This window comes from Chaetodon auriga, chromosome 6 (genome assembly GCF_051107435.1).
Source record: "Chaetodon auriga isolate fChaAug3 chromosome 6, fChaAug3.hap1, whole genome shotgun sequence".
Lineage (NCBI taxonomy): Eukaryota > Metazoa > Chordata > Actinopteri > Chaetodontiformes > Chaetodontidae > Chaetodon > Chaetodon auriga.
Genome location: NC_135079.1, coordinates 21,362,625 through 21,650,982, shown reverse-complemented (window position 1 = coordinate 21,650,982; position 288,358 = coordinate 21,362,625). Strand labels below are relative to the sequence as shown.

At 41.4% G+C, this 288,358-nt stretch overlaps 14 protein-coding genes and 1 pseudogene across 25 annotated transcripts; 6 read left to right on the top strand and 9 right to left on the bottom strand.

Moving 5' to 3' along the window:
• Positions 1-22,168: 22,168 nt before the first annotated feature.
• Positions 22,169-25,281, bottom strand: LOC143322348 (olfactomedin-4-like). The gene is made up of 5 exons (XM_076733481.1): positions 25,183-25,281; positions 24,857-25,015; positions 24,219-24,431; positions 23,905-24,037; positions 22,169-23,353 (listed from the first exon to the last, which is right to left on the bottom strand). The coding sequence occupies exons 1-5, from the start codon at positions 25,213-25,215 to the stop codon at positions 22,506-22,508; spliced, it is 1,386 nt and encodes a 461-aa protein (XP_076589596.1). The 5' UTR covers positions 25,216-25,281; the 3' UTR covers positions 22,169-22,505.
• A 5,593-nt stretch (positions 25,282-30,874) lies between these two features.
• Positions 30,875-35,210, top strand: LOC143322321 (olfactomedin-4-like). The gene is made up of 7 exons (XM_076733447.1): positions 30,875-31,016; positions 31,137-31,259; positions 31,427-31,645; positions 32,263-32,416; positions 32,998-33,225; positions 33,825-33,993; positions 34,242-35,210. Exons 1-7 carry the CDS (start codon positions 30,963-30,965, stop codon positions 34,669-34,671), a joined length of 1,377 nt encoding a protein of 458 aa, XP_076589562.1. The 5' UTR covers positions 30,875-30,962; the 3' UTR covers positions 34,672-35,210.
• Positions 35,211-37,395: 2,185 nt separating this feature from the next.
• Positions 37,396-41,291, bottom strand: LOC143322397 (olfactomedin-4-like). Its single transcript, XM_076733569.1, has 5 exons — positions 41,259-41,291; positions 39,819-39,977; positions 39,187-39,399; positions 38,871-39,003; positions 37,396-38,314 (listed from the first exon to the last, which is right to left on the bottom strand). Exons 1-5 carry the CDS (start codon positions 41,289-41,291, stop codon positions 37,467-37,469), a joined length of 1,386 nt encoding a protein of 461 aa, XP_076589684.1. The 3' UTR covers positions 37,396-37,466.
• Positions 41,292-42,857: 1,566 nt separating this feature from the next.
• Positions 42,858-52,419, top strand: LOC143322166 (olfactomedin-4-like). Its single transcript, XM_076733150.1, has 7 exons — positions 42,858-42,998; positions 43,121-43,243; positions 43,415-43,633; positions 49,658-49,811; positions 50,367-50,594; positions 51,283-51,451; positions 51,697-52,419. The coding sequence occupies exons 1-7, from the start codon at positions 42,945-42,947 to the stop codon at positions 52,124-52,126; spliced, it is 1,377 nt and encodes a 458-aa protein (XP_076589265.1). The 5' UTR covers positions 42,858-42,944; the 3' UTR covers positions 52,127-52,419.
• Positions 52,420-52,740: 321 nt separating this feature from the next.
• On the bottom strand, positions 52,741-109,180 carry ndrg4 (NDRG family member 4). 10 transcript variants are annotated; one of them, XM_076733140.1, is made up of 19 exons: positions 108,664-108,813; positions 105,373-105,446; positions 83,052-83,142; positions 80,322-80,489; positions 76,899-76,937; positions 67,145-67,250; positions 63,578-63,698; positions 63,257-63,319; positions 62,478-62,538; positions 62,279-62,365; positions 62,110-62,166; positions 61,771-61,874; positions 61,585-61,641; positions 61,095-61,146; positions 59,648-59,695; positions 58,830-58,865; positions 58,646-58,697; positions 58,394-58,432; positions 52,741-56,734 (listed from the first exon to the last, which is right to left on the bottom strand). In XM_076733140.1, the coding sequence occupies exons 2-19, from the start codon at positions 105,444-105,446 to the stop codon at positions 56,580-56,582; spliced, it is 1,410 nt and encodes a 469-aa protein (XP_076589255.1). In that variant the 5' UTR covers positions 108,664-108,813; the 3' UTR covers positions 52,741-56,579. The 10 variants fall into 10 exon arrangements, with proteins under 10 accessions (XP_076589255.1, XP_076589257.1, XP_076589256.1 ...); XM_076733142.1 differs by lacking the exon at positions 105,373-105,446 and having other exon boundaries at positions 108,664-108,978; XM_076733141.1 differs by lacking the exon at positions 58,394-58,432.
• A 20,291-nt stretch (positions 109,181-129,471) lies between these two features.
• On the bottom strand, positions 129,472-132,760 carry gins3 (GINS complex subunit 3). Its single transcript, XM_076733737.1, has 3 exons — positions 132,493-132,760; positions 131,652-131,885; positions 129,472-129,976 (listed from the first exon to the last, which is right to left on the bottom strand). The coding sequence occupies exons 1-3, from the start codon at positions 132,661-132,663 to the stop codon at positions 129,746-129,748; spliced, it is 636 nt and encodes a 211-aa protein (XP_076589852.1). The 5' UTR covers positions 132,664-132,760; the 3' UTR covers positions 129,472-129,745.
• A 4,432-nt stretch (positions 132,761-137,192) lies between these two features.
• znrf1 (zinc and ring finger 1) lies at positions 137,193-195,793 on the bottom strand. Its single transcript, XM_076732910.1, has 5 exons — positions 194,655-195,793; positions 154,526-154,621; positions 141,739-141,844; positions 139,871-139,962; positions 137,193-139,045 (listed from the first exon to the last, which is right to left on the bottom strand). Exons 1-4 carry the CDS (start codon positions 195,046-195,048, stop codon positions 139,905-139,907), a joined length of 654 nt encoding a protein of 217 aa, XP_076589025.1. The 5' UTR covers positions 195,049-195,793; the 3' UTR covers positions 137,193-139,045; positions 139,871-139,904.
• A 1,525-nt stretch (positions 195,794-197,318) lies between these two features.
• Positions 197,319-209,907, bottom strand: ldhd (lactate dehydrogenase D). The gene is made up of 11 exons (XM_076732109.1): positions 209,745-209,907; positions 207,728-207,840; positions 206,218-206,359; positions 205,626-205,767; positions 205,148-205,307; positions 204,870-205,069; positions 202,616-202,744; positions 202,306-202,433; positions 201,776-201,866; positions 201,352-201,463; positions 197,319-198,763 (listed from the first exon to the last, which is right to left on the bottom strand). The coding sequence occupies exons 1-11, from the start codon at positions 209,835-209,837 to the stop codon at positions 198,583-198,585; spliced, it is 1,491 nt and encodes a 496-aa protein (XP_076588224.1). The 5' UTR covers positions 209,838-209,907; the 3' UTR covers positions 197,319-198,582.
• Positions 209,908-210,769: 862 nt separating this feature from the next.
• fam169b (family with sequence similarity 169 member B) lies at positions 210,770-215,778 on the top strand. The gene is made up of 9 exons (XM_076733404.1): positions 210,770-210,980; positions 211,337-211,478; positions 211,777-211,879; positions 211,959-212,044; positions 212,425-212,587; positions 212,872-213,054; positions 213,429-213,554; positions 213,734-213,804; positions 215,290-215,778. The coding sequence occupies exons 2-9, from the start codon at positions 211,353-211,355 to the stop codon at positions 215,617-215,619; spliced, it is 1,188 nt and encodes a 395-aa protein (XP_076589519.1). The 5' UTR covers positions 210,770-210,980; positions 211,337-211,352; the 3' UTR covers positions 215,620-215,778.
• An 845-nt stretch (positions 215,779-216,623) lies between these two features.
• Positions 216,624-221,887, top strand: arpin (actin related protein 2/3 complex inhibitor). Its single transcript, XM_076733802.1, has 6 exons — positions 216,624-216,773; positions 217,214-217,289; positions 218,038-218,170; positions 219,158-219,364; positions 219,979-220,142; positions 220,569-221,887. The coding sequence occupies exons 1-6, from the start codon at positions 216,682-216,684 to the stop codon at positions 220,575-220,577; spliced, it is 681 nt and encodes a 226-aa protein (XP_076589917.1). The 5' UTR covers positions 216,624-216,681; the 3' UTR covers positions 220,578-221,887.
• anpeplb (alanyl (membrane) aminopeptidase-like b) lies at positions 221,863-240,297 on the bottom strand. The gene is made up of 20 exons (XM_076733801.1): positions 239,136-240,297; positions 237,866-238,008; positions 237,589-237,722; positions 237,291-237,411; positions 235,080-235,234; positions 234,748-234,861; positions 234,392-234,535; positions 234,146-234,211; positions 230,616-230,681; positions 230,320-230,468; positions 229,128-229,204; positions 228,847-228,980; positions 228,179-228,234; positions 227,871-228,018; positions 227,543-227,631; positions 226,640-226,747; positions 225,510-225,677; positions 225,197-225,337; positions 223,703-223,769; positions 221,863-222,775 (listed from the first exon to the last, which is right to left on the bottom strand). The coding sequence occupies exons 1-20, from the start codon at positions 239,735-239,737 to the stop codon at positions 222,629-222,631; spliced, it is 2,829 nt and encodes a 942-aa protein (XP_076589916.1). The 5' UTR covers positions 239,738-240,297; the 3' UTR covers positions 221,863-222,628.
• A 717-nt stretch (positions 240,298-241,014) lies between these two features.
• Positions 241,015-246,586, bottom strand: LOC143321586 (uncharacterized). The gene is made up of 3 exons (XM_076732012.1): positions 246,310-246,586; positions 244,804-245,441; positions 241,015-244,147 (listed from the first exon to the last, which is right to left on the bottom strand). The coding sequence occupies exons 2-3, from the start codon at positions 245,365-245,367 to the stop codon at positions 243,560-243,562; spliced, it is 1,152 nt and encodes a 383-aa protein (XP_076588127.1). The 5' UTR covers positions 245,368-245,441; positions 246,310-246,586; the 3' UTR covers positions 241,015-243,559.
• A 2,727-nt stretch (positions 246,587-249,313) lies between these two features.
• chka (choline kinase alpha) lies at positions 249,314-271,793 on the top strand. 3 transcript variants are annotated; one of them, XM_076732547.1, is made up of 12 exons: positions 249,314-249,866; positions 251,303-251,411; positions 253,332-253,385; positions 258,742-258,855; positions 259,640-259,773; positions 261,554-261,658; positions 262,521-262,579; positions 262,670-262,757; positions 267,429-267,537; positions 267,621-267,727; positions 267,822-267,903; positions 268,459-271,793. In XM_076732547.1, exons 1-12 carry the CDS (start codon positions 249,634-249,636, stop codon positions 268,516-268,518), a joined length of 1,254 nt encoding a protein of 417 aa, XP_076588662.1. In that variant the 5' UTR covers positions 249,314-249,633; the 3' UTR covers positions 268,519-271,793. The 3 variants fall into 3 exon arrangements, with proteins under 3 accessions (XP_076588662.1, XP_076588665.1, XP_076588666.1); XM_076732550.1 differs by lacking the exon at positions 253,332-253,385; XM_076732551.1 differs by lacking the exons at positions 249,314-249,866; positions 251,303-251,411 and adding an exon at positions 251,631-252,019.
• Positions 271,794-283,284: 11,491 nt separating this feature from the next.
• LOC143321843 (uncharacterized) lies at positions 283,285-284,301 on the top strand. The gene is made up of 2 exons (XM_076732514.1): positions 283,285-283,806; positions 283,921-284,301. Exons 1-2 carry the CDS (start codon positions 283,300-283,302, stop codon positions 284,299-284,301), a joined length of 888 nt encoding a protein of 295 aa, XP_076588629.1. The 5' UTR covers positions 283,285-283,299.
• Positions 284,302-287,513: 3,212 nt separating this feature from the next.
• The window catches only part of LOC143321842 (uncharacterized), a 1,053-nt pseudogene continuing 208 nt past the window's right edge, over positions 287,514-288,358 (bottom strand).

Below are 288,358 nucleotides of genomic sequence, written 5' to 3'. Positions count from 1 at the left end.
GAGTAATGTATCTAATAAGTTAATGTAATGATTTTTTGACACATATGAGGAGGCCAGGGATGACCCTACCTGAAACCCTTGTGAAAGCCTGGCAAGCAAATGGTCAGCAAACAAAGGTTCAGGATGAGAAGACAGTTCTGATGCAAGAGCAGGGATATTTATTGGAAAAGAAGGGTAGATTTTCAATAGGTCCTTGCACCATCACATTTTCTTAAAATTATTACATATGGGCTTGTTGCTGAAGATGTGCAACTTGCGGTGACGGCTGTCGGTTTTCTCTCTCTCATGGGGAGGTGGGTCATTTAAGAATTTTGGCAGTGTCCTGTGCTCATGGGGACAAAATGGCAACATCCGGCAGAGAGAGATGCTGATTGACCCATATTGCCACAAGTAGTACATCATGCAGCTTGTGATCCACTTACTAGCATGACCTAAGGTTCACTGTCCAAGACAGCCCAGTTCAAGTGGAAGTTAGACTGATAGATGTACATGGCTGTTTTGCTGCAAACCTTTGTGGTATTGGTAAAGTATATTTTTTTCATTAAGTTAAGGTCACTTATCACAGCCAAATAAGAGTCCAGTTCTTGTCTGTGCTCTGGGTAGACAGAGCATATCATATTGCAATAAATGCCAAAAACAACTGCAGATTCACCCAATGACATGTCTCCTTACAATCTGGGGTCAGCAGATTTGATAGTGACAGTTAAATTCTCCACAGTGGAAACTTTGTTCCTCCTTAACTCTGGAGAATGGAGAATGAGACTGGTAAGGTTAATGTCCTTACTGAGCAAACTTCTTTTACCTTAGCAAGAAGGATGTTTGCTTCATAAGGAACACGAGCCTACCTTGCATGGGAGGAGAGACAGCTGATGCTGTGGCATGACTTGGGCTCTTGTGGTGGAAATGGATGGCTGGGGAGCTGGCACATGAATTGGCAGGATTTGAAAGGCAGAAAGCTTAGCTGCAGAAGATGAGGCTTGGGTGTTCTCCAGACATTGGAGATGAGCACTGATTGCCTGAACAGAATTTGCCAGAACCTGTAGGATTAATGTAAGGGCATATCAGATGGGTGAAAGGCAGCATTTGGTCGATTGGGATGAGTAGCACTGGCACACGTATTCTTGCGCTTGGCTTGAGGAACTGAATGGTGAGTTTTCTTTTTGCGTTTGCTGTCAAGAACTGGTGTGGGTCTGGAGGTTTGAGGAGGCTCGTCCTGGTCTGGTGTTTCACAAACCATGTCATTAGCCAAGGTCTAAAGCTGCAAGAGCTCCAGACTGGAGCAATGCTTTGAGCTTTTATCAAGAACAGAATCTCTGAACCAGCTTCTTCTTGACAAGCAGCTTCTTGATCATTTGTGTGTCTGAGTCTTACATCATGACATCAGATGACAGCTTGAGAATTAGCAGCTTGCCATAAACGACCTGCACGGTGAGGCCAGCACGTGTAACAGCAGCATGAAAGAACTAGCAGAGAGAGAGAGAGAGAGAGAGAGAGACAGAGAGAGAGAGAGAGAGAGAGAGAAAGAGACACTCATATCTAAAATGACTGCAGCAAGATAGATGGATAGAAGTGACCAGCTGATGAGATCACCTGTATTTCAACTGACAGCACCAGACAATGAAAGAAAATTATGAGTCAGCATCTCAGTTGAGTGAATGCAGGATGGGATAAGAATTAAACTGCAGCCCTGAACATGCCAGAGAGTAATCTTCCTGTCTTCATAAGACTGGGCTCATGCTGTTGATTTCTTTGCATAGAAATTAAAAAATAATGAAATGCATCACTTCTAATGTGTTGGCTCCATGATGGTCAGACTTAATTGCCACTGTCAACTGGGAGTTGAGTTTTGACCCCTGTGACTTTGCAAGAGATTTGCTGCTGCTCCTTCTAGGAAATGAAAAACCTCCTGGCTCACTGTGTTCAGTCTGACTTTAATGCTACGAAAGAAAAGACAGTTTTAGCTGACAGGAGGAGAGATTGTTAAAAACTATGTAATCATTTTATTGGTTGGATTTCCTGTTCCAAAACAAAATGGCTAAAAAAATATATTCTAAAACATGGAAGTCAGATAGGACTTTTTAAATTTCACTTATGGTTTCTCCCCTAAATCCTACATTGAAATGCAGTTCTATAGAAATAATAACAAGAAGGACAATCATAAAGAGAACAGCTATGGATATGCCAGTTTGTATCACCAGAACACCCTCTCCTAACAGAGCTCATCCTGACTCTTTGCTTTCCACCTCACTGAGAGGCAACTTAGTTATGAATGAATAATGCATCTGTGGTAATGTGTGGAGCAGCCTCCAGCTACTGGCTGATGGAAGTCCTCGTCAGAGAGATGAATGATACAGCACTGACCCCAGGCTGTGATTGGATGATAGGATGGGCAGATGTGAAGGGATGGAGGGATGGGATGGTGTTTTACTACTTTCTTATTAGAAAGCAGAGCCAGTGATTAGCAGTAATGAGACAAGAGAGAAACAACAGAAAACATGTTATCTGTGTTACAGTTGAAGCTGCCTCAGTGATTCAATTAAATCAAACATTTTTCATTTTGGATCTATTATGTAACTGGAGTTTGTTAGCTGGTATTTGTCTAATTTTATTAGCCTCTGGCATCTGTATGCGTAAAGAGTAAATGTGTGTGTATGTGTGTTGCTATCAATAGCCTGTGCCCATGCATGTTGATGTGATGCTAATAGGCAGAAACAGAGGAGCAGGGGCAGCGTGGAGTTTGCCTCTAGGGCCAAAACCAGCTAACAAGAGCTACTCTATAAAGATTATGAGATTAAAGAGGCTTGGAGCCGATGCGGTCCCCAAGTGCTTTCACTCTTCCATCCGCCTCAGCTCATCACACATAACTGGTTTGAAAAGCCTTTGGCACAGAGGGCTGTGTGGTCAACAGTTGAGATGCTGACTGTACTTTGTATTTAGCAGGGGTGTAACGATACATGTTTTAAGCCTGACCTGTGGAGTGCTGGACTGTATGATACAATATAAAATATCACGCAATACCACACTGTACAATACTATACAATACTACATGACACAGTGCAATAAAATACGACTCAATGTGATATGATATGCGATATAATACTACACAATACTATAGCATACCATACCATAGCATGTGATGCAGTACCTTCGCTGAGACACAATTAGGGTAGGGTATTGTATGGTGAGATATGATATGATTTGATGCAATATGACACAATGTACTTTATCACCCTACAGCCATGTCCTGCACATTCACAAGAAAAGACACATGATCTTAATCTTACACACTGATTCGTCCACAAAGCACCTATACTTTTTCATCTAATCAACAATTTGACATTTACCACAGTCAATGCCTTAGATAGTCAGGTAATGAAAACAACAATAACGCTATGACTAAAAATACATTTCCTCTTGATGCTAAGTAGTTTATTCATTTCTTCTATTATTATGTTGATATTATGTTGATTGTCGACTTGTAAAAGAGGGCTCATGTTCTTCAATAAGTTCCTCCTAAGTGTGAAAAATGAATGAATGAATGAAGCTGCTGTATGAATGAGTGTTTAACATAACTTAGCTAAGACATTCAGAAACAGCCACTGTCTTATTTTAGAATGGTCATTAAGTGCCTTGGCAGATGGATAAACGTCTGCATTTACAAATTTTAATTTCAGACTGTACAAGATGAGCAACATGAGAGTTTAGTCATTCTCAACAGATTGCAGTATGCCAAATCATTCTCCCATTCTCAGTCTGCTTGTTGCAAGAGCAGTGTGAACTATAAGTAAACCAAACAACTGCTTTTTTTTTTTTTTTTTAAGACACCCCCAATGTCTGAAAGGACTGTTTGGAGTATGGATTTGCTTCAGCATCACCAGTGGCTTCTTTGGGGAATCTGACTCTTACAAACCTTTGGTCCCATTTATTTCTCATTTCTGAGATTACTACAAATATTATCATGGGGTGTAATATTTTCTGACCAAAACTGCAATTCAGTTCTCTTTCCCAAGTCGTCAAATACAAGTATTTTAGTCATGCCCCTTGGCATCTCATCCAGCCACACAAGGTACCCTTCAGTGTGCATATGAGACATCTGCCAGAAGCCTTTCTAATGAGTGGTTAACAAAGTGAAATGATCACAGTTTGGTTAGGTTTAGGCACCAAAAATACATGGTTAGGTTTAGGAAAACATCATGATTTGAAACTACAGATATTTCATGGAGTCATGCTTTACGATGACAGGCTTTGACCGTACTGCATTAAGTAAAGCGGTATTCCTTTTTTAAAATTCAACTACAGCAGAATGCCTGTGTTTTTAATTCACTGCTCATCTTCATTCATACATCCCCTACCAATAAGTTCCATGTTACTTAATTTATTGTCTTTTATCACAGTACACTTATTTTTCATTCCTGATGCTCACATGATTTTGACGTTTTGTATTTCGAGTGCCACTGTTTATTTAGGAACTGAGCCATGGTCTTTGAAAATATGAAATGCAATAATGATATATATCAAACTGAAGGTTCTCCTTATGGTGTAATGTCACTTCACATACAAAAGCTGTGACTTCTGATATTTGTTGACATCAACAAAGGTGTGAAAGGTTCTTTTCTGTGAGCGTTTGCCTTGGAGAGGTTCATGTTGAATATCTGAACATGTACTTTATTGAGATCATTTTACTGTAACGTATTTGGAAGTGTTGAAATTTGGATAAATGAGCACCTGCTGGAAGCCATTTGTATACGTCAGGTACACATAGCTTATTCTGTGTGTGCATCAGGTTATACACACACACAAAATATGTGGTCAAGCAATCAACAAAGTCTTCTATTTGTAGTCGCAGAGGGACAAAGCTCTCTGTCCTGTCATCAACAGGAAGCACAGGGATTACATTTTGTGGAGGGGAAAAGCCTCTGTGTTCTGTCCTGTCCTCTGTATAAAACACTGAGGCTGATCCAGCTGCACTGTCACACTGTAACAGCTTAGCTTCAGGTTGGGAAAACACACACACACACACACACACACACACACACACACACACACTCACACAGCAGCACTCAGCATGATGTTAGTGTCCTAATACACAAATATTTAATACACCATAAGGCTCTGTCTAACATCAGGCTTTACTATCCATATCCCTGTGAGGTTGTGTTAATTTAGGATCCAAAAGCAGGACTAAGACAAAAGGCTTGTGCAAAGGCAGTTTTACTAAGAAGTTGGTGAGATGGGGTTTGGTCAGTTGAACCAGAGCTGACGGTGGAGCTGAGCTGGAAGGCGAACTGACGACACACTGGGCGAGGCAGGCGGACAGGGATCACTGGAGGATAATGAACCTGAGCCATAACGAAACACAGAGTCAATCTGGGATCAAGCAAACAGGAGAAAAATACAGACTAGAGTCCAGATTGGCCTTAGCTTTAGTGCCACATTGGCAAACTGGACAATCTTGAATGTACTGAAGGGAAGAGCAGTGGTATATGTATGGCTTGGACTTGATGAGTGGATGGGTTGCAGGTGTGCAGGTAGATTGGCAGCTGGAGGGAAACAAGGCGCTACAGCCAGACAAACACACAGAGACACAGAGAGACAACAAACAGGGGACCAACAAGAAACACAATGGAGGGATTAACAGCAGAAACGCTGGGAACGAAACAATGGCCATTTTTCCATCAAGGTGTTTTCATGGGTATTTTGAAATGTCAGAAAAAGCTTGATGGGAATGGCAAAATATGGAAAACGTTATTACGCTCAAGGTGTTTTTCTGCTCTCGCACTCTTCCCAGATAGTTCATATAAACATATTTTAACAATTTAAACATACATAAACAATTTTATCCTGTTAATATAAAAATATACATTATATCAGCTTCAACTTTCATCCCAAGACCTGCCTTAGTACCAGAGGCTTTTTCCTCAAAACTTGGCTTAATTATTCTCTTGGGTCAAAATAGAGAGATACCAGGGGCCTGAACTAACATAACTCCATTATGGGCTGCCATTTTCACCTTCTTCACACCATCAGATGACACAGCTTATTGTAAACCATTAAGCACCAGCACTGAAAAGGGCAGGTATTTTTCTCCTCTTCCTGAGTGATTTAAGAGTGGACTCATTTAATGTTGCATTACTGCCCTTTACTGGGAAGAAAGGTCATTGTTGTGGGTAGAAATGTCACACCACAGGAAGAAGTGTCGCCGCCACAGGTGGAAATGCTATCAGCATGGGAGGAGATGTTCTTATCAAAAGCAGACATTACCGCCACAATTAAACACAGCATTGGCTCCACGAGGGGGCAGTGCCCCCTCACTTCGTTCACTGTGCCCCCTCATTTGAATAAAAGCATGTCAATGTTTTCTCCTCCATCACTGCGAGTCAAGCTTTGACTGTGGTAAGTGGACATAGCAAATGGACACAGCAAGATTATGTGGATACTTTGTCTGTCAATTTGCTGTGATCTCAACGTGTTACCGCCTGTGTGCGAGGTAAGGCTATATAATGACATCATACTACTATCATGCATCATGCATCATGCATGATGTTTGATATTTGTGCTTTTAGTATTATTTGCTTGGCAAGAATAACATCTAATAGATGTTAACAACAATTAACAACAATTTGTAAAGTCATTGTAAAGTCATTGTAAAATGTTTTACACTACAGCAGACAAATGGCTTAAAAAAAAACGTAAAAATCAGACCACCCTCACCATATATCACATGACCATTCATGTACACCGGGCAGGTGGGTGCCAGTCTTTGCTTCCTGTGCATATGAGCAGTAGAAGCATAATAAAATGCTAAATTTAAGTGCACAACGGATGCTAGCATAGACAGAAAGGTCAGCAATGCTTGCAATTTGTTATCCATGTTGACTAAACCACTGGTAGTCAAGGCTCACAGTTATATACAGGCTGATGTCAGTTAATTGCTTCAAGAGCCATGTGATAGGGGCATGACAGATCAGTAAGGACACATCGTGACTGATAAGACTGATAAGCAGTGATGAAAATGGCCAATCTCAACCCATTACAGCTTGAAACATGCTAAACTTGATGAGTTGCAAGAACAAATGTGCTTAGACAAAGTTATTCTGCAGAGTTTGGGTTTCCAACAAGCAGCTTTCACAGCATCAAATTCTGACAGAGACAGCTGTGTGCAGGCAAGTACTGTGTTGAGCGAGGAGGAAGCTAAGAAGCTAAAACCTATAATCAGAAGGAGAATTTGTGAAGGAGTCTTGTTGCTGCTGTGGAGCAACCGGACAAAGTAAAAGTGCTCCAAAGTGTCTGTTTGCCTGGAATAATTCATAGAGATGAATGAAACCTGACGTGGAAACTCAGTGATGGCGAGTGTTTGTGTAATTTGGCCTTCATGGTGGACATTACCAAGAACCTCTCAGAGCTGAACCTCAAGCTCCAGCAGCTTCTCAGCTCTCTGCTTTCATGCCCACTCAAGTGAAGGAAGTCACCTGCGACTGCCTGTTGTTCCCAAACCCTTGATGCCCAAAATAACTCCTCTCACCTCATCCATCCAATCTATTAGAGTGTGACAATGCCACCAACACAGACAAGAATGGTCCAGACGTGTGTAGAAACATAAAACTGTTAAAGCTGTTGCTAGAAATATTGCTATTGTGAATCTATAAGTGTGATAATTGTGGTAAGACAGACAAGGAGTATGAAACAGCATCGCTGCTACATTTTCCATTTGCGTTAGTCTGGAATACGCAGGAACATCGCCTGACATGCCATGATGAGCATATTCAAATACAGACTGCACATAAAACCAGGGGTAAATGTGGTCACACAAGTAATACACACACACACACCTTCTACTGTAACACAGCTGTCTTCGCACAGAGTACAGAAATATTTTTGTGACAGCAGTTTTTGAGGCATAATGTAAACACCAACCAAACACCACCATAGTACATCTGGTTCAGGCGAAGGAAGAGGGTGCGAACGAATGGTTGCACTTGCTGGCAAAAACGAATGGAAATCTATGAACCCAGTGGGAAAGAAAAACTAGCTGACAAATAGGAAAACATTTTGTTTGGTGAAGCAGGTTTGGTCACAGAAGGTGTTTGTCGGTCTGAAAGGGCTCCTCTGTCTAAATGTGGTTCCTGTTATTTTATCCATTTACTGCAGAGTCTCCGCAGCCTTGTGTCAACAGAAGGCAAACATCTGTGTCAGTATTTGGTCAGCAGGAACAGGATTCTGAATTATGGGCTAAACTCAGTGTCTTAGAGTACAGTAACTCATTACAAGACATGTAAGACAACACATTTTAAATATAAATCCGTCACAATTACACAGCAGAGGGAGACGTGTGTGTTTAATGGGTGTTCAACATGAGAAACATCTGTGACACAGTCACACATTGTGGAAGAAAGAACAAGCTAAACAGTAAAACTGTCCACCCAGTGTGAATTAACTTACACACAGACACACAGACACACACACAAAAAAAACACCCGCCCCCAGCCACAGTCCCTTTCCATCCACCCTGTCATTTTAAGCCGGGATAGTGGACTCTTTCCAAGTTTTGCTTGGAACAGCATTTTTAAAAAGTATTTATATCTTCAAACTCCAAGACGCCTTGTCATTAGAAGGCCACATATAACAACAAAGCTGGTTCCACCCATCTCAGCTGCCCTCCCACACCCCTTTCTCTCTGCATCTCCCTCCCTTATCGAGGCCAACACCTTTGTGGTCTTGCCTAAACAGTGACAGTACTAGCTTTCATGGCTTCTTCATGCCAATCATATATTTAACAAGTGGGTCCAAACACATCTTGGTCTATTTTTTAATTCATTTGCTTGTAATTTCTTCACAGCCACAATGTACAGTGGCAACATCTGGCTGTGTAATTAAAAATCCACAGTCCCTGAAACAAGCTGCCACATTCACTGTCTGGTTCCCACTGAAACCCATTAAACTGGAACCTCCTAACATACACCTTCTCCTCTGGAAACCCCTTTAAGTAGCATTAAGATTGTTAAAACTGAATGAAATAATCTTAAAGGAATACAAGTATTATTGGTCAGTTTGATTTTGGTGGTACTCCTAATAACTTTTGCAGGCAGTGTCAGCTGAGGAGGGCCATAACACTTTAACATACATGGTACTAATTGACTGAGTTACTGCTAAGAAACAGCAGTTTAAGGCCTGGTTGCATCAGTGTTTATAACAGAGATTTTTTTGAAATTATGTAATTACAATGGAATTATGAAGACAAAGTAAATGTGCTCTGAGCTTCAAGCAGAACTTTGACATGTGAACTCATGCTGTTGCCTGGTCCTAAATGGAGGAAGCTATATGTCACCATCCAGTTTTACATAAGCCTGCTCAGCAAAGTGACCACCCCAGTATGGCTGGCTGTTGTGACTGGCTAGCACTTTGAATGTTATTGGCTAGCTAACAATTTCCTGGTGAGTAACAGCTGGTCACTATGGAGAACAGGGGTCTTGATGTCACATCCAGGCTTATGTGTCATTTATGCGAGGGCTGTCTCACTGCTTGACTAAACCACCATGAGTGGACATACAATGGTGGAAGTTATGGAGGACAGGATGAGGTGCAGTGTAGGTAAGAAGGCAATGCAGGGAGGACAGAGATGTTTGAGGTGAAGAGGGACAGGAGGAGGAAGGAGGCTGGGAGGAGTCCTAGTAGTCAAGGGAGGAGGTGGAGGTAAAATTGGTGTGTAATTACTCTCGTATTCTCTTAAATTAGGGAGGAGGACAGCGCTGCCAACCTCCTGCTGATGCCTGATGTCTGCACCAGCATCTCTCCTCCCTTCCTTTCCCTTTTATTCCTCCTCACAGAAATAATTTCTGAGCCAGCTGTGGGAGTTTTGACATAATTTTCAGTGATAAACTGCTAAACTAACTTTTAGGTTATACAGGAGTTATTATGCTCCAACTTACGATACGCAAAAGTGATGAGAGGATTTGACATCTGTATCTAAAAAAAAAAAAAAAAAAAAAACTAGGAAAAAGCACGATGTCTTTATAACCCAATGAGACATTACAGTGGAATTAATGTGTTTTATGAACAGTGGGGAGGATGTTCTTGAAGGAACAGCAAGGAAATTAAATTTCTTTATAGGTTCAAGGTTTCACAACAAATTAGCTTTTTCATTAAAATGTTAAAAAATACTGAAACTCTTCATCAGCAATAGCTCAAAACAAGTGTTAAAACTAGCATGCACAATAAGCAGTCTATCAAACAAACTGCAACAGCAACACTCTGTCACTGACAGAGGAACTGCTTGTATCGCCAATGAGAGTTCAGTTGACTTTGCAATACCAAATTATATCAGCGGTGGGTGATTAGAGACTTGTATAACAACAGCAGGCCCTGAAGGGGAAATGTGTCAGTCACCACGCACACTGCTTCAGCTAAGATAGTTAGTCCCAATACTGAGTGGTTTGTACCAGTTTAAATATGCATCCATAGATTTTTACTTGCCACTTGGATATCGTGGGATGCAATATCACCAAGCTAACATATTGCAAACAAACAATTGCCTATTTACACATCCAGCAGACACAGAGCAACATTAGCATTCATTTGAAGTCATGTGTCTGACTGCCTGGAAAATCTAAGTCTAATTTTTACTCTTCGTTTAGCTCTGTTTGGTTTCTACCAGCTCCTTGCTCTGCTTGCATCGTTGATGAGAGTAATAAGACTGAACCAGAGGAATAAAGTCGTGGACCCAAAGCTGAAAGACACTAAATGTTCTGTAGAGGGGAACTGTAAAGTTGGGTGACAATCCTCTGTGGTTAGTACATGGTTACACAAAGTTTTTTCATACACTGTTAATATAAAATTGATTAGTGCAGCTTTATACTTGTGATGCTTCCATCTCTGGCAGCTTATACAAAAGCTGAGATGGAGAAAGATTTTTTAAAATTCAGAGTGAGAAACCTTGTTATTTCGTGGAAGAAGTACATACTGTACTGCATACCTACATACTGAACTTGAAAAAACAGAATAAAACCAGTTATCATTCAGTATTTTTGTCTCTTTCTTCCCTCATTCCTCATCTTTTACACTCTTTATATTACATTTATTTAACTGATACTTTCATCCAGTCAAATACGTTAAATTCAAGTGCTAAATTTTGGAAGAATAAAAGATAAAGAAAGAGTGTCTTCATGGGCCAAGGTGCGGTCTGAACAGATGAGGTTTCAGTCTGTGATGGGGAGGTCAACAGCGAGCTCATTCCACCATCAGCAAACCACCATGATTTTGTTGAGTGTTAGCTGGGTCTCCTGGTAGTGAGGGACTTAACAAGCGGATTGACTGGGATGTATGGTTTGATCACATCCTGGATGTAGGATGGGCCTAAGCTGTTCCCAGCACGGCTTACACTTCCACTTCTCCGTTCCATTTCATCCACAGTTACTTCTACTGATGACTGTCATGGAGTGTATTTTCTGCTTACAGTACACTCTTAAACTGAGCCCTGCCAGTCTTGGACCTGATTCCAAATCCAGCCAAGTTGATTCCATATATAGCTATGAATAAAGATTCAGGGTGCAGAGTAAACATTAGATCTTGATGAGGCATTTTATTCCCTAAGGGGACATTTGACGAGATTATATTTTCAAATGCGTCTGTCAGAATATTTTAGCAGTGGGACGATGCAGCAGCAATTGCAGGCCACCGATGTTTAGTCAGTGAAGCGAAAACTCATTTTCATTACAGTGTGTGCTGCTCTCCTCTGCTCCTGCCAGACTGGAAATTTTAGCTACACAAATATTTCTTGAAGGCAGAGCCTCTCAGGGGGGAGAAGAAATATCTTATTGGTTAATTAAACATTAACAGAGCCAGGGGACCTCAGTTTGTATTCAGCTAAAAACCAGTGAAAACCAGCAGGAAAAGAAGAGATGTGTGTATTTGAAGAAGTTGTATATTGAGCAGTTTGTAGACTCTGAGCCTGCAGCCTGGCACACAAACAGGGAACGCCTGACCCAACAATCCACGGTGAGTAGAGGTCAAATTTACTATATATATATGTGTGTGTGTGTGTGTGTGTGTGTGTGTGTGTGTATTGGGGAATGAGGGACTCACACTAATTTGCAAGTCTAAATTTAGTCACAAGTAGCCAAGAAGATGACACTCTCTTAAATTACAGGAAACAGTTAAAAGACGAGCTCAGTGATGTTTAAAGATCAGGCTCAGGATTGTTCTGTATTTTTCTTACAGTCAACCAATCCCATGAAAAGATCAAAAAAACAACAATAATGTGTAGTTCATTTCTCATTATTTTGTGAATAATTCACTTGCTGTCTATGGCACTCAGCCCCAAGCCCATTTGTTCCTATTCAAGATGAAAATCTTTAAAAATGGATCACTAACAGTGTTGGGCAGGAACATACAGTATAGCTAACATGTGGTGACAACTTCTATTCAACATTTTCAGAAGACAGCAAGCTCTTGATATCATGTACTTTAACATTGTACACCATGGTATCTGAGAGAGGGCGGCCACATTTCATTACATAAAGAGGAAGATATAGATGGTCAACCTGTCTGGTATTACGGGAATAAAACCATCTTTTATCTGAGAATGAACATTACAGTTATAATCCCAGTAACTCCGTGTTGCTCTGCCATTTGGGGAGTTGGATTATTTGCTGTTTTACCATTTGTGTTGAAGTCTGTTTCATCTTAATCTGAATCCGGACCCAATCTTAGCCCTGATCCCAATCAAATGTCTCTGCAATGTGGTGTATGTGGGAATGAGTCAAAATAAATCACAATGAGTGTGTGTGTGTTTGTGGTAATGAAGGAACCTGGTGTGACAGTGTGGCTCATTGATGCATTTTAACCAGTTTTGGACAACACTCCACTGTTGGCACAGAGGGATGCTTTAGATACACGGACGATGTTCGATAGTCGGATCAATTCATTGATGATTTGGGTCTTTTCATTGGATTTGTTGACAATACAAGAAATCGAGACTACAGTCTCTGTCTTTCATGTTTGAATTTAACATTAACTGTCCATGAGCAGTCTAATATATGTTAGTAATACAATGATAATAATAATAAATTTCATATTAAAACAAGGTTTTAATAACGTTTCCAAAGACACCCTTCACTGTCCTTGAAATTGCTCCTCCAGCTCCTCTTAGGCTGAGGAGCGAGGAGGAGCCATTACCGATGCATAGTGAATGTAAGTGTATGTGTATGAAAGGCTGTGCTTAACTGTGTGTGTGAACAGGTACTAATAATCACTGAGACAGAATATGAAAGAAACATGTCACTGGTGGCAGAAATGATAAATGAGAGTGTATTTGAACAGTGGATTGAATACACAATCTGTGTTTTCGCACCTGCCAAGTTCCACCGGTCTTCACACCCACAGCCTCCCCCTCCTTCAGGCACACACACATACAAACACACACACACACACACACACACACGCACGCACGCACAAACACGCACACTAAAATCATCCTCCATTCACTGATGTTAATCCAGTGTTGCGCTACTATAATCTTATTAACCTCCAGCAGCCTTGCTTGTCTGTTCCTTATCTACCTTTTAGCTGTACATTACATACTAATAAAACATGGCAGCAGTTTCCTGGGCTTATTTTTCACATTTTGCATAATTAAAGTTTAACATTAGAACTATAGTCTTTTGGCTAATGACTATAAAACAGGGAACTTCACAACGACAGTCTCTGTAATGCAGACAGTATGTGCAGATTACAGAATGCAGACAGCGCTGTGGCACTAATACTGATGGAGGAGGGGCTGATGGAGGGGTGGACAGGGTGCTTGGGTGGATTAATGCTCCCGAGACACTATGTACTGTATATAATGTACATGCTGGATTCCGTAGCTCTACCCAATGACTCGGACAAGAATATGGAAAATTCTGCATTTAGTCTGTGTACAATCAGATGAAAAATGTAAGTAGTCTGAAGAATTAGATATTATTCCGACAACTACGAGAGGGAGGTAACTTCTCCTGAAAACACTGCTAATCATCCAGTAGAGGAGCATGTTCAACCATAGTTAATGTATAAGATTTTTATGGCGTCTTTGACTGAATTAAGGGTAGAATTAGTGTTAAATCACAGCCATGTGTGCAGAACGATAGTAGTAAACTTGTGACTCAGTGAGTGACTGCTCTGACTTTTGACACATGATTCTAAATGATGGTTCTATGATTCTCAAGCTGCGATGTTACCTATAGAATATGAAATGTTATTTATTATACCAAAGAAAGAGTATACTTATTATAAGCCACGCTAGCGGGGTTATACATTTCACTGTTTAAAACAAACATTGTGCATGTGACCCATGCATGAGGGCGTGAGAGATTTGATGCTCTGATCCAAAAGGGTTGAACAGACCAAAGAAACGGTCATACACTGCTGTGAGAGTATCCTTGCAGATCTACTGTGCAATGTTTTGCAGGTTCCTATTTCTATTTTTATGTCTATCTTCAAATTTTGAAAAAAAAAAGTTTTTAAAACTCCACTGTGAAAAACTTACATAATGGCAGCTTCAACAGAGAGGAGGCTGAGAGACTCAAAACTCAAAACCCCAAAGTCCTGCCAGACTGTGTCAGTAAACAGCACATAGCTCATGTTCACTAACCCAGTCTGTCTGTGATGCTTTATTCCAAAAGAAACCAAACAAATGAGAGATGAAAAGAAAGAAAAGAACAGGGGACATTGGCACCAGTATGCAAGATTACGAGGTGAACATACTTAGATTAGAATAATATCTATCAGTGTGTGGACAGGCCACTCTCCCCTGCAGCAGCTTGTGATGATTTAAGCTGATAAGCCTGGCTTACTTTTACCTGAAAACCCAGCCTGGTGCAGCTTTAAGGAAGATGGGCAGCTCACTGCAGGGTCAGCTGATGTCAGTCATTACTGGTAATCATCCGCACTTGATACTGGCAGCAAGTGATAATGGTTGTGTGTATCAGATAGATTTCTTTAATGTGACCATTACATATTTATGGGTAATGATGCTGTGATGACGAGTAAAGGGGAAGCGGTCAGGCTACCATCATGGTATGATTCTGCCTTAGAGACGAAGCAGGATGGACTTCCTGGCAATACAGTAAACATGAGGATGTCCTGTAAATGGTTAGTGAAGCATCAGACTGGAACAGTTAACCAGAGAAACGTCCAGAGAGGAATTTAGAAAAATTTTCGGACTTAAAACCCACTGGGTCTTTTGTCTCATTTCCTACAGCAACCTCTCTCTCATCTTATTTGCTGGGCCTGGATCAACTGGGTAGCAGTCTGTCGCTCTATTTGCAGTCTGTCTATCTAAAAAGAGAGGAGATGCTGCAGCTTCCAGTTTCTAGCAAGGTAACATACTGCAGCTGTGGAAGGGAAAACTATAAAGAAGAAGAATGCTGACATTCCAGTAGAGTTGGTGTAGTATTTGTGATAAAGTCTTGCTCACTCCTGTCTGGTTTCAGTTTAGTTCTTTAATTCAGTCTACAGCCACACTTGCAGGCCTGTGAGTCTGTCATTAGCCCAGTGTTCGGGGACCTCCAGCCTGCAGGTTGTATACGGCCCACGAGAGCGTTTGATCCAGACTGTGAGGCAATTCATGAATACAAAAAGGCACTTAATCTTTATCAGCAATGAACAAAAAAACATAAAACAGTAGATTTAACATGTGCTTTAGAGTGGTCCCTGAACACTTGTGTGATATCACATCAATGCATCGCGCCGACTGTCAGCAAAATCTCAACCTCAAAAAAAGTCAAGCTAGTGTGTCTGAGCTAGTGTTGGGGACATGCACACAGTGATGAATAAGGCTAACCTTGAGCATCATTCCAGCTTGAAACGTGCTAAACTGGATGAGTTGCATGGAAAAATGTGCTTGGACAAAGTTATTTGCAGACGGGCAGAGGTACAGAGTGTAACGAGGTTAAGGCAGCACTTTTCACGGACTGTCCACAAACACACTGATCATCATCTGTCTGAACTGAAAGCATGCAACAGCAAATCAGGGCAGCAGGTCTGTCATTTTCCACGTTCTGGTGGTGCAGCCAATCACAATGATTTTGTGGCTGAGCAGCTAACTCACTGAGCATGAGAAGAACAAGGCTGAGAGACTGTGGTGTTAGCGTTGTTTGCAATGTGCAGCTCACTATATCTGTGCTGCAGTTACACTGACATCAGCGATGGTTCAAATTTCAGCAGGTATAAGCTCCTTCATCGCTGAACAACTGATTATGTACATGAGTATTGGTAGTAAATTCCAGGGCAATCCACAAAATAAGCATTTTTTCACTCAAAAACACAAATGTCAGCCTCATGGTAGTGCTACAGGAAACGTTACGGTTTCAAAAAACTTCTGGATTCATCCTCAGGTTTCGGGTAGTGTGGGCTTGATTCGACCGTGCAGTGCTGCTACAGAGATCGAACGAAGAAAAGAAAGTGTGTTTCAGATCCATCTGGAGAGAGATGGATTACCATAAAATGAATCTCCTGTGACTGATTCATCTTAGGTTTCATCAGCTGTAAATCACGTATAAAAGGGACTCAGATGTCACATCTATTGCATTTCTACATCTATTACTACATTTTAGACCTTGTTTTGTATCATTTTCCAGTGACTTATCTGCAGAAGAGGCCTGAGTAGGCTCATGAAAGAGAGGATTTGAAGATAAAAATTACGACTTTGAAGGTTTCCAAAATGTTACATTATCCCAGCATATTATTACAGAACATGCAGAGCCTCCCCAGTCTATTTTCCCTCAACAGAAACATGAAATCAGTCTGACCACATACACAGCGAGGGGTTGACCATTAAGTTTTGTCATGAGCCAGCAGGCTGCTGTTTGGCTTCTTTAAATCTGCAGGGCAGCAGGTCTGTCATTATGTGAGCAGGGCTTTGGGTGTGTCTGAGAGGCAGCCAGCCAGAAACTGGAAACCAGGCCACAGCAGCGGAAACGTCTGTCCGTCTGGCTACAGTGTGAGATCACAACACCCCCTACTGGTTACAGCTGGTACTGCTACAAACTGCTAAGTACACATGGTGCACAAGTTGGTATTTCGTGTGTGGTTAGCTATTATACGTCCAGTGTGGAAACTACATGGCAGTTTCAATAACTCCCATTCAAATTAAAGCAAATAACTGAAATAAGTTCAAACTCTCTTACTGCACAGCATCATGGGTATTCTGGCTTTGTCAATTTAATTTAAAGATTTATATTATATATTTATAATACATGTTATTTTTACATCACAGACATGAACAGCAGTGCAACCAATCTAGCAATCTAACCAATCTGAAAAAAAGAATAGTAAAAAAAAATAAAAATCTGAAATATCACAGAGACTTCAATAACTAGGCATACAAAAGAGACCCTTGTTAGAAACTAGTAAAAAAGTAAAACTCTGACTACTTTTACTTTTTTGTAAGCACGAGTTTATTTCTTAAAATGTTGGAATGTTTCTTTAAAACACCCAAAAGCAGCAGTCCTGCCAACTGCATTGAGCAAGAGACTCATGTTTGAGTCTAAACACACACACACACACACACACACATGCGCGCACACACACACACACACACACACACACACACACACACACACACACACACACACACGCACACACATTGCTTCTGGATGATTTCCAGGTTAGACCTCCACATGTGGGTAGTGTGTGTTGAGCTTGTTATGTTTAAGTACTGTGCTAAGTGTTGCTAATTTGAAAAGCAATTTCATTTCTAATCGATAAGTCCTAGTCCACATCTAGTTTTGATGGTGATTTTGAAAAGTAGCATTTTATGTATGTTTTGGCTTTTCGTCTACACACCAAGCCACAGAAAAAGAGCTTTTGGAAAAATCCCTCCAGCGTGAAGATGTTCAGAAACTTTGTTTTCCATGTTGACGTGTATACAGGGAAAAAGATTTTTTTTGGCTTGTGATGCAGAGTGTGTGCAGTTATATTCCTTTGTTGACGGAAAAAAAAAGTAGTGCTGCTTTTAACCTTACTAACAGGACTTTTTGCATGTTTTTAAATTAGGAACAAAGGTGTCTGAATTTACTATGGAGGTCACTTCTACATATTAACACAGACCCTTATGCCAACCTCACTGATTTTGGACAAGACCCAGCATCAAGCTTATTGGTGCAAATTTCAGGATTTTGATTGGCCAACATAGGCTAGGGTGATAACACCATCTGTTGGTTTAGCATACTCTAAACAGTGCTTCAATTGTGTTTTTGAATTCTCATCTCAGCTGAGATTTTTTTGAGAGCAGTGCTTGTGTGAACGACATTTTTTACTTTTGAAACAAAGGAGGAAAAACCCTGTTTTCCAAAATACCCATGGAAGGGCTGTACAATGTGACATCTGCCGCACATGCCACACAATAATTGGTTTGTGCGATAAATGAAAAGGCCACAGTAGCATCCATGCAGTACACCTTTGCAGAGCATGTGTATGAGTCTGAAATGATGCTAAAATGGACGGAGATTGTTTTCATTGTAAAACATGGTTTTAAAATGAAAACGTGCGTGTGGACATGGCCAGAACCCCCAGTCTGCGTGAGGTGTGGGTTTGTGTGTGAGGTGAAACAATGGGACATTGCTATGCTCCTTTGTAGTTGTAGTCTGTGATGCACTAAAAAAATCATGTCCCTGGCTGCAGAGAGTCAAATTTCCCAAATTGCTAGGGAAGTGCTGTCATATTGGTACAGGGCAGCTGCACCTTCTAATGGTCCTTGGTGTGTTCCAGATTCCAGACATGTATTTATAATACAGATTACTTGGTTAAATTGAAATTGTGGGTTTTCAAACAAATCTGGCAGTTTAAATCATATGTAACAGTAATAGTTCTATAATTAAGTATTTAAGTTGAACTTACCCCATTTTTAGAGTTCACATAGGTTTTAGTACCGAGCTCAGACAGACGAGACAGGAGTCAAAGGATGGTTAACAGTTTTAATTTGACACAGATGAAGACAGGTGTGGGATTTGCACCTGAGCACAGATGAACAAAAAGGAGTCAGGAAGGCAGGTAGCAGACAAGGCAAAGAGTTAAAAGGTACTTCGCTATAACTGGGTCTTGGTCATTACTATGCAGGTCGACTGATGATTCCACCAGTACTGAGTGGAACCCGGATGCTTATATATGTGTAGGTGGATGGGTCTGATTGCTCAATTGGTGGCAGCTGCACTCAGGAGGAGAGAGGCAGGCCCAACGTGTCGGCCACACCCTGCTTTGACACGGCCAAGACAAGACAGATGGGGAGAGACAGGCAGACAAAAGGGGAGGCAACCATAGGAGGAGAAATGGATACAGAAATAAAAAAGACATGATTGAATCAAACACTTAAATTAAAAGATTAAGTAAATTCCTGGCAAATAAATGACTCAGAGCTGCCTGTTTACACGAGAGAGATGAACAATACGTTCAGCTCTGATCTCACAAAAAGCTTGATAATGACTGATGGATATCATTTCCAGCATCTGACTTTAACTTTAATAACAGCAGCTGTTGTTCTGTTGCCAGTGCAGGCAGGCCCCAGAGAGGGGACGACCCTTAAATAATGAATCCTTTTATTAAATGATGTCTGCTCACAGACTGTAGTTTTTAGCTGTTACACAGCTTCCCATGTGTGTTTGCACAAAGAAATCACCAAAATAATAGAACAAAAACACTAGAGATTTACACAGTATGATCATTCTAAATTCAATATAAATGACACAACAATGATTATATAATTTACTGAGACTGGTCTTGCCCATTTGACCCATTTGACGCGTAATATATGGACGTTTTGTATGTCAAGAGGTGTTATGTCCCTGAAATTTACTATTGCAGGCAAATAAAGAAAACTTTTGTCTTAAAATTATTTCTTGTTAAGGTTTGGATGGAGCCCTGTGTGCAACATTACTGTCCTTTGCCAGTCACGTGCCTGTTTAAGTGATGAACGGCACTACTTGTTTATAAAGATGGTAACAGACGTTTTATACTCAAGCTACAATTTTGTGGCCTGTGCTACGAAACTTTCAACCCCAGTATTACCAGCGCTATGTGTAAGGAAAGCAGGACTAGATAGCTCGATAGGTAGATTGACAGCATTGATGCCACTGCTGGTAAGTCCTAGCTTTGCTGTAATGTCTCAGCCTTGCAGTGCACTCTGGTGGTGAAAATGCTCATTGCTGTCATTTGCTCTGGGTTTACTATCTTGTTGTATGATCAGCATGTGAAATGTCACTGATGATCCTTATCTGACTGAAATATATAATACATAAATTCATCTACCAAGCTATACACACACTATTATATAATGCAGCAGGATGAGCACAATACAGTGTATGACATCATGGCTCATTATAGCCACCAATCCTTCATTGGATGTCTCAAGATGTTTTAGACACCATAGTCATCTATAATAAGTGAAAAACATGATGATGGTGATTTGTTTATGTTCACTGAATGTTGAACGGAGATGTTTACTGGCAGGTTTTACATTATCCTCTGACCTCATCATACTCTGTGCTTTGTTGCTTTGTTTTTCCACTGGACTGCATAAAGTCAACATTAACTGCCACTATAAGTAATATTGCATATTTTGGTTGACAATGCTGTCAATATTAAGCTATAACTCCAGTCACGTGAGAGGTAAGTGTAATACCTACAGTGATTTTAAATTGAACCAAAAGAAAGTGAAAGCAGTATCGACTGGTGCCCATCACAGATTACAAGGTCTGTTTGAAGCCTTCTGCTTATCATGTAGCAGTATTTATATTTCATCATATTCTCAACAACACTGTATACTAAGTATTACAATTAAGAGATGATAAAGTGTCATGAAGTGACAACTGTATATTGATTGGCAAGCAACATGTACAACATACTTCACCCTCTCTCTGAGAGACAGCCCTTAAACCAGAGCAGCTGATGCTCAGCTTAGAGCTTAACAGATACAGCTTTCCTGTGGAATAAGATAAGTGACATTTTACAAAATAAAATTTACAATGCAAGCTAAATGTGCACAGCACACATTTGAACAATAAATTGCACTGACGCAACAATCAATTCAAATACATGAATCAATCAGAATATTGTTTCAAGTCAGTCAGCCCTCAATATTCTTTGTCTGCATTTAGGAGATGATAGACCACAGGCATGTGTTTTAGGGCTGTGTGTGAGTGCCTCCATCCATCTCAGAGGATGTCAAGAAAAGCATCCTGACACTCTAATAATAGATCCACAGCTGCACTGTCACGACGGCTGTTGCATCACGAGAGAATGATACAGTCTGTTTTTCGTTGTGGGAAGCCGAGGCAGCTTTTGGGGACAAATGGAGGGCTAGAGAGGGCAGCAGCAGAGAGAGAGGTGAGAGAGATCAGGATGATTCAACTCTCTTGAAGCTTACTGAACAGTGGTATATTTGTTTCTTTATAAATACAAGCATCTTGACATTTTTGGCAGAGAGCTTCCTCTTCTCATCTAAAATACTCTCCACCGTGCTGAAACATTGGTCACTATCTCCAGTTGTGCACGATGCACAGAGGAAGGCTCGTGCTGCTTCTACAGCTTTTATTGTTCTGCCAAAAAACAAACGGCTGTCTGTCTCCAGGGATAAGCCATTTTAGCAGCATGTAAATTGTCTCACATTTTTTGCGTCATCTGATTGGCCCTTCAAACCGTCTGGCTGGAGGCCACCTTAAAGACCTTGATGAACTTGGCTGTCCCCATGCGACTGGCACCCTGTGTCACGATGCCTGTAAAGCGCATCAAACCATTTAGAAGGAATATTGGCCAATAACAACCAATAAATGAGCTGTATGTATGTAGTACTTTTCAAGTCTTACTGACCACTCAAAGCCCTTGAACAACTCAAGCTGGCACTCACCCATTCACACACACATTCATGTACTGGTGGCAAGATGCCACCTGCTCATCACAAGCAATAAGCATCCGCATACACACTCACACACAGGTGGCACAACATTGGGACCGATTTGGGATTCAGCATCTTGCCCAAGGACACTTTGACATGTAGACTTCAGGGGGCCGGGGATTGAACTACCGATAAGTGGATGACTGCTCTACCTCAGGGGCCACAGCACGCCTATGACCAACTGATCGAACATCTTTAAAAAATGTTTCCCTCTAAACATCAGCATGTTTAAATTACATTAGTAGGTAGCTCATAGATCCTTCTGCCTTCTTGCCTTCTTACAACCTCAACTAGCTCCAACCATAACAGCAGTTAATTATTGCAGTTTTTATTAAATCATTTGGTTATCATTGATTTTCAGCTTTATTTATCCATATTATACACTCAGTGTTGTGACATTACAAACATTTCTTACAACATACATCATGTGATATGCCCCACAAATCATAACGACATAGACTGACATTGATATGTAGTAGTCTTTCAGCTGGACCTTCTCTATCTCTGTTTATTTCTTGTTCTAAGTGTTATGTGATCACAGCTAAGATGGTAATTGTAATAAATAGCCAATTAGAACAGCCTGGGATCAGAAGTGGGCCTGGTATGCCAGTAGATATCCATCATTGTACATGTAGATGTGCTTGTTAGTGGGGTTATAGCTCAGACTGGCCACACCTTTAGCCACCTTCTCCAGTGGCAGTGCAAGTGTATTGTCCTCTCTGCCTGATGCTGTGTCGAAGGCGTAGAACACCTCCTCGCGGTATTCGTCCACGTAACGAGTGGCGTACATCACACCGCACGCCATGAAAGCATTGCTCACTGCCTTCTTGAACAACCTCGTCTCCCACGTCTGTGTGACATTGAGTGTCTCATTCTGGCTGTCCCAAACTAGCCGGCTCACCACTAGATTACCGTGGTTGCCAGTAGTGGCATAGAGGGCCCATAGTCCCGTTTCATCTGCCTCCACATTCACGTCACTATTAGCACGGCAGTCATAGTAACAATAAGGGAACTTGTTGTTGAAACCCACACCGGTGCCAGGAAGTGTCACCCGTTTAACAGTGTTGCTTTTCAGGTCGAAGCGGCAGATGTCTGCAGAGCGGTAGCAGTGATAGTACAGTGCTTCACCATATAGAACAGCACTGGGACCCTCAATGGTGTTGGTGTGACTAAAGGATGGAGCAATGGTAAAGTCCCTTTGGTTGACAGAGGCCATGAAGTCTTCGTAGGTTTGGTATACACGCAGGGAGTTGCCGTAGATGTTGCTGTTGAGCAAAGGCTGAACCCAGTAGCTGTTCTTCTGCCCCTCACTGTCCATCTCTGCCTGTTTGCCCCAAGAACCAGAGATGTGGCTTTTACCGTAGGGACTGATCTTAGTCGAGACAGGATCGCTAATGTTGGTCATCAGGCCCTTGAGGCAGTGCCTATCCTGGCCTGGAAACAGAGATGAGAAGGGTCTGAATATCAGATGATGTACAGGACAGTCTAGATTATTACCCTCTGTTTGGAGGTTGGGAAATGTTTTCACTGCTTTAGTGCTTATTGATGTTTGATTCTAGCCTGAGTACACCTGAAGGGCTTCAATCAGCCTGCATAAGACCAAAAAAAAAGGTAGAAAAACTAAACCCATAGTTTGAGAACCGCTGTTTCAAGCAATGGCAGGGTCGGTCACAATAAGATGCATCCATTCAAACAAACTTACCTACATTTACAATCAGTGTGTAAAGAATAGAGTTTGAAGCCTGAGGTTACATTTTTAAAGATCATAATCTCCATACAACCGTTTAATGGTTCAACAATAATTTGACTGTTCTGTTGTTTAACTGACAAATAAACAAATCTTGGTTCTTCATAGTTATTGCAATGAATGAGTCAATTCTCTCTTACACACACTTTCACACACACAGACACACACACACACAGACAGACACACACACACACAGACACACACACACACACACACACACACACACACACACACTTACCGCTGAAGTCTTTGGGGATTGACTTGCAGGACTCGGCAGTGTTCTTCAGGTAGCGCAGTCTCTGTTTGACGCTCTTCATGTTAATTAAGTCTGACACTTGCATCTTGTCTACATCTGTACGCAATTTGTCCACCTAACACACACACATTTAGAACATTGTACACAGACAGGTAAGATACTTTTACTTAATTTCTTCACACCATGTCTGTGGGTTAACAGACTCAGTGTTTAGTAAAGTCTGACATCATGTTACTCGTGTAGGCTGTTGCTCGACAACTTCAGGAATCATTTTAGTGACTTCATTTCTGCTGTACCTCTTTGGAGAGTTTCTGTGTTTGGGCATTGTTAAGTTGGCTGTGGATGGCACCAACATCTGTCTCCAGCTGGCTGAGCTCCTCACCAAGCATGCGCAGAGACAAGGCCGTGTACAGGCCCTGGTTGTGCAGGTACTGGTGAGGCTCCAGCTGGGCTGTCATGTTTTCAACCACAGCGTGGAGACCAGGGAGACGCTGGCTGGCCAACTTCACCTGCAAGGACATACAGACAGAAACTCCTGTTTCATGATCACTATCACTGAATGTGTTTTCAAGGTTCCAGGATCAAGTTAATATTTACTGAAATTTTCTCATTTTCATTCTGAACTGTATCTTCACACAGTCACAAGACATGCATGTAGGACTTTATTGATCCCACACCAGGAAATTTAGTCGTTACAGCCAGCAAGTATTACAAAGAACATGCACAGCCAATAGTAATAATAACAATCACAATTGTTGAATCCAGTCAAAATGTACATCAGAATAAATGCTTCTAACCAGTGTAGTATGGCTCAGTACCACTGGATACATATACAGTAATCCATCAAGTCAACGTTGCAATTGAACTGGACCCAGACTGAAGTAAGTACCCCACCCACCACTGTAAAATCATGCTGGTTGACTTTGGTTCTCACCTGTTCCTGCAGAGTCTTCAAAGATCCTCCACAGGACTCAACCTGCTGCAGCACAGTCTCGTACTTCACAGCAGGGAACGACCACAGGTTGGAGTTCACCGGACACACACATGAGCCGTTCCTCCTCTGGCCTGAGACACGCTGAGCCTGGCCATCACCCTGCAGTCACATGTGTAAAAAACACTTCTGTTGTGTACAGGAGATTTACATGGATAGTAAAAAGACTGCAACAAAAATAATCAAAATAGAAAGAAAGAAAAAACTCAGTCTAATGTCATCAATTGTTGTCCATAGTTTCTAAAAGGTGTATATGAAGTGTAACTCACTGGTGACAGCATCAGCAGGAGCAGCAGCAGCATGTTTAGAGCTGGAGAGATGAATACTGGACTGATGAGGACAGAATCTGTTACTGCTGAAATCACCACACCTCCTCTTGTCCCTTCTTTTATAAACTCAGTCACAACAAACACATTTTACTGACTTGCTTCTTGTCACCAATGAGTCACTACAAAGACTTAACTTAAGAACTCACGTAGAAGTGAAACTCCAAAAATAAGAAACTTTGGAGTTTCGCAACAGTCATAGTCCAAACAGGAGTTTCCCGCATTTCCCCCTTTATATGCAATGGTTATTATTTCCCCTTTGCAATATCCTCTGAAGTTTTTTCTCCTGTTTTACACATTATTAAAACATTATACTGCATTAATGGATTTAATTATATAAGCAGAAAACTGAAAAATGTCTACACTCCTGCATGTGTGATAGGTGCTTCGCGTTAAAAGTTAAAAATCCTGCACACCGTCTAACTTACGGCTGGAGTATTTCATATTGATCTAATAGAGACAAAAATCTTTCTTTCCTTCTATCAATATAATGTGTTGGGCACAATGACATCCATCAACCATCAGTGAGTGGTGTACAGGAGTTTGCACTTTGATTCATTAGCAGATATAATTGGTAGGTGGACAAGATAATCTGTTGATTTCCTTAATTGTTACCAGGACAGCAGCTACACTTACTGGACCCTGTTCTTCAAATTTTACTCAACTAATGCAGATTAAAATGCTCTTATTACGCTAAAATAATCCTGATCCAGCTATTTGTCAATAAACCTGCACTTCAGCAAGTTTGAGCTTACGGACTTATTGAGCTTCCGGACAACCTTTACCGACAATCCATTCAGATGGGTTTCAAACCAGCTTGTCACAAACTGTCCTCTCCAACAATCCAGATTTGAATGATTTGAACACACAACACCACAATTTCTCCTATCTCCTTAAAAAGACACCAGAAACCTGTGTCATGAACCAAGTTTACCAGGTTATTGAAATAACATTGCTGAATAAAACCTGGTTCAGGTCTGTTCACAATCCATGTGTGAGATTTGACAGGGTTGGCAAAACGTAAAAATATTTGGAGAGAAAATTTGGCATTCCAGAAAAAAATGGATGGATATAGCTAATATCATCGACCTGTAGAGCTGAACCATGTTAGCGATACACAAGCATTAGTTTCGTAACATTAGCAAGCTACCTTCATTGAGTAATGTCAGCCTATCCTTTGTAATGGCCTGGCAACCAGCTATAACTTGGGTTTGCTGGCAAGCCTCAGCATGAAGTCATGAATTTTATCAATAATAACGATATAGGGGGAAAGATTCAGTCACTGTTACATCTGGATGAAAAACTTCATAGAATGGGATTTCAGAGAAGAAGCCTCAAATTGCGTGCTTGGGAGAATTAAGTTAGCAAAACAAAACTATTTAAATGCATAAAACAATATAAAAGAGGTTGACCTTCCAAACATCGTCTAATACAAATATTACTTCAAACCAGTGGTCTCACCATCTTAAAACACTGTTTTGAACATGTCTCAGAACAGGCCTTTCAACATGACCTGCCAGGACTAAAGTGGGACTGAATTGCACTGTTGACCAGGCTGTCGTCTTCTTTCACCAACACTTTATACAGGTTGCAAGTAAGCACACTGATTTCAAAAAGTTACAAATTAAGAACAGAGACAATCCTTCATTCTCCGAGGGATTTGCCCATCTCATCTATTCAAGAAGTAAACAGTGGTCCCTAGCGAGGAAGACCAAAAGTATGGAAGATTTGCAGCGCTTCAGAGCTGTGAGGGAAAGCATGACATTCTTTTGTCAGCAGTGTCCTCAGGGCTTCTTTCCTCACCTCTTCTCTCAGCACAGTACTTTAAACTTCAGCAACAACGAGATCATCTTTGCTGTCCAACACAGATGCAAATCACATTGTGATGGCCTGCAATATAGAAAGAATGGATAAGGATGGCTATGGACTGTACAGGTTAACTAGGACTGTAGGAAAGCTATAGACTCAAGTCACTAGCCATGTAAAGGAAAGGGAAAAGCAATTTTGGTACATTTCAATAAACTGGTTTAGAGAGAATAAATTAGGCCACCCAAAGCGTAGTTCCATCAGATGGCTATAATCAACAGAGTAGAAGAACAACAACTTTCAAAACCAGAGACAGCATGAGTTGCCTTGCCACCTGAGAGAAAAATGGAAAGAGTTCTGCTGGAATTTGTTTCATTTTGGCAAGCTGTAATTGTTCTTTCATGTCAGCTAGTATTGGCCATGTTTCATGCTGTCCGGCCACGAAAATTACGGAGATGAAGAACATCATGGGAATAACAGGAAGGAAGACGACAACAGTAGAAACGGTTTCTTGTTCCTCTTCTTTTGGTTTTGTAGCAGAAACAGCTGATCAGCATAGAAACTTTTTTGCAAAATTGAGGACGTTTTTCAAATTTTGCAGTTTCTGTGACAATTTTTGAATACGATACTTCAGAATGTGCATAAAAACACCCTGATGGAAACGTGGCTAACGTAAAACGAGTGCTGACTGCATACATGCAGGACGATGCAGGCCTGTGCTCATATTTATCTTTTACTTGCGAAATAAGAACAGAGACACTCCCTCATACATGCAAGGCATCATATTTCCATATCACAGCACTGCACGCGTTGGCTGATCAGAATCATTTGGGAAGTGGTTAAATAGGAAGCCAACACCACAGTGAGTGGTTTCATGACTGTGCGGTACTCCTTAAGGAACTGATACCCGAACCGATACTTCATCTTCTGTTAAAATGGAAAGACCATGCATCTTCAGCTTGATGAGTTTTTGTTACATGTTAGCAGAGGTTACAGGACCCAAAATACCAGATGAAAGTTGAACAATTTAATGAATGTTGAGGGATTATGCAAGGGATGAGGGTACTTGTTTGGTCGTTACCTCACAGCAAGGCAGTCAATTCGATGAATACTGGCTGAAACCCTGATGTTTATATACTGTGTAGGCAGGTGAGTCTTGATTGGTCGATTGAGTGCAGCTGTGCTCAGGAGGAGAGGATGCTGGGTCCAACCTGTCGGCCATTCCCTGCAGTGAAAAAGACTCTGACATGACAGACAGGGGAGAGACAGACAGGAGACAAAAAGGGAAAAGCAAGACTGCAGATCTCCACAGTTTTCTTATACACATGCGCTCAATGACCTCAGAGGCCATGGCAGAATGGCCGGTCTTGGTCCAAAAAGCACAAAACTTAGCAGTGGTACTTCTTCAGACTGTTTTGTACCTAGTTATCGTTGTTTGCCAACATCATTACTGGAAATCAGGTTTAGTGTGTATGATGCACATCTCAAGTGAAGAGGGAGAGAAAACTGTTCTTCTGGGTCAGTGGAGAGACAACATCTGTGAGTGACACATCTTGATCTTCATCCCCCTCTCCATCAGAATCTGATGCTGCAGGCCCATACATCTTGAAAGCTGAGATAAAAATCATAGATAAAGTTTGCACTGTCTTTTCTCATGATGTGGACAGTTATTCCAAGGAAGCTTTTATTGTGTCCTCTCTGCTGTTTGCTATAAAGGCCGAAAAGCTTGAGGTTTTTTGTTGTTTTTTGTTGATGTTGTTGAAGTTGATGTTTTGGAGATACATGGTTTTCACAGGACAGTCCAACACAAAAAGCAGCTTAGGCTAATCATAATGCCATTAGTTTTGCTGGTATTTGGTCAAAAACCAAGGTAGTGGAAAAATGAAAATTTTGATAATGGCACCACACGAACGGTCAGAGGATCACAAAGTCAATGTAAATAATCAAAACCATGCATATATTAGCTGGAAACACGATGAGACCACAGCATGAAGCCTTTGCCTAGTCCAAGTTCAATAAAAAGCTGGTATAACAATACCACATTTTGACCATCTATATTCATATTTTGGTATCCATACTGATATTTTGGCTATATATGTTTATACTTAACTATATTTATCATTTCAAACCCTGTGTAAGAAATGCAAACATAATGTTTATACTTTATACCTTATACCCATAGCATGCACAAAAATGTTAAGCAGAACATTGCATGTGCAACACAAACCACAGAATTAAATATTAAATTTAAAGTGTCAAATTTGTCAGTGGATATTTTGTGCACTCAGTGCAAAGTGGTCACTTTCTGTTCCTGAATCCAGTAACCACATCTTCAGCACAGACACTGTATATGCATCTCTGCAAACCCACAAAGTCAAAAAAGGCAGGTACTATATTAGTCATAGCTTCCCTTTCCATTACCTCCACATGACCTCATTCATATTAAAAAAAGTTCTGAAGGGTTTATTCTCCATTGTATCATTGTTTCAACACCATGTATCCTTTATTTTGATTGACACAGACTAAAGTAAAAGTTATTTTTTTCTGAACATTTTTTTGTCTGTTTTTGTTTTGTTTTTTAGGGAGTGGGGGTCACTTGGTTAATATGCTAAATAATCACTAGGATGATGACAGGGAAAGACTCAGATTCAAACTTTAGCCATTACAACAAAAAAATGTGATTAGTATTTTTTATTTGCAGACTAGATTTAGCAGTGCAGAGTTACTCATATTACCAGACCAAATGATCTGCATTGTGAACATTACAGAAGGTAACATCATGTCCCTCTGCTTTGTCAGTGAATTTAATACTTTGAATTTACACTCTCTGTGAAATGTAATATAGAAATACAATTGTCTTACCGTGAGTGCAATTCATGCAACACGTAATGTAAACAAATTTTTTAAAATTTCATTGTTGTGTCAGTGGGGACCCCACACCTTGAGTCATTTTAACTTGGGAACATAAATCTTACTTAACGTACGTTGCGTACGTTGTGTTGTGCGTGTAACATCACATAGATGCGTAACAGGCTGAACTTAAGCCATACACATGACATAATTTAACTTACGTACGTTACTTGCATAACTAACATTTATTTCAACACAAACCATGATCTTTTCCTAAACCTAACCAAGTAGTTTGATGGCTAACCTATCCAAACTGCAACGTCATCTGAAATCTTTATCAGCCAGCTTTATTTTTAAGGTCTGACATTGCATTTTTATTAATGCTGACTTCACTGCAGAAACAGTGTGTACTGTTCAGTCCTAAGTGAGGAAAACAGGACGCTGACACGATGGACTGGCATGTCTGTTTGGTGTGTTACCAGGTATTTTGCTCCTCTTTATTTTAGTCAAGGACATTAGTTATGTGGTTTCTTTAGGTTGTATTTGTTTCCTTGCGAATTAGATTTGTGTTGTTTGTTTTGTTGGCCTTTGCCCACTCTGAAGTTGAATTAAGCTTCATGTATTTTTTATCTGAAGTTGTAAATAAGCACGACCATCACCATATTGACTAACCTGTTGCAGCTTGGGATTTGGGAAAGATGGGAGTTTTTCACTTCATTTTTCATGTTGGATCTTGGTCACCTCTGGGTGGGATGGGTGAGAGCAAACATCTTTCAGTTTCACTTCAGTAACATCTGTCAGTATGTATGCAATGTTTGCCTTCATCATATCAAAAATTCCTTGTGTTAGTGCAATCCCAACCACAAAGAGGAAGTGTTCACATCCTGGTGAAAATATGACACATTCGACCCACAAGCACACACACGCACACTCACCAAACACACATGCACATATGGTCATAAGCAGTTGTTAGAGGGAGTGTCCACAAGTCAGAAGCTGCTGCTGCTGCAGACATATTCAAACTGTGCTCAGCGACTGTTTCATTGAGCTCTGTTCTCTGATCCACCATGAAGCTGCATGTGATCGTTCCTCTGTGTGCTCTGTTCTCTCTCACTCAACAGGTAAGAAAACACTGAGAATAGTCATTATTATTCTGTTATAATGACTTTCAGCTCCTTATTTACATGTGGTTTGTAGTATTATTTTTCACATGCCATGTTTGATATTCTGTGATATTTCAGACACCTTCACGTGATAAGTGTGTGTGTGAGTTGACTCATTCAGAGAAGGCATTCCCTCACGACAGACTCAGCACAGTGGAGGACGATGCATCAAAATGCAACAGTAACATCACTCCACAGAAGGTAACTCATCGCAATATTTTCTAAACCAGACTGTGAGGACACAACCTCCCTCCGCAACTGTAATACTACTACTAATAAGAAGAAAATAAAGAAAAAGCCAGACTCGTGTATGTATGCTTTCATTCTGAGCGATGTGTGAGCACAGTGTCTACCTGTTCTCTCTGCAGACTGTGGAGCTGGAGAGTCTGCTGCTGGGTTTAGAGAAACGTCTGCCCCAGCTGGAGAAAGACGTGTCAGAGCTGAAGAGGGAGGATGACGGACAGCTCTCCTCAGTTCTCAGCCTGCTGGTGGTAGAGAATGAACTGCTGGAGATCAAGCAGCTCATCAACAGGCTGAACATCACCATGCTGGGACACCAGCGGCTAACCACTAACACCACTAAAGAGGTAAATTCACAGTGACAAGCACCAGCAGCTCAAAGGAATTTATGTCCTCTACTCTAGTGTTGGAACACTCCACCTGTACTGTATCATTGTGTTGTAATCAAAATCAGCAGCCAACCAAATCCCAGTTAGATTAGACATGGCACAAAAGTTAGAGTGTAGAATACTAGCCCAAAGTTTAATGTGCGACTCTGAAGAGCATGCCTCAAGTGAAAATCAAATGTAACAGTGAAAATTTTAACATTATAATCCAATTTAATATTGGATTTACAGTCATCAGGAGCCCAGACACAGGCCTCCAAATGAATGATAGTGTCACTTTATGTCTGCTGGATGTATAAACAGGCAACTGTTTGCTTGCGTATTCTACATATCAACTTTAAAATGCGACAACATGTCAGTGTTGCGTTTGAAGCTTGTTGCGCTGCCCTCAAGAGGGAAATAAAAGTGGGCGACAGTGGGAGGCATCAATGCTTGTAGCATCAGAGAGATTCTGTAATCATACCAAAATAATTTTTGTTTTCAAATGTATTGGTTGTTGTGAGTTTGGTTAGGTTCGAATTGATAGGTGAATGTCTGAATAACTAACTATTGGGATGTCTGATCTGCTGCTTTGTCAGCTGGATGACCTGAGAGCAGAGATGCAGGAGCTGGAGACGTACGACACCATGCAGGTGGTGAAGAGACAACAAGACAACCAGAATCTGAAGAGGGACCTGGACCAGTGCAGGAATGGACTTTATCCCACCGCCCAACCCACTGAGCAGCCACATGGTATGTCCCAGTACGACACTGCACACTAGAGTGTGCGGAAATTTTCTTAACTTCTCTTTGACTCTCGCTGGTTTCCAGTGAGAGAATAATTACCAGAATGATTTGGGTAATGCAGCAATAGCTTCCTTTTTTTTTTCTTTTCTTTTTTTTTTTTTTTGGCATTGTTCATTTAAGATTAATTTTGCAAATTCCAATTAACCGATATTAACTGATTGGGTTTCCTGATCTCATTTGTGTTCATAATGCATTGCTTGATATTTTACCTGAGTAAAATCAGATGTGACCAGACCTCTAGCAAAATTACTCCAACATTAGAGGCCATTCTGGCTCTCTGCCCATTTTGTCTGCACCAGAAAGTGGTACTTCAATGAGGTCACTTGCAGCTGTGAAGGACCCTCCTCACTAAGAGCTAATGTAGGGTATAAATGAACTGTGAGAATCTCTCAGCACCAATCATTAGAAAGTAATTATCAACCAGTGGACATCTCGCACAACCAGCGAGACACACAACGCACAACCATATGTTTCTCTACATTTGCACAATTTCTCTCTCTCACTTTGATCTGATATTTTCCCTCAAGGTCACTGTCCTCACAGCCAATTTCGGAACATATCCGGGCCAAGGGTGTACACAGCAGGAGAGTACCCTGGATCCTACAAGTATGGAGCCTGGGGTCGGGATCCCAAACCAGCGGCAGGGAAGGAGAACTGGCATTGGATGGTACTGCTGACCTCTGGCAACAAACACTCCAACTACGTCCGCTTCTACTCCAGCCTGAGCTCTCTCATTGTTGGCGTGAGCACACCAGGTAAGGAACTCTTGCGTTAGTTTTAAGTGTTAATGTTAGAAATGTACAACCTTTCAGCCCTCACATCAGAAGGTTTTATTGTAAACAACTACGAAAATTTTCACCAAATAAATCTGCAGTGTAAATGTAATGTAATGTAAACTATTGCAGTCAATCGGAAATAACACATCAGTTTGTCACTTAGGGAGCAAGCAATCTTTGTAAAAATAAATAACAAACCATTAAATTGTTGTCAGAATGCTCAGATTTTTAGAATATTGCCTTGATAACTGAATTTTTGACACTCGTTTGAAATCTGTCTTTACATGCAGCCTTGGTGAGGTCATAGTGTGAAGCCATCAATTGTTTTCAATTGCCTGGCAGCTCAACACTGATTGTCTTTCCCTTGGTGTCTGAGGATGTGAGTTCAAGCCCTGGGTGATGCAGAATAAACACGTTAATGCCTCTTCAGGCATTGTGCATTGTGTGAATTAGAGACACATGACTTAAGGTTTAATGATAGCTTTGGTCTGGACAGTTCTACTGATGGACTCTTCTTTCTCAAAATGCCCGGTCACCACTGCAGAGAAGCTATAACCTTCTACTTCCTTGTCTTCCAGGTAATGTCCAGATTCACTCCTCTAACCCAACCACCAACACCATCCAGGGTCCAAATGTGGTGCTGTATGGAGACGCCTTGTACTACAACTGTTATAACCAAGATGCTGTATGTCGATTCAACCTCACCACCAAAGGTGTCACCACCGTACAGCTGCCCAAAGGCACCAGGTTTGCTGCTTCATTATTTGAGTGGCTGTTGCTGATGCCTGAATTAATTGTTCCTAATCAATGTTGAAGTCTGCAGTTTTCTAAGAACACAAGAACAAGAACATTAAAAACAAATGATCAATATGTGTAAAAGATTATATGCATGTAGAACTATGAATGAAAGCATAATGTAATGACTCATAGAAAACTGACATACACATGCATTCCTCTCCCAATGTTCTCTGTTTTGTTTTGTTTTTCTTTTTCAGGTTTAACTCAAAGGGTAACTTCTGCCACCTTGATGAATGCTACGCATTCACCGACCTGGACCTGGCGACAGATGAGTCAGGCGTCTGGGTGATCTATACCACCACCCAGGACTTTGGCAATATAGTGCTATCCAAGGTGGAGGAACCGCTGGCGCTCGGCCAAACCTGGCGCACCTCAGTCTACAAGCAGGCGGTGACCAACACCTTTATGGCGTGCGGCGTGCTGTACGCAACCCGATATGTCAACAAAGACACTGAGGAGATCTTCTATTCATTTGACACCACGACAGGCGAAGAAAGGTTCAACCTCGGCATCTTCATCAACAAGATGTCTTCCAACATTTATGCTCTGAACTACAGCCCTGTGGACCAGATGCTGCACGCCTACTGTGACTCCTACATGGTTTCCTACAAGATTTTGTTTTCATGAAAGGACAATAATGACAATATTGTCTATAAAATGTTGTCAAATTACCCGTGCTGTACATGGGCAGTTTATGTGGTAAATTCAGCATGATATTATATAATTTGCATTCTGCTCATTCTTTTTACACAAAAACTGAGTCATGTCTTACTCAGTACTTAATTGCTTTTAGTTTATCTTCTTCTTTCTTCTGTTTTTATGCACTAAATTCAATCACTTCTACCTTGCAGCTCTTTCAGCTGGTTTTAAGCTACTATCAATGAAACTCAGCCCTTCTTGGAGATGTTTCAATTGAAAAGCCGACTAGTGACTGACTGCTTTAGTATGTAACTTTATTACTGTTTTTCACGCTGGAGATGCAAAGAGGCTGTATAAATCTTGTCCACATCTTCTTCCTGCCACAGCTGACCAACAGTACTATCAGGAACACCGTCACAAAAGCTGTATTATTTTCTCAAAGTCCAGCAATTCATTCACAAATGAAGGGAAACTTCTTCACATCTTAGCTGCAAGAGTCAAAATCTGCTAAATAAACACATTTTATGAAAACCACTCCCAAGTGTGTGTTGTGTTGTTGCTTTTCATGGTGAGAAAAAGAAGCAGAAAGCTCTCTTGGCTGCAAGACTCAGGGATTTTGTTGGTTTAATGTGGATGAACACTCACATATCTGTTTATCAAATTTCTCTTGTGCCACACTTAGTGTGATGAAATACCTGTTTTAATTTGGAATCTGGAGGTGGGGCAAAAATATTGCTATACTCCAGCACCTCTACACCCACAGACCTCCAGGCTGAGTTTTGGGGTGAGTGAGTTGAAATGATACACAAGACATTAAGAATATTCCCATTTGATGGAATGGTGTAGCCATAAAAACATGGAGTACTTGTTTTGAATATTTCACTAAATGTTCATCTTACAGCCTAGCTGGAAAAAGTTGATGAGTGTCAGTGGCTTGAGAACAGCTGGAAACTGAATCCCAGTCCATCCATCTGGGAACAGCGATTTCAGTTGACTGCTACTGTAACTTGGGAATGAAATATTTGCCCCTTAAATCTTCAAATTGTCACATAAATGTGATCCTGCTAATGGTCCGCAAATAATTAGAGATTTTAGAAATGACAATCTTTTGTTTCTGGGAACACCGCAAAAAAATTGAACCCACAATCTGTGGAAGAACCTTTTGTTGGTGAAAACTTCACTTAAGTTAAAAAGTAAAATGGTGATTATGGTGAGCATTGTCATGCAGCATGGAGAAAGACTCACACATTTAACACATTGATAACACTATAGGATTTACCATGACCACTTCCAATAAAAACTGTAAATTGCATTCTTCTATATGCATTGGAAGGCCAGTCTGCAGGCAGTGATTGGCCCTTTACCTTTAGTATTTGGCATTGAATCTGTTCAGAATCAATTTGTCCCATCATGGAAGGTTCAGCTGCGATCCTCCAAACAATGCCAAACAGCTGCAGCTGATAAAGCACTGAAGAAGGAGAGGGTGCACCAAGATGAATTCAATGAGTGATTAATTAAATGAGCACCAATCACACCTCAAACCCAGAAAAAAGTTATTAGCCATGTTTCCAGCAACATGGATTGGAAAAGGTTGATGGATAGTGGAAAATTTTGCAAAACAGTTTTTATGCTCACTTGAGGTGGTTTTTGCCTTTTTCGAGAGTTGGTATACTTAATAGGAGATGGAAACACCTTTTTCAAATAATTTTTCAGACTTACTGAACATTTAACTCACATGACTGATGAGCTGTTTCTGCTCCTTGAGAAGAAGAAGCTGTGTCCCCAAATTAAAACGTCTGCCCATCGCTGCACACAGATCTGACTTGACCTTCTTCACATTAATAGATGAAACAAACAGAAATGTCTCATTTCCATTGTGTTTCTGTTTTATTTTTCCTTGTTTGAGGTTTTGACTGCCACTTTTCTAATTACTTCACTTTGTTGCACCCTCTTCTGTAATGCTGCAATGGTTTTCTGACTGGTGGTGGATGGAAACATGCATTCATTTACCATTTCTTTTGCTGATTTTCTTGAAATTTGGTTAAAATGTGTGATAAATTTGGATGGAAACTCAGTTATAGTCTTATCGCTCCACACTAATCTGATGTCTGCCTTTTTTTTTTTTTTTTCCTTTTTTTTTGTCTCTGGAGGCCTTTGCAGATGTTTAACTCACATCACATACTTTCAGGATGACTGATAGAACTGATGCCTCAAGTTACAAAATAAAACCAAAGTTGTAATAAACTGTGGTTTTCCTTGACGAAGGAGGGCAAAGAGTTACCTTATAGACTAGGCTAACCATCATGGACATCACCTCTCCACTAACACACGGAGATAAAACCCTTACTGACAGAAAACAAGCATATTTCTAAATAGATAGATAGATAGATAGATAGCATTTGCAACACTTTTGGTCTCAGCCTTCCAGTGCACTCTTGTGGTAAAAAGGCTCACTGCTGCCCTTCGCTCAGGTTTCACCTGTTCCTTCCTGAGTCAAAAAACATACTATCTTCTTAATGTACATATACATTATATTCATACTTTTGTATATATACAGTATATTTACACACAGACACAGACACACACACACACACACACACACACACACACACACACACGCACACACACACTGTGTATATACATATCTGTATGCATTACAGAGTATGACAGCCAGGCTCAGAATCATAAATTTTATTTGAGATGGACCTCGGCATTTGGTGAACATGGCTAACATGGATATTGAATTGAAATTGCAATTATTAGCCAATAGGAACAGCTTGGTATCAGAAGTGGGCCTGGTATGCCAGTAGATATCCATCATTGTACATGTAGATGTGCTTGTTAGTGGGGTTATAGCTCAGACTGGCCACACCTTTAGCCACCTTCTCCAGTGGCAGTGCAAGTGAATTGTCCTCTCTGCCTGATGCTGTGTCGAAGGCGTAGAACACCTCCTCACGGTATTCGTCCACGTAACGAGTGGCGTACATCACACCGCACACCATGAAAGCATTGCTCACTGCCTTCTTGAACAACCTCGTCTCCCACGTCTGTGTGACATTGAGTGTCTCATTCTGGCTGTCCCAAACTAGCCGGCTCACCACTAGATTACCGTGGTTGCCAATAGTGGAATAGAGGGCCCATAGTCCCGTTTCATCTGCCTCCACATCCACATCACTATTAGCACGGCAGTCATAGTAACAATATGGGAATTTGTTGTTGAAACCCACACCGGTGCCAGGAAGTGTCACCCGTTTAACAGTGTTGCTTTTCAGGTCGAAGCGGCAGATGTCTGCAGAGCGGTAGCAGTGATAGTACAGTGCTTCACCATATAGAACAGCACTGGGACCCTCAATGGTGTTGGTGTCACTAAAAGAAGGAGCGATGGTAAAGTCCCTTTGGTTGACAGAGGCCATGAAGTCTTCGTAGGTTTGGTATACACGCAGGGAGTTGCTGTAGATGTTGCTGCTGAGCAAAGGAAGAACCCAGTAGCTGTTCTTCTGCCCCTCACTGTCCATCTCTGCCTGTTTGCCCCAAGAACCAGAGATGTAGCTTTTACCGTAGGGACTGATCTTAGTCGAGACAGGATCGCTAATGTTGGTCATCAGGCCCTTGAGGCAGTGCCTATCCTGGCCTGGAAACAGAGATGAGAAGGGTCTGAATATCAGATGATGTACAGGACAGTCTAGATTATTTACCTCTGTTTGGAGGTGGGGAAATGTTTTCACTGCTTTAGTGCTTATTGATGTTTGATTCTAGCCTGAGTACTACCTGAAGGGCTTCAATCAGCCTGCATAAGACCAAAAAAAAAGGTAGAAAAACTAAACTCATAGTTTGAGAACCGCTGTTTCAAGCAGTGGCAGGGTCGGTCACAATAAGATGCATCCATTCAAACAAACTTACCTACATTTACAATCAGTGTGTAAAGAATAGAGTTTAAAGCCTGAGGTTACATTTTTAAAGATCATTATCTCCATACAACCGTTTAATGGTTCAACAATAATTTGACTGTTCAGTTGTTTAACTGACAAATAAACAAATCTTGGTTCTTCATAGTTATTGCAATGAATGAGTCAATTCTCTCTTACACACACTTTCACACAGACACACACACAGACACACACACACACACACACACACACACACACACACACACACACACACACACACATACACACACACATACTTACCGCTGAAGTCTTTGGGGATTGACTTGCAGGACTCGGCAGTGTTCTTCAGGTAGCGCAGTCTCTGTTTGACGCTCTTCATGTTAATTAAGTCTGACACTTGCATCTTGTCTACATCTGTACGCAATTTGTCCACCTAACACACACACATTTAAAACATTGTAACGGGCAGGTTAGGTCCTCTTACTTCATTTGTTTGTCTGTTTATAAGCTATAACCCACAGACACAGTATTTAGTAAAGTCTGACATCATGTTACTCATGTAGGCTGTTGCTCGACAACTTCAGGAATCATTTTAGTGACTTCATTTCTGCTGTACCTCTTTGGAGAGTTTCTGTGTTTGGGCATTGTTAAGTTGGCTGTGGATGGCACCAACATCTGTCTCCAGCTGGCTGAGCTCCTCACCAAGCATGCGCAGAGACAAGGCCGTGTACAGGCCCTGGTTGTGCAGGTACTGGTGAGGCTCCAGCTGGGCTGTCATGTTTTCAACCACAGCCTGGAGACCAGGGAGACGCTGGCTGGCCAACTTCACCTGTAAGGACATACAGACAGAAACTCCTGTTTCATGATCACTGAATGTGTTTTCAAGGTTCCAGGATCAAGTTAATATTTACTGAAATTTTCTCATTTTCATTCAGAACTGTATCTTCACACAGTCACAAGACATGCATGTTGGACTTTATTGATCCCACACCAGGAAATTTAGTCATTACAGCCAGCAAGTATTACAAAGAACACGCACAGCCAATAGTAATAATAACAATCACAATTGTTGAATCCAGTCAAAATGTACATCAGAATAAATGCTTCTAACCAGTGTAGTATGGCTCAGTACCACTGGATACATATACAGTAATCCATCAAGTCAACGTTGCAATTGGACTGGACCCAGACTGAAGTAAGTACCCCACCCACTACTGTAAAATCATGCTGGTTGACTTTGGTTCTCACCTGTTCCTGCAGAGTCTTCAAAGATCCTCCACAGGACTCAACCTGCTGCAGCACAGTCTCGTACTTCACAGCAGGGAACGACCACAGGTTGGAGTCCACCGGACACACACATGAGCCGTTCCTCTTCTGGCCTGAGACACGCTGAGCCTGGCCATCACCCTGCAGTCACATGTGTATAAAATAGATGCTGGTACTAACTCATTAGAAGCAACATACCGTAACTTTTTACACTCCTTTTTGAAAAGGGACTTTTTGAGTACTGTTTGGGCCATTAATCTTCTTTTAACTTTCCTTCATTTTCCATTTACCCCTTTGCCACAACTATCTGTTTTCTATTATGCATTTTGCAGTACAAAGAGACATGTGCTTATGCCAGATAAATGAGATTGGCCAATGCAAAAATTGTGAAAATCATGCAAATACCTATTCAATTTAAAGTTTAGTTGTTCAACTAATGTTACTCAAATCTGGACACTGTTCATTATGCCTTTGGTTGTTGTTGTGTTATAAAGCAGCAGAAATACTCAATTTCCTTTGATCACCTATTAAAAGTCTATTTCGTCTATGCAGAAGAAGGAAACAATAATGTTTGAGTAACATAGGGAGAGAGCAAATATGGCGGATAGAACAGTCCTATTTGGGTCACCACGCACAGGTCTCTCTCTGTATATTGGCTTATCCTACTTCATTCAACAATGGGCTGTCCCTGTGGGTATTGCCATAATAATTCTTTATGTTGTCAAGATTATGTTTAAAAATGCTTTCAGAGTAATCATATTGTACTGGGTGCCGTTGCTGTTGGAGAAGGCAGATCATGTGCAGCACTCTTCAATCAAAGTGGTTTGGTTGGCTGTGTGTCCATATCAAGATAACAACGGATACAGGCGACAATGACAGGTCGCAAGTAAGATGTGGTCTTATCAATACATGAAGATAAAAAAGAAAAACAGGAACAATAATTGTATTAAATAGAAATAGTAAATTAGAAATAATCAACATGCAAAAGAAAGTACATTTCTTAGAAATTACCATGTTGCATGTTTGTAATTTGATGCACGACAGTGTTAGTTTTCCAAAAAGAGACTTGGGACTTAACTCTTAACAGACACTTAAAACTTGACTTGGACCAACTGCACACACTAAACCATATTAAAACACAGAGTAACTTGCACTTCGAGTAGATTATTGACCTAGTACTATTATACTTTTACTTGAATAGGTTTGTGAAATTGCCATTTTCACTTTTAATTGAGCAAATTTTTATGCCAATAATTGAATTTCTACTTGAGTAACGATTCTGTTGTATATAGGAGATTTACATGGATAGTAAAGGGGCTGCAACAAAAAGAACCAAAAAAGAAAAAACTCTAATGGTGTCAAATGCAATATCTTCCACTTACGTCCTTAGTTTCTAAAAATAAGAAATCAAGTGTAACTCACTGGTGACAGCAGCAGCAACAGCAGCAGCAGCATGTTTAGAGCTGGAGAAATGAATACTGGACTGATGAGGACAGAATATATTACTGCTGAAATCACCACACCTCCTCTTCCCTTTTCTTTAGAAACCCAGACTATAAACACACATTTTACTGACTTGCTTCTCATCACCAGTGAGTCACTACAGAACCTTAAAACTGCTTACGTGGGAATGAAAGTCAAAAAATGTAAAACTGTTGAGTTGCACAACAGTTATGGTCCAACCAGGAGATTGCTAGTTCCCCCTTACCTCATTCTGGCTGTCATGTTATTTTAAAGTAAATATATCCTGCACACTGGATATATATATTGAAATTGAAATTTATTTTTCACAATGATGAAAACAGAACCATCAAAGTTCTCCACACTCTTCTTATTCCTTTACTACAGTGGCAGTGAGTGGTCTTCAAAGTGCTCGCTTAATCACTTTTTAGTTTTTAGTGTGTATTTATGGTACCATTAAAAGAGTGTAGCGTGCATAACAAATGCTGCAACAAAAATCACAGAATTAAACTTTCAGTGAGAATGCTGTCATCTGTTTCGGTGTGTGTAACTTCCTCAGTGAATGTGCAAAGTGCAAAGTGGTTGCTTTCTATTCCTGAATCCTTTAACCACATCTTCAATACAGATGATGTAACAAACCCTTCCATATTTTGATTTCCTTCCCATTATCCAGTCACATCACTGCAGCCTGAATTTACCTCAGTTTCAGATGTGAACTGGTATATATCATAAACATATTTTGCCACTAGCACAAACAAAAATCAATTTGCCTTTCAGATAAATAGTAATAATATGTTTTATTCCTGTTTTAAATGCTCTGTCATCATCTACAACACAGCACAGAGCTACCTAATGTGTTTTATGCTCAACCATGAATTCATATCATTTTAAATGGAAAAAAAAAGGTCCTTACAAATGTTACTGTGATTCCACAAATTAATGTAAATGTATATGTAGTACTTTGTACTTCTTTGACAGGTATACTCTACTTTATAGTTATTATGCATATTAAGATTTTACGCACATCATGATGAGCATTGTTATCAATTAAACAACTATAAACAACATTTAACCAAACAGGAAGTTCAAAAAACTTTTTTTTTTTTTTTTGCATAACTTCAAATGTTTTTATAGTTTATTATGATGTTTATTATAATTACGGATGTTCCTGTAATGTGGTCTCTTTGATTTCCTTCGGTCATATTTGTTACCTTCCAAGTTAGATTTGTGTTGTTTGTTTTGGTGGCCTTTGTCCACTCTGAAATTAAATCAAGCTCCATGTATTCTTCATCTCAAATTGTAAACCATCACCACATTCACTAATCTCAAATGTTTTGGCCACCCCTAGTTGGGGCTTACTGCATATTATGTCCAAAGGGGCTATTTTTAGTTCAAAATATCTTTAAATTGTACTTAAGCTCAGTAAATCTGTCAGCACTGGCCTCATGTGAAACCATTCCGTGAGTTGCTGCAATCCCAATTACAAGAAGGATGACACATCACACGCACACTCACCAAACACACACGCACATACAGTCATAAGCAGTAGTTACAGGGAGCGTTCACAAGTCAGAAGCTGCTGCTGCTGCAGACATATTCAAACTGTGCTCAGCGACTGTTTCATTGAGCTCTGTTCTCTGATCCACCATGAAGCTGCATGTGATCGTTCCTCTGTGTGCTCTGTTCTCTCTCACTCAACAGGTAAGAGAACACTGAGAATACAGTCATTATTATTCTGTTTTAATGACTTTCAGCTCCTTATTTACATGTGGTTTGTAGTATTATTTTTCACATGCCATGTTTGATATTCTGTGATATTTCAGACACCTTCACGTGATAAGTGTGTGTGTGAGTTGACTCATTCAGAGAAGGCATTCCCTCACGACAGACTCAGCACAGTGGAGGACGATGCATCAAAATGCAACAGTAACATCACTCCACAGAAGGTAACTCATCGCAATATTTTCTAAACCAGACTGTGAGGACACAACCTCAACAACTTTAATGCTACTACTACTACTAATAATAATAATAATAAAAAGAAAAGGCAGACTCCTGTATGTATGCTTTCATTCTGAGTGATGTGTGAGCACAGTGTCTACCTGTTCTCTCTGCAGACTGTGGAGCTGGAGAATCTGCTGCTGGGTTTAGAGAAACGTCTGCCCCAGCTGCAGAAAGATGTGTCAGAGCTGAAGAGGGAGGATGACGGACAGCTCTCCTCAGTTCTCAGCCTGCTGGTGGTAGAGAATGAACTGCTGGAGATCAAGCAGCTCATCAACAGGCTCAACATTACAATCCTGGGACACCAACGGCTAACCACTAACACCACTAAAGAGGTAAATTCACACTGAGTGACCAGCAGCTCAGCACAGACATTTTTCAGGAAGGTGGGATTTGTGTGTAAAATCTGGAATGATTTTTGATACATTTAGCAACAATGAAATCGCAAATATCAAGTATAAAATTATTTATTTATTTATTGGAGAACGGATACTGAAAGAAAAGGAAATAGGAGGCTCTGTTATGCTTGTTTGCTTCAGAGGCCTAGTGTCGTGGAATGTGAAGGCCGAATGTACAATCCACAACAGGCCAGAAAAAGTCAAATTCAGCTGTCCGAGAAAAGTGCTCAAAAAGGAGCTACAGGAGTCAGGGTCTGAGAAGCAAAAATACTTTATTGTTGGCAACAAAGGGGAAAAAAACACTCAGAGAGTGCAACTCTGAAGAAGTTCCAACTTACAATGGTCAGTGCTCTGTCTTTATACAGTTCAGCTCAAGGTCTACCCCGCCCTTGGGGCATCTTCTCTTTTTTCTAAGATTCTTCTATTTTTTTACACCATTATCTTCTGGCCGCTGTTCAGCCTGGGCTTACAGGTGCTCGTTTTTATTTTCTTTCTATTCTTTTGAAATTACACCATTAGCTTCTGATTGTCATGGGCTCTATTTTTTTTAAAAACATTACCAAATCACAATTTATTGCCATAGTTGCATATAAAGTCACACAATCACATTATCTTTAAGTGCACTTTGAGAGTATATTAAAACATATTAAAGTATATTGAATCATCCCAAACCAGCATTCATTAAAGCATAGTAAATCATAATGTGATTATAATACCATTCAATCTTTCATGATGATAACAGACACTCAAACATGGATTGAATACAGTAAGGTTATATAAGGACACACAGGGTTCTGTAAGGTCACAGACAACACCGGCTAAAACCGGCCAAGACCGGCTAAGACAGCTGCAAAGACACCTGCAAGGCCATGGAAAACCCCAAAGATCCATGATACAGGCGCCCTGCCCTCGTGATCTCTGCTGTACAGTATCATCCCTGCACAGTATCACCATCTTGACCTTTTATGTGCTTCTTCTCCATTTCTATATTTCTCCTGTATTTTTAAGCAAATGAACTATTAAACTTTTACTACAATATTTGCTACTATCATCTACCATTGGTTACAGTGTTTTACTCAATTCTTCACATATCTGTTGGAAAAAATGATACTACATCTCCCCCCTTTGTGATTGTAAAGTCACAGCGTTGCTGGTTCAACCAAACTATTACTAGCAGGGATCTTTAATCAACTAATGAGCAAAGTTACTCATCAGAAGGAAGATATAGCAAATCATCCCCAAGGACAGTGAGGCACAAATACATATATTCAGTAGTATTAAGTTTCCAGTTATAACATGCAGTAGTAATGTACTTTCAAATCTTAAAACAAGATATCATGATTAATGCAAGAAAACATGAGATGAATAACATACAGACGAAGACTCAAATCATTTCCGCATATTCCCTTTCACTGATCAGTGTTATGGACGATTATTCAGTAGCTCTTAATTGCAGCACAGGTACTAATGATCTCAAACAGCACAGACATGTCTACAAGTATGATTTCAGGGACAACAGAAATTCATTGAAAGTATTTCAATCAGTAGGAATAGGAATCGGCGGGGTGTCAGGATCAAGAGGATTGGGTGTAGTCAGAGAATATGTATGGGAATTTGGACTGGATGAAGCAGGGGAGGTTGGAGGTTGAGCAGGAGAGTGTGGTGCAGGTGTGGTCTGAGACCTTTGGCTCTGAGCTTCATATATTGTCGTTAGTTCCTCGATGCACTCTTCCTGTCGGCGTATAATGGCATTTTGTAGAATAAGGTAAGTGTCTTGTTGATCAACAGCATCCTGAAGTTTGTTAAAGGCCTGTTGTTCAGTGTTATATTTTCTCAGGATGGCGTCTTTCTCCTGCAGGGCAACATTTTTTTCATGTAAGGCAGCATGTATCTCCTGCAACAGGGCATTTATCTCACACAGCAGGGCATCCTTTTCTGCCATAAGAATCGCTTTCTCCGTCTCCCATTGTCTCTTCTCCATATGATACAGGTCTGCATCATGACGCATCTGTCGCTGTGCTCTTCGAGTGAGGGCCTGACGGCGCCGCTGCATAAGGAAGGCACGTTACTATTGTTTTTCCCGCAGTTACAGCTTTGAGTATAGGTGTTTTGGTGGGATCGTATCTCAAATCTTCAGATCCGTCTGCGGCAGGGGTTTTTGTAATGTATCCAAATTTTCCTGTTTCCCACTCCACCCTTCTGGGGATGATGCGTGTCTCTAGTCGTGGATCTACTGCAGCCCTGTTTCTCCCTGCTATAGTCAAGTTTTCAGGAATCCCTAAAAAAGGACGCAAAGGGAGAGTTATTGAAACAGTTGGATTATTACACAGTACTTCTAGTAATGTTGCCAAAGTGCGTGGTGTCCACAAACTTCGTATCACTCTTTCCCACGGTACTGAAGGAAACTCCTCTTTTGTTTGAGCCAAATTAATAATCCGTGTGATCTGCCACAATTTCAGATTAATTTCTTGTTCAGTTTGCCAATTTTCTACACCGTCGTCATCAATGTAAGTTCGTTCCAACCAAAAATGTGTTCTGATGCCGCGAGTTTCAACATCTCCTGTGCTACTTCAGTGCTCAGGCGTTACTATCTCATCTTCACTATCACTACTTTCCCTCTGTTCATCCGTCCACTTTTATTATTTACTTAGACTTTCTCTCTTATATCATTAACTTATTATTTATTATTAATTAAGTAGTTATCTATTATTATTATTATTATTCCATTCTATTATCTATTATTATCTATTTATATTATTTATTTTATCTTATCTTACTATGTTCTATTATGCATCTAAGCAGCATTCAAACCTTCCATTATTCTCCATATAATACCGCTGAGAAATAGTAAAAATCCTAGCAGCGTCAAAATCCCTAAAATAATATGCCCAATTGATGACTGATGAGCTATTTGCTGCAGGTTTTCAATTTTCCTTCTCCTCTTCTGCTCTCTCCCTGGAGTAACTCAACTTTGAGGCCTCTGGTGTGTGTGTGTTACTCCACAACTTCTCTCTTGTGTGTGTGTGTGTGTGTGTGTGTGTGTGTCGGCTACTCTCCTCCTACGCGTATGTGTGTGTGTGTATAGCTTCTGCACCTGCACTGTCCTCTGTGTGTGTCAAGGACGTGTGTGAGAGGGGGAGAGGCCAGCTCACCCCTCCCTTCGATTCTGCTTACTTTTCTCCTTCTTTTTTAACCCCTTTTCTCCCGTAACCGTTTCAGAGCTCTTATTCTCCTGTTTTTTCTGTAACTCCTTTTTTAGTTCTTTTTTACATTTTCTCTCGAAATCACTACCTAGTGATTTTGTGCACTTCTTTAACTCTCGCTTTCTCTAAGCGAGGTAACCACTCAAGCAGGTGGTTGCTTGCCTCATTCTGGGCAGCGGCGCGCTGGTCAATCAATCACCCGTGCAGACCTGTCTGATCTCTGGACAGCGGTATCCATGTTGACGACCCACCGGTGTTGTCAAGCATTTACCCGTTCAGACCTCTTCTAGTTCAGAAAAGTGGTATCCATAAATGCTGACTACGTCGACGGCCAGACAACCCACCCGTTCAGACCCGACTAATCTTTTTAGGCGGCGGTATCCATGGGCGTCTGACTAAACACATAAGACAGACAACTGCGCCTGCTTTGACTTGATAGACTATTATCACACAGGTCTCCCCGTTACACACGATCCTCACTCTTATCTATCTCCCGTCTCTGCACGCTCAATGCACTTCCCCAACATGAACGGCCTACTTCTAGCCTTAAATCAACGTCTAAGGCGCTTTAATACCTCTTAAAGCTTCATTTACTCCTAATTTGCAGAAATAAAGGCTCTGCTTACCTTCAAATTTTGTGGGCCCGAGTGTCTGGTGGCAGAGTGTAGCCGCCTCTGGCGTTGGAGACCTCCTTGTCCGTGTCCTCTCCTGGCTGGCTCGCCACTGATATGTCGTGGAATGTGAAGGCCGAATGTACAATCCACAACAGGCCAGAAAAAGTCAAATTCAGCTGTCCGAGAAAAGTGCTCAAAAAGGAGCTGCAGGAGTCAGGGTCCGAGAAGCAAAAATACTTTATTGTTGGCAACAAAGGGGAAAAAACACTCAGAGACACACAGAGTGCAACTCTGAAGAAGTTCCAACTGACAATGGTCAGTGCTCCGTCTTTATACAGTTCAGCTCAAGGTCTACCCCGCCCTTGGGGCATCTTCTCTTTTTTCTAAGATTCTTCTATTTTTTTACACCATTACGTTATCTTCTGGCCGCTGTTCAGCCTGGGCTTGCAGGTGCTCGTTTTTATTTTCTTTCTATTCTTTTGAAATTACACCATTAGCTTCTGATTTTTAAAAACATTACCAAATCACAATTTATTGCCATAGTTGCATATAAAGTCACACAATCACATTATCTTTAAGTGCACTTTGAGAGTATATTAAAACATATTAAAGTATATTGAATCATCCCAAACCAGCATTCATTAAAGCATAGTAAATCATAGTGTGATTATAATACCATTCAATCTTTCATGATTATGACAGACACTCAAACACGGATTGAATACAGTAAGGTTATATAAGGACACACAGGGTTCTGTCAGGTCACAGACAACACCGGCTAAAACCGGCCAAGACCGGCTAAGACAGCTACAAAGACACCTGCAAGGCCATGGAAAACCCCAAAGATCCATGATACAGGCGCCCTGCCCTCGTGATCTCTGCTGTACAGTATCATCCCTGCACAGTATCACCATCTTGACCTTTTATGCGCTTCTTCTCCATTTCTATATTTCTCCTGTATTTTTAAGCAAATGAACTATTAAACTTCTACTACAATATTTGCTACTATCATCTACCATTGGTTACAGTGTTTTACTCAATTCTTCACATATCTGTTGGAAAAAATTATACTACACTAGACACCAATTGGTAGAGCGTGCACACAAGAACACATTCTGCCTTCACTCCACACACCGTTGTACTGCTCTGTTATTGCTCTACACTTGCATACAAACTCAAACCTACATTCACAATCTCAAGAAATCTCTTGCTGCCCTATAACCTCTAATACTTACACCCCACATCATTAGAACTACAAAACCTTGGTCACATCAGTTTCAACTCTGTTAACCTTTTTATTTGTTTAAATCTTGTCATTGTATGTACTCAGTGCCTTGCCAAGTCACCCACAAATGAATGAATGAATGTGTAAATTAAATGAATTTAACAAGAATGAATGTTATCAAAAACAAACACACACACACACACACACACACACACACATTACAAAGTAATAGGTTATTTATATGACAAGAGGCATGCAATGCCTGGCGGTGCTTGGCTTGTGGTTTTTAGGCATCTTTGCAGTCTTTCATCTTAGCTTCCTGTATAGTTCCTTTCTGGAGCTTTTCAGCTATCAGCAACAGTAAAAAAAAAAAAAAAAAAAAACAATGCCCAAAATGTAATGCATGTCTGGCAAGAATGGGAGGAGCACAGAAAAGCAGGAAGCTAGAAAAGCCAGAAAAAGCAAAAGAGACAGAAAAAGGCAGGAAGCACGTTTTAGAGGAGAGATGATTGCTGGTGCTCTTTTGAGTGACTGCGCTGATTAATAATTCCTTTGTGTGGAGAGAAAAGTGGCCTCCAGCTTTAGGGGAAATATTTGAATGTTACATGCTTGTAACTTGGATACTTACTCATTCTGTCGTCAATGTGATATTTCATGAAAACTGGTGGAAAACACTTGGAACTTGCAATATTAATCAACCAGTCAATAGAGAATAACATCAATACCTTCATAATAGTGGAGCACATCTGAAATGATACATGATCCTAACACTCAAACCACAGCATCCCATACGTCTGGTCACATGGGCTGCTCCTTAGAAGATTATCATTAACATTTCTAGCACATAAGACATCAATTCATTTATTATTTTTTTGCATTCAGCTGATATTCAAGGGCAATCTTATTTGCTGTTTGTCAGCTGGATGACCTGAGAGCAGAGATGCAGGAGCTGGAGACGTACGACACTATGCAGGTGGTGAAGAGACAAAATGACAACCAGCGTCTGAAGAGGGACCTGGACCAGTGCAGGAATGAACATCAACCCACCACCCAACCCCCTGAGCCTCCACATGGTATGTCAACTACCAGTGACTGATTGGGCTTCCTGGTCTCATTTGTACAGTCGCCAATGAGGGCAAATGCTCTGACCCCAAAACATTTCCATTAGGAGAAATGTGCTGCAGCGCCAGAAACAACACAGATTGAAAAACATAAAACAACTGAAACCTGTTGCAAATGACAAATATGCTGCCCAATACAAAACAAACACATTAACAGCAAACACACTGCAAATATAGAGAGAATGCAACGTCTACAACACACAAAACTTGAAGTCTTTGTTTTTGAAGAGGGACGAGAAAGATGCAGGTCAAATGTAAAAAAGAATCATGTCACCTCTTTATTCCACTTTTCTTTCTGCTCTTAAAACACTTCATCTGTTGTCTCTCTTGGGTCTCCTCACTAAGACCTAGTGTAGGGTATAAATGAACTGTGGGAATCTCTCAGCACCGATCATTATAAAGTAATTATCAACCAGTGGACATCTCGCACAACCAGCAGTTTTTAGTTTGTTTCTCTACATTTGCACAATTTCTTTCTCTCACTTTGATCTGATATTTTCCCTCAAGGTCACTGTCCTCATGGCCAATTTCGTAACATTTCCGGGCCTAGGGTGTACACAGCAGGAGAGTACCCTGGATCCTACAAGTATGGAGCCTGGGGTCGGGATCCCAAACCAGCGGCAGGGAAGGAGAACTGGCATTGGATGGTACTGCTGACCTCCGGCAACAAATACTCCAACTACGTCCGCTTCTACTCCAGCCTGAGCGCTCTCATTGTTGGTGTGAGCACACCAGGTAAGGAACTCTTGTGTTCTAGTTTTTTTAACTTGTTCAGAATCAGGTCTCTTGGCCACATATGGAATTTGACTGTTTTTCATTGCTGTCAGTGTACTTGCATATTTCCATGACCAATTTTCAAGAAGATAGGTAAAAATAGAGATACAGTTAAAAGCAAAGACAACAAAGGCTAACTATACAGAAGGTAAACTGTAATGTACAAATAGTTTATAAAAACCTTTGGTCCACGCACATGTAATAATCAAAGGGTGTTGGAGTGGTTTGGGTCTAGTTTGTTGTTATGTACTGAAGTCATCCGTACACATATGTGCTAAACGTTGGCTGTGGGACGTTGATCACTCTCCTCATGTGACACACGTTTGTAACAGAAACTCCAAAGATGAATCTAAAATCTTAGTAAATGGAACAGAGATTCTCAAAGTGCCATATACAAAGTTCTTAGGACTTATTTTAGATGAAAGGTGAAATTGGAAAAAAATATATTGAACATGTATGGAGGAGGTAATGGATAAACTACAGTTTATGTATTTAAAGGAACAAGATGTGGTGTTTTTAAGCTTTTGAAAAACAATTCTCTTTCAACAATTCATTGTTGGTTTAGTTCTTTTCCTGGGATTTGCTGACCATAAGACAAATGTAGTTGATTATCAGATCCTCTTGCTCTTGCTTCTTCCTTGTCTTCCAGGTAATGTCCAGATCCACTCCTCTAACCCAACCACCAACACCATCCAGGGTCCAAATGTGGTGCTGTATGGAGACGCCTTGTACTACAACTGTTATTACCAAGATGCTGTATGTCGATTCAACCTCACCACCAAAGCTGTCACCACCTTACAGCTGCCCAAAGGCACCAGGTTTGCTGCTTCATTATTTGGCTGTTGCTGATGCCTGAATTAATTGTTCCTATTGAATGTTGAAGTCTGCAGTTTTCTAAGGACACAAGAACAAGAACATAAAAAACAAATGATCAATATGTGTAAAAGATTATATGCATGTAGAACTATGAATGAAAGCATAATGTAATGACTCATAGAAAACTGACATACACATGCATTCCTCTCCCAATGTTCTCTGTTTTGTTTTTCTTTTTCTTTTTCAGGTTTAACTCAAAGGGTAACTTCTGCCACCTTGATGAATGCTACGCATTCACCGACCTGGACCTGGCGACAGATGAGTCAGGCGTCTGGGTGATCTATACCACCACCCAGGACTTTGGCAATATAGTGCTATCCAAGGTGGAGGAACCGCTGGCGCTCGGCCAAACCTGGCGCACCTCAGTCTACAAGCAGGCGGTGACCAACACCTTTATGGCGTGCGGCGTGCTCTACGCAACCCGATATGTCAACAAAGACACTGAGGAGATCTTCTATTCATTTGACACCAAGACAGGTGTAGAAAGGTTCAACCTCGGCATCTTCATCAACAAGATGTCTTCCAACATTTATGCTCTGAACTACAGCCCTGTGGACCAGATGCTGCACGCCTACTGTGACTCCTACATGGTTTCCTACAAGATTTTGTTTTCATGAAAGGACAATAATGACAATATTTTCTATGGCCTGTATTTAAAAAAATGGTTTCAAAATTGAGAAAAATTGCTAAATTTGACATTTTTTACCTTAAGGTCAGTGAGTGTCATTTTATGTGCCTGAGTAGTGAAAGGAATTTGCAATCCACCTGCTTGTTTTGGTGATTTTTAGTTGTGTGCTGTATGTGAATAATTTTAGTGAGAAAAATAATAACAAATGAAGAAATAATAAGGAGAATAAAATCAATAGATGTGAGTGTCACTGCTTAGACCCTAAATAAACAGTCAAGCATTAAGAAGGAAAAGTGTTGAGTCTGCATTTACAGCAACAGAAGAAGATCAGAATACTGCATGCTTTCTGCTGAAACATGATAAAAAAAAAAAAAAAAAAAATACTCATAAGACTGGAACAAAGGCTTCTAACAATATATAAGCCTGTTTCACTAATGGGTGTAGCAGTTATCATAGTTGTCTCATTAAAATCTATTCACCAAAGGTGCTGTCCATTAAATAATAGGAATCTCAGAAATACATAAAGGAAATGTGTCACAGTAGAGACAAGAGCTGCTCATCACATCGAAAACAGGATTGAAAATGATCACCTGACTCCTCAAATTCTGACATTAAGTCTTTATTTCTTACTTGTTACTTGATCAGTACATGGACAGAGACAGCTTACTTTGTATATGTATTTATATGTAATATATTTAAACTTTACATTACACATCTGAATGACAACAAAGCAGGTAAGAGTCCTTCTAATGTCGTGAACAGAAACAAGCTCATAGGGAAGACTCCCACAATATGAAACAATCCAAACAAGAAAAAAAAGAAGAACTTATTGCTCAATACAATTCAATCATAATGGCAGTAAGAAGAAGAAGAAGAAGAAGAAGAAGAAGAAGAAGAATAGTACTAGTACACATGAACCAATATCATTATACCAAGATGAGGTTACACCCTATTGTTGCCTATAAAAAAGAGAAACTCCAAGGGAAGAGGAACAGAAATATGTTGAAGTTTTCTTCACAATACAGTAGTGTTAGAGTGTTCAGTTTGGGTAACCTGCTCTATAAATAAAAAGTATCTACAATTGCAAGGAGGACCAAGGTCTATACAAACTGATGCAGTACCATCTTACTGCAGACTTTCATATATCACTACTGAACTTCACTATTTATAGACCTTGAAGAGGAGCAGGAAGGAGCTGGGTTTTCATGTACAGGGTTAAGGTCAAAGAAGTGGATCAAGGATAGAAGTGCAAACCATAGGGAGGGGTTTCTAGGAGGCGTAGGTTGACAATACTGTACAGCACTTCAAAAAGGACAAAATACATTCAGGAGCCCCCCAGGCAGTTTGGGTAGAAGGCGTGTAGGAGGAAACCAAAGTGTAGATGGCAGAAAATAGCTTAGTGAGGAGAGAAAACACTGAAAGATGATCGTGTACGCTACATGCAAACTTTACTGTTCGTGAAATTCATCCGTGAGGTTCTGAGAGGAGTGACTGAGGTGTTTGATCTGACTGTCCAATACCTTCTCATAATCTCCTCTTCCTACATGTCAGGGTTTTTCGCAAACTACAACATTTACTGGATACTTCAAACAATTCGACAATAATCTCTCCAGCTTCAACAAAAACACATTCGTTTTCCTTTAACATTCATCAGAATCTCTCTCTATGTTTTGGTAACAATCTCCTCTCTTATTATTTGCATGAAAAAAGCTTTTTCTCTGTCCATCGGCTGTCCTCCTGAGTCCCCTGGAGCTCAGAAACACGACTAACACTACCGACATTTTAAAAAGTGACTTCAGCTGATAGCCCTTTAGGGTGCGACTGGGTTTGCCTGTGAGAGCCGGGGCACCTTGTGATTTATTTAGAGGGAAGGGTTTATTTTTTAAGGTGGCTGGGGGTTGCCCTACATTCCGAGCTTGGCGCCCAAATGGCTCCAAAAAAGCCCCGCCCCTTACAGGCCGCCTCAGGGAAGCGCACACCTCAGTGATTGGAAGCTACGCCCCTTCTGACAGGGGACCAAAGGGGTTTTTTTTGTATAACTGGAAAGAGCAGAAGGTGACTATGGTACATGAGTACTGTACATTACTAAGCCAAAAAGCAGGGGACCTCATCTCTGATCACCATTGACAAGGTGGTCCAGTATTACAGCAGATAACACCACACAGCTTCACTAGTCTAAAACTATGCTTATATATACATGTACTATATTGGTGAGATTATGGTTACACAGCACTTTAGAACACACGCTGACCACATTGCAATGAATTCCGTATTGTGTGTGAGTTTTGTGTATTAATGTCTTTTCTTTGGCTTAGTTCCCTTACAAAGCACAGCCCACACAGCTTTCATTTTAGAAGATGGGGTAAATGTGTGTGTGCATGCAAATGCTTGTGTGGTTGTGGATACTTGTGTGCATGTGTGTGTGTGTGTGTGTGTGTGTGTGAAGGAGAGGGGGAGAGAGAAAGAGAGAGTAGCTTTGGTATATCCACAGAGAGGGGCTGGGCGCTGTAAGGGAAGGCTGCTGTGAGTTCTTTGGTGGTGACCCAGAAAGAGTTTGTTGGGTCAGCCTGGTCCTGCCTCGGTCCCCCTGGTCTGGTTTGGTTTGGGTCAGAGTGTGATTGTCATGTTAGAGACCACAAAGAGCCGACTATGGCCAGAACCACGTCCATGCACTGGAGTTAGAGACTGATGATGGCGGTTGCATCCATGGCTCTATTTAACTAATCACATGTGAGGTGCTAATGACGAATGCCATAATACTAGATACTACTCAGATACTAGAATGTCCTAAAATTACCTTCACAATCACATGCATATACATGTATACTTATTCTAGCCTACATTCATGTAGTGGATTGTCTTGGAAATGCAAGATGACACACAGCTTAAAGTTGCACTCAGCAGCATCGCACCAATTTGGCCCAAAAAATGCCATTAATAAAGGAAAATTTGAACTTCAGCGATCAATAATGTGACATCAGTACACTGGTCATGACTGGCCTAATTCATACAGCATCTTGCATGATGGTTCGGTTTTTATTCACGTCTTCCTGGGCAGAGAAGTGACATAACAAACATAACAAGTGATTAAATTGTAGAATAGGATAATCTATACTGCACTCCTGTTTTGCAATTTAAACTCATACAGATAGAATTATATTCCCTTACTAGGTATAACTCTATTCCACAGATTACGTGTGTGTCATCAAGTGCCATTCAATGGGACTTTACTGCTACATCTGCTACACTGGATTCTATATTTACAGCATATCAGTCCTTTTATGCTCATTTGATGCTAAACAATAGATGGACTCCAGTGGTTGACAAATTACAGATTGTCGTCTAGCTCAAAATTAAGATTATTCAAACACATTTGGTTATGCTTTAGCCATATCATGTACTGATTATTATAAACAAAAATTAGTGAAGTTGCACATTTCATGTCAGCCAAGCTCCCTGGTGGTGTAGTGGCAAGGGTTCAGTGCGCTTACGACTGGTGCCTGGGTTTAATTTCCGTTCTGGATGTAATAATAGTTCATAGATTCCAACCTCAGATTGTGTCTCAGATACTACATTTGTAAAGATCTGTGACTTTTCTCTGGCCCACCTGTGCATGTACGCTGATGACATCATTCTTTTGCATTTGAAGCGTAAGTTGACAGAAAATCTTACCAAGTGCAGCTTTAAATCAGTGTGGTGAACTCTAGCTATGCTCTTAGACTAAACAAAGCTAACGAATCCTCTCTAAGCACTACAGGTACACTTGGCTACAATAGGCTGTGTTCTGCTGTCTGTCAAATTCTGGACACACCCCGTCTGATGCTCACCTGTCACTCATAGAGAGAAAGAACCATCCCTTACAAACAACACAGAGAGAGATACTCACATTTTGTCCGTGCAACAAAAGAGTAACTGCTTCAAAACACTGAAGCATCACACTTTTTCACGATGCCACCTTCGAAAGGTTTCCCTTGCTGCGTCCTGCACTTTTACCATCTCTGACAGTTTTCATATCACATTATTAACAGCAGCTCATTATCACATATTGCTGTGTGGATTGTTGAGAGACAGGATTACCTTTTTTTTGGGGGGGGGGGGGGGGGATTAAAAGGGGTGCAGGCAAAGAATGAGGGGACACTTAGCAAACACAAGAATGACACTTAGAGAACAAAAACAGTTGCCTGTAAGTGCTGGGTGTCAGGTGTGGTTCGGGGTTTTAGTAGCAATGCATATGTTATTTTACAGTGGAGGAGGGAAGAAGATGGCAGACAAAGGGAGCTGGAGGAGATAGATGAAGACAAAGAGAGCTGTCTCCACCTTGTTCATGAGCTTTCCTTCCTGTCTTTTCCCCCATCTCCTCTTTACTGTCACCCCCTCCTGTCTCTCTCTTTCCATCCCTCTACCCCCTCCCTCCCTCTGTCTATGGCTGGCTGGCTGGGTCCTCAGCAGGACACCTCCATGGTGTGGGTGACCGTGCCGACTCCCTCGGTGCTGTCGGAATGGGTGCAGGCCCGAGAGCGTGACCCATCCATGGAGCTGGCACTGGTCAGGGAGGCCGTCCTTGAGCGAGCCAGGCGGGTCATACTGGCGGATGGCACTGGGAGGAAAGGGTGGAGGATTTGGCATTAAATTTTGTATATATATAAAAAAAAACCCTGTGTGATGAGTGATGTTGGGGAGATGTGGGGAGTACATGCTAATGTGGCAAACTGAAGATTATTCCTTTTTAAAGCTGGTGTGAAAAGGCACCTGAGTGGCTTAACCACCAGCCATGAATGGTTGCATTTGTTTGTTAAAGCTGTTAATGTGTCTGCATATCTGCACAGAGACATGTCAGCACCATGCACAGGAGGAACTCTGGGCTCAGTTTGTGTTATGTAAAGCTCAATTCTTCCACGTGTGTAGAACTTGTATTCATTATTTATTAAATATTAATCAACTAATTAATTGTATGACAAGTGAGTAAGAGGGCCTTGAGTTGAGATTGTTTTGTCAACTACTGTTTCCAGGGTCAAGAATTATCTGTCAAACTCACAAAACTCACAAACTGTGTTAAAACCTGTTTGTGATGTTAAACTGAGATGAACCAAAATCAAAAGAAAAATCAGTGGGATGCATGCAATAACATGGTTTATTGTTGATGTAGTTGCTCAATAATTGTTTTTGGTGGTAGGTACTTTAAGTTTAAAGCAGTGATGAATCCATAATTATTTTTTCAGTTGAAAGGGTTACCCTGCCTTAAAGCTGCATTAATGGATTTTTTGGCCACTTAGGGGCAGCACAACTTTTCTGTTAGCTCTGTTTATCTCGGTTTATGCTCGGTTCATCAGAGCTTTTCCTAATACTAGAAATAAGGATGAAGACACTAGAGTTTATGGGCCAGAAAATCAAAACAATGAACTACAAGAGGCTACAAAGCGCTGTAGAGCTGGAGCTTGATTCTCAGTGGGACCATCACAACAAATGACCTCTTTCACCTCGCACACAGTGATTTGATCCAGTTTGTCACATACACATTTTGATTGGTGCAGCTTTAAAGAGCCGATAACCCTGAATTATTTAAATTTGTCTGTTTTTGTGATGGGTTTTAATGTTTCCACCCTGACACTAATAAAACTCAGGAAAACACTGAAGCCCAGATCCTTAGAGGATCATTTTGAGTCTCAAAGGTAGGCTACACCTTTGAGTGTTTCATAGAGTATAATGTGCTTGTGTTGTTCAGCCTCAGCAGTTTAGCACAGAATCTGCATAACCCTGAGGATAATTTTCACGTCTATCTTGTGTTCATTCAGCAGTTTGTTGAGTTTTAATACAATTAAGTTCTCATTTGGTTACAGGAACCACTGTACATTTAGTGTTCTGTTACTCATTCTCCTTTAAAGCCTGAACTATTACTTTTCCACTGTTGGTCATTCATTACAAACTTAGTCCGAAAGGCTTTGCTCAAAGCTCCCTCAAGGCCATGCACAGAGCAGTATTGGAGATGCAATGATAAAGGAATTGGGGGAGGGGGAGTGAGGGCAGTATATTTTTCCGTGGCTGGAAAAATTATTTTTGATAAAACGATGATGGGGTTTAATGTCCTTGGGATAATAAACAAAAACACCAGAAATGACAGCAAAAGTAAAAGTAATTCCGTAACAGCCCAAAAATATTGTATTCACAACCAAATTAAATAAAAATGAATTTCAAAATGCCAATGTCATCAAACAGGGCAGCCATAAGAGGTCAGAGGTGAACAGGGAGGTTGAAGTACCTGGCCCTCCACTCAACCTCCGATCCTTCACATAAGCGACTGAGAGAACGGGGCAAGGGAGACAGAGGGCAAGATTAACACAACTCATGTCCCTCTGCGTGAAATACATGACATCACAACACGCTGAGACATTACTGCAACATTACTGCTGAAATAGCTTCTGTAAGAATTTACCACCACGACAAAGACATAAACATAAATGAAGAATCACACTCTCACTAACTCCAGTCTTTTTTTCTTATGGATACTTACTGTAGCCCATTCCCTGCAGGAAATACTTGAAGGCTTCGGTCAGCTTGCCAGGCTGGAAAACAACACGTCAGAGTTTTAATTCCAGTGATATTGGAGCTAAAAATGTTAAATATGGGTGATGCATTTGTGGTCTGGTCATTTCATTTGATTGTATGGCAGCCTGTTGGGTACGGAAGGCTGTTACCTGTGTGAGCTGAGGAAGTCCACCAGAGTCAGCCATCTAGCATGAGAGGAGAGAACAGCAGTCAACCAAATGCTAATAGCTCACAGTGAGAGGAACTAGAGCAGGTTTACACCCTCTTTGCTTTCCTGTGTTCTGCTGGCGATGATAACTCATGCTTGCTTGTTTTGTTTTTTTTGTTATTGCATCATATATGGGGTAAATTTCATAATGATCATAATGGTCTCCAGTTTTCATCTGTTTGGAGACCTTTCTTGCATGTTGATCTTCTCTCTGTTTTCAAGGTAAAATGTCCCAAAATTAAACAGGTTTTTTTTTTTTTGGTTTCACTTTGGAAATTAGTCTTGTCATCAACAGTCACTAATCTGGATGCAATGTGTTACTTCTGTATTACCATCTTTGTGTCTTTGTATTATGTATTTGTATAAATCATATTTTATAGTTCCTTTTATCGTATAATATATATATATATATATACATACATACATACATACACATATACATATATATACATATACACATACACACACACACACACACACACACACACACACACACACACACACATACATATATATCATTACATTTTATTGTCTTGCTGTTCTTTGGTTGAGTTTACTGCTAAATGAAAACAAAATGTTGCACTGTGATTTTGCAGTGCACCCACTGCTTCCAAACTATCAATGAGTTATGAAAGCAAAGACGTTTTGTTTTGTTTTGATGATTATTTTGTACGTGCATAAAGTGTCTAAATTGAGTCTGTGCTTGAGCAACAAATGGCTGGCGACTCCATCATTAGACAGATAAGGACAAACAGTTACCTTCAGGAAGGTGGTGTTGGTCGGGTCCAGTTTGGAGTTGCACTCGACCTTTAGGACAAAAAACAGCAGGTTGAACTGGATGAGCTAAAAAAACAAAAAGCTGCAGCAACAGAAAACATGTTAACTTTATGGAGCATTAGAGAGGGTCAGGACTGATGCACTGTTTGCAGTTTATACATGGAGACTGTATGTGAGTGACCCAGATGCTGCAGTGTGCTGCAGCGATGAGTCACTCCACAAGGCTGAGAGCACAGCCGCAGTGTGTGTGTGCACACACACACGTGCACACACACTTGTGGACACACGCAAACACACAGACCACACAGAGAAACACACCGCGAGTGTCATTCACACATGGAACATGGTTTTGCTCTCTGCAGCGTTTAATCTTTAATCTCCTCACAAAATATTTTCATCAAAGCTTTTCTGCTCAAACATTGTCAGCTAATAATTACAAATCACACACGGATTTGCACACTTACGACAAAACAGTTGCAGATGAGTTGCAGGATATGCAAATATGAAACTCAAATATATGCATCTCTCAACAGATTCCATTTTCTCTGCTGCTCTGCTCCCTCTGTCTAGAGTAATGTGTCATGTAAGAGCGGGCGAACACAGCAGCCTCGGCCGGTCATATCAGCGGATATGAAATATTAACATGACCTCCATCTGTCACATCCAATAAAATAACCTTTGTTTGCATCTCTTGCTTCCTCACATTGCTTCCGTTCCATTTCTCGGTCACTTTATATCTCTCCATCTTTCTCTCTTTCCAAGATGTTTTATAACATTATCCCTGCTCACCCTCCTCCCCCGTTCATCTGCCCCTTCCTCCATCTGACAGAGGAGCGATTTGATTTAAATTTGAACATGCGGCAGATTAACTGGTGCAGAAGCATAAATATCTGGGCCACTTCAAACCAGAAAACCCGAGAGACAGAGTGAGGCCATCTGGCCCCTGGAGAACGGACATGCACACGCACACGCACACAGACACACACACACACACACACACACACACACACACACACACACACACACACACACACCTATAGTATCAAAGACATTCATTGCACACACAGACACAGATGGACAGACAGAGAGAGACCAAACACACACACACAGAGGCCCTGGGGGTGCAGAGAGGGTGAACCAGGTCTGTGCTGGCTGACCTGTTTCTGTTTTACTAAATGAGGACAAACAGCCACGGACTGGATTTACATGCCAAGTACAAAACACTGAACAAGGCAAGAACACTCAGCGGGTGAGCGCAGGGATGACTGTTTAGACCTTTATAGAGGCTAACTTTGATTCAGAACTACTCTGAAGGAGGAATTATCTGAGTGGAAAAGGTCAAGCAGCAAGCTAAAGAAGAAAGAAAAAGAGGTACTGCATGGTGAGATAAAGCGGGGACAAAGAGAAGGAAGAGAGATGATGGACTCACCACTCCCTCCTCAGCAGGGGCGTTGTCTCCCACCACCAGCATCGCAGGACACCTGCAGGAACATTTACAATATGTAGCAGCTGGAGGCGACTTCATATTGACTTGAATCAGAATTGTGCTCATATTTTGAGTATGAGGTCTGATTATTGTCAGTATTGGTATGATTCTGCTAATTATTAATTTGAGTAATCAATTAACTTTTCTTGTGTGTGGAATCCAACAAAACAGAGAAAGTTGAAATTGTTTGTTTTGTTCCACCAACTGTCCAAAACTCCCAAATATTACACAGTATTTACAGTAATGACAAGCACCAAATTTCACATTTAAGAAGCTGGAACTAGAAAGTATTTGGTATTTTCTTCTTGATAACGAAGTTTACTCTAATTGTTGACCCTATTTATTCTATTATTCATTAATGGATTTAATTACAGTGCATTCATATATATGTATAATTTCCTACAATTACATGAAAGAGTGTCTGCAGACTCACTTCAGGGTCTTGGCATTGATCACCGTCCCACTGCGATTCATCTCCAGATCCCTCCGACTGAAAGAGACGAGACATCATGAATGTTACGATAATGTGTTTGTGCATTTATGTGTTTATGTGTAGTGTGTGTGTTTGTGTGTGCATGCATTTGTGTATCTGTGAGGGCAGGTAATTGCATTTCTCCACCTGTTGTACATATTCCAGAAAAGCTGCAGGTTGAACTGGTTGATGGTGTTGTTGATTTGTTGCCGGTAGCTCTGCACCAGCTCTGTGTTGTTCATCAGCTCCTCCTGCAGCCAAACACAAACACATAAACTGGGTCAGAAGCTTTGCAAAGATACAAGAATGAATTATTAGCTGCAAAACAGTTTTTTCATGCTGGTTTCATGCTCAGGGGGCATTGGAGGTAAATAGAATTTCTGACTTATCATTTTTCTCGCCTTGTTTTTCCTATTACCACAGTTCCATAAATGACCATAAAATGAAGAAAACTTGATTTGACTTATTCCTGAACCGTGAGCTTACCTGGCTGAAAAGATGTGGCAGCACAGTATCTGGCAGAGCACTTGTCAGACCTGACAGCTGAGAGCAAGACAGAGACAGATTATTATTGTAAGAAAACAAAAAGCAGGTCTGGATGTGGAGGTGTATGTGAACACACCCAAAACACCATCATGCAGTATTAGACAGGTACCTTGGTGGCAGCCCAGTCAATCCAGCCTTTGCCGTTGGGGTCGATGTTGAGCAGAACCAAACCCTCCACCATGTCAGGGAAGATCAGCTGAGAGCAGAGGACAGAGAAGCATGTGTAAAACACAATATCTGAATGTTTCATTCTGCAGAGCTCATTCTGGACAGGTAATCTGGAGACAAAGAATCAGGACGTGACTTACAGCAAGCTTGGCCAGAATGTAAGCTCCAGCTCCAACTCCGATCCCAACAATGCTCTTAAATCTAAAAAGATTATTGGTCCATTAGAAGCAAAGTTTTAATGACAGATAATGATATACTGTTGTAAATGTTTCATATGTGAGGAGGCTTCATTGAAACAGGAGGTGTTGGGACAGTCTGCTGTGGCTATATGATGTTACACAATGGCATTGTTGGCAGCACAAACTGAAATTTATCCTTGTGCAGAGCAAAAAGTGTTGTACATCTCAGCTGTGGCTGGTACTGAATGTCCAGGCTAAAATTACATCCTGCTGGCAGGAAACGTCTCCACTCGATATTTTCTGCTCTGCAAACTGCTCAGGAATCAAAGAGCTCGGCCATCCATGAAGCAGCATCGCGTTGAGAAAAAGGTGCATTTTAAAAATTGACATGAGAAGTGTGCACTGGTTTTGTTTTAGTTTGCACATTTGAGCTTTACTTATTAATTGAACTCAAACTGTAGCCTCATGATCATTTTGGATGTACTTAAAAAAATATCTAAACGCATTGGTGTGAACAGGAAAATGGAACAGAAACGCTGTGAGTTTTGCATGTAGCACAAAGGGAACAGATGTAATAGATTTTTGTTTTTGCAGCAACAAAAAAATACACTGCCGTTGCCAGCTTGCAGAGTAAAAAGAGGAATTGATATCTCCGCAGATGGCTCTTATTAAAACATTGGCTGTGTCAGCTCTGTGAATAAATGTGGAGTACGTGTGATATAAAAGCAAACAGCACCAACCCAAAGTGCTGCACCACGGTGGGCAGCATCCCGGCCAACTGGTCCATGGTAGGATACTGGTACCTGTGGAGGGAAAGGACACGACTTCTGCTCATCATGACTTCACATGCTGTTTGTATGATCAGTACAGTTAATGCATATTTTCCCTTATGATTCAAATCATTCATGAATACTTAATCATCACCATCATCGGTAGCCAAACCCCCACCACCACATAATGAACACATATTAAACAATAAACCATTAACCATTAGTGGTTCTTTTCAAGTCGTGTGTGTGCATTTGTACTGTATTTTTTTTTTTTTTTTTTTTTTTTTGTACCCCTGTGGCAGCTGTGACGCTCCAATCTGCTGTCCCGGGGCGTCGACGTGGCAAACCACAAAGTGCTTGGTGATCTCCTGCATGTCTTCATTATTGAAGAATGTGTTGAAGCACAGCTTATCTGGAAGAGAGCGAGGGAGGAGAGGAAGTAAGCGGAGGTACCATGGGGTGGGAGGATGGAGAGATAGGGTGGAAGAAAACAGGAGGGGGAGGTGGGATAAAAGCAAAGGGCGGGGCAAGGAGGAGCAGGAGGAGAGGATGAAGGGATGAGAGCAGAGGAATGTGATCACATTAAATATGCATCGCTGTCAGAGGGGACCTTGACGGCGGCCATCTGTACAACTGATCCTGTGCCAGAAGGAGGAGGCAGAGACTCCCTCCAAGTCTGACATGTCACACAACCCTGATTCACCTCTATTACTAAAAGACAACTGACACATGAATTACTCGATAAATCACTCATACAGGAACTTATATGTACTTTTTTAAGCCACTCTAAAGAATATTTACTCCTGTTTCAAATCATCATCTAAGCAAATGTTCAGTGTCTCCAGAGGCTGTTCAAGCTCTGTCCGTCATTACCTCTCAGGTCCTATGTTATTGTACTAAATAAGAATGTTGCAGCATCATATTTATATGACTGTTTTATCTCCTCTGCTGCCATTTTGTCCAGGTGATATATCTCAAGAAGCTTGCTGTTGTAAATGGCCTAAACACTAACCACAGGGTCACAGATGTGACGCGTCACATAGGCAGGGCAGAGCGGGTTTTTATCTGCTACGCTGACTCCATCTTTGCAGCGTGCGGTTGGCAAAATGAGTTTTGCCGCCAAGTGATAATGCAGTTGGTTATAAAGTGTTTGGAAGTGTGGGCTATTTTAGCTGGTGGACCTTCTGAATTAACAAACTAGATCATTTTAACTGCAGGATTATAGATAGATATTGATTTGATTGATTTATTTTAATGTGCAATGTAAAAACAGCCATAAGTTTGCTCTGCTGCATCACATTGTCTCATTGAAGCAGTCTGTTTATTTGAATCATTTTTATTCAGATTGTACCATTTTTTTTTTTAGATATTTCTATGTTGTTTTCACCTGTTGGAGGGCTCTGAAAATGTTCTAGTTTGTTTCTACCTTCATCTGAATGTGAGTTTATCTCTGGATCTGCTGTCAATCAGATGAATCTTTTTCTTTTGATAAATACATTAATGCTGGTTGATTAACGTTAGCTAATAGAACATACTGTAGTCACAGAAAAGCACAGCTTGTATAACAATGTTTTTTTACCTTAAATGGCATGAGTCATTACAGCAGCATCATTAAAATGAATTTCGTCAAGGCCGTAGAAAACCCTGCACACTGCATTCTGAAACAACTGCATGTATAATAGATGTCAGCGTTTGCCCTCCTCCCTCTGGTTCTGCAGTTGGCCTACTTTCAGCACATGTGTGTCAACCACGTAGCCTTGTTTCCTCCTCAGGCTCTGGATGAGCATGTTAATTAAACGGACCAATTAGCATGACAACTGGGTTGGAGACGAAAAGAACGGGAGGCAGGGAAGGCGACGGATTAATCTTTGCCACGCTGGAGCTCGCTTTGTGAGCTTTTTATGTGCTTCAAAAATATGTGAGGACAGAGGTGAGAAGTTTCTCCTGCTCGCTTCCACGCTGAATCATCGGCCAGCGCTCGCAGTCTGCACTCCTCCTGACTCCATGACCTACTTTCTCCCTCTTCGGTTTCTTTTTCTCTCTCTGTTTAAGCCTCTGCTTCTGTCATCCCTCTCCTTTGTTTCCGGCTCCTTGATCTCTTTCCTTTTCTCTCTCACACACTTTCTATTTTTTCCCGCTCCCTCCTGTTCGCTGGTTCTCTCTATTTCTGTGGTTTTAATCAAAGACTGGCAGGTCGCTGTGCCATCTGCTGATTGGGAGTCATTGTAAACTCCCTACCAATTTTCTTTTTCTTTTTCCAGTGCGACTCCTTTCATCCCTCACTTTCCTCTCCATCCTGTATGATTGTGCGCCACAGTCCAGTGATTTAGTGACTGGCTGTGAATACTAATAGCCTTGTGGTTCTGCTCCAGCAGTCACATCCTGGTCTATTGTATTCTTTAGTCTCATCATTATATTCTACCTTACGCACTGCTGTATGTGATTGTCTGCTTTATTTATTCTTTATTCATGCATTTTTTATTCCCCATTGGCTAACGTGGCCTGCTTTGTGTTGCATCATTGCATCTTTTGTTTTTTCTAAATGAGATGTACAATCAGCTTAATAATAATAATAATAAAAATAGGAACAGGATCATTAAGAGGCAGAAGGACAGACAACAAAAGGCAGATATCTGCAGTCAGCAGAGCCGTGGATCAGCTTCGGTCCATGACACGCTATCCTCCAAACCCCCACCATCCCTATCCCACCTCCACCCGTCAAGGCTGCGCCGCAGCGCTGCTGGCCCCGCCCCACCTCCCTCCGCAGGATGGGGATGTTTTTCTGACCCACATTTCACGTTCACCCTTTCATTTGCCTCCTCATCTCTTCCTCTTTTCCATTTTTGTCACCACCCATTACACTTGAAGACAACCCCTCCCTCATTGTTTTCATCTCCTTTCTCTATATATCCGTCCTTCCTCTCCTATACACGAGATTAAATCATTATCCCTCCCTTTATTAGATTATTGACCACTTAGCCTGTATCAAATGCTGGCATAAAGGGCATGCTGTGACTTTGTGGAATGGCACGAGCATCATGACGGTCAACACTCAGCTTTTAGACTTCAACATAGAGCTTGAGAAGATTCCTGTGTACCTTTACGTATTGTTATGAGGAGACATTTTACTGATTGTCATAAAACAGATGTGATTTTTAATGTTTCAGGTACAATAAACTGCTCAAGATTTCCTGATTAAACGCACGTTAATAAATTACTTAGTGACTTATTCCGTGCTTTGCAGCCCAGTGTCACAACAGAGCACCAAGAAATCGATTCACGAGAGGACGGAATCAGACGTTTTGCCTCACCTGGGCAAGAAAAGTACATGTGTGTACTAGCAGGAGGTGATGATGATGGCATAAAGTCCGTGTAGGGAGGAGGTCTGGGTGAATGGGTCAAACGCAGAACTTTCACACAAGAGACTAGTCAGTTTACCAAAACCGGTTGTTTGTGTTAATTGATTTTAAGTTATTTTGGAGCCTAAACCTAACCAAACTGCACATGTCACCTGAAATGTTTCTCAGCAAGTTTTATTTTGAAAATCTACCTGGACTTCATTGTTGCTAACTTGATTGCTGAATGATGTTCTTTTCATCCCTCTGCAAAACACTGACACAGTGGACCGGCAGCTTTATTACACGCTTTGACTACTGTAGATACCGAGCTGAGTCGTGACACCGGTGACGTGGACCCCATGCTGGAGATGATAATAAATGCATACGTGTGAGAGTGCAGGCGTGAAGGAGTGATCAAGCATTGAGGCCAATTATCACCTCAGATTAGTGCAGAGACACCTTACCGACAAGTCTGGAAGATCTGTCAAGACACACACACACATTTTTGGTGGATACTTACGATTCAGTCCCACATCGTGGTAGGTGAGAATAGCGGGCTTGTTTCCTTTGGGGGCCCCACGGATCACCACGTGCAGCATCCCGTAAGGGGTCTCAATATCATGTTCCTGTGACACACACAAATACACTGTCACTCACCTGGTGGCTCACACACGGTCATTTGCTTTCTTAAGAACATTTGCACCTGAATCCTCGCTGGGTAAACAGCTGTAAGGATGATCCAAAAACAAAACACCTCACTGATCCATAATCTCTATCTGACTAAACATACATTTGTACTGCAACAAAAGAAAGCAAGAATTAAGAATTAAAAACTTTAAAAAGGGAGGTTTGAATTATGCAGTAATGTATTACTGGGCAGGAGTCCTGAGGAGCATATATTTTATAACAAGATACACTCTCCTCGTGGGTTGGAGTGGAGCAGAATCCATTGCTGAAGGTAGATCTGGAGCTGTTTCCATTTATGACTCAAAAACAAATCTGAATAAAAAATGAACATATGAAACTAAAATGTCCAGAGCCACTCAGATGTTCATAAAACTGGAATATGTGTCCTCTAATTTGGATTTGGGTTTTTAAAATGAGCAAATATGGGCCTCATCTACATTTGTAAAGAACTAAATTTGGTCAGCCATGACTTTAATACATTTTTACAATTTAGACATTATCTTGAGAAACACAAAGATGGGAAGAACATTTAAGAAAACTCCGACAACTTGAAGAAAATGTTAGAAATGTAGGAGGAAACATTTGAAACTGGGAATACACGAACAAAAGATGGGACAGAATTTGAATAGAATGTCAAATGAGGTACGTTCGATCTGCACTTCTAATATCCCATAATGACTCATTTGACTAATGAGTGGTTAGAGTGGCTGTAGCTGGGTAGGGGGTTTACCCATATATATTCTGGGATGGTTCAAAATGTTTGAATATTCATCTCCAACTTTTGCACTTTTTTTAGTCTTTGGTATTCAACTTGAAAACACACCAGACAGTACTTTAAATTGTACATTCAGGATTTTGCTTTTAATTACAAAAAAATAATAATAATAATAATTCACAGTATTGTGGTTAAATCTATTCTATTTCAAGTGCTCTGTTTTTTTCCCCTGATTTTTCAATCATTTTTCAATTACTTGGCATAAATGAAAGGAGAAGTCTCTAATGCCTGCTCCAAACATTTGGCTTGTTGTGTAACCAAACTTCTCTTGTTATGACCCACATTTTGTCAGCGTCCGCTGGAAAGAGAGAGCCAAACTCAAAATGGAGGAAGGAGATATGTGTTACCATGAGCTGCGCAATGTAGGCGCACACACACACACACACACACACACATACACACACACACACACACACACACACACAGAGCAGTGGTGTGGGATTATTATGCCTGGTTTAGGCAGTAAACTGCAGTGAAGCCTTCCTGCTGATGCTGATGCTCCTGTTTATACCAAACAAACTGAGATCTGCTACACAATGACGTGCCATCAATGACTGTCCTCCTCTCAGCACGTTTTCACACCTGAAACTATTCAGACACAACTGAGTGAAATCCTCTGTCAGCATGCCACTGTCAATCTGCAGCATCTCTCAGCCGCCGTCTGATATTTGTAACATAATTCTCCTTCACTGTGAATGACTCCCCATGACTCACAGTGCAGAAACAAACAGCGCGTTCAGATGCAGCCAACTCACTGCTAAAATTCTGCATAATCCCCCCTGTAGCAGCAGATAGCCACGCAGCCAGCAGTTAAAAGTTAATCCAGGCAGATTATCTCTCTATTATTTCCGCGTCAACATCAGTGTTATCTGCAATCAGCATTCTAATTGGAGGCAGTTACAGCATGAGGGGCTTTGTTCACAGTCTGTTTTCAGTGACGGCGTTCTGGTGAACAAACACACGAGCTCCTGATGACCTTCAGACGTCCAGGAGGAAAACACAGTGAGGAATCTACAATAATTCTGAGGGGAAAAATCCATCTATCAAAATAAGATGAATGATGCTCCATCGCAACATGATGAGTGGGATTAATTTGATTTAATCATGACCTGAAGCTCAAAAAAAGAGTAAAAATCTCAGCTATGTCACAGTGCAACATGGATAAGAAAAATGAAAAACACAATAAAATGCCTGAATCAAATTGTCATTCCTTTCACTTTGTCCTCTCTTCCTCTTCTCATCTGTTTCAAGGTTGCCAAAATGGATGATACTGCAGAAGGATTAACATGTCCTCTACACAGCCATGCACGCACGCACACACACACACGCACACACACACACGCACACACACACACTCGTGTGTTTAGCCGCAGAGGTATGCGCTTCGGCACACTGCTATGTTGGCGAGCTTAAGTGTGTCAGTGGGCCAGAGTCAAAGAATGACCCATCATTTGACACTGACGCTGCACTTTCAGCTCCTGAATGCAGAATATAATGACATAACATACTCCATATATTCATTATAACACAGCTGCACTTTTTTCTGACACTCAGCAATGTTGGTTCAGAATAATATGACCTTTTTTTTTGCAAATACAACAAATTTGTCTTTTTGAGGCAAACACAAGCAGCTCACAAACCAACATCAGACAATTTAAGAAGATCAAGGAATTTATTCTGATACAGGTGACACCTGATCTAAATACACTGACTCACACACACTATGATTAAATCACACACACACTCAGGTGCAGCATACATCCTTCCATCACACACGCCTTCCTGTCACTCACCCCATCCCAGCACTCAGGCATGGCTCCACAGTAACTGTACTCTTAGTCGAGGAAGAAGAGGAGGAAGAGCAGTGTCCAGACGGGCAGACGAGCAGCCAGACCTCTCCTGTTTTAAAGGACTAGGTGCTGGTGAGCACTCGCTGTAGGATGGAGATTTGGGTGGTAGATGCTGCAGGCTGCTGCAGTGTCTTTGTCTGCTCTGCACAACTCCCACCCTGACTCTTAAGCTTGGAGCTGCAGGAAGAGTTCCCTCCCTCCCCTTCTCCTCATGCTCTATAGGCACCCGAGACAGGGTGTGGGGCAGGCTGGAGATGATTTGCTCAGAGTGTTACCTCCCCTGCACAGGATTGGTCAGCAGTCTTGTCAGTCTTTAGTCTGAAGGCAATCTCTCATCAGCACCACCGCTCCAGGTTTGATCTGTTTCTGCTTCCCTGCAGACCTTGTTGTGTGGCAGCCTTTATGCAGAAACAATACAGCTGCCATTCATGAATTAGAATCAATTCATAAAAAATATTAGGGGAGCTGTAAATCTGCAGTTAGCCTGGGTATAACATGTAACTCAGAAGTGTCTAAAATCTATTGAGCAGCTTCAGACTGTTCAGGCTTCCAACCAGAACGAAGAGGCACGACCACATCACACATGTTTAAGACCCAGCCACACCTGCACTCAGCACAGCAGCATTTTGTGTTCAAATCCATTCACTGATTTTCTTTTGTTTTGTCTTGTTTTGCAGCTCAAAGAGCTTCAATTCACTTAAAAGAAGACACAACATGAGCATAAAAACAGGGATAGAAAATTAATGGAAAATAAGATGGAGAATAAAACCCACTTGATAATAATAGTAAAAATAAGATAAAACCAGGATGAAGTATAACCGAGTAAAACCTAAGGTGGAAAATTAAACCACTGGATGATGAAATAAAGTTAGTAAGAAATAGAGCACATAGAATGCATAAAAAGAAGCAAAAAGAACAGCAGTGCACAAGAGCAAGACAAAGCACAACTGGCCTGTATGAGAAAAGTCACAGATAGTTTAAGTCTAATGTGTCTAGTGTGTTCCAGAGCTTTGATGTGTAATGGACAAAGGCTGCATCCCCAGTTTTCTGTTGACTGTTGCTGGAAACCTCCAGCAGACCAGCAGCAGATGATCACAGTGTTCTTGAAGGAAAATAGTGAACAACAGAGTCACAAATGTAGCTTGGTCCATTAAGAGCTTTGTTTATGAGGAGGAAGACCTTCAAATCAATCCTGAATGTTACAGGAAGTCAGTGCAGAGCAGCTAAAACTGGACTAATGTGCTCTCTGCTCTTGGTTGTGGTTGACAGCTGAGCTGCAGAGTTTTCAATGAGCTGAAGTCTTTTCTTTTTTCTGGAGGTCATTAAATAAAGCGTTACAGTAATTCATCTATTCATCTTGAAATAAAGGCATGAATCAGATTTTCAGCATCTGTTTGATTTATAAATGGTTTAACGATGTTTCTAAGGTGAAGAAATCAAGTTTTCATTGTTGATGTGAGACTTGAAGCTTAGATCTGAATCTAGGACACACCAAGACTTGTAACCTCAGATTTAATCCAGGGAGCTCATTTCCCCACATTATTAAACAGCATTTCTCTTGGGCCGAGTAGAAAGTTTCCTTTTTTTTTTACTCGTTTAACTTGAAAAAATCATTGCTCATCCATTTATTCATTGCCAAAAGACAGTCAGTAATGGAGCCTATGGCTGCAGCATCCTTTGGTTCAGCACAGACGTACAGTTGTGTGTCCTCTGCATTACAATGGAAACATACATCGTGCCCTCTAATGAAAATTGAGACCTTATTTTCATCTGAATCTCGTCTGAGGTCACTGATGATTTTAGTCAGGGCAGTTGGTTTGTTCATGTGCACTGAAACTATCTTTTCCAGCATCTTACTGATGAATGGAAGGTTAGACATCAGCCTACAGTTGGTGAGTGCATTACTGTCTGGGTTGGGTTTCTTTAGTATTGGTTTTACAGCGTATTGCTTAGTTAGAGACAGTCATGGCTTCTTTCTATAGGGTTAGGGTTATATTACAGTGAACTGTGAGCCACGTTTTCCTCCATTTTCTTTCAGCTGCTCAACACATTCTCTTCCTCTCAGTGACACTGTTATTGTTTAATCTTGAGTTTTTATCTTGTTAGATAAAGGTAAAAAGAAAAAGTTATAAGAGGGTTTTTCAATCAAATCCTTAAAAAAACTGTTAAATTTGCTCAGAGGTGGGCGTTAGAGGTGTACAGTTCAGTATGGTTAGCTCTAATGAGTTTTACAGTTGTAGATTACACTTTGCCTCCACCCACACCTCCCTCACTTTCTTTGTCAGGTCAGGAAGAAGACAGAAATAATTAGAAAGTGTATAATAAATTAGAGCATAATCATGCTATTTTTTTTAGATGTAAACAAAGTTTTTGTCAGCTGACATCCAAACACGCACCTCTGCTGCTGCTCTCGGAGTGATGCATCAGTGTGGCTGCCATATTGGTCCGAGGAAGCTGTTAGTATTGTTTAATATGTCGTTGGATTTATTATTTGATTTGATTTTCTAGTTGATTTTAATTTGCTGCCTTCTGTGAAGCACAACCAGGATTTTGACAAGTATTGTTTAAACTAAGAATATTATTACCAATATAATGGTGAAGATGATTTTTGAAGTTAAAAGAGGTAAAAGTCCATTAGATAAGAAGCTAGTTCATTTGTGGAACAACAAAACAATATCACATGCTGTTATTCTTCATCATTTAGACCCTGCAAAAATAACACGATTCCAAGATGAAGCAGCTGAGGAGGAAAATACTGCTAAACCCTCAACTCAGATCAAAATGGTCTGGAAGCAAAATAAAAGTCATCATAGTTGCACACTAATGCTTTCAACCTTTAACATTTAGACGAATGTCTCCACTTGAACTGAAATAGAATATTGATGGCTGCTGAAGGCTGAGAAGTGTACGTGCATATTCACATGACTGTGATGGTGTCACAGTTTCAACATCATGCTGACTGCAGCTCACACACTCACTCACACACACACACACACACACACACACACACACACACACACACGTACACCAGTCCCCCAGCTCTTTGTCCTGCCTCTTCAACCCCATCTCTCCCCCTTTTCTCTCCATCTATCCCCCTTTTCCTGTTGACAGAACACTCAGCATGCTGACTCAACTTGAAACGCCACTCTTTGCTTTCTCTCTCTCTCTCTCTCCCTCTGACTTTGTCTCCTTTTCCTCCACAGCAGAGATTAACTCTCTCTCCCTGCTGACTCTGCATCACTCCATCTACTTTAAACACACAATCTCTGCCGGCAGGCGTTGACGACCAGTGATGGGCAGGAGGGATTTTGAACAAATTTTTATATCAGAAAAATATTTACAGGCAGATTTAACAAAACAGAGTAGGTGGAAGTGAGAATGACAATGACTGACATTGGTCATTTAATCTCATTACATTTGCAGAACTTTTAAAATTGAATTATAGGCATTTATATCAAGACTACGTCAACAGTTATTACTTTGTAGCCATTTCCCATCTCGCTAACTATTACATATGCAGTGCAATATCATATAACAGCCCAGACCAGACCCAGACCCAGACACACACACACACACACACACACACACACACAGGCACCCTGTCAGCTTTTCCTCTCTTCTTCAGATCATTGTCTTATATCATTGATCCTCAGTGTATGAGCCCATATAGGCATGAGCTTTGTTTCAATACAGATAAGATTCAGTATCATGTGCCTGTGCTGCTGGTGTCCTGTGATTTAAAGCTTAAATTGTACCAAAATTCACTCTGATTCCTATAAATACTTCATTTGTATGTAATAAGTCCGCATGTGTTTCTAAGCTGTAAAACCATTGTTAACTTTTACGTGTCTGCTGCCCCATCATCATTTAAAGGAGAGCTGCACCGATGAATAATTGTTTTTTGTTTTCAAAATCAATGCTGCCGAAAGAGAGATATAACTCCACACCTCCCAATTTATTTATTTTTTTAAACTTGTGGTTGTCAGGCCTAATCAATCGATGCAGTTTATACAATCTTGCCACAGCTCCCTCAAACAGCTTTATGCATTTTTTCCATATATGCAGTTGTGCTCTCCAATGCCTGAACCAACGGACTTTGATGTGTAAAACTTGGTCCCTTTAAGCAATTTCTGTTAACCTAGTGTATCACAGCATATTACCCCTCTTTTTATTTCATTTTCAGAGGATTATGCTCTTTCTTGCCAAGAGTTAGGTAACATCAGTACCACTATGTCTGTACACCAAATATGGAGCTGGAGCCAACAGCAAATTAGCTTAGCTTAGCATAACATAAAGACTGAAAGCAGGGGGGAAACAGACAGTTTGACTGTCTGAAGGTCAAACATTCATACATTGAGCAGCACCTTTACAGCTCACTAATTAACATATCACACACTGTTTTTTAATTTCTGCACAAGGAGAAATAGAAAAATGACAGTGAGCTATGTGTCATAACTACTTCTTGGAGAACAGCATTTGGGAACAGTGACTTCCTCTTTACTGTTTAGACATCCTTCATGTATGAACTAGATATTTACATGTGAATATAGTTACTAACCAACATGCACAAGTGTGTTGACACTGTGCAATGTTTCTGAGAGTGAGGCATGTTGCAAAAACTGTTAACACGTGGTTACAGTGTTACCACCTTGCTTGTCTAGACACATCAGCTGCCATTATGTGCCTCCATTACTTTAATGAGGAGCATAATTAAACAATTTATTGCAATAATTGCAGTAATTACCACATCTTAAATGTAGCAGTCATCTTCATATAACCATGGGTGGTATGATTAAGCACTCAAACGTCATAATTGTTTCAAGAAAATTAAGTACAAATTTCCCGAATAATACAAAATAAAGGCCCTCAAACTTTGAACTGAAGGACAAGATTGTTTCTCTGTGAAGGTGTTATAAATAATGACATGACTGAAGTTGTCTGAGCACTCTGAGGAGGAGAATAGGAAAAAACATAGAGGGCGGATAGTGTAAACATATATACAATATAATATATGGTAACAACTTGTACAGTATAGCGAAACACACGTGGATGCCTTAAAAAAAGGTATTAATTACTTAAAGAATTAATTCTATGAGATAGAGGCAGCATCCTTCATCTCACAGGCAGCCAGCTAGCAGAGATAACACTGCTCTTCACATGCTGTTATTTTCTGGGAACTTGAAATGTCAGGATAAAGTGTTAAACAGAGGTGTTTCATGAGAAAGGTCCTATGACTGACAATTAGCACATGTCTGACTAAAATAAGACGGCAGACTTGTTTCTTGTGTGAAGCTCAAGTATATATATATATATATATATATAAAAAACAATCCCGGAGGACTTCTCAAACTGATGGTGTAACGGCTCATGCAAGTTTATAAGCTGGAGAAGCAGGTGCTCAAGCGTAAAAATGGTGCAATACTACTCACTATTTAATTTTAATCGTGTTAATTAATCAGATTGATAAAGTATTCATGAAAACATAAAACTGCGGTTAAGAAACGAAAAGCAGTTAAGAAAGTTTTCATGATCATCTTTGTCACCACTCAGCTGTGGACACCTTTCATCTCACCCATCTAATTAAACCATTATTCAGGGTTTATTGACCTTTCAGCGCTATCACAGGTTCATAAAGACAACTGTCATTAAAAACACTGAATTATTTTGCTGTAAGTAAGTAGACCAACAATTTATTTACCCCAAAAACTTCAAATAGACCAAAATGTATATGCAATCACCTGAGCTGCAATCTAATATGTCATATAATAAAACTTAATTCTAAACTGTGTTGCTCATCATGTCTTTAGAACATGACACAGGGTCCTGTGTTCCCTATGGGTTAGGGTTAGTTACAATATGGAACTGGGGAAGATAAATACACTAACTGTGATGATATTTATCTTAGGTTGTTACACCAGTAAAAATAGTCCACTTACGGATCCAAAAGAGAGCAGCATAGGCATCACATAGACCTTTGTTACACCAGATATTTTGCATAGCAAGCACAGCTGTAATAAATTACAGATGCATTGCATATGAGTGTCTTAGTACAGTGAGCCAGCACAAAGTAAACAAAGTAGTTAGCCTCATGACCATGGACACAGTTTGTGGTGGTCTTTTTGACACAACATGGCAATTTAATAACAAAGGGAAGATGATGCTGATGTAGCTAATGTGAAATTGAACAGAAACATCTCAGCACTGTCACTGTAGTACAGTGTGTTGCTTTGTTTTGAGAAGGAGGTTATTTTAGCTTTCAAAGCTGAAATGTGGCACACCTTGACACTCCAAGTGTGGGAAAACTGGTTCAAGATGGCACAAATGATCTCTGAAAGGTGTAAATCTCAGCCAAGTGGGCTAATCACTGAGTCATTGCTATTAATCAGACAAGCTGTCATTTTCCATCCATCTGTTCATTATCTTGACTTAACCTGTGCGGGGTCGCACACCAGCAATTCCTGGGTGACAGGCTGGTACACCCTGGACAGGTCACCAGTCTGTCATAGCACTGACACAGAGAGACAGACATCCAAACTCACAATCACTCCTACGGGTATGTTAGAGTCACCTGTTCCACATACACACTCCGCACACAAAGACCTCAACTGGATAATAGCTTCAATCTCAGGGCCTTTTTGTTGCACTAATGGCCCCATCATTCAGGCCATTGTCTTTGCTTCGCTGGATAATCTTAAGTATTTATTATTATCCTTGTTATATTTAGCCTTGTGAAATTACAGACATCTATCTCCCACCTTCCTCTTTTTCTTTTCTCTGTTGACTCAGACAAGGATCACTGTTTACCCAAGTGAGCAGGCATAAAGGGATGACAAACAAAGAAAGATGGACGATAGACAGCAAGAACACAAAAGACGAGTCACGCCGACAACAAAAGGTATGAGGAGAGAGACAGGCGGGCTCAGTGTGAACATAACAGCTGCACACACACACACAGTTCGTACCTTCCAATCCCCTGCCGGCATCAGCTGTTCACAGCTCTCCTGCAGACAAAGACAAGCAGAGATAGAGGACAGAAAGACAAAAATTAAAATGGGAAGGAGATAAGTAGCGCGAAGTCACACGCACACATAGTCATCACACAGTAAAAGGTACATCCACTGTTGCGCCTGTAGGCCACAATAGCAGAAGAGGAGCACAAGCTGTGCACTGTAGGTCCAAACCACAGACACAGAAAAACAGTTTCCCAGAAGCACCTGAGCAGTACAGTACATCATGCTCAACTGTCTCTTAACATACACAGAAATGTATGTTAAATATTACATTTACCATTAATTGCTTTTGCTCAGGACATTGTACTGTATGCATTTGGACTTATTTAGAGGAGCACTCCAGTTTATTTAGTAGTGATTGCATTAGGTTGGGATATTCACAAGAGGCATATTTTAAAAAGAATTGTGAAAATCGATGCAACAGAGGTCAGGATAGTCTGACTTTTAGCTCCAAAAAACACAGGATGCTATGTTTCTCATAATGTTGTAGCAGATAGTGTCTTTCGTTTGATGCTGGTAGACACTCATGTCTTTCATAATTTCCAAGCCCAAGATAAGCTAACCCTTATTTTGTTAGCCTCCAGAGCCACACTGGACATGACACAGCTGTTTTCAAAGGCCGGGCAGTACTCCCTATGACTACTAAACTAATATTCAGTGTCCCTTTGAAAGCATTCTGGAGTGCCAGCTACATCTGTTAATCCAGTATACCTCAGTCTAGAGAGACAGTAAAGATAATTTACTTAAGTGCATGTGGGAGACTGAGTACAAATCAGCAGTAAAAAGTGAGGGAAGATGGTGTTTTTTAATAGAGGATGAGAGAGAGCACAGCAACCAGATTCCCTCCACAGAAAGCCACCTAAGCAGGCGTCTACAGCCGTAAACAAAGATGAGCTGGGGCACACAGTCAGGGCATAAAAATAACATTTTTATCATCTGGACACAGTGGCGTGGACAGAATCCCCGCGAGTCTGTCTCACTCCTTGATTGCCAAAATAGAATTAAAAATTCAGAGACACTGATTGATGACAGGCTGGCTTCAGTGGAAGTGACAGCTGTGCCAGCGCCAGTCAAAGCTTTCCACGATCTGAGCACACTGGATGTGAGGCATCCAAAATGTTTTTGGATACAAGTTGTGGAGAAGATTTGTCTTATCATGCAGCGCTCACTTTTTGAGGAATCTGGTTTCTGCATTTAAAGAGGAGATGCACTGACATAAAACAGGTTTCTTATCCATAACTAAACGTGCACTGATGTGCTGGAAAATGATGCTCAAGAGCAACATTTAATGAATTTCTGTGATAGTTTTTTGTCATTTTTCAGCACAACAGTTAAAGTTCACTGACCTTAACCTGTGTTATTTCAGCACATGTCATTTAAGAGCTCATTCCTGCTCTGCTGCCTTTGTAAAGCTTAGGGCAGAGCAGGAACATCTGGAAATCCGGACAGAAAAATCAAGGACGTGCACGTGATTACACAGGTTAGTCAGAACTGTCAGATGGTTTCCACACTGCTTCCTTGTTAAACATGCACAAGTAAGCTCTTAGTTTGTGAGATCATGTAGGAGTTTTTGGAGACATTTCTGAAAGAAAATATGACAGGATTAAAGATGGATAATGTACACACAGTATACAAAGTCAAAAGGAATAATGGTGGGTTAAGGGAGGGGACAAGAAAGAAAGAAAGTCACATTTTCTGTTATTAGCAGTGAAGACTGGAAAAGAAAGGACAGGACTGGCACTCCATTGAGTGAACAAAGTCAGAACAGGGACACACCTAAAGAGAGAGAAAGACTAAAAACAACAGGACCTGAAGCTGCCTGACAATATTATTGACCTTTCCAATATGCTATCGTCACCTGAGGATGTGAGCTGGAAGAAATCCATTCAACTGATTTCTCATCTCAACTAAAAGGGCAACTTCAGTCCCTGTGAATCATGCAAATGGATCATTGTTTTCAGAGGGAACATGTTAGTGATGACAGTACGGTGGTCGGACCAGCAGGTGTCACTCTTCTCTTTCTCATAACTCCCATCCCATGATAGTGTGTAGGAGAGATGTGCAGCGCTGAGCTCAGTCAGAGGGGAGAGCACTGAGGACCTAGAGCGTGTACCGTAGGTCATGACATCTACGTGAAATGTTTGGCTTGTATCGTTTTGCAAAAATGCATCCCATTTTGTTTCGGTGGAGGTCTCTGAGAGACATTGTTCATTGACCAGTAGATGAGTGGAAAAAATGTTTACAGATTGTGTGAGTCCTCCTCCTGCCAAGAGTCTGCCCAGGTGATGCCCAGGCAGTGTGTTATGTAAGGCTGCATAGAGAGAGGGTGCTGTGGAGATGTGTTGGACCTAGCAGCATTGTGTTTGCTGCCTCTGTAATGTGCCAATCTCAGAGTCTCTGTGTCTGGAGACTGGTTTTGTGAATGTAGATTTTGGCCCAGATTTTAGGTTTTTCAAAAGGCTCTCTCTGCCGAAAAAAGCACAATTACTGTGGCACTAAATTTAATTCATCGGGTCCAGGAGGATCAGGGGACTGACTTGATTAAGTCTGAGACCAGAGATGCTATAAATGGAGATGTCCAGTGGAGGAAAAAGCTTGTTTTGCAGGAAAGTGACTGATAGCGTGTGTGCATCATGTCAAAGGCTGCTATGAATCAATACAAAGTTTAAGATGTGCAACTGTACTCATTACTGTAGATTAACCCTAACCCTTTACAAAAAGAATACATTTAATCATTTTATATGCAGTACATGTATGCATTGTTATAGGTCGAGCAGTGTAAAAAGTTAGTTAGCAGCTTTAATATGATGAGCAACAGCATTAAAATGTTGCATTAACAATAACCAGTAACTCACAATAATTTAGAATAATATCATTATGTTGCATAAGGCGTACTTTACTTTAAATACTTTAAGTATACTTTACTGATAATAAGATTTTCAATGCAGGACTTTTACTTTAAGTTAAGTATTTTCTACAGTGTATTGCTATTTTTACTTAAGTATATGATTAATTTTTCTTAACTTCTACTTCCACTATTGCAAATCATAGCTGTGATATTTATGTAATGGCATGTTTTTCCAGCAGTTTTACTGCTGTACCACTGTGCAGACACTGGGTGTTTTCTGGTAGTGGTAACCATCAGTTACATGCTAGTTAAGTCCTCTGTAGAGCTTCGAGGAAATGGCACAACTGAATGCATTTTGATGTGACTTTCCAAACTGATAAATCAGTTTCTTGTGATTTTTTCCTTCATGATTTCATTCTCTACTGTGTTCAGTGTTCTGGTTTTCTGATCCATGTCGGCTGTGTGTGTTTGATTCATTGTACTGGCACTCAGATATTTCTGCTTGTTCTGGTGGTTCTGGTAGTTACCGGGAGGACCCCGCTGGCCCGACGGCGGGTCTGGCGGAGCCAGTGCCGTGCGATGACATGCCAGCGGTGAGTGGGGCGGCTGGGGGGAGGGGGGTTGTTAGGGGGCGCGGGGCTGGCGGGGCTGGCGGGGCACGGTAACCCCCCTGATGCCTCCTCTCCTTTATCCTGCTGTGTTGGGAAGAGAGAGCAGCAACATACAGTAAACATAAAAATGTGATGCACATCATTCATTTTTCATTTTCTGATGCAAAGTTTATGGAAGTCTTAGAATGTGCTCAGTGATACTTCTGGCCTCACCTTGCTTCATTTCAACATGACTTAAACAACAGCACAGGTCGATTACCAATGACTCCCAAAATGGCATATCTGAACTTTACCACTGGTATCGCCTACCATCGGTAGGCACACTGGGGTTTGGACAGTATGCGTTTAACTTACCGAAAGGGTTACAGTTTGCATAGGTTTAGGTCAGACTCTGACTCATCTGCCCCGCCTCCTCCACACAGTGTGTGGACTTACTTTTATTCCTATGTCAGCTGACTTCCTCCTTTGCTCCCATCATAATAACAAGTGCCACTAAAGGTCAAAACCTAACAATAAACATAAATATTGGTCATAATTGGTCACTACAGGATTGCAGGTCAGTGTGATGTTTTGCCTTGCCTATGCATGAAAAGTACACATGTATGATGATGCAGTACCAGCAGGGGGCGATAATGACCGGAGCAAAGCACAACAGTCTATGCAGGGGTGCAGGTCAGGGTATCGAGGTGGATACATGCATGACTTCGACACAAAAGATGAGGGTTTCATTCCTGTGTCAAACAGCCTGTGTTTATTGTTTTAAGGAAGTGGTTATTTTAAGCCAGTGCAGCTTTTTTGTTGCCTAAACCAAACCAAACTGCACCCTTCCCAGACTGGTGGGTCTATTACACACTTTGGTGTGATACCAGGTTGTATAAAACACCAACTATGTGTTAGTTTTTAATTGTAGAATGTTAAATCAGGTTGTTTAACACCCAAATTACTTGAGTAAATACAGGACAAGACCTCAGTGTCCTCTGGCACTCTGCTACATTTGTTGGTGTATTACCATGAGCAGCTGCAGGATATGTGCATCCTTCTGTTCATGCCGGATGCAGACAGAACTGTGGCACGCATGGAAGAACGTTGCTCCTTTGTGCTATACTTGGAATACTATAATGCCTTTAAATTGTCTTAATATTTACCTTTTTTTTTTCAGAAGCACCTGAAACTGTGTCAGAAATGCTGCATATTTTTTTAAATGAAGTGACTTAAACGAATGATTACCATGTGATGGTTAGTATTGATTGGAATATTTGAGCATGGCAAAGCTGATCTGGAGCAAAATCCACCTTCACTCCTGACACCTTGAAGCTTCAAATCAGTTTCAACAAACTCAAACTTCCAAACTGCTGTTATTAACCATCAGGCTGTCTCTGTCACACCCATCTGCACTGAATGCAGCATTAGTCCAACATGACTTCCAGTGAGTCAGGCCAGAGTTTTACCAGTGTTTTGTGCCAGAAGGTAATCACTCAGTAACTGCTCTCAAAGGTCACTAACACACACTTGCACAAAACCAGAGCTACAGACTTTAAATGAGCTGGGAGAGGAGAGAGGAGACAAAACCGCGAGCATTTCACAGCTGATGTTGCATTCAGCACAACAATGAAACAAGCGTCCCGTTGAGTCACGCAAACATGTCACTGGATCGATCGCAGCAATCGATGGCCTTGATAATTTACAAGCACTGAGTCATAATGAGCAGACACAATGACCTTTTGCTAGATGAGCTGATCGATAGCAGAATTAGTCATTAATATTGATGTGCAGCATCGAGGCTACTTCTAATAAGCTAGTGAGTCAAAAAATAAATAAATAAAAAAGAAACATGACCCACTGAATCTCCTGGATGCACGGTGTCATTTCTAACACACTGGCCAAATGAGTCATAGCTAACATGTTTACTTATGTTTACTTACTCTTATTTATGGTTCGCTCAATATGTTCTTTCATGCTATTCTGGGCAGTAATGATTCGGCATCCTGTTTGCTTCCCACAGTAATAAAAAGCGTCTCGTAATTGGCCCCTCAGATCTTTGTTCAGCACCCTTTATCTACCTTTTTATCTTCCATTCACAAAGAAATGTAAGAATTATAACCAATTCACCTCACCAAGAAATGATTGTTTGAAAACTTTAAGGAGGAAATTCATCTTTTCCAGGTACAAAACAGGCCTCTCCAAGTCGCTTTTCTGTCAACTGGATCTGGCATGACTCCATTTTCAAAATTCCTGCAACAAGTGGCTCTCAAACATTCAACAGCCCTGAATTCAGCCCCAACCTGTTGCTTATGGATAAGTGGACTGGAATAAGTGGCCTTTATGTAACCACCCACTGCCTCTTCCCTGCTCTGTTTTCCCTCTTTGTCCTCCACCACTCTCTCTCAGCTTAAACAAGCTTTCATCTTTTCATAGTGTTATCAAAGAGTCATGGTTGGATGGAGTTCATTAATTTCCTCCTCCGCTGGTAAACAAGCACACTGTCTAATTATAAGCCATCACAGCTAATGAGCACAAACATCTCTGTCTTAATGCACCAAGAGTTTCAGAGTCTTTCATCCTGCACACGCTGATCAGCCTGCGAACACTCAGAGGAGGGTTAACGGCACAGAGGACACACACGGTACGTAAAGCAGGTGGACTGACCATGTCTGAGTCCACTCCTCGCTGCTCTGGCAGCAGGGGCTTCTCCTCCGTGAACTGCTGCTCCTTCATCCCCGCCATCCTGGACAGCAACCTGCAATCGCCATGGCAACAAGCACAAAAACACACACAGGCATGTCTAAGGTTACACTCTTATTTCGTCATGCAGTGGTGTTTGTGTTTGACCTAAAAACTAAATTCATCTGCGTTTGCATTGCTACTAGTGTCTTACATGACGATGGCAGATCAGATTCAATTACATGGGATGAAAAAGTCCTACATGGAGCAATTTCACAAGTCCACGTTGTGAAATTGTGGGAGGATTCAGATCGCTGATTGAATGTCGGACTGAAGCATCTAATCTGAGCATCTGGGAGATGAGAAACTGATTCGAAACGAGGGAAATGGAATCAAGATGAGAATTAGTTTCGCTTTCCATTTATTGGAAAACTTATTGGTTGAAGATAATAAGAAGAATTATAAGAACACAGAGCCACAGAATGCATTTGAGTGTGTCTTTAAAAGTGTGAAATTTAATGAAAAGTTACTATAAAACATGACACAGAAGCAGAGATGCTTTAGATTCAAGCTAGACATAAATCTTTTCCAGTATTAGAGGTTCTGAACCTCTACTATTGGAAAAGATTGGAAAGAGTGTCTAATAAACATGTTGAATGCATTTCCCTCCTCAGAAAAACATTTACAAACATCATATTTGAGCATTTTGAAACCTGCTTTGTTTATATCCATGTTTACATGCTAGCATGCAGGCTTCTTCTTTCTGCCTTGGCTGATGCATTGCTGTTTTTCTTACCATCACCTGAAGATCACTGGAATAATGCGAAACCAGTCACTCGTGTGCATGTGAGTCCTTGTGCAAGTGCATGAGACAAACAAAATGGGGACTCATAAACACATAGCTCTGTAGCGCTAATGGAGGTCAAAAACTCGAAATTGAAGTTGACATAGATGCTTACTGACCGAGATTGCTCTGGAAAAAGTGGAGCTTGGAAGTGTACAGAGCGCTGCCCCAAAGATAACAAGAGGAGAGAGGCTGAGGTAAGGTCTAATTAAACTGGCCTTTTTTGTTTGAGGTCACACACAAACACACACACACACACACACACACACACACACACACACACACACACACACACACACACACACACACCGCCATAACACACAGTTATTCGATGCATCAACACAGACAAATAGTGAGGTCAGACTGTGTCGGTACAATAATACTGCTGGATGATGATGAGCAGTCCACCAATGCTGGAACATCCAAGCACACAACACAAACATCACTACACATGCACACGCACACACACAGACATTTTAAATTTAGTTTCGATTGATGCGGCATCAGAGGAAGTCAGTCTGTGAAGTCACAGCGATGGATAATGGGAAAGTGTGTTCAGATAAGAATCGTTTCACAACAGATCATTGCAAATGATGGTTATTTCAACTGAAGTGCCCCCTGTTAACCCTTCGCTAAGACCAGTCCACCGTTGGTACTCTTGCTACACCTCTCAAGCTTTCCATTCTCGTTCAGAATATGTAGTTTACAGTATAAACAGGATAGAGTCGCCACTCCAAATTCTTTTGTCATTTTCAAACCATGGGTCCTCGCAGTTGTTCTTGTACTGCAGAGAAGCTGGTTAGTGTTAGTATTGTAGTGTAAGTGTGATAAGGAAAAAAGCAAAATCAGATGTTAATTTTAATATAAGCCTGTTTGGATGCCATACAACAGAAAAACATACCTGGACAAACAACACAAAGGTTCGACTTGTGCTATTATACTTTCAAACAATGTTTCACAAGAGAAAAGCCTTTGAGGATGAAGATGAACTGATGACTGGCAAAAGCAATGCTATTCAGGTAAATGAATGAGTATGGTTGGGGCTGCTGGAGTGTAAACATCTCCAAGTGATTAAGAACAGGTCAGGCCTATTCTCTGATGCAGTAGCATCAAGGGCCAGCTCACACACGCTGGGGGAATCCTGAATAATATATGCGCTGGTCGTTAACGGGGCGTTTTGTAATGCCACATCTAACCAAATGAAATGACGCAGTAAGCTAATGATATACTCATCAGCCTTTGAAGTAACACTAGTGTTTTTGGTTTTGTAAAGGTTAAAAAAAAAAAAAAAAAAAAAAAAACACTACCTCCCGACTGGACACTGATTTCACTGTGCACTCCACTTCCTGCCGGCATGCAGAGAAATCCAAAGCTTCACATGCTGTCACACATAGTTACAATTGTTAAGATAAGACTGGATAATTGCTGTTTGGAGGAGGGATTTAGTCAATGGCAATTTAATGTAGAGGTCCTACTAATAAATCAGTAAGTGCTGCGAGGTCAGGGTTTTTACTTTAAGAACATATATAAAAGTAGAGGCTTTCCATACTCACTTGTGCAGTTAAAAGTCTGATTTATTTAGACAGATCTCTCCTGTGATCCCTCCCCAGGTGGCTTAATACCCATTGACAGCATGACTCATGTGGCCCTAATGACTCAAATGATGGCCAGGTGGGTCTCCAACTCGCATGTGACCTCAGTGACTCCAAAGGTGTGAAAAATCCTGCAAGAGGATAAATGCCTTGGACTCTGCTCTAGTCACAGTTCAACCACAAAGAAACTGTGAACCCTGGAGTAAAAGCCTCTTGTGCACTTTGTTGTACTTGATACACTTCACCCATTTTTCTTTGGGGCGGCTGTTTGGGGCTCCACACACAAGAGGCAGAAGCACTCTTCATCATCGAATGATTTTTGTTTTCCCCTCTCAAAGGCCTCTTCCTCTGTATTTATTTTCCAGTCCAGTGAATTCCATCGGATGCCCTTTTCTGGTCACAACATCTCACAAGACTTGCTGCTGTGTTTATACGTTGCTGTATTTCACCCTGCAGATATGGAGGGATTCGGTGATTGTAATCTGTGAGCAGTATTTGCCTCTGATGTCTCTGTACAGTTTCAGCCTCCTGCTGTGTGCTGAGGCAGGTCAGCCTGCGGCGGCCTCTCTCCACGGCGAGGCTGCGCTCACTGGGTCAGTACATGGTCGAGGATCGGACATGGGGGTCAGTTAATCTGCCACTAAAGATTCTGTTTTGGGCCAAACAGCATTCCAGTTTTAGTTTTCCTTTTGTTTTCTTTGAAATTGGTTTAGTTCTAACAGGGTTTCTGTCTGGGGACTCTGCTTGTGTTTGTGAAGACTCCCAAAACCAGCTGGCTGAGAGGCTTCTCTCGAGAGTGTCTCTGTACGTGAGAGCTTTGTTATGGAGTGTCAGGGTTGCGTTCTTACTCTCTTTTTGGAGAGTAAACGCCACCCCCAAATCCCCTCCTCCCCCTGCTGGTCGCCTCAGTGTCTGACAGGAGATCCTGCCCGTGCAACAGACAAATGAAAATATTATAATAATAATCTTAAATATTTCACAAAAGAAAAATAACTAGAAGCAGAAACTAACAGATAAATAAGTGATTTGTGCATCAGGCAGCTGCAGGGAGGAAAACAGGGAATATGTTCAGATGAGGGGAAACTACTGAGGTACTAATTTCTCTCATCTGAATTTAGAGTTTTGTCCATTTTATTCTGGTGCCAGCAGCTGCAGCTGAGAGTGTGCATTAAGTTATGGAGACATATGCATCCTGGTCACATTATTAATTACTCACAACTGTTTGGCAGAGCTCCAAAACTCCACAACTGTGCATTATATCGTATTTTTTTTCCATATTCACAAGTCAAGTCTCAAGTCAGGTCGAGTCTCACTAACCTGTTCTTCAAAGGTTTAGCAGGAATTATTCTCACTCAGATGGTCTTATGTTTGTAGTTTTGACAATCATCTGTTTTGGTATGATGGTAATATGCTGAGATCTGGCAACCTTGAAGTCCAATGGTGCAAGAAAGGAGAAGAGTCAGTCAGGCTGTAAACCGGCCAACATTGCACATTGCACACTGTAATGCGACATCTCATCCAGATCACCAACCAGTACATGACATGCTGTGCTAGTGTAGGCGTTATTTGCTTCTCAATGAACAGTTTTAGCTTCATACATGTTGTCCGTGTTGTTTCAGAGGCAGTGCTCTCCTGCAGGAGGACAGCTCTGAAAGAATGATTGACTGCTTGGGTTTTTCTTTTTTCTTCACATCAGAATTGACACGGTTAAAAACATCACAGACATGCCGTCAGCAGTTAATGTGTCAGCCTTAAAGACACACTCATGCTATTCAAACCTCAGAATAGACTTAACGATTTTGTTTCTCTTTCCCTCCGTCCTCTTTTCCTCCTTCCCCCGTACCCCCTCCCTCGCTCTCTCCCTCCGACTGTGGCCAGTTTATTAAATGGGTGAGTGTGACCTTTTTGAGGGCACTGGAAGGGAGCCATGAGGAGTATTAATATGAGAAAAGAGAGCAAACAACACCACCTCTCCGCCTCCTGCTGCCTCACTCTATGGCTGCCTGTCTGCTGTTTTCCTCTGTCATCGCTTTCCTTGTTTATCACCACTTGACTGAGCCTTTATCTTCTCACAAAAATAATAATTTTTATATTATTCACATTTCTTAATATGTACTCTGTATTTCTGATTGGCATCACACTGTAGATAATGGCTTTTACAGCTGCTGTACTAGACACCTGATACCTGGAGGCTCTTCTCTTACAAACAATCTTCCTTTTACATTTCCAATTTGTTGGTCTAAAAGAAATAGCTTAGCAAGAGTAAAGTCTGGGCCACTGTGTCCCCTAAGAAGTTTACAAATTGACCTAATTGGGCTGTTCACTAAGGCCCTCCCAAGGTAGCCACACCTGTCAATCTTTCTAATCAGAATTAGCCTGCCACTAGAAATCCTCATGAACTTTTAGAAACAATAGGTCCTTGATTTCAGACAGGTAGACCCTGATGGACTCCACTCACATGTGTAAAGATTCTGTTTGTTGACAAGGTGAGGAGGTCCAGGGATGGTGAGAGGAAAAGCCATCACTCAATAATATTGGTACTGAAGTCCATAAAAGAGCTAAAAGCTTAAAATCTTCAATAAAAGTGACCAGCTAGCTCAGCCATCAGGCTAAAAACAAACCCAGCTAAGCTCGCAGCAGTCCAGTAAATTAGTTCTGACTTCGTGACTTATAACTTAAGATCCAAACGTCCTATGACTAAAATCTTTCACCTTGTTAAATCATATCGGTAAACCAACCAGGATCTAAAAACACAGTGCAAAACTGTCTGTTTATGAAAGAGCTTATGACAGCATGCTGTGCTTTGACCTGGAATTAAATGTGTTATATGCTATATTTTTGCTTGCTTGAAATAATGAAAGCAAGGGGAAAAGATAGGAAAATAGGATTTTGAGAAGTCCCCCCTCATCCCCAGTGGCTACAGCTCATACATAGTTTAGTGAATGCCATTGGAGGGATGATTAACACCAGCGATTTCCACCAAACTGGCTGAAGAGACGAAGAAAAGAGCTCCACCTACAGACACAAACTTCAGCGACAGATAATCCAAAGAAAATGAACACAATGCCACCCACATTCTTCAGATCGAAGACAGCACAGCAATAAGCACTGTGCTGTAAAAACAATTCCAAAGGATTACGTCTTATCCTTATTTCACCTCTATAAATCCTTGTTTCTCCCCTCCTTGGATTGCTTACATAACCGCTTCCATTGCTTTATAATTTTGCCTCCAGGACCATCTGTGAACATCATACTGGATTGTCCCGAAATTTGCATTACTTTGAAAAACATTTTCTCCCCTGAATCTTGTGTGTTTATGGATCCTCCAGCACAAAACTTTCTACAAAAAGCAGACATGAGGTCCTCCGAAATAACATGTAATATATGATATATAGACACACACACATAGTACCAACAGTAATCCATGCAGTTGAAACAGAGCAGCATTCATTTGGTGTAATGCTTCTGATCACCTGATGAAGGTAAGTCCAATACTCACTCTTCAGCTTTATTTGTTGTCCAACAACTATGAAGGTACTATGACGGATCCTCTACACATGAGCATGTAATCATTTGATCTATTGTGCTAAAACCTCTACAAACCCATGCAAAACCTTCCACCACTCCCTCTGCTGCCTCGTATCACTCCGCTCAGCCCCTCCAACCAAACCCACAAGCCTGGACAGCAGAAGTGTCCTGGTGCCCTGTGAAACCTCATGCCTTGTAGGGCCCGCTCTCCATTGCGTGAGTCCCGCCAAGACCCGAGTCCCTCTCACCACAACTCTTATCAAAGACAACCCTCCAGCACTTCAAGGCCCCAGGACAGAGCACTTCAGCCTTCAGAGGCAGCTGCAATGGCGTCTGACAGCGGGATGAGAGGCTAGTACACGACACACACACCACTGCCCCCCTTCAGAAGTTATTCTCCACTGTTTGTGATCATGCCTCTTTGCTGCTTATTGATGCAAGCGCCATGGCATTGAATATAATGAGCTCGAAGCTCCATGTGGTTCATGTGTGTGTTTTGTACTATACGCTCTTGAAGCCAAAGGAGGTATTAGACATTTATCAGAAGTTGCAGGGTTTTCTGCAGGATTTTCCACCAAAGACTCAGGCTTTCAGCATCTGAAGGGACCTGTACACACATCTGCATGTAGAGCCAGCCAACAGGAACATCCTCTCTCTGAAATGACCTGTGATCAGCAAAGTCTCCCCTCAGGAACTAGATTTTCAAAAACCCGAAAACAGAGCCAAGAAGAGGTGCAGACGCCTAGTTTTCTCTCAGATCACTTGAATTACCAATAAATTAAAGTTTATTATGGACTTTTTGCCAAGTGACAGCAGAAAAAGAACTGCCTATCCCAGGATTGAGAGTTAACACATTACTAACTTTACAAATTACTCACAAAAGCACAAAATACTATCTTGGTGATGCTCAGATATTAAATGTATTATTTCTACTCAGGCATTATGTCTGCTGCTCTTGCCTTGGCATTTGTTGCTGTTGAATCTCTGTATAGCTCTCTGTCTACCTCTTTTTCAAGTTTGTCAGCACTATTTGCCAGTTTTTCCAAAAATCTTTTTTCTCTACACCCTCCATCTTTGTCTTCCATCTCCATCCATTCTTTCCCCATCCCCTTTGACATTCTTCTTTTTCTCATTGTCATTCCAGCATATGTCTCTTTTCTAGCCCTCTGTCATGGTCTGGCTGTGCCTCTCATTCCTTCTGTTCCTGCTGTTTACCCCTTCCTTGTGCTTCATGTTTGGTCTCTGTGTGTGAGTTTGTCTGGGTGTGGCTCTCACTGCCTCCTGCTGCCAATCAACCTGCACACCTGCCACCATCCACCCATCAATATGATATATACACCCTGGCTCCACACACCACTCTTCACCACGTAGTTTGCCAAATGTGGTTCATGTCCTTCCTTGATCCATGTCTGCCTCGCCCAGCATCCTGCCAGTGTGTCCTCCAGCTGACAACCCAGCTCTCCATCTGCCCTGCTCCACCATGAACTGTGGATCAGCACCCTACATCCCCCTCTCATCATCTTTTCAGCAAAACTAGATTGAACCTTTGCAAGCTCTCCCTGTCAGAGTCCTGCTTTTGGGTCCAAAGCTTAATTCCCCCTCTCTGTCACTTCAGTTCTTTCACTCTCAGTTCTTTCTATTTCACTCCATTTCATCCTTCCATCTCTCTCTTTTCTATTTCCTCATTCCAACCCATCTTATCCCTCACTTTCTCACCATCTCTATTCGCTCTGACATGCTTATGTAAGGCAGCTGCTCGTGAAATCAATTATCATTGCATTACACCGGCTATATTTGGCCTCATGACGCCACTGCTGCCGGTGGAAAGATACTGGTGTTGTCCTCCTCTGATTTAAGGCTTACAGCGTGTTCTTGATAAGAGATGTTCATACATGTAGTTTAGAAATCCTATGTGATTGTGTGTCTGCTGTGTATCTACAGTGTGTGTTAATGGTGTATGAAGATGTGAGTTTGTCAGAATTTCAATTTGGTCTGTTGATCATTTGTTCTGCTACAAGATTCAGATTCAGATTGTCATTAAATTGGTTAGAGCCTTTATGATCCCAAGACGATGATTCCATATAATTTGGGGGACTCTGTGACCTTTTGTCTTGCACCTCCAGCAAGTAAAAATTTCCACTTGACAAACTCTTTTGTGCCCAATAAGATATCATGGAATAGAATTTGTATTGTATAGAATTTGCAGTAGTCATGGTCCCCATAAAATGGACAGACTGCACAGACTCTGGGACAGACTTCTTCAGCTTCTCTCTGGCGCCACCTTGAGGACAAACTGTCCATTTTTATCTTGTTACTGGTAAGTGCTAATTGTTTGATTAGTTGTTTTTAACAATTTGAAAAGTTTGCCATAGACCAACTACGAGTAAAATAAAATCTTAACTGTCTACATCAAGAGAAGAGTGTACTGGCTGGCAGAAAAGACAGACGATACCACCATTAACTTTGTTTGAGGACATTGCTTCACATCATGTTACAGAGTCCAGTCCTCAGGCTACAGATGAATCAAATCTGTTCCCCTCAGGCTGGAGGGCACTCACAAAGGAAAGATCCCTTCAAACTTTCAACCCGCACGGCCAAGTTGAGGCTGTGAGCACGCTGAAAGGTATGCTATGTTTTAGTTTTGAGGCTGAGGCATGCTGCAAATTAGCATTGCAGCCTCTAGTGGAGCTTTAACCTTTTAGATTTGTTTACACAAATTCAGGTTGTTGTGTTTTTACATGCAGAAAAAAACATTTGATAAGATTTCGCAATGTACATTGTGTCTGTATAGCTTTCTGTCAGCCTGCTAAAGTGATGTATACCCAGCTATCATTCATTATATATATTCTTCACATTATCATATAGATAGCTGATGTATTTCCATAACTGTCAACAGTCTTGTATTTTTTCTACTTTCACAGCCTTTATTTTGGCACTATTGGATTCTTCCACTCATGTGGCTCATGTCACTTTAACGTACCCACATCACGGCCTCTCTATGTTTCATTTCACCTCCTCCATGCTCTGTCGTGTACACTATTTGATGAACAGCGTTGTAAAGCCATTGAGTTGACCAGTGAGGTATGTGGTCATCACAGTCCACAGTGGAGGGCCTAACTTCAAAGCCTCTCTTCATCCCTCAACCAACTGCGGTCAGGCAGCCAAAGTGTCAGTGGGTGAGAAGTTATTTACAGGCCTGCTTTCTGTGTCCTCTCTTTCACGGAGGAACACTGCCAAAAAAAAAAAAAAAAAGAGCTTTTTCTCTCAGAACATGTGTTTTTTTTTCTACTTTGGGGAGAAAACAGTCTGCTTTTACTGCAGGTTTTTTTTTTTATGGAACAAAATGGATCCATCGTCTTCCTCTCCCTCCTTCGTCTGCTCTTTTTTTTTTTTTGTTAGGCCCAGACAGCGTTGCTATGACAACCTCGTCTCGTCACATTGGGTCTGGCTCACCTTCTCGCTGCTTTTTTTTTTTTTTTTTTTTTTTTCATACATGACACATAATTTTCCCACCATCTTATGAGACTAACTTCCTTGTTCAATCTTCTGTGTCTACATGTGCGCTTTCACCTATTTCATATTGTCACATTCACAACAATCCCGTTTGTTTCTTTGTACTTCACACTGGGTTATTCATAAAGCAGCATCAGCAGAGCTAACACCACCATACGAGCACTATATTTGCACTGTCACTGTATTTACTCATAAAAGTGGTATTATTGCCGTCTCCTCTCCTGCTTGAAATTACACAATGTCCTCTTTTGTTCTCCATTCACAAGCACATTTTGCCAAATTACACCTCTCACAGTCGCACTGTAGTAACCTTTTCTCTTTGTCTTTCTCTTCCTCCTCCTCCAGTTCACACAGGGTTATGTGACTCCATGTGAATTGTCTTTGATTATTACTGTGATCTTCTGTGCTGTTCACACAAAGGCAGGACAGATTAAAGGTACACACACATATAGCGCTTTACAATGATCAGCACGGTGACAGATGCAGTGATACCCACCTCACCCTGTGTTCCAAGCCATTATCAAAGCAGATGTTTAAATCTCACCGAAGACCAGAAGTAGTTATTCTCTATGTTTGCATTAGATAAGAGTGAACAACACACTTCACACCAAGGATCTCCAGGCTGGTTCCTCAAGTTGCCGTAACATCACATTACAAACAAATCCAAATTTCACTTCTCTTAGTTACAGTAACACAAAGCTAAACACAGGAGCAAAGCATTACACAATACTGGTGTATAAATGTAAAAAGAGGGACTTTAGAAAGTATTAAGAAATGAATTTCAGAAGGACTATCGTGAATAAAAATATAGCTGTAGGTCAAGGGAATAAAGTTATTGTAATTGTGGATTACAACAATAGAAAAACTGTCTTATCTCATGTAGAAATGACGAAACACTTCCAAAGATCTGGTGTTCATGTTTTCATTTGTGCTGGAATACAACTGTTAATAAAGTCTTTAGCGAAGTCATTTAAAATTCAGCTAAAAGATGCTTTGGGGATTTTCATAGCTGCAGTAATTGATCTCAATTGAGGAGCTGCAGAAAGTTGGAAACACGTCATGGATATATCATCACATAGCTAATGTGTCAGCAAACAGTGGCCTGTTTAACACGTCCAGCAAACACAGAGCAAAGTTACCTTTCACCTGGAGTCCTGCTTTTAGTTGACCAACAATGGTTTGTCCAGTATTCACTCTCCTTCTATGGTAGTGCAGATTTTTAAAACTTTGCCAGCCGCTGATGAAGCTGATGAGAGCAGAGTAGCTAAAACAATGAGCTAAACGAGGCTAAAACACCCAGTGGAGCTATAGCATAGCATAATAATTCTAATTGCAAAATTTTAACAATTATCAGCTCTCAGTTTTTTTTATACCCACATCTCTGGTGAGAAGACCCAGTATCTACACGATGTACACTGTATGTCTCTATAAATAAGTGACACATTTGTACTTTAGAGATGGGCGATGGAAGGTTGGGAGCCGGTGCTCAGCTCCAGTCTTCCAGTGACAGTGGAGCACTGTCCCTGGAGGATGCAGAGACAGTAAAGAGGCTCAGACAGAAGCTTCCTGTCACACAAGAAATCAATCGCACCGCCATGTGAAGGGGAAGCATCTGATCTAATGTACAATCACTGCATCGATAGCTGGAAACTGGGACAGTGGCAGACAGAAAGAGAGATAGCAGGACAGCAGGGGGACAAATAAGACGAAGGAAAGAAACCTGACAGACAAAAGGACTGAGTTAGGAGAGAGATTTTCACCGACGTGACATGTTCTAAGTGGTTTGTCTGCCACAAAAAAACACCTTAATAAAAGCACTGAAGCTGAAACTCTGGTGTGGAACGTAAGTGTCACATTGAATTGAACTTCTTTTTTTTTTTTTTTTTCAGTACGACATACCAGAAAAGCTGCTCAGCCAACAATTCAAACACCTCTCCTCTCTCCTCCAGCTCTGTCAGGCTGCAAGGTTACTGACTCTGCTCAAGTGTATTAATTAGACATATGGCTGCCACACTTCAAAGAGGATAACTGCACTCTGAAGGATGTGGATCCTCTCTTCCTGTCTCCATCTCACTCCTCCCCTTCACTGAGATCACACACCGCTACCTGCATGCTTCTCGCGGAGTGACTCGTAAAGGACAAGCAGCAAGGACACAAACACGGATTGATCTTTACTTCAGCCAAAAAATAACTGCAGCTTTAAAATTTCACTTCAACAACTCACAGTTTTTTAGCAAGATAACATACGTACATACTTAACAGTAGTTGAGTGAAGAAGCACTTTCTATTTTAATAGCATACAATATGTGCTTACATGAGCGAGCTGCTTTTTATATCTCAACAACTATTGGGTAGATTATCATGATGCACAGCCATCCATGGCGCCCACAGGATGAATTTCAGTGACTTTGGTGGGAGGGTCAAAAGTTTCAATTATTCAGTGAAATATCTCAACAACTACTAGATGGATTGGCACCAAAGTTTGTACAGACGAGGAGCGTCTGATCTTGCCAGAATAGGTTTACAATGAAAAGGCCACTGTGTCTCATACAGAGAGGGGTACCTAAAGGGTACCCTGCGCATTTGTATGAGATGCCGAGGGGTTTGACAAAATGTCACCCTGGGGATGAGAATGGTCTGGAAGCTCCTTGCCTGAGTACAGCTTCACAGTGCTGCTGGCATGGCTGTAGTTTCAATGAAAAAAGAAAGTAAAATAAGTAGACAACAATGCTGACCATCAGCACATTTGTGAAGCTACTGTTTGAGATACTTTACAGCATTCGCTACAGATTGACATGGCTGTTTGGCTACCAGCTGACTAGTGACAGCCTATTATAATCATACAGGTGTGTATCATATCATTATTAGAGGCTGCCACTGCTCACTATTACTATGTACAAAAAGAATGTGCAGTGAAAAAAATATAAGGGAGAGCCTCTCTCTGTCTCTGTCTCTCTATAGACAGAGAGGAGATCATGTCACGAATACATGACGTGATCTCCTTCAGTTACTGGTGATTCAACTAAGTGGGTGTGACCCCTGAAGGAGCTTCCTCTTCCTCCTGACTGACATGCTCTGACATTGACTCCCACACATCACCCCTCCCATCACCATCATCCAGCATGCTGGTCTGTGTGCACACACCTCTAAAATGAACAGATACATTCGCTGACATGCATGTTCTTCCACACCTTTAAGCAAAAAAGACGTGCTGTAATCATGACACTGCTGATAAGCGTCTTTAAATCACAGTTAGGAGCGCAGCTCTCTCCCATTTGAAATGAAACTTTTAATTATTTATAGCTGCTGAATGTCTCGAGGAGTCTTCTGTGGCTTCCCAGAGCAGAGATATCAATGTCTGAGTGGAGGATTAAATATTAAATATCAGCTATCAGCTCCAGACTGAAACCTTCAGCAGCACTTTTTCTTCTGGCATAAAAAGCCTCCTCATCAGCGCTGTCAGATGAAAGCTTTGTGTCTCTAAAAACTGTTACACACAGCATCCAAAAAGCTCTACCGGCAGTGAGAAAAGCAGCCTCATTTTTGGATTGAAGGGTGTGCATTTATACACAGTGTTCATAACAGACAGCCAGCTGATTAGATCAAACAAGAGAAAGTAAAGCGGGCTCAGGGAGTGGCCGGTCACACAGTGGTGTGCTCACAGCTCTATTTTTGCCTCAGCTCCCAGAGCTGTGAGAGGGCGGCGCCCCCTTAAGGGTCTGAGTTCCTGCTGAGAGTTGGACTTACTACAGCAGCCACTGAGCAGAGGCAAGACTCGTGTTAGCCTCCAGCAGGTAAGGATGTGTGCAGAGGACACAGCACTGAGCCTCCGTTATCTGCACTCTTATCCATTCATTTACTTGGAGAATGGGAAGGTTTCTAAAGGACAAATTTAAGAGCCCTTTAATGCTCCCTGGAATTCAATTTGGGAACTATTTTAAATCCCATATTAAGAGACAAGGCTGTCAGATGCAGCTTCTCTCTGACTGAATATTAATAGTGAAACCTGAAGGACTAACTATAAACCAGCAAAACATTTGATAGATTTGATAGCTGTTCAAGAGCTGTTGAAAATGTGCAGCTGCCCTGGGACCCATGATTAACTGCAGATCTGTTTGTTAAAACTGCATTAATGCTGCACCTGCATTACCTAATCATGAGGCGACATCTTATAAGGACCCTGAGTGAAAATCTATTTTTAAGGCCTCTTTTTCTAGTTAATAATTGTAAATTGTCTGTCCATTCACTCCATATGGAGGACACTCTTAAATGACTGGAGCCTTTTAGAGTCCTCTCCTGCAAATAAGCTATTACCAAAGCAAGTAATGACCGACTCCACCGTGGACTTTTATACACTTCAAACCAGCCAAACTTCCTAAGGGCAGTCATTGCTGGGCTGTCTCACAGATTTCTATGTGATTATTATATGGAAGCTGATTATCAGGTACAACCCTAACCCCTAACCCAAATAAGCAACAAAACAAGTTACCATAAAGTCTCATATAAAAGCTCTTCAGATTAGCAGCCTACCAATTAGGGCAGGCAGTAAGATCTAAATTATTCTAAATTGGTCATGACAACATGGAGAAGTCTGTAATGTGCTGTTAGCCTGGTTCTCAATGCAGTTGAATCCACAAATTAACTTTTTGTTTGAAAGTGAACCTGTGTAACTTCTGACACTGACATTGTGGAGTCAGTGAACTGACTCAGTTCAACATTAGCCAGCTTTGGTCATTGTAAGCTACTGGTCATACCAGACCGATGTGATGGCTGCTCTTTAAATTGTTCCAGGTGTCTTCCTGCAGTGTCAGGTCTGTCTGAGCTGGCTGGCTGCACCTGGAGAGGGAGTGGCCAAAGGATACAAACAGCCTGCTATCCTTGGAGTTTTGTGTCTTTTGTTGCTGAGCAGCCAGGATACCTTCCTCATGGCTTTCACTGCAGATAAGTCTGCTTTTGGTTATTTTCCTTTAATTCTACCACCCACACTTCACTCATCCACACACGCTTTACACCACTGATGAATAACACTCCCATATTTCTTTAGGAGCTGTCATGCTTAGTATAATAAACATATTTTTCACCTTTCATTTGTTCATAGAGTCACATTTGTTGCAAATCCTGAGCCAGGTTTGTAACACTGACTACAGCAAATATTACAGTTTATTGCACTGAACATAATGTAGATGAGGTATTTTGTGTGAGATATTCTGATATCAGAAGAATATTGTGATATAAATTTTAACTATATCTCTGATGGTTTTGTGTTAATCTGAGAGGAAATCTAAAAACAAGTGAAATTTCCAGTTGTCTGGACGCTTTATAAGCACCAGCAGTAACTCCAACCTGCATGCCAACACAACTAATTCCTGCTGTGATGTATAATCTAAAATATGTTCCCAGCTTTGAAGGAGTGTGTTGGTTGGATGAGGAGCTGCCACTGCCTGAGGTGAGAGCAGTGATTAAAGTGAAGGCCACTCGTGTCTGGGTTTGAATGCATATATTAACAGTCAAGAGGCCAGTGGTACTCAGGTGGTCATTTCCACCATTTTCCACCTCAGGAAAAGGAAAAAAGTTATTCCCACCAAACCAAAACATGTCAGTGTTTAATAGTAAAGCCTTGTAGACAGCTCCCTGGCAAATCTGCTCATCTAGTTGTTTTCTATCTGTTCTCATTCCTTTATCGAGTCAGCAACTGAAGACACCTGGAGGCAGATCAAGCAGGACAGTATCCTTGTTTTACATGTAAATTCACCTTGTTAACTGAAGTTCTTGGAGAAAAGTCTCTCTCTTTCCCAGCTTTAGTAGTAACTTAGTAGTTTACAATGAGCAGTAAGGTGACATTTCAGACACTGTCAGGCTGACGGATGAATCATAACTATAATTTACACAGTTATCAAATGTGAAACACATTGTGGAATGTTTAGCAAGAAGTAGTGTTCATACTTTGAACCCTGCTTTCAGTTACATTCTGGGAATTTTCATATACTTTATACTTACATTTATACTCTCACATAATACTCTTAAGTTCCTAACAGGGAGTGATTTTGGACACAGCTTTCATCTTCAAAAGTATGTGGCGACCTCTTCTAATGCCTCAGCAGCCTCAGCCTCCATGTACGTAATTGTAAAGTGGGCAATCTAGGAGCAACAACTGCTCAGTTAAAAAGCATCAGGGCTCAGATGAACAAAGAGTTGGACAATTCTCAGAGTACTTCAATTTACCTGCATTGTCAGAAGACCAAAATACAAATTAATAGCTGAAATAACAGAGGAAGCATAGGACAGTGCAATCTCTAGGCTAAAAGCAAATAAACATCCTGGCCTGGATGCTCTTTCTTTCTTGGTAGACAATGGTAGACCTTCCAGTCTGAGTTAGCACCAAGTCTTCTCCAGACATTTAATTCAGCTGTAAAAGATGCGAAAATCCCACCATCATGGAGAGAAGCTGCTGTCTCTGTTACCCCCAGGGAGGAAAAAGATTGGACTGTGGGACTTGCTGAGAAACTTGAAAAGTTCTTTCCCCGTCTTATCCACACTGACCAGACAGGGTTTGTCCCGCAGAGACAAACCCATGATAGTATCAGACAGTCCCTGCACATATTGAGACATATCTGAGAAAATGAATTACAAGCCTTATTGACCTGTCTGGATATAGAGAAGGCCTGCAATTCCATGAGTTGGAGGTTTTCGTACAAGGTTCTAGAGAGACTTGAGTTCGACAAAGAGTTTATTAACATAATTAGTACAATGTGCAATAAAATAGCTGCCCAGATAAAAATAAATTGGTACTTGCTGGACACTATTAAATTTGAACAAGGCACAAGACAAGGCTGTGGAACTTTTTGCACTGACACCATTAAAACCTTGGGGAAAAACACAAGATTGCACTGTATGCAGACGATGTTTTGATATATTTAAATGACCCTTACAATTGGATTTCTGACCTGTTGAAACTTTTAGACATTTTTGGTAAATGTGCAGCATAAATGTTAAAAAAAATAAATGTTCAAAAAGTCTGATTTTGACATTAAACTATATTCCCCCACAACAAGATAACTTTTCAGCTGAAATGGGACCAGGCAACACTGAAATATTTCGGTGTGCTAAGGAAGTTAACCCTCTTTTGACCAAAATAAAATTAGATATACAGAGATAGAACTGAAAGCATTTCATGAGTCTCACCCAAAGAACTGAATCTGTGAAAATCAACATTCTACCAATACCACTTTTTCTGTTTCAAAACAATTGCCTGAGTGGGCTAAAATTAATTCCAGGTTTATTTGGGAGGGGGAAAAGCCTGGAGTTAGATTTAAAATATTACGACTCCAAAAGAAGAAAATCTGGCTGTACCACATTTGAAAGATTACTTCTACTGGACTCACATTAGATCACTGATGAATCTGTGCAGCCAAGATTACCATGCCAGGTGGAAAGACGCTGAATTCTCACTTATTACTACCTCTCATTCGGACACTATTAGGTAATAATAAGGAATTCAAGAAAAAATAAAAATAAAAACTACATGCAATAAAATTTCAGCTTCATATCTGGAATATAAATTGCATGATAACCTAAAAATCAATAGATGTTGTGGCTCTGATCCCAATTTAAGGCCTAATCGACTGGATTGTAGTTTGAAAAATTGGCTAATAATAGAAGAGGAACAATTAAAAGATTTCCAAACTTTGAAAGGGTTTTATCAGTGTCTACATTTCCTATTTTGACCAAGCTGTTGGCTAGATATAGATAACCCAGTGCTGAAAGAAGCTTTAGGTGCTACCTCCAGATTGTATAAGGTGTTCATGACAAAAAAAATCTCTTTCCACAAAGTATGTTAAAAAAAATAAAAGGGAAAACAAAGCTCATTTCGAGAGTGTTACTGTGACTTTCAGTTGAAGTGCACCGACTCACAAACATGGAGAGTATTTGGATGGAAGTATCTGATCAGATTATTTATTACCCAGCAGCAAAGAGCACGCTTTAGAGGGTTCAAAGTGCTGCAGTCAATGTGAGAGCCAGGATTCCAATCACTGGAATATATTTTGGGAAAGTCCAGCAACAAGACTTCCAGCCAGATATGCACAAAACACTGGAGGGTATATTTAATATGAAAATAGCTTTCCAGTTTAGCACTATTATTTTAGGGAAAGGTGACTTTTATTCAAGGCATTTCAAACAATGTCTATGTGTTGTTCTGATATCTGCTTGGGAAAAAAAAAAAAAAAAACATCACTTGGCAGTGGCTGCTTCCTGACTCCCCCACAGCAGAAGAATAGATAAATAGTTAATGAAGCATATGTAATGAAAAGAATTGCCTACAAATGAACAGATTTACTTATGGTTCCAGTGGGTTTCTTTGTAGGACAGTTACAGCCACACTTTACGGTGTTCACACCTTAATTGGTTCTTTGTTGCTTTGATATATACTTTCTCTTTATTAATGTGCCATAGTTCTACTGTGTAAGGAAAAGGTTGTTTGGTATCCATTTTTTTCAAAACTTAAATCGTTTATTGGATTGTCTGTTAATGTACATGTTTGTTACTATACATCCCTTTTTTTAGAACGTAAACAGTTACTGGAAATTTATAGAATGCACATCACAGTCAGACTGGGACAGTGGAAATGTGTTGTCTAGAGTGATGCATCAAGTTTCACTATCTGGAAAACACAGATGGACACATTTAGTTTAGTTCAGTTTTTAGACTCCAGGAGAACATTACCTGCCTGAATGCACATTGCCAAATGTATAATGTTCTGAGGCTGTTTGGTTCCAATTAAGGGAAACCTAAATGCAGGATTTTAGAAAATAACATGCTTCCAACCAGGTCCATAAGAAGATGGGTGTCCTGGTATGTTTTTGGAGGCCTTTACTGGCCTGCACAGATCCCTGACCTCATCTACATTCAACACCTTGTGGATGAACTGCAACCTTACTACCAACATCAGTGCTGGACCTCACTAATGCACTTGTGGTTGGATGAGAACTAACCTCTGCAGCAGTCACACATGGGAGCAATGTTGTGGTGTCCATACATTTTTGGAGCTGTAGTGTACATTAGTTATACAATACAGCGAAACTCAGCTTCTGTCACGATCTCACCAGTGATTGATGACATTCGCTGAGTTATAGCTCTGTCTTCTTAACTCACCTACTGGTTCTAAAAGCATGAGCTTCAAGCTGAAAAGGTCAAATCCACCTCTCAGTAGTTAGCCCGTTTTTCATGAGCATGCATCACTGTTGCCTGCTGAGGTGTTGAGAAATTAACCTGTCATCTACCATCATGGTAAAGCCAGCAGCCACAGCCAAAGCTTACATCTTAGTTCACTACACTGCTCACCAACATTCACACACCATGACTTTGATTTATTTGGCTCAAGCTGAATGGCACAGTTGGATCGTCCAGGCAGCCACACTGAAAAATGCAACCAAATGTCCACTCTAGTGATTGCGTTTCTATGGTCCGCTCACAGAGCTGCAGAGTGGATGCCAGCAGCGCAGACGGGCAGACAGTGTGGCTACCAGCAGTACATTGAGGGAAGAGGGGAGTGTTTACCGGACTCCTTCCTGAACCAAACGGAGAACCAGATGTCGAGGAGCAAAGCTCAGTGGAGCACACAGAGGGGATGAATGGTTTGCTGAGCAAACTGCAATCACTTCCTTCAGAGACACATGGTTTTATTAGTGTCCACCAAAAACAGGCCATAACCCCGAACCCCAAGAGCAGTGATTGCCCTGTATTTCAACTGAAATTACAGAGTCATACTGTATTTTTTTTACTTAAATCTACAGTGGTATTTAACCTTAGGAGATGATTTAGATTTTATGTGCCTAGAACCATTGTCCCTTTTTGTAAGAGTATTTTTTGGCATTCTTGTCATTATTTGTTAGTCACAGTGTAGAGAGAGACAAGAAACAAGGTGTGGAAGAGATGGAGGTATGACACGCCATACTAATGCAAAATAGATTTTTTTTGGAAAAAGTGCCAGCTTAAAGACATTCGTCTCTCAGATGTCTGCCTCCACCCAAATACAGTAGAGAAATGACAATTAAAAAAAATCAATCAGCCACATATGTTTGGAGAAACTGTGTCACTGTTACTTTTGGATAAATTGCAGACCTAAAAAATACAGTCTGTGGATTATCCAGAGTAATGGGGACACTCTCTGGGAAGACAAATTGCTGATCCTGATGTCCTAAATGCAAGTCTTCACCCCCACTGTGTTGGGAAGGAGGCAGATATCTCAAATCCTCCACACCTAAAACCCAAATATGAATGAATGCGCCACTTTTATTTGATTGGTAGATCTATTAGCTATTGCTAACATCATATTCAGTTTTCCTCTGGTTGTTGCTGGCTCACAGATACTCAGACAAAGCCGAGGGGTATTTGAGGAGGTGATATGGAAACACACCACACATATTATTTTTAGCTTGATGGATTGTGATCCTGACATGGCAGGCTACTATTTTTATTCTGTACAAATAACAAAACAAATAACATCACATTTATATTTCAGTACCAATCTCTATCCAGCAACATTTCAAACCTCTTTCTGCATTTTTGTTGACAGCAAGGTGCATTCAGTTTTCCAATGAATAACAACTCCTCTTGAGGGCAAAACACAAAACCATGTTTCCACATTAAATGAAGCTGCCGTCCCTGGTGTGCCATCCTCTATTTTTATAGACCCCTCCATTAGTGACCATAGGTGGCACAGTGCAGACATTCAATAACCAATATGTCAGCAGCAGCATTCACTGAATGAATGGATCCTCTTGACTCTAACACATCATGACATCTGCACTGGGCACATTCTGAGCATGATGTTTTTTTTCTGCAGTGATCACATAACACAATATGTAAAATGTCTTTTTGACATGATGAATATGCTGAACGTCACTTGTTTTTGGGTATAGGAAGATGTGTCAAGATAATCATCACCACCGCAGATATGCTAGCCTTTCTAGCAGTTGCTAAGCTAAGATGAACTATATTGTTTAAACACTGAAGCTCCATTGCAAAAATGTAATAATACGCATGCAGAGATGTGTGGAACATGCAGTTCCTTCCGGACTGACTCAGACAACCATACAGAACAGCCAGCACCTGGGCTGGCATTTCAAAGTGGATGGACGACAGTAATAGATAACACATTGAGAAAAAATAATGCGCGTGTGTATGTGTGATGACAGAACATGCTGGTATGCTCAATTTCTTTTTGACTAGTAATATAAACCAATGAGGGTGAGATTTATGTAAATTCATCCAATTGAGTCATATCAAGTGTTTTTGCTGATGAGAAATGGATCAGAAAACTTGCTACCAGTTGGACGTTGAATTGTCACCTGGGCTACAGGTCAGACGGGGGCGCTACAAGGTAAATTTCACCAAAAGACCAATGTGGGATCAGCTTCATTGATCCTGTTCTTGAATGTTATAATCTATTTGATGAATTACATACAAGAAACTGAATCAGTTCAGTTATGAAATGTAACTACACATAGCAAGCTAATGTCCAACGTCTTCGCTCTCAAACTGATTAAAAAAACCAGCATGGTTGAACTCCACATTTAATTCTGAAAATAATTTAGCAATGATGTATTTTTTAATGGCCCAAAGCCATTAGCTGTTGGCTAATGGGTGTTCTCTGTGGCATGTGTAATGTATTCCTGTGCATATTTCCATAATGACATATTGGTAGACATTATCAATGTAAGGTCACAAGAGCGCTTATATGATGGGAAGATTTTGGAGGTCCACTCACTTGCTTTTTTCCAAGCTTTAAACAGCATTTCACAGTCTTCATCAGTGGATGAAGTTTGCTCAGCAATCATGGAGATGTATGGGACTTCAGTCATGTGATAATGTGATCGTGTTTGAAAGCTCCAGAAAAAGCGAGTAAGTAGACCTTTTTTCAAGGTTCGAGGTTCAACTATCCCGCCTTGATAAGTTAAGCCAATATATTATGTGATTGTGTGAAATTTGCATTTTACACAATATAGCTGGTGAAGTTGTGTTGTGTTTTGTCTTATAGCGTGAAAGGATTGTGACTGACTGGAACTGGTTCTTCATGTAACCACTGAGAGCGTTAGTTAGCGGTTGAAAGCTTTTACTTTTGAAAGGAATAAGCCTGTTATAATGGAGTCGTTGGCTATTTTTACATGCTCTTTGGAACTTGGAATTTGGATCAGTGGTATTAGCAGTGTGATGCATCACCCAACACAAGTGTTTCCGATTATTTTTTACCAATATACACTGAATTTAAAGTCTGAATTGAGTGAATGAGCTCGAGATGTTTGGCAAAACTGCTTTAAAATATTATATGTGGCGCTGGGTACTGATGCGTGCAAAAACATTCAGGGGTCTGAAGAACGAGCAAAAGGCTAGTGCTGGACTAGTCTCACTGACACAGTGTGTCTTCTTGGAATTGGTTGCCGCCAAATGCTGTTGAGGGAATTTTCTGTTTCACGTTCTGGATTTGCTCCCAGCCTAATTCCCAGTGTCTGTTCCAGTATCTGTTGTGATTTAAAAATGTTTTCTAAATAGATATTTGTGAGATGACAGATGGACTACTCATCCTGTTTCTGTCCTGTGCATGTTTGTTTAATTGCACGTTTAACTAGATGATGGATTTTCATTGGATTTGTGGGCTTTTGCCCATTGTTGCGGAATGAATGTGTGAAACACTGGACTGACTGATTGACAAAATGAAACGGATGGACGGAAATGCCATAAGGAAATCCACACAGGCTGGATAAAGGAGAGGCCTGTGTGGCACGATATGGTACGTTATGTAGATATACAGTGGCTTCACGATCCTACGTACATGGTCTGCAGGAGGCTCTGTGGAACCGTGCAGCCAGCCTTGGGAGGGAAGTTCCAAAACAATCCAGGCCCCATCTAGCAGCAGGTATAAAAATACAAGAGACAAGATCTACTGTACTGGTGTTGGTGCATTGCAGGTGCAAAGGCAGTAATAAGATTCACAGAATTTAAGAGGAGACTTCATGCAATAAAACTACACAGAGCAAACAGAAGGTATCAATAGTGGCCATGAAAGACAAGGGAGAGAAATGTGAAGGTTAACAATTAATAGAAAGAGATTCTCTTGTGACTGAGTAAGTGATGCTATTCTAGTTCTTATAATCAATAAAAAAGATAAGTAACTTGTGCTGCCCTTGGAAAATCCAGTTTGGATTCTTTAGAGCTGCATTAACTGACTTTTATCAGTCTCTAATAGTGGCCAGAAAGAAATGAGAAAGCAACGACACAGACTGACTAAATTACATAAATAGTGCTGTTGTCCCATTCCAATAGACGCTAAGTAGAGCACAGATCCAACAGAAACATCTAGCAAAGAGGAAGCATATCAGCATGCAAAACATGGTTATAACAACACTGCTTTTCCAGTGGCCCACTGGCAGTGCCAGTCATTGTTTAGCTGTTGAAAACGTCGGTGGGAGGGGGGTGAGCGGGTGGGGGCTGAGAGTGGGGTTCGGAGACTTCAAGGAGGAAGAAGAGTCACTCCAGAACCGAAAGAACCAAAACAAAAACCAAAGACTCATGAGTATAGATCAGCAACTGTATGAATCATAATAAATGTCCTTTTCCGCTAAAGGACAGATGAAACTTCACTTTTTGCCTGTTTATCCTTAAAGTCAAACTGAAATTTGAATTCTCCTCACTGTGAGGAAATGTAGACTGATTAGGCAACACACTGCAGTTGACTCATATCTTCAGAGTCGGTGCAGTCAGGAGGCACCATTACTGACTAGAATTTGTCATAATTATATATCCTACCAACGTCGATAACATTTTTCCCTCCTTCTCCTTCTCAACAAGATAGCCCAGATAGTGTTTGCTGTCAAATGTTGATGACTTAAGCCGTCCGTCCTTCAACAACTTTCAACATTTAGGAAAACCAGTCGTGTTGTTGTTATTCCACTCAGACAGTGACAGTTTGCTATTGAGCTAGTTAGCCTGCATTACTAAATTTAGCCTCGAGTCCTACCAGATATTAGTTTTTGTACTATTCTATAGTTTTTTGTAGTTTGTACTATTGCAGCACCTGCTGAGTCACTTGTTGGGAGTCTAAGGGGGTCTAGCTAGCTTCAGCTGTTTCTCTATCATGGATCCAGTTATGGCAAATGTCCAGAATGTCCAAACTGACAGCACTCTGCTTGTTAACTGGTGATTCAAATCAAGACAGGAAGCAAGTAACATAGGAAGACACAGGGTGATACAGGAAGTGCACAAATCGCAGGTGGAAGAAAAGCAACAGCTAACAACATCCCAGGAGCTGACACCAAAAAAAAAAAAGAGTAAGACTTAAACCAGTGTTGTTCATATATTTACACACATTAAAGGACTAGTGAGTAGGTTTTAGTGCCATCTAGTGGTGAGAATGTAGGTTGCAAACCACTGAATACCTCTCGCCTCACCCTCCCCACCTAAGGTGGCAGCAAACTCACGAAAAGAAGAAGACACTCACTCTAAGGTAATGGAATCAGTGATTTTCATTTTCAGGTGATTATACACTGATGAAAACATACGTATGAATATTATATTCAATATTCTGCCAATAGATCCCCCTAAATCCTAGACACTGGTCCTTTAAAATGAGCACACCATATAAATAATTAATTTTGATTTCAGTTGGACTAAATTTTGTTTTCCACATATTCTTCCTTGAAGATTCTGGTAAACAGCTCCTTTCTCCCAGTATGGACTGACTGGAGCAGTGACAAGGTGGGTGATAAGGCTAGTATTGCTGTGTGGCTCCATGTAGCTCATGTAGGAACAAAAGCAGGAGTCTATTGCTCTTTGTAAATCTATTTATAAACCGTGAGCTGAGAAACAGGCCCACTCCCAAAGGAAGACGGGCTCGGCTTCAGTGGTTGTTTCATGTAGTGAAGGAGCAGTACGGTAATGAAAAAGGCCAACAAGTTTTACAGCTTTAAAACAGAATGAAAACCCTCCCTGCATGGAAACTGTAAGGGGAGCGGAGTTCTGAATCCTACGGTGAAATTATGTAAGAGGACCAAACAAAAATGGGACATTGACATTATTGACATTGTCGCAATTACAAAGGTTTTAAATGGGCTATAAAAAAATCAGTTCATCTTTGTGCACATAGTCTAGTTATGATCTGACCCAAACCACGCCCCCTGAAAATAAATTTTGAGCTTTATGAATATTAGTTACAATTAAGTTACAACCAGACAGAATACAGGCATTTTAAAGCCTTAAATGCCTCATCGGGTCTTGTCTGAAAAAGCACCCAACCAAGCCATCACGCATTCCAGCCTCAGTCTTCCAGTTGTTGCCAGCAGCATTCAGCCAATGCAGTGAGATCTGGGGCACCCCTAACACTAGTCTGCACCAAATTCAATCAACTTTTATGACTTCCACCTACTGTAGACTCAGCATTCACTCACCTCAGTCTGCTGCAAATGAAATATTATTGTCTTTAGCAAGCACTGCTCGCTCTTCTCTGCAGTTAATGACTGAGATTTGTGGCGTTTACCGAAAGCGCGAGAGTTTTTCTAGAAGCAGCAACTTCAACACAACTTTATTATTTCACTGCAGATACAAGTATAATACAATATAAAGACATCACCTCTCAGATCAAACACGTACTAATAGTTTTAGTTGCACTGATAGGCACCACTGTTGTGGAAAGGGCGCATTTTGTTTCATGCAGGGTCAATAAATTCAACCTGTCGACGTGATAGTCACGCCAATGCAGAAGCTGGAGATGGGAAGTGTGTGTGTATGTGAGAGTGTGTATGTGTGTGTGTGTGTGTGTGTGTGGAGGGGCGGGGGAAGTAAAGTATAGAGTACAAAGCCTCAGCAGCAGTATTCACACACATTGTGCCAAAAATCCTGTCCTCATTTTAACATCCTCCTCCTCCTTCTGCAGCATATGGGGGCTTAAATCTTACTTTCCTGGACAGATTAAGGACAGAGTGAAAACATTCTGCTCCTGTCAGCTTCACAAATTGTTTTTCGCCTTAATTTTAGTACAAAAACAGCACTTCGGGGTGACCATTTCACACACATTCTCCAACAGAAACTGTTAAAAATCATGCTCCAGACAGATAAAGCTTTACTGTACCTGTGGTGTAGTTCAGAGCGTCTCCGGTCGGTACAGTCTGGTTTAGCTGTTTTTTGGTCTCTGTGTCCCTGTGTCCGTCCCTCGGGCTACTAAGGGCTGGAGTAGTGTACGTCGCCGAGTGTTTGTGTCTGTGGATGCACCAGGCGAAATGAGAGAGAGAGAGAGAGAGGGGGAGAGAGAGAGAGAGAGAGAGAGAGAGAGAGAGATGCAGTCGTCTTCTCTCTAAGTCTCTTTCTCTATCTCCCTCCCCTTCCTGATGATAAACAGAGAGCACGTGGCTTCACCGGTGATGCAGCACACTGAAGATCACAGCACCGAGAAGTGAGAAAGGGAGAGAAGTGACAGAGGGAGGAGAAGAGGGGAAGAAAGGACTTGAAGAGGGAGAAACGAGGACAAGTGGAGGAGAGGAGTCAAGTAAAGAAAAAAGGGAAAGGGTTGAGTTTGGCTGAGAAAGATGTGTTTGTGCATGTCTGCCCTGTGTGTGTTCATTTTGTTGTTGAAAGCAGAACACTGCAGCTCTGAGTTGGCGAACGAAAGCTATGAAATTACTCATGCTTTTTAGAACACGTTGACAAAATGGGAAATTCATCCGAATCTGAAGGAAGATATCCTCTTCTGAACATCCAATTGTGACACCAAATGAGCTCGCAGACATCCTCCCACACACCCACACACACACACACACATGCAGCCAACACAACAGCCTGCAGGCAATCAGGAGAAATTTGTTGTCTGGTTAAAGCGACCGTCGAAGGGACTGACCATGTTTGGGCAACTGGGATGAAGTGATGGGAGCACTGAGAGCAGCATCACCCATGAGGCTCTAGAAGGTCACTCACATCAGCCGTCCACGCTAAAGTTTCAGTGTAGGCTACACTAAATGAAATATGGCATGTTTATAACAACAGATATTTTAGTGTGTACAACAGGAGGTTTAGTCACTTCCAGGTTTGGTTAATATTTGCAGAGGAGTACTACTGTAGCCAAAAGGATTCCTCTCTTGTATGACCATTGTCTCCAGGAGAACAGATCCAACCACAAAACAAAGTGCTGCTTGGCACAGATCCATGTCAACTGCTGGAGAAAGTGCAGGTTCTTATTTAGGCGCTGAGCTAACAAGAGAGCTACTGTGAGCATGGAAATGTCTATAGCAACAAATGTGAAATGGGGAGGCATTCAAATACAAATTAAAAATCACCACAAGTTCATTCCGTTTAGTTCGTAAAGCGAGTTTCGCCAAGCCCCCAGGAACAGCTCTGGGCTGTGAGGCATGTTTGGCACAGAGGCTCATTAACGCAAGACCATGTGATGCACAAGTGTGTTAATTACGTCCAATAACGTGAAATGTCTGAAAGAGCCAGATCAGTTGATTATTTCATCGCAGTCATGTGTGCATAAGCCAGTTTTACTCAATAGATCCATGGTTTGTATATTATGAGATGACATCCTGACTGTGCTCACTTGCTGACAGTTATTAGTCAGATGTATTAACTGATTAAACACTGTTACAACCTCGCTCCTGGACAAATTGATCCCTTTTCTCTATTGTATATCCTTGGTCTTGTAAGAAAACAGTACCTCTGACCAGGAGCCCACTCAATGTTTTATGCTAACTTCAGCTGCTACCTTGCAAAATTAGCCATCCAGCTGATTATGTAAAAAGGATAACATACTGACTACATTAAAGAAAAAGTCCCCATAGTTTCCTTTGCCCCCACGTCAGTTAATTAAACAGCCTTATTTTTCCTTTGGCAAGTGTCTTTGTCATAGCCACGATAATTCCCTTTGACAGCCTCATTAAGCTAGTTATTTTCTCCTCTCATACAAGAAAACAATGGCCACTGTGGTGAAGTGATGCCTTGTTGTGTGTTATCACAACTGCACCAGTGAGATCTGTATCTCTTAAACAGTCCTCCTCTCTGTGAACTTGCTCGATGTAACATTGCCAGAATTGACTGAAAATGAGTCACTATGATCCTCCCAAAACACATGATGCCACGTCAAACTTAGTCAAGCATTTGAAACAATAGGGCATATTGGGCTGATTATCAGGCTACTCGTGTAATTCCTCCTCCATCTTCTCCCCATGTTTCCTCCTCCTCGCTTAACCTCCCATCCCTGGAGTACTCTCTAAATGCCATCCTTTGTTTGGCTATGTCTTTCTTCCTACCTTTCTTTTGGTTATTGGCATGCACTCTCTTTTTCTGACAAAATTATTTCTCATTCTGTTGTATTTCATCCAAGAGTGGAATGCAATGAATTTCAGTGATGTTCATGTACTCCATATTGACAAATGGCCCAGGACTTTTTTACCCAGACCCGCCCACGGGTACTCCACCGCCCCCACCCCATCGACGCACATACAGACACACCAGCCATTAATACCACCACTTTCTGACTGCTGCGATTGGCGGGGGAGCAGGTGCACGGTGGTTCAAAGTAGGCCAATGACGCATCTCTCTGGCTCTTTTTGTATAATGGGATGCTCAACCAGCCCACAGGACGACCGGCCCACCAGGACGTCTCCTGGTACTCCTGATGGCCAGACCATACCATGTTGCAAATAAAAGGAACCAATTAAGTTGTGAATCGTGATGTAGGGTACAAAGTAGCAAAGAATAAGCTTAGAGCGTTTGCTCCCTACGGACATTTACTAATGAAGCGTTTATGAACTGTACATTGAAAATTCTTTAAATGGAGCTTTAAAGTTTAATTGTTGATTCTAATGACAAGCTTTATGAAACTTTTTTGTATGCAAAATTTTCAACATGATCCAGAATTAGGAAACTCAACCCTGCATGCGTTTCAGTGGAGCCATTTATCTGTGTGTTCATCCATCCATCCATCCATCCATGTTTTCCTTCTCTTTGCCTGCCCTGTACACTGTCTTTTTTCTCATGGATAATGTGACCTACTTAGCACGCCACAGTCTGACTGACTAGACAGCAACTTCAAACTGATGGAGAGCTTGCCAAAACACTCTGCGCTAACTTGTCTTGATCAACCAGCACTCACTCTGGACTCTAATTGAAATGTATTAGATTTAAATAGATGTATGACTCAACCCTTCATTAGATAAGCAGATGCCGTACCATGTTACATTTAGTATGATTCAGATTTGTTTAACGCATATCTGTGCCACATTATATAACAAGCAGCCTAGATTTCACATACAAATTTAGAGCATTTTTTTGCAAAGATTACATGGCATCATATTGAACAGCTTGCAATGAGAGTGTCTGTATTGACACATTGAGCCAATTTCATGGTTTATTAATTTGGTGAAAATGGTCAAGGGTGTAACAGTAAATAATCACTCCCCCCCTTTTAGGTATGGACTGTTATCTGTGAGAATAAGATCATCTTCTCCCCCAAAAAATCTGTTTAATTTAAGCACAATACTGTGAGCAATGAGACATTAGGTACTGCTGTTTATGAGGCAAGAACAACTTTCAAGAGAGGACAAAGACATGTCAGCACTGAATGCCTGTGTGATAATGAAGCATCAAATGATGCTTTCATTGGCTGACTGACTTCAGTGTGTCATTGTTTTGAAAGGCATCTCCTCTGACTGTGGTCTGATGGCAGACAAGTCAGGTAGCTGGATGACAGGGCTTAGTGGACACAGTAATTATAAAGCAATATTATAGTAGCATTTTTCAAAGCAGACATTGCACAAGCGTACTTAATTACATTCTCGAACTGAGCAGTCACACTTCTTAAAGAGGCTATGATCAATGTTTTTATAATAATCAAACGACAGTGTGAAATGAGTGGCTCAAAGTGATGAACCATCATAGAATTATTACCCCAGTCTGCAGCTCCCCTCACCTTTACATGGTTTTATTGCGACTTTCAGATCATTGTCTAACTGTCAAAGCACAACTGTTTGGGTTTGTTTTATGCTGCAGCAGGCAGCAAAGTTTTAAAACCCCACTTTTACACTAGCTGCTCACCACAAAACTAGCCGGTAGAGCACTTATCAGTTAAAGAGCCAAATAGTTTCCTCAGGAGTTGGTAGAGGCCAAAAACAGAACTAAAAGAGAGATATTGGACTTCAGGCGTCAGGTGGACATGAACACAGCTCCAGTTGAATCAGAATGCAGCTCCTCATGTGTAAATAAACACCTCTTTGCTAACAAGTTCACTATATAAAATTAATATATCAGTATGTCAGTTCACAACTTATTTCCACTGTCCCCCAAAATCAGTTATTGCAGATTTAAAGCTAAATTCAGTGATGATTTTTGTCTTCAGAGGGTAGAAAAACAGATACAGTTGTGTTTCTGGACACTAGATGATGCAACTTCAACATTCAGTCTCCTTTTTGGCCTGCGCAAACTCCTTCAAGAAATATTTGGTCTTTAGCTAAATAGAAATATATGTTACCCCTTTTTTGATTGCTGTGTAGGGAAAGCACAGTAGGTTTTTGAGCACTTTAATGATGGATTTTGCTGCCTGAGGATAGCATGGAATGAACCATTGAGCCAATTTACCATAAAAACAGCACAATCAATTAAAAGTTAATGGAATTCTAGTGAACACCTGCACAGTGAGCAAGCTCTTTAACTCAGCATCTGACTGAATGATATTAGCAAAAATATGGATTCAGTAGGATTAAGCACAGTTCAGGCTGTCATTTCTATAATTAGAAAAATTTAATATTTTGAGTGCATTGTTTTTTGTTTTTTTTTCTCTGAATATGGAGCTGTGGTTATAGATGCTAATAGGCTAATCTCTGTAAGGCAGCAGTAACAGCTTCACCAGTGGGCCACCCAGCAGTGAGGCTGGAGACTGTTGCAGTTCTGGGACTAGATAGCCACAGGCTCAATTTCTGCAATCTCCCAGTGTGTCCATCAACAGTCATGTATCTCGTAAAAATAGCCGGGAGCAAAGGACTGAGCCCTCACCAGTTCTCTGCAGATTTCTCCGGACTACAATGTCAGCTGAATGCATAAATTATAAGAATTATCAGTGAAGTTTGGTCAGAGAAAAGATGAATACCTACTGAAAATGACAAGTAATTGTGAATTATAACTGTCCTCGGGGAAAAATAGAATTCTGGAGGACGGAGAATAGATCCCTTCATAAACCCTGTGACAGCCGCCGGCAACCTTTCAGACGTGTCTGTCATGTGGAATCATTTGATATCTGTTGACACGTGTCATAAGCTTTCAGATCAACGTCTGTGAATTGCCTCATGCACTGCCCGGCAAATTACACATGATCTTTCTCTCATAGGCTGATCAACCACACAACTAAGTGAGACCAGCTTGTCCACTGCAGCCAGAGTCATCTGTGATTGGATACAACAGTTATGTAACGTGAATTAAAATATCATTAACACATGACCAAATACATCCCAGTCCAATCGACTGAAAGACCTAATGAGTAATAAACTCATTAGGTCCAATGGTGAGCATTTCCAAAGAGATGAGTTTATACTGTGTGTGTGGCTTGATGCTGCACTGCTGTTAAACTGTTGTATTTTCATTCTGTGCGCTCTACGTTTGACTTTATTTCATTGTTATTGTTATTCAGTGATTTTTCATGTCATGCATTCTCTTCATTCTATTTCCATCCTTACTTTTATCTTATTTTTACTGTTATTATCAAGTGGGTTTTATTCTCCTTCTTATTTTACATTAATTTTCCATCCCTGTCTTTTTTATGTGAATTACTTGGTGCATGTGGTTTATTTGCTGTGAAGCAGGCTGCATTTCATGAATGAATGGTGCTGTACAAGTGAAGTTTTTATTACTAGTATTATTATTATAGATCTACACTTATCGTGTTCAGTGAACTTATGACCAAGTTGTTAAAGGAATATACAGCATATATACATATATACACACACATACACACACATTTCTATTTCTATTTATTTATTTATTGCCTGCCACAATTGAGTGTCTCTTCTTTGTTTAAGTTCTCAAAGAATCCAACCTCAACAAACACATACATGAACATTAAGATGATAAAAATCAACCAGATCATAAGCTTAGCACATGAAGAGGAGGTTGTGTTTGTGGAATTTAAAGCTCAGTGTGTGCCAGTCACAAAGCCCACCCCATGGCATGTCTGTCCCCTGTGTCCATTCCCATTGATCCAGTCTAAAAAGCTCTCACTCTGTGCAGCAATGCCACAGGAGCGCAGAGTGTGTCTGCTGCCAACAGCCAGACTGACCCCTGGGAGGACTGAGCCACTGCTATTATTATGACTCATCCGCCTGATATGCTACAAATTGGCCTCTGTAGATTTCTGTAAATGTGAGTGTCTGTTTGTGTGGAAGACAGAATACAGTACAGGGTAATTAAAGTGTGTCAGTGAGTGAGGGAGCAAGTGAATGAATTGCTTGTAGTAAGTACTATATAATATATTAAATGGCACAGACAGACCAGATGTATAGTATATATATATATATATATATATATATATGTGTGTGTGTGTGTGTGTGTGTGTGTGTGTGTGTGTGTATATATATATATATAGAGAGAGAGAGAGAGAGAGTGAGTCTTGTCAAAACCTGCTACATGCATTACCCACGATGCAACTTCAACATGAACAGTTTGGAGATTTGCTGTTATGATCATAGCTGCTACTAGTAACATAGCCTCAAGCTGCAAGCCTAAAGCAGAGATGAGGAGTGGGCTGCAGAAGTCTGGTAAGTACACTTCTTTCTGAGTCCACTTTTTAAATCCAGACACATTGGATTTAGTGATTTGGCAGCACCAAGCAAGCTCAGACACAGGCTCTCTCCTTGTGTCTTATTCTCACCCTGTTTTATGTCAATATGTTCTGATCCCAGGTCATCAAATACAGACAGCTCTATGTCACACTCCTTGATGTCTCATGCAGACGCGCAAGCTATGCTTTAGCATCTGTGCCACATAAAATGGTCACAATTGTGAAACTCTTAATGTTTTGGTCAGGCTAAAGCACCAAAACTACTTGGTTAGATTTAGGAAGAGACTGATTTAGGGAAAGCCTTTCTGTCATGTGGTTAACATTATGAAACCGTCGGTTGGGTTTAGGCACCACAAGTGCTTGGTTATTTTTGGTTAGTAAGATGGTTGTGGTTCCACTTTTAAGACTACTGACTTTTGGTTTTACTTTTGTTTTCACACAGGATCTCCTGGCTGAAAAGTTCTCTACCTTGACCTCCCTCTGAGGACTTTGTTACTCTCTGCATATGACAGTGACATCACGTACTAATCCTTGGGCTGATGCCCACAATGTCTCTGCTGCAGGGGAAACGCAGCAGCTTGAGTTTTATGGAAATATGGCGGCAAGAGAGGACAGAGAAGAACTGGTCCTGTGGGAGCTGGGATCTTCAGACTGTTCTATTCCACTGTGGTTTCAGCTGAGTTATTGAATTTGAGCTAACTTGCAAATGTAAAAAAAAAAAAGAAAGAAAGAAAAAAAAGAAAAATTAAATTGAGGATACCCATGCTTGTTTTTGTTGCCAGAACAGCTAAACTTATTTGAACTTGGGTTAGCACTGTTGCCTCACAGCTAGACGGTCCCATCAAAACATGTAGGCCATCATAGGTCAGTTGTCCTGTCAGTGCCCTTGTCCAGGCCAGTGGCTGAGAGCTGGTCCCCTGGCTGCTGCAAAGTCACTGCCCACTGCTGCTCAAGGGATGAGCTAAAATGCAGGGAACAAATTTCACTATGTTGTACTAAGCATGATTATATGTGACAACAAAGGAGTCTTAGAATATTTTTTGCCTGCCTATCTGTTTGACTGACGGCTTTATTGATCACTGTGATTGCGCTGACATGGAATGAAATTGGTTCAATGTAAAAAAAAAAAAAAAAAAAATGCAATGAAGCAATCAAAATGTGGAGAGATACTGAAAACACTTTGTGCACGTATGATTGAAATTATCTTGCCTGAGTATGGCTGATATTTTGTGACTGCACTGATTTCACTGTTTTTGATTCCTGTTGCGATTGAGAGTTTATTAGTCATCCTATGTTTTGTGGCAGCTCCTTTGTCAATAGTTACCACTGGAGAGCAGAGGAGGGCAGATGTTAAGTGTACATGAATAATGTAGGCTGCAATGTTACGTGTGTTGAAATGTTGGTTTTCATCCCACCACTAGAAGGGAATATTGATTTGAAGTAGGTAGGCCAAGGTCAGATAACAGACGTCCAGGGAGCTGTTGGAAGGACAGTGTATCTCTGTGACACAAAAAAAAGTGGCAAATGTCATGTATAAATAGCAAGTTCTGTACATTTAGCATGAAAGGGATCCACAATCTAGTGAAGCAGAGGAAAATATGAACCTTTCTCAAAAAAGACGAGGAACAAGAAACCATTTACTGGATAAATAACACATGAAACTTAAGCAAGAATGGTCTCTGCTTTGATACACAGGGACACTAAATTTGTACTAAGGGCAGATAGGTCCTTGTCCGTGGTGGATTTGCAAGATCACAAGATTGCACAAGATCAGATGAGCTTCAAGTTATGCATTTGTGGCCAAGCCACAGTTTTTTCGAACCAGTCAGCATCCTAAGAGAAGCTACTGGTAGCTCCCGGCATGGTTTAGGTGTGACGACAGTGAGAGAAGTGACCGTTTGTGTTTTAGGATCTATCCATATCAGTGATCATGCCACAGTTAACTTGGAAATGATCATGCAAAAAGTCATATCTGGTATGCAGAAGTCTACTTAATGATAAGGAATTTTTAAAAAAGACACTGAAACAAATCCTAAATTTCTCAGGGAATCTGCAAAGGCTCAACACTACTGAAGCAAAATGAATTAGAAATCAGGTAAAAAAGGCAGAGTTAGCTCATAAATGTAATCCATTTAAAACAAACCTCATTGAAATACAAACTATCAGAGCAGTGCTAAATTCAGTTCTGAATGAGAAAGCTGCTCAGTCATCATTTTATCAAAGGCAGAAACTGTGTGAATATGGGAGCACACCTTGTAGGTATTTGGCCCATATTTGCCTGCTCAAGCAGAAACAGAATTATAATACTATAGCAGGGATTAGAGATTAGGAAGGGAAAAGGCATTTTGACATTCTGTCATCTTTGTGGCATTTGACAAGTCATTATAGAAATCTGACACTAATAGCGCCAAAGAGGAACTGGACAAGTTCTTTTCTAAAATTAAATTATGAACGCTAAAAGAAGAATAGCGAAAATCTCTGGGGAAACCCATTTAGGAGATGGAACTATTAAAGGCAATAGCCCTAATGTGCAGAGGAAAGTCCACATGGGCCCCCGCTGGAATTAAGCCTTTCAGAAATAAGCTCTCTCTACCTGCTTAGAATGTATGACCACAGTTTCAGCACTGCCCTTAGGGACTGGAGCTGCCCTGCGCCGTTTTCTCACTCATTTACCCGTTTCTTTTTGCATTTTTAATACTGGCCTGACACTCCAGGCCAATCAGCCTGCCAGAATACCGGGAACTCTCCCCATGGCCAGTCCAGGTCTGCGTCTGGAGCAGCGTGCCAAACTCTTTGAGGAAGGGACAGTGGAGTCATTTCAGTACTGCTTGAGCAGTAAATATTCTCAGCAACCGTCTCATTTCTTCCACTTATCAAAAACATACTGTACGTGTGACACTTAGCCTAACCAACATGATGGCTAAGGCCAGCTAGACCCTATCTCTGTTTTCCATATGATTCGCATATGGTGGCTTGGTGATTATTAGGAAGTTGAATGGAATTGACAAACCCCAAAAAGGGCTACCTAATTTTGTTGGAATGAAAAGTTTGCTTTTGTGTGGAACGTCAACATTCTTCGCAGTTGGAGTCAGAAAATATACACTAAAGCTTCCTGGGGCTCCTCTTAAAGCCACAAAGTCGTTATTGGTCTTCTGAGGATAAATCAATTAATGTGTTATTTTATGGCATTGCCACTGACACTCAACAAAGTAGTCATTTCCTGCATAAACTGTTCCCACACATCATTTTTGTTATTTTAGTCCTGGTGGCTTGTTGAAGTTGCACCATAAACAGCTGGGAAGCCAACGACAAGTGTGGTTAGTTTTCCCTTCATTTTGTTTAAAGTTCCTTTACATGGTGACATGAAAACAGATTCCTGTGTAAACATGTGAGGCAGACTCACTGAGCGCCTGAATGCTGTGACCACACCATATGTGACCTCATATGGTGTTACCCTATATGTATGTTGCTCCCTTATAAATTGTAAGCTTAGTTGTAAATCTGTCACCATCAAGACGAAACATCGTGTTTTATTTGTTAACTGCATATTTCTGATTTCTGAGTCTGATTGTCACTTGTATTAGAAAAATTCCAACCGATGTCAAACCATCGATCGCTTCCAAATGTCACATCAAAACCCACCTGATCTAAACTGTATAATTTTGAGAAACAGCCTCAATGATTTGAATTCTAATGAATTGAATGTCATTACTTTGTGTAATATTGAATTGCTTAACCTTTGCTAAAACCTCAGTGTGCCACCTGAGCTCACTCCGGCCACCCCAGGGTGTCCTTGCAGGAAACAGCTGTTGAAAAGTGGATGAACTGTTCCTACAAAGGGCTGCAGTTAAAACTGTTGCTTCCTTTCAGGTGCATGAGAAACATTTTCTCAGCTGTGGATTGAGATGGTTTTCATTTTGAACATGATGTGGATGATGACCAGACTCTTGATTTAATTCATAGGTGTATTAATCAATCTAAGATGTAACAGGGATGTATTAAAAGATCATTAATAAAGGTATCAAGGGTTTGAATGGGTTTTTTGAAAGGGTCAGACTGGTCTCGTCCGTCTCTGAGGCTGCATTCAGCAGTCTGGTCGCGTTCTCTGGAATCTCTCCGGGCAGAGTCAGCTGATAGGACTGCTGGCTGCATGGCCGGAGGGTATAATGCAAATTCACAAAACTATTGGCTAGTGTAAACACCAATCAATATCTGCAACAGGTCACTCCTTGGCCTCCTGTTTTTACAGGGAGCAAGTAAACATACAGAATCAAATAACACTCTGCTAGCCTTTTTCATGTAAACTTTAAAAGACGAAATCCATGCCGATGATTCACAAAAGGAAGCAGCTGATAAGCAACATTTTGCAATGGTGGCTGATATTTGATGTTATGTGGGACTCTTGATCTTGGTAATTAATTGACAAAACAATCCCTATGCAGGTTTGGTTTGCTGCTGTTTTCTGGACCTTTCAACCTGACAGGAACACAGTGGTCTTCATCATGATGGATTTATGTGTGAAATCAAATCAGCATGTGTTGTTGGACTTAACTTAAAGCCACATTGTTTGTTTGTTTTTTGGCCACCTGAGGACAGAACAGAACTTGATATGACAAATGTGTTAGAAAACAATTTCCTGTCCAGCAGATCCAGATTAGCATTAGCATTCCTCAATATCCTGAGGGAGATTTCTGCCTCTAAAGCTGCTAAATGCTCCACTATGTTCATCGCTAACATTGCTTGTCTCCTATTTGCTGCCGGGTGGGTGGCGTTATTAGAGCTTTATCATTGAAAACATCTGCCTACTGCAGCTAGGTGAGCCAAAACAGTGGAGTTTCACATCACATGTAGTAATGTGTCCCATTATTAATGTAAAAAAATTGATTAGCTTAAGACAACAAACATATTTCCAGTGTCGTTCTCACATTTCTGTCAAACCATTAGTCAGCTACATATCAACCTCTCACTCATCCGCTCTATGCAGTCACATATATCAGCCATTACCAAATCGCTGCCTATTTTTTCCATTACGGCTGCCTGCCACCTGCTACAGATAATGAAGCGAGGCCTACAGTGTGTCGTCTTCCCTCCTCCTCCCAGCCCTGACAACATGGCATTGTATGAGCTGTTGCACTTGTGCCAACACAGGGGGGGCTGAGGGGGAGATAATACTCATTTGGAGAAGCATAGCGGGGGCGTTGCTTCAGATACAGCTAATCCTCACACCTCATCGCCGAGATGTGCCTGGCCGTGCAGTGCTCGCCTCCGCCACTCCCTCTCTCCTTTCTTCCCTCTCCTTATTCTCTCCTCTTTCTTGTCATACAGCCCTCTCCTGCTGTCTTTGTTCTCATCTTTAAGCCCTCTTCTCTATCTCCTATCTGCTGGGGATGAGCGCAAGGGGTGAAAAGGGCGGGGCGCTTTTTTAGAGAGGAGAAGGTAAATTTAAAAGATAAAAAGAGAAGAAGAGAATACGGCACGGCAGGAGAGGAAAGGATGTTGTAACATGTTACATGTTGTCCAGGCCAAAAGGACAAAATTTTCACCATTTTCAGACATTTTATAAAATACACAAATTAATGAAAAATCATCAACAGTTTAGTCAACATTGATTATTTCATTGATTATGAACTCATGCATGTAGTGTTTTATGCTACAGTTAGCTGCAGATAGAAGCTGCTTTAGTAACAAGGAGAGCTATCTGTCCATCCATCAGCAACCTCCATGTATCACAGAGTTGAGGCAGAGCAGCCAGAGATCATCAGAGGGAAATCCAGAAAATATTTCCTCCATAAAATATCGTCCAGTCTCACCAGCTTTTTCCAACAGAATTCTTGTCTCATCTGTGGTTTTATAAACAGTAAATTCACCACATTTAGCACCCTGTATCGCTCTTTTCTTGGCTTCATCTAAAGTAGGTTGGAAAAACCATAGACGACAACCACAATTTCTCCTTTTCAATTTCTACATGTTGATTACAGAAACTGTGACATGTGGGAGGCTTTGGAGTTGTTGGAAGATCCCTTTGAAATAGCACTGAAACAAATACAGTGACTGTTGAATAAATAAATAAAAACTTATTTCTTCTTATTGAGAAATTAGTAATTGAATGCACTTTCAAGTAACTTGCCCAACAATGGGCACAGGGTATTATGTGATTTGCAGACACCACAGAAAAAATGACTGCACAGCCCATTGCTGCTCCTCGGGGCCTGGATTCTATTAGGTTGATGTTTTTATGGTAAGTGCAGCACCCTGTCACTTTATGTTGGCAAAAGCTCGTCTGACTAATAGACACACTCAAATCGAGTTTTTCTTCTGAACAAGGCAAGAAAACACAGAGCTCACTGACCTGACAGTTTGGCCATGGAAGCTCTTCACATCATGAACCATATTAGAATTAGACTCCATTAGAAAACAAGCTAATACAACAAGAAACACAGGACTTGTATAGATTTATTCATTTCAACATAAACACGTCCTTTAAGAGATCTACATACATACAAAATCTAAAATAATGTCCCATACAGTAAAACTTAATTTAAAGACTGGATATCTCTCTTTATCTGTGGTTGGTCCAAGAGTGAGAACTGAGAAGATGCCAGGAGCCAGATCGAATGAATGATTTGTTATTCTAGACCCTCATTTTTACAGCAGTTAGGTAACAGTCTTACTGGTGGTGTGTACTGACCAAAGTATTTCCAAATGGGACTTTTCAGATTGCTCGTAGTGTAAATCTATGGGTCCAAGTCGGGTTATGAACTGTCTGCTATCATCACCACATTTCATTTTCAATCAAAGAAATTGACATTGTTTCCATTAGAAATAAAACTGGCGCCCATCCACGTATCTTGGATGCATTCAATATCCTGTGATGGGAGAAATTCTGGTCTAATATTATCTGTGTTTATGGACTCCATTTTCCCCATGTTTCCTTCCAGGTGACTAATGGGGCAAACATTTTTTTTAATTGGTCCAGTATTGAGCGAAAATGCTGCAGCCGCAAAACGGGCTGCAATGTAATCCCTCCGTACAGCATCAAAGTATAACAGCCACAATATAACTCTCACCAAAGCCACCAGACTCCATTTACAGAAACAGTCATTTTATCACAAGAAAAACGCTTCATTCAAACTCAACAGAAACTAAATAAACCTCACCAAAACCTTCTTGGTTCATCGTCTACCGTTCCAACACTCAACACCATTATACATCAAACAAAACCTAATCACAGGAAACAATTCGATTATATAGTCAAATTTAAAATATTCCTTGATGTATTCATTTGAGCTAGAGGAAGGTACTTTTACTTTATTAGCCATGTGGAACCTTATAAAATAACTTCTCATTCTTGTAATTCAATCCAGTGATGTGTTCTTGAATAGAAGTAACCGGTGCAGGTTTGCGGTTGAGTGAATAGGATAAAATGTTAATTGGACAGCATGGTGTCCTGGTGGTCCTGCTCAGAATAAAAACCCTGCCTGCACAATGTCGCCACAGAGAGAGAAAGTGATGAAATTACTTGTAAGGCTGACTCAAAGACACATGGCTAAAATGTGAATACAATGAAACAGAGTAGAAGAGGAATGTCACTAGAAATTAGGTACTTGTATGCAGAAAATGAAAGACAAACGGAGTGAGAGAGGGAGAGAGAGGGAGAAAGAACAAGCCTTGGGCTCCTCTCAGCATTTTATCATGTACACAAATGGTTTCCCAACAAATACCAAATGTCAGAGGCCCTTAAAGTAGATAGAAGCCAGAGGCAGCATTAGTGTCAGCTTCCTGGACGCTCGCCCTCAGACTGCCCTTTGCTTCAGCTAAACCTTTGGCTGGGACTGCCCACCAGGACCCACAGACAGAGGTAATGAAAGGCCTGTAATAGATCTGCCTGCAGAGACATGTAATCAGACAGTCGTGATAAGATCCACCTACAAACAGCATTCCCATTGTTTGATAAAACCTTACACTGTGGGTGAGACTGACTGCACTGAACCTCAATGGTCATGATGAAGGGGCTGAAGTCAGCGTGAATGAGTCCTTCATGTTATGACTGATGTGACTTTTGCGAAGTCCTGAGGAGCGGTGGTGTTCTGACGATCCAGGCTGAGAGTTAAGCTGCAGAGCTTTGATTTATTTCCTGAGGCAGTGTCATGACAGGAGGCTAGCCGACTTGCCTTTGGGTGCTGACCAAAATATAGCCTGAGCTCCATGTGGGTCATCCAAATGATTAGAGTAGGAAGGTTATTCCCACTGAGGGACTCTGTGATGTAGTGATCCTGGTCTTCATGTATTTCTCCTCCTCTGCTGGATTCAGTATCACTGTGGTTACTGCTTGCAGGACTGTCTAGATAGAAACTTTCAGCGGGTACATGATTTTAACATCTGGATTATACGCTTGAATTGTTGATGCCTCATCCAACTGGTGTACTATTAAAAGTCTTGAGGGGGAATATTCGTTTTTATTGTCTATGTTCCTCATTTAAGCGTCAGGAAATGACCGCAGGGAGCAGATGACACTGCTTATCGCCGTACTTAATGCATTTTAAATCAGCAAACACAGGGCTTGTTTAGGAATGACAAACTGATAGACATGATGTGGTGATCATATGGATGATTTAGATTCTGGAGGCCCCTTTGACTTTTGAAAGATATCTATTGGTTCTCCTCCCAGTCCTATCCATTCATATCAGCGACCTGTTTGGTTTGTTTGGCCACTCATGACAGTGTGGCATCATATCAAAGTGATATAGAATCAGATCCAAAGAATATTTGAACTAACAATCCAGTTATTTCTTATATTTGTCTCTTTTTTAAACACAGCTGCTTGCAGGATGTATGGCGATGAGGTAATGTATCTATTTGTGGCTGTGTATGATTAACAACTGTAAAATAACTATGGTGAAACAAAGTCAACTTTATTTTAGTACCATTCATACACATAGGATATATGTAAGCCGACAACTAACACTCCATTTACACCTGCTATTACAATGGTATCTGTATCTGCATAATAAACGATCTGACCTGGCCTTTGCCTTTAGACCTGGTATTCTTAACGCATTCTTGTTTCCCTCATTGATTTCGAATATCTGTCCTCCAGAGCAAACCGTTCATGCGAGTAATTTGAGATGGCAGTAAATCAGCCCCAGACTGAGTTGTTGAGTCAGAGGAGACTTTATAAACACTGTGAAACATTGTCCATGACAAATTCTTCATCATTTGTCCCCCCTTTTAAATTTAGCTAATGTAATACATTAACAGAATCTGGTAAGTTTGGGAAAATATTTTAAATACCACAATAGTGTAACACAGAGTACATAAGCTTTCACACCACCTCACTTTGCACACAGTCATTTCCCCACTCACCGTCATCATCATCAAGTTATTCAACGTATAAACCAGCTATGGAGGAAATAATTCTGTTTTTGAGTTTGACAACACATGCTTAAAACCATTTCTTTCACAGCGAATCAGATCCTTCTCACCGATGGTCTTGTTTGCTTATGTGGATCATACAGAGGCTTCTCTACTAAACTGAGACGGTTTCATAATTAGTTGAAATGTTTTCACAAACTCTGTTGGGGAAGAAGGGTAGATATTTGGTTAACAAATATTTGGGTTTTATTTTAAACCATGACGTTAATTTTACCCTGAGCTTGAGATGATTCTGGAGGAAACAGTCAACCTTGTTCTTCAAAGATGATAAATCAAGTTATGTTGAAGGAGACAATATGCTGGCCAAAGGAATTTGTCACAACCTGGAAACTGGACCTTTGTTCTTGTTAATGGTTTTACTGATCTATAAAGCACTAATAACACTGTATCGTCCAAATGTATTAATTACAACTTATCAACCCTTTATGAGTGATAGCCATTTTTCATTGGTTAACCTCTTTCCTGCAAGTAAAGAAACTGACTTATTTATTTCAAAAATTAAGAGCTCATATAATATACTACACTTGAAAAGTCATGAAGAATCGGTAGTGAGACGAGTGGTAATGCTGTAAAATCTTTTGGTGTAGGCCTCCCTGTGTCAGGACAATCCCATATCAGGATCAATAGTTAACACTCAGAGGCATTGTCAATATTTTCATCATCAGTGACCTATCCCCCGACTCGCTGTCCATCATCTGACCCACATTTAACACTTCAACAAGCAACTAGGACTGGGCCACTCTTACATGCTTTGTTGAACTAATGCCTTTTCCACGTAAGTCCATGTATAACCAGTATAACACCCCACTGGGAAATAATTTACACCAACAACCAGGATTTTCCTGGGATGTTGCCAGTGTGCAAGATGGATTTTCAAAATAAAAGCCCCCAGATGGTAACTGGAGCTCACGGGTAGCCACAGATGAAGCTGGGTTTTCAAACTAAAACCCCACAGATGGGAGCAGAATCTTGGAAATTAAAAAGGTATTATTTTTTTTAATGAGGATGGCATGAAATCACTAATATCTCACAAACTGTAAAGGCTATAGAAGTGAAACTTGACAGACAGCTAGCCCATGGTGACATGCTTTACAGCTGCAAGCAAAATGCAAGAGCTTTCAGCAATCATGCCATTTTCTGCAGGAAATGCACAAGCTTTTTTTTTTTTTTTTTTTTTAAATCTTCTTCCATCCTTTTTTGATACGTTACTTATCTTACACGCTTTTAGCTAGAAAACATGGTTCCAAAGCTAAAATGTTCAGCATGTTTAAGAGCTCGGCCTGTACCAGCTCTATATAGAGAGTGTCCTGAGACAACTTTTGTTGTGATTTGATGCTATACAAATAAAATTTAACTAACTGAATTGAACTGAATAGATATGTGCTACGACTTTTGGAATGGCAATTTGATTTTCACTTTCTTTCTGGTCTTCTGCATATTCTCTGAAGAGTCTGAAAGTCTTTGTTTGTCCATGGAGTTGCTCTTGGTGATTTTAGCTGCATTTGTAAAGGTGAAACCTTTCCATGGTGGATAGACATAGTTTGTATCTGAGCATGTCAGAGTGTCCCTGATGTGCGCTCATTACTAACATGAAAATGCACCTTCTTTTTGTAATTTGTCTCCACAGTCTGAAACACAGTGTCAGCAAGGTTTCAGTTAAGAACAAGAACTCTAAGACACTGTAGGTAGTGTATTCATTTAATATGAGGGTTTCACCTCATAGTCATCTTACATTAAACAAGGCACATTTAACAGGTTGTACATCTTGCCCGCCTGCTGTGATATGTTTGAGATTGTGGAAATTAGCACTGTGACGTCTTAGCTAGCCAGATCTGGGCCTAATTAGCCTTGATGTTTTCAGAGGGTTTAATATACAGCTTGGGATTATAATGCTGTGTGAGGAAGGGAAGGTAAGGTGGGAAAACCCACTCTTTGTTGGGGGCATCTGGGACAGTAGAGACATTTTTGCAACTGCTTTCTCTGTTTATGGAGTTTTACCAGCGAGAGATCTGTCCAGCAGCACTCTATGCTGATACTGTTAAAGTAAAATCTCCATGGCAGAGGTGAATGTAAATAACATGTGTCATAACATACAAAAGATTTACCTGAAATCATTTGAATTAAAATGTCCTCTTTGTCAGTGCAGTATTTTTGATTTAATATTAACTCCTCAGACGGCTTACTGGCTGTGAAATGAACAACTGCGTGTTTTATTAACTGAATGCTCTATTTCGATCAAATCACAAGAAACTATTATAAGATTTGCTTTCCGAAGCCAAATAAAATGGCATATAGCTGTTTCAACTGAACGTGATACATGGAGTGGTGTGAAGCCATTCTGAAACTCCTCCATTTCAGAAGAATACACTTGAATTAACAGCAAAACGTACTTAGAAAGAAAAATAAATCATTATGCAGAAAAGCCCCACGGTGGAGTTCAGCCAAAAACAAACACACACAGGCGGAGATATCTGAATGTCACCTCTGGATAACAAGCAGTGCCACTGCAGGGACAGCAGGCTAATGATATCAGCAGCTAAAGGCCAACACACTCTCACACAGACACAAAATACCAGTAACACCTTGCAGTAACACAGACAGTAAATACTAATATGGTGAAGATGCAGGGAATGGAGTTTGTAGTGTTTGTTAAAGTAGCTTTCCTCTTTGGCACTCTCTCTGTCTTATTGCCATTTTCTTTCACATTGCATAATGTGTCAGTGTTTGTGATGCAGCCGTGATTCAGGCAGTGATTACTCTAAATCACAACTACAGAGGCAGCTTCATGAGTGACTCATTAAGAGGAATATCAATAAGAAGCATGAGTCAGTTTTAGCAGAGGTCTGACAATTAGCATTATCAACATTACAATAGTCATGACTATTATGGGTAGGTTTCACAAATTGTTACACAACAGCAGATAATGTAAGATTTAGAATATAAACACAAGAGAAGAGAGGAAAGCAGACATACTTTTTAACTGCGTGAAGTTTAGGAAGAATGAAGAACACAGACATCAGTATCAGTCCTTGCTCCTGTCTACTCCCTCTGCTGCTGATGTGGATTCACAGGCAGAGAGAGGGGGGGCTGGTTTGGAGGGGGCGCTGCAGTCTGAGCCAGTAGTTAAGTTTCCAAGAATTTGCCAGATCGTAAGATTTGTGGCAAACAGTTACAGCTACATACAGACAGTTCGTTTTAGCTTGTTTGTAACAAACTGCCCTTAGCTCACAAGCGTGCTCATGGAAAACAGGTGCAGACAAAGCAGGGGAAACATCACTTTTCTACTTTTCTACATGACCTTCCCTTCACCTGGTTCGCTGTCTGCGCTGTGGCCTCTCGGTCAAACACGCAGGAGAGGACAGAGAAGCCACACCATAAAATGTCTTTTTTATGGATCTGCATGATTCATGTGGGTCATTTTCAGGTTGGAAAATCTAGAATTCTGAATTGATCTGGAAAATACACATCTGAGATTTAAAGAAAAGAGAAACTCAAAACCATGTATGTACTATACATGACTTTACATTTAGAAAGTCAAGTCAGACTACACTTGTATTTCTCCCTACATACCAACACAATGTGAAGAAATCTTCCATCACCCTCTATTTAAGTGGATGTAACAGGTCAACTAAACGAGCAGCACTAACTGATACATAACAAAGTTTATCATCGTTTACCACCCAAGATGAGTTCAGTGTTATCTGAACATCCTCTCTGATCCACCTTACAAAATATGGGAAAAGAGGGTGAAATGAAACGAGGGTCCCTGGCTGGTCTCCACGCAGGAAGATTTGTGGGCTTTCTGGTTGAAGGGAGCCATGTAATGGTGGGTGGCAGCATACAGCCCTTTGTGTACAACAGAAGCAGGTACTGCAGCATTATCAGCAACAACTGTGCACATCCTGCTATGACAGGTCAAAATGTCTGCTGGGAAAACAGCCAATCGCCTACATCAAACACAACATTGTCCTACTTTCTAACACATTGTGGCATGGCACAACAGGCTAGACTCTCAGTCAGGTAACTAGAAACAAGATATCTAGAAACATTTACATGAAGTCACAGTCTCCTGGAGGGAGGTCAAATTATTAGCCCCACCAGCAGGGGTCAGTAATGCTCCCCAGGAACGGTGTCTGCAGAAGGGAGACAATCTATTCACCCCCACCAACCCACCCACAGCCCGCCCTCATATCACATTTTACCATCCAGCTTCTCTCATTTGAGGAAAGTTCACACTTGAGGCAGAGAAGAGAGGAAGCAGAAGTTTGTAGTTTAGAGCAGCAGACAACTAATAAACAGCCTTTGCTACATTGTTTTCTTTGGATACAGTCAGCTCACGACGAGGAGTGTGGTTTTCAGCAGCAGAGGCACCGCTGAAAAATACACTCAAAATGTTATCATCTCAATAACTCAATGTGTTGGGCAACCCTCACTGATAATTCTACCAAAGAAACATTTTACCAGCATTTGGCGCCTGGCAGGTGGTAATTGCAGATTCTGCTCACTGTGCACAACAGTTGGCATTTAGAGGTGACCTCAATCTGCATGCTGTGGCTGCACTTGTATGCTATTCATTACAAAAATGATGTGATAGCTGGTTTCTAGTCAACATTATGAAAATGATTTATTTTACATTTAAAAGTGAACCATCTGTACAGAAAGGTTGTAACCAGCAAATGTTGGGAATCTTTGCTTGATCTATAATAAAAACAATTAATCAACAATCAAAATTACAAAAACTGAATATTCACACGTCAACTGAATGTCCATGAACTTTCCCATGAATCAACAGTTTCTGCATTGTCAGTGGTGGAACAATGTGACAAAATAAATAGTAAACGCATTTATGCCCTACAAAAGAAGCCGCCCCACCACAGAGAGCACGGTTCAGATGTAGAGGGTGTGTTTGTCTGTAGAAGTAAAAATGACTATAAGTCAAAGTCTGTTGCGGCCGTGCTCAGGGTCATTGCTGTACATCGGTCATCTTCCTCTTGCGGTAGTTGAGAACCAGACTGGAGGCGGTGAGTTGTGAGGCCTGGCCCTTCTCCCAGCTCTGGAAGCCATTGAGGCCAATCTGCCCGGACCTGAACAAAGCCTTCTCCAGACAGTCCAGGCGCTCCACCAGTGCGGACGTGTCCTCGTTATAGGCATTCTGGGAGGAGTCCATGGTCCGTCTGAACCGACCGATGAACGTCTGGACGAAGGACAATGTCAACAGTTTGCCACCAATTAGATGAGTAAAAAGAGAGCACATACAGTACAGGGGACTGCAAGAGTGTTGCTGTTATGCTATTTTACATTAAGGCACGCCAGCAATGTTTTTAAATCACAGTGACCTAGTTCATGAACCAGCAGTCAACTCTGATATAAAATTTAAAGTTAAACCTCAGATATATATAATTTCATCCGTTCCTTGCCTTTAGGCTGGATCATCTTCAAAAAAATTCCGAAAAATATTGAAACATCAAAGAGTGTGTCCACAACTGGCCCCTTGCTACATTACAGAGTTTACAGAGTTCGAACATTTCAATACAGCTGGTATAGTAGGCATCAAAGGTGCGTGTGTGTGTGTTCTGTGCAATTGACAGACAGATATTGCAAAATGAGTCATGATTTTAGTGGAAAAGACTACAAAAATAATCTTTGTAGGGGTCTGTACCAAACACTCATCTTCCGTTCAGTCTGGAGAATATGATTTTCAGGCCACAGCATCTCTGCAGCACCACAATGCTTCATTTGTGACTGCATGCTGTGACACATTTTACCTTTATCAGAAAAACGGCAGCTCTTGCGATTAGGATATTTCACTGGGCCATACTGCCTTTTTAGTTCGTTCGCCACATCACATAAACACACTAGTTAAGTTAATATCACAGACTTTCTGATCAAGCCCATGTGGTTAAAAAGACCTGGGAAGGCAATGTTGCCACTAACCTTGTTGTGCACAGTATTATGGAGTGAGCAACAATCCTCTGCTCCTGTTTGTCTGTCAGACAATGAGACTAGAGTCAATCTGCCTGGTAACAGCTGCCAGACAACCAGTAGTCTGCCATGTTTTCTGATCTGATTGCACCCCCTAGTTGCAGTGTATTAAATAACAGTGACTGTATTTATTTTGAATCTGCATTGTGTCTGTTGATCTGTGACATTTTGCAGTGAAGCATCTGGGCTGTAATGCAATGTGTATTTATATCACATTTTACCACATGTTCACTGATACATTTGAAGAAACACAGATACTGGGCCTTGCAAGTTTATACAATCAACAATCAAATCCTTCATCCTGGGTTGCAGCTGCCATCACTTTCCATTTCACACATTTTACTTTAAGTGTAAGAAAACATCTCTATAGCTCACCAGATAATAATTAATCAATGCTTATAGATGATGATAACAAAAATGTTTTAAATGACTCTGAGTTTATTGACCTCCAAATGAGCTACAAACATACGTAAATACATTATCGGCCAGCTTTGGGGACATTACCACCAGTGTTATGTACCGCAGTGTCAGTCTTGGATTTCTGACCTTTATAGAATGAGGTCCCTGCATTTGTGGATAGATTTACACAATGAATGTGTATTGCAAAACATCAGTAGCTGCCACTGATGTTGAAAGAATGTAGGAAAAAGAAAGACAAGTCTGAGTCAGTCTGAATGGGCACGTATCATCCTTCCATTTTTGTTTTATGTTTTACACAGCGACAAAACTTTTTTGGAATTTGGATTGTGAATGAAGTGTGATGTGTGTAATGTCCAGTGTCGACCTGGATACCACTAGAAATGTTTTTTGATAATCAATACTAGCCCTTTTTTGGTATCTTCTCATGTGAAATGAACTCTGTGATATTGTTTGTGCGTGTTGGTCACCTGCAGCAGTGTCTGTCCGATCTCTGGGTTTTCTGGGCTGTCAAAATTCAGCATCTGGGATCCCAGGCCGTAGTAGTAGGGCCCCATCTTATGCAGGTCCACCACATTGGGGTCGGCGTTGAACACAGTCCTCCAGCCCTCTCTGTACACCTTTGGTAGCTCCACTGACAGCACTCTCCTCGTCCTCTCATACAGTCCCTTGGACAGCCAGAGAGGAAGCTCCATCTTTGTACCCTGAGATAAAGGAAACAGCATTCAGAGTTGGAGCAATCATCAATAGCCCTGCTCTCTGGGGTCCATACTGCAGGTATACTGTACATGTAGGTGCAGGCATGGGTTTGAATCCCATGTGCCTCCATCTAATAGTAACACTTTTATGGGAAAAACACTTAATAGAGCTCCATAACTGATTTTTTTTTTTTTTTTCACGGCAGACGTGTCATAACAGGAAACGCAGACGCTGCCTCTGTTCTAATATTTAATTCTAATCTAATAGTCAAATCTTTAAACTTCACTGGGTTCTGAGTAACTTGTACTATCCACTGTGAACTGCGATTTAACATCATGTAAATTGAAATTACAGTAGCAGAAGTGTAGTTTATGTTCATACATACCGGTAATTTATATTTTACTGCTTGTACATAGTTTACTCTTACTAAGGCCTGTAACCTTTCTTCTGGGGTAATAATAACATTAGCGGTTTGGTAAGTAATAAATATGCCGAATTGATCAGTGGGCCTTGTTTATGTTGTTTATGTTTTACGTGTATTTCTGCGACACAGTTATGGCTAGAGAAATGCAATAGCACTCATTCACATTTTCCTTCAGTAACTTTACTAACCTCCGGTATGTCCTGCGTGTCACTCGACTTCTCCAAGAATCCCAGCCGGGGAAAAGCGCACTCTGTTCGGATCGGAAGTCTCTCATGAGAGAGCAAAATATCGTCGAGGGACAGGAAATTCTCCTCCATCCCTACCCCAGGCTGTACAGGCAGATATGACTGTGCATCCATTTTGTGCCTAAATGAGGCCAAAAGTAGCTTCACACCAATTTTTTACTAAGATATTGCGCAGAAATATCCACTGTACCGTTTTTAACTCTTCCTCCTTGCTGTTTTGGCGCCAGGACCCGTTGACCAATCAAAACGCTGTTGTGATGACGAAACCAGCTAGACCAGAGCAATCGAATCGAATCGATTCGAGTCAAAAATATCTGTTTTCCGTCTTCGTAATGTTTACTTCTTTGTAGACCTATTTCAGTTGAGGTCATTTTAGTGTTTTGCAAAGTTTACTTAAAGCTGATTTGAATCTACAACATGTTGCATTCAGTTAAATAATATTCTGATATTATTAATATTGTAATCGTTTCAAAAAGTACATTACAAAATTGAATTCGTCTGTTTTGCCATCGAAAGTCAGTGCAATTATGACAATAGCCATTAGAGGTCAGGCTATTACTATGACAAATTTAAAATCCCCTGGTGTCCCGTTGTAAGAGTATTCAGCAGTCATGAAGCTGGAAACTACAATAATAACAACAACCAAAATAATATAAAAATAAGATAATAATGACAAGCATCACCGTGACCTCAAATGTTTGTGAAATAAAATTAACAAAATTAACAAATTAACATGACACATGCTTCTCTCTTGCTCTGTCCTGCTCTCCGTCTGTTCTGATCACATTTATCAGTTGATAAATGAAAAATAACAGCTGGTCCACACTGTAATTTTGTGTTTTCCCATCTGTTTCCCAAATTTAGACACCAGGAAGAACAGGTCAGTCACCTTTCATATTTTGACATTTTTAATATTATAGATTATTATACAGTATATGTCATTATTATTACTCATCCCACAGATTGCACATCAAAGTCATCAGACATGTTAGTCGGCAGCCCCAAAAAACAGGCAGCCATTCACATCCTTGGAAAGTAAAGTAAGTCATGAACTAAAATGAGTCAAATGAAATAAGGGCATAGTAAATGAAGGTACTGTATTCTTGTAGCGGTGTGTCCAAGCTGAGTGGGCAGGCAGGCGTTACAGTGGGCCTGCTGTCGACAGTAGCAGCAGTCTGAGAGGCTCATTGGATATTTTCACTCTGCAACCCAGACTAAAGCACACGTCATTTCCCAAAGAGATCATCCCCCTCCATTAGCCGCGGGCCATGATACACAGGGAACATTGTGTGTCACACAAATAGGCAATGAGGTTAGCAGTTACCATTATTACTTGGCTTCTTATGTCCTTATATTCTTCTTATATTACTGTTATGCACCATGACGTTGGTCCCCATCCATGCTGAAATGAACACTGCCCTCTGTCTCGGACCCTCCATGTGTCACAGCCTAATGGGGAACAGGGATGATCTCAGCACTAACACTTTTTTGAAGTGGTGCTCTCACGAGGCATCGTAACCACATTTTGATCACAAGTGCTTTGATATTAGATGTTATTTGATAAGGGGAAAAAGAAACTCTAGTGTTACTCAATATTTTGTGCCAAAAAACTATTTCATACCACATTCAAACTCCACTAAAGCCGCATTAGACATCATCACATGATGGCCCTCCAAATGGCAGCGAGAGGCAGCTGGTTAACAAAATGTGAAATTGAATTCCGAAGAATTCTCTAAAGTGAAATCACTCATGTTTACCAAACCAGCCAGTGTGGGACAGCGCATGAAGGACGGCAAAGCAACAGAGGAAAAAGATTTCAAATGTAAACTTTTAATTGAAATCATCACTCTTTGGGGGGAGACATGACCGTACCCTGACACAAGAACTTTATTTCTTAACAATTATCTAACACTTGTTAACATTCAATTACTGTTAATAGGACATTTTCCGCCAACTTTGTAGTTGTGTTTCGGAAAAAGCTGGTGTCTTTTTACAAGCCCAATGCAGCTTCGCTGTATGTCATCATACATTCTAATGCTGATTGTTTTCTGAATGGAATTATTAAAGCTGCAGTCATCAATTCATGTGGCCACTTGAGGGCAGCAGAACAAGCTAATAACCACAAAATCTTGACATATTGTCAACTTCTTAACTTATTATGGCTAGCATGTTAGCAAACACTAGCCTATTTACATGTCCATGAGACACAGAGCAACGTTAGCACTTTCACTCTCATGGACAGATCGTGTACAGTCAGTTTATCAGGGCGTCCATCTAAAAACTAAAACGTCTGATGCGGCTGGAAACAAGGTTGATGTTCCTGGTGAGAGTGAACCAAAAAAAAAAAAAAAAAAAAAAATTGCTCGCTGTAGAACCAAAACAATGAGCTGACACTAAAAAGCTCTGCAGAGCTGAGGGGAACGTACAGATCACTTTTCATTGGTTCCTCACTACAGGTGACATCTTAAAGCGGGTTTATCAGAGCTTTCTTCACTGAATACAGCTGCCTGATAATTCTCAGGGAGTCCAACACTATGAACGACCCCTTTTACATAACGCTCAGTCATTTAATCCATTGGCTATCTCAGAATCTCGACTGGTGCAGTTTCAAGGTAACATAAACTGACATATACGTACATATATGTTTACAGTCCTTATAGTGCCTCGTAATGCACTTCAAGTAAAGTTTTATGAAAGGCTGTGTGATAAAGGTCCCCAGAATGGCCTGCACTGACTTTAACATCTGTCGTTCACAGGAAATAGAAATCCTCATGACGAGCCCGGTGAGAGCGCAGAGCCGCCTGTGTTGTGTCAATGGTTCACTCCGAACTTCTCATGTCAGAGGCAGTTTTCCTGTCAGCTTCAGAGCACTACAGAGGTCCCTTTGGGAGCTGACTGCATTCAGTTGTGTTAAAATTCATACTTCTTGGTATTAAAGCCTATAAAGATGACTGCAGAGGAGTAAAACACAAGGATAAAAGCAAGAGCCCATCATTTGACTTTAGTGCAAAGTTACACCTTAAGAATTAGGATGATTGATAGATAACAAAGATCAAAATATATCATAGATGGCTGCCAGGCACCTCTTTTTCCACACATATCATACATATAGACACTTCAAAGGGTATTGGCTGGATTCCTCAAGTTACATCCCAAACGATCATGAAGCATCTGTTGTTGGTGAAAGGGAAAAATCATTGTGGTGCTCTGAAGCTTTTGGGAGGCTCTCAGCTCTGATCAGTGATTTCCTGCCAACATTCAAGATTTGGTCTGAAAATTCTTCCATAAACTGGGTTTCCCTGAAAGCATCTTAGCCGTAAGTCCAACTCTTACATACCGACTTACAACAGTGGAGCAGCAGTCGACAGTGAGAAGAGTTAGGACTAACATGTCCTTTCATTGTTTTAGTATTATAATTACGTATCGGAGAGGAAGAAATGTTTGAGGGGAAAAATCCACGCTTGTGTATTTGTGGTGCATTTGGTATATTGAAATTCTTCCTGTTGATAGATAACCAAACATAAGTGTTGTCAAACTAGGATATTTGCAGTATCTTCAGTAAGTTTGATAGCAGATTTTCTTTTTCAATTTTCAGAATCAACAGTACATTAACAATGTGCATTTTTTCCACCTTCAGCCTCAGTAGACCAGAATGCAGTGCAGTTAGAAAACACGTCATGCTTTCAGCAGGAGTTAGAAGGTGGGAAGAGTTCGAAAATATCTGCTTCTTCGCTCAAAAAGTTGAACCATCAGGTTTGGGTTTAGTTTGTTTGTGTACATAAAAACATAAGGTGAAACATCAACTATGACTCCCAAAGTGTATTTTGATATGTAGCATCAAATCAGCTGATGTTACACTTTGTAGAAGCCTGATAAAACATTCAGCAGGTTTCCGTTCACTTTTAAATTCTGGGTCAATTTTAGGTGAAATCAGCGACCATGAAGCTGTGTTTTGTTTCCAGTTGCAACAACTAAGCATTTGCCTTCCCTCGCTCCTTCTACGTTGCAATGGCAGCTGAGACTCATGGGTATTGTAGTGTTTTAAACCACTGGCCATGACAAACTGACAGAAAAAGTCAGATTTTTCACAGACTAAATTGACATAATTAAATTGACGGCCATAACATAAACCTGTAGTGTTCATCCACGAGACTCCTGTGTTTCTATGTTCGAGAAGCATTGAGGAAATCAGTTAAAGAAAACTGTGCCATGTGATTTCAGAGTGGTGAACCAGCAGCTCCTTGCAGCATGGCCACAATTGCGGGCATTGCCTAATGGTCAAGAAATAGTTGTAGTAGTAGAAGACAGGATATTCTATACCTTCACACACGTCCCCTCTTCAGCCCGCCCCTACCTTGTCAAATATCAAATGGTGTTCTGGGAAATGTAGTAAAAGGACGAAATCAGACTACACGCAGCGTGTTTTGAGAGAGTGGATTCATCACATTCAATCCCAAAACACTGATGTAGACTGATGATCCTTCGACTTAAATGTGTCACCATGTGCCATTAATATACAGGTCTAAAACACACTGTGTGTCTATAGTCCTGCAATAATGGCAAGATTCAGATGTCTGATGGGAAACCCAGTGCTGTTCACTTTGTATAAGGTGTATCTGGGTCACAGAATGAAAGCTGAAGATAGAGTCTGCCATCTAGCACAATTTATTCCACCATTTGTTTACAGTAGCGTTGTAAATGCAGTTTGTTTGTATGTTGATTCGTAGTAGTCTTCATACATCAGCTCTTGGCATTCTGAAGAGTGAGTAACACCTCACATGATTGAAATATTAAACAAATATTGTTAAATATGAACAAATGAATAAATAAGCCCCGTTCAGTGGGTCCACAGTGGGACTACAGAGTCCTTTGTTGGGTCTGAGTGGCTCTCAAGTCGCAGTCAGCCAGACCTACTCTAGCAGAAACACGATGTGGGGAACTAACAGTAGCATAGACCAAGAGGTGCCTCTTGAATTGCACACTCAACCACACATGCACAAACTGTCATATGCACGGAGACACACACGCTCTCACACTCGAGGCTCTCACAAGAAAATGACTAGTCATGATCACATGAAAAATCTGGCAGATCTAAAAAGAAAGAACCGAGAGAGGTTATGCGTGTAATTTACAATATGTCATGTCGCTTCTCTGTAGCTGTAAACATCAGCAAAGTAAAGGGAGGACTGCCAGTCGCACACACAGGGAACATGGACATATAGACTGTAAACATTTCAATACACAGACACACACAGCGCTGTCCCAGTCAGCCCTCTACACTGACCTTTCAGGCTGTCTCTCTCTCTCTCCCTCTCTCTCTCTCTCTCTCACACACACACAAACACACACACACACACACACACACACACACACACACACACACGCTAGGCTTCAGCAAAAGCTATGTTGTTATGGTTCCAAGCTCACACTCACACGCACACACACATAGTGTACATACACATACTGGGTGAAGCCTGACACTGGAGCATCCCAGACACACATGTTACACAGTAGGAGCGTAAACTACATTGCTGGCCCCTTCCTCCCTCCAAATCCCAACTGAGCATGCTCAGACCGCTCCTCTCCACCCCCCAGTCCTTCTTCAGATCCCCCGATACTGTACACAGAAGACAAGCTGACATCCCCCTTTTTGTCGTTTTTTGTTGTTGTTTTTTTTTTTTTTGTTAACCCTCTATGCCCCCCTGCCTGGCCAGGTGTGCACAAGCCAGATCTAAGAAGCATTTTGGGGACTTTTTGATTACCATGAGTCAAATTGCCAAGGAGGGGCGCAGAACTGAGGCAGGAACTATGAGAAAGAAGCACACCAGGAGCCAGTCTGTTATGAGAGGTCACCGAGTTGGAGTCCCGTTGTGGGGTGAGAGGCCCACCAAATAACGTACAAGTCTGTTTCTCAAGGCAAGCTTCTGCAACAACAATCCTCCATTCATCGGCTTCCTCCTCCGTCTCATCCTCCTCAACTTCTTTCTTCCTTGTGTGGTATTCTTTCTCTTCCCTCCTGCCTACTCCCTGCTCTGCTTCCTCTCCTCTCCCCAGTTAAGGCCATGGGAGGGCTGAACACAAATGACTGACAGGCCTGGATCCAGATGCAAGATGGAAGGCCAGCTGCTGGAGGCCTGCAAGGACCTGAGCACGTCAGGGAGGCAAATGGCCACATGGGTTGAAGGGGGAGTTGAGGCCGATGAAGCCCTTTAAGGGACTCTGTTAGCCTGGAGAAATAGGAGGGCAGGGAAGGAAGGAAGGGTGGGGGGGGACTGTGAGCAGTCTCTTCAGCAGACGTAAAATGGAGGGCTCGGGAGGGGCCCTTTAATGTACGATGGTTTGACAGTCACGTTTTTTTGGTTCAGTTCACAAGGAATAATTATCTTGGTTAGGAGGATGGATTCTGTCAGGATAAGTCTGTGTTGATCGCTTTGATTGTTTCATCAGATTTGGTTGCATCTGTGCCCAGATATCCATGGCAGGACAACGAGACGTCCTGGAGACAGAGAGGAGGAGGAGGAGGGGGGCAGACAGACAGAAAGTGGGGAAAATTATGCATGACTTAATTTATTAAGCAACTTATTAATGGATGAAACAAGGTTTCACTGGCTTAGATGACGATAATTTGTGTCATTTTACAGACACACTGTTTATATGAGTGTCACAGTGGGCCAAATTTTGATTCATCCTGTGACAAACTTCATGATCCACTGGCTGGATCACCACAAAGACTCAAAGACATTCAGAGACGTGCCCAGAGGATGTATCAGTCTAACTTCTATGATCCCCTAAGTGAAGATGGATGGCCATAAAATCTGATACACACATTCATGGTCCCCTCAGGATGAACTGTGGTGACTGCACTGTGAACAGTGAACACACCTGCTTAAACATCAGCATGTTAGCATTTTGATTATGCTATTGTCAGCATTCACACACACATCGTCACAGGGCTGCTAGCATGCCTGAAGAGGCTCTGTCTTGTTACAGTATAAATTTGTTGGCCTATTACAACTTGCTTGCTTTACAAATAAATCTAATATTATCATGAAATTTTGCATCTTTATAATAACAATGGTTCTGTTTAAGGTCTTCCTACACACAATAATGATCAACTCTTATCATTTAGCATTTCTACAGTGAATTTGTATCCAGATAAATGTATCTAATCCATCATATCACTGGAGGGAGACAGTGACTGGACCACGTCTGAATTTACATACAAAGCCAATATGAACTTCTGTGCACTGGTTTACATGCACAGTCTTATCTTGCAATAATTAGCATTCAGACAGCAGTGTGAATGTGCTGAGTGTCTCACCTTGAACAGTATTCATAGTGGACCTGGTGGTCAGTCAGTCAGAGGGGTGTTCGGGGCAGGACCGATTGATCTCAAACCATGAGTCTATACAGCTACACACACACATAGACACACAGGCAGTATGTTATTTAGTCAAACCACAGATCTATACAGTACAGTTGCAAATGCACCATAAATGCAAACAGCAGTGTAAAAGGACGCTCATATGTGCTTCAGACTTATCAGTTCACATTTTCATTGTTTTACACAATTTGTCTGTGTATTTGAGTGGTTGAAGAGGATCCTTTACTTAAGTAGCAATTCCAATGAAATTTGACTATAATATTTCCCATTGAGATGTGGTGAAGTATAAAGCAAATAATAAAAATACTTAAGAACTTGTACAACATAATTGTGCTGGATAGGACTCTTTGGACCAACACTGTCTCTTAGGGCAGATAAAGCAGTTCAAAATTTTTGGAAGAACCTTTTAAAACCTCATTTACTAATACAAAAGCAGTTTTACTAATGCTAATGTTAATGCTAATTGTAATTGTAATAACAACATATCACAAGTACATCATGTCCAATGTGGTGGAGTAGAAATTTAAAGTAGCATAAAATGAAAATACTCAAGTACATAAAAATTGTACAATGGATGTGAGTTTTTCCAACCAGTACAGCTTTTCTAGACCTAATATTTTCGATAGCCTCTACAAATCTGACCTACATTGAAACCAAGGGTGTTAATGCTGGGTTTCAATACCTAATATAATAACAACATATTTACTCATAGATGCGTGGAATCCAACCTTACGCTGCAAAGTGCACGCTAATGCTAAAGCTAATATTAATTCAAATGCTAATTCTATTAACATATCCACTCATGCATGCCTGTATGATCATTCAGTAGGTATTTCTGTGCAAAGCATCAACCGTCAGATAAACGTAGTTGAGTAAAAAGTACACAGAAATATAAAGCAGATAAAATAAAATAAAAACACTAAAGCAAAGTACCTTAAATTGTACTATGGCTGTGACTTTTTCAGTCTTTTTACATATGATTTTGGGTAACTGAATTGCCCATAATGCTGAACTCATAAGTTTACACGTACCTCATACACTGAGTCTGTATATAGTGCACAACACTGTTCAGTTACTTCAAACATTATTTCTAGTTTGTGTTGACAGATCTGAGCTGAAAGCTTCTATATGTATCATTTCATTTCCCGCATTTAGTTGAAGACATCACTGTAACGGCTGTACAGAAGTAAGACAATCACCACTCGTAGCACTGGAGCCTCTATGCTCATATTAAATTTGGCATTGAGTCAAATTGGGAGGTAAATCAGCTGAAATGCTTTATGGCACAAAACAGGGAGAGGGTGCTGTTTGTACATAGTGAGCAGAGAGTGCAGCCATGGCAGCTGCTTGCAGGAGGGAACAGCCAATAAAATCTCCAGTCATTATCAGCGTGTTTGTGTTTTTCATTAAAGCCAACGAGAGAAAAGCTGAAGGAGCGACATCCTGTTTGGGACAGGAAGCACTAGTGCTGATGGGTAATGCCCAAGCTTTTGAAAAACACTGGCAGCTCTCAGTTATCTGCAGAGTGCTCTCATTTATTTATGATAATTATCCCAAGCAGTCAGTTCGTTAATGTGACAGTGATATATGGAAGTTTAGAGCTGCTACATGCAGCACCTTTATTGTTGAGCGATATTATATGAATAACCTCTAAATCAAAGGCAACAACTGCTGTTCATCTTTAAGGAATGTTTTTTATTGGAGTGCAGTAAGTGGATTTAATTAGAAGAAGTGCAAAATTATATAACGGGCAGTGAGTCAAATCTGTGTGCGTGTGTGTGTGTGTGTGTGTGTGTGTGTGTCACCTTTTGTGGTAGATGCAGAGGCACGGCAGTCTGGCTATGGTGTCCCCTTGCTGCAGTTCCTCTAGACAGATCACACACTCACCGGCATCCCTCGCCAACACATCATCTAAAGTGGCAGGTACATGCACGCACACACACACACATACACACATGCGCGCACACAAACACACAGAGCAGAACATGAATCAGTATGCATCAAAAACAGCAACAATTTCAGACTCCAGCAGCATATCAAACGCAGCAGAGAGCAGTAAGAAAGCAGGATGGAGCATTACACAGGAGACACAGTGGTAAGTTTGGTAAGACAGACTCTTAAAAAGACTTGATTGGTCGATATATAAGGCAAATACCTCAAATATATAGAGTGTGTATTATTATTAGAAATATACATTATGTAGTTTCATCCACAGGCATGTTAAATTTTAAGGGCCTGAACACTTGGCTGGAGTATTTCTCTGTAACATTAACTATTCATAATAAATAAGCAACAATCAGAATTTGAACAAGCAATCCTTTCTTACATGTTTAACAGAAGAGCATTTCATTTGGGCTGAAGCTGTAGCTAGCTTCAGGGCTGACCTCTGCATTACTATATTCAGCTGCTGGTAAAAACAAAACAAACAAAAAAAAAAACCCAGGCACTCTGCTCGGTTCTTGAGAGGCTGCAGCATCTATTCTCTTACAAACTGTAGCTCAAACCCAACATTCATGTTATATTCATAGCTAACTGCTAACCTGACCCTGCGCTCACGTCCAGTTCATCTCACTCTGTCTCTCTCCATGCGCAGTTGCCACACATACTAAGCGCTACTCTGCTATTTGCAACTTTATTTTTTTTTAGATTTTGCTAAGTTTTCCCCTGTCTTGTGCTGACTTCTGACTTCTTCATTTTTGTGTACCAGCTCTTTCTCATCTGCCATCTTCATTGTAGTTCAGGGGGAGGTGGCAGCCTGTATGAAGGGATGGATTTGTAGATCATATGACTAAAATTAAACCTCTTAGACAGCCATCACGTCACTAACTGACTCCTCAGCATTAGCCAAGCAGGGACTGACTGCTATTGGCTTCCTTCATATGTGCGAAAAGATTTCCTCCCAAAATTTGTTCTTTGGTGTGACCAAAGAATACGACCTCGAGTGGCTGGGATGACATCTGGGACATCCAGGAGTAATGGTTGGGACAGTTTCAAGTGTTGTGTCTTTTGCCATGTGATGATGTGTGTATGCGTCACATCCCCAAGATAGTTTGATGCCAGCTCCAGAAAGTTATTTGACAATCTGTATGCATGTAAATGATCAAGATGTTTTGGAATAATATGGTCAACACAAGTGCAAGGGTACTCCTATAATGGAGTACATTTATCTTCTGTTACATAATACGCTGTATATACATTAGTACTGTGAGCATAACTGCAGGAAAGCATTGTGAATAAATGTAGTGCATGCATCAAATAAAGCTTTGAACTCTGAACCTGACATATAGCCCATAATGTAGTGCGACGTTATTTCACAGCACCTCATTTCACATCTGTCAGCGTGGAGCATGGCTACAGAGACTGTGCCGCCTGGCTGCTGCTCCACTTTCAGACCGACTGGCTGCTAAAGCAGACGCAGAAACCCCAGCTTCTAATCCACAGCGAGTCAATTAAGAGGCAAGCTGGTTGCTGCTCGTCATCAATTATCTTATTATTTTTTCATCTTTGGAGTTCACCTGACTGAGTGGATTTTGTTCTCCTCTAACTGCTTATCTTTACTCTTCTCTTCGTCTGCTCGCTCATGGTAGGAACACTTTATTCCTTCCTTCAGGTGTTATTTGAGGTTAGCTGGTTTGCAAACATAAAACCACGATTCATTCACATTCATAAAAAAAAAAAAAAGTGCAACAAAAGATGAGAGCATAAAGAAAGATTTAAGAACAGGAAGAGCTTTATGGCTTCTGGAATAAAACCGGGTTTCCTTCTATTTGTTTTACATGCAGCTGATCTAAAACACAGTCCGAACAGCGTTGGCTGTGCATAGTCATGCACTTTTTGAGGACTTGTAATTGTAAATCAGCGAATACTTTCAGTAAAAGTGTTATAAAACATTGTATAAATTAAAGCCTGAAGTCTAATAAAATAGTGATACAATAATAGGCAAAGTGACAGAATTGAAGTATGATATTCGAATAAATGTACTTGCTTCACACCTCAGCTGGGTAAAGGTTCGCTCACTGTTGTACTGCCATAGACGGAACCAGCATTAACATTGACTCATGTGAAAATGTCACAAATTATTGCCTTGATAGTGAAAAAAAATGCAGTTTTGAGGACGTGCCAGAATGATAGTGCACAATCTTTCCTATCTGTTAAATGAAACATGAATGCTGTCCAAAAAGATTATTCAAGCAGAAGAAAGTGCAGTTACAGAGAAATGCTGATTGAATAAGAATCGCAAGATAGATAGATAGATAGATAGATAGATAGATAGATAGATGGATAGATAGATAGATAGATAGATAGATAGATGGATAGATAGATAGATAGATAGATAGATAGATAGATGGATAGATAGATAGCATGTGGGGAAGATAAGGTAGAGGCGGGTAGACTCGATGGAAAGAGAGAGAAGACATATGTTCTGACTGCAAATCAGCTTAGTTCCTCAACAAACTCCCATAACCCCGCTCTCCTCCTCCCTTCCTCCCTCCCTCCCTCCCTCTCTCTCTCCTCTTCTGACCCCCCCCTCCTTTATTCTATTGTTCACTGTAGCACATCCCTTCATCCCTTCGTCCTCTGTCGCCCCCGTGAAAACACCCGGCATCTCTCCGACAGAGCGCTCCGGATTAAATCGCAGGGATCTACATACGCCGCCTGATAACAATACCGCGGCTGTACTTCCTCTTCCTCAAATATCCCCAGCATACAAATCCAAGCAGGAAACACTCAGAGATTAATCAACTCCTAAAAAGTCTGTAAAGTCCTTTAAGAGAAACGATTGCTCCCATTTGACGGTGAGTGCAGAGTGTATTAAATCTAAAGTCAACATCTGACCCCAGCTTTAATAATCAAGTGAAGAGGGTTGTTCAATCTTGTTTCCCTCACCTGTGAAATGTTTCAAAAATGAGGTCATCTGAATAAAGTTAGAGCCCTAACTCATCATAGTCCTGCCTCAGCCAAAACTGGCCACATCGATTGCAGTACAAAATGCAGCTGCAAGGCTTTTAACTGGATCAGATAGGAGCTCATCACCACTGTCCCAGCTAACGTCCACTGACTCCCAATGAACTTTAGAGCTGATTATAAGATTTTATTGTTAATTTATAATGACTTTCATGATCTTCAAGCTACATTAGTGAGCTTTTACCCCCCTCATGTACCCGCATGTGACCTGATATCCAGTTTCCTGGAGCTGAAATGGGGTCAGTGCAGTACGACATACTGTACTATAGTAAAGGGCAGACAGTTGAAATGTTTAGTAATGCTGCAGTGTTCATACAAAAGTGCTGAGGAAACTATTAATATTCTGCTTTTAGACATTGATTTACAATTTCAATTGGTCAATGACGCCTTGAACAATACAAGGCACACACACAGTGAAACACTGCAGAAAACAAAATTCTGTTTGATGCTGTCGCTCTTCTTCTGTCCTGAAGGTGACGTTGGAGAAACATTTACGGGGGAGCTGAAATAAAGTGTTCATCCCACGGCGAGCATGAACATGCATGTCCATCCTCCAATATTCAAGTTGGAATTGGGCTCTAGAGCAACATTCATGGAGCGTTTAACATAAAAATGGTTCGCCCTTTGGGGAACATGCTCGGGAAGTTTCACACGGCAATCTGTCTGTTACACAAGTGCACTAGTAGATATTTTAGAACTGAGGGAAGGACACGAGGTCACCAAAGTCATTCTCTTTTATCCTCTGAGAATCATGAAAAAAGCCTAAATGTAATAGCACTCTGGCAGTAGATGCCAAGATATCCTTCTCTGGACCAAAGTGGTGGGCGGACAAATGGACAGACAGACAGATGGATGGACGGACTGACATTTACATCCTGGGGCGTCTGTAACAAATGAGAATATGATCGGAATGTGAAGCCATGGAATGAGGTATGCTAAAGCTGCGTGTGCTCGGTGCGCTCAGGCCGTGCGGACTTTCCCGGGTCTCTCAATCATCGACCCGCCTCTCCTGCCCCTGTTTCCCTCTTGACTTTCAGCTGTCTCTCCTGGTTGCTGGCTTGCCAACAGACGTTTGGCATCCAACACCTTCACATCAATTATGAGTTAGAGGAGTCGCTCTTTGCTTCTCTGAATCACAGCACTCAATTCCCTCTTTCTTGTCTCTTTCTGAGTCCTCTGGTGACCTCAGCTGCAAGAGGCAGACGCCATCTCGCTGGCTTTTCTCTTTAACTCTCTCTCTCACTCACACACACTCTGTTGCCTCTCGTGTCTCCATACCGTCCTCCTGACTTCTGTGTGTGTACGTGGCCCCCTCTCCCTCTCTGGGTGGGGGGCTATATTTAGTGAGTGTAAAGCCTGACCGATAAATCAGTTGGCCGATTTTATTGACCCATATTGGCCTGCTACACATTTATCAGAGATATATCAGTATCGGTGTATATGTTGTTCACTATGCACTGAAATTAAAACTTTTTTTGCACAGAACATAATGTAGAAATAGGTGCTTCAAGTAATTTATAATTATTAAATTCCCAATGAAGTTTACTGTGTCAGTGCTGTTTAACTGTAAAATATCCCGCCTCATTACAAGCGTTTGATAACCATATTTGAGGGATCACTGCAAAAAAAATGTGTGTGTGTGTTTATTTTTATATTTAATCGGCAATATATTCATACCTGAAATTTTCACTTTAATATCAGCCTCAAAAATCGAGCATCGGTCGGCTCTAAGTGAGACGCTTTAAAATATCATCATGCAAAGTCAAAGCCCAGAAAAGATCCAGTGGTCAGCTCACGTGGACTCAGTGCGCTGCCTATAACCCTCACCTGCTTCACACAAACCACCAAACACCAAAGCAGGCAAGCACAGAGACACATTCGGCTTGTGTTTGATTTAGCACACTTTGATTTATACAAGAAATTAAAGCTGCAAGCTGCGGCTTTATGCTCATCCAGAGAAGCAAAAATGGGGCATTTAGTGTCACATTTGTGAAGTTATGTCACCTAGTTGTTAGTGGTGTGCAGTGAGAATGTCAGGAGCGTCTCTCGGTCTCTCCAACCTCAGTAAATGTGCTGTTTGTAACTACGCTGCTCCTTAAAGATAGATATAATAGTAAAATGGAAGTACAAACCTTATGGCTTTCTACTGCACTGTAATCTCATACCTTTGAGAGCAGCAGCTCACACTTACTTAAAGGACTACACCAGTCAAATAGCACAGTGCTCCAGTGATTCAGTAGCACTTCCACAAAGTTGGGGGACTTGAGAGACAGAGTTTAAAAAGAAGTGTCAGAATCGATGCAGCAGAGGCTGAGACATCCTGACTTTAAGTCTTCAGTATGGGTTTCAAAAGCGCTGCATCCTCCAATTCCCACAATGCATAACAATGTTTAATAGACCCAAATAGAGAGACAACACTAACACTGGCAGCAGTGCCGCCGACTAACGAGCAGCCACAGTCTGGAGTCGCAACATGTCTTTTTTCTGCTGTATGACTAAGACGCTCCACATGATCATAGACACACTGACACACACACCAGAGACCCACGGCAATACAGTGGGAACCCCCCCGACCAGAACAGAATTTGGTCCCAGCTTGAAACGGCTCCTGGTTTTATCTCGGGTGGCATGAGTAGACCTGGGAAGACCTTGAATCCTTATCTGCTCACTGTTTGTCTTCATCATTGGATTTCCGGACACATCGGTGGTAAAAGAAGCACCTTTCCTCACTGACTCTCAGATCCCAGGTGATGGAGTCTGACAAGCTCTTCTACTCGGGCTGGGTGACGTGGCCAGAAAAATAATATCCAGATTTTTTCAAGATAGGGTTTGATTTACAATTTCAAGATTTTTTTTTCCTTCCTGCGAAACGTAAGAAAAATAAGACATGACTGAAACATCAGCTTTTTTTAGCCCTTTGTGTACAACACAGTTGAGCAGTACGAGTCCTTCATCTCCAGCACAGTCAAAAAAATGCAGGTTATCCCAAACAACTATGAAAGAATGCTGCTGTAGATGCATTGCCACTGCTTTATTACTGCATCATGCTAAAGCCACAGATGAATGATTAGCGTGCAATGATGCACACGGTCAGCTTGTGGTTTTGATGGTTGACTGGTCAACCAGTTAAGTATTCTGTGAAACCTCAACCATGCACTGGCAGTGTGAGGTAATATGTTACTTTCGGACTGACAATAATCTTTGTGTGTGAGTTGTAATAATCGGATTTTCACAATGCAGGTTTCTTACACATTGTGCCAAGACCAAAAATTGGAATTAGTCAAATGAGTTTGTTATATCACCCAGGCCTGACTTGAATGCAGCAAGAAGGGGTAATCAAAACAGTCCTGCTTGCAGCTGCATAATCATGGGACAACAATGAAACTCTGACAAACAAAAAGTCGATCTCTTATTCACTGTCCACTGTTACGCATCTCAGCCAAGTCTGAAGTCTTGGCAACTTGACTTTCATACTGTATTAAATTAATGGAAAGCCAGCGCTGACAGGAAGATAAAAAATACACGTACAAACTTTTTGTATGAACATAAACTTTGCTAACATGAGGTTAAGGCACCACAGTGACTCTTTAAGACACTATATTGCAGTGCATTAACATGTGCAGCAGACACGCTGATGACTTGATGCTAATAATCACATATTGAGAAAAGTGAGTGTTGGGCTAAATCCCACAATGTCAGTGCAGCCTTCCAAGAGTCTGATTATATTCCTGCTTCTATTGTACAGTAAATGTGTGCATGTGTAATAACCTTGCTCAGAGATGTGCTGATGTGCGACAGGCAGTAGGCCCAGGTGATTGACAATAGACCTCTGATAAGCTGCAGCTGGGCCCTTTTGTTGGAGTCAAAAACCCAAGAGAACAGAGAGAGAGAGAGAGAGAGAGAGAGAGAGAGAGAGAGAGAGAGAGAGAGAGATTACACAGCAGGAACAGAGCTGGACAGACAGACAGACAGACTCACAGAGGAGAGAGGGACAGAGTGAGAACGAGAGAGAGAGTAATTTGCTGGAAATAAAGAGTGACAGGACAGACAGAGCCGGAGAAAAAAAGAGAGGAATTATGGGAGTCTTTCTCCTTTTACCCTCTCTCCCCTCGACTGTTATCAGCCATCAGGGTACTCCATCACTCTGGATCCCATCTTCCTTAAGACAGTTTCGCTCTCCTCTCTCTGTCTCTGTCACTCAATCTTCTTTCCCCTCACAGCCTGAATTCAGCTGCAGGCTTGAAACTTACATTATTTTTTACTGCACCGGCCTTGTGGGTCCAGTTGACTGCTATTTGTGGAGCTGTAAAATGACTTCCCTCCTCTCCCTCTCTCTGACAACTTTACATGATTTACTCTGTGTGGTTACATTATCGTTATCATCAGAAACACAACACTGTCCTCTATCCTATGCATACACACACACACACACACACACACACACACACACACACACACACACACACACACAGAGTTCTACAAGGTGACCTTCAGGCTCCAGATCAGACGTACGCGTGCACAGTCTTGAGTCAAACAAGTAACTGTCAGTCAACAAGCTGCTAGGGGCAATGAGCAGACATGCCTGCTGTCAATCATGCATCTCCAAGCAACCAGGAGTGGCAGCCCAGGCCATAATTAAAAGAGCAGCCAGCCCAAGGAAATAAACTGCAGACTGAAAGGTAGACGGTGTTTCTGCAGCAGTGGTGCCGACTCTGTTTTTGCTCTTTATGTACAGTTTTATTCCATTCATAAACAGCCCTGAGTATCACTGTGGACACTGAGTAACAGTAAACATGAATGACGATGAAACCTCTTGGGCAAGTTAGCAACAACTCACATCTCCAAGTCTTACTCGCTGTTAAAAATGTGAAACTTCGATCTTTATATCTTCTGTTAAAGCTGAGATGGACTGAGAGACTTAGCAATGAAAAGCAGTGTGATGCCTTTAAGTACCTCGGCATTGTAAGTTATATGAATCTTTATGACTACATTTTATGTCCTTTATCAGGATAAGAGTTCATCATCAACATTCTGGAAATGTTTGCATGCATCACGGTAATGTGCCCTCATGATAATTTCTCTATGAACAGCTATCTTGTAGCTGGAGTTTTTACGGCTTTTGTTCCCTTAATTACTAAATTACAAACGACTTATGCAGTGCTGGAGTCGATTAATCAATTAGTTGATGAAAGCAGGGGCTTGTGTTCAACAACAAGAAGAGGACTAGAATTCTAATTCTGTGGTTGAATCGATGCAACATCAGCTCATAAGAACTCTCCCTTGCAGGAAGTGTTGGGCAATTATGATTAATAATGTTTAATTTATGGAGTGATGACTGGAGCTATTTTGTGTTGGTCCACAGCATTGCTTATCACCTGGGTAGCTAGCTATCTAGCTAGCACAGTGAATGTAGAAGTTGACATGGTGGGGGGTGGGCGGTGGGGGGGTGAAAATGACGACTCGCCTGCTGTTTTTGGAGCGGTCAGAGAGCATGTGATTGCAAGTTGTGCATATTCCACATTGACTGCAGATTACATGCTCCGCTGGCTGTTTCCCCAGCAAACATCCCCAGCGTCACTTCAACATTGAAACTATCTCTATCAGTAAATACTCTACTCTTATTCTCTTATGTAATCAGTATCAGTGCTCTACCATATCATATTTGTGAAGTATACCCAGTGCAGTCAGGGATGTATTTCAGCGATGTAAATTTAATCTCTCTGATGTTACGGATCGCTGTTTTGGAAAAGACTCGGCTCACAGTCGCCTGAGTAAAGCAGACGAGTGGAAACACTACAGGAGTGTATACATAATGTTAGACGTTACAATGCGATGCTTTGTGGTATTTTCAGAGTGAAAGAACTAGAGGAAAGTGATGTGCTGCTTTTTTTCTGCTGGCTGTATCTGAACATTGATTACACTCTCCCAGAAAGCAATGGAAGAGTGTAAAAATAATAGATAATAAATGAACTACTATCATCTTGTTTTGTCTGTACAGACTTTAGCGGCGAGGTGGTCTTTTGTGCAACTTCTGTATGCCCGCTGTATTTATCCTGCTGATACATTTTAAGGGTATTTTAAGTTAAACAAATCTTTTCACTTTCACTTAGTCGTACCCTGTTTTCTCTATCCACACAGTGCTCTCACCTTTTTTAGATCTAACTGGGGGTTAAATTGGGCCGGGGGCCACACAGAGGCCTACCCGTGTTACATGACCAAAATAGTCATTGCTGTTTACCACAGAACTACGCTGAGAGTCTTCACCACATTTAGGTGCCATTTACAAGCACACTGCTTCTGTCCCCTGCTATCTGTATCAGAGTTTCACACACACACACACACACACACACACACACACACACACACACAGGGAGAGGGACTTCATGGTGCATTCATGTGCACCTTGAAAACTCTGAAATCGACAACAAGTTTGTGGGCACTGCATGCACTTCATGGTGTATTCAAGTGCACCTCGTGAACTCAGTATCTTGTATCTTTACAGTACTGGAATTGCCATAAAGGTTGTTTAGAACATTTTGTTTGTTTGTTTGTTTTTAAATATCCTACATAGGCCTTCATGTGTCACATTTGTGATAGTGAGTGTTGCATGTGATCATTTTTATTAACTCCATGTCTCTATGTCAAATGTTCCCCACACTCTCTTGCAGGTACAGCACTAGTGGCTCCTGTCAATCATGGACAACCCACTGCATCCACCACACAGCGTCATCTCCAGGCAGAGGAGCAGCTTCAGTGACAGGTTGCTGTCACTGTCCTGGTCCAGTGACAGACTGAGGAGGTCGTTCCTCCCCCACGCCATGCGGCTCTTTAACTCCACCCGGGGGGGGGACATAAACATTAATGTCAACACTCCTCAATGTTCTGCATGGAATCTGTACTACACTCTACACTCAACATGCACCTTAACTTGCACTCTGTTTGCACTGGACATTAAAACTGTGGACATCTCATTTAAACTCATGTAAACACTTGACACTTAAACTTTTAATTTTGGACATTTTTAGTTTTAACTTTTAATTCTTTGCTTGCTGTGCTTTTAGATTATTTATTGCATGCCTTTTACTTAAAATTTGTGGAATATGCTGGAACTTGCGAATTTCCCTTGGGGATAAATAAAGTATACATGTATGTATCTATGTATCTATCTATCTATCTTTAGTGTTAGCATGGACCACAACAGCCAGTGATCCAGTGATCCATCCAGTGGTCTCAATGATTTTGGCATGTCATCACTCATTGGTTGGTTGACCAATGGGACAAATTCCCAAAAGTTTGCTCCATTTGTGTCAAATTCACTCCAACTAATAGCAGGTATGATTCCCCCAAAACATGAGACACTCTGAGGAGTAATGGATTAGCGCTCACAAGAGCGAAATCAGTCAACTGGTGGTTGAATAACGGAGAGAGGGGCAGCATGCAGAGACAGTGAGGGATGGGCTAACAGAGGAACACAGAGCAGCACTACACAGACGATCAATAAAGCAAAATAAAAGACCCTGACATGCCTGCTCCCACTGGCCGGCACTGTTACACTTCATGGCTTTTTTCACACCCCCTGGAAATCCAGTAAGACCAAGCCAGTTTACCTTCTAAAATTATACTGCAGGCATCTGACGTCACACTTGGCGAGTACTATATATTAAAAGCAGAAGGGCCAGCATATTAAAGCCTTTTTCACCCCTCTTTTTGGCAGTCATTGCCTCTGATTAATTTGCAAAATTATATTGAATAAAATGTAAAATGTTAGAGTAAGTCAAGTGCCATAAATTCCTATTAGGAACATGCAATGATTTGCTTAGTAAATTTAACCGTGCAGCAGTGTTAAGAAGACAAATGGAAACCCTCTTTGCACCATTCATACATTCACATGCTGATCCTCTGTTTGTCTCATCCTTCCGGCCTAAAAGCTAGCAGTGGAGGTCCTTGTGTTGACTCTGTGATTTGCACTAATTGCTGTGGGTTTCTGGAACCGAACTCCCTGCTAAACTAGCACTTTGAGTTTCTTTAAATGGCACTATGCCTGCCACAACTAGTGCTATCAGTCCAGTTACTTTATTTGTTCCAACAAATCAGTAAAACAGAACTTATCATTTCTTGTGTGCCAGAGGAGTTTTCTATGGCTTTTTAAAGAGAAGTTCAACGAGCCTCAGCCTCACGACCTGTAAAGATGGTACTTAGATTTATGCAGAAATGTTACAAATACACTAGAGACAAAACTCTTCATCATTTTAAACAGGTTTAAAAAATAAATGACAGTTTTTTGCTGCAGATCCCAGAAGGCCTTGATGGTGCACGCAGTCATGGGAGCTGTAGTGATTCAATTGTAATAAACAAATGTTTGATTTATCTTTTTATTTTACTGTCCTGTACAGTGGATAACCATCTTAACACTAGAATCCTGCTGATCTTTCAGCCTCTATGAATAACTCATTTTAGAGCTGACACATAAAGACATTAAAAGTGCTGCGACCACGCACATAATTCAGAGTAAAATAAAGGATGTTTGGTAGAAGTAAGAAAAACAGTCACACAAAGAAAAAAGATAAGAAAAATCAGATGCTATGCTGTGTGAGGAACCAAGAGGCAGTTTGCAATGTGTTCTCGCAATTAGTGAAGTGGAACAGACTTCTGTCTATAGAGTGGTCAAATTCTAATTATTGATAAGAAAATGTTAAAAATCTGTTTCAACGTTGCCGTCACAGCTGTATTTCGGCTCATTTTGGTTTTGGAACGTTTTCATTTGTCCATTTTGTGTTCACACTGACTGGATTACAAACAAACCGAAAGCTGTGGACTTTAGCCCTACGGTTGCATGGACCCATGGAGGAAAAACTCTGGTGACTGACAGCAGATGATGCAGCAGTTATTGAGCCATATATGGTTATTTAGCTTCGCTGGTGTTATAGAGTGCAGCAGCAGCAGCAGCAGCAGCAAGAATGGATTATGAATATTGTTAGTCAGAACTGCTACAAGATCGCCTTTTCAGGAGCTCTCTGCCCTGTGGTTTGGTCTGTGTTTGATTGACAGCTTTCACATCTGCTGAAATGACCCAACACTTTGAACCACAGCAAACAGGTGACTGCTGTTTTTTTAATTTTAACGTCAGACCTGTAGTTTGCTGCTAAAATAACACAGACATAACGGCCTCTGATGGGACCAGTAACATCTTGCGAAACTTAAGAGGTCACATGTTACAGCAAGGGTTGATTGCTATTTGGCGTCTCAGCAGGCTTGGTTGCGTTTGTATTTTCAAGAGAGCATGACTGAATATGTCAGGTTGTGTAAACTCATTCTATGAATTTTTATGATTTTCCTCATTTCCCCTCATTCATATTTATCATGTTTTGGAAGGACTAGCTCAACAACACGCATCAGTCTGTAGACCCACCCACCTTGTCATGAATATTTATCAGCACAGCAGCAGCGACAGGAGACCTGGCACAATATTGGGAAGACCAATAAATATGGAAAAATACATAATCTTAAAAAGCCAGGGCCAAAATCAGTTTATTATTTGCTGGCACACCAGTGAGCCTGGCTTTTCCTTCCAAGTCCCAGATCTCCAGAAGCCTCCTGTCATAAAAAGAAAAGGTAACCCTCCCTTACCGTTGTAGGAGAGGCGAGGCTTGCTTAGACACATGATGAAGTGAACCTCCATTTCATTGGACGCCACAGACTTGGAGCAGACAGGACACTTGAATCCTAGAAAGAACAGCAGAGGACAGATCAGTGAAAAAACCCAGTGCCTCTGAAATAAACAAGCATCAGCTTCATCATGATCTGTCTTTGCGTAGCGTCTCTAACCCAGCTGATAGCCTCCAACATCAGTACAAAGCATATTCCAGGGTCTTTTTTTAGATATCTTTACATAAAGCAAAGGTTGAAAAATGTGTTTCAGATTTAAATGGTGGCATTCATTTATCTTCGAAGGTGATGATATAAAGTCGAGGAGCCCTGATGATAAATTACCCCTCACCAGACCACTTAAGCGTTGCTGTTTTTCTTCAGGGCCCCTGGATCCCATCTAATGACAAACCATGACAAACTAGGTGTGGATGCTGTGCCTCATCTCGCTGTGATATAAAGCACAGAGCAGCCCCTTGTGAGTCTCCAACAAAGTCATGGTCGTGTCAAACGAAAAGATAGAAACTGAAGAATCAAAGGAAAAATACTAAAAAATGGTGTGAGATATTACATCGTATTACTCACAACTTCTGAGGCAGTCAGTGGTGGAGTCTTAACCAGGGTTTGGAACTATTTCACCATAAATGCATGATGACTGGTGCCCCATCGCATGCAGCTGGGGCTCTTTTTATTTTTTCCCTTGCCCTCAGAGAGCCCGAGTCCACCACTGGAGCCACTAATGATCCCACTGTAGCTGCTGCATTTTATACAAGCAAACGTTAAGTGAAGCAAGATCTAAAGGTCAGCGCAATGATTAGAGATAGACGGGCAACACAGCAAAGTCAAATGAAACGAGTCACTGTGACACAACGGACTGGAACCGCTTTCCCCTTCGATGTGCCGTGTGTGTCTGCAGACCTGTATGTTTTACAGCTTGTTTGTGCGACGCAGTTAGATTTCAGCTATCGACAGACAAGCTGATATTAACGTGGAAGATTTTCGGATGTCATGTTTCCACGACAGCTTTCCGTCTTTGCGTTTCCTCTCACGGTTTTTCAGGGCTGGCGGTGAATCCACAGAGCAGACAGGATGATGCTGGAGAATAATCCAATTCCGTAAAATGGGCGAACTATGAATTATGGACTTTTGGGCTCATTGCCAGGGGTTGGCAAGCTCATCTGTAATCACTCTCCACTGGTGAGTAACCTTAGATGTGCGCGTCTTCTGAATTCATTAACATACCGCGGGCCGGACGGGAAGCTTCGGGGGGCCAGGTGTGGCCCTCAAGCTGCCAGTTGATCAATCACTACCCTGAACGCAACCGTTGTCATGTCATAAACAGCTGATGTAATCCTGTTGATGGGAACGGTTTTCGTCTGCCCACGTTCATCCTCTCTCACATTTTCACACACTGCTCTTGGTTGTTTCATAATGTTGGAGCCATCTCCGTACCCCCCTCCTGTGCTGTTTGGATGGGACCCATTAGGCCTAACTGTATTAGTTTAACACATAACAGATAATTAGATCAACCACTGGGCCACATGAGCCGAGTTTGCACCAAGCTGAAAACAGACATGGCGGCAGCAGTCACTCTCAACAGAAGTCCAGGATGAGTCAGACTGTGATGTGCTTTAGCAGGTTTTTGACGCGTGGCTTTAGTGCCCTGACCTACTTCAGCTTACTGACCTTACTGTATGTTTACTCATCATTCAGATCAAGTTATGGTACCAAAAAGCTCTATGAACAATGAGCGAGCCTCAGTGTGCAAAAATTCTGTCATACATATATCTATATACTATATACATTATATATGAAGGGTTCTGCCATTCTGTAGAACAGTACAGGTTGGCAGCATTCACTCTTGTGCAACATTAAATAGACCAGCACATATATTCAAAAGCATTTATTTAAAAGGTAATAAAAGTAAAACACACCATATGGAATCTAACTGAATGCGCTTAACTAAAGAACAATAGGGAGTGTGTGCACATATGTGTGTGAGAGAGACAGCGAGTGTGTGAAGGTGTGTGAGTGTGCGCGCCAGGAAAAATGTGTATGTTTCTTTGTTCTTCCTCCGTATGTTCACACGTGCATGAACACACGTTCGAAGCAAAGACGGTATCTCTCCGCCTGTGTCGTTATGTTTGAGGCCAATTCAGAGTACGTCTGTGATCCGCGTAGGATAGCGGTGCCAGTTTGCATGAGTCTGCAAGAGCCTGCATCTGTGTGAGGCACGACCCACAACACTATGAAAACCAAATCACTACATGCACACTGACAAAAGTTGATCAGCCCTGTGATATGATCCGTGTAAGAGTGTTTGAAACGCTGCAGTCTTTGCTCTGCAATGTCTCGAAGGAGCAGGTCAGAAGAAAATGGACGCTCCTTTGTTCTACTTGAAGAGTTAGCAGCTTGGCGTTTAAATCCAAAAATCCCTGGGTCCTACAGTTCCCATAATGCATCATGTCTTATATTACAGACATGTTGCATTGTGAGTAGCGTGGTCTTTTGGCTTTGAGTAACTTTGAGTTACCTTGAAGGCCACAGAGAGAAAAAACTGTATATACAGAGGCACGTTTTACGCTTTACGTTTATGGAGAATGCTACTGCATTGCATGAGATACATTCAGTCCCATGTTTTGATTAATTCGTGGGCACAAGATGCTGTGAGTGTATTTACACATATCCATCGTTTCTCCAACCGACTTTAGATGAAACCTCGCCCACTTCCACATGACAAAAGCCTTGACAGCTGCAGAGCTCTGTAGCACATCACAGCTACAGAGCTTGGAAAACAATGATATGGGGCATTAGATTTGATGAATTTACCAATTATCAGACCACAGATGAGACAAGAATTGGTTTGGCGAAACGAGAGATGCTGCCAGAGTGGAGTGTACAAAAATGCAATTTTATGATTTCATTTACTGATTTGAGAAAATGGATCATGGAACAGGAATCTGACAGCCTCAGAGACCAGCGGAATACAGCACCAAGGTGGTTTTCATGACACCGAAATAAAGCCAAACAAAACTAGAAAACTATTGTCTATTTTGTGCTGCCTGCTTTAAAAGTAAAGAAAAAGTAAAGGGACAGATCAAATAATGAAAATAATTTTATATAACTTGGTAAACTGCAACAAGCCTTGACAGTATGTCAAAGTGTACCTCCCACACGCATGCATGAAGACAGAGAGAGAGTCCATGCAGTCCCATGCTTTCCAAAAGAGAAACAAATGCCAATGCTGTAATGCTGCAGGCATAAAGGTTTCTGTTACAGTGACAGTACAGCTTTGCAAAAACAGTGCAGCTCCTGTGTCTTTACAGGGTAATGACGCTAACTCCGTCTCCTAATATCTGAAACAATGTCATATCAAAGTAACTGGATGTGTTTGCATTATTCAGGAATACAATTTATGGATACCCGTTCATTTTAACCTGTACAATGGAACCCAAATCTGTCCAATCTGCAAACACTGCAGACTTCCCTCTCGCTCTGCCCGCTTCACGCCTCTTCTGTCCTCACCTGAACCCGCCGTCTTTACCATCCGTGGAGTCCTGGTCGGAGCTGTTGTAAATCACCTTGGTGCTGTGCTCCCTCTGGTCAAACTGGCCTCTGCTGGTCTCAGAGGCCACGTTCGGTCCTGGTCTGGCTGTGTTCACTGGGAGGTTGTTGAGCTCAGGTCTATGCTGAGCTGAGCCTCTTATTTTTCCAACCTAATTCTTGCATCACTTGTGGTCAGATGAACAGCACATTCATCAAATTCAGTGCCCCGTGTGGCTGTTTTCTGAGCTCTGTAGCTGTGACGCCGCAGAGGCTTTCGTCATATGGAAGAGGATGTGGCTTCATCTCAGGTAGGTTGGAAAAATGACAGATGCATCCTGTTGGGCTGGCTCTCTGTATATACGCATACAGGGTCTTGTACACACAAGTGAACTAAAACATGGAACGAATTGTAACCCATGTGCATGCAATAGCATTTTAAGCAGTCGGTGTAGTAAAACATGGCTTTGATATTTTTTTTCTCTGTGGCCACGCCAGGGCTCTGTACTTAGCCTGACCTCGGGATCTGATTAACTTATAAAAAATTCAAGAACAGTTGGAAAAAGAGAACTTGACGAGACCTTAACAGAAATCTTAGCGGAAGTTTCCAGAGGCATTTCTTTTTAAATAAAGGGAAAAATGTAAAAATATAATAAAATGCATTTCCTTCAATGAGGACAGCATATTAGCACTGAGATGATTAGACATTTAATCAATGACAGAAAATGACTGGAGAGCATTTTTGTAATCATTCACTGTTCCAGCTTCTCTAATGTGAGGACTGGCTGCTAATCTCTGTTTCATATCATTGCAAATTTAATATCTTTGGGTCATTTATCACTATTTTTAGACATTCTGTAGACTAAAGAGTTTATATATTAGTGGGTGTGTGTTATTTGTCTATTACAGCTGTTATTTATTTTCTTGAGAAAAGGGAAAAATGCTGCAAACCTGACGTGTTACAGGGAGCTTACTTCACTGCTGTTTGTCTTTGGAAATGTTGTTCTGAAAAAAGGCTTCAAAATCTGAGATATGGAGGTACTGTAGTTTGACAATTTGTTAGGTTACACACACACACAGACAAATTCACTATCTATCCACGGACCCCCCTTCCACATGGCAGCTGACCCACTTTTCCCTTGGCTGCTATTTTCAGACGCTCCATTGGGACGAGCAGAGAGAGATGGAGGAAATGAGTGAAAAAGAGGTGCAGAAGGAAGGTGAGAGAGTTCAGGCATTTGAGGAGAAATGAAGGGTTATGATACATGGTCCAGAAGGACTCTAGCTGTGCAGTCAGGGAGGTGTGTGTGTGTGTGTGTGTGTGTGTGTGTGTGTGTGTGTGTGTGTGTGTGTGTGTGTGTTTTTGCCTTCAACTCAGCCAAGCACCACAAATCCTGGAGGACTTTTCATATTCAAGGAGCGCATAAGGTCAGATAGGGACAAAAATAAATCACAGGACTGGATCATAAATTAATTATAGTGGTGCCTATGTGAGAGTGTGTATGTGTGCGTTGTGAGAACGCGCAAGTGTGTGTGTGTGTGTATTTGAGCATTTTGTGGCAGTAATCCTACACCATACACCGTGCAGGAGTTGGTTTATGTCAAATTGGCACATTTCTCTCAAATATTTTCCTGACTGCCGTCGCTGTGGTAGGCAGGTGATGTCAGTGAACTGCACGCGGCACATTTATGATCAGCAGCCATGGGACGCTCAATACCAGGCGACACCGAAGACACTGTGAGTGCAGCCTTGTCCTCCGGACTGCTGCTGAAGAGACAGATTTTAATATTGAATTCTAAAATATGTGAAATATGCAGAATTCTGTTTGTGCCTCCCAATCATATTTTTTTGTAAATGGGAATGATGGCACGATGCTTTATTTTTCTAACCTATGCTGCTGTACCTTTATAAGGTCTTTCCATCAGTCGATCTGTCTTCCTGCTGTCTCTTGATGGTTTTGATGACAGGAGTCAACATTTCTGTTGGTGTTAGCCTGCATATTTCTTATTTTTTATCGCTGCTGCTTTGTCTTCATCACAGTATTTATTATCTGTTTGACTGCTGCTTGTCGCTGGAGGAAAAAAACTATCATTCTACTCCATCCATCCCTTGACTACACCCCCTTGTATTTTCCAATCAATAGGGTTAAATCAGGTGAACAGACAGAGAACTATTCACACTCTCAGTCACAGTTTAGCTCACCTGTATGGCATCGTGAGGACATGTGAACGCAACACCGAACGGTCCAGACAGCCAGCTAGCCTGTACTGTGCTTTCACATGAGTAAATCTAGGTCTACAACATGTATCCCTCTCAATCAGGAATGCCAACAAACATGAACCAAGACGTTTATTTTAATAAATCCAATTTGTATTGGCCCTGTTCTGTTATCTGGGTAAACCCTGTAAAAAGCAGCCCAAGGGATTCGTATATGAGGCCTTGACTCTGGTGGGCATGGGCAGTGACTTTTAATGTCCCTTCAGCCACTTTTTTCAGTTCTTGACCTTAACTCCTCTCTCTTGAGGAAAGCCTCCAACATTTCTGAGTGAATGTGCTCGCACGTGTCTGCGGCTCACTGGGCAAACCGTGTTCAGCGAGCGGTGGAGAGCAGCAGCAGGATGTTTGGCCGACCAATCATCAGCCACACAGAAACGTGAATGAGCTGCGAATGTTCTTAACGAATGAGCAATCACCAAAAGAATCTACACATATCTATGTATCTATATCCAAAATCAAAATACCATGAAGCATTATGACCTGTTTACCATGTACTGCGACAGTCTACACAGTGGTATATGTTCAACTTTGTAATGGCAGCCAAAGCTGGACAACGTCCAAAGTCATATCGCAAGTGTATCAAAGACAGCGAGAGGATGAGGATGTGAAGAAAACGATAACCAACCAATATTAATCAGAAGGGATGAATTCAGCTTGGGGCACTGTAACCTGTATGAAGAAGATCTGAAAAGGCACAGAGGGAAAAACGAAAGAATCCAACTCTTACATACGCCTTGTTGCAAAGAAAAAGAATAAAATAAGAAACTATTACTTCTCCTGGTGGTACCAGGTGCATTTTTGTCCAAGACATTCAGCCTATCAGGGCACAGTGGCATCCTGTATCACTGCTTCAGGTACCCAAACGAGTACAGTCTCAGCCAAGCATGCGTTGGCCCATCAAACCCCAAACAAAGCCAGAGAACACAATTAATGCGGACACGTTCAGCAGGTTTGTCTTCGGGCTGCTGGTCCTAAACACAGAGGAACACAGCTCAGAGATCAGTTTCACAACATGTCAGAGAAGGAACTATTTCTCCCAGACTTTATTCTGTAAGAAGCATCTAAAACAGATTTTAGCCTGTCATGAGACAGTCAAACCCAGACTAATGGATTTAGAGTTAGCGGCTGCAAGGCTAAAGTCTGAAACTTTGTGACTGTCTCGGGTTCAAGATTGTTTATTTTTTAACACTTTTTTTTGCAGCTGTTTAACTTTCCCTTTTCTTTCCTTCTCTCACCCCTAATTTTCTTGCCATTTTTTCCTTCTCCTTTCTCATTATTTCCAGCAGCTTCTGTGAGTTGCACCGCTGTGCTGCCATTGTCCTGGAATGTCTGTGTCAAGTGTAAAGTTTGCCTCCATACTCATTATGTGACTCTGTGTGTGTGTGCGACCCTCCCTGCTTGTTCTGTATGTGCAGTTCTGACTGAAACTTTCCATAAAACTTTGAAAAGCAAAAATACGTGAACAAAAAGGAATTAAAAAAAAAAGAAATACAACCTGCATCTTTAATTTATCCCCCTGTGATACACAGAGAGGCATAGCATGACCAGCAGGTTGCGTGTCAACACAGGATGCGTTCAGGCACATTATGCATTGTGTGACACACGCACTGTATATGCTGATATAAATAAAACAAATACCCACAGTTGAAATGATGTTAGAGCTTGTGATGCTGCCATGACCATTCCTCTTTAGATAATCCTATAGATTGTTCCTCGCAACATGCAAGTCTTTACTGAGACATTTCTTAACCATGTAAGTTAGTAAATGACGAGTTTGAAACTAGCTAGGACTTAAGACAATCATTACCAAGACAAAATTGGTAATAGATTTAGAATATCATAGCTGATACAACCCTACTCAGATGTATATATTCATTTTAGAGAAGTTCAAAAAAAATGTTCCCCACCACCCATTTAGAGCTAAAGGTACTATTGTCAGTACTAGACTTAGATGAGGAATTCATCTCCAAACAATAACAGCTCTAATTTTGCAGCACAGAAATGAAACCCCCCCCCCCAGCTCATTCATTTCCTTTGGTCTTTTGTAGCGGCTGCAGGTGCTGCATACATTTCCTTTCCTGCATTGTGAGCACATGTTTGAATTAAACTGAATGTTGTGTTATCCCGTTGTTGGTCAGCCCTCTGTGATGTTTTAGTGATGAAAAACATCAGTGAATCAAAGTTGCATGGAAAAACAGCAGTACGCTGTGATACGATAATTAGCATTCAGCCAGCGGTGGGGATCAAAGCTGGATAATGACTCAAATGCTAAATCAGTTGTTCGGCTTCCAGTTCGGATTTTCCTGTCTCTGACTCCTCACTGTGACGATCGCATCATTTCTGTCTGGAGGACCAGCGCATGATCAGCAGCCACATCGGATTGGTCATGACAATTTAGCTTTGGCCAGTATGATTTTTTTTTTTTTATATCACTGCAATGCTGCTTTATTAGTAAATCAAATTAACACAGTACTGGTTCCAAGTGTTTATAGTCACTGAAGGAGACGAGCACATATCATAGTACTTGAAGAAGAGAAATTGGAATATTTACTTTGGCAGAACGTTGTCATATATCTTTGTTCTTGGATTTTTGCGACAGCAGATGGATCCTTGAAAACTTCTCTGTCAGATGGAGACTGTCATACTCTTGCCTCAAGTGGAGCCAGGCTGTGGTGAATATCAAAAGAGGGAAATCTGCTCCCTTCAATCATTACAAAAGAGCTGAGAAATACTAAGAAAGGTGGATATTAGCTCCAAACTGGCTCCTAATTCTAACAACAGAAACAGCCCATCACGGCTAAAGACATTAAAACCACACTCATGCACTTGCAATTAACAATGATTCATCCTTCCATAGTGTTGATATCAATCACAATCCTGGTGGAATGTTTCTGAGCAAAAATGACCAAATACTGATCTGCTGACTGATCAAAAAAATACTAATATGCACCCCTATAGCACCCGGTAAATAAACTTCTATTCATTTCACAGCAGAGAGATTTAACTGAAACGGAAAGAAAAATAATGATCCTGTTTTCAACACGAGCATTTTGCTCTCCACTGAACAGAGAAGCCTCAGAATGGAGAAAGAGGCACTGATAATAAACTAATGCAAATGATTGTTATATAATACAATATACAATGAATACAAACCAGGTCTGCGGATTGTTGGGCCACAGAAAGACCTTTAAGCCCACACAGTTCAGTACAGATGTCTGTATATTATATATGTATATATATATGTATATTACTTACATTAAACAAGTATTAGTTTCTTTTCATGCTTAGCCCTTTTCAGGGGCCCAGCATGCACAAGGTATGTAATATTTGTGTTTGTATGTGTGGTATACCTCAACCATGAGTGTTTGCAGCACACCTCCCGCTAAGATGTTGCTCCGCCAGCTACCCACGACTTAACTTCCATTCATTTTGTCACTGTGTCTTTAAGGGACAACAAAACCTTAACCTCTAACAAGTTACAGAGTAATAGAAGCAAAGCCAGTGGCCATCTAACCGTGACAACAACCCTTCATCTGTCTCTGTCCACGCTGTCTTCCAAGGGCCGGATGTGCTAAGGCAACCAAGAAAAAAACCAAGCCATGGCGTGCCTGCTCATACTTCCTTATAATATACACAGACAAAATAAGCTTCAATTAGAGCATAATTTAAGACGTTTGGCAGTCTGAGATGTTCATATTGATATTGCAGTGTTATACAATAGCCAATTTAAATTAATGATGAGATTAGGTTAGGCTATATGAATACATTTTACTTTACAGTTCAAAGTCAAACAGGATAACTCCAATTCAGAATTGCTTCAAAGCAATGAAATATGCATTCCATTAGTGAACGACTTTGGACACCAGCTGCCTAATGGCACATGACTCCTACACAGGTCTGGACCGCTCATAAATTATGTTCGTGCCTCAGAGAAAATTCAAAATATAAGAAAATTGGTGAACGCAGCAAGCTCGTACAAGCCATTCGGCAACAAATCTGATGCATGAGCGGCTCATGCATGAGGCCCAATATCTTTGCCCTACCACTGAGAATCTTCCGTGTGTGCCAATTGCTCTTTCAAATATCATTCATGTGCTTGCAAACCTCAAAAAGTACCATCACACTCTCAGAAATGAGGCACAAATATAATTACATATAGGTGGAGGGAAGGGAGACACTCTGCGCAGGAGCTCCCATTCAGACCTACAGGCAATCTGGTCTCCAATCTACCTGTCTGTGGCAGGAATACCCTGAGAACACACACACTCATACGCGCGCACATACACGCACGCACCCCCGCACACCTTGCATGACTATGCAATAGCAACAGTGAAAGAGGCTGCATAGATAGAGCCGTCACACACTCTAAGCTGAAGTGCTATTAAATGGTCCCACAGAGACTTATTCTTGTCAACCCCTGCACAGACAACACACACACACACACACTCACGTACACAATTCTCAGACGAGGTCACTCAACTCAATCTCTGGCCAATGCATATTTCATCAACCATCAGCGGCCCGGCCCTGCCTGAGACCCTGACGCAGATCCCAAATAACGGCTGTCCACTGATGAAGACTTCAAGACTAACAAAGATACTTGTGCCCGGGAAGAGCCACGAAGTGTCTGTCAGCAGGAAGCGGAGCCACGGATAAACAGTGCAGCTACGCCGGGTATGAAATGTTTGCACAGACTGGCACGCTTTGTGCCTGTACTGCAGCTGCTTGAGAGCAACTGTATTTGCTTTAAAAGATTCAGTCTTACAGTTTGCGTCTGCAATCAAACGCAGATGAGAGGACTGATATCAATTTAATCTCCAGTACAAATGTACATCTAGGATGTGTTTAATTTAGCACAAAGGCAACAGAATATGAAAACACACCTTCCAACTGCTCCAAAGCTGACTTATTCTGTCTTATCCACACGCTGCATCTTTTTAGTTAACAAACTCGTCAGTAAAACATCCACAAGTCATCTGGGTGTAGATTCATGACAGTGACGTCGTAATGACATTATAAAGAAAGGACGGCTACGTACGGTCACAGCAGCTGTTTTCAGTCAAGAAATAGTTCCAACGCTAACTTGTCCAACAAATTCAGAGGAGCTAGCAGCAGCCGGTCTTTATGTTAAGATCGTCCTGGAACAATTATGGTTTAATACAGTATTGTCATAATGTCAGCTGGCTGTTAGGGAAAGAACCAAAGGAAGGTATTTTTCAGACTGGTGTGTTTTTACACTGAGAAATGTAAATTGGCTACAGGAGAAGAGGGCATGTACATGTTTTACTTGTCAAAAAACTGTGTGTATGGCACTATTTGCCTCTCAAGAACTGCCTGTCAACAGAAAGGGCACACATTTTCATTACAAACGCTCTGTAGACAGTTTGTTGCGCCTGTGATGTTGATGTGTCAAGATGTTCTAAAAGTATAAATGAAACAGGCTGAGTCAGTTCAAAATGCACAGCAGTCTGGCAAAAAACGTGATGTTTGTGATTGCATGGCCGTGTCCTCGTCTGTAACTGATCTGCTTGTAAAAGTTAAAAAAGTCAATCAATGAGCCTCAGTCATGACTCAATGAGGAGGGACAGCCAGAGCAGACCAAACAACGAGAGCGCTCACAAACAGGAGACATTTATCTTACTCATACTAAAGTTTCAACTCAGCAGATTGTGGCTTTATCTGTCCACTGCAGCGTGGCTACACTTACACTTCATGGTATTTTACTCCACTATTATCACTGAGGGTAATAAGGTCATCGTCTAAAGAACATAACAGGTCACTCCACTGATAATGCACACTTATTAGACAATAGCACTGTGGTAGCATTAGCTTCAATGGGCTGGACACTAGTAGTATGTATGTTTTAATGTTGATCCACTTCAGACATTAACACTCTGATATCACTCAGCATGCTGGCTCACTGTAGCTCCATATGCTAACAATGCTAATGGAATGCTCTCTAGCAAAGACATCACTGATTCCAACACTCCAACACTGTTTCAAAGAGACGGTCATGTATTAAACATGTGGTGTCACTGTACTGTCTGAAAGAATTGTCTGAAGGTACAGGCACACTGGATCTGTTGATGGATGTCAAGCTGACGTATCCTATTCTTTTTTCCATGGAGAGCAGGACATCTGGCTGCGTAGTGCTTGATGGACACGGCACACCGAGTTGACGGAGCAGTCGAAGTCGTACCTGAATTTGCATAATCGGGACTCGTCCTCAGTCTTTTGCAAATCAGTCCGTCCGGAGTGACGCACCGGGCTCACGAAAATCAGATCAAACTGTCAAACGAGGCAGTGCTGATAAAATATGAATCAAGACTCTGCTGCTGCATTGCCTATTTCTCGCCTAACATGTTTTCTGACTGAGATGCATCTAAGAGTTCTGTTTAGCTGTAAGATAAGAAGGTTTGTGACACAGCCACCATGTTGGAAAACGGACAAGCAAACCTCCAACCAGAGAGTTCAGTCTGGTGTGTTCAAATGCGTCCACGCCGCAGTCTGTGTGTCTGTACCCTGACACCACTGGACTTTGAGAACATTAGGTGCTGTCTTGGCTTGTCCTCCGTCCCAGTGCTAGCTGCACTGCAACATTTGTCCCATCTGACAACACCAGCCCATACATCTTATTCCTGTGGAGTGCTAGCATTGTCTGAAAAACTTAAATAAATCAAATAAGGGGCAGGCCTGGCAGATTTGTGTGAGAAATTCACAAGATTCACAGATTATATGTAATAATTTCAATCTACCAGCGTAAAGACCTCAGCTAAACCAAATTAAACTGCATTTGTATTGAACTGATTTACGACCAAATTAACCTTTGACAGCTTGACGGGTGTTACTGCTTGTTTATGGTAAACCTTGACAGTTTTTTTTTTAATAAGTATAAGTTACTTGTCGTAAGTATAAGTTACTTTGACATGTCATAAAATGACTTCAGGGGTCTTGAATCACCCTGACAGGGCTTGTTCTGCAATAATCACTGGCTCACTGTACTTCATCCCGTACTTACTTTTTAATTACCTAAAGGTCAGTGTTCTTACTTTGGATAATGCTAGTGGCTATTAGTATATCACTCAGCAGAGTGTGCAGAGTGCTGCAGCCAATAATCTGCTGATGAACAGTGTGTGTGTGTGTGTGTGTGTGTGTGTGTGTTTTCATTGTTTAAGAAGTAGGCTGAAAGAAATCGCTGGAAACTATGTGTTTGATCGCTTGTTAAAGAAACCAGCAGGTGACTTTGGCTTTGCCTAAATAGCCAACATTCAGTACAGAAAGCAGTGTGCACATTACATGGCACAGCAGAAGGTAAGGGTGTAGAGTTTAGGGTGGTGGATGATCGCGTAGTGCCAAGGGCTCATTTCCATTTTGGACGGGCTTGTCATCCTCACTTGCTTTTAGAGTTTCATAGTTGCAGCAGTTGAGTGCTACAGTCTCTCCTAACAGCGTCCTCTTATTGACCAACTGTCCTGATCTAAATTTCTGAGCTGATAAAAACATTACACCCAAAAAGCTTGCCTTCAGTTGTTGCTGTATAAAAGAAATATTTAGCTGCAGCTAATGTTATTGTTGTTGGCGGTGAACTTTTTGTGCCCTGGGTTATATCCCTAAGGCAAGACCGCCCGAACCCTGTGATTAGCGGAGCCTGTTGGGGCCGTAAGCAGTCTGGCAAGAAGCTTTGCAGACACTACTCCAGACAAAACACGACTATTTTTAACCTCCTCTGCATGTTTTTTTAATCAAAATGTGCAATTTCATTATTCTAATGACAAGACACGACAATTAAATATGAATCAAAGCTAAGGCAGGAGAGGACTGTCTTCCTGGGACAAAATCTTATTCTTGGTGACAAACTGTATTCTAGTTTTTTCAACGCTGAATTTGCTCTTATTTTATTTATTGTGGTTTAAAATGTAGATACAGGCAAGTTCTGAAGGAAATCAATCAATTAATCAATTTTCAGCAGGGTTATTCATTAAAAATACTATTATTTAGGCAGCATTTCACAAAAATGAGTTTCATTATATGGTGGCATGGACAAAACATCGTGATAGCAGCATTTCACCTTCCTGGATTAGGTGCACTATTGTCAGCTGTCAGTAGAGGGCAGCGTGAGACGTTACGTGCTGCCCGGACTGTGGACATCTATGTGAGCGAGCTGCCTCGATCTCTCTTTCTGATGAAAGCAAATGTATTAAACGGCAGCACGTTCTCCTTGTTTCACTCATCTCGTTGCATGTCAGCATGCTAGCAGCAGCAGTTTTACTTGTTACTGAGTTATATTGTTTGATACGCACGTGTTTTTGGTTGGTGAGATTTGCAGATTAGCCGATGTACCTTTGCTAGATACAATGAGTTCAACACGAGTGAGCCTGCTCATAATTAAATGCTGTATTGAGTCTTAATCAGTAGCAACGATCTCGTCTCCAGGATGATAGTAAATGGAGTGAATTACATTTATATACTGGCGTATGTACACGAAGAGATAAAGTGATGCTATCCAGAGTAAAGAGGTTAAAAGTTCAGTAAACACTCTAGTGAGAGCAGCAGAGAACAGTTTTCCTCGTCTCATTTATCCTGTTAACTACACTTTAACTGCCTCGTGCAACAGAAAAATATGTCGAGAAACAGAATTCACATTTTCTTATTGTGTCCCTGACACCTCTGCATCCAACCTCAACAACACCGAGGTGTGAATGTGTTTAAATGTGATCAAGAAAATAAGATCTTACAGAAGAAGTGTGGTTCAAGTGGAACCTGAACCCTGCAGCAACATGTTCTGGCATAGATATATTTTTAAATGAGGTGAACAGATATCATTCAGCAAACACTGACTCATTCATTAAGCCTCTCACTAACTGATTCCATACATCAGTCGTTTGGACCTCAACCACCTCCACCTGTCTTTAGTAAAGACACTCGTAACCAACGAATGGCTGTGAGATGCAGCAATACTGCAGCAGACTAAGAATATGATTAGAACATGGATCAGCCTGTCTCGTAATGATGAATAATGTCCAGAAGAGGATGGCTGGACTCTAGTCTAGATAGCAACGTTCACCGAGAGGAGCCAGTCTCAATCAAACCGGTGCCTGGGAGCGTAATGTCTGCACAAACAACTCCCCCAGATCCGATCAATAGCACTGTAAAATCCTGACTGTATTCAAACCTCACATAAAATATCTGCAGAACAATAATTACTGAGCAGATGAAGGCTCGGTTATTGTTTCAAGGCCAGGCTGTTATCTGTATTAACACTAGACGCTTTGGTTGATAAGTGTCAATAGCTGCAGAGGACAGACAGACGTCGCAGGAGGAAGGGGGAGTCCGCTTTAACTGTGCAGTAAAATAAGGATCACAACAGTCCGGGGGCAGAGGGAGAGATGAATCATCCAGCCATCTACTTTATGGTGCAGAAGTGAGGAGGAGGAGAAGAGGACAGAGGGAGAGAAATAGAGGGGACACTAAAGCAGAAAAAGAGGAAGGAAGGCGAGACGGAGAGTTGAAAGGGGGAATTGATGAAAAAGAAAGTGCACAAGGGAGCAGTAGAGAGGAAAAAGCAAGAATACTATGACTAAATCGAGGGAGTGAGGCTGAATCATAGGATTGAGTGGGGAGGGAGCGATGGAGGAGAGAGTGAGAGGTGGAGAGACTCTGGTGAGAAGAGGAGGGGAGCCAGGAGGACAGAAGAAGGGCGGATCGAGACACGAGAAATGCAGCAGAAAGCCAAGAAAAAGAGAAAATGTAGAAAGAGAGAAAAACAGCAACTGACTGCACTTAAAGAGGAGCTTAACACTCCTGAAATCAGTTTCACTGTCCTCTTTGGTTGCTTTACGTCTGTCAGAAGTGAGCGTTGTCACACCTGTAACCACCAGGCTGCTCTCAGATTGTCCTCACCAAGCCATCAAGAACGGAGCTGTGCTGTGACGCGACTTATCATAGTGGCCACATGAAGTATCGCAACTTCAGCGCTCAGTGTCAAACAGTAGCTGCATTTTTATGAGCATCGCAGCTCCATAAAATAATTATCTTTTCTATCAGAGAGTCTTGGAACACACTACACAAACAAGACTCATATATTCCTTTAATGTATACTTACTGTCGATTAGTCATTAAAAAACGATGCAACACAAAGTGCACGTTTCAGAGTAACAGCGTGTTTAAACTACTCAGGTGGCCGATGGGATAATTCGGTATTTAAATCAGAATAACTAAACAATATCTGGACTTAAAATTGCATTGCACTGACTGCCCTATGTCACGTTTATCGCTAGGCTTCCATCTAAATGTATGGCAAATTTCAACCAATATTAGCATGACGCTCCGGATAACTAGCTAAACCTGACAGCTGCTAGAACACAGTGTCACCCATCTTTTATGCCATCCCTTGATATATTTGTAATCAACTGACTTATTAAGCATGAAAATAACCATTCCGTAAAGTTTTGGATTGCGTTTTGCCTATTCAAAATCAAACTAGACAGAGAGCATCAACAGGTCTGTCTAGATTTAATTATTCGAATTAAACTATCCCTTATTTGGCAGAGGATCCTCCCCTCCTCAAGGACCCATTACTGTCCCTGGACACCACTTTTAAATTGACTGCAGGAGCAGATGTTATAGCACTGTTAGAGAGGGGTACTTTAAGGTAATAAAACAGACGCTAAGAAGATGCTCAGTGTTAGGTAGCAGACTTAAACACAGTGACGCAGCAAGATCAGTGACACAGTAAACAGCAAAGGTCACCGTCCACAAGTAAAACTTCCAGGTAATGGTATAATCAATATCAGCTTGAGAGGAGATGGTGGAAATGAAACAAAGTCAATGTGGGTAAAGTCAGATGAAAGGGAAAGTTTAGCAGGAGAGCTGGCACAAGTCATCTTTAGAGACTATGTTTTGATACAATGGAAGTGGTAGTGAGATTAGTTACTCCAACAATGGACATTGTTGCAGGTTCAATCTTTCAATTTTACTTTAAAAGCTTCGCCTTTACAGACAGTCATGATCTCCAGAGAATTAATCCCAGTTACTTTGTTTTCAATGTAGCTGCTGGTGGCACTATGCTGAAGATAGTTGGAAGTCAGAGTGAAATTAATGGGAGACCTATCAGAGCAAATGTTAGCATGCTAACACTCCAATCTCCAATGTGGATGGTGAACATGGTAAACATCATATGGGCTGAGATGAACACACACAGACACAACCAGTCAGTGAATACAGTGCTAGCTTGCAACCAATGCTACAACAAAGGTCTGCAGTGTTGGTACACTGAGGCATATAAACAGTCCCAGACGTCAAATATGCACAAACAAGAGGAGGAGAACATTCACGTCACTTTCTGTCCAAACACATATAAAATCTTTGTAAATATATCCTCATTTCAAAATTGCTCTGAATTTGCCATCAACCTGCTGGGACGCTCGCTCTGTGCACAACTCTCATTGCTGCTGTTATAAAAAGCCACAGTACCTAAATATAAGCACGTCATACATATACTGCTGCATTAGAATCTTTTTGGGTCATTATGCCCCATCCAAAAAAAGTCTGGGTGCATGGCAAGGTGTGCTGTACCTTCAAAGCAGCCTGTGAGTCCAGCAATGCAACAAATCCTTTAAAACGTTGTGTCCACATTCGCCACAAGGGTCTGATAATCAAAAATTGTGGATTTGTTTAAGGTTAGGCAGACCTTTAAAGGGCTACATATAGGTTGAACTTCTCTTACAGCAATGTTAAAAATGGTGGAAGACTAAATACTTCTTTATGAAGCCTTCAGAAGTACAAGAAGAAAATCTCAGACAGGCAAATGTGCAGCTCCAAGTCACTGAAGTCAAGGTAAAGCTAAGGACACGATGAGCTCCACAAGCTCAAGACGCCTTTGTCAATTTTTGCTCTAATTCAGGGAAAGCCAGAACTGAGGACACTGGAGGTTTTTAGCTCTGTGGCAGGGAAGTTGGAAACTGATTCAGCTGCAGATGCGCGCACACACACACACATACACACACACACACACACACACACAGAGCCATGCTGAGATTTAGCTCTCCGGCAGACAGGCTGAAGGCAGAGATTCTACTGCAGAAGCACAACAAAGCCACTCTGGGGGTTTAGTTCTGTGGCATGGCAGACTGAAGGCGGAGATTTAACACACAGAGGCACTCCAGGCAGGCGGTGTCAGGCAGACAGATCAGAGAGGAGGAGAGAGAAGACACCATTAATACCACAGATGGAAAGTCTGAGAGCAACTCTAGTCACACTGCTTGTCACGCTGCAGAGCCGACCGGGCACAAGGAAGGATGGAAGGGGACAGAAGCCAGAGCTGGACTCCTGATGTTCGGTGATGGCACATTTTTCATGAAAATTACTAAATTCCAATATGTGAAATGAGATAAAATGGAGGCATGCATGAATGGGAACAGCAAGCAAGGACAAGAGAAACAAGTATGAGCTATAAAGGTGACAGAAAAGCATACTCATGGGTGCACATAACAGAAAGCAGAAATGCACTTCCAATGTTCCAACGTTCCAACGCTCGCCTTTGTGCAAAATGCAGCAACTGTTCATCAATACACATATCTTATCTACACCTATTTCCTGTTAACACTTGTTAACTCTGACCCAATGAAGTAACCTACCGTGAGAGGTGCTCCACAGTGTGCTGTGGCTTTAGGCTAACGATGAGCGCACCGAAATGCAGTGCAAGATATGCTGTTCAAATCCACATCTAAACAAAACAGGTTCAGTTTATACAGGCTTAAGAACAGCGGCATCTCTGTGTAATGTGAGAGGGGATTCTCAAATCTCAACATATTAAAAACTAAGAACAGATCTCGGCTGTCACTGATGCCCACTCGCCTGTCAAAGATGACCACAGAGACGTGGAAATTGAATCTTTCTTGGTGTGTATTTCTTCTCTTCATCATTCCTCAAGGCTCAATTTTAGGTCCCATCCATTTTGTTCTCTGGACACAATATATTCTTCCTGAAATTCAGTTTTGTGTATTGCAAAATTTGAATGAAGGGAAATCAAAAAACAGTGTTGTTTGGTGCCTTTGTACCAGAAATATTATTAAAAACTAGACTTGGCAGTCCATCAGCTGAATATATAACAGCTGACATTACCTTTGGCGCTCAGGTAAAGAGATGTGTTGTCTGTGTTGCTCGGTTCCAGACCTCATTTTAAACTGAGCAGTTTTCATCATTCATTCTGGAGAAAACTAATCTAATTTTATTTCCTCTCACTCAGACCACTGCATCATTAAGTGTGCTGCTGCCTTGGCTTAGGTTTGGCTTGACATCCACATATATGTACTTTATAGACATATTCGACTTTTTAACAGGTTCCAAATGTGAGTGCATGCAACATGAGTTCGCTGACCAGGACCCTTATGGTCATTGCTGAATCCAGACTTAAAGGATAATTCTAGGTTGTTATAATTTGAGTCTAATTTTTGTAACTTTGGCCATTACTTCTAATGATTTACAATTGTACATTGTACTAATCAAAGTAATTGCCAAGCAACATCCCTACATCATCCAAAGGGGCAAGAAATATGAGCAGTTACCTCAAGTGAGCACATCCAAAATGTCCATAATAGTCTCTTACTGCAAAAGAAATGTGTGTGTGCGCATACACCTGCCCTCAGCACAGGATTCAGGATTTCATTTTACATTGTAATTCAGTCGAATATCCTCAGTAGCAAGTGACATATTGACTTGACATGGAAGCTGCAGTTGCGGTTGCAAGGAGCTTTTAACTCAGCGTGTTTCATGTTGATTGAAGCAGGATTGTTATATTGTATTTAAATCAATGTACAACAACCTCACAGCTCTGCACATCTCATTTAAGCTTTTTTTCCGTTATTCTGGCTCTGGTACATGAAGAATAATTCTACAATTTTAATCCCATCCCACTGTTTTTTAACAATGCCAGGGTGGTGGTTCATAAGATGGCAGTGTCAGTATGTCGGTCAGCTGCTATTAATATTGCTGTGATGTTTTGTACAGACATTCATGGCTCCCAGAGGATGAATCTTACAGACTTTTTTTTTTGATGCCCTAAATTGTCCTCTGGCACCATCATGAGATTGGATTTTTTATTTTTTAGTGAAATACCTGAACTATTGGACAATTTGTCATGAAATTTGGTGCAGACACTCATCCCTGGGGATGAGTAAGTTTCGTTATCACGTGAACGGACATGGACATGTTCAGTTACAGCTTCGACAAACTGGTTGGCCATGGTTGTTTTGAGTGAATCCAAATGAAAGGGTTCCGCTTTCCCTCGCTGTTTCATGTTATAGTCAATTTCATGTAGCTCGAAGCATCTGCGTTCACATACTTGTGTGGACCATGTTTGTGCCCATAGTCTTGTCGTCAGCTGGGAAACAGCCAACAGTGAGCTCAGTACCAGACATACACTATATTGCTAAAAGTATTCACTCACCCATCCAAATAACTGAAATCAGGAGTTCCAATCACTTCCATGGCCACAGGTGTATAAAATCAAGCACCAAGGCATGCAGACTGTTTCTACAAACATCGCTCTCAGGAGCTCAGTGAATTCCAGCATGGTACTGTGATAGGATGGCACCTGTGCAAGTCCAGTCGTGAAATTTCCTTGCTCCTAAATATTCCATTGTCAACTGTCAGTGGTATTATAATAAAGTGGAAGCGATTGGGAACGACAGCAACTCAGCCACAAAGTGGTAAGCCATGTAAAGTGACGGAGCAGTGTCAGCAGATGCTAAGGCGCATAGTGTGCAGAAGTCACCAGCTTTCTGCAGAGTCAATCGCTACAGACCTCAAAACTTCATGTGGCCTTCAGATTAGCTCAAGAACAGTGCGTAGAGAGCTTCATGGAATGGGTTTCCATGGCCGAGCAGCTGCATCCAAGCCATACATCATCATAAGTGCAAAGCAAAGTGTCGGATGCAGTGGTGTAAAGCATGACGCCACTGGACTCTAGAGCAGTGAAGACACGTTCTCTGCAGTGACGTATCATGCTTCACCATGTGGCGATCTGATGGACAGTCTGGGTTTGGCAGTTGCCAGGAGAACGGTACATGTCTGACTGCATTGCGCTAAGTGTAAAGTTTGGTGGAGGGGGGATTATGGTATCAGCCTGTTTTTTGGGAGCTGGGTTTGGCCCCTTATTTCCAGTGAAAGGAACTCTGAATGCTTCAGGATACCAAGAGATTTTGGACAATTCCATGCTCCCAACTTTGTGGGAACAGTTTGAGGATGGCCCCCTCCAGTTCCAACATGACTGTGCACCAGTGCACAAAGCAAGGTCCATAAAGACATGGATGAGAGAGTTATGAACTTGACTGGTCTGCACAGAGTCCTGACCTCAACCCGATAGAACACCTTTGGGATGAATTAGAGCAGAGACTGAGAGCCAGGCCTTCTCGTCCAACATCAGTGTGTGATGCGCTTCTGGAAGAATGGTCAAAAATTTCCATAAACACACTCCTAAACCTTGTGGAAAGCCTTCCCAGGAGAGTTGAAGCTGTTATAGCTGCAAAGGGTGGTCCGACGTCATATTAAACCCAATTAATTAAAAATGGGATGTCACTTAAGTTCATGTGCGAGTCAAGGCAGGTGAGCCAATACTTTTGGCAACATAGTGTATTGGAACTGTGTAGGCAGCAATTCAGAAGACTGGAACCAGGCTAGGTCTGTAAACTCTGATCAACCTTTACAAAAGGTAGTATGGTTGCACCAGTCTGCCTTGTTTAGAACCTCTACAATAGTCTGTTTGAGTTTCTTGGGGAATACGGTGTTATTATTAGGAAGAGGAATGATGGCCAAAAGTACGGAAATATATTCAAAGTTATAATAAACCAAAATGATTCATTAAGACTTGCAGAGACTGAGCCATTGATTAATGGACAACAAGAAACCAGACCTTTGTCCTCTGGGCACCTACTCTTTCTTTCTTTTGTTTTTTGGATGTTATTTGATGGACGATATTCTTGCCCCACCTTTGACTGTAACCAGGTTCCTTTGGTCATCTCCATTTTGTTTTTGCCACCTCAATTATGTAGCAGCAGGAGTTGCATTCAGAGCTCTAAAAATAAAGCAATGCATACACAGCCATTGTAGATAATAACTGGATGAGACAGCAGTATTTGTAGTATACCTTTCTATCTCATAAACACACACACTCCGACACACACACACCCTCCACCTCAGAGCATCTCTGTGCCACAGTCAGACAGGAGGAAGCCTGATCGTCAGCAGCCTACCACTGTCGTGACCATAAACGGCAGCCCTGGAAACTGTTGGCTTGATTACATCACAACTAACAACTAACGCAACTCTCTCCAACAAACTCTCCTTACCGTACCGGAAAGACCAGCAGTTTCCATGGGAACAGGACAGAACAAGAGAAAGAGAAAAATAGACGGGGAGAGGTGGAGAGACAGAGGAGGGGATGGATGTCGGGGGTGTGGAGAGAAGACAGCCTACAGAATCCAAAAAATGAGGAACATGTCTATTGCTTTGTTTGTCACACAGGGAGGTAATATGACCTTAGATGGAGGTGAGGAGAGAGGTGAGCTGGGAGTGGGAGGGAGAGAGAAATGTATAATTATGCTGGGAAGAAGAAGGACAGGGCCACAGCTTGAAGACAGTGTGGTCCGTGCTCTGGGTCTGTACAATCCAGTGTCACTGGAGGTTAAATTAGGATGTTTGCTCCGAAGAGAGTCCCTGAATGCTCGATCAACCCCTCAGAGCCCTTCTCTCCAGAGAACACAGGGCATGACAGGGATCGGTAAACAACACGGTGAATATAACTCAGTCTGAGCAACAATCACAGTGCAGCCTCACACATGCGGCGTGTTGCTCCCTCAACAGCCATTAGATAAAGATTAGCTGTTACATGAACAATGCTTCACTTACAGCTCCATTATTGTCAGAGTCATATATTACCAATTCATTGATCAATCGTTTCATCTAAAAACGCCCTTCAAATTACCCAGCATCCAAGGTGATGTCTTCAAAACTGAATCAGGGCTGCTAACAGAGCTGCAGACAAAACCACTGAAAGATAAAGATGATACGACTGTCATGCCTGTATGCTAAATATGTAGCTGGAGGCAGCAGCCAGTTAGCTTAGCACGGAGACTGAAAACAACAATGTCTCTCAGGCATAACGCAGCAGCGGGCTTTAGAGGAAGGTGAGGAACCACGTAGCCGAACGCACATGTAATGAAAGATTAACCTTCAGAGGCAACAGTATTTCACACAGCAAATGCCATGTAACTAATGAGTTTGGTTAAGGGCTACAATTAACACTTATTTTCATTATCATTTCATTAGCGATGAATCTGCTAATTATATTCTCAATGATGGTCTGCAAAATGTCAATGATTGCTATTTCCAGAGGCCGAGCTGATGTCTTCAAGTTGCTTGTTTTGTCCAACCAACAGGCCCAAACCCAAAGATATTCAATTTACAGCCAAGCAAGACAAAGAAACACACTGGGACCAGCTTATTTTTGGTGAAAAAAATAATTCAAACAACTTATCATTTGTCACAATCAAGTGCGCTTAATAACTACACTAACTTAGGCCACATAAACCACATATGAATATAAATGAGTAGTAGAAATAGACAAAACAAGGAAACGTGGGTACAGAAAGAGGATCAACTGCAACCCTTCATTAGAAAATGGCCACGTGTCATGAAGTGATGATATGTGACATGGCATGAGGCTTCATGGGGGTATTTTCCTGTAAATATCACTGTCAGAAATGCATAGAGATCAGTCACATGTAGCACAGTTGCGTGATCTGTATACAGCCTGTTTGAACGCTGCCACCTATCCCCGCTCAGCTCGCTGCCCAAGTCTGAGGTTTATCTTTAGAAAGTGTCTGCCAGAATGACATTAAGGCGCTGTCCATAGCAACAGTCGCCATGCCACGATGACCGTCAGGACCCTCACTGCTTGCAATTGGCCAGCCCACTCCAATGACAACACATATGGTGTTGACACGCAGCCACACATCTGATGCAACCTTTCACACCCTCCATACCTTTAAAATGACTGTTATGTATGTTTGCTGGGAGCATTAAACATAAAGTCATATTTAATCTACTGTCTTCCTCACTGTCTTACCTCTACTCCTTTTCTCACTGTCTCTTTATTTCATGACCTCATGCTCTGCTTCTCTTTCAGCAAACACATGCGCAAATAGCATTTGTGTGTGTGCATGCGGCGAGAGTCACCCAGGAAGGGAGTAGTGGGGTCAAGGCGACATTTGCAAAGGTGATGGGAGTGTGTGTGTGTGTGTGTGTGTGTGTGTGTGTGTGTGTGTGTGTGAGAGAGAGAGAGTGTTTGTGTGACAGTGTGCTCTCAAGACTCTTGAAAAAGCTATGTGGTTGTCACAGCAACAAAAACCCATCTCCAAACCTCACCTGGCAGTCTCTCATCTCATTCTGTTCTTGCATGGACTATATGTAGACTTTGTACATATGTGTATGTGTGTTCTTAAATGCAGGGGTGAACAAAACCTTTTTAGCTTTTTTTTTAGCTGTCTATATCCACAGATCAACAGCTGGCTTTGGGTCAAATGTCTCTGTGGTCGTCTTTGACAGGTGAACGTGCGTCAGGGCTGAGAGACGAGTTTGTGACAGACGAGATCTGTTCTTTGTTTTTATGATGTTGAGCTGTGAGAATCCCCTCTCACATGCTGCTCTGCTCAAAGGCAGTGGAAGAGGCAATTTAACCACCTTGTTGATGTTGCAGTAACAATCTGGATCGCTTGTTTTTACTATTTGGACCAAGTCACACTCAGAGGACGCTGTGAGACGTTTTTCTGTTTGCTTTAAGTGCATCCATTCTCTCTGTGGAGTCTCTGTTAGTTCAAGGTTGTTTCTGTGATGTCCTCTGATCCATCAAAGAGCAGACCACAAGATTCAGCAGACTGCAACTTTGCTGTTATGTTTCCACTGATGGTTTATGCAGTGTTCTGCATTATCTTCAATAAAATGAAATCCTCACCATAAGAAGACATAGTATGTGTGTGTTCAGACTTATGAAATGCCAACCTGTCTGGCCATTTAGCAAGTGGACAACTGGACTTTTCAGCTTGACTAGCTTGTTTGTTAGCAACAGTTTGTGCTACATTTGCTACATGTGCTCCATATTATTTTCATGTTAATCAAATAATAGATGACTGAAGTTCTTTCAGCCTGTATGAAAAGCACCTGCTTTGTCTGCTAGATGTGGATGTGAACGACATATCTTGCACCACATTTTGGTGCCCTCATCATTAGCTTCAAGCCACGGCACACGTTGGAGCCACTTCTCAGAGAAAATTCTTCTACTCGGGTTTGATGTTTCTTTGTGAAGGTGGAACTCCAAAGTGGCCGCTTTGTGTCTGCTATTTTTAGGACATCTCTCATAGTATGTTACTTCATTGGATCAAATGTGTTGCATGTGGATGACAAATGTGTATTGATGACTGCAGTCGCTGCTGTCTTCTTCTTCTGCTGAGTGGGGTTGAAACATCTTCTCAGTGCAAACTATTTACAGTGTTCACCCAAAGTGACCCCACTCACAACATGGTCCATTGTATAGCATAGACCCGATTCAGTTGCTGCCTGATAGGCAAAGGCGTTTGCTGGACATCACATATTTCAGACTGTCACGCATGCGTACGTGCATACCTGTTATGTGCACCTCTACTTATAGGCCTTGTCTGTGTATGCACTGCGCTGAGTTAATAGGGAGGAAAGAGACAAAGAAAGATGGGGAGAGCATGAATATGTGTGTGTGTGTGTGAGAGAGAGAGAGAGAGAGGCAGAGGAAACAGAAATAAATTGCAGTGTTGACCTATATTCTCGAATCCTGCAACCAGTTCAGCGGCACAGATGTTCCCCCAATCCCTGTGTTCCTGAAACCCTCGGCCGTGAAATCCAGCCACAACACCCGACTGTATGGAAGGGAGTCGCTCTAATTGTGCCTGTGTGTCCCCGTGTGTCCCACGAACGTTACGCTTCAGCGCTGTTTTTTTTATTCGTTTGTGTGTGCTATTGCAGTACGTGTGGGAGGATCTGTGCTGATTTATTTCTGTGCTTAAAGGAGCACTTCACTGATTTCAGCCTTGTCTCCACGTATATGTCAGAGTACGCCTATGGACGCTATTGTACACTTGTCAATAATGTGTATCTGGTAGGAAGGCTCTTTTCATCCCTCCAAATCCTTAACCTGATGATGCAAACACAGCAGCAGCAGCAGCAGCGAGGACGACTTATTTCAGGCCTCAGACTTCTAATCATTCTCTATACCAGAATGAACTGTGTTTGTGCTCATCGCAAGGCTTCTGGAGTAGAACTGTGTTGGAGAATACAGCCTATAAAGGCTTTTGTTTCCGACTGTGCCTTAGCAGCGTTTATTTAAGTCTGTGGTCACTTTTGAGCGACAGTACTTCAAATATGGATGTTGCTGCAAAAGTGAAAAAATAGACACATCTTCAACTCGGCACCATCTGACCTTTGAACTTTTGGATAGAAAATGTCATCACTTCATCATTTACCCTGTAAGGCATTTGTGTGAAATGTTGTCATAAATAGCATATGAATTCTTGAGTTATAGTCAAAATTGTATTTTGTGAGGTTACAGTGATCTTGACCTTTGACCACTAAACTCTAATCAGTTCATCCTTGAATCCAAGTGAACTCTGTTACAGCTGCCGAAACTTTAAACTAGAAGACAACAGCAACATGCTACAACTAACTCTAACAGGCTAAACTAACTTATTCAAAAGTGTTGCTTTATTGGGACATTATGTTGTGTATTATCACAAAAGCTGGCCACGTATGTTGTCCAGGCCAACAGCTTGTATGACTTATTATTTCTCTTATTTCTCATTTTCTAAATGATGATTTGAAAGATTTTATTCCATGAGTTGCTGTATCCTGTGTATGGTTTCCCCAAGAAAGAACCACCACTTTGCATCATCTGGATGTTTGGAAAAAAACAGTGTCTCAATGTTAAAAAGACAATCTGGGTGGTGAATCTTTGTCTTCATAAACATCTGGCTTGCTCCATGTCATTTTCAGATGGGTAACATTAGCACAAGCTAATGCCAACAGAAGCAGTGCAGAGCTGTCAGTTGTGTTCTCATCAGATGTCAAAACTTTTCTTGTCAGACGTGAATTTCCAGCATCAACATAAATGGACTACTATATAACTATATAACTAACCAAATACTCAATTTCAAACGCTGTAAATGTGAGCTAAACTGTCTTTTTCTACAGACAAACTAGCTCCGTTTACTCAGAAGCTGATTGTGCTCTATCAGACAGAACCCTGACAGCCAGAGAGTGAATCACTTCCGCTCAGTGCTGACAAATCCTCAATATCTGTCATATTAATCTAAGTTCATAGTTAGTGTCGGAATGAACATAATCCGTGAGGAGCAGCTAAAGTAAAACAAGAGTTACCATTTGTGTAATTAATTTTCGTCACTATTTACATTTACATGAAAAGCATGCGTGTATAGAAGTGGAAGATTTGCTTATGTGTGTTCTGTAATCTGAGAACAATAGCATGCATACGTGCGCTCACACAGACGGGGGGACAGAGGAAGTAATGGGGTTGCTGAGTAATTGCTTTGCACCTCAGATGGGTGAGTGAACTCGCCGGCAGTAGATTACACGCAGCGCTGTGAAAAGAGTCATCAGTTCACCCTCCACCCCGGTTTAAGCCGACGATGATGTGTGCGCGCCTGTGTGTGTGTCCATGTGTCTATCATGTGTATGAGTACAATACTTTTTTGCGTACGCCTGTGTGTGTGTGTGCTTGTGGAAGTGTGAAATTGTTTTTTTTCCCATGGACTCAGGGACTGTCGCCTCTAGATTTCTTTAAAAAAAAGCAGTCTTTAAAGCAAAAAAAGGGAGGAGAGAGATGGTTTTCATTCAGTGGGGGCATAATGAGGACGTTCCTGTTTATTGTAACTTATTTCATAATTACAGTGTTTTTTTGCAGGTTCAGAATGGGCCTTTGAGGGATGACTACGCGTGACAGTAGGCACAATCTGTCTGTGTACAGTTACTGATGGGCAAAACAGCCAAAAAATGCATCTTGATAAAAGGCTTCGGTAGTAGATACTAATGGTAATTTCACAGTCCCCAATGTTCAGTAAAGTAACTTTCACTGTATTCGACCTAACCCAAAAAGTTGCTGTATTGGCAAGCTAGTCTAGCATAGCCAGACATATCTCCACACTCTGCTGTCGCACTGTGCCAACCTGTCACCGTCTGCACCACTGCACACTGTTTGTGTTTGTGTCACGTGTCGATGGCGCAACCTGTTTGAGTGTCGCTCTTAGCACGCTCCTTTATCAAGGGATATCAGCGGAAGCGTGCAGGAGGCAGGACATGACGCAAAAAGTGCACTGCGGTTTTAATTCAGCATTTTTTCAGATTTTCACCAGAAATGAAACGGCTTCTATTTCTATGACAATCATTAGCTAGCTTCACAATGGAGCATTCAGGCGGAGTCAAAACAATGCAGCTCATCTGGCTCATCAAGCGTTAGCCCCGGTGTAAAATATAGCAGCTGTGCATGAGTTAACTGCTGCAAGATGTGTTCAAGTTTATGTTCTGCTTGTTCAACAGTTGTTTGATGAATTGCTATTAAACACGTTCTGGGAGGATCTGAATTGCTATTTTCATTCTCAGTTTTTATTATTTTGGTGCTGCTCTAAGCCTTGCAAGTTGCCTCTGTGCAGGAAAAACCCTGAATTAGACAATATGACTTGTGTCAGCAGGAAAAGCACAGGTGTCTCTGATAACACTAACGATGGCTTCATTCTACTCAGCTGTTAGTGAGCCAGCATGAACAATGCCAGGCCGCTGACACTGGGACACCTTCATGGAACACATCTATGATTAGTATTATTAATTACACCTGTGCGTGTCAGAATGCACAGTGTGACTGAAATGTTTAAACAGAGCCACTTTTTCGTGAGATGCTACATTTGCTTATCTAACTAGCACTATTTTGCTGACACACACACCATGCTATGACTGGATCACCAACCAAGATGTGTACTTTGATTTGAAAATAACCATTGTGAATTTGCACAAACCGCAGAAACAACAAATTTAATCTCTGTGTGTGAGAGACACACAGAAGAGTAACATAGAGAAGAAAATGAGAACCCCAACACTGATAGAAGGGAAGAGGAAATTTGATTTTCTCAGTTTACTCACTGCCAGATCTGACTGAATATTGCCGCCAAAAACAGGTCACATCATGTTTTGTGGAACTTTGATTCAAAGAAGATGAAGACGGTCAAAAGCAATGTTTTGCTTTAACACCTGAAATGTACACATATCCACAAGTATATGTAACAAGACACACGCAATCACAGAGGCAGTATATTTACTAAAACTGTGAACTAGCCAATGGTTTTATATCAACTACAGATGAAATGACTGTGTTCACTGTGGAAGGAGACGTTCATGGTGACGAGCCCACAGAGATTATCACCTAACCTCCCCTCAGCTCCACAGAGCATTTTAGCCTCTTTTATCTGATTGTTTTTGTTTTACAGCCCACGACTTACTGTTTTAGTTCACTTTCATCACTCAAGCCTTACTTTCGTTAACAAAAACTATGATGTAACATGTTCGTCAACAAGCTTTTACTGCATGACTAAGACGATGACGAGATGGCATCAACATCATCAGCACTAACTGTGACTGTACCAACATGTAACATCATTGTGTGTAGATAAAAATGCTGTGCTTGTTTGTCCTCATTATCCATCCATTACCACTTGAAATTTATTTGATTTGATTTAATGCAAAAATGTATCAGGATGTCTCTCTTAAATTGATGTCATCAGACCACTGGAGACACTTCCTCTTCCGGTAACTCAATAATGATAAAGATAAAGACCTAAAAACCAGAAAGAATCAATGTTATTGTCGCTCTGAGACCATTGGAAAGAAAAGCTTTTCATGTTCACAACTGTTCAGAAATTCATCATAACATGTCCTTCTGTTTCCATGTTCTCCCACTGCCCCAAAGCAGCCAAAATACTGATGCTTCATTAAAAATGTTTTCTCTATGAATTGCAAAAGCCGAAATTTCTGGCTTGATTGTGTCTGTGACTCAGCAGTTTGTTCAGTCTACATACGTACATAACAGTGATCTACTGACCTCTAAACTAGATTACATCTTTCTGGTCTGTACTGTACTGTACTGTACTATGTGTTCAGTCCACAAGAATGATGTAAGCAACTGAATGACTAATCCACACCCTGAAGGATTCCCACAGTACATCTATCACGCTGGCACGATGAAGCGCAGAAGCATCTTGTTTGGCTGTCAGATAACAACAAAGAGGGAACAAAGGGGGAGTTGGCAAATGTGGCTGACTAAAGCATTGAAGTGGCAACTGTCTTTGTCCCGAATGCTTGCTTTATATTTCAAATGTGTTACGTTACAATCCAACCACAGAGGCTTAACTGATCTGAGAATCTGATTCAGTTACTGCAATGAACAGATTCAACTCGCCCGCTTAAAAGTACTGTTCAAATGAACAATCGATTAGTGAATTGACCCATCACCGCTGTTCAATCACGTTACAAATGGACCTGAGTGATGGCACCAGTTGTGGGTGCCGTGAGAATTGTGACTCATCTGCAAAGGCCTCACTGAACTGCACTGAGTTCTATTCTTTTCCGTCCTATTCAAACAGGCAATGTAATTAAGTGTTAAAAAGGCTCTTCCACTTGCAAAGTACCACTGGGGAACTGGCAGCTAAGGTGAGCAGGGATTACACTTGTTGGTCAGAAAAAGAGTGAAAATGCTGTATTGATTAAGCACTGATGCTGTATTGACAGGATGTGTCAATAAAGAGGCAGGAGGGCGGAGGGGAGGCCTGTTGCTCTGAGGGATGACGGAGTTTGACTGATGGATATAATGATCACAGGCTTGCTAAAGCACTGGGTTGTACAGTACAGTCGGTTATTTGTGTTTGGGTTGGGGTATGATCCATCCATCTGCCTCTTTGTTCATATCTTCTGATTGACTGTCTTTTAGTACATTAACAAAACAACGTACCTCCAAAGTCCTGTCAGATGAGCTCCAGGACCCCCTCACTGACACCAACAATCATGCTCAAATTGTTTGAATATCAACTGAGTTTAAACTGGATTTGAACACCTTTCATTTCAAAAAAGTCCATCTGTTGCCATACCTTTTTCATGAAATTGGATCTTCAATGTTAAGGTCAGTTTGGTCAAGCTTTCATTCCAACCACGACCACAGAAGCTGGACATGTCAACCATATATAACCACATAACTATTTCAACCTTTTATCAATTACTGTTAGCCACATCAACAGTTTACCATTTACTTTACATTAGCACTGTAACCATGTATTCATTACTGTTGGCTCACTATTTCAACCATTTGTCCATTACTTTTAGCTAATTTTTAACCATTTATCCATTACGTTTGACCGTTTTAGCTTTGACAATTGAGTCAGGTTGGTGATGCGTCCCGTAGCTCACGCTGACACTGTAAGCATACTAAAGATCAATCTGTCAAATCAATGTCTAATCCTATTTGGCTGTTAATTTTGTCATTATGTGGATATATTCTTTCAAATTAAATCAGAATTTGTATTTTTCTTAAATTAGTTGAGTAGAGGTCCGTGTATCCCTGGCTGAGAATCGATGGTTTATACTATCAGTTTAGGTTATAATGCTTTGTATCAGTGTGAAAAGGTGACTGAATTGAGTTTAATTGGCCTCACCACATCGCAGCTCTGTCTGCCTGCCTGCCGCTTCCTTCAGTTCCATCACAGTGATACCCCACCACAATGAGCTGATTTATTCTTCTCTGTCTGTTTCCTTTAATGATTCATTCAGCCAGTCTCTCTCTCTCTCTCTCTCTCTCTCTCTCTCTCTCTCTCTCTCTTCCGGGCTATTCACTCTGTCACATCTGTCTGTTTTTTCACATATTAATTATGGGGACTCCAGCCTTTAGTGGCAGGTCTCCAGGTTCAAACCCTCTCCAAGTGGCCAGCCTTTCAAACTTCTCACTGACACCAGATGTGGAACATTGGGACTAATTAAAGCAATTAAGAATCACAAAAACCTTCTGCATACATGACCAAGGAAAAGCTATGTGATGTAACAAAGCTTGGTTTCTGTTACTTAACTTCAATCATTTTTGGATAAAGTTTGAGTTGTACATTCTTTACCAAACGTAGTATCAACCAAGCACTGACTTGTCAAAGATGTACTCCAGCCAAGCTGTAATTCATAGTCTGCAGTAGCTTTAGCCAACACACATGTTGGTTTGCTCATACAGGCAACGCTCAGCTATTTACTATCGAGCCTTGCCACTTGCAGCGCTTCCTGTTTTCTCTGTTATGGAAACACCAGACTCTCATCAACCAACCACCAATATTAGGTTCCAAACAAAATTGAGGAATGAGCCAGGTGGTTAAAAAACCATGATTCAGAGCCACTGCAACAGTTAGGTTTCACTTTTGGTTGTGTGTTTGTATGAGACACTGATAGACGAGACAAAACATTGGTATTTGACGATATTCATTTCCATATCACTGCTGTGTTAAAATAATAAAGAAGAAGAAGGGTTATGTATTGTGATAGCATCATAACAGGAGATAAGCACATCATCCCAGCTCTAATAATAATAATAATAATAATAATAATAATAATAATAATAATAGTCCCTCTTTGTCAGATGCAGAAAAATACTGGACCTCAAAATCAAAAGGACTGCTGTGACACAAAGCTGAATATTATTCTTGTATGTCATAGAAACCCTTTCCCTGAACTTGAGAATCAGAATTTTACTTAAGTACTTGATTTAAAACTTGAGATGGATATCACATATATTTCTTTCATCATTGGAGCAAAATTATTTCACAATAATCAGACACAACATTGAATTGGACTATGATTCCTCACAGCAGACGTGTAGTGAGATGGAAACGGAACACAAGATAAAGCTGTTGTGAAAACATGAATGAATACTAAATCCTCAAAGCCATTCATGTTCCTGAACCCAACAACAGCCATTTAATGCGCCCCAGCGTGGTTTGTTTGACCTCTACCTGCACCGGACCAAAGATGGATGAGAGGAAGAGTCAAGTTGACTGCTGCTGCTCTCTGCATGTGTGTGTGCGTGTGTGTGTGTGTGTGTGTGTGTGTGTATGTGTGTGTGTGTGTGTGTGTGTGTGTGTGTGTGTGTGTGTGTGCTGGATGCAATCTCAAGGCGAGACCACATAAGGTTACATTACAAATGCAACTGCAAGACTCTTACTGGTCTGTGTCGTGATTAACATTAGCCTAGTAAACGCATCTCTTAACATCTGAATGGATGTTCATCAGCACACATACCCAGACACACACACACACACACACACGCACACACACTCTCTCTCTCTCTCTCTCCCCCTCTCTTCTGCATTACCATCAGCCTTTGTCTTGAATTTTAAAGAGACAATCTGTTCTGTTCCTTGCGACGATGATTTTGAGTCTTCTTTGTCCTCCCTCATCTCTCGTCTACAGACACACACACACACACACACACACTGCCACGTGTCCATCATTTCTGGGGACATTACATAGACTAACATCCAGTTCCTGAAGACCAACCCGAACCATAACCACTGCTCGCCTAACCCTAACCCTAACCCTAACCTCAACCCAAGTCTTCACCATAAAACTGAATGATTTACATTATGGAGACTTGCAATGTCCCCATAAGGAAGACGAGTCCATGTAATGTGACTGTGTAAACAAATTTATGTCCCCACAATGTGAGTAGCCCATGTCCACACACACACATGCAAACGCACACAACAACCTCCCAAGGGCAAACAGTGGGAGACACACCTGTGGCCTGCTTGATTAACAGCCATTTTACAGACGAGTGGAAAGACTGAAGCGTCAGTACAGCAGCGATGAGTGTCTTCTGGGAATCCATCTAAGAATGTGTGTGTTTGTGTGTGTGGGTGTGTGTGTGCGTGTTGAGGTGGGTAACTATGTCAACAACAGTTCCTCCCTATATCAACAGCAACCACTTAATGAATATGACAATTCAAGGGTCAAGGTCTGAGGATGACTTTTACTCTTCCTCTAACAAACCCTCCACATGACAACATATTGGTACAGTCAAGATTTCTTCTCAGAGTATAAATCAAGCGTCTGAGCATTAAGGTTACTGATTAGATAATGATCAATTACAGTCCTTGTGCGTAGCAGCAGAAAGAATGTTGTCGATCTATAGACCTTCCTTTGTCAGCGGGTTATAATTGTCCTCCACACGGTCACATTAGGCTACTAGGGCGCACCCTAGCCCCCTCCAACACCAACCCCATTGAAGATGCCATATTTCTGAGGTTTTAGTTGTATTCTGTGTTGTGCGTTGTACCTGAATTATATTTACCACTAGGAGTGTACCATATCATGGCAAGAAGTGATTTTCTGCATAGAAAGCACAATAACACACACACTCAAAATGCCGATGTTTCGCGTCGTTTACGGTTGCTCAAATCGATCAAACCGAGAAACCACGAGGAGCTTTTATGGAGTACCAAAGGTTGTTGTTCATAACGGTGAAAAATGCACAAAATTGACCGGATAATGCTGGAAAAATGGCTTGTTAAGCGTCTGCAGTCAAGAGGAGCCGAGTTGGATAATGGTTGAAATGATGTAACTTTAACTGTTAGGTAATAGCTACAAGCAACACTTGGTGGTTGACCTAACAAACAACTATAATGTAAATGTCAACATTCAGCACCGCAGCGCTGAATGTTTGCCGCTTGGTTAATCCACAATAAAAGCTAGTCACCCTAGGAAAAATGAACTAACAGTCATTACAGAGCACCTTGGTGCAGAGGTCGAGGACCCAACCGCTAACACAAAAGTTGCATGCCTCCATACTTTGGTCTGCTTTCTCTTGGTTTCTAGAGTCGAGTACATCTGAATTTTCAGTTCAGTTAAATACCTTTTTCTCGTAACTTCATCTGAACTAGCACAGTAAGAACTTCCTTCCATCTCATCCATTGCGGTTTTCACTTCCCGCCCTCCATCTGAATTTAATGTCTCATCACTGCTAACAACCTTGTACCGCCATGTTTCAGCTCTGACTGCTCTGACCCTGGATGTTTGTACAGTAGCCCAGAACAGACAAACCAAACACTGGCTCTACAGAGAACCTTTCATAGCCACTGTTGGTTCTCCTAAACATCATTTGGTTGCAATCTAGACCCTCACTGCTAGATGTCAATGAAGCCTGCACACTGGACCTTTAAGCACTGCTGGTGCAAGAATACTGACCAGAGCAATTCAAATTATTATTGCATCTGCAGCCTCACTTGATTTAATTAAGTTATCAAATGAATTGTTTCTGACGGGAAACCACCACTCCGACCATTTTTGTCTAACAACAATGCTTGGGACTAACTTGAATACTTAGGGCTGGGTCACTACAAAACCCCTTAGGTCCTATATGTCTGACTCTGTACACCAAGCTTTCCTGTTCACCACAACAATGACAGTGAATGATGATGGAAGAAATACAGCAGCAATCACAACAGAAATCACTGCATCACTGTGCTGCCCAGTCATTTTATGTCCACAAACCAAACTGGGGGCCAAATTCATGAGAAAAGTAGCATATTACATACATGCTTTTCTTCAGACTATATTTTCAGGTAAAATCTCAATCTAGATCAATGCAATCTGACCAAAGAGATGCTTCAGAGAAGAGGAGCAACATGCACTTTGAATTTTCATTTATCACTGGATCTTTGGCTAGAACCACAGTTTGTGTCTTCTATCTTCTCCAACTGCATTGTAGTCTGATCCAAAGGCTAAAATAAATAAATTCAGACAAATAAGACAACAATACAAAAATGCACATTTCAATGCTGTCTGCACTTTCAGTACATTAATGGCAAAGATCAAAATGAGCATGATGTTCACTGACTTTTAAAATGACTTTTAAATGTGTGCAGGTTAACTTGAGTAGCATTCGGAAATGGCTGTGAGAGATCAGAAAATGTATTATAAAATCTACAGAGCCATTGTACACTTGGAACAACAGTTGACGCAATGTGATTTCTCTACACTTAAAATGACATGATGTGGAAAATAATGTCAAGATACTAACTGAAATATCTGAAGCAAATCAAACATCTGGCTAACTGTTGTACTTGTGCACCACTTTGTTAGGCTTTGTATGAAAACCATATTTCCAAAGGGAGCGCAACATTTTCATGGTTCACAAAAGGGATTTATTCGAGCATAAACAAGCATGAAACATCACATAGGTTGAGTTCTGCATTTGTTGAAAGTGTGAGTACCGTGCCTGTTGTGGTTTTCATATTTAATAAAAGATTATCCCAGTGTTTGTGGAGGGAGATTCTCAATAAATAATTGATGGCTTTTCATTGAGTCTGTGAAAACAGGGGGTTTTCCTATGTTGAACAATAACAACCTAAGCGTGTTTCTTGTGTCAAATTCACATTAGCCTGTCCTTCTTATAGCTGGGTGGGATCACAGCTGCATCTGTCCCAACAGATTTGGTTTGGAAGTGTACTGAAACACCTCCCTCTCAGCCAGGTCTCACTCTAGTTGTTTGCCATTTGAAATGCAAACTGAAAAGCTCCAGGGTTTGGTACTACTCTAACCAGGTGTGATCATGCCTTAGTAATAGACCAAACCAGGCTAGAGAGAAGCAGCCGTCGGCCTTACAGACACAATGTTCAACTTGATCTTTAGAGTGTGGGTCTTTTATTTTAACACATACACTCCTGAAGAGACCATATTTCTAAGGTTATAGTTGTTTTATCTGCTGTTAGTTGTAACTGAATTAAATTTACCATTAGCAGTGTACCATAGCATATCATTCATGATAATACCAGTAGAATTTTACTACGATAAAAGAAAATTCATATGATGATTATGGCAAAATACCGATGGGCAGACGTAGTGATGTTATACACATAACAACAAGCATGGCTGAAAGTGAAAGTAACACCCCGCTCAGCAGCTATCGAGAGTTCATTTATTTAACACTAATGCATTATTCACATATTTGACTTAAAGAAATATTTGAAAACCAAAAAACTTATATTGCATCTGCAGAATATTTTGGTTTAATCTCCCTTGTCAGTACCACCATCAGCCAATGCCAAATATCTCCAAATACCAGATATCAGCCAAATTAATCAGCTGACCAAATAATCGGTCTGCCATTAATCTAAATGATACAGACGGTTCTTCCAGATCTGGTTTCTCATTTTCACGAGCCAGTCCAACACAAGTTACCCATCCAGGGGCTGACATGACAAGCACAGTTTAGCTAACAGACAACAACTGACCACTACCAAAGCTTTGCAAGTGGAATTCACTTTTTAAATGTTCTCCAAACACTAAGACATGAACCTAATTAGAGAGATTTAGGCTTATTTGACAGTAATTTAGGTTCATACCAGTGTCCCAGAGTTTTGTACAGGACAGACTGTCTTGTAGCAAACAGCTCAGGATGCAAACACACTCCTACACTCCTACTGCACAGTGCCTGGAGAGTTGTCACATCTGGGATCATTTTCACTTTATCTCCTATATTTGCAGCATAATTAGCACAATGCTACTAGATATTCTACAACATTCCTAATATGTATACAGTGGTTTGACTTACAGGACTGGCCAACGCAATGCATTCCCAGATGGCAAAGCTCTGTCGTGCAGCTAAAAGTGAATCGGGATGAAATTTTTTTGACAGACTACATGCCTTTTCTTGCTGGAGCCCTTTGCAGTGGCGCCCCACTGTGCCAACGCAGTGCTTTCAGTGAAATAAATGAGGACCCTGGATTTTTTAACACAGCGTTCTTGTCCTCCCGAATGCATCCTAAGGCAGCTGGACTTTCGAGAAAATCTCATACACCACCAGAAAACCCCTGTGAGAGGAACATTGCCGGAGTCACAAGTGAAATAAAAGGTCAGGCTAAGCAGTCAGAGCAGAGGTCTAGATGGATGAAAGGGGCAACCAATCTTTTATTACAGCATTAAAGATGTGACATTTCGGTCAGAGTGACCTTCATCAGATCCTTTAGAGTGTGTATTGTAAGCTTATCTGCCTCTACCCTTGAGTGCACACATATTCCAACACTGAGAAACAGTATAACCGATTGAAGGTGCAAGTTTTCTCACAGAGACAGGAAGAGCATTGTCAGTCATGCCCTCTTCCCCCTCAGATGGTCCAGTTCTCGGCCCAGCACTTGTCACTCATCATGATGGGCTGTCTCTCTTTTTTTTATGTGATCTTGCGTGAGGCTTAGGTGTGCAGCGTCTCTCTCTTTGAATGTTTAAATGTGCTGTGTATTCTTTTTTCCTGCTTGCCTTCATGTTGGTATAACTTCCTGCAATGTGGCTGCTGCTAGCCTCACCTTTTTAGCCACAACAAGCTAACAGCTGACCACGCCCATATGACGGTCCAATAGCAGTAGCACACCCAAAAATGTCTTAACTTTGCTACAACGCTACTTTGAGTCCATCAAGGGGATTTAGTCATAAACGTGCGGGTGTTTCCTGTATATCTGCTATTTTCCGACGGCCTCTCTTTCTAACACGTGCACCTTCTTAAATTTTTGCGATCTTTCGCTGGCTTCACCTCTCAGACTCTGTTCCACCCACTGACATGAGAGTACATCAGAGTCGCTAGGCAATGTAGGCAGAGAAAAACAGCTGAGATGTTGACGTCCAACTTGCTGTTCTCCTGCTGCGAGCCAGTCAGGGCTTTGGTAATGAGAGCCTGGGGACCTGGCTGAGCCTGCTTTGTGTGTGTGCATGCATGTGTGTGTTTGAGAGTGTGTGCGAGAGAGAAGGAGCGTATGTATAATCTTCCTCGGGGACTATTGCTGAGTGTTTGTGCGTGTTTCTATATGTGCAGTTGGAAGAGAACCAGCTGTGGCCATGTGGCGAAGGATTTGTCTGTGTGCGTGCGTGTACCTACATATATGTGTTTGTGTGTGAGCAGGTGTAGGCGTGTACTCGATGGCCTGACAGGTTCAGTCACACAGAGAAACATATTGTGGAGCGAGCGGTAAGCTGATGATAAGCATGAACAACCCCCCACAACCCTTCTCTTCATCCTCTCCCTCCCTTCCTCTTTTCCTCCTTCCTTCCATGCCTCACCTTCCTCCATCTCTTTTCCTCCTTCCTTCTCCCATTTCTCCTCCCTCCCTTCCTCCTCTCTAATCGCCAGGCTAATTGACTCAGCCAGATTTGGCAGCAGGCTTATTAGTGTCATTTCACACAAGGAATGACCTATGCAGACAGTGCAGCGGTGACAGTCAAGACGGAGCACACCCTGCAATGTTATGTTCACCAAATCCAATTTCCCTCTCACACACACACACACACACACACACACACACACACACACACACACGTTTCCCTCATTTGATAAAATGACCTATTGACAGCACTTTCATGCGAGTGTTTGACCAAAACTGGTGTTTGATCATTCTTAGATTTTTTACTTCAGCTTCAACTGAAGCTGTAGAATCCAAAGCCTGTAAGTATTGAGTTAAGAGGCAGATTTGTATCCACCCCCCCTGTTTTCAACTGGTACTGTGTCTTTTACCCACCTCAGCCAACACAGGGCGACAGCCACAGGGAAACGTATTGTTTTACACGCAGGTCAGCTTTTTTCTGTTTAAGCCTAGAGCTACCTTTTTCTGTGTTTTGGTTGTCTTTCTCTTCCTGAGAGCATCCTCAGGCTGGCCGAAAAACTTCCTTTCACAGCAGTGAGATTTAATGACACCGCATTGGTGTCATTCCTACCTGTAGGTAAACAAGGTGTGCGTGATCGTAGGTGTCTGTCTGTGGGAGCTGCTGTCCAGGGGAATACTTTATGTGTTTTTCTCTTATGATTAATCCTTCAGTGTCACCCAGATTTTACCTGATGTGTGTGTGTGTGTGTGTGTTTGCGTGTGTGTGTCTGTGTGTGTGTGTCTCTGTGTGTGTGGCCATGTATTACTCAGATTGTGGGGATGTAAATCTGTAGGCAGTCACATTGTGGGGGAAGAAAATGCAAGTCCCCACAGCCTAAATCATTGAATTTTAGTGCGATGACTTGGGTTAAGGCTGGGATTAACGGCTAGGGTAAGTCTATGTGATGTCCCCAAAAGTGATGGGACACAACTGTGTATCTGCGCGCGCGTCTGTGTGTGTGTGTGTGTGTGTGTGTGCAGAGTAGACTGTCCTTACCGCTGTGCGCGCTGAACCAGCGGGGTGCGATGTGCAGGGGCAAGGTGTCAGCCAGCGACCCCCGGGACCCCAGATAGAGCACACCGTCCGTGTGGTGCCCTCCGCCCCCAGTGTCCTGGTAGCCGGTACCGTGTGGGGCGGCGGTAGTGCCCCCTGACCCCCCTCCGGCTCGATCCGAGTCCGTCCCTCTTGGGGTGTAGAAGCCGAAGGGCACGGCGGGACTGTGATCGATGCCCATCCCGGCCACGGAGCTCACCGAGCGGCTCCTTAGGCCCATGGTGCCGCTCGGCCGGTAGTGGCCGAAGTGGGCCGAGGGTGGCACCGCGCTGTCATCCGTAGAGACACCGGGAAAAGCACCCCGGGGCCGACCCGCTGTGCTCTGCTTTCCCCCCATGCAAAGCGGGAGGCAAGTGGGTGGGGGTTCTGGGTGGAAACAGGAGGGGGCTCGGCTCGATCCGCAAAGGGGAGAGAGAGCCGAAACAGGCTGTCGCCCCCCTCCCCTCGCTCCTGTCTGTCTCTCGGCCTGCCTGCCTGCCTGTCTGTCCGTGTGTCTCAGCGGGCTCGTCAGCTCTGACTCTCTGCAGACGCAACAGCCCGTTTCCCTGCTGAGCGGAACATGAGCCCGCCCTGACGTCTGGATTCACCTCAGCCGCAGACCAAACCTCGACACAACCGGGGGGATGGCTGACGAGCCGAATGACGCCGAAAGCCCGGAATGACAAACAGATGCACGGCGCGCTCCCCTCGCTCTTCCAGCTGATTAACACGGCTGTATCTTTGCAGGCGGGACGCGGCAGCAACACGTTTATCCCGCCCGGCCCGGATCACAGCAGCACCGCAGTGTTCACTCCGCTGCTCGCGCCTCATCTGATTTCAGACATCGTGACAACTGTTGCTGTCTGTCTGACCGCCAAAAAACGACGATCTGTCTTTGACCCAAAAATAAAAAATAAATAAAAATGACGTCGCTGTCCGCGCTTGTCTGTCCGGTCCGGTGGTCTCCAACCAGCGGTCGCTTTGTCCCCGCAGATCGGGGTCACAGTGAAGCCGCTCCCCTGCGCTCAGATGGGCGCTCCGCTGCTCTCCGCTCCGCCGCCGCCGCCGCTGCTGCTACTGGCCAGACAATGGAGGCGCTCAGTGCGCAAGCTCGGATCAGAAACACAGACAGGACAGGAGACAGTGCTGGGAGAAGTCACACAGCCTCCACTTTGTTTTAGCTCCCAATCACAGGCAAAGGGCTTGGACATTTTCTGTAATGTTACCATAAAGCTCTTTGGATCATGCGGCATTTTAGGTTATAACAAGGTGTGACTGTGGACAGCAGGTGGGCCCAAACTGAGCCAAAATTGGATCTTGTAGTTTTTGCTATGACAGCAAAAACTACAGGCAAAAATCTCAGGACTTCATTTAGAAATTATGTCTAAAAACAAGAAGAGGATTATAACCAAATGCGACACACAAGTGTTTCTCAAATACATTTGTGTTACTTTTAAATACATTTCAAGGTGCATTTTCATATCATACACAGAAATTCAGTTAAGATTTGGAAAACGTTCTTGTGTGAAGGGTCGTGAAGACCCTCCCTGCACTGTTTGTTAATTGATAACTAGAAATAGATCTCGTCTTTACCCATGATGCGTCAGCCAGCATATTGTTGTCATTACCAAGTTATGCACAGATTTTCCCACCATATGCTAAATTATTGGGATTACTGGCTCACATGTTTTGTTTGGGATTATTTGGTCTAATCCTGTGCATGTGTGTGTGCGTGCGTGCTTGCGTGTGCATGTGAGTGATTAGGCTGGTTTTATTCTGTCTGGCTCTTTGTTTCTTCACAATAACACGTAGTCTGTCTTAAACTACAGTCTTCTTGGCCTCACTACCCAATAAGGTAAACTGGGGTAAAGTACTTACTGCAATAGGTGTTAATCTATCCTGCTATAATGACAGGAGGCCTGTAAATGGTCCCCTCGCTGCTCCTCAGGCATGGAAACACTCACACACACAAACAGCCACACACATAAACCACACACACAATCAACTCAAATGGTTCTAATATAAATATAAGACCACTGGGAGAATTATATAAGCCTGCAGGGCTGCAGGGCATCTCTGTCATCTAGTGGTTCAATTTGAGTGTTTCCTGCCATTATCACAAGATGTACAGGAGCTCTGAGGGCTTACCGCACATTGAAAACATCCAAGGACACAGACAGAATCCTGGAATTAATAAAAGTGGGTACAGCTGTAACATTTCTGCCAGTCTTTTGAAGTAATGAGTAAAGAGAGCTTTTATGTTTTATGTCACAAAGAGGACACAAGAACAACCTTGGATTTTAGAAATACTGAGGTCATGGCTCCAAATCGCCCAGCAGAATAGCATCAAACCTAGAAATTTGGTGACACTCTCTAATACACCTCCCAAATTTGATCTCCTTACATTGCAAATTCACAGGAGTACAAACGAAGACATTAACTTAGTGTCCTCAATAGAAGCAGCAGCCCTGAGTTCAAAAACATGTACATAATTTATTATGTCCTGTAATGTAATTCTAACTATAAAAAAAAAGAAAAAGGAAAAAAAAACTCTTTGCATGGTTAAACACAGGTGATGGAAGCTGCTCCGTTGATGGCTGAAAGCTGTGATCATATTACAGGCCGACTGAGGAGGAAATGAGCATTTTATTTTCTCTATTGTCTAATTTCACGTGATTAAGATGCTGCACATTCTCCCCACAGTGGGTCCCCAGCAAGCTGAGGGTATGCACTGCTGACACTCTGTGGTGGAGCAGAGTATGACTTCTCTATTGTCACAGGAGGACTGAATCAACGTCAAGTTGGGCGTCCCTGTTGCGTCCATGTCAGTGAGACCACAATGCGAAAGCAAACTTATTTGAGTGTCCCCATCAGAAAGAGCCCTGAAGTACAGTTTGTCTTTGCAATGATGTCTCACGATCATCCTGTAATATTCTTTATTTTTCTAAGTGTTTCAGTGATAGAAGGAGGTAGTGAACTCCACATGCTGTCGTGCAGCTGACCTCTGCCCAGCTGCTACACTCCGTTAAGGTCTGTGAGAACTGGAGGTACAACCAAAGTGTTTGGCATCCGGTTACATCTTTAACACATCTGATGTTGTGCAAGTTGTCATGCAGATTGTGTCACATGTATGTCACATAGTTATATAACAGTATGTCATGGCTGCGCGGTGGGAATCAAGCAGTTTTATCCATCTGTGATCGCTAGAATGTTCCACACAATGTTACATTTATACACCAAGGCAGCGACTACGATTATCTTTTACTTTCCATTAACCTATCAGCTGTTATAAAAAGTCTTCCCATTGCTTTTTTATCTGCCCAAACCCCCAAATATTCAATTTACAATCACATAAAAGGGGAAAAGCAGCAAATAAGCCAAAGACTTACATATTTCCTTAATAATCAACATATTCAGAAGTACAGTGAAGAGATAAAAACAGATTCAGATCCAAAACAATATTACATTTTCAGAACAAAACTTTTCATCAAAAAGTGCATAATCAGTCCTGATTTGGCTACTGATTGGAACAGGAAAAAGTTCTGCACTCTGCTAGTAGGTCAGTCAGGCGAAGCCGCCCTCATTGAATCTCAGGTATCTGCGTACGATGTTTGCATCAAACATCTGACACAGTGATGAGGCCAGCAACGGGCTGCCTCTACAATCCAATCAAAATTAAACATTCTTGATTTTCTTCCTATTGATATCCTATTAGTTTCCACTTCTGAGTGGTCCCTGCCTGTCGTGTCTCACCCAGAAGTCCTGTTCTGACAGGAAACACTTCTAAGTGCAATATGCTCTAAAAAGCTGTTTGACATCAGTCTCTGAACAGCGAGCGGATCATGATGGGATTCACTGTGTTGACTGACTTTCCCTCACACTGAAATACTGTTTATAGTTCTCTCGGCTGCAGAATTTTCCCAGGGTTCATCAGGTTCTTTGGGTCGAGGGCATCCTTGAGATCCTGCATGACCTGGATAGCCATGCGTCCCATCTCCTCACACAGCAGCACTCTCTTCCCTAAGCCCACTCCGTGCTCCCCTGTACATGTACCGTCCATGGCCAGGGCTCGCCTGCAGGGAACATAATCCACAGGATGTTACTGCAAAAAATGTAACTGATGTTGCAGTATTGTTTAGAAAACTACCCAAAAATAACTCAAACCAAAGCTACTAATATTTACAATATCTACAGTGATCTGTAACTTGACTGTAATAGTGCTCGCTCATGTGTTTTGGGGGAGGGGGATCTGAGGGAGGCCGGATGAGGGGATGGGATTCTTCGGCTGTGTACTTTTAAAATCGGGCTTTCTCTTGCTGGTTTCTCCAACGCCACCAACCCCAGCTTGACCGACACTCATGCCTAATTTGCATAATTTCTGAACTAAAATCTAAATGCATATATTTTCACATTACATCTTAATGGAACGACCTCCATTCTAATACCTGAACAGAACCACTTCAAACCTGTTCAGTCAGACAATTTGCTGCTATACATATGACACACTCATACACACACACACACACACACACACACACACACACACACAGAAATAGATGTGCAGGCTGAGTATACCGTTATGCTGGAATGGTACCATAACAGGACCATAATGGCCCCTCTTGAGGACCTTATGATCCACTGTAAAGTGCAATGTACAGCCGCTCCGGATGGTTAAAAGGTACATTTTTGGACCAATTCAGCCTGAGCTAAAGGTGCAGTCACTGAAGTCAGTAAATGCCTCTGTCCTTTTTTGAAGTAACTCTTAAAAGTCAGCTAGCACACTAACACAGAGGGCTCTACATGATGAACATAAGGGATCACACAGTGCAGTGTCTTTTCGTATCATCTACTGTGACATGGTGTATTTTGGTTAGAGGTTGTTAGAGGTACTAGCTCATTCAACATTGGATTGGTGGTTTGAGCCCCAACTTCCCCTGGGCCACATGTCCAAGTGTCCTTGAGAGAGACACCAAACCTTAAATTGTCCAGGATGGCAGCTCCTCTGAGCGAATAGAAAATCGCTGCTTTACAACTCACTGTTGAACCTGGATGGTTTGTCAGTGTGGGAGAGGAACAGGGGATTTGTGCAATGTGCCACCTAAAGAATTTCGAAAATATCCTTTGTAATGTTCTTTTTATGGGGAAAATGCAATTTTCCTTTTCGGTTTTGTGCATATTTTTACCAAAAGACATGTACGGTGATTACTGTAGCTTTAATATTTGATATTACAGCAGTGTCTTGTAATCCCATGTAGAAAGGGTCAAATGCTCAGAATGACACAAACACAAAAACTCACTACATGTGCAGACCAAAGCCCGCTCACAATTTAGTCACGTGGAACACATTAATGTATTTCTGAAGGAACAAATGATGTGGGGAGAATACTTGACTTGCAACAGGAGCATCCTAATGCAGGTCAATACAGATCCATGACATGACTCTAAAGTTTTCCACAGTGGAGAAACTGTATAATCATCACTTCCCTGTCTCCCTCTGTGCTGGCCTAAGTGTACCGTTGCACTAATGAGACACAAACGTCCACAAAATGAAACTGTTCCTCATTAGTAGACAGCTAAAATAAACTATTTAATCATTAGCTAACATATCCATCTCTAAGTTTAAGATAGACCACTCACACACCTGGATGAATATATCTGCACTTGCCAGTTGTTGGGCTGATGATGACTGGCAATAAAATCTTATTATGTCATCCGACCCACTGCAGAGGTCCACAAAATACATTCCACCTCTTCTTATACAAAACATCCATATATTATGCTTCCACTGTACAGGACCAATCTTCCTAAATCATCACACATACAGTATCATTTATATATTATACACACATGGGAAGCTGTGTAACAACTAAGAACTAGAATCCAAAAGATTTCTTTGTTCTTCAGCAGAATGCTGCTGATTCAAGTCAAGCAGACAATCTCCATAAGACATAAAAACATTTGTTATTTACCCAAGTATCATGTATGATAAATACATGTTTGGCGTTTATAACAAAGCAAACTGCTCGAAAACTGCAAGTTATGATGATTTTAATTGTGGACAGACGTCCTGCCTTGATAGACTTTTATGCATTAGGAGGTGCGGCTTCCAATATCAATTTCCACTGTTTCTTAAGAATTCTGGGAATTGGTGTTGGATGCATGGACTCTCCTCAGCCCGAGACATGACTTAAAAACAAATGATAGACCACAACTGCCACGTAGCATGGCATCGATTCAGCTCACACACAAACAACAACACAAACCCTCACCTCACTCAGCTCTGGCCACGTCCACACTGAAGTGTTTTCATCTTAAAATGAAAATGATCTCCATCCACACAAGAGCTTTAGCAGCACTTCAGACTGTCTCACACACACACACACACACACACACACACACACACACACACACTGCAAAGCTGCGTCACAGCGATGATTCTGCAATTATCGCACAGACCACTTCGGACTTTCACCAAATGTTTCCTGCAAGGTCGAATTCTAGGTCAGTGTTAACCACTAAGACTGAACCGTAAATGTGTCAAGTAAGGACGACCATATTCTTGAAGTGGATCTCCATTTAATTGCAGCTGTTCACAAAGGTTGAGCGTTAGTTCATAAAGTGTCAGAGGACAGGAGTGCTGAGACCTTCAGAGACACTTTACCTGGCCAGTCTCTCAGTGAACAGGTGGACCCTGTGCAGCTCCTCTGGGTCACTGGAGTCAAACACCATCAGACAGTGGAAGTTACCATCGCCCACATGACCCGCTATGGGACCTGAGGGGACAGCAGAAAGCGTTCACACTCATTTGACTGGAAAACTTTACTTCATTACTCTTTTTAATGTCACACAGAGTGCAGTTTAATACCTGTTTCATAGTCACGTGGGGTGTCCTGCAGGGCTGTTTTTATTTTCCCCACTTAGTGCAAACACTCTAATTGTAATAATTATGATGCATTCACTGGATCCCTATAATGCACAGAGAAGCTAAATACTCGCAGTGAATGGCATCAAGCATTATGAACATCATTAACACTGAGTCTACTTCACACAAGCACCATTAACACCGTTCTCTTCGGTGTACTCACCTGTAAGCCCGTTCTCAATCAGGTCCTCCTTTGTCTCCACTACTATTTGAGGCAGTCGAGACAGAGGGACACACACATCTGTAGCGTAGGCCTGTGAGACAAACACACACACACAGAGAAGATAAGGTCACAGTATTGGAATTGCATCAAATGTTTGTCTTTTACAATCACTAGGATTTAAAACTTTAATTAAGTGAGACATAAAACTTCCTCTCAATGGTTATGGTGCTGCTGTATCAGACAAAGCCTTTCAACCACAGCAGTAATTAACCAGCCTGTTGTTCACCGTTATGAGGCGACACATTTAAGCAGTGTAAGCCTCTACATTGAGCTCTAATGGTAGAGTTTTCCACACAGCAGAGTGATAAAGTGATGATAATATGATGCTGCCAGCTGAACTGATTCCTCTTACACTGTAGCCTTTCATCAATCTGTGGTGTAGAGTAACACAGAGGCATTTTCATGTAGCTATGAGGCAAAAAGGTTTTCAGTTTTTCAGGTTTTCAGGTGCTTCTGGTCACTTTCTTTACCTTGCAGCCAGGTCTGAGCGCCTGTGCAGCGTACCAGGCGTCATGGCGCGCTTTCCACAGCCGCTCCCTTGTCTCTGCATCTCGAGCCCACTGAAAATCTGAGCCGCCATTACTCTGAGTGATGCCCTCTGTAGAAATACACACACACCAAAATCTGTTTTTGTTGAAGCATATGATTTTCATACATGGTGGATTTTCCTGTAACTTGCAACTTTCATTGGAACGGGTCCATTTTGGAGCACAGTAACCAGTTGTCATAACAATCCATCCATAATTTTCAGCTGTGAGAAATCGTTGTGCACTCACACACCGGTTGTGTTGACCTGTTCCTCAAGGCTTCGCTCAGAGCCGTGGAACTCCAGGAACAGAGTCGGGGTCACGGGGTAGGACAGAAAGCTGAACCTGTTGCACGCATCAATCATCACATCATCCAGAAACTCTGGAAAACACACACACACACACACACACACACACACACACACACACACAGTCAGATCACAGAGAACAGAGAGACAGATGTCCGTCTGTGTGATGCAGATAATGGTAGAAAAATAGGTCATTCTTCTGATTTCGACTTAATGATCAAATACATATTTCCAGCTGCCAAAAAAAGTGATATTGATTCTATTTTTACAGCTAATTTTCTGATACATCCCTCCCTCCTGTATTCTATTATCCTCCGACAGCAGGCACCCATTTTCTCTAAGGGATCAATAAAGTTTCATTTCTTCCTTGTTGTGTTTTTTAAACCCAGTACTCTCAAACCTCATTGATCTTTCCTCCATCTCTCAGCGGCTGTTTTATCTTTCATTAAACCTCATGACGTTAGCTTCTGGCCACATGATTACATTAACATGGCACACACACATTTAGATCCCCTCCAGTTTCGGGCTTTATATGTGGGCCAGAGTAGCCTGAGTAGCCCAGAGCTATCGCTACAGTTCATTCGATTTTAATTGCGTCTTCAGTCTCGGCCCCATACTGTGAGGAAAGAGGCAGACTATCAAAGACATGATCTGAAGAGATGTTGTCCTCTTTAAGCGCTTAAAAGTTTGACTTCATTATTAAAATTCTCTTTGTGCATCTCAGATGGAGAAAACTTTGTCCAAGTCAGCAGACAGCGGACTGGGAGTTTTCAGTTTCTGAGGCTTTCAAGGTAAATTTTAACAACATCATTTCTGACGTGTGCCAATCTTAAATACGCTTAAGGAGGAAGCTGTCAAATCAGATCTCATCAATGACCGATCACTTATTTACGGAGTGGGATAAATATTCTGCCCAAGTTTTCAAAGATGACACCGGACGTCAGTCAGAGCAAATTAATTGCACCAGACATCTTGAGCCTTGTTTAGACTGGAGTCAGATGTGGCCAATGAGGAAGCATTCCTCTTGGCGTGACGATTGATTATTTAAGCCTCATTACTCCTAACCTGAGCAGAACACTTTAGTCATGCATGACGTGCTGAGCTGTGATCGCATGCATCTCACTGCACTCACCCAGCAGGGGATAACTGATCTGGCCATGTTACTGTATGGACGTGGGGCTAATTCATGGATGAATTCGCCTCATTGAAGTTGTGTCATGTCTGCGAGCTGATTGGCTCAACATGGGTGACATTTTTAAAAGCTACGTCCAGCTCCTATATATTGTCTCTAACATCCGAAAAATGCAGGCACACAGTTCACTTAACCCCCAATACAGTCTACGGTGCAACACCAGTCCAGTTACTGGTGCTAATAAGCGAGTTTTACAGCTCACAGTAATCATCAGACATAAATAAGACGTCTTCACACTTTCATCTTGATGAGACTGCTAAGAACAGCACTGTATATCTGACATTACTCAGACATATTAGCCAGACATTATTCATTTGAAACTTATTTTTGGAAAATCAACCCAAAATGCAAATAAAAGGAGGTTTGTTTAATGATGTGAATAACAGGAGTTGAGCAGATCGAGATAAACAGATGGTGGGGTAATTCTCCAGTCAGGTGCCGTTAAACATTACAGCAGAAGGCAGCGTAACGAAATGATGTCGTTAAAGTGCTCCACACAGATCTGATGTGTCCGTCTCTTCAGTAGACGCTCGAGCGCCCGAAAGTCACAAGCTTCATGTGCGTCATTTCCATTTTGTAATATTCTCTTTTTATGGATATGCCAACTTTTCCTCCTCAGTCCTGTGGTATGATCCTTTTTATGTGCTATTTGTCACAGTATTGCTTTAGTGTTAATCACGGGACAGTGTCATGAACCATGATCCAGCGTGGCCTAAAACAGGCCCACAAGCTTGCAGTCAAGGCACTTAACTACTTGTAAACACAGTGTAGTGCAGACACTGGAACAGACCCTCAGTTTTTTCTGATCTGATTCGTGATGCTGCTGTTTCACATTCAAAGTTTGACACAGGCAAACCACTCAAGTCCTTCATCATGAAGCAGCTACAAATGGTGCAGTGTCATTTGTCAGCAAGGTTAGCAACCGACAGCTAACACTCAATGAAATATACTGAAATATACTGCAGTGCAGTTATCTATTGTATGGATGGAAGGCACTGTCTCCTCACCGATGCGAGCGATGGGCACTCCGGCCTGTAGGATCTGCACTGTGCTGTCCACAGCAGCCTGGACTGAGGGAAAAGAGCAGACGGCCGAAACCATGGCCTCTGGGATGCCGTACAGGCGCAACGTAGTCTTGGTGATGACCCCCAGGGTGCCCTCTGACCCCACAAACAGGTTTGTCAGGTTGTAGCCTGCTGACGTCTTCCTAAAGACAGAAATGACAGCTCAGAGCATTTAAGCTACAAGAGGGAGTGGTTTGTGTGTGCACATGGCTAAAGTGTACCTGGGACGTCGGCCCTTCCCAGCCGTGTGTATGACGGTCCCATCAGCCAGCACCACCTCCAGGTTTAAAACGTTTTCCCTCATAGTTCCATAGCGCACTGCATTGGTACCTGACGCACTGGTGGCAGCCATGCCACACAGAGAGGCATCAGCGCCAGGATCTGAGAACATAAAAGCACATCACCAGTCATTTCTCCGAAATTGTTAAAAATGAAAAGAAATAAAGACAGAAGATGTAAATCTACTATAATCCTGTCACACCCACATGTGCGTGGTCTTCTGGCAGTGCTTGACCTAAAACTAAAAACTAAAAATATATCATTCACGATGTCTTTAGGTTTGTATCATTTAATCCTCACTTTGCTAAAAATCAGTTTGGAGAGTTTTGTGAAGATTTTTTATCCAATATCACCACCTGCTGGACATATGAGTTAAGATATAAAATGCTGCTATGACCAGTCCTTTCCTGTGTGACTGACCAACAGGAAACCACAGGCCGGTGTCTCGCAGGTAGGCGTTGAGGGCCTTCCGAGTCACACCAGGCTCCACCGTCACATCAAAGTCCTCCTGGTGGAGATCCAGAACCTGGTCCATCTTCCTCAGGCTGAAGCACACACCACCCTAAAGGGCAGAAGAAAGAAACGTGTAGACACACAGTGCATGCACCCACACATACAAAAAGAACCACAAATTTATTCTGTATTTTTAAAGCTTAGGGCATCTGTTTATATGGCATATATCACATTTCCCACTGTAAATTTCTAATTTTCAAAGAAAAGCTCTCCTGTACCCACTGTAGGTCAGTAACTGATGATGTGAAATAGGCAACTGTTTGCTAACAAGTCTGCCATATTAACTTGTTTCCATTGCTCCCAAGTGGCCGTAAAGCTGTTGCAGCAGCAGTTTTACAGGTTGACATTTTGTTTCACTCAGCAAAAGCATGATGATGCGGCTCGAGCCTCTGATGATTTCAGCTCATCTTACTTTTCAGCCAAAAGCACAAGTGCACATAACACTGTACAATATATTACTATTATTACTGCTCACGCATTCAGGGGCTTCTTCTCTCACCTTCACTGCGCCGACCCCTCCCTCCAGGCCAGTTCCAGTGCCAAAGGGGATGATGGGAAGCTGGTGGTTGTGGCAGACCTTCGCCAGGGCGCTGACCTCCTCCACACAACGAGGGAACAGCACCACATCTGGAGGACGACATCTGGACAGCAGCAATGCACCGCTTTCACTCACTGTTCTCAATATGTCTCCACTAAACAGCAGCTTTTGTTATTACCACTTGCAGGAAAAACAACTCTGTTACAGGCAGAGTAGAATGAGATGTGAGAAAAAATGATTAAATCAGGTCCACCTTAAAAAGCTTACACAGAATAAACCTTTCAGTTGTGCTGAATTGGCCAAGCTGTTTCTTAAAAGCTGCTTTTATCAGTGCTTTAAATAAACAATGGATGAAATGTGTAATGTGAAAGAGTTCACTTACAGACACAAGTTATCACCCAGCTCTACATTAGCACACCTGAGCCACTGTCAAGTCATGGGTTTGGTTTTCCAGCCCACAACTCAGTTCTCATAACCTCATTTCCAGCTGCAGCAGGCAGCTGCTTTCAGCAAAAAAGCTCTGATATAGCCACCGTACTGTACCTGCTCAGTGCCAACCAGCAGACACACAAGGTTAGCAATTAGCTGATGAACACAGTGGAGCAATGTGAAATATATCGCTGGAGTCTTAAACTGAGCTAAAAAGAGAGTGAATATTGGACTTCAGCTGCCAGTTTAGGATAACACATGACAAAAGTAACATGTTAAAACTGTAAACCAGCACAAAAACGACAATTACCACATAATGCAACATGTTCTGAACTGACACATTACAAACACTATTATACACGAACACTAATGTTACAAAGCAACATTTGCATTTTGGAATATAAAACAGCAACTTTACAAACTACTTAGACCAGCACGGCATCATGGGTAATAATGGGCCATCACTATAGCTCCAACTCAATATGCTCGAAGGACAAGATTACCCATTTCAAGGTGCACCAATGATATTAAATGGTATATACTTCCTGACTCCTAAGTGGGCGTGATCGTCTCTCCCCTGATTCTCATTGGGCATTTTCACACTAACACATTACTGATTGACTATTGCTTGTCTGCGCCAAAACAATACAACGTTGGACAGAGTACAAATGTAATGTTTGCGCCATATTTTCTGCTGGTTTTTATCTGCCAGTTCAACATGCTCGCTCCAGATCTCGCGAGAGTGTGTGTGAGACAGAGACAGATGTCAAAGTTCATTTTCTCGTGCTCTGTCCGTCTGAAAAATGCCATTTTAGTGTTCAGGAGATATGTAGCTTGTGAAAAATGGGTCTAGCATTTACTTGGCTGACTCTGGGGTGAATCGGTCATTATCTGTGCTGATGGTGCAGACGGCTGCAGAGATTGAAAAGGGAGTGTTTGCACTGCATGAGACGCATTGTTTTGAAAACACCATTACTATGCAACGTGATGAGTGCATGTGTGTGTGTGTGTATGTATGTGAGACAGGGTGAGAGACACTGACCTGTGTACAGACTCATCTCTGCCGTGTTGCTCTCTGACAGCTTCGCCCAATGAGACGCCATCCTCACCACATATAGACCTGAACGCAGAGAGGACACTGTCCAGAGCAGCACTCTGTGTACACACACAACACACACACACACACAGTGAAGGAGAGTGAGTCATCACAAGGGAGTGGGAGGAAAAGGTACACTTGGATTGAAGAGTGCACTTAAAAGTGGCCTTGGTCATGTTTGCTCTCTCATGTACAGAGATCAGTGTGTCAGACTCAATTCAATATTTCCCTGCTCATCAACAAAAGCACCAACAGGGCCAACAAACAAATTAAACACCACGAGAACTGGTTCTCACAGCTCAACATTACTGTCAGACTACTGACTTTGGTATGAATATGAAAATCAAGATCTCAAGATTTGCTATTACTAAAACCATAAAGAAACAAGACAAAGTCTACAGTCAGACTAGCAGCTAAATGGACAGCATTTATACAGCACTTCTGTGGTCTAAAGACCACTTGAGGCACTTTATGCCACAGTCACAGCCATCAGGAGCAGTTTGGGTTCAGTATTTTGAGCTAAAATGCTAACATTAGAATGCTAACATGCTGATGTTCAGCAGCTATAATGTTCACCAGGTTCAGCATTTTAGTTTAGCATGTTACAGGGTAAAAAGTTGTTAATGAGTACAAATCACAAAGTTATCCAGCTGAAGCTGATTAGCTTAAGTGATGATCCAATTATTCATTAGGGTTCATCAGCATAGCGCTAGTCCTACTAAAGAATAACATAATTCATATTTGACTTAGATGTTTGGTCTCACTCCACATTTAATTTAGCATGCTTCATTTTTACCTCAGACTGGTAGTTACAGAAGCTGTCAGTGGAGTGTGTGTGTGTGTGTGTGTGTGTGTGTGTGTGCAAAACATTTTCCATTGACATCACTGCTGCAAGTCATTGGCTCCTCATTCTAATTTTAATTCCTTGAATTTAACAAATAGCAGTGCATCAATTGCAAACTTATCATCACACACTAATAACTTTACCCTTTAAAACTGCAGTAAGCTGAATATGTTGTTGATTATCTGTCAGAAAACTATGGGAAAAACAATATCATGCTGGTTTTTGCAAAAAAATTCTGACAGTGAACAAGTCCGCAGCCTACAGATCAGACTCAGGACTAGTGGTTCAATTCTCACCTGCCAACTCAGGGGGCAAAATGACAAATCCTACTAGGGCAAAACGATGCCTCTGATTGGTGAGTACTCATTGCCTGCTTTGGTTGGGCTGGTTGGGTTTAGCCATGAGGAGTGATGATTGGTTAAGTTAAGAGTTAAGGGTAAGTATGAATATGAGGACTGTCTGAGCTTTGCTTCAGTCCCATTTTACAGAATTTTTTGCTGTCCTCTCTCCTCCACCTTTTTCTTTGTGGCATCCAGAACTCTGTCCCTGCAAAGCCTTTAAAGGGCCTTTTCTCGGAGGTTCTCAGACCTTCATATCTGACAAGTTTTAGTCTGTCTCCTTTTGTTCTGGCTGTTGCTGCTCCTGCTTCTCCATGATGCTCTGGACTACTGTCTCAATAGAGTCCTGATGCAGAGGTGTCGCCAGGGTCTGACAGGTGGAGGAGGGTGAAGGACTGTTCACAGGCATGATATCCGGCACACTGGTTGTCTCACTCCCCTCTGTCACAGGTGCTAATAACTTGCTGGGGTGCTTTTCATACAGTGCAGTATGTGGTGTTGTTCTAGGGTGTAGCATGCTGTCGGAGTCTCCACAGGGGGACTAAGCACGTCCCTCTGTGTTTGTACAGCAGGTTGTCAACAATAGTTGTTAAAGGGTTGTAATTTTGTTTGTCTTAACTAACACACTATCTGCAGTTACAGGGAGAAACGAGAGTGAGACACCAAACCTTGGACCAGGTGCTGCTGCGTTTGGATCTTACGTTTTGCTCAACACATGACCTCTCGTAACGCAGCATTGAAGTGCAAAGATAAAGCGGAACTATCTTAAATAAACACTTACTCTGGAGGCGTTTCCTGATTTAATCTTGCGACACTGCAGGAGGCAGCGCCGGTGAGACAGCAGCTGTCCGCTCCGTGTCACACCAAGCAGCATTGTTTACAATCTGCCTAACTGTTGCACCGAGTGCTAAACATGAACCAAAACCATGGGTACGACTTCCGGTAAAATATTTTCAGAATAAAACAAAATAACTAAAAAAAAAAAAAAAAAAGCACCCATAATTACATTTATTTTAGAATTGCATTTTACAGCCTGGCTAAAAGTTTTATTGCACTATATCGTGTTATTTGTTGAGATGGTTAATGATGTTGATGCAGCCAGATTGTGAAAATCTGGTACATGCATGTATTTCGAACATGTGAGCTTGTACTGCTGTTACTGTGTCAAGAAGTACTGGGTCTTTTCACACTGACTGAGGTATGTACTACTCATTTACAGTTCTGCAAATAAAGTTCTGACTGAGGCATGAGAAATATCGCACCAGTTCTCAGATCAGTGCTTTGGCTCAAAGTTTAGTGGTCGGATTGACTTTTAGGACTTGCTTGACTTTTACACGTGTTACACATGTTCAACTTAAATCTGAGTTCAAGATATGTATGTAGGCTACAAGTATGAATTAAAAGTCCCCAAGTCCCAATGACGCACACTGACTGAAGGTGATTGAGAGAGCTGAGATCCCGTGGGACTTCGAGTTCATCTCGTTACAGTGCATTGCCACATATAATGCAATTAAGATGAATTATGTTTGTTCCAATAATATGACATTAACTTTGTCATTATTAGATTTGGATATCTCTACATTCCACAGTTCACTTTTCAGCAAAGCGCCACTTTTATTATGAAATGCGTATCACGTGTTTCCGGCCGTGTCGTAGAGAACGCAATTTGAAGGACGAACTGGAGCAGTGCCCCTCACCTGTCAGAGGGTGGAGCTGCACGTCAAAGGAAAAGTTGGGAAGGTGGGCTCAAAGTGAAATTTACGGAAGTTTCAGGTGGAGCTGAGAGCTTCTCCTCCAACCGTCTGTGATGTCTTGAAGTCGTGAGGGAAGTGAAGTCCTCGTGACGCTGTACGAGGTGAAGTCCTCGTGAGTGTTTCGCTAACATGTCGCGTTTGTTAGCACTCTGAGTTAGCAGCTCACAGCTGTAGCAGCATCTTTATCAGTCACACTTAGCTTCAACAGAGCGTCAGAGCATTTTCCAGTGACAACGTTCACCACATTTCCTGAATCACACATAGTAAGTTTAATGTCAAGTGGTTTTCATTTCCATAACCCGAAACAGTTTTGAATTGAATCATCACCGTGTGCCTTAAAGTCAGCTCATGTTTGCTCGGCAACATTACTGAGCTAACATCTTATCAGAGATCAATCATCTACTTTGGGTGTTCGCGCATGAAAGGCAGCTTTAAACAACCAGAAGTTTGAACGCAGTCTGGCGGAAGGACATTTGCCCTCTACGAGCAAACTGGACATTGTACCGGCAGTGAGGGATGATCGTTTGTCTTTGACTGCTGGTGTCATTACGTCCTTAAAGTCAAGGGACGTGTTTGTTGCTGGTGTTCCTAAACGCTGTAAATGTGTAATGTGAAACAGCTGTTTCTGAGAGGCCATGTACCCTGTAGACCTTCCAGCTGTGGATGACACAGACCTGACATCAGCATCCGAGCATTACCTCTCCTCTCTGGAGTCCAGATCTCCTGTTAGTGAAGTGTTTGAGTCATCACATACGTCAAAGGTACCATAACACCTGGAACGTCTCCACTTTTTTCCCCACACTGTGCTTTATCTCCACAATAATCACCTCTTTATTACCTCTTAACTGAATTACTGTTAAAAATTGGGAGCATGGTGGAGGTAGGTTTGTAAAAATCTGTACAAAATCCTTGACACTGGTTTAGTTGGAGGTTAATATTTTTATTGCTGTTTTGTTTGAGAAAGACGAGTATGTTTTGGAGAAGAGTTGCAGTGTTTGTTGTTGTCTCAGGTCAGGGAGTGTAGATGAAGTGTTTGAAGATGTCTTCACGTCTGCTCAGGTAGCGATAACAGAAGACAACATAAGGCGGCTACAGCTGTTTGAAGATGACAAACCAGACTGCACGCTGCTGGCGCTTCACCCTCATGATGATCCGACACAAGGTCCGGAACTGAAATCACTGCTGCCCTTATCAAACACACACAGATGGCAAAGACCGATGCGTTCTACTCTACCTTTCAGTGGTGGCTGTATACCTGCACGAGCGATGGTGGTGTGTGGATGACGTCCTGCGAACGTCCAGCGAATCCAGAAGTGGCTTGATGTCGGTAAGTGTGCTTTTGCTCAGGTCTCAGGTCTGAACAGTGCGGACAGAAAGACAGTTATCTGTCTGTCTCATTGTAAATCATTTCTGTCCGGGGTGGAAGTTAACAGGTACTATACTGAAGAAGAAAAGGGTTGGAAAGGACAGAAGCTTAATGAATGTGGGCATTACCACAGCAACCATGACCATGTGCTAATCCACTCAGTCTAGTAAATGCTTACCTGTTAAGACTATGTACTTCCTTAATACTGATTAATTTTACACAACTAAATGATTAAAAAAATAAATCAAGCTCCTAAAAGCACAGTTCAGTTTATTTTTTCCAGTCACTGTGCTGTTTTCACCTGTGCAGACGAGCGTCCTGAGTCAGCATATTTTCTCCAGGTGCAGTCGATTATGGAGAGGGTGCTTGTGTTCCTGCTCAGTCAGGTGGTGGAGAGGTCCTCAGAGGAGGAGGTGTTGTTCTCCCTGCACCCCCGCACAGAGAGCTGCAAGCTGCTGTGGAGAGACAGCCAGGTGATCGGCTTCTACACCGTCAAACACAAAGGTAGGAAGATGAGAATGAGTGGGGGTGGGTGCTCATTTCTTGCAAATCCATAGCAAAACAAAACATCAGTGAATCTGGTTTCAGGGTCTGGTGCTTTTCTCTTTTCTCTGCTTTGTTGTAGAACAAACAGATTATAAATATTAGCAAAAACAGGGTTTATGTTCGTGACCTCTCTCAGGATCCTCTCTATGAAGCGGAAAGCTGTATTCTACACTGGACTGGGTTACTGACTGTGATGGATTGCATTCTTTAAAGCAGTAACTCGTCTTCTGCTTGTGTTCCAGGCAGCCTGTGTGACAGCTGGAGCAGTCACGGCTACCTGCTCCCCGTCCTGGACACAGTGCTGGTGAGGAAGAGCTGGAGGAGGAGAGGCTTTGGCCTTCAGATGCTGGAGGATTTCTGCTCCTCGTTCTCCTCCGAAAACTTTCTGGGAGTCAGTTCTCCATTATCACCCAGCATGGTGGCAGGTCAGCTAAGGTTCTCCTTTATCTTCCCTTAACCCCCCACCCATACACACACACACACACACACACACACACACACACACACACAAGGCCCATTTATTTGTTTATTTACATTCTCAACCACTTCCTTCCTTTTTCAATTTTTTCTTATCTGGAGGAGAATTTTGTCAGATGATTGGCCATATTTGGCAGAAGAATGCACATTTCCAGTCACTGGCTGTCGTATGGGAATAACTAACAGAATGAGCTGAAAATGTTCATACCTGCACGCACTCAGTGATGATGTATTTATGCGTCACAGCAGATTGAACACCTAAAATCAAGCGGTTTGTCCTGCTGTTGCATTTTAATCTCAATTCCCACACTTGTGTATTCAGTGTGCAGGAGGTTCCTGCAGCAGCACGAGGAACATCGGGAGCGTCTGTACGAGGTGGAGGCTCCAGGGGGCTGGACTCAACGAAGAAACATCTGGCTCAGCATCCAGCTGGGCCGCTACTCCTTCAGTACAGATCATGTGTTTGGCTTTTATGTGTTTTAGATGCTTGATAAAAATCCACCAATCATTTCACACACGCTGCAAAGCTAAAAAGTTTTCCCGGAAATTCAGTTGTTTTTCGAGCTTACCTACGTTTAAGTGTACCCCTCTCTTTTATGTAGCCTGATTTGATTCATGTCTTTCTAGATGTTGATGAGGAGAGTAGTCCAACATCAGAAGGAACACAGAGGAACGAAGGAGGCGACTCTTCTCACAAGGTGAGAATCTCAATTTTCCTCTGCTGACATTGAAAGAAAACCCTCCAAAGCTCTGATTACATCACCTGAATGAAGTCAAGGTGTTTCAATGTGATTGTAGAATAAATACACCTGGATGGTCAAACTTCTGGTTAGTCAGTAATGTGGCAAAACGTACACCAAGAAGACTCGAGAACATTCCGAGCAAGTCTATGTAATGGTGATTGCAAAGCAGCAGCCAGCGGGTGGATATAAAAAAAATGTCCAAGTCACTGAATGTCACTTCGAGTACAGTGAAATCGATTGAAGGCTGTGGGATATGACGATATATAATCGTGCAACGATAGAAAAACATCTGATGTTTGCATCACGCTTTTCATTGCGCAACCCAAACAAACATGGAGGAGAGTGAACGTGACACAGAACAGAGTAATTCTGAACAGGAGGATGAAATGAGGAGCTCGTACATAAAACAGGAGGCTACAGCCGTAAATTGATTGTCAAGAAATAGAAAAGTTGTGACACACTTGTCAGTCTGCCTCACAGGAAGTGTCAGATATATGCCAGTGAGGGAGGCCACCAACAGACCAATGACTGCTCTGTAGGAGTGACAAGTGTCGGTGACTGAGACGAGAGAAGCTATGCATGCAACTGCTGATGTCCGGGTGCTTCACCAGTGACAGCTCTACAGGAGAGTGGCAAGAAGAAAGACACTGTTTCAAAGAGTTTGCCAGAAGGTACATGGGAGACTCTGAAGACAGTTGGGTGAAGGCGTCATGGGCCGACACCACATTTGAACTTTGTGGCCATCAAATAAAATGTTTAGCATCAGCCAAACACAACAAATCCCCACAGTGAGGCACGGTGGTGGCAGCATCGCGCTGTGGGGAGGCTTCTTTCCAGCACGTCCTGGAAGGCTAGAGGAACAAAGGAATGCAGCAAGATTCAGGGAAATCCTGGCAGAAAACCTGGAGCAGTCAGCAGCATCTGTGACATGGGGGAATATTTGTTTTCCAACAAGACAATGACCCCAAACATAAAGCTGAAGCTGTGCAGGAATGGCTAAAGAGCAGCAATGTGAAGTGGCCGAGTCAGGTCGCAAACCAATTGAGAATTCATGCCTGGGCTTGAAAGGGCTGTTCACTCATGATATCCTTACAACCTGACCGCACTGGAGCAGTTTTACAAGGAGATTGAGGGCAATTCCAGTGTCCAGAGAGATGGAGACCTGTCCATGCACACTCGCGGCTGTAACTGCTGCAAAAGGTTCATCTAAAGTACTGACTTGAGAGGGATGATGTCAATATGAGCTAAATCTGACTCATAAAAGACCAACTAGTAGTAGTTGAAACATCATTGGTAGAATAAAATCATTAGAGCGTAATGTGAATAGTAACCAAAACATCTGTAACCACAGCTGTTCTGTTGTAATATCCATTGACATTAATGCTCAGTTTTTATTGAACTCAATACTTTCTTTCTTTTTTTTTTGTTTTTTTGTTTTAGATCCAGCCTTACAATTGTGGACTGGACCCGGCCTCGTGCAGCACCTGCAATGTGAACATTCCACTGTTAATAGGCTCTTCTAAAGAACAAATTAAACCTTGTGATCCAAGCCAAGGAGGAAGCTCCCCAAGCAGCAAGATCTCTGGAACAGGATGCAGCCCTGCAGCCCACGCCAGTGATCTGAACTCCGGACCTCCCACCAGACCACCACAGTCCCCAAACACAAAACAAGCTCTGATATCCAAAACCTCTCTATCTGCGGAGCCTTGCAGAGAGACGCCAGACGCAGAGGAAACGCAGAGGAGTGCCAAACGAGTCAGAAGGACATGAGTGTAATCACTGATGTAGACACAGGCATCGTGTGCTACACCAGCCCTCAGGAGGATCTGTTCATGGAGATGAAGTGGATGCTGTATCCACCTCAACTTGGATTCTGTATTTATGTTATGAAGTGTACAGACATTTTTGAGAGGGATATATGAATAAATGAATTCAACAAAACAACATAAGAAGTATCACTTAATTACTCTGTCTGGCCTCTTCTCAGTACTGGTCGCTTCATTGACATCTCCATCATTCTCATGTTATCTTTGGGCAAATCACACCTTCATCCCTTCACGGCATTGTTAAGGTTTGTGTTTTGAATCATTTGGTCCATGGTTGTCAATGTCACTGAGCATCTTAAAAGAATCGCTTGATATTTTGGAAAACATGTTTATTCTGTTTTGATTAATAACACTCTTGTGTCTGTATGGTAAATATGAATCAGCTGCCCGCTAACTTAGCTTAGAAGGAGAAAGAGGAGATCAAGGGAAACAGCTAGCATGGCCACTGATGAAAAGCATAAGACAACTGTGGCTGCAGCAAAGCACAATCCTCCTCATGACATGGACTTCAGTTTCTGGCAGGAAAAATAAATTATAGGAAAATTAGGAATGATATTTAAAAATACTCATGGCAAGTCAAAACTTTGAGATACTAAACTAAGACTAAAACAAATTGCACGTTTCTCATTCTTATTGGTCCTTGAAGTTTGATGACGTAATGCCCAGAATAGCATAGTTTTTACTTTGTCAAATTTTGTCTTCCCGTCTCAAAAACTTGACATTAAAAGTGACATTTTTGATTTCCTATGTTTGTCACTGATAGTTTTTATTTCGTTTCTTTATATTCTTGATTTATTTACAGGCTTTAGTCTTTAGACCTACATTGTGAAGCAGCTGGATTCGCGAAATTCCAACATCTGGCGCTCATCTGTGGTACAGCTGTCACCCGGCGGCACGTGCTGTCAGCAAACCGAGCGCACTTCTGTCGCGCAGCGGCATGTAGGAAGAGGAAGTCAGGAAACAGGAATCTCGGAGAAGGGAAAGGTGGCAGCTCAGTTTATGAAAGATGAGCCGAATTTATCACAACACGTCTTTACAGAACAAACCAGTGCACAATGAGAAATTTGGCAGCGTGTGGTGTCCCTCTATGTATGAAAGGTACGAGCTTAAATACTTGTGTTTGTTGGCTGGAAGTGACGAGCAAAGAGTTTAAGTATTGAGTCCGGTAGCTTGATGAGAACGTTCTGTTCGCAACACCAAACTCCACTGAAAAGTCGGACAGTTTTCCTTTCCCAAGATTTAGAGCAGTTAGATTTATTTCCACACCACACACACATTTTAATGTAAGAAATAACTTATAGTTGTATGTTCGGCATTTATTTGAATCCCCAGTCAGCTCTTAATGTCAATAAAACTGCTAAAGCTGAATGTTCTTTAATTATCCATATCTGTCCATTTTTTGAATGGAGTTTGGTTTGTAGGTCTCTACTAGACAGAAAATTAAAGTTATTGCACATTGTTCTCCTGTAAGTAACAGAATGCACAGTTCTAAGTGGGATTAGCATGCTTTCATTATTTGACACTTGTCTTCCTCACAGTGGCCAGGGGGTCCTTGTAGAAGGAAAGCTGCTGGATGTTTCCAGACATGTAATCAGTGACGACAAAAATCCTAAGGTACAGTTAGCAAAATACTGTCAATGTGTATTGCCATTCCTTTTATTTTGGGGATATGTAACAATTGTTGAGAACCGCTGTACAAAATGAAGCCATTGGCTGATTTTTACAGGTCAGCACATCATCATCAAAGTAAATAATACTGTGCATACACAAAGTTTTCAGGCTGTTTCAGCTTTTCCACATTTTGCCATGTTTCAGACTCATCTCAAAATGAATTTATTCTATCAATCAAAAAAACATTACTCTGCAATGACAAAGCAAAAACAGGTTTTTGGAGTGCTTTGTAAATGTATTAAAAAGAAAAGACTGAAATATCTCATTAACTTAGTACTTGGTTAAAGCACCTTTGGCAGCAATGACAGCCTCACGTCTTCATGGAAACGATCCTACAGGCTGACACACCGCTCTTTGGAAGCTTCTCCCGTTCTTCTTGGCAGAATCATTCACACTCAGCCAGGTTGGATGGGGAAGCTCGGTGCACAGCCAGTTTCACATCTCTCCAGAGATGCTCTGTTGGATTCAGGTCCAAACTCTGGTTGGGCCTCTCCAGGCCTTTCAGAGTTTTCATCCTGTCTTCATCTTTGACTGAACAGCATAAAGATGTCTTTTCCCTACATGCCGTTGACAGAAACAGAACTTCCAAATATTGCCCAAATCCTTATTAGTGTTTGCATTTTGGACAGACGAAACATAAACGCCGACAAAAGACAATCAACACTTTGTTTTTGTCGCTTCTTTCATGCAGGTCCGTTTCTATGTGCTGTACATCAAACCCAGCCGCATCCATCAGAGGAAGTTTGATGCCAGCGGGAAGGAGATTGAGCCAAACTTCAGTGACACCAAAAAGGTCAACACTGGTTTCCTCATGTCCTCCTACAGTGAGTGGATAACGTCAAACATTTGAGTTAATGTTTGCATTCTTGCGTTTCTTGCAAAACATTCCATGTTTTGTTTTCCATGTAAGATTCACTTTCAATCTGTCTGTCAGCTGTGCAAAGTCAGAGCAGTCAGCCAAGCGGTCGTAAAACTTGTGGTGAGGTCACACTCTCCCCTGACGGTGTGTTTGAATCCCACTTCAGATGGAAGAATGTTTTGGACTGCAGCTGCACCCTGAAATTATACAAGCAAAGGGACTTTAATACAAAAAGCCCGATTTGTGCAGCGCTGAAGGATGGGGATGTTATAGTTGATGTTTTGCAGAAGCTGAAGATTTCACATGAAAATAAGAGCACACACAGATTTTCTAATGATGGTAATGATTCCAAAGATCACTTGGTGCAAAGATGAATTCATCCAGGATCAAACCCATACACAGAATGGAGAGATATGAAAAGGCTTGCTTATAAAAACATAGATAGCTTTAGTGTCACATTTCGAGTCCAGTCTGTGTTCCAGGTGAAGGCCCGGGTGTGTGTAGTCCTCCATCACCTCCACCTCTTGTCCCAGGATGGAAATAGAGTTTATCTTAGTCCTGGTCCCCTTGAAATCCACAACCATCTCCTTCATTTTGGTCATATTTAAGAGGAGGTGGTTGTTCCCACACCATGCCACAAAGCAATAAACCAGTTCCCTGCACGCAGTCTCCTGTCCACCACCAGCACACTCCCCAACTGCCCAGTCATCAGTGTGAGGTACAGGTGTTGAAGAGGAAAGGTGGGAGTACAGTGTCCTGCGGTCCTCCCCTGCTGCTTAAACCTGCTTGGACACTCATCTCCTCAACTGTGGACATTTTTTGCAGCATGTTCCTGTATTTCGTTGTGTTTGCTGTGTTTCTTCCGTGCGTTGAGTTCTCAGGGCCACTGGAACTCTTAAACACTGAATTCTTTCTAAGTTCATGAGCTTAGATGTGCTTTCTGTCCATACAGAGGTGGAAGCTAAAGGGGAGTCAGACCGTCTGTCTGAGGAGCAGCTGTCAGCGATAGTGAACAAAGCCGATCTGGTGAAGATAACTGACAAGCATCGACCCAGCGGGACCTGTGCCTTCTGGTACCCAGAGGCAGAGATGGACAAAACAGAGCTGGAAACAGGACAGGACGTCCGACTGAAGACCAGAGGAAACAGTCCTTTCATATGTGAGTCTGGACTGAAAACATAAACCAGTACATGTACAGCATTCAGTATCTCCTTACATCATATAAAGTCTAAAAAGGAAAGAATACTCTGCTTGCGCTGGTCGAGCTCATCCTAGCGCTGACCCCCATAGCAGTGGGGAGTGAATGAAATTAAACTTGAACTTTTCTGATTCCCATCTATCTATTTCACAGTTTCATAAGTAACCTCAGGGGGAATGAACAGAGATTGACCTCTCTTAAGTTCAGAAGAGTCATCCAGCCCTTTGATATTCTATAGTCAGTTTGGAGTGGAGTGGAGTGCTTTGGTTTGTTCACAGACTCTGCTTTTACACATCTCAGCCAAGATTCATTATGACATGATGGCAACTTCGAAGCCCCTGAGAGGAGGAAGAAAAAGTAGACGAGTTAGTTAACTATTGAAGTTCGTCGGATTATGATATCTCAAGATCTCAGTGTGCTCTCTCCTATCATAAATGAGTTTGGTTGATTTGTTCGCTTTCACCACAAACGGCTGTCTTTTATGTGGGGTGCTTCTTCTAAAGCACTTTTGCCATCCGCTTCTAAAAGGTGCAAGATAAATAAACTTACTTTCTTCTTTACTTTTGTGCCTCCAGTCTCCTTAGCCAAAGTGGACGGCGGCACGGTGACCAAGTGTAACTTTGCTGGGGATGAAAAAGCCGGAGCGTCGTGGACAGACAAGATCATGTCCAACAAGGCGGACGCAGTCAGCGCTCAGAGGCCCGGAGGAGACGGAGAGGGAGCAGAGGAGGACGAATGGGTGAGGACACCCTCTGAACCAAACCCAAGCTTATATACACCTACCTCACTTGATACCCTTGATGTAGACTGGGGTGGAAATTTGCAGATCTTTTTCATGACTCATTTGGTGTCTTTGAACTCCAGACAGGAGTGTTTGATAAAAAAAGTGCATCTAAGTTATTCTTCATGTACGCAAAACATCAGAAGAAGACAAGAGAATAAGAGAAATAGGCTGCTTTGCTTTTGAGTGAACAAAGTCAACCTCTTTGTTGGTGTACCTCTTGAATGTAAAACAAACTAGCAGCTATGATTTGACGTAACAGGAAGTGGACAGTCAGTCCCTCTGTGGCTGCATCTGTTGTTCAGAATATGTACACAGTAGGTGATGTCTTAGACAGCCAGAAACCAGAGAGGGCTCACTTCTCCCTCCTTGCTTCCCTCTCAGGATGATTGAGGAAACCGTCTCTCCCAGCACCCTGAAGTGTTGGCCCAGCTCCAGTCTCCAGGCTGAACTACTTCATCCTGGCTTCGTTCCTGTCTCTCTGTCTTCAGCCTGGATGTTTCACGGGGGTACCGAACCTTTAACATGTGTGGCCTTGGGGATGGAAACCTTGCGTCACTTCTTCAGTATGGGACTAGACACTTCCAGCTCCACAGTGTATCTGGCTGTTAGCTGTGATGCAGACTGTGAAACTTCTCGCTCCTCTTGGATGCTTTCGATCCGTACGTTTATATGATTCGAACTTGAGCTCTGCATTTCCAGTCTTTCTTGGTTTATTCTCCCGCTCTTGCTTGTTTATGTCCAAGTCCATGTGCGATTTTTTTCTTTAATGTAAAGCATTCAGAGAGCAGATAATCATATCAGAAGTATTTAATTCTGATGTCAGACTGCCCCAGAATCCTGCATACATCCTGTCCAGATTGAAACTGAGCAGAGGAAGAGGAAACAACAGCAATTATGTTCAAAGTCAGTGTTAGTTTCAGAGTGTTTAAGTGTAGCACCCAAAATTAATGTAACAAAATCAGGAAGTTTATCTTGAAATTAAACAGCAGAAATATTTTCAGGCACTGGTGAATGAAAAAAAAAAAAAGTTAGACTTCAGACAGTATGTCCATAATGCAAATATATTTTAACTTTGATCAAAGGGTCGTTTAGTGCTCTACAAGTGCTTAGGCCATCTTGTAACCAGCAGTGGACACCCCTCTCCCCTCTCTCTCTGAAAATCCAAATTTCCCCAGCTTGTTACCACCTGTTGCATTAAAAGCATTTCTCTCTTTAATGTGGGACTGTGTCTCTCCAGTTGATGCTCATTATTCATCATATGTTCACTCAACAGTAATTCTCAATACAATGGAAAGCAAAACCTTGAGGCAATTTTAGGAATGTGTACAAAGTGTATAGAAAGATTTAAATGGAGGCAAACAGAAACAGATTAGATGCAGGTGGAGTTAATAATTAAGATGGAGGGAAATTAGTGACAAAGTTTGAATTTCTGGTAAGTACAGAACAGCAGTTGCTATAATTCTCTTGCTCATGGTGATGATGACTTCGTACATATATGTACATACACCCTTCATCTTCTCAGTCAGTGGACATGTGATTGGACAATAAACATCCAAACAAAATCTTGGTATTATAGGTCATGAAGTCAGTAAAGGTGTGCTGCATTATTTTCCCCAGGTAAAACAAAAGTGACATGGACTGGATTTAAGGACTCACATTTAACACAATATCAATGTTTTGTTTTATTAAAAATAACACTTTCAGCAACATTTAAGAATAATTTGGTTCCTTGATTACAACATATACTGTATAATACACATATAGACATGTTCCATATAACATAGGAGACTTGGTCCTTTGGTTCTGACTTGTGCAAATGTTGAGGAGCTGGTCTGGAAATGGCCAGCATCATCATCAGCAAAATGCCATAAACTTAAATACATGTTTGCTTGGAGATGGATATAACCAATGAAAGCTTCATCCATTGTCCACCATGAAAAGATTAACACAAGATTTGGATTCTGAAATTATTTTGAGCAACAGCAACATGAAAAAAGTGATCCTGAAAAGTAAATATGTTTAAAACATTTCCAAACATACAGCTATACTATACAGATAATTGATGCTGTGTCAGCATCATGTGCAAAAATCACAAACAGCTGAGTCAAAATGTTATTTTGACTGCTCGCATTGAATATACTGCATACAAGTGCTACATTTCTCTCATAAATAATCAGTCCTGTACTATGTATCAGTCTTATGTGCGGCACTATCACGGTTCACTTTGCTAATTGTTTGGTGGGAAATTGAATCTCTCATGTCATGATTATCTCTCTGCTCCATTTTCCTGGCAAAGTCTGATCCACTCTTCATCGGCTCTTGTTGTTGAAGTGGATTTGGTGGAGTAGGGGAGTCTTAAGAGTATCCAGCTGCAGAATTGAAAACGGCTGGCACCGCTGATCTGTGACGCTCTAAAACAATGAAAGAGTGTTTTTTCCCCTCTATGAAGCTGTTTCTCTTTCAAACCACTCTAGTATGATATCTTTGTGCTCGCTGACCCACTGGATGTTGACTTGGGTTTGCTGTATGGCCTGGTTCACCGCCATGGTAGCAACACCCAGATCGTGGTCCTTTGCAAAGCGTTTCAGCTGTACACACACACACACAGAGCAGACAGCGATGTTAAGGTATTGCTCCTGAAGCCTAATGTATTCCACAAAGACAAAAAATGGTAATAATTATGAGATATGAGGTCATTATTCTTACATAAGGTCTCCAATTTATTTTTCTTGTCAACAAATCCCATGAAAAGACTAAAACCAATTAGAGTGTAAAGCACTGAGGATATTGAGTGAATGGCTAAACTCATTCCCCTAACAGCAGTTGTCCAATTACAGCTAAACAACCGTAACTAAGCCATCAGGGAGTGTTTCATACCACCTTATTTTGAGAAGGATGAAATAAAAAAGGCTTTAATGATGCTGTCTACATAGCTCATCGCCCAGTGAGAAAGCTGACTGTATGCTGACATGTATCCTAGCTTTAGCCTCAGACTTATATCATCATATCACGTAGCCATGACCGAGGGATATATTTAAAGAGTCGGCCTGAGCTAACATTAGCCGAATTAGCTCATTAAAGCAGCCAGCAACAGCTGTCATTTGAGAAGAATTAACAAAGAAGCTTCTGTTTACTTTTGTCAGAAAGAAAAGGCCCATTGTTTCCAAAATAATGAAACATTTTGCAGTCTGGTAGTGTTATGACATACACGTGTACCATGTGAGCATGGAAAGCTTGACATCCACAGGAACGCTTATTAAGGGCTTGGTTCACTTCACATGTACAACCCCTAAAACCTCAACGGTAAACTTTTGAGGGTGTCTCAAAAATCTGTGTCTTTATTTTGTATTCATCTATAAGGTTTACAGATATAAAGTGGCACATACTTTGACAGTTTTCATCTTTTCACAGGATTTGTTGATTGTCAGAAAATCTATAACCACCCTGCTTTAAACTATAAATAAGAAATGGCTTAATTAAAGACATTTGGGGTTTATTTTGGGGTCATATATTACCTCCTCCAGTTCAAACTGTGTCGAAAACCTGCTGGTCACTCCCTCGATCAGCATCGACAGTGTATCCCTGGCGGCAGAGAAAGGTGAGGCAGGGTGGACAAAATATTAGATGCGGTTTTCAGTATAACACAATGTAGCTCAACAGTGCCACAAACTACAGCCTCTAAAATGAGCACAAAGTTGAATGGACTCCTCTCTGAAATATTTTCAAACAAAAACTGAACATTGCCTTTATAAAAATTTAAGCAGGACAGTCATTTGGGCAAAGAGAGGGGTGGTGGGGTCTGCATCTACGTTAACAGGTGGTGTAATAACATCAAAATCCACAGCATAGTCTTTACACCCAGTGCATTCCCCACTTTGGTCATCAGCTGTGTTCACATCCCACCCAGCGCTAACACCAAGGTAGCAGCAGAAGACTGAATGGAGCTCGTAGCTGAGGGCACTCGCTCCATGCTGGCTCAATACCTCAAAGCCCCGTGGTTCATTGTGGGCAACTTTAGCAGCTGCAGACTCGAGGATGTTCAGCCTTCTTTCCACCAGTCTGTGGACGTTCCCACAAGGAAAGGTAATATATAGTGTAATTACCAATCGTAATGGGCACATCTTGCATTTGGGTTTGCTCACACTAATGTTTTTCTGCTCCCCATTTGCATTTCCACTTTCCTCCACTCCCTCCTCCAACATCTGGAATCACCAGGCAACTTCACCACAATCCTCTTTTTGAGATGAGATGACTCATAAACTTCGCCACCTCAACATCCCTCCACTGTGCCATCACTAACACTGGAGCCCATCAGGGCAATGTTGTCAAGCACCAAACAACAGAGAGACAGTTAGCAACTAGCATAGAGCATTTAGCAACTAAAGAGCCAGATATGTTCACCAGGAGCTGGTGGGGACCAAAAACAGAGCTAAAAGAATAGTGAATATAGGAGTTACTTTCATCAGGTGGACACAAACATGACACCAAATTGAATGTTAATGTTGCTCAGTGTATGTTGGATGCGTAAACAGGAAACAGTTTGCTAATGTGTTAGCCATAAAAATGTCACAGAGTCATATGACGAATGTGTGTGACTTTTAACCAGTTAAAGAGTTCTGTTTTTAGACAGAGCTTTCACGAGTTATGCATCATCAAAGGAATTTCATGTCTGTTAGCTTAGAGTTCTCACAATCTATCTACTGTGTTTGGCATGGCTACTCCACCCTCATAAACATACAGTACTGTATGTTATGGGGTAAACCATGAATACTTGTAATCGTCTTGTAAATCTGTTGGAATAAAAATGGCTAAAATTAAACGTTTAGCACTGGTGCAAAATACTGCCTATCACCAACCTCAAACCAAATATACTGGCATCGCGTCTTCCTTTTCAAGTCTATATTGGTCAAACCCAACTGCACAATTTCAAATACTTGTTCATGACTTGGAAAACAAGATGCAATCTGTAAAAACCAATGACAAGCAGCAGAGTCCAAATAGCAACCTACCCCCGCCTGATATATTTCCAGTTTGCTCTAATAAAGTTCCAGGCCAGTGCCTGCCCCACCACGTTCTTGGCTATGTAGTTGATGGTGGAGACAGCATCCATCAGACGTATCTTCTTAGGATTCAACGTGTACTGCAGGTATCTGCAAGATAAGGAAGGCACTGACAAGCTCTCCACTTAAACAAATGTTTGGGATCTATCACAGGAGTGACTATGATGAAAGAAGTTATGTACACACACTATATATAGTTATGCATATGACACATCAGGACTTGATGTTTAATCCTGAGTCTTGATCTGTTCGTTGACTTCACCTGTTGAGCAGCCAAATCTTCTTGGTGCAGGACAGAGCTTCACGGAGCTGGTCTTTCTCAGAGGTGTCGCTGGAGCTCTGAAACTTGTTCCAGATAAAATCCCACTCTCTCTTCCCGCCAGCAGCCACAGCTTGGCAGTAGATTACTGACCGCAGGTTGGGGTGGATGCTGAATCACACACACACACACACACACACACACACACACACACACACACACACACACACACACACACAGAGTTATTTTCCCTACATCGGGACTGTCTCATTTTCAGGTTTTCTTGGTTGTTTTGGAATGTTGACTTGACGTTTCCCTGCCCATCAGCATATTTGGAGACATATGTAAGATTTTCTCCATCTGGTCTACTTTCAGGTATTTTCAGGCATTACACCTGTGAGATATTAAAGTATGGCCTTATTAAGGTTATGGATGTTGGCACTTTGGCACTACAGAATATCTCTAGCAACACAAAACTCCATCCTGACAGTTTTACATTTGGAAAAATGGTCATGGTCTTGATGCTCATTCTGGTCAAACACAGTCCAATATCACAAATCACTTTGCCTGAGGGGACTTTACACTCTGTGCATTATACACATCCACGTGCAAATGGTGATAAATGCAAATGCGTTAACACACTTCCATGCACAGTACTAAGCACATACAGTATACACATCTAATGAGGAGTCACTGTCTCTCTACGTTAAAGTTGCACTTGGAAACTTTACACATTACTGATTCCAATACATGCCTGTAAAGGCACTGAAGTTTCGTTTTGCCACGACACCTTCTCAGTTAGTATGAATAGCATTGTGTTCTCCATGGGTGCCCTACTTAGTGATTTAGGATTAGAATGCATTATAAGTTAAAAATCCCATCAAGTGCAGCTTTAAAGATAAGAACCACAACGAGATAACAACATCCACCAACAATTAGCACAAAAAAATGATTAAATGACACTTACCTTTACCAAACCATTGCTGGAGTCAAGCTTCAGAATATAATGAAAGCCATTACAGTGAGACCATTTTTAGAAACCATCATGTTCAAATTTAGGAGAATTTCAGAGGGTATGACGTAGAAATGTATTATATAATTTACATATAGTACCTATGAAGCAGTGTACATACTTGTTAGTGCTGTTGTTCATCCAGTTGGTAAACATCTTTGAAGCCATGGCCAAGCATTCTGGGAGTCCATTGGAACATGCCACCTCTATGGCGATGATTTGACCGTGCCTTGGAATGAAGCCATAACAATTTGATTGTATCTAAAAATTGCACAGTTATTAAATCACATGTAATGAATGCAAAGCATTTTGAAGAAGAGTGATGAATGCTGTTGAAAGCTCTGAAGAAATCTAGCAAGTGCACCTTGATTTAAGGTTATTTTGTCAAATGACTGTTTCCAAGATTTATGCACTTGTGGCCAATCCACAGTTTTTGCAGGCCAATCAGAATCCTATGAAGACCCACTGGCAGCTATAGGCGTGATTTAAGTTTGAGAAGAGCAAGAGAAGTGGCTGTTCATTCAAAACAATGGAAGCTCCGAAAAAGGTTAACACAGATGCTGCAATATCATCACTTGGAGAGTATTTCTTCATTGAAAGACGAGCAAAGAACAGCACTCAAGGCTTTTCTTGGTGGAAAATATGTTTCCACTCTTCTCCCAACTGGCTTTGGCAAAAGTCCTATTACATCATATGGTTCACTGATATGATTGGTTTAAGTCAGCCTGCGATAGACGGTGATAGACAGATGCTTCTTCGAATCACCTGCCCAGTATTTTTTGAAAGCATATAAGCACACAAGTTATTGGCAATGCGAGTCCACACTATACATCTGCCACTAGAATGTCTATGAGTGCTGGTTTATAAGCCAACAATGCAAACTTGCACATCTGTTGTGCATTTGCAATCTTGGACTGGACTGTGAGTCTTAAAACATGTATAAATCTGTTAACTGAGGAAAATTCCGTCAAAAAATAAGAATGATATTACCCCAAAGGGAACAGTAAAATATATCCTTCCTTACTGTAAAGAGTGGTCCTCTGGGACTTCTGAATTGTGTGTGTAGTTGCGGAAGAAGTTGTACAGACCCTTAACCTGTTCCCGGAGGTACACCTGCAGGAAGAGACCACTTTACAGAGGAGTTTCAGGGATACACACAGCAATATAATATATTTACTGCACATCTGTTTATCTTCTGATGAGGGGTGAACATTAACACCAGCAGGAAGTCATATTCAGTCTTCTAAATCTTTTTAATCTTCTCCACCCACTATAGCTCAGATCACTCAGTAATGAAAAAAAGCAAGATTTTGAATATCACAAGTTAAAAAGGATATTTTAATAGCACATGCCTGCATGGGTCCATACACCTCGGAGCGGTCAAACATGAGGATGAAGTACTCAAGGTTCCTGTCTGCTGATTCCCAGGGAATGAACGCCGTCTCACGCCGAAGAAAGCGGGTTGAATTCAGAGCCAGAGTCACGTCCACAAGTTTGGCCCTGAGGAAAACGGAGATTGGATTTTGTAAGATCAGGGTGACAAATAAACCACTAGCATGTCCTTGTTTCAGTCTATTCATGAGTAACACATTACGATTGCTGGATCACAACACAGAAAATGATTTGGAGAAGTCTGGATCAACGGAATCCAAGTCATTACCTTGCGAAGTTAAATGCATCATCAATAAGCTGCCCTCTGTTCATCAGTGGGATCCGCTAAAAGACAAGAGGAAGATGAGGGACAGCTGACCGTCCGGACAGGTCCGTTTACAAAGATTCCAAACATGAAGACATTTGCAACTATACTCATTCTGCCAACAGCAAAATCAACATAAAAGCAGGAAATGATGATTTGGAGCAACATTGGGCATTGAAACCAAAGAATTATCTATTGATTATTACATTCAATTTTTAAGTTTTCAAAGTCAGATACAAACATTAGCATAAGCAAGTCAAAGTTTTCCCTTATCCAGTGAAATATCTCAATAGATGGATTGGCGGAAAAGTTTGCACATTCTTGGTCCTCAGATGATGGATCCTAATAACTTGTTCCAACTCAAGCACAAACACAGGAAGATGATGGGCAGGGTCGGATCTACCTGTCTGCGACCTCTTATTATATATTTTGAGGAACAACAACAACTGATTTTCTATTTGACAGTCCAGATTCAATAAACAAGCCCAAATTTAATTCAGTCTGCCAAGCTCCAAGAACTTCAGGGCAAAGCCTTCATGGGTTTTCTAATTTTACGTTCTAGTAAAAAGTGGCTTGTGAAATGTCTTTCCTTATTCGATATATAGATGAATATTGTTTGGCTCAGTACTCACATGTGGGTTTGTCTCAAGCTGAGTCAGAAGGCGTTGCCAGTTCTCTGGGTCGTAGTTGACTCTATAGTATCCAGTGCAGTTGATGTTTGCCAGGATCCACTCTCCACTCTTAGAGATTAATTCATTTTTCTTTTCTTTAAAGGAAATATTGGTCAAAGGTAAGTAAGGCAACGAATCATAAATCAATGGCACTGTAGAAAGAAAAACGAGTGTCCAATATGAAAACGAAGCTGAGAAACAAGGTGTTTCATTTCACAGCTCTGTGTTACATATTCTGTTACCTGTGCCGCTGGTCATCAACAAGAAAGATGACTGAGATGTATTCGACATGACTCTGATTGGGACGTACCACCAAAGACTAAAACAGACAGAAAAAAAGAAGAAATAAATAACAAAGCATAATAAGTATAGGTTGTGATATGACCAAGATGCTTATGATCCAAGAAATGATCATTAGTTTCTGTACAATGAGGGATGAAGCGTAACAGCTCTGAGTCCAGCGCCGATATGATCTGGATATCTGGAAAACAACTTGTCAGGTTAAATTATTGTGTAACTAAGCATGACAGCGTTGTGGAGCACATAGTTACAAAACATTGTTTCAAAACACTTCACTTGTCCAAAAGCATAATCTGCTGTCATTAGCTGCAGTGACTTCACGCAGGGCACATAATTTACAGAGTCAACACCAGTGGAAGATAATAAAGATCTTGATATCTGTAACCTCAGTAAAGTGACAGAATGAGTAGAGTCCCATTTGTTTGGACTACTGGGTCCAGCAATGTGCATGTATTTGGTTGTGTTGTTTGTATTACATGGTGTCTGTGTATTTGTAGCATGTTTTCTTAATTTGCCTGTGTCTAATTACATGTGTTTTTGCTTAAGCTGCAGTTTGTTGAGCTCTCTTGGCTTCTGTAGGATCTAGATTCCAATGAATACTGAATGAAGAAATCATGACTTTGGAACCAGCTTTTGAGCAGAGGTTTCTTGTTAAACTGCATTTGCTCACATGTTCCACCCATGCTTTTTATTAGTCAAAACTTCAAGCATGCATGCCTGTGAGGGACAGTGCCATCTAAACTGTTGAGAAATTGATGGTGAATTTGAACACAATCCTTCACACTGGTGTCTCGTGCAGGCAAACTACTGCTGATCTGGGGGAATAATGGGCTTACATTACATTTCATGATCAATAATGAGAGAACATTACATTTCATTATTCAATTATAGCATCATTAATCTGCTTTTTTGGCAGAATTTTGCATAGTATGACCATATAAAGTAATTTTGCAAACATATTAGCATGTTAATCATATGCGTAGCAATTAATTTGAGTTTCTGTCCACCTGATGAATGAAAATATTGATTCATGCAGCTTTAAGAAATACTATAACTTAAGTGTTATGATCATTATCATTACTGTCCTAAGCTCTAAAACCATGAGCACTGGAGCAATGTCCATTTAGCACATACCCAGATTCAGACGAGTCATTGAACAGGAAGTGCTTCTGGCAGATTTCCCCGTTGGTAGTGTTGATGGTGATGACAGGATAGCCAGTTTGATTGGTCCAGGTCTCCATCATCATGGCAACCTTGGTGAGACCATTACTCTCATCTACAGCCTGCAAACATGGCACAGTTATTATTTCATGATATAAATACCACAATCTGATTGATGATTATTCAGACAATGACATTAGTATTGTCATAATTGCCATCAAGATTAAACTCATACAAAAAATTGACATCAAGCAAATGTAAGACTTTACCTTTTGTATATATTGCCAGAGGTCATTCTGGTCAGTGTTTTTATAACTGAAATCCGACAGATACATCTAAAACACAAAAAACAGAGAGAGCAAGAGAAAGTTTATTATTGACACAGCTTCATCCTTTGTTCAGAATAATTCTTTTCAGGAGGAAAATTTGCATTCAAAATTGATTTTAGCTGGATATAATATCCAAACACAGCTGCCAATGCTGGAGCCAGTAATGGTGAAATAAATGGCTAAAAACAGGTTTTCTGTCAGTTTCTGGCCAGTCGTGCTTCTAACTGCAGACCGGAGTCATTTGACAGGGATCAAATATATAAAACTGTGCATATGTAGGTGTTGGAATCCGTACACACACAGAAGTGGAAACATGGATACATAAGCTTTTCATCAGACTCATAAAACCCAATGTACGTCTTTCCCCACGTGTTTTTCCCTCATACACCTCAATCATCCTGAACTTGTGTGCATATACCTTCTGACCATTCCTACAATTTACAGTAAATGGCCAGCATTTGGTTTAGTTTTGAGCAGAAATGGCAGAAGCATCTAAGAAGCAGTTGAAGAAAAGAGGAAGTGCAATTTTACCAACTGTAAACTTGAGATAATGGTTGCTCAAACTGACAGAAGAACAAAATTAAAGCTTCCAAAAAAGTTGTTAACATAACCACATCACTACTACTAATTCATACTCTCATTATCCTTTTTTGCCAACTCGCAACATCATACCAATTGGACTCAAAAGACTGCATATACGGTACACATGATGCAAAGGATGTGTGCCAGTATGCACATTATTGGCCTTGGATTTTTATACATTCAGAGCCCTGCATAGTAAAAGGCTTAAGTACACTTTTCGTCTGTACGTATGGTTTCTACATTTGGCCCCAGGTGTCTGGAGGGGAGTGCTTCTCAATCCATCACCTGCGTGCTCACTTAGAGATTTTGACCACTCTCACCTGCAACAATATTATCCTTTAGTAATCTGTCTGCTCCAATCCAATGGGATGATTTTACACCCTTACCGATTTTACTTGAGGCAGTGGAAACACCAGGTGGACAAATATTGTGGATTTTAAACCTGTTTCTCATTGTCCTTTCCAATTGGACCAGACATAAACCAGATGTTGGAATGTCAGATTTCAGAGCAGCAGCGACAGTGTTATTGTCAACAGATCGGATTTGCGTATATGATGAAAATTACATTTACTTATGTTAAAATAAACATAACTGACTCCATGACCACTCCAAACACACCACTTTTCTGCACTGACAACACTAAAATCAGATGTTTGAATAGTACGGTTATATATGGACACCATACATGTCTCTGTCTCTGGCAGTTTCTGTAGCCCACGCACATTGAACATTGCTTCCAGGCATTGAGAAGTTATGTTGAATCTTGTTAAGCCTGACACATGATATATTACCAAGAAATTCTACTGAGGGGTTAACTTAACACTTTGATTTGTACATAAATGATGAATTTCTGTTTGTATCCAAAATGATACATCTGGCTACTATGGCACTTTATCTCAATTGGACTTCCATTTAATAACCAAAATATCTAGTTTTAGCTTACCTATCATTTGTTGGCAATTTGAGACTTATTAGGTGAAAACTCAGAAAGTATTTCACCTCGTGGACGCAATCTACCAATTGCCTAGGCCTCGGAAGCCAACAAGCATAACAGAACCTCCCAGTATCCCAGATTCACCACAGGTCTTGGTTAACTGAAATAAGCCTATTTCAGCCTAACCCAGAACATCTTCCCAAGGGTTTAACCTCACTGTGGGTATTATCTGTGTCAGGCAAAGCCCAAAGCTGCCCTGGAAGAAAAAAAAAAAAAAACACCATTGTGGTGCTGTGGGGTTTAAAAAAACACACACCACAGTCTTTTCCCTGAAATCTGCAGATCAACCACTGACCACGCATTTAAGATAGTACATCTAATTTATACTAGAGAGATCAAAACACACTAAGACCACACATGGCTCACTTGATTTATTGCTATCATGTTATTAATTTTGATTTGAACATATTGATTTCAACATCTGTCCATTCATTTTGAGAACCGTTCTCATTGGGTCAGCCAGGACATTGTCCCCAGACACTGAACCCCGACCTTAGATGTTCATCATCAGAAAGCACAGTTTCTTTATGATCCTGTCAAACATAGACATGGTAGGGCAAAATAAAAGAAACTTTGAAGTTCCCAGTCATTATCTTGAAACTACTTGTGACGCCAATTTGTGAAAGAAATCTTAAGCTAGTCAAACCAAGCCTAACAAAGGTTCAGGACGAATGGCTTCCTAAGCTAACCTAAGTCATATTGTACTCAATCAGGTCAAGTTCTAAGAGGAGACAATCAGTCTGTTTGTTGAATCTAAGGCAAAGTTCAGCGTAATCTCTTGGCCTGGGTATCCTAGGAGACTAGAAGGAGGATAAAAGTAGTAGGTGAATTTTGGATACTGCATGCCCTGAAAAGTCAGCACTTTAAAGACGGCTTACCTTTGGGCAATGTCTTGTCTCGAAGCTCATCAATGTTGACCTTGACAAAGACAATTTGTGGGGATTTTCTTTGCCCCTGTAAGTGAATCAACCGATCCCAGCAAACTCATTGAAATGAACTGATCTCTCTTTCATTGTTTCAAATGCTGGTGTGACTGAACCTTACAACAATTTCAACAAAAACTGAACAATTTAACTGTCATGATGGTAGGATTTCTTGCACATCTGTTGTTTTAGACTCCATCATTTGTGGCTAGGTGTACCTAATAAAATAATCAGATGGTGGGTTGGATAAAATAAGAGAAAACAAACAGGAATACAAGCAGGTATTGCACCAAAGCTGAAAAAAAAAGTTCTTTCCTGGGTGAAAAACAATCCCAAAGAACTGTTGCTTGATCTACGTTCAAAAATCCTCAGAATTCTCTGAACCAATCAATATACTTCATTGTGCTGACCGTAGAGTCATAATACCACATGTTCTGAAAAACCTGTGGCTGCACAATACTGTGTGTGCCAGTGTCTGAGCACCACTTATGGCCAACCAAATCAGCTCCTTTTCATCCATCTGGAGAAGAGAAAAGAAATCATGTGGCACTGACAGTTTTGTAATGCATGAGGAGATTCTCCAAAAGGAAAAGCGAAGCCTGTATTTTGCTGGATGAACGCAGTTGGCTTTTCTTTTTTTGTTGCATTCAGTAAATCTTTAATTGAAGTCAACCAGACATACACAACATTATAAGGAGTTTATAAGATGTTGAAGCGGTCTTTTTTTTTTTTTTTTTTCATACCCCCAGTTAAGGCTTTGAATTAGGAAACTTTGCTGTGGCAGCTTGACTCTCCACCCATGCCGTAAGTCATGTCATATGATGAAATACGAAATTATCACGGATGCATCTTGTCCAAAAACACCAACTTTGACAGGGTGCTGCATTTGGTCAGGGACAGTCTGTAGTCCCTGCCAGAGGCATTTGTCAGAATTAAAGCACATCTGAATGAGGTTAAATATTATTGCTTACTTTGATCCCTTTGTGGAAAATCCTTTCTCCCACAGTGGCTGCCAGCATTCTCAGAACAATTGCCCCCTACATAGCACAAAACACATGTGCATGTTAATAGTCATAGTACACTGATATGGGAAACCTGCAAATAAAACAGAAACAAAATCTATATGAACATCTAGTGTAAATCTAAACTCTAAGATACTGATTCCATGGTCATGAGGCATGATGTGCATTCATTGCTGGACTCATTCAACTCTCTACCTTACTGTAGGTTATAGCATCAAACAACTGAATGATCTCAAAAGTCGTCTGGATGTTTTCCTGTGGGGGAATGAGAGGATGGGATGAGGCCAGAACATCCTCCTCAAATGCCGTATGGAGGTCGCTCATGACAAATATGTCTGTCTGAGGAAAACAGAGACAAGAGCACTTGTGGAATGACTCAGGCAACGCTTTTCCTTGTCTGCATAAAGGTTACTGTTCATGTGTATTTTCGATGGCCATCATTGTCACAGGTTTTAAAGCTCTGCAACAGAAAAAAAAGTAATGCTTTAAAGCAGGATCCTCATTAAACAGAGGGATCCTACCATTACGGTGAACGTTCGAACTGGATTTACCATTTTAAATGTAGGCTCGACGTGGTCCACTGCAAAGTAAGACATGTAGGTGGCAAAGCCCTCATTCAGCCAGATTTCGTTCCACCATTTCATTGTCACCAGATTTCCAAACCACTGTCAAAAAAAAGAGAAGATGTGAATGGTTGAAGCAATGAAATCATGTAACACTTTTATAAAATGTTGTGGGATATGCAGGATTACTATTAGCGTCATTTAGTAAATGCTTTTATCCAAAACCACTATGGAGAACAGTTGGTGCCTTGATCCTCAATTCAAATTCCTCTAGTTTTTTTTATTAAGGATAACACACAAGAGGTTTTGTCCTCTCTAACCTGGTGTGCCAGCTCATGCGCAACCAGAGTGGCGACCACTTGCTTTTGCAACAGTGAGGACACTCCTTCCTCATATAGCAGGACTGACTCCTGGTATGTGATCAGTCCCCAGTTTTCCATTGCTGCAGGACTTAGGTGTGGTAGTGCAATTTGATCTGGAGGAATCACATAGATATGGACAAAATTAGCAAATTACATACATGGAATTACTTCACTAGTAGATGTTACACTATCCAAGAGAATTCAGTAGGTTTTTCTTAAAACCAGGCAAACCTCCCACCAACTGTTGATCTTTAAGGACTATTAGTTTCATGGTTTAGTTTTCATGTGCTTCCCAGATATGGATTGGGTGAAACCTTTCTCAGATGGATTAAATTACTATATGCAAACCCAAAAATCACTTATTGAGAAAATTACACTTGGCCCTACTAATTTGGATGGTAATGACCACATTTCTAGACTTTATGACCTGCTGGCAAAACATTCAACAGAGTCAACATCAGATAGATTAAATGCTTGGAGGACACACAGAAAATATGGCGAGAGTAAAACTGAGAAATGGCACAAAAACTGTCAATTCATACAAGGTTAAAACTACTTCAGTGTAAGTGGCTGATGAGAACATATATAACAATAAACTTCATCATATTTCCCCTAATTTTTTTTTTTTTAGGAAAATGCTGTTAAATGTTTTCACAGATAATAAAAACATAACATTCTATTGAGTGTAAAATCATGTGCACTTGGAATATACCCCAAGGACTTTCTAAGAACAACAGTGCAAAAAAAGAAAAAAGAAAAAAAAGAACGAATGACAGAAAGGAAAGTAGAAAAGAAAAGAAAAAACAGAAAGAAACATTGGACTTCTTCAACCCAGAAAAATCATTTCATTATGTCGGATCATATCACTTTGAGTGTTAATGACATGTCTTGGGCTGGAGAGGATGATGTATTTGGAACTCATTTATGTCCTTCTTGGAAAATGAAATTCATATTACAGACTGAAAAGAAAATACATATTCAGTTAACATATATGAATGTAGATCTTATTCTTCTTCTTATTAGTATTATTATTATTATTTTCCTTTTATTTTTATTCTATATATATTCTATATATTTTATTTGAAAAGTTTGTGTGATGGGAGGAGCACATGTTTGTACAATGATGTGCTTCTTTTGGTATTATGATTGATATCTCAGTACAAATCCAGGGGGTTTTTCTCAGGAGAGCAGAGCCGCTCTGGAGGTAAGACTAATCTTACTGGCAAAAACCGATGTAATTAAGTCAAGTAGTGGTACCTGCCAAGTAAAAAGACACAGTTTATATTAAAGTATTAAACCTAAGTGTGTCTCAAAAGGCTAATTAAAACAGAATTTTGAATGTAGCATGTATGTTAAAATGACAAAATAAAGTACCAGCGAGGCAATTCATAAATACCAAAAAGCAATTACTTTCTTTTCGCAATAAAGAAAATAACATTAAATAGTAAACCACTACCGTTGCTGATACCCCCAGATGAGCATCCCCCAGTCCCCCTTTTATCAAGGCGCCATTGAGTATGGCCCTCAAAGAATGCTAGAAAAATTAAAACGGCTTTGACGAGAAAAAGGTTCTCCACCCCTGACGTAGACCTATGGGAGGGACTGTGCATTTCCCATTTCATTGTTACTTAGAATAGATAAGCTGCATCCAATTTGTTTGTGTGGAGTCTTCAGCGGGTGTCCAGTTCTTATCTGCAGCACTTTTAGCTTTGTTTTAGCTTTTTAAAATTTTAATGGAATATCGTAATAGTAGCTGATCTTAGAATATGGAGAGTAAACTCCAAGTACAGCCAATAGGAACAGAGGAAAAACATTAGCAAAAAAAGCTAATGTTACTGAGTCAGCAGCTAGCCTAGAGGTAAGTTTTTCTTAAACGTATTGAGTGTAAAACTACAGGAATCAGGTCTGTTGGTACAAAATGGTACAATGTATTAAAAACCTATTATGTTGTCAAAATTATTAGCATGTGCACTATAATAATGCAAAATCATATCGAAACGGGACACAGAGTGCATGGTCTAGCCATACTTGACCAGCGTATACTTATCAAACTAGCTACGGTGAGCCTGTTAGCTCGCCTGCTGAGAAAGAAAACAGTTTTTTTAAGTGACAATGACATATTTTACTTCCATCTATCAACACGTCAGCCATATCTAGACAAAACCTTACCCAGCGTTTCCTGTTGGTAATCAATGTCAAAATAACTCTCGTAGAATTTGAGAACCTCCCCTGTGATGTTGGCAGCATATTGAGTGAGTCCTGCTGCAGTGGCATCAGGCCGAGCGAACGTCTGCATGAGCGAAAGACAGAGTTGTTTTGTACTTGTACATTTTCTTAACTTAAACTTAACTGAATAGAGTGGGAGTGACATACGGAAGGTTAAACACCTCTTGGATGAGGTTATTGTTCATGGTGCTGAATGGTAAACCTGCCAAAATGACAGAATTATCTACAGCAGTACACGTACTTTAATGTCCACACGCTCATGTGGGGAGGGGGTTGATGTGAACTCTGACACTGTGAAGGCAAACAAGTATGTTGACATCTTTGGCGTCGGATGAAAAGTAGTGTATTGCCAATCATCGTCTATAATACTGGAGCCTGAGAGAGTGGAAACAAAGAAAGCCAGCATAAGGAAGGATATGTTTTATTCCGTTATATTGCTATGTCCAAGACCCAATAAACACACATGCCTGAGAGTACATTTGTAAGAAACAGTAGTTACAGTGTAGTTTGTTTTTCACCTGACTTTTCCCCATTTCCTAGAGCTATTGTGTCTCGCCGGTGGATGATGGTGACATTAAACACAGCCTTCATCTCTGGCTCATCAAAACAAGGAAACACTCGACTGGCATCTGTTGGTTCCACATTGGTAGCAGCAAGGAATCTATGAACACAGATTTAAAAAAAAAAAAAAAAAGCCTTTCATTAACAGGTATAATGAAGGAAAAGTGGACATCACAGTTGAGCCTATCATGATGAAGCGATCACTTACAGTAATTAGACACTGGCCCAAACCATGACATTGTATGATTCCTGACTCTACAGGGAAATAAACAACCAGCACCTAAACAACAGCCCTCTGTGTTTTCTTAAACCACAAAGACATCTGATGCACATGCTGTTTTATTAACGACTAACTGACTCCAATCCAGATGTGTGTGTTGACTGGTTTTGGTCTGGCGCTGTTCTGTTTTAGTATCACAAAAACTCGTGAGTTGGCCAAGTTTGTTTTCTCAAAAAGAGTCATTACTTCATATAAAAAGTAATGTATCTAGATGATTGGATTAGTTTTATTTTGAGCACAGTGCATGAGCATGCAGTGCATTCAGGAGTCTTGCTCAGAGATTGATGTGTGACCTTGCAGCTTCACTGTGGAAGTAGTATGCTCGCTGCTTCTTAAACCACAGTGTCTAAATGTTTGGATTTCTGCTTGCGTTATCTACAGAATATGACTTGTGAGTGTGGAGGCTTGGGAGTTGTTTAAATGTAATGAAAGTAAGGTAACAAGTAATGTAACTGTTCACTTATGCTGATGAATAATTAGAGAAGGAAATGGAATTACCTTATGAGTAAGTGTAATAAGTAACCAATCAAATCTTTTCAGGGACTGACCCAACACTGCTGATTTCAAAGCAAAAATCCTGGATTGTACATTTGTTGATTGATCAAATTAAGTGTGCAAAGCAGCTGGATGAAGATCGTAAGGCATTTTTTCTGATTTGCAGTCAATAAGCTCTTTCAGTTTCAATGACGCTGTCTCAATTGGACTTCACCGCTACAAGTGGATTCACCCTTAGGATAGTTTGAGCCTTTTCATGTCATTTTGCTTGTCATAAAGCCATCAAGTTTAAAATTGGAGAACTTTCTAATTTGGTGGCTTCTGATAGTTTATAGGGGAAATCCTGACAGGGCTGTTTTATTGTTCCACAAACACAAATGTATGCCTTCAGAATACTTTTAAAGATGCTATAATCACAGAAACATATAATTTAGAAATGCTTTTTCACTTACCTCTTTGTATTTGTATCACCTTCATAAGCTGGTTTACCTTCATGGTATGTGCTTACATACAGCCCATCATGCTCTAATAATTCTCCTTTAAAAGCCAGAAACAAGCTGTAGTTTCCCCCTGCCTCCAGAGTCTCATTCAACCGAATCTCGAGGACGTTGCTTTGGTTTTCGTGGTGTTTCATTTCAGAAACACCTATCATCTCATTGCGTTTCATGTTCATCACCACTGGATCAAAAGCCCTCAGGTCCTTGCTGTTGATGTAGATGGTTTTAGTCCTCTCGACACAGTGGAAGTAAACAGTAGAGTTTCCAGTGAAGAGGTTTGTCTGGTTGGGACTGGTGACATTTAGCACCCCAGTGATTCGGGTGTAGAAGTGAGGCTGCAGGATGACCTTGTAGCTGTGAGGAATGAGACTCTTTGGCAGCCGCATGACTGGTGGTGGTCCTGGGGTGGTGGACATGACGGTTGGCGTCGGGTTCACTGTAGAGATCTCAGTCGTGTACAGAATGATCATGGTGACAATGACAGCTGCGATGGCAGAGACAGTCAGAATGACAAAGGCGGAGGCGATGGCCTTGGATGTGAAGGACACTTTGGGCATGTTGGCCGCTTCCTGTGGTCAAGCCTGAAGGTCTCGTTGCTTGACTGGTGGACTCAGAAGAGTCCCTGAGCTTGTATGCCTCTGGTCTGCAAAGACTGATCTGTTCGCATGAAAGTAACCTCCCTCCCATAAACAGGGCTTGGCCTTAGCAATTAAGGGTCTGGACTATTAAGCATTAACTTGGCCATTGCTGAAGGAGCAAAAAGTACGTTATAGTGTGAAGGGGGTGATGTTCATTGGCCTTGTTGTATAAATAAATAATCAGATTGTGCTCTCAAACATCTGGAGGTGGTTACTGTGGTCTTACCACTAATGCAGGAGTTAGGTAAACCTCGAGGAACACTTTATCCTCACACTGCACCAACCCATCACACACACACTCCCTCACATTTCCTTTCAATGAACAAAGCATGCACTGCCCAAACCAACATAATCACATGCCTCACTGGACACAAGAGCTGCCGGTGAAGAAAATCCTTCAGGAGAGCATCAGCGTCATCACTTCTGATTGTAGGTGAAAGTGTCCGCAGTTACATTTCCTCCATCCACAGCCAGGTAAAACCTCAGCACAGGGGGTCGGATGATGGCCTCCAAAGACTCATGTCAGCGCAGATCCTACGCGATTGACAAACTCCGGACAAATGAGAAGCATATGAGGGGAGGAGTGCTGAGTGGGCTGGATAAGAGAGGAGAAAAAACGAGCAGGAGAATAGAGAACAGAGTGATTTGGGAAATCACTGAATTGCCTGGAAAGTCCCAACCTCAGGGAATCACGACCACACAACACACACACACACACACGCACACACACACACTCGCATTTCTCACCTCAGGAGAGGAAACACCAGGAGACAAATATGCAAAATGGGAACAGTGAAGGGCAGAGGGGCCTGAGCTGGGTGCGGCGGCGGTTATTTGTAGTGAGAACAGATGTTCCTGTTGCAGTGTCAAGGAGATCAAACCGACCCGACCATACTGTAACACTGTGATGACGCAAGAATGAAGACAGGTCAACACCGCAGAGAGATCACAGCCAGGTGGAGGGGAGGCCAAGCGAGGCCGCATTCCTGTTCCACACCAGACATGATCTGTGGTTAATGAGCCGTTGGGGACACAGTGATGTTTATGACACTTGTCAGAGGACTTTTGGGTTTCATGCCTTTGAAGGAAACTAAAGTAAATTCAATCGATTTAGTCACGGAGTTAACAAGTGTAACGAAGCAAATAAAAAACCCCAGAAACAATTCCCCAGTGCACACTTACAAAAATGTTCCATTGGGCAAAAACTGCATTTTATTATGTGAAAAAAGTGGTAATAGACCAGATGCTATAACATCTGTCTGAATGTCAGGGCCCGAGCGTGTTGCGTTCAGGGAGGAGTCATTCCTCAGAAAGCAGGAGGTAAATTCTGGGATTGGACCAGACATCTGTTAGATTATTCACGTTCCTGTGTAAAACTTCGAGCTGGTGCCTGTACACACAGCAGGAACAATTTTACACACAAACACACAAGCTGACAAATAACAGTTAGGATTGAGTACAATTCTTTATAAAGAACCTTGTAAAATATTCTACACTCAACATCCACATCTCACACATACATTGATATATTCTGAAGAGCATAAATACCTTCAAGCACACATCTGCCACACGTACAACACATGAGCACAAGCACTGGGGTGAAATGGTGTTACACTAGCGCATTTGTAAATGCAGGTTTATGGAGTAAGACTTAGGGAGAGGAATCTTCATGGCTTAAGCTTTGAGAACGGGGACCTCTGCTGATCAGGAGAATAACTGCAAATGCACTGATTCCGTTCCTCAGCTGTCAGAAGTCCTCTGTTTGAGGCTCACAGTAAAAAGGAATGAAAAGAAAACTGGACATACATGTGAAATAAATGGAACGCTTTGTCCACATATGAAACAGCTGGAATTTGGTCACTTGCTTGCAACAGTGATTTGAGCAACAATAACCTTCCATGACAGCAATGGAAATGTGCAAAAAGTTTCTAAATATCACGAGTTGAGGATGTCCTTTGTTTTAAGACAAACAGATTAAATGGTTTAAAACCCAAATTCCAAAAAAGTTGTGTCCTTCTTGGCACTGAAACAGCACAAAGACAATATATTTAATGCTTGACCTCATCAGCTTCACTGATTTTTTGTAAATATCTGCTTATTCTGAATTTGATGCAGCAATGTGTTTCAAACAAATCAGTTCAGGAGCAACTACAGACTGGGAAAGATGTGGAATGCTCCAACAGGTGATAGTATCATGATTGGGTATGAAAGGAGCATCCTGGAAAGGCTCAGTGGTTCACAAGCGAGGATGGAGAGAGGTTCACCACTTTGTGAACACATGATTGGATAAAGGAGATTAATACATGAGCTCAGGAACACTTTGGAAAACTGTTGCCAGTAAACACAGTTCATTAACAAATGATTGCGTTCTGTTTTTAATTATGTTTTACACAGTGCCCCAACTTTTTTGGAATCAGGGTCGTGAAATTGTTAGATTAGCTCTCCCTCTGCTTTAGGAGAAACCCACACAATGAAAAACACCTGATACAACATTAACAATAAAACAAAAGGAGCACTCAGGAAAACAAAAAGTTGGGCACAATCTGGTCCAGCGCTGGAATGAACCCTCCTTCAGCTGTGCTGCATTCCTGACCAGCTGTGATTAGAATTACACGGTCTTGATACGGCCAATCAACTGCACCCGGTATTAAGCAGCCAAGTCAGAGAGGCCATACAGAACCAGCTTGGGTTTTTAGCTAATTTAAAAGGAGACTGTCTACAGGACTTGGTCCTACTCCAGGGTCAGTACCCATCAAATATTGAGAAACTTTTCCTGTCATGTGTCTTCACTCACAGATCAGATGACTAAAATATCCACCATTCAAATGTGTTTAGAAAACAATCAATTACTGTATTCTACGAGCATACGATCAGTTTACATTCAGTTTGAAATCTTTACTCCATGTGCACAACCTCGTCTGTCTCACCGAGGGCTCACTTCCTCTACAGTCTCGCCCATCAAATATTAACAGTAGACGACTGTGTCTGAGGATAAATACGACTGAATTCAACCAATAACCAAAGTAAGAACAATAGTTTACAGTACAGTAAATGTCAGTTTTCTACAACTGACAAAGCAATAATCTTGGCAATGTGGGAATAAAGGTTAAATATTTTGAGAATAAAACCATAATATTTCCAGCTAACATCAGAATATTTTTCAGATTTTAGCTGACTGGGGTGACTCATAATGTTAAGACTTTTTCTTGAAACTGAACAATTTTCTTAAAAGACATTCTGGATTTTATTCTTGATGAATCATTTATCTTTTTCTCGTTTCCAAGTTACGGCTCCTGTGGCCCCTGTATTACTAAGTAGCCATCGCACTCTGTCATTGAGTCCTCTGTTGACCATCAAGGGGCCGTGCACACTTGGCTCAGGTACAGCTGTATGTTCGTCTTTCCGGCACAGAGCTCTAACGGAAATGAATCGAAGCCAGCACGACACAGTGCAATAATGGACAAACAAAATAAAACAGTTGTAATTGGCTGATCATAAAACAGTGTATCTTTGTGTTGGGAAAGTGTTTCCAGCTGTAACTGCAGCTTCCTATTAAAGAACTGGAAACAACTTGCAGTGCTTTGATTTCACTTCAAGCCCTAGTTTTTTCTGCAAGTATGTGCCCCTCTGAGTACATTCATTCAAACTGGGACAGAAATGACGGGTGTACAAGCAGTGCATTGCTTTCTACCGACCAATGACGAGCTACTGAACATGCTTGCTTGAATGTCACACAGTTGGCTACCACAGCCAGCTGTCTAGATGCTGAACACAGTAACAGGACTGTTCGAGGATGGCAGACAGCTCCCCATAGCTCTCCTCTCTCCACGTGGGGAGCAGCCTCTCATTGTTGAGAGCCTGGAGCTTCGGCGTCCCCTCCCGGAGGACGTGGTACAGGCAGGGCCACCGGCTCTGGATCCTCAGCCTGGTCCTTCGGTCCAGTGTAATGCTGCGGACGATCTTCTTGGCTTGAAGCTCGCGCAGGGCAGGAAGTTTTAGGCAGGAGAAGACCAAGCCGCGGCTGGGCGACACGTCCAGGAACTCCAGTGATTGGGACTCTAGAGTGTATGAGATGCCCAGGTTCCTCATTGGCACCAGGATGTGTAAAGTCAGAGACTTCAGGTTAGGCAGGGATTTGGTTAGGGTTTGCAGAGTTGAGGGAGTCACTCCTTTAAAGACCCAGAAATATTTGAGCTCGAGGACTCTGAGCTGCTGGAACTGTGTGAGCAGCGACACGGAGACATCCGACCAGTCGAAGTGTAACCGCATCTTAGAGATCCGCGGGCAGCTGTGGGTGAGTTTGGTCAGCAGCTCCTGGAAACTGGTCAGCTGTGAAATCAAAGTTAAAAAGGTATTAAGTTGTATTCTATGTGGTTTTCAAAGGTCTTACATTTAACTTGGTGAACACAGAAGGAACCCTGTTTACAATATGCTGAAAGCTGCAAATGAAGGCCACAAAAAAGTTACCATGCAGTTAAATCATCATCTATCTGACACATGTCAACTAAAACTGGACATTAAAAGCCCCACAAATATTGGATTGATTGCAGGGCTATTGATCACATTATATTAAGACTACAGCTAAGGTCTATTTTCAGCTCACTGTTTGCAGAGAACACGTTTGAAAAGCTGGGAAAAAGGAGTATTTGGGATCTTCTCCTGAACTGACTGCAAATGATTAACTAATAACAAAAATTGTTACTGATTTTCTGATGATTAATTAATAGACTATTTTGTTTAAGCATTACATGCCATTGCATAGTTCAACCGTCACTTTGATTTTGTCCACCCCCTTTGGATACCCAGTATATTGACAGTAGGCAAAATATCACAAGACTTACAGATGCACCAGGCTGATTTCATGTAAAGAAATTTCTGTTTCATCGGGTGTATTTACAATAAGAATGAATCCACAGATTCTAGTCAACTCAGATTGAGTTAATGCCTGTTGCAGCTTTCATTCCAAATAACAACAGTAAGTTCACCTGGTCCATCTTGGTAATGCTGTCCTGGTGCGAACTGGAGCTGGAGTGAACCCTGAGGTCCAGCGGCTCAAGCAGAGTAAATGTCCAGTTGAGGTCCAGGTGGCTGAGGTCCCTGCAGTGGACATTATCCAGCAGGTGGCTCAGCAGCTCGCCCCACTTGTTGCAATGATCCCCCAGGTCGAAGCTGGCCTTCAGCGTGAGCAGGCTGGCTCTGCGGGAGATGAGGTGGTGGGTGTAATGGTGGACCCAGGATTTCCACCTCTCGAACTCACGGTTGGAAACAAGCAGGCCCTCCTGACCCAGGTGGAAGACGCCACGACGGGAATAGTCCGCCACCCGCCACAGCTTCCAGGAGCGGACGATGCAGCTCCAGCTCAAGCAAACCAGAGCACAGTTGCATTTATCCACCTCGTTCAGAAAGGAAAAGATGTGCAGCTGGCACTCCACCGGCAGGAAGTTGAAAGGAAAGTAGTCATCCACGGTTTTCCGCCGGCTGCTTACAGGGACCAGGGGTCGTTTCCGTGGTGACATGATGACAGATGAGGAAATAACACTGGTGGTCATTGGTGGAGGTCAGAGTCTCCACCGGGCAGTCGTCTGGTCTGGCTTTGTCATAAATACCTGTGGCCTGGTGAAGTCTTAAAGATAAATAAAGAAAATGGACAAAAAATACAACGGTGACTTTTTTCAGGTAGAAAATATAACAACTGCTCTGGTTCACTGGGTGGTCTGCTCTACACAGGCCGAGAGCCATAGAAGGATAATATCATCAGCTCACTTCATGTTTGGGAGTTTGGACCACAAAAGATGGAAAATCAACAAACTACTCTTAAAGATACGAACCATAAAAGTGCAGTTTCATAAAGATGGAAAATACGGTCCTGGTCTGGAGACTAATATGTTGACTTTGACTTGATTGGTTGTATTTTAAGATCTTACACCCAACTGAGGATTGGACTACGGTTCAGTTTGAACTTCAAACTTTACAAACTCAACTTGCGGTCAGATGGTTCCAGTTCAGAGGTTTTCTTCTCAGGTGCAAGATCTCAAACAGTCAATCAGAGCCTGTGGATTATATTATACCGGATGTGAATTCTTTAATTCGCAGGTTTTCCCCTTACAATCCTGCCTACAGTTTTAAGTTTTGTTCATCCTCTCTGGTTTTACAATTAACAGGAAAGTTGAGCATAGAGCCATTTTCCACAGCGGTTGATGTAACATTAGTGGTCATTTCCTGTTAAAAAGAAAGTTACACGTAATGTGATAATCACGTGCTCATCTTTGTGCCTTACTGAATTACAGTGAACTGAAACGTCGGGTTGAAACATGACTCCAGGTCTTTAGCAGCTTCGTTATCTGCTCTCTTTCGCTGTCGGTTGCCTTTCAGCTTAAATAAAATAAAATAACAAGGGCACATTCAAGACTCCAAGCGACTACAAATAAAGACTATAGAGGAGATAATGTGACTGGAGAGTACCATTATCGAGAAAAAAGCGGTGTCGTTACCTTTCAGTCGAACAGGCTCCCTCCCGTCCTCACTGTGAAAGCTAACCTACACTTGCTAGAAGTTAGCAGGGGAGACAAAGGAGTTTAAAATAAACCTAATTACTGCGCATTGTTGATAATTGTGTTGAATAAGATTTATTATGCACGTATTTGTGACCGTAAAGCCACTTACACAAATCCAAAACTTAAAAAACTGTACAATATTCAGTAACTAGGCCGGCTAGTTTGCTTCCCAACAGCTGAGCTGTTGTTTTTGTTGTGGCTCGTTAGTGATGACGTCATCAACATGCGTTTGGCTGTACGTTTTGTTCTGCGGCGTTGCACCGTCGGGCGGAGGTTACTGATGGAAAAGGCAGGATTGGGAAGAATAGTTCTTCTTATTTCAATGCCAACAGCTTTGCACAATTTGAGAATTTTGTGAATTATTAAACACATGACAACAAAGAGACGAAGTCGACAGACAGTATTTGAATGTAGTGTTCGTAGATGTTCATTGGATTTAGGTATGAAAGGACAAGCGTCCACAGGACGTGTTTCTTCGCACAGGCCATCTCTGTAGTGAACAGTTAACATCAGTCACATGGTAATAGATAGATAGGTAGAAGTTATAGTACCAGTCTGGACACACCTTGTCATTCAGTGTTTTTTCTTTCTTTTTGTTATTTTCTATGTTCTAATTTATTTATTACTTTGTATAAAATGACACATGGAATTATATAGTGAGGAAAAAAGTCTAATAAAAAGTATAAAAACTCTTCATGAGGTTGTCATCTGGAATGCTTTTCCAATCGTCTTGAAGGAGTTCTCTTATATGCTGAGCACTTGTTGGCTTTTTTTCCCCCCTTCACTCTGCAGTGAACCTCACCCCAAACCATCTCAGGTGGGTTTAGGTCAGGTGATTGTGGAAATCAGGTCATCTGAAGCAGCACTCCATCACTGTCCTTCTTGGTCAAATAACTCTTACATAGCCTGGAGGTCTGTTTTGCAGATTTTTGAGGCTGCTAACTGTGATAAATGCATCTTCTGCAGCAGCGGTTAAGTATTGGTCTTCATTTCCTGAGGCAGCCCTAATGAGAGCCAGTTTCATCACAGTGTTTGATGCTCTGTTGGACTGCCCTTGAAGATACATTCAAAGTTCTTGAAATTTTCCAAATTGACCATCATATCTTAAAAGAACAACCTAGTAGTGTCCCTTTTTCTTTTCCATGTGTGTCATCTCATATAACTTTGATATCTTCAGTACTAATGTACAATGTAGAAAATAACAACAGTGGAGAAAGAAAAAAAAAATACAAAAAACACTTAATAAGGTTTGCCCAAACAGTTCCGGTCCAAGGCAGCTTTTGTATGAGTGTAATTGGCTAATAAAGTTGATCCTATTTCTGAAGCATCATATGTTGGTTGCGTGTGAAACTAGTTGTAAACAGAGTGTACTGCTTGCGAGCACTGTTGTTTCTATTTTTTTTTTTCCATCATTCTAAATACTTTCTATGCGCTTGATATGATTTTGAGCCGTGAATTTGTATAATATTCCAATTTTGGCGAAGTCATTTTTCACCAGTAGATGGCACTCTGTTCTCTATGGGCTTGGTGATGCTGGCTGACTGCCTTGCATCCTTCTCTGGCGTCCTTTTCTACCCCCAGACCATTTCCAGTGGAAAACGACACTTCAGGGAACAAGCAAAGCAATACGTGCTGACTGATCACATCTTAGTATTTGGTCCGTGATGGATTAAATACAGTGTTTAATTTTCAGATGTAAATTGAAGATATGCAATGTAGACGTGTCTGATAGATGCAGATTTTTTTTTCTCTCTGATGCTACACATTTTAAGAGGAGGAACTGAGGAAGAGGCAGGGTCGGTGTATGAGCTGACATATTACCTCAGTCATGTATGTAAAGGTTAAATCTCCCTTCCTGCAGCTTCTTTCCACACTCTGCTTTTCTTTCTGCAGCCAGGGAGTTGACAGTAAGAGGGGTCCTTTTAGGACAGGGGTTTAAAAACACCCTGGATCTTTATAATACCCTGAAATAGTGGATGTGCAATGGCTGGCATGAGCCAGCTTTTTGAGAGGATAGAAGAGAACAGATCTTGTGGCTACATGACATGTTCCTTTCCCAGACTCCTTGGACAGTTCAACTTTGACATTTCACGTCTCAACGTCTCCGTGGAGCAATGTTTTGACGAGAGGTCCCAGCCTTTTGTTCCACCGGCACGTGCACGTGGACTCACGTCACACCACGAGCCCTGTGCGGTGTCGACAGACATAGCTCAGAGGATGATACTGTAAAAATGTGGGTGCGGTGGGCATCCATTTACTATGAACAGGTTTTGCAAGTTTTGTGAGGCTATTCGTTGTATTTGTAAGTGCAATACGTTTGGGTAACAATGAAAACTCAACAACGAAATGTATGTCATATTAATTCGACATGTAAAACAAAATATTGCTGTTAATATTGCTTGTTGCTACAGCATCACAACATCTACCATGCTGTGCCGCATTGTCGTTAATAAATGTAAAAACTATGTCTGGGCTACTGCTGTTAGTGAGCAGTACTGGAGGGACAGTAACAGCATTTGGAAGACTCTCTTATCTGGAGCAATATAGAATATTATTACAGGGTCAGGTGCAAAGCAGTTATGCATCATACGACACAACAAATGTGCTGAAAACATACTCAAAATGATAATGAAATACCTAGAATTACCATAATGATAACCGTTTTGAAAATCTAAAAAGTATTTAAGGTATTTTAATTTTTTCCCTTTATTCCATGCTTTATCTCGTTAAAAACTGAATACAATTTAGGAAGAAAAAAAGAACAATACATGTAAGGCTGTATATTTTTGTTCTATTGCTAACGTGCTGCGACATCAGATTTCGTCTGTCCGATAGTCCCAAAGGCACCGTCCAGTTTGTTTTGGTCCTGTGGGGTTGTGTCCGAGGCAACCAATGAGCGAAGAGAAGAGACGAGGACGTGTCACGTGACCCCAGCCTCCCTGTAAATCGGCGCGTCCCTCATGCCTCAGTCATATCTTCCTTCTGGCGGCCTCCTTACTACTTGTCTCCGCTATCTGACTCCTCAACACAGCTAGAACGACACTTTGCATCCTACCTACGGATATTAAAGAAAAAGAGACAGTCTACAACACACTGTCCTCCATAAATTTACCAAGAGAAAAGAAGCTTTTTTTCATAACTGAAATAAATCTTCCTGCGTCACAACAGACTATCAGCGCTCAACATCAGCGCTCAGGGGGGCGTTCAGCAAAGAATTACGTTTATTTATTTCTTTTTCGTTCTTTCTTTTTGAAAACCAAAATGAAAACCAAGTTTATCAACGGTGTTTCTTCCCCCTCCATGTCACTGGGTTTACTGGTGACCGAAAACGCCCTGCAGGTCCAGCCCAACACCGAGGAAGACTGTAAGGAGCTGGTCTGCCTCGACCAGCCCGACCTGGACACCCGGCGCAAGGCTTATCTGTGGTGCAGAGAGTTCCTCCATGGAGCCTGGAAAAGCCTGTCCGAGGAGGACTTCCATATCACCATCATACGGTACGCTGTGTTCCTTTGCTCGTTTGATGGAAATATAATGGACATTTCCTTCTTATCACTCAGCTTATGACTGGGCTATAGGCTCTATGGAGTGGCGAGGCTGCTGAAACAAAAAGCGAATTTCCGTATAATTTTGCTTAAGATGAAAAGGCTGTGGCGGTGACGTCAGTACCAGACAAACCCCAGAGCTGCTCTGACTGTTAGACTGGAGCATCATCGTTAATGTAAATGTCATTTTATGTCCCTAAATCATTTTCAAGAGCATAATTTACTGCCAGTGTGACTGTTAGTGACTGTGTCTGTTAGTTAGAGGCCAATAACGGTGACAAATTACTATTTTATTTGCTTTAGCAGGTATTTAAGTTTTAGCTAATGTTCTGTAAAAACTGCTGTTTCAATTCTTAAAAAATTCTCCATTGTATCCGTGAAACAGCACAACATATAACTGAGAGGGTTCTGTACGGTTTAAGTAAGGATTTACAGGCATTAGTTGAGCAAAGCAAGGTGAGACTGTAGCTCTTCATTTGACTAAGTAAGTTTTACAGTGTGGTTTTTGGATCCTTATCTTAAAAAGCAGAACAAAGAGAGATACAAGAGTTACACTAAGATTGCCAGAAACCTTTCTGAAGTCAGTTTGAAGAAAAATATCAGGGGACTGAAACCTCCAGCAAAATGTTAATGAGAATGAGAAAACAGGGGCCTGTATAAATGTCAACTTTAAATACAGAAAAAACAGGAAATTTTCCAAGACTGTGCATATACCCCTATACTCCCCATACACCTAACTTGGGGGCCAGCAGTTGCATCAGGATGACCTTGGCCCCCGCTTGGTAGCACCCCTGGCCGTGTTCAATCATTGAACACATGTATCAAACTAACCTCTGTGATTGCTGGAACTACTTCTCTTTGGTGAGGTGTCTGATGTCTAATGGTAGTGATGATGATGATAATGACGATGCCACTTGCAGCTGGTTTTTTAGGTTTAGGTAAATCAGTCTTGAGCAGAACTGAGTCATAAGAGTCAGTTTTGAAAAGAGCTGCTCTCAGTAGCAGGTTGTTGCTTTGCAGCTCAATAATTTCCTGTTGTAGGTTGTCAGGCACATCAGCCGGTTCTTCATTAAACAGCAGAGCAAATATGTTCAGTTGCCTTTGTTTATTTTTCATGTCCTGAAACCTCTCATTAAATGCCTGAAGGAGCTTTCACACTCACTGACATATTCAGATGTCATAAGAGTCTTTTGTTCTTGCAGAGCAGGAAAATGTACAATGTTAACCCTTTCCAGTTGCACTTACCACACAGATTTACGGGGAAATATTTAAATGGGAGGACAGCAGGAAAGAAGGGGGAAATACAGGAAAAATGAGAGGGTTGATAGGTAAGGTCACAACATGTAATAATTATCCTATTCACTGACTGTCTGAACATCTGTTCTCAGGGGTGGCCTGAGCAACAAGCTCTTCCTGTGCAGCCTCCCCGACAGCCTGGACACTGTTGGGGACGAGCCGAGGACCATCCTGCTGCGCCTCTATGGGGCCATCCTGCAGGTGGGAGCCACATCTTTCATCACTTATTTTTGACAAACAGCTAAACGCTTGTGTGTTACTGTACAGACAGAGCGTTACAAGTAAGCCAAACTCTCCACAAGGATGTGTTTTGTCGTTTGTAGTTTCCCTCAGTTGTGTGTAGTTATTAGTCGGTAATTATTAAAGTTTAGTTGCTTTGACAAAGTGCTACTATACAGCACACACAAGTCATACACTGATTGTCTTTGACTAAACCTATGAAAAATATCTGACTTGTCTGCCTTTATCACAGAGATGACTTGTGTAACTGGGGTATAGCTTGAGCGGAAAATGAAGAAAAATGATAATACATACAACTGTGTGATGTGACAGTGCCACCACCAGAGGTGGTTGTGTGTGCGTCTCCAGGTCATATGCTTAGGTATGTTAGCGTATGCATGCATGTGCAGTTCTGCCTTCACGCGTGTATGTGTGTGTACGTATGTTTGTGTGTGTGTGCGCGTGTTAGCCATTGTTGTACATGGTGATGTACCCCCATGGCTGTACATGCATGTGTTCTTTGCCGTAGGCTTCCCAAAGGAGCGTGCCTTGGGCACTCTTGTTCCCAGGTGAACCCACCAAAAAACACGGTACAGTATGAGATCTCTGAAATCTCAGCCTAATACAAAGATGTAACACACACTCATGTAGCACAACCCTGGCTGACAAACCTGAGAAGATACAGTGTGGAGGGAAAAAGTGCTGAAACCCCACTCCTGTCTGTCTCTTTTCCTCTCTAAATCTCTGCCTTGTGGGTCTTAATTGTGAGGAAGTCAGCTGATTTTTTTTTAAACTAGTGGACAAACAGCGGAGCCTGAGAATGAATCTGCACTTTTGCAGCTCGCTCAGCTGAAAAAACAAAACAGCAAGAAGAAAGGTCATTAGCCAGTGTGCAATTTGGCTTGTTGTTGCTTTGCAGTTTACACACAAGCAGACAGATAACGTATTTTTGCAGCTCCACAGTGGTTGCAGTTAACACAGAGACATCAATCCTTTTTATCTCCTAGCATGATGTGGCTGGTGTGTCCAGAGTTCAGGATCCCAGCTGCCCTACAGCGGACACATTCTGCAGTATTGCGGTATTGTGAAGAGTAACAGCCTACCCCAAAGATAACTGTTGAGTCACCATCACATGCAGCAGCAGATTGATTTCACTTGCAAGTCTTGGAGTGGCAAGAGTTCAAGGACCTCAAAACATTTGCACAAGATTTCTGAAAACAGCATATTCCAATCTTGTGCTGGCATTTCATCGTTTGAGGAGTTGTTCTTGCACATGCTGTTTGTTCCAGCCTGTTGTGATAACTAAAAGGCTGAGCCAAAATGAAGATGCAGCGATATGGACTGCTGTCTTGCTGCTTTCTCAGCCTTAAAATCTGTCGACTGCAGCCATTAAATGATTAATTTCCACGTGCGCATTAGCCACAGGCCTGATGGGACCTGCATTAAGTATTAACTAAAGTCTGCGTAATTGCTAATGGCTGTACAAGCGGTTAGCTTTTATTGTTAGGGATGTCTGAGAGAGCAAATCCACTCTGTCCCTCACCAAGGTAACTGCAGCCATCTCCGTCAGGACAGAACAGCCTCTCAGGAATTACTGACGTCTAATCAAAAAGCTAATATGATTAAGGAACTCAAATGTCATTGTCCGAGTGCACAGCTACTAATGATTAAACAAAGCCTAACTGCACTGAAGACAGAGTTTCTCAGCAATGAAGCTATGTGGATAGCACGTTGGATGACGAGTAGATTCACCAAATAGATTGGTATATATTTAGCTCCAGCTGTATTTGAGCTCATACTGTACTGTCTGCACTGACGGCATGGCTAGGTTTTGATGTTGACGCTCATGGACGGCTTCACATGTATTTATGGATAGTTCTTTCCTTTTTCTTTTGTTGATAGATGTCCTGTAATAAAGGGGATTCCCGACAGTCAAACAAAGAAAATCACTTCCAAGTAAGTAACTGATGATGGTGCCACCATACAGCATGTTTCCCTGAGTGTCACCCAGTGTCCAACCAGTAACCAGCACTCACTGTCTCATCCCCAGATGTCTGAAAATGTTTGTTTGTTTCTGTAAATTCTCTTCCTACTAATGGGTTTCATTCTGATCTACCCGAGTCCTCTGAACTCCTGAGGCAACAGTTGTTTCGGGAAATCTCAGAGAAGGCTGAACCTTCATAACCCTGTGATTTAACACCCCCCCCCCACCACCCCCCAACACCCCCCACCCCTGACTAACCCCTGGCACAGCATGACTGTACAAACAGAGTTGGGAAATGCAATAGTCACTGAGTTCATCTTCCTTGAATTTAACTGTAAAACTCACCTGAGGAAAGTATATTTCTATACGTACTTTCAAATCTGAAGCAACATTAATACAGAACGTTCAGAGAGTCACTGCTGGCAGCCTGACGCACTGCCAAAGCTCACACCCACTGGCCTTGAAATTCCTTTATCCTTCATCACATCATGTGATCACAACCCTTTACCCTCACATCAACAGGCTGAATCACAACTTTCTATCATGTGATCAAAGTGAGATCATCAACAAAGATAGCTGTTGTTACCAGTCTAGCACCTTCCCATCCAGAATGTTGCTCATCCTTTGCAGCTTCTTTAATCCAGCCTTCGGTTAGCAGTGATGCTAATGTAGAACTGACCTCATGTCAGTGTCTTAGGATCACGTCGCCGTGATCCCCTTCTTTAACAGTGCTGTCTGGTCAAGGTAAATCCTGTTTGGATTAGACTGGATGACACCATTTCACATGTCATAGCAGTGTAGTGGCACGCGTCAGATACGCTGGAGACGTAAATGAAGAACACAGGGGACAGTGTACAAATGACAGTCATCACTGGATGTACTTATTATACATGTAACTATAAAAATATACAGATATAATACAGATATAAATATTGTAAGTGTTCAAATAATGGCCTCAACTGCAGAGAAAATCACGCCTTTAATTGAAACAAGCCGATAAAAGAGACCCACCAAATTTCTTAATTTCCACTGTCAACACTTGTCTGGATAAATTCAGGATAACGTACTTTATAATCTGTCCCCTTACTGGTTTACTGACACACAGCACAGAACAGATAAGTATTGAGGTTAAAGCAGCAGCTGTCAGCAGTGCACAGAGCACCTGCTGCATCACACCCATGCCAGCCGCTCAGTAACTACACAGCACTGATATGGGGACCAGTGACCACCACAATTCAGATGTAAATGTAATCAAATACATCCAGAGAATACCAGAGAACATGATCCCAGAGCCGACGTCAGCTGTACGACCGAATGTTAAGTGGAGGTTAAAGTGACCTCCTAATCATTCAAGAAGATTATTTGTATTCATTATTGGAAGGTCCTGTTTCCTGGACAAGAAACAGGAAATGGAAGGAGGGAGGTGCTTGTTAGGAATTCTGCCGTGTCTGAATGGTGAGCTGCACTGACGACTCTGACTTGTTGAATAGCAACGTTTGACCAGGCAAAGACTTGTCTGGGAGAGTGAGCCATTCAAACAAACTGCTCAAACAAACACTGGCATTTAAAATAGGTCATCAACGGCGGTTGATTGAGGACTGCAGGGCTGTTGAACAGTCAATATGAGACCACAGGGGTCACTGTGTGGGACGCTGTTAGGATTTCCCGCAAATCAATTGAAAGTATTTGGAACAATACTTTATCCTACTTCTAGTATGGTTGTTTCTTACTTCATCACTTTAATTAACTTAATTATCATCATCAGCAGCAGTATGTTTTATAAAGTCCTGCAAATGAATGAAGATTAAAGCAGGTTTGTGATAAGCTATCACTTATCGAGATCACGCATCAGCTGAATGCTTTGATCTGAACTCTGACTCTCATCTTGCCACGTAGCAAATGTAGGTTAGAAGAAGCCAACATATATGCATAAATGGTAAGAGTCCATACGAGAGCCGGAAGCTGCAGATCTGGGTCAGTACAGCTGTAACCAAGATGATATACTCGCTGAGTCACTGTAATATTTTCAGAGGAGTGATACATCCTATAATCTGACCCTGTAGGAGTTTGAGTCTTTTGCTCTGCCTCACGCACACGTTGCCATCTGGCTTGTTGTCTGGTACGATGTGTGTCAAGATGATTACAGTAATGTGGATAATTCATGCTGGGGATTTGAAACGGCATGTGATCAGCATTCTGCAGATAAGGCATTACATAACGACGCGCTATTCTCTGAACAAACACCCCGGGAGTGAAGCAGTATGTGCAGTATGTGCTGCTGCTGCTGCTACTTTTTGTTTGTTCAAGATGTCGTCATGTGAAATGTAAAGACTAAATGGGACTTGATCCAGTTGAAATGAGCTGACTAAAGTATCCAGATTCTGATGCTGTTCTTTCCAGTGGTCTTGGACTCACCAGGCTGGAAAATTCCAAGAATTCCTCCCCTTAATGAGCTCACATATATGTGATAGAATATGCAAGTTTGCAGACGAAAGAACTCCATTCTCAGAGCAGAAACATCTATTTGTTGATTGTTCGATAGACAGAAAAATAATAGGCCACTTTTTGATGATCGAGTAATTGTTAGTCCTTTTCAGAGAAAAAAAAATCCTGCTTTGTAGCTTTTATTTTTCTCAAACGGTAGTAAACTGAATATCTTTGGATTTCTGACTTTTTGTAAGTCAAAACAAACTATTTTTAGATGCTACCTTGGGTTTAAGGAAAAGATGTGATGGGGATTTTCACCATTTTCTGACATTTTATAGACAAATGATTAATTGATTAATGGTGAAATAATAATAATATTAATGATATTAGTAATAATGAAAAGATATACCAGTGTCTTCTGAAGTAAGAGTTGGGTACTGAGCTTCTCTGTTGGTGGTGCAGAACAGGTTTGAGAAACATGCCTGCATTGTGGTTGAAAATAATGTGCAGCGTCTTCTAGGAGACCACAAAGCAGGCGTGTTGTTCCTTTTGAGCTGGCTTCCTGCTGGACTGTCAGTTTGAAACACATTCCTTGGCAAGCAGCCAAAGCAGCCAGCGCCCAGATCCAAAACCTCTTTTCGCTGCAGCAATTCATCTGAAAGTCATTCACTTAAGAGGGTTAAGAAGAAAATTAGTTATACTGATTTCTATTGCAGCTATATGGGGTTAAATTGAAACGCAGCATATGCAGCATTATCTGGTGAACTTAAAACCTTAATGGAAATGTCATTTTGCTGTGGCTGTACCTACAAAAGCACCTACACACACCCTGAAAGCAACAACATTGGCATAGGTTGACAAAGTCTCATGATGGTTGACAACTGATAGTTAAAGGACTATTGTGTAGGGTTTAGTTGCATCTAGTGGTCAGGTGGCAGATCACAACCAACTGAATAGCACTCACCTAACCCGTGCACTACCAAGTGGGTATTAGAAGCTACCTCAGTTTATTAATTAGCATTGTGTGACATCTCAATTCAGTTGGATTGTGTGTATTAAAGGGTTAATCCAGCAATGAAGTATGTTATCTCAGTAAAGCCTGAGGACATCACCGGTTTTTCAAGCTCCAAGAGCAATAGAAGATGTTACATAAGTGTTTTCAGGCGTTGATGAGAGTTTTTTGCGTAACATTTGTGGAGCGTCCCTTTAGCTGGAGCCCTCACATTTGGCACGAGATTCATGTTATTTCACATTTCCATGATACCAGAAAGTTATCCTCATGGAGGCGTGTCCTTGGCCCCAAATGAGTCTATTGAGGTTCACATAAAGCTATTGGAATGAGTTTGTTTGCAGATTAGTTACGTTTCATGAAGGCAGAGTTTGTCTGGAAGCAGGTATGTTTCCATAGTTTGAGTTAAACCGAGGAGAACCAGTTCTCTGGACAACGTTTTGAGCAGTCTTTTTTTCCCCTATAAGAACTGGAGTCAAACATGAACAGAAAGATAGATGAGAAAGAACTTTCTTGCTCTTGCTATCTAGTATTCTTAGTTTGAATCTAAGTGTTACTTCACTGTGTGTTACTTTGCTCAAAAACCGTGAATCATATTTCTGTCTTCACTGTAAGAAATGCTATGAGACATACAGCTTCACTAATGGTAGTTTCAGTTTCCCACTTAATAAAACACGAATGACATTTGTCTTGTTTTAAGAGATCTGCCTCCTCTGCTAGCTAATGGCCTCCTGCCTATTTGGTGTGAAGCCTGATTTCTGTCTTCTCCACACAGTAGACTGGAGCAGAATCAAGTGCGTGAGAAGCCAGCACGCAGCTTTTAGTCTTTCAGGCTCCAGGACTTGTGTTTGTGTTGGTATCGGAGAAGGTCTCCCTGTTAACCTTGAGCCCCTGTTGGGCTCCAGGCTATGTGTGTTGGTGTGCGAGTTTTGTGTGTCTCTAAGATAAAGGGACAAAGACAAGGCTGTCCTGTTTGCTTCAGCAACTTCAACAGTGACCGGTGCTCTGAGCAGGCCAACTCTTCCAGGAACATTTAATCTACCTCTTGTGTTCTCCTCACCGCTCTGACAGGCAAACTCAACTAACCCTAACCACAGCATTTTTCCTCATTCAGACTCCTCCAACCTTCTCCACCACCCCCTGATTTCCTCATTTAAGCCTTTCTCCCCTGATTTAGGCTCAGCTCCTTTCAGACATGCACTTACATTTTCAAGTCAGGCCGTAGACAGTCTGCCCACTTAGAATCCTCAGAACCTTACGTGACTCTCGTGCACAGTTCAAATGTGAACACAGAGCAGTCACATTATAGAGCATGTCCAGTGTTATACTTAAAATTAAATTGGCTGGAAGTAACAAAACATGAACAAAAATGGAGGTTTTAGCATAAAGGTGTAAATATTTCCGATGCACAAGGGCATTAAATGTGTTTAGTAAACCACCTTAGCAATAAAATTCCATGGATGAGATTGCTAAACCTCCTAAAATTACATCAAGTTGATGAAATTAGTGTTGGAATAAACTGGGATTTTCCTGTTTTTTGATAAGTCTTCAAGTTATTTTGTATGTTATAGGGCAACAAATTACAAAAAATCTCCCTTGGGTGTGCGTAAAATAGGAGCTAAAGTTATAAGACTTAAGAATTTTGATACTATTTAGGGCTGGCATTGTAGCTTCTGCACATTTGTGTACAGTAGTTTGCATTAACAGTGACTCTCAATCCACTCTAACGTTCATGTTTTCAGGCGTGGTGACAACAGAAAGCTCTTTGTCTCATTTCTAATTCTGTTCTTCCTGCGTCTTACAGCATCGAACCCCAATGGTGGTGGTGTGGACTGCTCCTAAACTTAAAATGTTGAGGTGTTAAGTCTCTTCTCTCTGCTGTGTGTTCTCAGGGGGCAGAGGCCATGGTGTTGGAGAGTGTGATGTTTGCCATCTTGGCGGAGAGAGAGCTGGGACCTAAACTCTACGGTATTTTCCCTCAGGGCCGACTGGAGCAGTACGTTCCCGTAAGTCACCATTTGCTTATTTTGTTAAATGAAAAGTAGAATATTAAAGATACTGTAAAATGTATCATTTGGTGTCAAAATTAAAAAAATGTAGCAATAACAAGTCCGAGTTATTTTATCCTTTATATATGATCTGAATATGTGTTGAGAAGACATGTTGGCTTATTTTCATTATAAAAACATGGTTTTCTATTATCATTTGGATTGGGAATGGGGTTTGGCATCTAGTGGCAAGAGCTAAAGTTGAACATTGACAGCTGTGGAATAAATGATGCAGCGTGATGGTGTTGGTGTACTCTTCAATGATGCATCATGGATTGATGTTCAGAGAGAATTAATAAACCATAAAACATCTGCTCTTCTGTAGCTAAACAGTGCTGTGTTTACACTTCATTTTACACATCAACAGAAAATCATGACCTCAGCTGACTTCATGTAGCTGTGAAAGACCAGCGACGAGTCATCCACAGAGATTCATGTTATCATGTTTGAACATGGAGTACTGTATGAAAGTGAAAGACCTGTGTTCTCTCATCCACCCTGAGGTCCAGGGTGTTTCTAAACTGCAGTAGACATTTGGTAGTGACAGGTTACTGTAAAACTTTAATACTGGAATATTGCATTGGATTTGATAACATCAGTAAACTGCACATAGCTGACTCATGTTTACCAACCAGGCTGGTCTTGGTTGCATTAAACCAAATCTGATAATGGTGTCTATATTTGGAAATCATTTTAGTAAAAACCTTTGGCGCAACTTCAAATTATGGTATTCTGTTGACAGAGCCGCAAACTGGACACCTGGGAGTTGAGCGACCCCAGTATCTCAGCAGAGGTGGCCGAGAAGATGGCCAAGTTTCATGGAATGAGGATGCCTTTCAACAAGGAACCCAAGTGGTTGTTTGGAACCATGGACAAGTGAGTCTTTAAAGTTTTGTCTCACCCTGCCCCATCCCACCCTGACCTATCCTGTCCTGCTTCAGCTTGTGTCCCGCTTGCCTTTGGGAAAGTTTTTGAATCTAAAATAGCGAGTCTGACAATGATAACTTATCTTATTGCGTATGAAGTGGCAGGTGGCTTATCATTGTGCTCTTCCGCTTGAGTTGCACTTCAGATTATTTGTTGGGTGTTTACAAGTTTACATTGCACAATGTTTGTCAGCGTGTGGTGATAAAGTCCGTTGTCCTGCTTTAGTCGTCATCTGCTCTGGTTTATCACTTCCTGGATTATGTGTTTAAAATATTACTCATCTGTCCATGTGATTGATTTTTTTTTTTAACTTTCCTGATCAGAAAAGATTAAGGATTCAGAGATCAGCAACATAATGTGTAATATTAGTTTATCAGGAACTGGACTTTACTTTTTCAACACAACTCGTAAAAGATGATTTGATGAGACAGGATTCCCAGTAATCTTGACTGTGTGATATTTTGTTTAGTAAAGCAGTTTTATCCAATAAATAGAGGTGACATTAATGTTTTTTAGACATATCAGAGATTTGGAACACAAACTAAACCTTGGCAGCCAAATCAGAGCAGGATTTGCGTTGTGGGTGTGTTAAATTGCTCAGCTAAGAGTGCTTTATCTCCCTCTGATGATTTGGCCGTAGTAGGCCAGCAGCAAGTGGACCCAGACTGTTGAACGATTTTATCTTTGTAAATTGCCATTCAATTAAAAGAGAGATTAGCAGTTTTATTGCTGAAAAGGTTTTTTCTCAGGTATATCTGTTCCACTGATACAGCGTCTCATTGGAGGTAATCAGGACTGAAAAATGTTCTAAAAACATACAGACTGTAAGTTCTGGTTTTAACAGCAGAGCAAATATGTTCAGTTCCTGTTGTGTACTTTTCATGTTCTGAAGCCTCTCACCAAACGCCTGGAGGAGTTTTCATACTCAGCAGCGTATTCAGATGTCACAGCAGCTTTTGTTCTTACAGAGCAGGAAAATGCACGCTCATCTAGTTTAGCATTTAGAGCTGTAATGAAGGTCAGCATTTAACTTTTCATCACTGCGAGCTTGTTCCCACAGACTAAAACGTGTTACATTAGCTAACATTAGCCGCCCTAAGCATTTTCTCTTGTCAGTTTACTTGAAAATTCAGTTAATGTTTGTGCTGCATTTGGATGGAAAATGGACAGTTGTGGAACACTGAAACAGTCTTTTGTTTAGCCTGCCTGTGTCACAAACCTTGTGAGCACTGAGATATCTGAGAATCACTTTTCTTAACCTTGTTAGTGGTGATGCAGCCACATAGAACCTAATTCACACTGAGGCCCCTGAATGCTGCCTGTTGTCTCTGAGGTGACTATAGTGAATTACTCCTCATCATGCCATCATGACAAGTTCCACCTCTAGCTATATGATCATACTGTACCTTTGTGTTCTTATCCTAAAACATTTTAATCTTTTACCATCAGTAAACAAAAATGACTGTAATAAATCCTTGTAATTTGTATTATAACACACAAAGACTTTGCCATTAGTTGAGGTGAAGTATGAGGTCATCGTAACCTCTGATTCTCATTCAGTGATTGTCAAGCTCTGGCATCATGCTTATCAGTGAGCAAGAGTGATATTAAAGTGTACTCACAGAACACTCACGCTTCACCGTGTGTCACTTTGCCTTCTCAGATAAAACACAAACGTTTTTGAGGGAAAGGCAGGAGTAACTAAATGTGTGCGTAACACTCTCACCAGGTACTTGAGTCAAGTCATGAGGCTGAACTTCACCAGAGAGTCCCACCTGCGTCGCTTTAACCGCCTGCTCAGCTACAACCTCCCACAGGAGATGGATATGCTCAAGTATGTTCCTACACACACACAAACACACACACACACACACACACACACACACAGGGATAACACATGACTCATGCTCGGAAAGTTTCAAAATATGTATGTATGTACAGAATGTACAGAATGTGTAAGTCCTATGATGTTGTTCAGAGGAACAGAAAAACCTCAGATTAACCTGTAAGCAGTACGTTTTGAGAGACCACATGAAAAACAAACACTGCTTCTTTCATGTGACAATGTTCAGACCTGAACTTTAAACATATAGAGATAAAGAGGAGAATTGTGCCATAATAGTTATCAGTGGATCAGAATTTTGAAAAGTTGAAATATCAGTATTTAGACAAGCGGATGTTGCACTATTAAGCACCACCACTATTAACACACTATATATACTATGTGTATATTATGGTTATTCTAACCACTCAGTACTTAGTGGAGGTTTGACTTGTCCTCAGGAGTGCGAATGTTAACCAAACTGCCAGGTAAAGTGATAAAACCACATGTTGGTTCAGCTGCTCCTTTTGTTGTAAGACGTTAATCCAAAGGAACCGCCATCTGTCTCAAACAACATGCTCACATTCCAGGAAAATTGTTCAGGATGGAAGTGTTTACTTTGTATTTACATACTTTACGCAGAGTTTTTGCCTGGGAATACCTGCTCGTCTGCTTTTCGCAAAGGTTTCAGTAGATTAAATAATGGAGTGAAACACAGAAATGAAACATCCTTGGTAATACCCAGAATATTTTGTGACTTCCATAATTAATATATGGGGATCGTTGTGGTCAGCATATGAAGATGATGCACAGTTTATCTTGAACCAGGAGCCCTTTAAGCTCCGCTGATTGATCGTCCTTTGTGTACGTTCAGGTCTCTGCTGGAGTCCACCCATTCTCCTGTCGTGTTCTGCCACAACGACTGTCAAGAAGGTAAAATACACAGATGCCAGTTGCTCGTACATGCTGCATATTTGCTTGTCTCTTTCATTAGGAAATGACATTTGAGTGTGTTGCTTTCAGGAAACGTCTTGCTGCTGAAGGGTCACCAGAGCTCAGACAAACCGAAGCTGATGCTCATTGACTTTGAGTACAGCAGCTACAATTACAGGTAAGTTAGAAACAACCATAACGCAGATTTCAGTGAATTGATCCTCCTCACAAGTATTGTGTGTGTTGTTTTGGTGTGGGCGTGGGGGTGTTACATCTCATCCAAGTCATGCGAGCAGGCATAACATATTTGTTGTGACATGAAACTTCTTAAGGATAGCGAGGGCATGGCCTGCCTTACTCTACCTCTAGCCAATCACACTCCTCATGCCTGAATCAAACCAACCCAACCATCGAAAGCAAAGAGAACTAGCCTGTCAGAGGTAGAGTGAGGCAGGTGAGGATGTCATTGGACAGCAGAGCAGACAGATGGACACAGTGAACCAGGTGCAACTACGCTTACTACTGTAAATGCAGTAATTTTTTGGCAAGAAAAAGCCATCTTATCAAAACAGAGCATGTGTAGAAAGCCATATTTTCATCTGCTGTGGCTGCAAGCTACCGTCCACCGCTGTGTGGTATGTTTTACACAATTACAGCATGCTAGTTAGTCTAGCAGCTTTTGGCAATTGTTATGAACAAGCTAAAACAAAACCTGTTTTTATGTAGCTGAAACAGGATGAAGGACTGATGCTGACTGATGTCTGCGTTCGTCATTCTTTAAGTCTATCCCAAGTGCCGCGTCCTGCAAACTTGTTCTTTTTAGGTACATCATACCTTCCCATTACATACACTGTATTGGCATATCATCAATGAATCTCTGCCACCAAGTGTGACAATATCGTGCTTTGTGTTCACAAGTTGTTTATCATTTCTGTCAACTGAGTGAAAAACATGTGAGCATGAATTATTTTAAGTAAACTGATGTATTGTAGTGGTCATCAGAATTTAGAGATCAAGTGACTAAAGAGAAATGGAAGAATTGGAAAATGTTTAAATTAGTCTTGTAGTTTATGATGTCTGGCCTCTGAACGGGTCGTTGTGTTGAGTTACACATGATAAAATAGAGAAATGAAACTAGAAGGCAAAGGGAAGGAAGTTCACAGTTAATTTGGTGTTACCCAAAGGGAAACTGCTTTGAGCAGCTGCCCGTTAGTTTTTGCAGACAATGCTGTGTTCTGTTGTCAGACAGATTGTACCAGGAGACTCCGTTTGGTGTCCCTTTGTAGTGCTCTTGGTATTTCCCTTCTAGTTTGCACACTTTATATAAGCATAAATCTCTTTGATTCCTTGGGCTTCAGCTTCAGGCAGCCTGAAATTGAAAGCCTAGCTCTAACACCTACAGCTTAACTATGGAAGATACATAGATATAGTGTAATAAGTGTCTTCATATGTGCTTCGTATGTTACTCTAGCAAACAGGAGCTAACTGTTTGGTGGCAGTTACAATTGCAATTACAATTTGTCATTTCGCAGACGCTTTTATCCAAAGCGACGTGCATATGAGATTTTCCTACATCAAAAGCAAGGTTCAAGACCAAGCAACAGAGGCCACATGCTCTTCAAAAGTTAGCTGGTCGTCAGTCATGACTCCCAAGTTTCTGTTGTTTCAGTTTCGATTCCTCATTGGCTGCTGGATTGTAAGTCAACGTTGCTGCCAAATTGGAGTCAAGACTGGTGTGTATTCAAATACTAGTCAAGTACAAGCAAATGGGGGAGCTGTGGTTTTTCTGCATAAAAAACATATATAACATTAACATTTCTCAACCTTTTCAAAGGTTTATGATTGACGTGGAGTAGATTTTTCTTTTTTTCCTTGGTAAATATTTGTGGAGATGTCCTTCTGTAATAGACTTTAATGTACATGAAATGTGCAGAAAGTTTTTTACATTGTGGAAATTAGTTTTTGCATATATGTTCCCATCATTTCAGCTTTTCTTAAATGAAATACTCCATCTTTAAGGACTAACAATTGGCCATTATTGCTGACAATGGAACAAAATCAAATAGTGAGATACTGGCAGTCAGTCTGCCTTTAAAATTTTTGTTGCAGTGAAAGGACAAAGATATACTCTGAAGAAATACTGAATATAAAAAAGACTTGTTCAAATCAGCTGAGGCACTTAAATGTTAAAGTGCTTTTTATCTAGAAAAAATGTAGCTCCCTCTTTTACTTGTATTCATTTGCAAGCCAGTCTTGACTGCTCCAATATGGCGGATGTGCAGATGCATAGTGGTGACACGCAGGAGCAGCCAGTGAGGTACAGTGTGTCTCAACAGCTGTTATCTATGGCAGTTGTTGAGCTTGCTCGCTGAGGGGTCAGGATGCATATGATTATCTGAAATGTGGTATCATGTGCAAATGGGAAGTGTCATAAAACGCAAGTGTTATTTTGAAAAATGTTTGAAGACCATTGGAAATTATTATTTTACAATAATAATATTGATATTGAACAGTTTGGGGCTCTATACTTTAAGTGAGTCAAAAGGTATAAACAAAAAGCAATCCACCTATTACAGTCTTATCCAAACGCTCTCTCCATACTGACAGGCATTTCTAATAAACTACCCTTAGCTACAACTGCTGCATCACTGTCCCTCATCCTCTTTCCAGTTCTTTGCCTCCCAACCAACCTTGACTCTGCAGTCGAAAGAGATGGGCGGAGAGCAGGGGCAGAGGCTGATAGTAGAAAGTGAGAGAGAGAGTGAGAGACAAAGAGAAAAAGAGTAACCCAGACACTGGCCTAGAAAGAAAGCAAAAAAAAGAGAGGGAGAAGAATGCAGCCTGGCTTATATCTGTGTTCCATCAATATTTCCCTCCAGCAGTCATCATTCATGACCACCTCCCTCTGTTTAAATATTCACTGCAGCTTATGTAACCAGAATTTTGCAAGCCTATGAGGGCGCACAGGATGGAGGCAGTGGAAATACCTTATTCAGGCCTGTCAGTGTTACTAATGGAGATACTGATGCAGTGGATTATCCCTGCAGTAATGCACAAAGGATGGATAATAGAATAGAATAGAGTAATGAGATTGTGTAGCAAAAGTAGCAGCTTATTTTCAGCACCTTTGAGTGACTTCAAATGTGTTGCCAAACGTCCAGGGCGTGTGAACTCCAGACTGGTCCGTTTGTGGGAAACTGTGTAGAACACACTGGCCTTGACTCACAGTTGTTCTCAGAGGCTCTCAAAAGTCTCTCTCTGTCTGTTTCCCACACACACACGAGTAGAAACACTCCCACTCCCCCGCAGCTCCCTTCAGTGTGGCCCCTTTAAGTCTCCTCATATTGCACAGCACCACGTGACACACTGCGTACGAATGACACACTGTGCACACCATACCAAACATGTGAGGAAAGGGGCCGTCATGCATGTACAGGAAGAACACACCCACCCGAATGCACACACATGCACATTTAGTGTGGATTTTTTTTTCCCCATTGACTGACATTAGCTAAATGTGGAAACAGAAGGGGATGAGTGGGAAGTTCTGTGGTAGAGGCAATTCACAGCTCCTGATAACAGCCTGGAAAAAAACATGCATGTGTTGCTTTGGAGCAGGTGCACATATACTTCCAGTAGATTTGCTCTGGTCTAAATCACTGATTGAGCAGTTAGTGCAAATGCTCAAATAGTTCCTTATAGTGACAGATACGAACAGGCTTTTTAATTGACGCAGGTATTTATGTAAGACAGGTCTTAATTCTCCTGCTGTATGAAGATATTTTCATGTTTGTTTGAGATTTATCACCCTGGGTGGTTTGCCCCTGTTTTCTTACCCTTTTCCTTTTGTTGTAATTTACTCTAATTTACCTGCCTTTTGCTGCAAATGGAAAGTCAACACTTCATCCATCTGTTTACTATTACTTTGTCATTATTTGAATACTGTCTTTGATTATTAATTTCAATACTTAGGTATAGGGCTGCAATTGACAAGCATTTATTAGCAATTAATTGGTGATGTTTTATTTACTGATTAATCTTTAGTTTGTTATTGTCACAATGGCTGACAAATTCCCACTTCAAGATACCAAAGTGTTGTTGTCTAGTTTTTTATTAGGCTGTAGGATTTACAGTGGGGTTCTAGTATAGGTTGTCATGGAAATGCAAACACGGTTCTCAAGACCAGCAGACAATGATCCACTGGAGCAGGTGGCAGGTAAACCTGGCAGCCAGGCAAGCAGAGCAAATACTGAGACTGATACTCAAGGTTACCATGTTGCATAACAGACAGTTCGATGAATACCGGTAGGACAGCTGGTACTTAAATACTCTTGTAGTCAGGTGAGTCTTGATTGGAGATTGTTATTATTTTTCAACAAAAGCCACATGGCAGCAGCCATTTCCTTCAGCTGCTGGACATTGGATGGAAAAGAATGAACCAGCATCAGCTGTGTTTATGTACCTTTAACCCATAAACCACAGGGCTTCAGAGCAGTTGACTGGACAGCATGAAAGGCTTCAGGACTGGTTTGGAGAAGTAGTCTGTAATCCTCCCTGAGACAACAAACAGGATCTCATGTTCGCCTGAACAAACAAAGCCAAGAAAGGCAGAGACAATATAGGGCTTTAAAAAAATGGCCATAACTAATTAGAAGAGAAACACATGCACAAACACATGAGTACATCTTGGTCTGGTTGACACAATAGCTTGCCCCCCAGAAAACCATGCAATTTAACTCTCCCAAGGACATCAACTTATGCAGTACAAATAATAGCAGACATTGATGTGAAGGCTTCATCAGTCATCACTAATCGTCTGTCTGTCCTTCCTCATCTGTTAACTGTGCAGGGGATTCGATATCGGCAATCATTTCTGTGAATGGATCTATGACTACAACTGTGATGAGTTTCCTTTCTTCAAAGTCAGTCCTCAGGCCTACCCTTCAAAGGCCCAGCAGGTGCGTATAATATGTTAAAACCTATTTATTTGGTTTTACTGTTCGACTGCTGACCAGTGTGAACTTGTCACGTCTCTGTGCAGCTCCTCTTCATTGACAGCTACCTGCGTGAGTCTGATCCAGGGTTTGGCAACCTGAGTGAAGAGGATCAAATGAAAGTGAAGGAGGAGATGTATGTGGAGGTCAACAGGTGAGCAGAATGTTTTGATGGCAGAGGACAAGACAATACAACAGAAAGGTAGAAACAAGCGTATGACATAGTGACCATGTGTTTTTCAATGTAGGTTCTCCCTGGCATCCCACTTCTTTTGGGGTTTGTGGTCCATCATCCAGGCCCGGCTCTCCACCATTAAGTTTGGATACCTGGTAAGTAAAGATTTTATTACTTTCATGCTTATTTGTAGTTTTTATGCCACCTATGTTTGAATAAGAAAAGAAATATGTACTAAAACCAGAGAGTATTGTCTTGGAGGCTGGCACCATGTCCATATTGCCTGTAAAACAGGTTGGGGGACAAGAAATAAGACACAGCGACACAGAGGAAGGATGTTTCCGTCGCAACCCTCGGATGACACAACCTACCTCATCATATTTAGAATTGGGTAGTGCTGAAAAATTCTGTTTTTGGATAAAACACCTGGATATCACAACATTTTTGGGAAGATAGAACATCTTATACAACATATGCTCAGAGAGTAACTGCAGTGCAGCTTTTAATACTTGAAAAATACAGCATTCAAATACAAAATACTTTGATTCAAAAGTTTGGAGAGCTGCATCATGAATCAAAATTAAATTACAGATATGTGCAAATCATGTAACCTATGTTGCTGTTCGTAATTAATGACACAAAGGTATACAGAATATCACCCCCTCAGTATTTATTTGAAAGTTTAATACACATACTTGACTGTATTGTAGGAGTATGCCCTGGCCAGGTTTGATGCCTACTTCCAGCAGAAGAAGATCTGGGCTGTCTAATGCAGCGAGATGATTGGATGGATTGACAACACATTCAGCAAAATGGCAGGAGGAAGACATACAAGCTGATAACGACTCCACAATCCATGCTTTACTTATACTCCCTGCCTGGAGAGGATGCAGGCTACTGTTGGTGTTGTGCTCAAAGGCAAAACTTGATCATGTGGCTCAGTGCTTCAAGTACAAAGTCCATTGCAGCTCAAAGTTTATGGCGCGAAACTCCATGAGAGACAAAAATAAGAAAAAAAAAAAAAAACCCATCTACTTGTACTAACTGTCATCACTGGTCAGAACCAGTCAGCCTGGTCAGCCTTATTCAAACTATATCACTAACACATGGGTTACGTTTTGAGCAGGAGAAGAGTGGATCTCAGTTACAGCTTGATTAGAAATGTTAACATTGCATCAATGTTTATGTATTGATCATTCCCTTATGGAAATGGTGTGTTGGAAAAATATGAACTTCTCTTGTTAGACTCCTGCTTACAGAAGCAACCAGTTGCTAACTATGTATATTATATATAGATCTCATTTACTGCGTTTACATACACACAACCTTTCCACTATTATTCCGAATATGACAGTATTCCCAAATTGGATTTGGGTCATGCAAACAGCATATTCGGTTTGGATGTTCCGAATTAGGCCTTATTCCAAATGTAGCATTGTCTGGTTGAGACAAGTGATATGATTTGGGTTTCAGGAGCATTCTTTGGACATTTATACAGCGTTTTTGGAATATGCATAACAATTGGGGATTGCAACACATGGCCTCTTGCCTGTTTACGGTCAGCTTTGTGTGTTGTAAACAAACCAACAGGCCAACAGTTTGCAAGGCTAGGGTAGAGGGGCATGCTTAAAATAACCCACATTCCGTTGGAAGGAGAAACAGCCTACTTTTTTAGAGAATGTTGTTGAATAAATAAAAGAGGGAGGCTGTGTTTGCACAGTCGAGCAAGTCCGGCCAGTGGAAAACTTTGAAAAAGTCCTATTTTGACTCAAAGAAGCAGCATAAGGAAAACAGGACGAATGTCATTATGTTAATCTGAGCATGCACAGCTGCATCTAAACAGGAATATTAGTGGAATAATCATTTTCATTAGCCATGTTAACAGCTTACACTAAGGGAAAAACGGCAAAAAAACGTAAACATTAGTCATTGTGCCGGTGCCCTGGCACTACTGTAGCTGTTACTGCGGGGCTGATATGTGTTGGCTGGTAGAATCATGAGTTGATCTACAGGTCAGATCGATATTTACACTTCTAGATATTAAACACTTTCTTCTTTTTTTCTTTTTCTTTTTTTTTTTTTAACGTATTCCTCAGGCCTGGGTAGCTAGTTATCTTGTATTTTCAAGTATGTGAATAGTTACAATTTCTTTTTCTGGACAGCTGCTTAAACTCCTCCAAATCAAAATCAAACACATCAAACTTAAGGTATATCCATCGCTGTTAGACCTTGTTCTCTGTGACTTCCTAACTAATACTGTAGTTAAACTTGTCAGCTGTGAATTTGCTCAAGCTGTTAAAATCTTATTGACAGAGGTTTGGTGGGTTTATGGTTTAACTCTAGATCACTGTGACAGGTAGAGTCACACCTCTTTTTTGTTTGCATGTTGGGTGTTAATATTTGGACTGTGATTTAGTCAAAAAGACATTCCAGCCATGCGTTATAAGCCTGGGGAATTGTTGCGAAGCTCTCTATCGGACACTAGGGATCTAACTGACTGTTTTTGCTTTTTTACTTTTTATATATTATCACTGCATTAAGGAAAATGTCACACAGTATTCATAGTAATGTTTCCTTATTGTGGTAATGGATTCTTTGGTGAAGTCACTGGTTTTTTGGTGCAAGTGCCTACTGCCAAGTTGCCTCATCAGTGTATCCATAATCCAGAATAATGACACAGGCATTCAAATCATACTGCACAGCTGAATTTGGTAAACATTATCTAAGTTGTAGCTAAACAGTAACTCTATTAAAGGGGCATTTAGTAAAATGTGGCGTTTGCTGAATCTAACAGTGAACAAGACCACTCTCATGAGAGCTGAATCATTAGTGTCAATCACCATGTCACATGCACTGCCTCATATTATAGCCATTGTCTGCTCTAGCATGGTGAAAGTCTTACACAATGTACATTTAACAAAGGAATACAGCACTGGAGCAGTGAAGCACTGTGCCCTGTGTGCATCAGGCTTACCTCATAGGTTCTCCTGTAAGGCTTTCTCCTGTGCGGTACGATAATTGTTTAAAATGAGAGAGTTTGCTATGACTACTTCGTCCTGCTGTCTCTCATCCAAACATCCAGAGACCAGCTCAATTCTACCTCACCCCATCAAGTCATTGTAAGTGCACCAAACACTCAAAATCTGTGCTAATGTGCACAGATACACAGATGTATCATCTGCTTTTGAGACAGCCTTCACTCTGCCTTTAAAAGAGACAGTGATATTTTGAGTGTTACTTTCTTTTCTGTGCTTGGCGCCTCTCCCATTTTGATCAGAAGAAGCTTTATGGCATGGTTAGCATTCCTCTTCCGTGGCCAAAAGCTAGCCTCTCAGCTCACCTTTACAGAAGCGGTGCCTATTGAATTTAATTGGAAATGCTAACAGATAGTAAAATGTTCCACGACAGAGATGTTCTAAATACACTTTTTTCACATTTCCCATATTGGAAGGGTGCAGTACCGTGTCAAGACGAACAGACCTTTCACTAAGCCCTCTCCTCAGTCACTATTGCCTGTCAAGCTTTCGAATCTCACATAGCACATTTGCAGTTTACAGTGAAAATATGGCTGATTTACCACTCAAATTTTCTTTCTTTTTTGTTTTTTCTTTCTTCATTTTTCTTCCTCAGACAGTGGTAGACAAAAGCAGCTTTCTCATTTTATAGCCATCGATTTTGTCCCTGGCAGATTTTATCAGCTGTAGCAAGCTGGCTAATTAAGCCAATGGTAAGCGCCATGAATTTGTTGAAATTGTCTGTCTCTGGCTGACTTAATAATTTGGTGTTTCCATGTAACTCATTTTCATATATTTTAAATATGCACTTGTATGCTACACACATGATATGACAAAATGTGGCTAAAGCTACATGTCCCAGGTCAGCAATCCTCACCAGTTCATGATCCATGTATGAGATTATGGCATTGCAGTGTAGAGCTAGTTAGCCCTACTGGTTAGCCCTACTGTCGTTACATTGTAAATGGACCTTGTTTGGCTGCTTAGGCTACATGCTAGTTCATATTTTCAAACAATATGTTTTAGTTTTTTTAAAAGAAAAAGCTTTATGATGTGTTTGGCAGAAATGAGGCTTCGCTGGGTAATATATTGCTTGAATTGGAATGTGAACCTCCCTAAATCCAACAAAGGACAGAGCTGCTAATGTTAGCCTAGCATCCAAGCCCTGCTTCCACCCAGTAGGGAAGTAGCTAGCCTCTCTTTTGCCTTGGAAGTAAGGCTCAGTTACGAGCGTAAATTACGTACTAAGCTAGTTAGCTGTACATGCTAGCAAACAGTGTTTTAATGTACTCCTAACACTTCTGCTCTTAAATTTCTGGCTTTGAAATGACAGAAAGAAATAACATGATTCTCCAAACTCTTTAAATATTGAGTATCATTCTTATTACAATCCTATGCACAATGTGGAGAAAATCCAAAGCTTGATGGGCCTGCTGTGTCATGTTACAGTCGTTCAGCCATGTTTGGACATGTACTGGGTCTAGGATAGGGGTTTAGTGAAGGTCAATTCAAAAGACACTATGTCATCCATGTTTGCCAGAAAATGTAGAATTTCATATTTCATATTTGCCGTGGAAATGTACAAGAAGAAATGCAGCTTAAAAACACATTGCACTGTATTATGTGATTCTGCTGCTACAAATGAAAGCTGTGCAACCACCACAAAGGCATATCCATGTTCATTTCTGTTTAATTGTCACAGATTTATACATCCCTGTTTACCTGTGAGCCACTGGGATTTTGCATGGAAGCCACCAAAATGAATATGTGACTCTTATGTGTACCAGTGTGTACCGGTCACCTGATACTTGTACACAAACCACCAAAAGGTGTTTGAATGTCTGCTGTGGCACTTTTGATCTGTACTGAGAGAAAATACCCACAATATATGTACTTGAGTATTGACATGTTTAACCATTTGGGGGTTATTGAACTGTGACTCTTTAAGTTGTTGAATTCTTAGTTTTATTTTACATGCAAGTGTATTTTTGTTGTATATTTCATTGTCATGTTTTCCTTTTGAATGTGCTCACTGTATAGTTTTGAATTTATTTTGAGATACAGTGGAACTACGGTTGCACCAGTGGAATGTGCAGTGGGTTATACTGGATGACTGTTCAGATATAAAAAGTGTTAACTGGTGTCCCTCATAAGGCAATGGTCCTTGCTTGTCACCTATTATTACTTTGATGGCTCTTTCTTCTACCAAACCTGAATTTCTGTTCATTTTGTTATCTGTTATTTTTGAAATGTACCATCTTCCCTGACCTTTCACTACATGCAATTTCTATCAAAATTTGTCGTCCCTTTCCATGATTTCTTATATTTGTTAAAGAAGAAATGGAAAATATGATCTGTAACTATAGTACATTCCATAACTGTTACTTCACCTTCAGTATCAAATATACTTTGGACCAAAAGAACTCAAATTTTGATCTCATTGGTTCTTTAGATTAAACGGTAATTTGTCCGCAGTAGAGAACAAAAACCCTCACTTCTGTTTATACTTGTAATTTAGTATATGTAATATTCACTAACGAAAATATATATAGTCATGCTAAAAATCATCCAAATATAAAGAATGTGTTGATGTAACACTCTGAGGAACATGTTCTGTTCTTGATAGCACTCACTACGACACGATCGTGTGACTCACAGTGATAACCTCTGCGATCTATGCAGCTATACTGATTGCATATGTACTCATAAAAATATACAGTGTAATTTAAAAGTTTAGTGTGAACTGCTGCAGCATAGAAATGATCTTTGTTGTAAATTTACTGCTTTGCACAAATAAAGATGAAAGTGAAAACAACTAGCGGTGTACTTTCTTTTATATTCATGGTAAATATGACACACAATATGACAATGTCATGAAATGTGGTGCGAATGACGGCGAGGGACAGCTGATGGTCCAGCAAAGAGAAGCCTGAGAGAAAAGAGAGCACTAGCTTGTGTGAAATAACAGGTTAGAGAAAGTTAATGGGTAAAGGAAAGTTTACATTTAAAAAGTTAAGAAAGTTTAAGTTTGTTGATTAGTCATTGGCAGGACAAACAGGTCCTAAAAGTCCAAACATTAAGAGACTGACCCGCTGGAAGGATTGTGGTAACAGGTACAAGGACTGGGGTATTGAAGCAGGAGCAGTGAGTGTTAACCCCCTTGTTGTCTTTGCGGTCAAATCTGACCGATTGACAATTTCTCTCTCTCTAAATTATGTGGTTAATTTCATCTGTTTGTCATAAGATTCCTTGACTTTGTTCACACATGGCATCTGAACACACAAAATGAATTTTGAGATTTTTTTTTTTTCTTTCAATTTTTTTTTTGTTTTATTGAACTTATGTACACCGTTGGTCTTCCCGGTCAGAAATGATCAGTCATTAAAAATGAATGGGTAATATTACAATTAGTGTATAAAATAGAGGTGCGTGCATGTGTGTGTGTGTGTGTGTGTGTGTGTGTGTGTGTGTCTAAATTCATTTCTGTGGCAGCACAAAGGCTGAGGCTTCAGATTATTTCTTTGAGCATGACACTGATGAGGAGGGGAGAGGGGAGGACATTGACACAGAATATGATCCAGACAAAGAGACCACTGATGTGGACCAATCCTGTGTTGAAGAGGATGCTCCTGCTGTGGTTACATTCCAGTCAAAGAATGAGACTTTGCCCTGGTGTTCATCCCCACCTGAGAGCAGAGGTTGGTTGTCTGCAGAAAATGTAATCAAGAAGACTTCAGGGTCAAGGTAAGCCATATCCTGGGTGGATGATGTAAAGTCCTGCTTCGAACTGTTCCTGACAGAGTAAATCCAAACAACAGTCGTGAACATGACCAACTTGGGAGGAGAGATGGGTGTACAAAGACACCTGGGAGGAGGTAGACCGAATGGACATTCAAGCCTACGTGGTATCTCAATTCTGTCCGGTGTCTACAGATCCAACAGTGAATCCACCGTCAGCCTACGGCATGAAGAGTCTGTAAGTAAGTAGGAATGTGCAATCTTTTGAGCCACAATGCCCCTGAAGACACTTCATTGTCCCGGGTGTTGCATTTCGATGACCAGGATACAAGAGAGTGAGAGATATTCAAGCATCAGAAGCAAGTGCCACCAGGAAAAGGAAGAGGTGCAAACTGTTTGCAACAAGAGGCGCCAAAACCAGCCTTGTGTTCCACAAATGTAATGCATCTATTAGCAAGGCACATGCCAAAATCACAACACACTGCCCAACATGCACACATATATATATGTCTAATGAAGTGAAGTTGAAATTGGTGCAATGTATTTATGTATTTATTTTAGTAAAGAGTCTAGCTGCAGCAATGCTTAACTGTTAGAAGACTTTTTCATACATGTGGCAGACCAGACAGTGACATAAACTTTGAGTTCAGGTCTCTAAAACATCACAGTTTTATCAGAATTCAAAACAGGCCTCTAAGTTGATCAATTAAGCATGATCATCTGCCTTTACAGACACATTAAGGCAAGTATTTCAGGTTATTCCAAAACTGCAAATCATTGTCACGCAGCTAGAATAAAAACTTTGGCTGAACATCAGCCAAAGCACAAAGCAATGTAATTAAACCACAGCTTTGTTGGGTGTGTTCAAAACAAAATCTGCTGCATGAAGCGCATAACCAATCCTCCTCTCCAGCTTTGAACACGAACACAATTGAACACCTAGAACACAATTCATAGCCTGTACAGAGAGAAAGAGGCTTTTAATTTCTGCTTCTCCAAGTGCCTATTGGACCACCACTGTTGGTCACAGTGATCTGAAGGCACTGTGCAGTGACATATGACTGTATGACTGAGTTTCAGCAGTAGAATGTTTTAACATACCGTACGCGCTGCAGAGTGTTACTGTAACAATCACCATATTAGCTTTCTGGTTATTTGTTGTCTTAGCTGTATATGCTGTTGTTGGCAGTGGCGGTATGGGCAGTTTCTCCTTTGCGGGTGGCTGTTGCTCTGCCATAGCTTTCACTAGCCTCCTGACGCCGCTCACAGAGCTGTTTGGCTGAGCGGAGGGAGGGGGCAGTTCGCAGTGTCTGTGAGTAGTGATTGACAGATGTCAGACATGCCCTCAGGCGCTCCTCTGGCTCTGATTGGTTGTTTTGTGTTGGGCGCGGTTGATTCTTGCAAATGGCAGTAGGAGCATTAGGTGGGACCAATGGAGCCGTTTTTTCTTTTTTCACAGATTACATGTTTCATGTACTGCTGTCTGGGCATAGGGACAGTTTTAGCAAATATGACAAAAAATTACTTTTATACAAGTTACCTACTGCAGCTTTAATGAAGTGCAACAGGAACCAGCCTTTCAAAACAAAAGGCCTATGAAATGAAATGATAGTTCAACAAAATAACTGAATTATAGCAGTATGGTCCTAGTCTTAATGTGTAGGCTCCATATAAATGACTTTTGTTCATAATCAGACATGGACTCTATTCACAATAACAGGAACTTCAGTAGGCTAAGACATAAACCCCACCGGGACATATCTGTGCTCACAGGGAGAATGTTTCTATAACATCTCTCAAAAAGCAGCCGTGACGGGCTGTTCAGTCATCCAGTGAACACTGATAAACTGTGGTTTGATTTTATTCTGTTTAGCACTAAAAAGAGGTGTGCTGGTAACATTAACATCACCCAAAGTAAACAGGTAACTTTAAAGGAAAGACATCCTTTTCACTCGGGTCCAACAACTCAACAAGTGAGAGGTATGCATGTCCTACGTCCACTCTTTATTCCACGTGTTGTGCAAACGTGGTTTGTGTTCACATGGTCACAGTTTGTGCCCTCAGTTGTCAGTTTCATAACATACCTGGAGAGCACAGTGCATTCATTTCATGCGCCTGATGGAGGAGAACTCAGAGGTGCTCTGAGCAGACTTGTTTGTGATGTCTGCAGGTCGTGCACTATACATTCCCGACCACTGAGCCAATATTTTCAATGTGGCACAATGTGCCGCCATTTTAAGTGTTCCCAGCAGAATCTGGCACGTCCGTGCTTATGCGTGTTTCTAATTTTGCGGAGCCACACCCCTGAGGTATGCCGCAGTTCACGTCATAAAGAAACTGAAATATTTAGGAAACACACTCTGTTCCTTCTTTTAAACATGCAAGAGTCAGGTCAATCTCTCACCAAATTTAATGTCAATTCGTCCGATAGCTGTTGAAATATTTCAGTGTGTATCTACATTACATCATCAGTGTTGATTTGTTGAATGAGTGTAATGAACTTTGCTGCATAAAGTGGCTGTTTGTGGTGCTTTGGAGTTAGACCTTGTTTTCACCCCTAAGAAACAAATAGAATCTGTTTGTTCTGCTCAGACAAGCATTGATATCTCAACAAAGTTGAATATTCTTCCTGTTGCTGAGAGTTTGCATTGAGATAAGGACAGCAGTGATGTATACACAGCGGGGCAGTCAACACAGATTTACGTGGAATGCTTATTGAGATAATGGATGCTGAGACGAATGAGACGGTGGAATGCTGCAGTGAGAGCAGCGATGAGTCAGACTTGGCCTGGCGGAGTGAAGCTGCAGCCAGCTGCGCTGCCCACACACAACCGACAAGATCACCTTAGTCAACAGTGACAGCGTCCTTTCACAGAGGGCTGTCTGAGACTGTGTGGAAGCTCTGCAGCCTCACAGCGAGGCTACAGTTTATCAAGTTGTGCACTTAAATGTTTGCTGCCTCGACCAAGTTTTACTTTAGAAAATGAAGATAATAAACCATGTGATTCACACTTATAGTCCTGCTTCAATTAGCTGTTTTTAGGAAAATAACATCCAGCGAGCTGAGTTCCTTTTCTAACCAGTGTAAGCTGTGCTCTTTACTATTTGTGGTGTCATGGCTGTACAATGCTGCCAACAGTTGATCAGATAAAGGGTTGTGCAACAAGGTAAAGTAGGAAAAGATGATATAATTATGTAACATTTCTACTGATGTAAACTAGATCACTCTCTTTTATTTATCAGTGGTTTGCTTTGCACTTTGCCCAGTGAGGACATTCACAAATCAAATACCCATGATACACAGTTACCTTGCACTAAAGATAAAATCAGATAAACTGATAAACTGTAAAAGATAAGATAAACTGTTTATTAGCTCCACAGTAGGCCAACAAATGCTACAAATATTGTAGCATCTGTGACTGCCCGTTGTTTTGAAGCTTGGTTTCAAGATGATTGTTGATTGGCAACTTGACAGGTACTAAAGTCTAAACTCTTTATCAGGACAAAGGGGGATTAGCCTGGATGGAACTCAGGTGAGATGAACGAGTAGCAACCACCACAGCAGAATAGCCTTGTTTAGCTTCTTTTGGTTTTAGACATAGATTTACTGACTGCAGTGCAAAGCCATTTGGAGCAAAATGGTTTGATAAATCTACTAAATCCACACCTACCATTCAATTTATTCTAACTGAGGACAAAGTTAATAACTAGCTGGTGAAGCCTTAAAGTTAATTATACTCATCAGAACTGCTTGGTGGATGGTCAAACCACTTTCTCTCACACCTTTTCAACATTAGATTAATCCAACATTCACACCCTGTTCCTTTCCTCCCAAGTCTCTAGGACGGCAGCTTTTCACTCCACCTTACAGTGCAGATGTTTGGAATAACTCTAAAAACATTTGATGTCTGATGTACACGTACAGTGTGAACCACTTCTTTTATAGTAAAACCCCATTTCCAAATCCATCACGTGAATCCATTCCACCCTCATTTAGAATCTGACGCCAGCAACACGTCTCAAAAAAGTTGGGATGGTGGCAACAAAAGTTTTGAAACGCTGAAAGAAAACACCTGGTGGAACAGCTCACAGTGAATGCGGTTAATTGGCAACAGGTGTGTGACCTGATTCGGTATAAAAAGAGCCTCCCAGAGAGGCCGAGTCTTTCTGAAGTAAAGATGGGGAGGGGTGCACTACTCTGTGACAGACTGAGTTAAGAATGATGGTTCTCAATGTAAAATTGCAATGAATTTGGGGATTTTATTGTCCCAGTATATAATATCATAAAAAGACTCATAGAATCTGAGGAAATCTCTGAATGCAAGAGACAAGGCTGAAAACCAGTGTTGGACAGCTGCGATCTTCAGGCCCTCAGATGTCACTGCACTGGAAACAGACACGATTTAGTGGAGCTTAGGAACACTTCCAGAAACCATCGTCTGTGAACACAGTTCATCACTGCATCCACAAATGTAAACTGAAACTCTACCATGCGAAGCTGCAATGCTGCCGCCCTCTCTGGTCCTGAGCTCATTTAGGATGGACTGAGGCGAAGCAGAAAACTGTCCTTATGCAGCTGAACAAAAACACAACTCCAACTTAATGCTAGTGTTATTCTCTGTTTCCTGGAATACAATCCTGATCACAAAGAAATTCGGATGCTGTGTAAAACTTAAATAAAACAGAATGTGATCATTTGATCATTTGCTAATCATTTTTGACATTTACTCAACTGAAAACAGTACAAAGACAAAATACTTAATGTTTCTCCTCATGAGCTTCATTGATTTTTGTAAATATCTGCTTATTCTGAATGTGTTGCAGCAACATGTTTCAAACAAGTTGGTTCAGGAGCAACAAAGACTGGGAAAGATGTGGAATGTTCCAAAAACACCAGTTTGGAACATTCCACAGGTAAACAGGTTGATTGGCAACAGGTGATAGTATCATGATTGGGTATGAAAGGGGCATCCTGCAAAGACTCAGTCGTTCACAAGCGAGGATGGAGAGAGGTTGACCACTTTGTGAACACATGATTGGATAAAGGACATTAATACATGGACTTGGTAACATGTCAGAATACTATTGTCAGTAAACACAGTTTGTGTTCAGAAATGCACATTTTGGGAAATGTGTTTATTTGTTGCATGACAAGCTAAAGCCCTCAGCTGGTTATCTCAGCCAACACAAAGACAAGAAGACAGAGTGGAATCTATTTTCTCATGTAAATCCTTATTTAAGCAAATGTTTCCTCATTCGTTAGCTACAGCAACTGTATAGAATAATGGTAGGCTGGTGGAAGTAGGTCAGCTTGCTTTGATGCTCTTCTGCCCCTTTTGTAAAAAAAAAAACAGTGAAGCCTTTACTAAGTGACTACGTTCCCATTCTATAAACACACATTCCAATGTAAAGCACACCACGGTTTTCACTCGAGCGGTGGTTGTAAAGTGGAAAGCCTGATGTTGTATGGAAGGTTCAAGTTGCTGCAGTAATCAGAGTGAGTGGTACGGACTCACAGGAGAGAGCCAAAAAAAAAAAATTGGATTAATGGAATGAACAGTATAGAACACTTCAGCGTGATGTGCTTTCTTCATCAGTATTTTTCCAGAAATGGGGTCACATTCAGGCAAAAGAGGAATGTTTTGCTGCAGCCAGGCTATGACCTCACCCTAAACAATGACCTTACCTTTTTTTTGTCAGGAACATGTCAGTGAGCATAGTTCATGTCACACGCCCCTTTCGTTTCTCATTGATAAAGCAGAAAAGGCAAAGTAAGGCAAAGGTAAGAGGGACAAGATGAGGCAAACCGAATAGGTAAAAGTGAGGGTCTGGAGGAGGGGTGTGACTGCATGAACGTGTGTTTATGGTTGTGTTTAGGACTGAAAGGAATGCGAAGTCACAGCAAGCAGAGACTGGGGGAAGGGACGGTGTTCACTGAACACTGCTGTTTCTTTCTTTCTTTGTGTGTGTGTGTGTGTGTGTGTGTGTGTATCAACTTCTCAGTGTCCTTCCCTTTGTTAGCAAATCCACAAGAGAGGCAGAAAGGTGTGTCGTGGTGTTCATACAGTAAAAGCTCTGAGGAGGTTTTATGTTAAGGCCTGTGTAATCAATGCAAGAAGAGACATATTAGACTTTCTGCTGATGCGTGGACCTTCACTTTTTTACCTCTTGATAAGCGATTCTTTCAAAAGGTCTAACCCCAAATCTTTGACTCAAGATAACAGTCTTTTTTTTTTTTTTTGCAAAGACCAAACATCTTGTCAACCAGCGAGGAAGAATTTCAGTGGATATCACACATTCATGATGGGGCCTTGGTTCCCACTGCTGACACAGAGACAGACAGGGTGGCAAGAATGCAGTGTAGAGGAATGTTAACAGAGAGACAAAGAGTAGTGGGGAGGCTAAAGGGTTGGCACGGTCAGCTGGGGGCTTTTTGCCCAGGCAAATTGCTTGTTTACATCTATGTGACCTCCCTGCAGTTGTGCTTTCCGTAAATAAGATACAGACTGGAACAGCAAAACTGATCCCAGGTGCGTCTTTTACAGTAAGCAGCAGTGTACCACAATGCATTCATGACTCCACAGATACAGTACAGTGTACCTACAAACAGGCAGAGCATTCAGACAGATTGGTCAGAACAGGACAAAAGAGGGATGGACACTAAAATGAAGTCAGTGCACTTATAGCATGACTGGGCTGCAGAAAAACTGTCATGTTGTAACATGTCAGGTGGTGGTGATTATGGCATTATGGGCAATTTTGCAACAGTTTTGCAATTTTGCATCATTTGCATTATCTGCATTATCTTGTATGGATGATCACTATAACACAAAAGTGTGTTAGTATTTTTTGGACCGCTCTTTGCTCAGTGTCTGCTGCCTCTGTCCTGGAAAATAATCCTTTGTGTTAAAGGAAGATTTGCACTGAAAAAGTGCTCCACAGATTTCATCTACGGCCTTGTCAAAAGCAGCAGAGGTTATGTTGCTTCTACAAATCAAGCTCATGAGTACATGCTTATCATTTCAATATCAGAGTAACCTGACTTTTTTCTCTTTTTTTGGCCAGTATTGGTGATAAGAGATGAGGACCTCCAAATGTCAGACACAAATGTGTGAAGCCCTGACACTGAACAGGCTTGTGAACATGTCTGGACAGCTGCTCATGAGTAGCTCCTTCACCAGATCCCTGGATTAGTAAGATTAAAGCTTCACTTTGAATGATTCATTTATTTGTCAAAGCAGCGCACGTGCAAAAACACCTGTATCTGCGTGACACAATACATGCCATAAGCATCTGAGTTTTCACACTGCGATTAAAGGGATCATCAGAAAATTCAGCAGGAGAGCACTGAGGCAGGGACGAGGAGATGCTGCCATCTAGAGGAGTTACACATGAACTACACGATGTGGCCATACTGATGGTCCCCTCGTTTGATACACTGTCTGAGGGAATTCAGAAAAGGATTGTGCGGCTCTTGCAGCCGCTACAGCTACGCAAATATGTCCAGAAAGAAATCGTATAAGTCGGTGACATGTTGTCCAAATTGCGTTGCAAAGCAATAACGTGTCGATGCTCTGGTGTCATTTGCACGTATAATTAAACAAGGTAATATGCATACATTCACTATGCCAATGAGCCTCAGTGCAAAAAGAAAAAAGAAATCCAATTCACACACACTGTCAGCTGTCATTTCAGTGTGTGTGCTGTACTTTGCACCATGCAATCAGACGCAAAACAAGTGCAAGTTGGACTCATTTGCGTTTTTGTGTATACCATTGATAACACACATTTCCCTGTACCAAGTTCAGTTTCAAAACAGTTTTCTTTACCAACATGCAGATGTGCACAACAGTTAATGACTAAAATGCACTGATACAACCAAAACACTTGATGCATATCTCAGGTTCACCTCTCACATGAACACTGACCGTCACACATTACATAATGACAGGGAACAACACCAACAACAGGTAGCATTTCTAGAAGAATCACTGTTGTCTTTGAAGTATCTTTCATATATTTAGCAGAAACATATTCCATTACAGCAAAAAGAAGGGCACTTCACTGAATGGATTGGGCTACCTTACAATACATATATCAGAAATTCATCAGAAATGCTACAATATGCACCAATAGGCTTTATTTTGTTGCTCATCCACATGTCCCTTATGTCCTCTTGCAGTTCACCTGGGAAATAATCTTTCTGCATGTCTGGTCTATCCTGTTAATAGTGTAACCTGAGATTGAAAGTATTTTTTTATTTATTTAAACATTTATTAACAGTCTCACCATAATGTCCGTTTAGAAGCTGTTCTGCAGCTTCTGATCATATCAGACTGTCCTTCTCAGCACATGGAGTTGACCCGCTGTCATTGACTCCCAGATGAATGGTGATGTTATGTCATCTTCCACCATAGCCCTGCAATAAATATGACTGCTTTTGCTCACATAACTTTGTGTGTTGGCTTAATTCTGCGGTGTGTTTTGAGGCAGTACTTGGTGGTGGTGGTGTTTTAGGTACTTGGGAAGGCTTAGGAAGATATTGTTACTGTTTTGTCCACCACATTTACATATATGACAGAGAAAATGAATTTCTATCTAATACAGTGCCCCTATGATGACTGCCTCCTTGAAGATGTCTTGAAGAGATTCCTCTCTGACTTTACACCAAATGTTTTGTTTTCTGGTTACATAATGTGAATGTTACAATAGGGGCAGCTGTAACAGTGGAGGAATGTCTAGGGATAAATACAGCACAGCTCTGCCTCTGCATCAGATGCCACCTGCTAATACAGCAACATGTCCTGGAGCAGTTCCTTTGGCATCAGAGCTGCCATTCCCAGTGCAGACTATGTTGCACAGAGCGCGAGTCGACAGATCTGGCTTTTAATACTGTTTTGGTGTTACCACCTTTGGTTTCAGACTGACTTTGCATGTCCGTGCAACTCAAACAGGAATTTCATTCACTGCTACGGCTACATGATGCTGCCATCTCTCATCATAATCAGCCTGATTCTGTGGAACGACAAGCGCATTGGAAGAATCTTCAGATACGCCTGCTACCACTCTTCAATTAAAAAGGGAAGATGTTGCTCCAGGGGGAGATTCTGCTTTGAGTTCTTCATATACCTTCTCCAGGCTGCATCGTCCGGGTTTCTTTGGTGTGGATCAGTGCTTGTTGATGGAGACTGGTATGTTTGCTGTGGGACTGGCAACTCTGAACTGATGGCCTTATCCTGCATGAAGGAGAGCGAGATCGGCCCAGCCGAGAAGGCGACGAAAGTTAACCTGAAAAACCAATCAATGGTGAGTAAAGGCTCTCCTACCTCACAACACCTGTTCTAGAGGACACAGTCAACAATGAAACAAGCAGCACATGATGACAAGTGCTTTTACAACTCATTGTGATGTGCTTGGCAGGTCATTGGCTTGATCTGCATCCTGCTGACTGCTGCATGCTCGTTCATCTTGGTGCTGCCATGGAACAGGTGGTGCACAAGGAGAAATCACTTCAGGGCAGCGTTTGAAGAGGCCATACTGGAGCAGACAGAGATTATTTTGTGGAATGAGATGGAGAAAGCTGATGCAGACAATGTGACAAAATCACTGGTCTGTCTGTCCACCACTGCAACCTCTACAACACCTTCCAATACAAAAGACCCTGAGAAGGTGGAAAAAACTGAGGACAAGGAAAAAATACTTTTAAATATAAATGTCAACTGGGAAGACATAGCTTGTCTTGCTGATGCCCTGATTGAACGTATTTCAAACAAAGCAGCTAATAATAAAAACAAGGCATGAATATTTCTGTTAATCGAAATTTCATTTATTGGTTCATTTATTGGTTTTGTAAATCACAAGCACAGAGCTTTTCTGCTGTCATTTATTTTTCATTTACAATGTGTGCTGGCCTGTATTGCTATATTCACATGCAAAAATGATTACATTGATGTTAACTGAAGAGTCTGACATTTTTGGAAATACACTTTTCACCAGTCTTCTTCACCAGTTCTCAGTGATGAGAACATTGGTACCATGTTATTGAAATGAATCAGAAATGCTGTAATATGCTTCAGTCAAGTTTATTTTTTACAGATTCCAAGAGCAAAACAAGAAAGTAAAGAAATCCCAGTAATGCAGTACTACGGAGCCCCTAAAGGAACATGAAGGAGAAGAGAAAAAAGAAAGGAAAATGAGCAGAAAAAAAAGTTTCTGGTCACCATGATGACGGATGCGCTCCAGAAACTTATCATGTTAGCTCGAGATATGTAACTCCTGCGCACGAGATACGTATCTCGACCTAACATGATAAGTTTCTGGAGCGCACGTGATCTGTCGTCAATGCGGCCAGAAACTTTTTTTTTCCTGCTTGTTTTCCTTTTATTTTCTCTTCTTCTTTCTTTCTTTCTTTTTTTTCTTCATGTCCCTTTACGGGCTCCGTACAATGCAAAGCATTTGTCAGTCATCAGAATCATAATCCAGCAATAAAAAGTGACCTTTTTGTTATAATGGAATCTTTGTTCATGGTAATTAGATAGATAGATAAATAAATGTGTACAAAGTGTTTCTGTTAAGTCACATGTCAGTGCTCTGGTTCAACAGCTCAAACTGAGACTTATGTCCATTTTTGTTACATTAGTGCATTTTACATGTTACTCACCTGCATGTCAGTACAGAAAAAAGAAAACGTTATCTTGCACACAGCTTAAAAGTCAACACATTCAACACGTTTGTTATGTCCTCTCTCTGTCCTTCTATTCAATTTACCAGCCACAGAAACCAGATCATGCATGAATGTCACGTTGTGCTGCATTCACATGTCTGGTATCCACCTACAGATCACATGCAGGTGGATTATATTTTACATTGTCTGAGCTGCATGGTTAGATTCCTGCATGGAAGTTATGCATCCTGATATACTTTAGATCCTGTGTGACCTTTTTGAGGAAAACAATATTGCTTTCATGCCAATTTGCAGAGAGATACCTTTGATCTGCCGAGTAAATCTAAATCTTTTTAAATCTTTTTGATTTAGATTTAGTTCTAAATCTAAATCGATTTACGGTGGCACGGTGGCAACACTGTCGCCTCACAGCAAGAAGGTCTGGTATCCCGGGTTCGATTCTCGCTGCGGGCACCGGGGGTGTGTCCACCGCCTTTCTGTGTGGAGTTTGCATGTTCTCCCCGTGTTCACCTGGGGTATCCTCCATAAAATATACCCCCACTAAAAACATGCAAGAAGATCACCACCTGACCAATGGTGACAAAGGAACTGGGTCCGCGGGCGCCGGTTGGATGGCAGCCCACCGCTCCTGGTCTGCCGCGGAGGAAGGACGACCAGGATGGGTTAAAGGCGGAAGTTAAATTTCACCAGTGCATGGGCGTGTGTGGGCATGATATGTATCTGTGTGACGAATAAAGGGGATTGTCCCTCTGATTCTTCTTCTTCTTCTTATCTTAATTGACTGTCGGTTGTGTAGGCATTCCAAAGACATGTGCAAGATCTAAGCCATCAAACCACTACTTGCCTACCCCTAACCCTCCCCCAGCCCCAAACCTCAGCCACCATAACCTTAGCCTAACCCTGACATTAACCTAAGTCTTAACCCTAAAAATGAGTGATTTTTGTTGTTGGGTCACACACACACACACACACACACACACACACACACACACACACACACACGTCAATTGCACTGCACGTCAATTCACACCCTACCTCACTTTACTGGATTGTCTGAGTGCCTGCACCTTAGAAAATAGATATCCTGTATACATGACTGACACACCATACACTTCACCACACACCTTTTACACTCACCTTTTATTTATTTATTTTTTTAACTTTTGTCATAATTTGTCTATTCTCTTGTACATACTCTTTCATAGTCTTGTCCTGCATCTTGCACTGCATATTTATACCTTGTTTCGTATTTTATTTTTGTGTTTTGTTGTGGTGTGCGGTCTGAATGGCAGCTTCAGTCCTACTCAATGTTACATCTTTTGTTCTTTATGTTTGCACTGAGGGCCAGGAGTGACCCATTTTTGTTACTCTATGTACTGTATCGCACTGTACACAAATGGTTGACAATAAAATCTCTCTCATCGCCTATGTTCTTGACAACTTGTCCTCACTGGGAAATGCGATCATGATCAGATGAAGCCACATAGTTCAACTATTCTCTTGGGTCTATGCAACCAAAGATCTCTCTGTGTCACCAGTAAATGTGTGTCAACTATGAACTATGTAAGAGTAAAAAATTGGTTTGGTGTGACCCATTGTTTAAGGGAAACTCCATCAGTTCAGCGCTGCAATCCCATAAAATTTTGGGACTTGGGGGAGGCAGCTGAACAAATATGAACAAAATGGACACTATTAGTATAGCTCAAATGAAGTTTGCAATTTATGTTAAATATTAATAATCTGAAGCCAAAGCAGTCACAATCTTCTTATCTATCTCTTTGAACACAAGAGCATATCTCTTGTGTTCTTATCTATCTCTCTGAACACAAGAGTTTATCTGTCAAACCACTCCTTTAAAATCAATTTAAGTGAACAGAAACATAAAAGACAGCACACATTGTAAATGAAACATGAAATGAAAACAGAAAACCAATAATCAACATAGATGTAATTGACACATTCACACTGAAACATTTCATTGACTTTAGCGTGTTTAGATTCTGTGCTCCTAAAACGGCTTCAGTGAACGTACATCAACGAATGCTGGCTAGACCTACTTACTAATGACAGCAAAAGATAAGGCACAGTGCACAGCTGAACTTCATTAAAACAAAAACAGTAGCCAACATTTGTCAATGACTTTACTGTGAATAACAGGCAACGAAAAGAGAATTTAAATGGATGCATTCAAAAAGCAGCAGTCAACATAGGTTTTTAAACCGGTATGAAAATAGCATCCATGCATATTTTCTTTCCTTCAGTTTTCTTCCAATAACTTGCATTTAGTTTCATTGAAATTTTTTTTTAACAGAAATTTTAACTTAAATATTCATGCCTTGTTTTTATTATTAGCTACTTTGTTTGGAATATGTTGAAGCAGGGTATCAGCAAGACAAGCTATGTCTTCCCAGTTGACATTTATATTTAAAAGTATTTTTTCCTTGTCCTCAGTTTTTTCCACCTTCTCAGGCTCTTTTGTATCGGAAGGTGTTGTAGAGGTTGCAGTGGTGGACAGACAGACCAGTGATTTTGTCACATAGTCTGCAGCGGCTTTCTCCATCTCATTCCACAAAATAATCTCCGTCTGCTCCAGTATGGCCTCTTCAAACGCTGCCCTGAAGTGATTTCTCCTTGTGCACCACCTGTTCCATGGCAGCACCAAGATGAATGAGCATGCAGCAGTCAGCAGGATGCAGATCAAGCCAATGACCTGCCAAGCACATCACAATGAGTTGTAAAAGCACTTGTCATCATGGGCTGCTTGTTTCATTGTTGACTGTGTCCTCTAGAACAGGTGTTGTGAGGTAGGAGAGCCTTTACTCACCATTGATTGGTTTTTCAGGTTAACTTTCGTCGCCTTCTCGGCTGGGCCGATCTCGCTCTCCTTCATGCAGGATAAGGCCATCAGTTCAGAGTTGCCAGTCCCACAGCAAACATACCAGTCTCCATCAACAAGCACTGATCCACACCAAAGAAACCCGGACGATGCAGCCTGGAGAAGGTATATGAAGAACTCAAAGCAGAATCTCCCCCTGGAGCAACATCTTCCCTTTTTAATTGAAGAGTGGTAGCAGGCGTATCTGAAGATTCTTCCAATGCGCTTGTCGTTCCACAGAATCAGGCTGATTATGATGAGAGATGGCAGCATCATGTAGCCGTAGCAGTGAATGAAAT

Bases quoted from the DNA above. Each gene is read 5' to 3' on its own strand.
- LOC143322348 (XM_076733481.1), bottom strand. From the start codon at position 25,215: ATGCTGCTGCTGCTCCTGCTGATGCTGTCACCA. The intron at 24,432-24,856 runs GTGAGAACCAAA...ATGTCCTTGCAG, and splicing joins TGAAGACTCTGCAGGAACAG to GTGAAGTTGGCCAGCCAGCG. The intron at 24,038-24,218 runs GTACAGCAGAAA...TGTGTGTGTTAG, and splicing joins CACAGAAACTCTCCAAAGAG to GTGGACAAATTGCGTACAGA.
- LOC143322321 (XM_076733447.1), top strand. From the start codon at position 30,963: ATGAAGCTGCATGTGATCGTTCCTCTGTGTGCTCTGTTCTCTCTCACT. The intron at 31,260-31,426 runs GTAACTCATCGC...TTCTCTCTGCAG, and splicing joins GTAACATCACTCCACAGAAG to ACTGTGGAGCTGGAGAGTCT. The intron at 32,417-32,997 runs GTATGTCCCAGT...TTTTCCCTCAAG, and splicing joins ACCCACTGAGCAGCCACATG to GTCACTGTCCTCACAGCCAA.
- LOC143322397 (XM_076733569.1), bottom strand. From the start codon at position 41,291: ATGCTGCTGCTGCTGTTGCTGCTGCTGTCACCA. The intron at 39,004-39,186 runs GTACAGCAGAAA...TGTGTGTGTTAG, and splicing joins CACAGAAACTCTCCAAAGAG to GTGGACAAATTGCGTACAGA. The intron at 38,315-38,870 runs GTAAGTATGTGT...CTCTGTTTCCAG, and splicing joins AATCCCCAAAGACTTCAGCG to GCCAGGATAGGCACTGCCTC.
- LOC143322166 (XM_076733150.1), top strand. From the start codon at position 42,945: ATGAAGCTGCATGTGATCGTTCCTCTGTGTGCTCTGTTCTCTCTCACT. The intron at 42,999-43,120 runs GTAAGAGAACAC...GTGATATTTCAG, and splicing joins TGTTCTCTCTCACTCAACAG to ACACCTTCACGTGATAAGTG. The intron at 43,634-49,657 runs GTAAATTCACAC...GCTGTTTGTCAG, and splicing joins CCACTAACACCACTAAAGAG to CTGGATGACCTGAGAGCAGA.
- ndrg4 (XM_076733140.1), bottom strand. From the start codon at position 105,446: ATGGGGCCTGGATTGTTTTGGAACTTCCCTCCCAAGGCTGGCTGCACG. The intron at 63,699-67,144 runs GTAAGTATCCAC...GCTCTCTTCCAG, and splicing joins CCACGATGTGGGACTGAATC to ATAAGCTGTGCTTCAACACA. The intron at 58,698-58,829 runs GTAACAGCCTTC...GTTGTTTTCCAG, and splicing joins GACTTCCTCAGCTCACACAG to CCTGGCAAGCTGACCGAAGC.
- gins3 (XM_076733737.1), bottom strand. From the start codon at position 132,663: ATGGATGCACAGTCATATCTGCCTGTACAGCCTGGGGTAGGGATGGAG. The intron at 131,886-132,492 runs GTTAGTAAAGTT...CCTTTATCTCAG, and splicing joins ACACGCAGGACATACCGGAG to GGTACAAAGATGGAGCTTCC. The intron at 129,977-131,651 runs GTGACCAACACG...TCCTTCGTCCAG, and splicing joins TCGGACAGACACTGCTGCAG to ACGTTCATCGGTCGGTTCAG.
- znrf1 (XM_076732910.1), bottom strand. From the start codon at position 195,048: ATGGGGGGAAAGCAGAGCACAGCGGGTCGGCCCCGGGGTGCTTTTCCC. The intron at 141,845-154,525 runs GTAAGGGAGGGT...CTGCCACTTTAG, and splicing joins GCCTCGCCTCTCCTACAACG to ATGATGTGTTGGCGAGGGAT. The intron at 139,963-141,738 runs GTGACACACACA...GTGTGTGTGTAG, and splicing joins CTCTGCATCTACCACAAAAG to CTGTATAGACTCATGGTTTG.
- ldhd (XM_076732109.1), bottom strand. From the start codon at position 209,837: ATGCTGCTTGGTGTGACACGGAGCGGACAGCTGCTGTCTCACCGGCGC. The intron at 205,768-206,217 runs GTGAGAGAAGAA...TCTGCCCTTTAG, and splicing joins GAGGGGTCGGCGCAGTGAAG to GGTGGTGTGTGCTTCAGCCT. The intron at 202,434-202,615 runs GTGTGTGAGTGC...GTATTTCTACAG, and splicing joins GGAACAGGTCAACACAACCG to AGGGCATCACTCAGAGTAAT.
- fam169b (XM_076733404.1), top strand. From the start codon at position 211,353: ATGTACCCTGTAGACCTTCCAGCTGTGGATGACACAGACCTGACATCA. The intron at 211,880-211,958 runs GTCCGGAACTGA...TCTACCTTTCAG, and splicing joins TCATGATGATCCGACACAAG to TGGTGGCTGTATACCTGCAC. The intron at 213,055-213,428 runs GTCAGCTAAGGT...TTGTGTATTCAG, and splicing joins ATCACCCAGCATGGTGGCAG to TGTGCAGGAGGTTCCTGCAG.
- arpin (XM_076733802.1), top strand. From the start codon at position 216,682: ATGAGCCGAATTTATCACAACACGTCTTTACAGAACAAACCAGTGCAC. The intron at 218,171-219,157 runs GTGAGTGGATAA...CTGTCCATACAG, and splicing joins TTTCCTCATGTCCTCCTACA to AGGTGGAAGCTAAAGGGGAG. The intron at 219,365-219,978 runs GTGAGTCTGGAC...TTGTGCCTCCAG, and splicing joins AGGAAACAGTCCTTTCATAT to TCTCCTTAGCCAAAGTGGAC.
- anpeplb (XM_076733801.1), bottom strand. From the start codon at position 239,737: ATGCCCAAAGTGTCCTTCACATCCAAGGCCATCGCCTCCGCCTTTGTC. The intron at 228,019-228,178 runs GTAATGACTTGG...CGTTTTCCTCAG, and splicing joins GATGCATTTAACTTCGCAAG to GGCCAAACTTGTGGACGTGA. The intron at 225,678-226,639 runs GTATGTACACTG...TGTGTGATTCAG, and splicing joins ATGAACAACAGCACTAACAA to CATCCACCCCAACCTGCGGT.
- LOC143321586 (XM_076732012.1), bottom strand. From the start codon at position 245,367: ATGACCACCAGTGTTATTTCCTCATCTGTCATCATGTCACCACGGAAA. The intron at 244,148-244,803 runs GTGAACTTACTG...TTGATTTCACAG, and splicing joins GCATTACCAAGATGGACCAG to CTGACCAGTTTCCAGGAGCT.
- chka (XM_076732547.1), top strand. From the start codon at position 249,634: ATGAAAACCAAGTTTATCAACGGTGTTTCTTCCCCCTCCATGTCACTG. The intron at 251,412-253,331 runs GTGGGAGCCACA...TTTTGTTGATAG, and splicing joins TCTATGGGGCCATCCTGCAG to ATGTCCTGTAATAAAGGGGA. The intron at 258,856-259,639 runs GTAAGTCACCAT...TTCTGTTGACAG, and splicing joins GACTGGAGCAGTACGTTCCC to AGCCGCAAACTGGACACCTG.
- LOC143321843 (XM_076732514.1), top strand. From the start codon at position 283,300: ATGTCCTGGAGCAGTTCCTTTGGCATCAGAGCTGCCATTCCCAGTGCA. The intron at 283,807-283,920 runs GTGAGTAAAGGC...TGTGCTTGGCAG, and splicing joins ACCTGAAAAACCAATCAATG to GTCATTGGCTTGATCTGCAT.